This window comes from Heterodontus francisci, chromosome 5 (genome assembly GCF_036365525.1).
Source record: "Heterodontus francisci isolate sHetFra1 chromosome 5, sHetFra1.hap1, whole genome shotgun sequence".
Classification (NCBI taxonomy): Eukaryota; Metazoa; Chordata; class Chondrichthyes; order Heterodontiformes; family Heterodontidae; genus Heterodontus; species Heterodontus francisci.
This window is the reverse complement of record NC_090375.1, coordinates 49,357,880-49,646,237: the sequence shown is the minus strand read 5'-3', so window position 1 is coordinate 49,646,237 and position 288,358 is coordinate 49,357,880. Positions and strand designations below refer to the sequence as shown.

General features: G+C 43.9%; 1 protein-coding gene across 3 annotated transcripts; it reads left to right on the top strand.

The window, feature by feature from the left end:
• Positions 1 to 51,990: 51,990 nt before the first annotated feature.
• On the top strand, positions 51,991 to 267,925 carry LOC137369830 (DNA topoisomerase 1-like). 3 transcript variants are annotated; one of them, XM_068031408.1, is made up of 25 exons: positions 51,991 to 52,114; positions 52,229 to 52,268; positions 84,076 to 84,217; positions 94,528 to 94,627; positions 95,264 to 95,313; positions 101,182 to 101,290; positions 107,398 to 107,453; positions 113,296 to 113,397; positions 116,483 to 116,590; positions 153,443 to 153,535; positions 179,481 to 179,544; positions 194,390 to 194,553; positions 209,662 to 209,777; positions 219,212 to 219,333; positions 227,580 to 227,702; positions 233,772 to 233,959; positions 236,951 to 237,095; positions 240,583 to 240,726; positions 252,221 to 252,406; positions 255,796 to 255,864; positions 256,059 to 256,173; positions 260,950 to 261,077; positions 263,158 to 263,252; positions 264,105 to 264,254; positions 267,570 to 267,925. In XM_068031408.1, the coding sequence occupies exons 1-25, from the start codon at positions 52,082 to 52,084 to the stop codon at positions 267,670 to 267,672; spliced, it is 2,745 nt and encodes a 914-aa protein (XP_067887509.1). In that variant the 5' UTR covers positions 51,991 to 52,081; the 3' UTR covers positions 267,673 to 267,925. The 3 variants fall into 3 exon arrangements, with proteins under 3 accessions (XP_067887509.1, XP_067887510.1, XP_067887511.1); XM_068031409.1 differs by lacking the exons at positions 51,991 to 52,114; positions 52,229 to 52,268; positions 84,076 to 84,217; ... (7 more) ...; positions 179,481 to 179,544; positions 194,390 to 194,553 and adding an exon at positions 195,777 to 195,980; XM_068031410.1 differs by lacking the exons at positions 51,991 to 52,114; positions 52,229 to 52,268; positions 84,076 to 84,217; ... (7 more) ...; positions 179,481 to 179,544; positions 194,390 to 194,553 and having other exon boundaries at positions 209,707 to 209,777; positions 219,198 to 219,333.
• The last annotated feature ends 20,433 nt before the right edge of the window (positions 267,926 to 288,358 follow it).

Below are 288,358 nucleotides of genomic sequence, written 5' to 3'. Positions count from 1 at the left end.
TTCTATCCCTCCCTTAAACTCTAATAATAAATGACCGCTTCAACAACACAGATTTTTAATTTAAAACAAACAAGTAGGGTTTATTAACACACTCTTAAACTCGGGAAGGGGTTTAACTTCACCATGCATGCTTACACACATTCAGGTAAAGGTGAAAGGCATAAAAAAAGGCAAGGACATTTATTAAATAGAAACTTATCTTAACTACTAGCTAATATGGATTTCAGTTAAAAGTAGATTCTTTTTTTTAAATATCAAAAACAAGTTCAAAGATTGGAGATCACCGATTAGAAATGTTGAATAGGGGAGGAGCTGGTGGAGATACTTTTTCTCTTGCAAATTTCTTTTTCTTTGCACTCTCAAAGATAATAATGAAGACAACTAAATTACTGAATCACTTTTTCTGGACGGAGAGGAAAATGGTATAAATCAGACTTTTCTGCTGCTACTGGAGCTTGTCTTGTTGATTGCTCTTGCTGGATTTGTCAAAGTGTGGCTTCTTTTTTTTGTTGAAAAGGCCTTAGAGAGAAGTCTATGCAGCTTCATGCAGTTCTGCTTCTTGGAGAGAGGTCTGAGGGAAAGGTCTCTGTAGCAGATCGCAGCTGTGTAATGTAACAGTTTCGAGTCCAGGCAGGTTGGATAAGGATCTCCTGGGTCCTAAAGCTAGACCCTTTTCAAGTTGCTGTCCCACCTCACCTCTCTCCTCCATTCTGACAATTGGAACATAAAAGTAAAACTTAAAACATGTTGTATAAAATGGCGGTTGACATCAATACTCAAATGCACAATGCAATATACAAAGGGGGTTCACATCTATTCGTGACAACAGCAATAGGTATACAGCTGCAACTCAGCACTGGTTCTTGTTTCTGAGCTTGCTGGGGCATGGACTTCTCTTTTTCTTCTTCTCTTGCTGTGTTCTGTTGACCATAGTCTATCTTCTTCTTCTAAGTGTGTCAACCATGTTCTGTTACCTCCTCTCAAAATGTGCCACTGAGGTCCCAAACCCCCTCTTAGGGGGTCTCTGTCTTGTCTTTTTGGGCCATGATCTAATTCAGCCAACATTATTAGGTTAAGACTACATCATTGTTTGCTCCTCATCTCATGATAGCTTAGCACATAGACTTTCACAGATGGTTCCTGTTTTGAACCTTTGCGAGATACTTAAAGTTCCCTTTTTTCCTGAGATAGCTCCATTTCTGCAGCTTGTGGTTGTAAGGACTAGATTCTTTGAACTTTTTTGTCCTTGTTCTTACATAAGGGCCGAAAAACATGTTTTCCAGATTCTACAAATGTCAATTTAGCATTAAACAGCTGTACATTGACCTTCATCAGTTAAGCTTTTCCATCATGCCTTGCAGTCAAGCCTTGACACTAGTTTCTTGCAGGAAGAGTATACAAAGTTATTCATAAAAGAAAGCCATGCAAAAGCTATAAACCTTATACTCCCCACCCCGAGGGAAGTGCTCATGCACTGATTCCTCGCACAAATTTTTTTTTTTCATTCATTCATGGGATGTGGGCGTCACTGGCTATACCAGCATTTATTGCCCATCCCTAATTGCTGTTGAGAAGGTGGTGGTGAGCTGCCTTCTTGAACCGCTGCAGTCCATTTGGGGTAGGTAGACCCACAGTGCTGTTAGGAAGGGAGTTCCAGGATTTTGAGCCAGCGACAGTGAAGGAACGGCGATATAGTTCCAAGTCAGGATGGTGTGTGACTTGGAGGGGAACTTGCAGGTGGTGGTGTTCCCATGTATTTGCTGCCCTTGTCCTTCTAGTTGGTAGAGGTCGCGGGTTTGCCTTATCAATCTGTCTTAACCCCCTGCTTGCTGTCCTTCAGTCAGATTAGTATAAAGGAGTTTTGATGTCTGTGATCAATAAGCATTGTCTCAAATTTTCATGAGAGTGCGCAAGACACCTTGCTCGCTAAGGAACTCAATAACCTGTGGGAGTCAGGGGAGGCTGTCTTTAGCAATGGGATACTGTTTATGGGTCTGATGGACTGGGCTATTAATACTTTCCTGTCATTCATCCACAATCATATTTGGATGTGGCAAAAGCGGAGGAAGGCGTTGTATCAGAGATGTGGCTCTGGGTGAACTAGGATGTTTTAACACTTGAGAATAGAAAGTGCCGGAAATACTCAGCAAGTCTGGCAGCATCTATGGAGAGAGAAACAGAGTTAACGTTTCAGATCTGCGACCCTTCATCAGACGGATCAGGTTTGTATTTAGTAATACTAGTTAAGCTTAGTAGATTGGGAAAATGAGAGTTAATTAAGAAAGTGATTAAGAAATTAATTAAAGTAAATTAACTTATAGCATAAATAACAATGGAAGGACAGGTGTTATGTTGCAGCTGTGGTATGTGGGAGCTTTTGAATGTGAAGGCGATTCAGAACAAACACGTCTGCAGAAAGTGTAAGCGGCTAGAGGAATTCCGGATCTGGATTATTGATCTGGAAGCCAAACTGCAAACACTGCGCAACATAAGGGAAGGGGCAAAATACCTGGACATTTTGTTCCGGAAGATGGTCAGACCTCTTAGAACAGGGTCATCTGTTTTGGTCAGCAGTGAGGGATAGGAGGATGTGACCATGTGTGAGAAAGATAAAGGGACCGAGCAGCCAGTCATGGAGGAGCCTCAGACTTTGCAATTGTCAAACAGGTTTGAGGTGCTCTCAACCTGTGTGGACGAAAGCGAGGTCTGCAAGGTGGATGAGCAGACTGGCCATGGCACTGTGGTACAGGAAGCCATTCAAGTTGCAGGGTGGGGGGGGATCAAAAAGGAATGTAGTGGTAGTAGGGGATAAGATAGTGAGGGGGATTGACACTGTTCTGTGCAGCCGAAAGCGTGAGTCCAGAAGGCTGCCTACCCTGGTGCCAGGGTTCAGGTCATCTGCTCAGAGCTGGACAGGAACTTGGAGTGGGAGGAGGAGGATCCAGTTGTTGTGGGCCATGTAGGTACCAACAACATAGGTAGGAATAGGAAAGAGATTCTGCTTAGACAGTATGAGGAGCTAGGCATCATATTGAAGAGCAGAACCTCAAGGGTAATAATCTCTGGATTATTACCTGAGCCACGTGCCAATTGGCAGAGGGCACATAAGATTAGTGAAATGAATATGTGGCTCAAAGACTGGTGTGGGAGAAGTGGGTTTTGATTTGTGGGACACTGGCACGAGTACTGGGGAAAGTGGGGGCTATACTGTTGGGAAAGTCTGCACCTGAACCATGCTGGGACCAGTGTTCTAGCACACCATATAACTAGGGAAGTAGGGAGGGCTTTAAACTAAACAAGGGAGGTGAGGGATCAAGCCTGGGTAGATGTAGCAAACCAAGGGGTAGAGTCAAGGCAGGGGGGCAGAATAGTAATATGGGAAATGAAGGTCAGAGAATGGCAGGAAGGGACAGAGAGGAAAAAAATCTAATAACACACTAACAGTCAAGACTAGATGTTACAAAGATAACAAAAAAAACTAAAGGCTCTGTATCTGAATTCATGTGGCATTCATAACAAACTAGATGAACTGATAGCGCACATTTAAATAAATAAATATGATCTGATAGCCATTACGGAGACATGGCTGCAGGATGACAAGGACGGGGTTCTGAATATTGAGGGGTATACGTTGTTCAAGAAGAATAGGAAGCTAGGTAAAGGTGAAGCGGTAGCACTCTTAATCAAGGATGACATTGGTGCCCTGGTTAGAAATGACCTTGGTTCAGGAGATCAGGATGTAGAATCAGTTTGGGTGGAGATGAGGAATAGTAGGAGAAAGGAGTCACCAGTGGGAGTGGTCTACAATCCTCCTAACAGTAACCATAATGTAGGATGAAGTATACAAGCAGAAATATTGGGTGCTTGTGATAAAGGGACGGCAGGTATCATGGGTGATTTTAATCTATATATAAACTAGAATAATCAGATTGGCAATAGTAGCCTGGATGAGAAGTTCATAAAATGCTTTTGAGATAGTTTCTTAGAGCAGCACATTCTGGAAGCAACCAGAGAGCAGGTTATATTAGACTTGGAATTGTGTAATGTGGCAGGATTAATTAATGACCTCAGAGTAAAGGCACCTCCAGGTAGCAGCGACCACAATATGATTGAATTTTACATCCAGTTTGAAAGAGTGAGTCTAAGACTAGTATTTTAACCTTAAATAAGGGCAACTATGTGGGCATGAAAGCTGAGCTAGCTGAAGTGAACTGGGTTACTAAGCTAGGAGACAGATCAATAGAGAAGCAGTGTCAGACATTCAAGGGGATATTTCAGAATATCCAGGATCAGTATATTCCGACTATACAGAAAAATTTTAAAGGGAGGACCCACCATCCGTGGTTAACTAAAGAAGTTAAGGAAAGCATCAAACTTAAGGAAAAATCAAATAATTGCGCAAAGATGAGTGGCAGGTCAGATGATTGGTCAGAATATAAAGAACGGCAGAGAATGACTAAAAGGTTAATCAGGAAAAAGAAATTAGAGTATGAGAGGAAACTAGCTAGAAATGTAAAAACGGATAGAGTTTCTACAAGTATTTAAAAAGGAAAAGAGTAAGTAAAGTGAGGTTCTAGAGAATGAGAATGGGGAGCTAATAGTAGATAATAAGGAAATGGCAGATGAAATGAACGAATATTTTGCTTCTGTCTTCACTATAGAGAATACAAAAAACAATCCAGTAATAGCTGTAAATCAGCAGGTAGAAGGAAGAGAGGAACTTGGTGAAATTAGAGTCACCAGGGAAGCGGTACTGATGAAACTGATGTAGCTGCGGGCTGACAAGTCCCCGAGTCCTGATGGGCTTCATCCTAGGGTCTTAAACGAGGTGGCTAATGAGGTAGTAGATGCGTTGGTGTTAATTTTTTAAAATTCGCTAGATTCTAGAAAGGTTCCATCAGACTGGAAAATGGCAAATATATCCCCTCAACTCAAGAAGGAGGGGAGGCAGAAAACAGATAACTATACACCAGTTATCTTGATGTATGTCGGAGGGAAGGTGTTAGAATCGATCATTAAGGAGGCCCTAACTGGGCACTTGGAAAATCTCAAGGTGATCGAGAATAGTCAGCATGACTTTGTGAAAGGGAGATCATGTTTAACCAATTTATTGGAGTTCTTTGAAGGAGTAACATGTGCCGTGGATAAAGGGGAGCCCGTTGACTTACTGTACTTGGATTTCCAGAAGGCATTTGACAAGGTGCCACATAGAAAGGTTATTACACAGGAACACATGGTGTAGTGGGCAACATATTAGCATGGATAGAAGATTGGCTGGCAGAAAACAGAGAGTATGCATAAATGGGTCCTTCTCTGATTGGCAGGATGGGGCCTCAACTTTTTACAATTTGTATCAATGACTTAGATGAGGGGAGCGATGGCATGGTAGCTAAATTTTCAGATGACACAAAGATAGGTAGGAAAGTATGTAGTGAAGAGGACATAAGGAGCTTGCAGACCGATATAGATAGGTTGAGTGTGTGGGCTAAAATCTGGCAGATGGATATCATGTGGGAAAATCTGTTCACTTTGGCAGGAAGAATAAAAACAGCAGAGTATTACTTAAACAAAGAATGACTGCAGAACTCCGAGGTGCAGAGGGATCTAGGTGTTCTAGTGAATGAATCACAAAACGTTAGTTTACAGGTACAGGTAATAAAGAAGACTAATGGAATGCTATCCTTTAATATGAGAGAAATTGAAAATAAAAATAAAGATGTTATGCTTCAGTTATACAGGGCATTGGTGAGATCACATCTCGAATACTGTGTGCAGTTTTGGTCTCCTTATTTAAGGAAGGATGTGAATGCATCGGAGGCGGTTCAGAGGAGGTTTACTAGATTGATACCTGGAATGAGCGGGTTGTCTTATGAGGAAAGGTTGGACAGACTGGGCTTGTTTTCACTGGTGTTTAGAAGAGTGAGGGGAGACTTGATTGAAGTATAAAAGATCCTGAACAGTCTTGACAAGGTGGATGTGGAAAGGATGTTTTCTTGAGGGGGAGTCCAGAAATACGGGGCACTGTTTTAAAATTAGGGGTCGCCCTTTAGGGCAGAGATAAGGAGAAATCTTTTTTCTCAGAGGGTTGTGCGACTTTGGAACTCTCTTCCTCAGAAGCTGGTGGAAGTGGGGTCATTGAATAATTTTAAGGAGGAGCTGGATAGATTCGTGTTTGGCAATGGAATCAAATGTTATCGTTGGTAAATGGGAGTGTGGAATTCGAGACAAAAACAGCCATGATCTTATTGAATGGTGGAGCAAGCCAGAAGGGCCAAATGGCCTACTTCTGCTCCTAATTCGTATGTTCGTATTGTTACGACCAGGTGATATAGGGGTCAAGGGGTTCCCGCTCAGCCTTTGCCCGGTCTAACCATAACAGGGTTTAATTTTAGAAAAACCCTGTTTTTGGCTCCCCCTCAGTAAATCTTTGTTCACTGTTTCCAGTTGCAGCTACTCGAAATCCGCATTTTGGATCTGGAGCGGCAGCTGGAGATGCTGTGGAGCATCTGTGAGGCTGAGATCATCGTGTATAGCACATACAGGGACGTGGTTACACCACAGGTAAAGACTGGTCAGGCAGAAAGGGAATGGGTGACCACCAGGCACAGTAGAAGAACTAGGCAGGTAGTGCAGGAGTCCCCTGGGTCCATCTCCCTAACTAACAGATTTTTCACTTTGGATACTGTTGGGGAAGATAGCTTCTCAGGGGAATGCAGCAAGAGCCAAGTCTGTGGCACCACGGGTGGCTCAGCTGCACAGGAGGGAAGGAAAAAGAGTGGAAGAGCTATAGTGATAGGGGATTCAATCGTAAAGGATACAGATAAACATTTCTGTGGCCACAAACGTGACTCCAGGATGGTATGTTGCCTCCCTGGTGCTAGGGTCAAGGATGTCACGGAGCAGCTGCAGAACATTCTGAAGAGGGAGGGTGAACAGTCAGAGGTCGTGGTACACATTGGTACCAGCGACATAGGTAGAAAGAGGGATGAGGTCCTGCAACAAGAATTTAGGGAGCTACTCAGCTCCTGACCTCATTACAGCCTTGGTTCAAACATGGACAAAAGAGCTGAACTCAAGAGGTGAGGTGAGAGTGACTGCCCTTGACATCAAGGCAGCATTTGACCGAGTATGGCATCAAGGAGCCCTAGCAAAACTGGAGTCAATGGGAATTGGGGGAAAACACTCTGCTAGTTAGAGTCATCCCTAGAGCAAAGGAAGATGGTTGTGGTTGTTGGAGGTCAATCATCTCAGCTCCAGGACATCACTGCAGGAGTTCCTCAGGGTAGTGTCCTGGGCCCAACCATCTTCAGCTGCTTCATCAATGACCTTCCTTCAATCATGTCAGAAGTGGGGATGTTCGCTGATGATTGCACAATGTTCAGCACCATTCGTGACTCCTCAAATACTGAAGCAGTCCATGTAGAAATGCAGCAAGACCTCGACAATATCCAGGCTTGGGCTGATAAGTGGCAAGTAACATTTGCGCCACACAAGTGCCAGGCAATAACCATCTCCAACAAGAGAGAATCTAACCATCTCCCCTTAACAGTCAATGGCATTACCATCGCTGAATCCCCCACTATCAACATCCGAGGGGCTACCATTGACCAGAAACTGAACTGGAGTAGCCATATAAATACCGTGGCTACAAGAGCAGGTCAGAGGCTAGGAATCCTGTGGTGAGCAACTCACCTCCTGACTCCCCAAAGTCTGTCCACCATCTACAAGGCACAAGTCAGGAGTGTAATGGAATACTCTCCACTTGCCTGGATGGGTGCAGCTCCAACAACACTCAAGAAGCTCGACACCATCCAGAACAAAGCAGCCCGCTTGATTGGCACACCATCCACAAACATTCACTCCCTCCACCACCGACGCACAGTGACAGCAGTGTGTACCATCTACAAGATGCACTGCAGCAACGCACCAAGGCTCCTTAGACAGCACCTTCCAAACCCGCGACCTCTACCACCTCGAAGGACAAGAGCAGCAGATGCATGGGAACATCACCACCTGCAAGTTCCCGTCCAAGTCACACACCATCCTGTCGCTAGGTCAAAATCCTGGAACTCCCTGCCTAACAGCACTGTGGGTGTACCTACCTCACATGGACTGCAGTGGTTCAAGGAGGCAGCTCACCACAATCTTCTCAAGGGCAATTAGGGATGGACAATAAATGCTGGCATAGCCAGTGATGCCCACATCCCAAGAATGAATTAAAAAAAAGATAGCAGATTAAAAAGCAGATCTCAAAGGTTGTAATCTCTGGATTACTCCCAGTGCCACATGCTAGTGAGTATAGGAATAGGAGGATAGAGCAGATGAATGTGTGGCTGAGGAGATGGTGCAGGAGGGAGGGCTTTAGTATCCTGGATCACTGGGTCTGTTTCTGGCAAAGGTGGGACCTGTACAAGTTGGACGGGTTGCACCTGAACTGGAACGGAACCAACATCCTTGCTGGGAGGTTTGCTAGTGCTGTTGTGGGGGTGGTGTTTAAACTAATTTGGCAGTGGGATGGGATACAGAGTGAAGATACAGTAGGGGGTGATGCAGAGTCAAATATAAAAGAGAAACTGAGTCAGTCTGGAAGGCAGAGCAAATATAGACCTGTTAAGGCACAAGCGAATAATGCAAGGCTGGATTGCATCTATTTTAATGCAAGGAGTCTTACTAGTAAGGCAGATGAATAAAGGGCGATGATTAGCACATGGGATTATGATATTATTGCTATCACAGTGACATGGTTGAGGGAGGGCAGGACTGGCAGCTCAATATTCCAGGGTACAGAATCTACAGGCATGACAGGGAAGGGGGGTAAAAGATGAGGTGGCATTGCACTGTTGATCAAGGAGTCAATTAATGCAGTAAGGACAGATATCTTAGAAGGTTCCTCAAATGAGGCCATATGGGTAGAATTTACAAAAAAAGGGGGCAATCACTTGGCTGGGAGTGTACTACAGGCCTCCAAACAGTCAGGGAGAGATAGAGGAGCAGATATGTAGGCAAATCTCTGAGAGGTGTAAAAATAATAGGGTAATAATAGTAGGGGATTTCAACTTCCCCAATATCAACTGGGATAGTCTTCGTACAAAAGGCTTAAAGGGTGTGGAATTCTTAAAATGCATACAGGAGAGCTTTTTGAGCCAGTATGTAGAAAGTCCTACAAGAGAAGGGGCAGTATTGGACCTAAATATAGGGAATGAAGCCGGACAAGTGGTAGAAATGTCAGTAGGTGAGCATTTCGGGAATAGTGACCATAATCCTGTAAGATTTAAGGTAGTTATGGAAAATGACAAAGATGGACCAGAAATAAAGGTATGGAATTGGGGGAAGGTCGACTTCAATATGATAAAACAGGATCTGGCCAAAGTGGACTCGGAGCAACTACTTGTAGGAAAGTCTACATCAGACCAGTGGGAGTCATTCAAAGAGGAAATAGTGAGAGTCCAGAGTCAACATGTACCCATTAAGGTGAAGGGTAGGACCAACAAGTCCAGGGAACCCTGGATGTCAAGGGATATATAGGATTGGATCAGGGAAAAAAAGGAGGCTTATGGCAGTTTCAGAGCGCTGAAAACAGCAGAGGCACTAGAAGAGTACAGAAAGCATAGGGTGGCACAGTGGCGCAGTGGTTAGCACCGCAGCCTCACAGCTCCCGCTACCCGGCTTCAGTTCTGGGTACTGCCTGTGTGGAGTTTGCAAGTTCTCCCTGTGTCTGCGTGGGTTTTCGCCGGGTACTCCGGTTTCCTCCCACCACCAAAAGACTTGCAGGTTGATAGGTAAATTGGCCATTATAAAAATTGCCCCTAGTATAGGTAGGTGGTAGGAGAATATAGGATAGGTGGGGTTGTGATAGGAATATGGGATTAGTGTAGGATTAGTATAAATGGGTGGTTGATGGTCGGCACAGACTCGGTGGGCCGAAGGACCTGTTTCAGTGCTGTATCTATAAATAAATAAATAAAGTGCAGGGGGGGACTTAAAAAAGTAATTAGGAGAGCAAAGAGGGGACATGAAAAAACACTGGCGGGCAAGATAAAGGAAAATCCTAAGACATTTTAGAAGTATATTAAGGGCAAGAGGATAGCCAGGGAAAGAGTAGGGCCCATTAGGGACCAAAGTGGCAATCTGTGTGTGGAGCAAGAGGACAAAGGTGAGGTTTTAAATGATTATTTTTCATCTGTGTTCACTATGGAGAAGGACATTTAAGTGTAGAGGTCTGGGAGGGGGATTGTGATATATTTGAACATATTAGCATTGAAAGGGAGGAAGTACTAGCTGTTTTAGCAGGCTTAAAAGTGGATAAATCTTGAGGCCCAGATAAGATGTATCCCAGGCTGTTATGTGAGGCAAGGGAGGAGATAGCAGATGCTCTAACACAAATTTTCAAATCCTCTCTGGTCACAGAAGAGGCACCAGTGGATTGGAGGACAGCGAATGTGGTACCATTATTCAAGAAGGGTAGCTGGGATAAACCAGGTAATTACAGGCCAGTGAGTCTAACATCAGTGGTAGGGAAACTATTGGAAAAAATTCTCAGGGATAGGATTAATCTCCACTTGGAGAGGTAGGGATTAATCAGGGATAGTCAGCATGGCTTGTCAGGGGGAGGTCGTGTCTAACTAACTTGATTGAATTTTTCAAGGTGGTGTCTAGATGTGTAGCTGAGGGTAAAGCAGTTGATGTAGTCTATATGGACTTCAGCAAGGCTTTTGATAAGGTCCCGCAGGGGAGATTGGTTAAGAAGGTAAGAGCCCATGGGATCCAGGGCAATTTGGCAAATTAGATCCAAAATTGGCTTAGTGGCAGGAGGCAGAGGGTGATGGTCGAGGTTTGTTTTTGTGAGTGGAAGACTGTGACCAGTGGTGTACCGCAGGGTTCGGTGCTAAGACCCTTGCTGTTTGTTGTGTACATTAATGATTTAGACGTGAATATAGGAGGTATGCAGTAAGTTCGCAGATGACATGAAAATTGGTGCTTTCGTAAATAGTGAGGAAGAAAGCCTTAGATTACAGGACGATATAGATAGGCTGGTAACATGGGCGGAGCAGTGGCAAATGGAATTGAATCCTGAGAAGTATGAGGTGATGCATTTTGGGAGGACTAACAAGGCAAGGGAATATACAATGGATGGTAGTACCCTAGGAAGTACAGAAGGTCAGAGGGACCTTGGTGTACTTGCCCATAGATCACTGAAGGCAGCAGCACAGGTAGATAAGGTGGTTAGGATGCATATGGGATACTTGCCTTTATCAGCTGACGCATAAAATATAAGAGCAGGGAGGTTATGATGGAGCTGTATAAAACGCTAGTTAGGCCACAGCTGGAGTACTATGTACAGTTCTGGGTACCACACTATAGGAAGGATGTGATTGCACTGGAGAGGGTGCAGAGGAGATTCACCAGGATGTTGCCTGGGCTGGAGCATTTCAGCTATGAAGAGAGACTGAAAAGGCTTGGGTTGTTTTCCTTAGAGCAGAGAAAGCTGAGGGGGGCATGATTGAGCTATACAAAATTATGAGGGGCACTGATAGGTTAGATAGGAAGAAACTTTTCCTTTAGCGAAGTGGTCAATAACCATGGGGCATAGATTTAAGGTAAGAGGCAGGAGGTTTAGAGGGGATTTGAGGAAAAACTTTTTCACTCAGAGGGTGGTTGCAGTCTGGAGCACACTTGCTGAAGAGGTGGTTGAGGCAGGAACCCTCACAACATTTAAGAAGTATTTAGGTGAGCACTTGCAACGCCGTAGCATACAAGGCTACAGGCCAAGTGCTGGAAAATGGGATTAGAATAGTTATTTGCTTGATGGTCGGCACAGACACAATGGGGCGAAGGGCCTGTTTCTGTGCTGTGTAACTCTATGACTGCTTTCCAATTGTAAGGCAAAGAAACCAGACAGGTTTTCTTTGATTTAAACAAGAAAGGTGGAATTTTACTAATCTTAAACTCTAATTCGGTTAACGACTACGAATATGCGACCCGACCATGCTAGCATATAAATGCGATAAACACACACGCAGATAGAGACAGAAAAAGTAGAAAGAATAAAGAGGAAACGTTTGAGGCAATATCTGGTAGTTTTTTATGGTCCCTTGAGTTCACTGTGGGGTCTTTGGTTGCCGGTAAGTCTTGCTGTTCGTTGGGGCCCAGTACACGCTTTAACTTGTTTCGATGTAGGAGTCTTTTCTCTCTTGAGGTTTATGTGTCTTCAGTGGGTCCAGAGGCTTGTGAAAAAGCGAGAGAGAGCCAGACACGAGAGAAGCTGTCTTGTTCCAAGTTCAGTTGCAATCTCCAGTCTGACCCCAAACTGTCCTGTGTATAGTTCAAAAAGCCTGAACCAGCCCATTAGTCATGTGACCAGCTGGCTTAACCACTCCTGCATTTGTGGATTCCAAAGCTCTCGGTAGTGCTGTCTCCCACCTCGACAAGATGTGGATCACCATTGCCCAGCCCAATCTCTGTTAATTGAATCAGTGAACAATTGTTTTGTCTCTCCAAGCATCGACTCTTAGTATACAAATATCCTTCAGCCAAGTGTCTGGTGATCTCTTATAAAACAAGTAATTTCTTCACTCCAGCAACAGTTTAAAATTAATGTTCATATGACAAAATTAATATGCCTTATTTTTGGCAGGTGGGGGTCTTCATGACAGTATGTTCGTATGAAGGTGGGTATTTTTGGCATTTACTGCTCTTATTTCAGAGTTCCAGCATCCACAGTAAAGGCCTGCTACCAGATCCAAACCTGACGGGACTCGGCGACATGTGTCGGGTTTGAGTTGGGCCAGGCCTCTCTTCCGGGTCTGGCTTTTGGGCTCGGGTCGGGTCTGGCCGAGTCCAGGTCATGGTCGGGTCGGGCTGGACACACACGGTATGTGTTCTGCTGGTAAGTAGTAAAAATAAAAAACTTACCTGAGCTGGGAATCCAGAATAAAACTGAGTCTGTGCAGTGTGTGAGTGATGTCACTATGACATCATCACGCATGTGCTGTAGCTTCGTGGAGCTTCCCAGTCGGAAGTTAGTAAAGGGATGGCCGGGTCGGGGCGAGTGGGTTCGGACTCGTGTCGGGTCAGGCTCGGGGAGAAATTGGAGGGACTAGGACCGGATCGGGTTCGGGTCCGCTGTGGATCAGTCGGGTTCTTTTTCCCGACCTAAACAGGCCTTTAATCCACAGTATTTTACTCTTATGTTTTAATGCATAACTTGCCAGAATACCCCATCTATCCTTTGTTGTCATATATAAAGCCTCCTTAATCACAATTTCACATCCCCAGAGAGTAGAGAGAGCAATACTTTTACTGGGGTGCAACAAAGCCTGGGCCCCAGTGATGCCGCTAATTGCAAAGTAAGCCTTGCTCGCCGTCACACGGCGTTCAGGGTGTGGGGTATGAATAATTGTCACAGATGATCCAGTGTCCACCAGCATAATTTGCTGTCGTCCCCCGGGCAGACTAATAGTGAATCACTGTATGCCCATTCTCATTGTGTTTGAACTCCACTTCAGACCACGACTGGGGGGCCTGATCCCTCTCTAAGGGGGTGTCTCGCTTGGCCGCCTATTGACTGTCCTGAAACTTGAGTCATCTGATCATCGGTGTTCTGGGTGGTCATGAATGTCTGCATAGTCGTGGACAATTTATCTAAATTTTGGGTGGTGTTTTTTTATCTGGTGGCTATGATCTGCATCTGGTTTTCAAGCGCATTTGGGTGGCAGGGTTAAGGATAAGGAGGTGGCTCTTGACATGACCTGAGTACACCCAATATTCTTCCTGGGCCATGGATAACTGGGCGGGGTTGTCGTCTGCGACTTCTACACTCCCTCGTCATGTGCCCGGGCTTCCCACAATTATAGCATGACCCTGAACTTTGAGGAACCATTTTTGGTCCTTCAACTACGTGGACAGGTGCTTTCTTGGGCATCTGTACCTTAGTCAAAGACGAAGCTCTTTCTACTTGTTGGAGGAGCTGAATCCACTGGGTGGTATGATTGACTGCATGACCCAGGGCAGATCATAGGACCAGTTGAATATTCATGCGGTGTTGACATTACCACCATAAAACACTGTAGCAACATGTAAGCCCATTGAGTGGGGTGATCTGCGCATAGATTTTTTTTGTACTTGAGTGAATAGCTGTTACGACCAGGTGTAAAAGGTGTTTAGGGGTCTGTTACTATCTTCACCTGGTCTTATGGTAGCAGGGTTTAATTTTAAATACACTGTATTTTGAGCTCCCCCTTTGTGAATTCTTGTTTACAACTTTCCAAATGAGCACAAACAGGCTTTCTGTGGTTTCAAGAAGAAAGATGAGATTTATTAAACCTTAAACATAAACTCTAATGCAGTTAACGCCTACAGATATACGATGCGCCCAGGCTAGCATGCACACGTGATACACACAGGCAAACAGGGACAGAAAAGAGCAGAAGAAAAGATAAGTAGAACAGTTTGAGGCAATATTTTGTTACTGTTTCTCGAACTCGCTGTAGTCCTTGATTGAAGATATGGTCTTGTGTTTTGTTGGGGCCCAGTATTCGTCTTAAACCTTGTTCACGTAGAAGACTGTTCTCTTTTTGAGTTTATGTGTCTTCAGAAGATTAAGTTCCATGGGAAAGAGATGGAGGCAGGCAGAGAGGGTTTTGCTTCAGCTCCAGGAGCACAGCCTTCTTTACTCCATGAGTACATGGCTTTCTGAGTTCAAAATCTGTTTTTCCAGTTTAAAACTCCCCCAGTTGGCCAGCAGGTGGTGACGTCACCACCTGATTTGACCAGGTCTCTTTCTGTGTATTGGGGGCAGGGACTGGCTTTCTTTGTTTCCACATTGTTTGGTACTATGCAAATGTCTTTCCAGTCAGGAACTTGCAATTTTTAAGTTTTAATGTTCGTGTGGTGAAATAATGTGTGCCTCAGTCTTGGCAGGTGGGGGGTTTGCCTGACAATAGCACTCCTCACCTACAGATCATCTCACTCAATAACATTCCCCATTCTTTATTCTTTTGCCAAAGCGCTGTTAATTCTAAATTATTGACATGGTGAAAGTACTTTGTTTCAAGTAACAGATCATACATGGACTTAAATGGACTCCAGCTCTTTCTCTTTACCTGTATCCATCTTGTGGATAGTTCTCACTAAATAATAGACCTAGCCCTCAAATATCTTAATCCAGATTCCATATCCCTCTTTATGTTAAGTGACCAACAATTTTACTCCCTCTGACGGGTATCATTCTATCCTGACTATCCTGACTTCTCTATGGCGTATGTGTCAATGCCTTGATAGTTTAAAATGTTCTCTCACTCCTCTGGCCACATTAACAATTTCCTGTCGTGCTGTGTCAAGTAGCTGATTATGACTGAGACCTGTTCTTCAGTGCATTTCACCATGCATTTTGCATGTTAGGTACTTCACATGTAATAGATCACATTTGCACACTTACACTGGTATCCCAATATCATGTTACACATTCTTGACTCTCCATTGATCTTATCAAGAGATCAAGGTGAGGTGGGGTGGGGTGGGGTGGGGTGGGGTGGGGGGGTTGGATTCCGTCTGTGATCTTTGCTTATCTCCCCCTGCATGCTCCTGATGTCTTGGGTAGTGACCAGACTATCAAATGTGGTTTTCTTTTTAAAAAACCTCATAAGCAAGGATACAAATATCTCCAAGAGAAAGCTATCAAATACAATTTTTAACCACACTTCCCTAACTCTTCCAGTTCCTATTTGGTAGTGTGATTTTTCCTGTCTCTATCTCTTACCCTCAATCACTTACTCTCATCCAGTTTTACACATCCCATTAGTTACCATTCTATCTCTTTCATGAGTTACAGAATCACAGAATCGTTACAGTGCAGAAGGAGGCCATTCGGCCTATCGTGTCCACACCGGCTCTCTGAAAGAGCACTTCCCTCAGTTCCATTCCCCTGCCTTCTCCCCACAACCCTACACATTCTTCCTTTTCATATAACCGTCTAATTCCCTTTTGAATGCTTCAATTGAACCTGCCTCCATCATGTTCTCAGGCAGTGCATTCTAGACATTAATCACTCGCTGCATGAAAAGCTTTTCCTCGTGTCCCTTCTGCTTCTCTTACCAAATACTTTAAATCTGTGCCCTCGTGTTTCGATCCTTTCATGAGTGTGAACAGTTTCCCTCTATCTACTTTGTCCAGACCCCTCATGATTTTGAATACCTCTATCAAATCACCTCTCAGTCTTGTCTTCTCCAAGAAAAACAGTCCTAACTTCTCCAATCAATCTTCACATCTGAAATTCCTCATCCCTGGAACCATTCTCGTGAATCTTTTCAGTACTCTCTCCAATCTCCTCACGTCTTTCCTCAAGTGCGGTGCCCATACTTGGACGCAATACTTCAGCTGAGGCCGAACTAGTATCTTATACAAGTTCAACATAACTTCCTTGCTCTTGTACTCTATGCCCCTATTAATAAAACCCAGGATACTGTACGCTTTATTAACCGCTCTCTCGACCTGTCCTGCCACCTTCAATGACTTATGCACATATACACCTAGGTCCTTCTGCTCCTGCACCAACTTTGGAAATGTACCCTTTATTCTATATTGTCTCTCCATGTTTGTCCTACCTTCACATTTCTTTGCATTGAACTTCATCTGCCACCTGTCTGCCCATTCCACTGACTTGTCTATGTCCTTTTGAAGTTCTACACTATCTTCCTCACAGTTCACAATGCTTTCAAGTTTCCTATCATCTGCAAACTTTGAAATTGTGCCAAGGTCTAGGTCATTAATATATATATCAGGAAAAGCAACGGTCCCAACACTGATCCCTGGGGAACTCCATGACAAACCTTCCTCTAGCCCAAAAAACATCCCTTAACCACTACTCTTTGTTTCCTGTCACTCAGCCAATTTCGTATCCATGTTGCTATTGTCCTTTTTATTCCATGAGCTACAAGTTTCTCACAAGTCTGTCGTGTGGCACTGTATCAAACGCCTTTTGAAAGTCCATGTACACCACATCAACAGCATTGCCCGCATCAATACTCTGTTACCTCCTCAAAAAACTCCATCAAGTTAGTTAAACATGATTTTCCCTTAAGAAATCCATGCTGGCTTTCCTTAATTAACTCGCATTTGTCCATGTGAATATTGATTTTGTCTATTATTTTTTCTAGATGTTTTCCCACTGGAGAAATCTCACAGTCAAATACAGTGTTCGCATAATTTTTTTAAAAACAGAAATCAAACATTCCTATTTGATTCCAGGCATTACCATATCTTGTTTGTTGTTTCTTTATCTTAGATGACATTTCAGTTTCTTCAAAGTAACTTAGTAAATTCCATCAAACTTTTTGAATCTCAAATTATCCCAAATTCAAAGAACAGTGTTGCTGGGGTGACAGGCTTTGTTAATGTTCAATTTATTTCTATCCAAAAGAAACTTTCTGTTTTCTTTTATACTCAGGAACCACCTACTTTTCCATCAGTTTTTTTTTGTTGAGTGAAAATTTGACTATCCCCTTAAATTTCAGATAAACTTTCCCTTTGAGTGCTTAAAATAGCTACTCATTAACTGTATTTTAACCGATTCATATCTCAGAAACAGTTATGCCCAGGACTGATGGTTTAACATTTCAAGGTGGCGTCACTATCTCCCCTTCTAAAACACTCTGCCTTAGAAGATAACAAATGGCCTGAATGGGTTAAGACCAAGTCTTTGAAAGGCAAAGCCTTTAGACTAAATTATCATCATGCAGTGACATTTGATGTCTGCAGATAAATTCTTAAATTCTTTTTAAAAACTGCTAGATCTCTTGTGGTGGGATCAGTACTCGTGGACCTGGAAACCATTGTCACCTGTTTAAAAAAAAACACAAAGAATCCATTTGGCCCTACCCAGGAGCCCAATGGGTTAATTTGTCCAACAGATATGCCAATATAGAAACTTAAAATTCAATAATGTCCAATCTATAAATTTATACTCTGAAATACAAAATTTGTGTGGTGAATTCAATGAAAAAACAAACAGCTGTCAGCACAAAAGGTTAACTTCTCTTTTTGTTTAAGGGAATGGGGCAAAACATTCTCACCTTATGTAACTTTTTTTTTTAAACTTTCCTGATCGAAAAAGAACTCCAAATCAAACTGCATTTTAAACAGTTTTCCCCCAATTTTTAGGGATTAAAAACATCAAAAATCATTAGTAACATTATTAATTTCAAAGAAAAACACCTCCATCAGGGAAGACAGCATTTTAGATTAAACTCCAATTATTTCCAAACACTCCTTTTTTTTCAAATTCCAAATCACAGCAATAAACATTTGATATGAGTGAGCTTTATTTTCTGGAAATAAAGACTCTCTCATACTTAACACAATAACTTGGAATTTCATTGTGGCGACGAATGAAATTCCAGTTGTCCCAATTTAACAGGTTAATTAACCTTAATAATTGAAACTCAATTCACACCAATTCTTAACTGCACACAGATCAGAGCAGCACATGCTTTTTTAAAAAAAAGAGATAAATGACATCACTTGTCTTGTTCTTTCTTCAGGCACATTTTTTGTTTTATTCGTTCCTGGGATGTGGGCATCGCTGGCTAGGCCAGCATTTATTGACCATCCCTAATTGCCCTTGAACTGAGTGGCTCGCTAGGACGTTTCAGAGGGCAGTTAAGAGTCAACCACATTGCTGGGGGTACATGTAGGCCAGACCAGGAAAGGACGGCAGATTTCCTTTCTTAAAGGACATTCGTGAACCAGATGGGTTTTTGCAACAATCGACAATGGTTTCATGGTCACCATTAGACTAGTTTTTAATTTCAGATTTATTAAATGAATTCAAATTTCACCTTCTGCCATGGTGGAATTCAAACCCATGTCCCCTGAGCATTAGTGTAGTGACATTACCACTACGTCACTGCCTCCCTTATAACAACTGATGTAACCTGTCTCTAGATGCAGAAATCAACAAGCGCATGGGAAAGGCTTCCACTGCTATGTCCAGACTGGCCAAGAGAGTGTGAGAAAATGGTGCACTAACACGGAACACAAAAGTCCGAGTGTATCAAGCCTGTGTCCTCAGTACCTGGCTCTATGGCAGCGAGGCCTGGACAACGTATGTCAGCCAAGAGCAACGTCTCAATTCATTCCATCTTCGCTGCCTCCGGAGAATACTAGGCATCAGGTGGCAGGACCGTATCTCCAACATAGAAGTCCTCGAGGCGGCCAACACCCCCAGCTTATACACACTACTGAGTCAGCGGCGCTTGAGATGGCTTGGCCATGTGAGCCGCATGGAAGATGGCAGGATCCCCAAACACACATTGTACAGCGAGCTCGCCACTGGTATCAGACCCACCGGCTGTCCATGTCTCCGCTTTAAAGACGTCTGCAAACGCGACATGAAATCCTGTGACATTGATCACAAGTCGTGGGAGTCAGTTGCCAGCGTTCTCCAGAGCTGGCGGGCAGCCATAAAGGCGGGGCTAAAGTGTGGTGAGTCGAAGAGACTTAGTAGTTGGCAGGACAAAAGACAGAGGCGCAAGGGGAGAGCCAACTGTGTAACAGCCCCGACAAACAAATTTTTCTGCAGCACCTGTGGAAGAGCCTGTCACTCTAGAATTGGCCTTTATAGCCACTCCAGGCGCTGCTCCACAAACCACTGATCACCTCCAGGCGCTTACCCATTGTCTCTCGAGATAAGGAGGCCAAAGAAGAAGAAGAAGAATATAACTATAAACAAGAAACAAACTAAAGAAAAAGTTAGCTTTCACAGTTAAACAAAACCTTTAATATTCTTATAACAAAAGAAAGAGAACACTGAAATCCTGAGTTTCAGTTCTGCAGCAGAAAGCACAAGCAGGCACAGATATAAACGAACAGTGGGTGTCAGATATCTCAATCAATTCACTACCAAATACTGCCCTAGGGGTAGTCTATGATTGTTCCCAAGATCCACACATAAGTACTGAAAACAAAATCCAATTCTCATTCCTTTAAAAGAAAAATTACTTGTTACTTTCCAACAGCAGTTTTAACCATTGCTATGGGCTTTTTAGCTTATTTCTGTTCCTCCTAGCCATTTGTTTTTCCCTCCTGCACTATCTTAAAAGAAAACTGACAACATTTGGTCTCAGTCTAAGTGATGGTTTCAGTTCCTAAGGTTTTTTTTTTAAATTATCCACTCTAACTCATTTTGATCCTCACTATGGGCATTATGTTATTGCTGGTTACCTTTGAAATCTATTTTTAATTTTCTAAATTTTCAATTTACACTCAGTGTGGTCCGCTTCTCTGTGAGGTTGATGAATGTACTCCCTGAAATCACCATGCGCCTAATGTAGTTGTTGGTATATGTTAGCGTAGGAACAGTTAATTGGATTTAATTCCTGTTTCAATTGATGTTCTCGATGTATCGCATGACGAGCTTGGAGAGCTGTCAGGCTCTGTTGTTGTATGACTGCGGATGAGGTAGCCAATCTGTCCTGTAGCTTCCAATTTTTTGTTTCTGGTGTACAATAGTCTTTTCAAATTTCCCACACGCACTATCGCACTAGTGGGTACAGTACAATACCATGTAAGCCATTAACTCAAGTGCTTTCTCAACCCTAAGCTTGTTCTCTTTCACCTGTCCTTGGACGAAAGCAATTACTTCCTCTAATGTGACACACGTTTTCGGAGTTAGACATTCAGATATGAGGGTCCAAATTTCCTTCACACTACACAACTCCTTATCCTTGTCCTGAAACCTAGTTAATAATGTTTTTTTCTTTCATTTCATCTATTGGAAGAGGAGACACCTATTGGGGCTATCCAAGGACCACCCATGCCCTGGAAACACTTATACAGGTCTCCCCTCTCAGCTAGCTCAACAGAAATAACCAACTGGCCAGGCGGGCAGCGGAGAGTCTCATTCTTAATCAAAAACGAGAGTCCAGTTTACACTTGGTCAATTGTCCCATCTGGGTCACCACTTGTAAGTTTTCAGGTAGATGTTACCTGAATAGAGGTGAGACAGAGGATAGCCAACCCACCTCACCTTGGGATTCTTGACCAAGATAGACCTACAAGGTACAGACTCAAGTTCTGTGATCAAGTCAAAGAGTTTATTAATTAGTCTTAACTAAGGTATACAAAGTTAATACTTAACAACAGCAATAGGTATACAGCTGCAACTCAGCACTGGTTCTTGTTTCTGAGCTCGCTAGGGCATGGACTTCTCTCTTTCTTCTTCTCTTGCTGTGTTCTGTTGACCGTAGTCTATCTTCTTCTATGTGTGCCAATGATCATCTGTTAACTCCTCTCTAAGTGTGCCACTGAGGGCCCAAACTCACCTCTTTTTATCCCTCTTAGGAGGTCTCTGTCTTTCCATATTTGGCCATGACCTAATTCAGCCGACATAATTGGGTTAAGACTACATCATTGTTTGCTCCTCATCTCATGATGGCTTAGCACATAGACCCCCACATGTGGTTCCTGTTTTTAACCCTTGCCAGATACCCAAAGTTCCCTTTCTTCCTGAGATAGCTCTATTTCTCCAGCTTTGTGGTTGTAACGACTAGACTCTTTCACTTTTTTTGTCCCTATTCTTACATAAGTGCAGAAAAACATGTTTTCCAGATTCTGCAAATGTCAATTCAGCATTAAACAGCTGTACATTGACCTATGTCAGTCAAGTCTGTCCATCATGCCTTGCAGTCAAGCCTTGACACTAGTTTCTTGCAGAAAGAGTATTACAAAGTTATCCATAAAAGAAAGCCATGCAAATGCTATAAACCTTAACATTTCTGTTTGCAAAATTGCTTTCTTGCACTCAAGAATTGCCTTATTCTAAGTCTTGACTTCTTCACTATCACCTTCGAGGTAAAAATTTTTATTAGCTCTGAGAAATATGTCCATTCTTACAATATATGAACTGAATAGTTCTCAAGTCCTCTCATATGTTCTTAGCCTTCCAATGTATCCCATGGGTGCAGCCACATTGTTCTGATTGCAAATTCACAGTAACCCATAAATACTTTACTGCAGCTGTCCGTAACAGTGATACCTAAAACTAGTCTAGTCAGTGGTTGAAAATATTCTCTTACCAAATGAGCCATTTGAAATCCCTGTGGCATTCCAATCAACCAAGGAAACAGCTTGAGGCTCAGGCTTCGCACAAACCAGCCAAAATCTCTGCCATCTGAGAAGGTAGGTCATCAAAAACTGGCTAATCCTGTTCACTGCAGTCCCTGATGCTGTTTGCTGCCTATATTGATAGACTTTTATCCCATCCTTGTCGCCATTTTCTGTGATACTAAGATGGACACCAAGCACGACCAGTTCAGGGAAGTGTTTATTTACATCATGATGATATCATGTCATTATGTCATCTCATCAGGAGCATATTATACAACTACATTGCAAAGAACTGATCCAACAGAAGTGTAAAGCATTTGTAGACTGGAAGCACAACCGCTTTTCAAGAGAAGAGCAGCTGGTCTTTAGGCATCTGAAGGCAGCGATACAACAAAAAATTCCTGTGACATAAAGAACAAATGGTGGGTGGAAAGAGCACGGGAGATTCAACAGCTTGCAGACAATCAAGACATGTGTGGATTCTTCAGCACTGTCAAATCTGTCTACAGCCCAAACACTCAAGGGCCTGCCCCACTGACAGCCAAGAACAGAGGAGAGCGCATCAAGAACAGAGAGGCAGTCAGCATCCACTGGAGGGAGCATTTCAAAGAACTCTTCAGTTGAGACCCTGTCTTTGACCCTAGTGTCCTTGATTCCATCCCTCAGCACACTACCTGGCTCAGCCTTGGCACTACTCTGACCCAGAATGAAGTTGGAAAAGCCATCCATCAGCTGGAAAACAACAAGGCCTCTGGACTAGATGGAATTCCTGCCAAAATCCTGAAAGACAGCAGTGATACACTCCTAGCACGATTGCACCACCTCATAGCCCTTATCTGGGAAGAGCAGCATATGCCCGGTGATCACTGGGATTGTGACCATTTTCAAGAAAGGAGACAAATCCAATTGTGGTAATTACAGGGGGGTGTCCCTGCTCTCCGCCATAGGGAAGATCATCGCAAAGATTCTCCTCAACCGCCTCCTTCCAGTGGCTGAAGTACTCCTCCCAGAGTCGCAATGTGGATTTTGCCCACTGAGAGGCACTACAGATATGATTTTCACTGCACAGCAAATCCAAGAAAAATGTAGTGAGCAGCATCAACTGCTGTACATGTCCTTTTTTGACCTCACGAAAGCCTTTGACTCTGTCATTTGTGAGGGTTTTTGGAGAGTCCTCAAGTTGGCTGCCCTCAGAAATTTGTCACCAGCCTTCGCCTACTACATGATGGCATGCAAGCCATGATCCTTATTGATGAGACCACCACAGACCCTATCTCAGTGAAGACTGGCGGCAAACAAGGCTGTATTATTGCACCAACCCTCTTCTCCATCTTCTCTGCTACAATTTTGCATCTCACCTCCAGCAAGCTCCCCACAGGAGTGGAGATAACCTGTAGGATGGATGGGAAATTATTCAACCCAGTCTCCTCCACTCCAAAACCAAGATCACTCCAACTTCAGTAATTGAGCTTCAGTACGTGGACAATGCTTGTGTATGTGCTGTTACGACCAGGTGAGAAAGGGGTCTAGGGTTCCCTCTTAGCCTTCACCTGGTCTTACCGTAACAGGGTTTTATTTCAAACACACCATTTTTTTTAGCTCCCTCTCAGTGAATCCTTGTTCACTTTCCAATTATAAGGCAAAGAAACCAGCCAAACAGGTTTTCTTAGGTTTAAAGAAGAAAGGTTGAACTTTATTGAACTTAAACTCTAATTTGGTTAACACCTATGGATATGCGACGCGCCCACGCTAGCATGCATACGTGTTAGACACATGCAGATAGAGACAGAAAAGAGCAGAAGAAATAAAGTGGAAAAGTTTGAGGCAATATCTGAAGATGGTTTTGGTTACTGTTCTTTAAGTTCGCTGTGGAGTCCTTGATTGTAGGTAGGTCTTGCTTTTTGTTGGGAACCAGTATTCTTCTTAAACCTTGTTCGATGTAGGAGACTTTTCTCTCTTGAGGTTGACGTCTTCAGTGGATTTGGAGTTCCGTGAGAAAGAGATGGGAGCAGACAGGAGAGGCTGTGGCGAGCCAGCCAGGAGAGGTCTTTACAGTCCAGGAGCAAACAGTCTCTCTCTCTCTCAAACTCTCTGTACAATTCAAAAAAGCTCAGGTTGCCCAGCAGGTTAGTCATGTGACTAGCTGGTTTGACCACATCTGTTTGTGGATTCGGCCATCTTACCAGTCATCCTGTAATGTGAGCTTCTTCACCTTCAATGTCTGGTAATTAAAGTCCATTGTGGGTTGAATGTGTCAGGGAATGGTACTTTGTCTACACAAGCACTGTCTGTTAGTATGTAAATGTTTTTTTCCAGCCATGGCTGATCTGTTTAACAAGTCATTTCCTCGCTCCAGCAACGGTTTAAAATCAATGTTCATATGACAAAATGAATATGCTTCATTCTTGGCAAGTGGGGGTCTGCATGACAGTGCTCACTCAGACACTGAGCTCCAAGTCATTGTTGACTCCTTCACTGAAGCATACGAGAGGATGGCCTTAGTTTAAACATCCAGAAAACTAAGGGTCCTCTTCCAATCCACCCTGCAGCACAACATCATCCTCCATCAATCAGGATCTACAGTGAGACCCTGGAAAACTCTCCTCTCAACGAAGGCAGACATAGATGAAGTAATCTACCACCAGCTTCAATGTGCCAGCTCTGCCTTCGGTTGACTAAGGAAGAGAGTATTCGAGAACCAGGTCCTCAAATGCGGGACTATGGTCATGGTGTACCAGGCAGCAGTGATCCCTTCGCTCCTATATGCTTCGGAGATTTGGACAATCTACAGCAAGGCACTGGAAAAATACCACTAATGCTGTCCCCATAAAATCCTTCATATTCATTGGCAGAATAGGCAGTCTCATGCCAGCATCCTCTCCCAAGCCAACATTCTCAGCATCGAGGGGCTAATCATCAAAAACCAGCTTTAGGGATGTTCTCATGGCATCCGTGAACAAATCCAGCATACACCCCAATTCATGGGCATCCCTGTCCCTCAACCGCTCAAAGTGGAGAAGGTGCATTCAGGAAGATACCAAGCACCACGTGAAATCTCAATGGGAGCATGCAGAAGCCAAGTACAGGCAGCAGAAGGAGTGCACAGCCCCCCAAGTAACTCGCCTATCCAACTCTTTAAACACCACCTGCCCCACATGTGGTACAGTCTGCGGTTTGTGCATCGGATTTGTCAGCCATGTTAGAATGCACTGAATCAGAGTGGACGCAAGTCATTCTCGGTGCTGAGCGATTGCCTACGATAAGATGCAAATACATTACAGATCAGATGCATATTTTACACCCCATCCAATTTTATGCTTTGGGTTAGGTATAAAACAGGTGCCCAACCTATACCTGCCCCATTCCTTCTGGGTGAGTTTAGGTTAACTTTATCCCTTTAGTGTGGGACAAGACATGAATGGACATGTCCTTATGTATATGGTCGCTTTCAGGGCCTTGAGTGACTCTTCCTTATCCACCCTCCAATAATTTGACTTCCAGATTGCACACCAGAACTTCTGTGTGCCAACTCACAAGACATCTCATTGTGTAGTGTAGTCTCTGTCTGTCTGATATATCTTCATGGCCCAACGAAGATTAAATTCAATGCATTTTATTTGTATTGTACATATTTTCAATTTTATATTTTGGAGAATTGCTGTATTATATGTGCATGAGTAAACCTGGGGACTAGCAAATATCTAAAAATTTCCATTGACTTGAATGTCTCTTGGCACATATCAATTATAGATTATTTACTTCCAGTTATATTCATATACAAGTAGAAGCATTCCAGGTAGAACATATCAGCCAATTTACCTGAGTAGGATAAAACCTCCATCATATTGTCTAAAATGCCCAGAAAGTTGGCACGTGTGTACTTTAGCTAATATCTGACACCTGGAACTTCTTAATTTATAACAGGTACAACAACCAAGGAACAAATCTCTGGGTTGGGAGATTGGGGTGGGGTGAGAGTGATAAAGTGTTCTCAATACCTACTTCACATTTATTGTATAATTATGAGCCAATTGACACCACCAACAATGGCAATTTTCCACAAGGCACTCCTTCCCTCTGAATTATCCTCCATTTTCCCATCAAAAGAAACCAGCTCAGCTCGAGTAAGGCAGATCCTGCCTTTCACCAGGTGCTGTGTGCGCTCATCTGTACATGACCTATTTCAGTCAGGTCAGGACACAATGTAATTCCTCATGGGTCAGGTAATGAAATGGAAAGGACAACACTTCTGTTAGTTGCACAGCATCAGAATGGCAGACCATGTAAATAAGCAATCTCCACTGAAACAATAAGGAAAACCAATGAATGACTCCATTCCTCGCATTTATACACAACATTTTGATTTTTATTACATTTTATTGGCATCTTCCAAATTCATGCTGTGCTATTAGTTCAAGTTCTACAATTACAACGTTGTATGCAAATTTTTTTCAAGCGAATTTCTGTGCCTATTATGATCACGGATGTTAGTGCCAAAGCAGTGAAACTCTGGAACTTGCCACTCCCAGGTTTAGTATGACACTGAACTGATGCAACCTAAAGCTCTCAATACTCTGCCCCAACAAGCTGCCTTAATTCTAAATTCAGAACACCTCTTGCTGCAACAGTGTGGCATGTTCAATTTCTCACACCAGCCATTCTCTAGGTGAAATTGCTAATTTACTGGAAATTAATGACAAATTACAAATGTGGAAGGTTTAATCAGCAAGGAACTCTTTCAATGTACAACTTTACAGCCACCAGAGGAGTGGCTTTAGAGAGCAACAAAAATCACATTATACATCAGACTTCATGAAGATCAAAGGTTAATTGCAATTAAACTGGAATGCGGGTCCAAATCATGAATGATTTTCAGTGCTGATGGATAGTTGGCAAACCATTCCACACGTGAAGTCAACACAAAATCCCCAAATCGAGTAGGCTAATTTCATTGTAAACATACCCAGGAACCTCCAATTATGGTAGCTCTCTCTCAAAGACACTTAAACTCCCAGGCATTTACTACATACGGAAGGGGAAATTATCTGCTCACTGAGATTTTCACACCCAACCACACAGGAAGCAACAAACAGCTGGAGTGAAAAATAGATGGTTAAATAAGAATCTAGACTTGACTTGGCTAAATTAACAATGGGTACAGATTGTAAGTGAAGGGCTTTGATACCTTTCTGAGAGTCATGATGAGGCGCAAGCTATTCTTTTTCTCGTGAGCAACTGCTGCACAAAGAAAAATAAATACATCCAAAGAAAATCTGCTAATCTGTAGTAGAGCTGAAAACATCATCTCCACACCAAAGCACTTTTTTGGTTATTTGGGTGCTTAACACATCTAAAATAACCCATTGAGAATTGAGTTTGCCTAATACAGAATGCAGTCTCTCTCTTTATGGATACATTTCACTTGCATAAATTGAGAGCGCTTAGGTACATGACCACAAAAGTCAAGGTTTAGTGTATTTTTTTTTGTGGGATGTGGGCGTCGCTGGCAAAGCCAGCATTTATTGCCCATTCCTAATTGCCTTTGAACTGAGTGGCTTGCTAGGCCATTTCAGAAGACAGTTAAGAGTCACATGTAGGCCAGACCAGGTAAGGACGGCAGATTTCCTTCCTTAAAAGACATTAGTGAACCAGATGGGTTTTTACAACAATTGACAATGGTTTCATGGTCACCATTAGACTAGCTTTTAATTCCAGATTTATTAATCGAATTCAAATTTCTCCATCTACCGTGGTGGGGGATTCAAACCCATGTCCCCAGAGCATTAGCCTGGGCTCTAGATTACTATCTAGTGACATTACCACTATGCCACCACCTCCCCTGTTGTGTGTGGGGTTACATTTCACACTGTTTGTCCAACCAGGGTTACCCCACCTATTAGTGCACCTGGCCTGCAGGTTTAGCATTTGGCAACAAAACCCTGTGCAAGGTTAGTATTGTATTTCTCCACGCTCCTTGACATTGCATACAGACTTTCTTACATGCCAGTGTAATGCACCAACCATTTCCATGTGCATGTCCATCAGCCTTATTCTGTAGCCTACCCCATTCAAAGTGCTCATTTGAGTCCTCTGCAACAGAACCCTTCTGCAACAGAACCCTTCTGCAACCTTGCCCTCTGGTGAGCTGGTACCTGCACTACCCTTGTCCCCTGCCCTGGTTGCATGCCACTCATACCCAGTATCTCACTGTGTGCAGATCCCTCCTCTAAGCTATCCTCAAAATTAGGCACAATGTCAGTATTTGAGCTGGTACCTGCGAGTGTGAGAGCGAGTGACGTTGTTTCTTCTTCACCACTGTCTTCCTGCTCTTTCATCTATTGCTCTTCTACCACTGCCTAGCTAGTTTACAGTTCTTGGGTACCTGAAAGGAAAAAGGCACAAGAGTAGGATTGTGCTGAGATATGAGGGAGGAAAGCAAGAGGAGCTTGCTTACACCATCTGCAGTTTATAAATGAGGGGGAAGTGGGATGTAAAAAGGAGGATTTGATATGAGGGTAGCACCGTCTTCAATGGTTTCAGCCTTGCCACTGGTCACAGCCTCAGCGATGGCCACTCCAATCATGGCAACCACTATCTCCTCCATTGGGGTAAGGACATGCAGACCTATCTGTCCCCTTTCCATAATTTCAAGAAGGCTTCCACAGCCTATGTAAAGTAGGAATGCATCTCTTAAAGTCAGGTTGCTTTGAATTTTGTTTCAGCAACTCTAGAAATAATTGTGGTGCCAGAATTAAGTCTTTCCCCAGGTTTTCTAATGACTCCCTGGAGGTCCTTGTGTAAGAGGTCAGGGCAAAATGCACCTGCCTGAACAGAGATGGCAGACAGGGTTGGTGCCAGTAGCATCATCCCATGACCTGGCTTCAGTGTCAAAAGATTTTTAATGACTTCATAAGAGCTGCAAAGCTGAGTATATCTCTCTTTCAATATCTGACAATACGCCTTTTGTCCCCTCCCACACCACTTGTAACAATTGCTTCCCCTCCATCACATCCTTTAGCTTACATCTCTTTCGCATTCAAAACATACTCATCTCTTTCTTTGCTCTCTTCATACCAGACACTAACGTCATCTCTTCTCACATCCTAGCACTTACACAACCATCAACTCTTCCCAGTAGTTCTTTGTCACTTTACATTCCACACACTTGGATTTATGTTCATCACCTTCCATTCTTATTGCATCCTCTATCTTTGCCAACTCCCAAGACATGCGCCATATACGCAAACCCTACACCTCACCACTTGGCTTTTCAATAGGTGCTACTTTAACCCTCTCTTTTTGTAGGGCAAGAACACGCAATACATAGTATCATGGTGAGGACCAAGACCAGCAAATGAGTATCCAATATTATAACCCTCAACTCTGAAAATTGTTGGCCCAGGAAGAGCCATGAGCATTGTGGGACGGCGAGGCTAGCAGTTTACTTGAGATGTGTGTCTGCATATTACTGGTAACCCTTCATTTATCTCAGCAAATATTTAGCAAGCTTCAGAAACTTCAAGATCTGCTAATGTTCAGATTCTCCTAATTCTTGTCTCTTTCCTCAGCAGCAAGAGGCTCCTGAAGAAGATATCTCGGAAGAGGGTGATCCTGCTGAGAATATACTCTTTTCATTCCTCCCTAACATTAGTACAGATGTGGCACTCTGCATAGGCTAATGAGGTAAAGTTCTGCATATGGTGAAACATCTAGTATGTGTGCAGCAGCAGGTACTGGTGGCAGTTGGCAGTGACAGGCCAGAAGAGAGCTCGCTGGAGGATGAGGACCTCCACTGAAAGTGGGTAGCCTTTCACCAGCCATGTTGCAGTCACTGGGGTAGCACAGCATGGGAGCCCTAGGACAAGCAAAGGCACAGGGAAGACAGGCACCAAGGGAATGCACAACAATTATCAGTTGATGTTTGTACACAGCATGGCATTGTTTGATTTATAAATTTTGGGTTGGAAAGTTTTGGCTTTTATTTTTACATTGGGGCTAAGTGGACACTGTGGTGGTCAGTAACAGGAGGATGGTATAGGTGTAGGACTGTCGGTGAATATTAAAATCGCAGAATGTTTACATCACAGAAGGAGGTCATTTGGCCTGTAGTGTCTGTGCCGGCTCTCCACGAGAGCCAATCAATTAATCCCATTGATTTGCCTTTTCCTCGTGGTCCTGAATGGGGGAATTGGGGTTGCATCAGCTGGTATTGCAGTTGGATGAGTTGTTCACAGACAGTCTGACCAGAAAAGGATAGTGCCGGTTGCCTCCTTCCTTTCTTTTCCTTCTGCTCCTTCTCCTCTTCCTCATCCTTGTCTTGCTGATCACCGTACTGCTGATGGCAAGGGCTGTGCGCTCATGATGGTGAGGTTGTGCAGTATGCAGCAGAATCTTGACATGTGCTCTGCCAATTACAGTAGGGTTCTCCAGAGCAGTCCAGACAGTCGAAACGGTTGTATCAGCACCCCAGTGGTCTGCTCTATCACTTTCTCGTGGCAGCATGGCTTGTGCTGTATGCATGCTGCACATGCATATGTGGGTTGCGCAGCAGTGTCATGAACCATGTTGTTAAAGGATAGCCCTTGTCACCTAGTAGCTACCCTCTGGTGTTTTTTGGCAGGTCAAATGCAGATGGCACAATGGAGTGCTGCAGAATGAAGATATCGTGACTGCTGCAGGACAGTGGAATTGACCTGCATGATAAGTTGTGCAAAGTCTCATACCAGCTGGATGTTGAGGGTTATAGTACATCACAGCATGGATGTGCAGCTCCCACAAAGCGATGTGCGTGCAGTTAATGCACCATCGGGAAGCCTGCAATCCTGACAAAATTGCTTGCTCACTTCACCGGTTTCTCTCCAGCAAAACAGAATGAAATATATTCAGCTCTCTTGGAATACAGAGCCTCAGTGACCTACCTTATGCAACAGTGGACAGCAAATAGAGATGTTGAAAATATCATCTGCTCCAGCCTGGAAGGAGCTGACACATAAAAGTTCATGGCCACGGTCACCTTCACAACCAATGGCAATGCTGTCCTCAACCTGCTCTGAGATTGCAGTTGTGGTTGCAGCAGGTAGTTTTCAGTGAGGATGTCCTTACTTAAGCACCGACGTCTGTCACACTGTTCCTCACTGAGGTTCAGATAGGAGAATTGCTCTGTGACTACTCTGGGTGGATATGGTCTCCTGCTGAGAGGCCTTCACCTACTCCACTTACTCCCATTTGCAGCAGCTTGTCCTGTTCTGTGTTGCCTCTGCTCATTCTCCCTGTCATGCTGAAGTCCAATGTGAATGCATACTACTGCACTCATGTCTGGGAGCAAGTGGTTCGAGCAGAATCTGTGAAGTCAGGACAAAGTCCTTCGGCATGTGGCACACCACACCCTGCAGAATTCAGCAACATTGAAGAACTCTGCAAACCACCAAACACTTCTACAATCACAGCAAGAGCTTGGAGAAATTGATCAGGGTCTAACCTGTAAGTAGTTGAAGAACCCTTCAAATAGCACTAGTGGGGGATCTTTCCTGCTGCTGAACATGTGTTCTGCTGCGCTAGCTGGAGTGTTGAGCTTCACAATGGCAGCGCTGACGTCAAATCAGCATTACACACTGATTGATGTCATGATCTGCCAACTCTGCATACTTCTGGCGGACGATCCGTGAACATGTGCTAATGCCCTCACCAAACGTACATCAGCACAGTTCGCGCCAGCAGTGTGTGTGCACGCTGTGGATGCCATTTTGGAGTCAAAACAGCACTTTGAATGCCGAAACATGTGCAAAGAAACCACATTTTGCGGTCACTGTCTCTAGATTTTTGTTTTCCCGCCTTATATGGCTTTGTCCCTCCCTATCACTGTAACCTCCTCCAGCCCTACAACCCTCTAAGTACATTGCGTTCCTCCAACGCTGGCCTTTTTTGCAACCCACTTCCTTTGCCACACCATTGGTGGCCATGCCTTGAGCTGTCTAGGTTCTAAGCTCTGGATTTCCCTCCCTAAACCTCTCCACCTCTTTCTCCTCTTTTAAGACACTCCTTATAACCTAGCTCTTTGACCAAACGCTTTCTAATGTCCCCTTTTTTGGCTCATTGTCATTTTTTTGTCTGGTTACATGCCTGTGAAGCTCCTAGGGACATTTTTCTATGTATATATAATTTGCTGTTTTAGGGTTCCAGTAATTATCTGGTATATCACCCAAGGAGCCATTCTTTGTATGTTTCGACACCAAGTATTATCGGGCCTTATGGGGCTTGAGGATATTAAAGCCTAAATTGTACATGTCCTCTCCTGAAGTTCATTTTTTTAACAGGCTGCAGACTAACCAGCAAGCAGCAGTGATTAGCTATAAACAGAGATATTAATGTTAGGTCAGTAACCTTGTGTGCCAGTCACAAACATACAAACAGTGATACAGAATGGTGACATCTTCACTCTGCCTATGTAAATGAAGAAAGACTTGCATTTATACAGTGCTTTTTCACGACCACCAGATGTCCCAAAGTACTTTTGAAGTAAAGTCACTGTTGTATTTGTAGGAAACACAGCAGCCAATTTGTGCACAGCAAGCTCCCACAAGCAGTAATGTGATAATGACCAGATAATCTGTTTTGTGATATAATTGAGGGATAAATATTGGCCAGGATACTGGGATAACTCAAAACACAAAAGTAAAATACGGTGGATACTGGAAATCTGAAATAAAAACAGAAAATGCAGGCCTGGCAGCATCAGTAGTGAGAGAAACAGAGTTAACGTTTCAGATCTGTTACCTTTCATCAGAAATCCGGGAACCTCTACTTTTCTGTGAAATGATGCCATGGGATCTTTTACATCAGACGGGGCCTGGATTTAATGTCTCATCCGAAAGACAGGACCTCGAGTAGTGCAGCAGTCCCTTGGTACTACACTGGAGCGTCAGCCTTGATTTCCGTTCTCATGTCTTGGAGTGGGACTTGAACTCACAACATTGTGACTCAAATGCGAGTGTGCTACCAACGTTTTTATTTTTTATTCATGGGATGTGGGCATCGCTGGCTAGGCCAGCATTTATTGCCCATCCCTAATTGCCCTTGAGAAGGTGGTGGTGAGCCTGTTGCAGTGCATGTGGGGTAAGTACACCCACAGTGCTGTTCGGAAGGGATTTCGAGGATTTTGACCCAGCAACAGTGAAGGAACGGCGATATAGTTCCAAGTCAGGATGGTGTGTGGCTTGGAAGGGAACTTGCAGGTGGTGGTATTCCCATACATCTGCTGCCCTTGTAATTCTAGGTGGTAGAGGTCGCGGGTTTGGAAGGTGCTGTCTAAGGAGCATTGGTGCATTGCTGCAGTGCATCTTGTAGATGATACACACTGCTGCCACTGTGCATCGGTGGTAGAGGGAGTGAATGTTTGTGGATGGGGTGCCAGTCAAGCGGGTTGCTTTGTCCTGGATGATGTCAAGCTTCTTGAGTGTTGTTGGATCTGCACCCATCCATGCAAGTGGAGAGCATTCCATCACACTCCTGACTTGTGACTTGTAGGTGATGGACAGGCTTTGGGGAGTCAGGAGGTGAGTTACTTGTGTTACGGCCAAGTGAAAAAGGGGTCTAGGGGTTCCCTCTCAGCCTTCACCTGGTTTAACTGTTACAGGGTTTAATTTTAAAAACACTATGTTTTTAGCTCCCCCTCAGTGAATCCTTGTTCACTGCTTTACAATTGTAAGGCAAAGAAATCAATCAGACAGGTTTTCTTAGATTTAAACAAGAAAGGTGGAAGTTTATTAATCTTAAACTCTAAATCGGTTAATGACTACGAATACACGACGTGACCACGCGAGCATGCATACGTGATAAACACACATGCAGATAGAGACAGAAAAATGAGAAAGAATAAAGAGGAAACATTTGAGGTAATAGCTGGGTTTCTGTTTACAGTCCTTTCAGTACGATGTAGTCTTAAGTTACTGGTAAGTCTTGCCGTTTCGTTGGGGCCCAGTGCATGCTTTAAAACCTGTTTCGATGTAGGAGTCTTTTCTCTCTTGAGGTTTATGTGGCTTCAGTGGATCCTGAGATTAGTGAAAGAGAGAGAGCCAGACAGGAGAGAGGCTCTTGTTCCAAGTTCAGTTGCAATCTGCAGTCTGACCCAAGCTGTCCTGTGAGCAGTTCAAAACTAGACCTGGACAAGCAGGTTAGTCAAGTGACTTGTTTTTTTTTAACAAACTCCTGCGTTTGTGAATTGCACAGCTCTCGATGGCGGGGGTGTAGTGCTGTCTCTTACACTGACAAGATGTGGATCACTATTGCCCAGACCAATCTCTGTTAATTGAATCAGTGAGCAATTCTTTTGTCTCTCCAAGCACTATCTCTTGGTATGCAAATGTTTGTCCAGCCACTGCTGATCGATTTAAACAAGTCATCTCTTCATTCCAGCAACAGTTTTAAATTAATGTTCATATGATGAAATTAATATGCCTCATTTTTGGCAGGTGGGGGTCTTCATGACACTTGCCACAGGATTCCTAGCCTCAGACCTGCGCTTGTAGCCACGGTATTTATATGGCTACTCCAGTTCAGTTTCTGGTCAATGGTAACCCCCAGGATGTTGATAGTGGGGGATTCAGCAATCGTAATGCCATTGAATGTCAAGGGGAGATAGTTAGATCTCTCTTGTTGGAGATGGTCATTGCCTGGCACTTATATGGCACGAATGTTACTTGCCAGTTGTCAGCCCAAGCCTGGATATTGTCCCGGTATTGCTGCATTTCTAAAAGGACTACTTCAGTATCTGGGGAGTGGCGAATGGTGCTGAACATTGTGCAACCATCAGCGAACATCCCCACTTCTGACCACATGATTGAAGGAAGGCCTTATGATGAAGCAGCTGAAGATGGTTGGGCCTAGAACATTACCCTGAGGAACTCCTGCAGTGATGTCCTGGAGCTGAGATGATTGACCTCCAACAACCACAACCATCTTCCTTTACGCTAGGTATGACTCCAACCAGCAGAGAGTTTTACCCCTGATTCCCATTGACTCCAGTTTTGCTAGGGCTCCTTGATGTCATACTTGGTCAAATGCTGCCTTGATGTCAAGGGCAGTCACTCTCACCTCACCTCTTGAGTTCAGCTCTTTTGTTCATGTTTGAACCAAGGCTGTAATGAGGTCAGGAGCTGAGTGACCTTGGCAGAACCCAAACTGAGCATCAGTGAGCAGGCTATTACTAAGCAAGTGCCGCTTGATAGCACTGTTGATGACATCTTCCATCACTTTACTGATGATCGAGTAGACTGATGGAGCGGTAATTGGCTGGTTTGGATTTGTCCTGCTTTTTGTGTACAGGACAAACCTGGACAATTTGCCAGGTAGATGCCAGCATTGTAGCTGTACTGGAACAGCTTGGCTAGTGCGCGGCAAGTTCTGGACCACAGATCTCCAGTACTATTGCCGGAATGTTGTCAGGACCCATAGCCTTTGCAGTATCCAGTGCCTTCAGTCGTTTCTTGATATCACGTGGAGTGAATTGAATTGGCTGAAGACTGGCATCTGTGATGCTGGGAACTTCAGGAGGAGGCCAAGATGGATCATCCACTCGGCATTTCTGGCTAAGGATTGTTGCAAATGCTTCAGCCTTATCTTTTGCACCGATGTGCTGGGCTTCCCCCATCATTGAGGATGGGGATATTTGTGGAGCCACTACTTCCTGTTAGTTGTTTAATTGTCCACATCTGGACTGCAGAGCTTAGATCTGATCCGTTGGTTGTGGGATCACTGAGCCCTGTCTATCTCATGCTGCGTACGCTGTTTGGCACGCCAGTAGTCCTGGGTTGTAGCTTCATCAGACTGACACCTCATTTTGAGGTATGCCTGGTGCTGCTCCTGGCATGCCCTCCTGCACTCTTCATTGAACCGGGGTCGGTCCCCCGGCTTGATGGTAATGGTAGAGTGGGGGATTTGCCGGGCCATCCCTGACTGTATACCACTGTGCCACCGCCTCTACTGGGTCTGCCCTGCCAGTGGGATGCTGATGGCGGTGTCTGGGACATTGTTTGTAAGATATGATTCCGTGAGTATGATTATGTCAGGCTGCTGTTTGACTAGTCTGTGGGACAGCTCTCCCAACTTTGGCACAAGCCCCCAGATGTTACTAAGGAGGACATTGCAGGGTCGACAGGGCTGGGTTTGCCGTTATCATTTCCGGTGCCGAGGTCGATGTCGGGTGGTCCGTCTGGTTTTATTCCTTATTGACTTTGTAACGGTTTGATACAACTGAGTGGCTTGCTAGGCCATCTCAGAGGGCAGTAAGAATCAACCACATTGCGATGAGTCTGGTGTCACATGTAGGCCAGACCAGGTAAAGTTAGTAGTTTTCCTTCCCTAAAGGACATTAGTGAACCAGATGGGTTTTTATGACAATCGACAATGGTTTCACGACCATCATTAGACTAGCTTTTAATTCTACATTTATGACTTAGATTCAAATTCCACCTTCTGCCGTGGTGGGATTCGAACCCATATTCCCAGAGCAATGCCCTGGGTCTCTGGCTTACTAGTCCCATTTTCATACCAGTACGCCACCACCTTTCCTTTTTTTTAATTCATTCATGGGATGTGGGCGACGCTGGCCAGGCCAGCATTTATTGCCCATCCCTAATTGCCCTTGAAAGGTGGAGGTGAGCCGCCTTCTTGAACCGCTGCAGTCCAATTGGGGTAGGTACACCCACAGTGCTGTTAGGAAGGGAGTTCCAGGATTTTGACCCAGCGACAGTGCAGGAACGGTGATATAGTTCCAAGTCAGCATGGTGTGTAACTTGGAGGGGAACTTGCAGGTGGTGGCGTTCCCATGTATTTGCTGCCCTTGTCCTTCTAGTTGGTAGAGGTCGCGGGTTTGGAAGGCGCTGTCTGAGGAGCCTTGGTGCATTGCTGCAGTGCATCTTGTAGATGGTACACACTGCTGCCAAAGTGCGTCGGTGATGGAGGGAGTGAATGTTTGTAGATAGGGTGCCAATCAAGCGGGCTGCTTTGTCCTGGATGGTGTCGAGCTTCTTGAGTGTTGTTGGAGCTGCACCCATCCAGGCAAGTGGAGAGTATTCCATCACGCTCCTGACTTGTGCCTTGTAGATGGTGGACAGGCTTTGGGGAGTCAGGAGCTGAGTTACTCGCCTCAGGATTCCTAGCCTCTGACCTGCTCTTGTAGCCACGGTATTTATATGGCTACTCCAGTTCAGTTTCTGGTCAATGGTAGCCCCGAGGATGTTGATAGTGGGGGATTCAGCGATTGTAATGCTGTTGAATGTCAAGGGGAGATGGTTAGATTCTCTCTTGTTGGAGATGGTCATTGCCTGGCAATGTGTGGTGTGAATGTTACTTGCCACTTATCAGCCCAAACCTGGATATTGTCCAGGTCTTGCTGCATTTCTACACGGACTGCTTCGGTATCTGAGGAGTCACGAATGGTGCTGAACATTGTGCAATCATCAGCGAACATCCCCACTTCTGATCTTATGATTGAAGGAAGGTCATTGATGAAGCAGCTGAAGATGGTTGGGCCCAGGACACTACCCTGAGGAACTCCTGCAGTGATGTCCTGGAGCTCAGATGATTGACCTCCAATAACCACAACCATCTTCCTTTGCGCTAGGTATGACTCCAGCCAGTGGAGGGTTTTCCCCCTGATTCCCATTGACCTCAGTTTTGCTAGGGCTCCTTGATGCCATACTTGGTCAAATGCTGCCTTGATGTCAAGGGCAGTCACTCTCACCTCACCTCTTGAGTTCAGCTCTTTTGTCCATGTTTGAACCATGGCTGTAATGAGGTCAGGAGCTGAGTGGCCCTGGCGGAACCCAAACTGAGCGTCACTGATCAAGTTATTACTAAGCAAGTGCCGCTTGATGGAACTGTTGATGACACCTTCCATCACTTTACTGATGATTGAGAGTAGACTCATGGGGAGGTAATTGGCCGGGTTGGACTTGTTCTGCTTTTTGTGTACAGGACATACCTGGGCAATTTTCCACATTGCAGGGTAGATGCCAGTGTTGTAGCTGTACTGGAACAGCTTGGCTACGGGCGCGGCAAGTTCTGGAGCGCAGGTCCTCAGTACTATTGCCGCAATATTGGAAGGGCCCATAGCTTTTGCAGTATCCAGTGCCTTCAGTCGTTTCTTGATATCACGCGGCGTGAATCGAATTGGCTGAAGTCTGGCATCTGTGATGCTGGGGACTTCAGGAGGAGGCCAAGATGGATCATCAACTCGGCACTTCTGGCTGAAGATTGTTACAAATGCTTCTGCCTTATCTTTCGCACTGATGTGCTGGGCTCCCCCATCATTGAGGATGGGGATATTTGTGGAGCCACCTCCTCCAGTTAGTTGTTTAATTGTCCACCACCATTCACGGCTGGATGTGGCAGGACTGCAGAGCTTCGATCTGATCTGTTGGTTATGAGATCGCTTAGCTCTGTCTATTGCATGCTGCTTACGCAGTTTGGCACGCAGATAGTCCTGTGTTGTCGCTTCACCAGGTTGACACCTTACTTTGAGGTATGCCTGGTGCTGCTCCTGGCATGCCCTCCTGCATTCTTCATTGAACCAGGGTTGGTCTCCTGGCTTGATGGTAATGGTAGAGTGGGGGATATGCCGGGCCATGAGGTTACAGATTGTGGTCGAGTACAATTCTGCTGCTGCTGATGGCCCACAGCGCCTCATGGATGCCCAATTTTGCATTGCTAGATCTGTTCGAAATCTATCCCATTTAGCACGGTGATAGTGCCACACAACACGATGGACGGTATCCTCAATGTGAAGGCGGGACTTCGTCTCCACAAGGACTATGCGGTGGTCACTCCTGCCAATACAGTCATGGACCGAAGCATCTGCAGCAGGCAGATTGGTGAGGACGAGGTCAAATATGTTTTTCCCTCGTGTTGGTTCCTTCACCACCTGCCGCAGACCCAGTCTAGCAGCTAAGTCCTTTAGGACTTGGCCAGCTCGGTCAGTCGTGATGCTACCGAGCCACTCTTGGTGATGGACATTGAAGTTCCCCGCCCAGAGTACATTTTGTGCCCTTGCCACCCTCAGTGCTTCCTCCAAGTGCTGTTCAACATGGTGGAGTACTCAGTCATCAGCTGAGGGAGGGCGATAGGTGGTAATCAGTCGGAGGTTACCTTGCCCATGTTTGACCTGATGCCATGAGACTTCATGGGGTCCAGAGTCGATGTTGAGGACTCCCAGGACAACTCCCTCCCTACTGTTTACCACTGTCCCGCCACCTCTGGTGGGTCTGTGTTGCCGGTGGGACAGTACATACCCGGGGATGGTGATGGCAGTTTCTGGGACATTGTCTGTAAGGTATGATTCCGTGAGTATGACTATGTCAGGCTGTTGCTTGACTAGTCTGTGTGACAGCTCACCCAACTTTGGCACAAGCCCCCAAATGTTAGTAAGGAGGACTTTGCAGGGTCGACAGGGCTAGGTTTGCCATTGTCGTTTCCAGTGCCTAGGTCGATGCCGGGTGGTCCGTCCGGTTTCATTCCTTTTTATCGACTTCGTAGCAGTTAGGTACAACTGATTGGCATGCTAGGCCATTTCAGAGGGCATGTAGGAGTTCACCACATTGCTATGGGTCTGGAGTCACATGTAGGCCAGACCAGGTGAGGACAGCAGATTTCCTTCCCTAAAGGACATTAGTGAACCAGATGTGTTTTTACAACAATCGATGATGGTTTCATGGCCATCATTAGACTAGCTTTTAATTCCAGATTTATTAATTAAATTCAAATTCCACCTTCTGCTGTGGTGGGATTCGAACCCATGTCCCCAGAGAAATACCCTGGGTCTCTGCCTATCCTCTGCCACCGCCTATCCTGAGGCAAGAACATTAATCTTCTCTCAATCTCAAGATTTTTTTATTCTTTCATGGTATGTGGGCGTCGCTGGAAAAGCTCACATTTGCTGCCCTTAACAACTGAGTGGCTTGCTACGCCATTTCAAAGGGCAGTTAAGAGTCAACCACATTGCTATGGGTCAGGAGTTACATGTAGGCCAGACAAGGTAAGGATGGCAGATTTCCTTCCTTAAAGGACATTAGTGAACCAGATGGTTTTTTTTGCAACAATCGATGATAGTTTCATGGAACCACTACTGCCAATACAGCTTTCAATTCTAGATTTTTATGCATGAATTGAATTTATTAATTAATTGAATTGAAGTTTCACCAGTGATCATGGCATTAGCCTGGGCTTTTGGATTACTAGTTCAGTGACAATACCACTACACCACCATCTCCCTGTAAGATACACTGTTTAAATATGTTTATGGAATCTGTTTGGATAGATTCATTTCATTTTCAGAAAGATATAAAAGAATGGTGGCAGGAAAGCTTGAGAGTGCAGTTATTAAAGCATAATAATAATCTTGTTAAAAGAACCTTTCGGGATGAGTGACCATAATATGATAGAATTTTACATTATGTTTGAAAGTGAGGTAGGGTTTTATTTTAAACACACTGTATTTTTAGCTCCCTGTTGGTGAATCCTTGTTCACTGCTTTCCAATAATAAGGCAAAGAAACCAGCACAAATAGGTTTTCTTAGGTTAAAGAAGAAAGGTTGAAATTTATTAAACTTAAACTTTAATTTGGTTAACGCCTACGGATATATGACACGCCCAAGCTAACATGCATACGCGATACGCACATGCAGATTGAGACAGAACAGAGTGGAAGAAATAAAGTGGAAAAGTTTCAGGCAATATATGAAGAGGGTTTTTGTTACGGATCTCACTGGAGAGTTCTTGATTGTAGATAGATCTTGCTTTTCATTGGGGCTCAGTATTCTTCTTAAACCTTGTTCGCTGCAGGAGACTTTTCTCTTTTGGGGTTCATGTCTCTTTAGTGGATTTGGAGTTTCGTGAGAAAGAGATGGGGGCAGACAGGGGAGGCTGTGACAAGCCTGCCAGAAGAGGTCTTTTCAGTCCAGGAGCTAAAAAACACTCTGTGGATAGTTCAAAAGACCAGCTGGAACAGCCAGTTAGTTAGTCATGTAACCAGCTGGTCCAACCAGTCCTGGATTGTATCACCTTAGCAGTCTCTGGAATGCTCCCTTTACACACAATACCTGGTGATCAAGGTCCATTGTGGGTTGAATGTAACAGGGAATGGTCCTTTGTCCTTCTAAGCACTATCTGTTAAAACGCAAATGTCTTTTCCAGCCATGGCTGATCTATTTAACAAGTTCTTTCCTCGCTCCCGCAACAGCTTAAAATCAATAAATGCTGGAACCACTCAGCAGGTCTGGCAGCATCTGTGAAAAGAGAAGCAGAGTTAACGTTTCGGGTCAGTGACCCTTCATCGGAACTGACAAATATTAGAAAAGTCACAGGTTATAAGCAAGTGAGGTGGGGGTGAGGCAAGAGATAACAAAGGAGGTCTAGATTGGACCAGGCCACATAGCTGACCAAAAGGTCACGGAGCAAAGGCAAACAATATGTTAATTGTTGGTTGAAAGACAAAGCATTAGTACAGATTAGGTGTTAATACACTGAATATTGAACATGTTCAAATCCTCTGAAGAAGGAATTTTCCTCCACACAAGATCAGGGGGCAGGTTGTTCAACCTTGCCCGTCTAAGAGCGAAGTCCAAAGTACGGAAAGTCCTCATCAGAGAACTCCTCTTTGCTGACGATGCTGCTTTAACATCTCACACTGAAGAATGCCTGCAGAGTCTCATCGACAGGTTTGCGTCTGCCTGCAATGAATTTGGCCTAACCATCAGCCTCAAGAAAACGAACATCATGGGGCAGGATGTCAGAAATGCTCCATCCATCAATATTGGCGACCACGCTCTGGAAGTGGTTCAAGAGTTCACCTACCTAGGCTCAACTATCACCAGTAACCTGTCTCTAGATGCAGAAATCAACAAGCGCATGGGTAAGGCTTCCACTGCTATGTTCAGACTGGCCAAGAGAGTGTGGGAAAATGGCGCACTGACACGGAACACAAAAGTCCGAGTGTATCAGGCCTGTGTCCTCAGTACCTTGCTCTACGGCAGCGAGGCCTGGACAACGTATGCCAGCCAAGAGCGATGTCTCAATTCATTCCATCTTCGCTGCCTTCGGAGAATACTTGGCATCAGGTGGCAGGACTATATCTCCAACACAGAAGTCCTTGAAGCGGCCAACATCCCCAGCTTATACACACTACTGAGTCAGCGGCGCTTGAGATGGCTTGGCCATGTGAGCCGCATGGAAGATGGCAGGATCCCCAAAGACACATTGTACAGCGAGCTCGCCACTGGTATCAGACCCACCGGCCGTCCATGTCTCCGTTATAAAGACGTCTGCAAACGCGACATGAAATCGTGTGACATTGATCACAAGTCGTGGGAGTCAGTTGCCAGCATTCGCCAGAGCTGGCGGGCAGCCATAAAGACAGGGCTAAATTGTGGCGAGTCGAAGAGACTTAGTAGTTGGCAGGAAAAAAGACAGAGGCGCAAGGGGAGAGCCAACTGTGCAACAGCCCCAACAATCAAATTTCTCTGCAGCACCTGTGGAAGAGCCTGTCACTCCAGAATTGGCCTTAATAGCCACTCCAGGCGCTGCTTCACAAACCACTGACCACCTCCAGGCGCGTATCCATTGTCTCTCGAGATAAGGAGGCCCAAAAGAATTGAACAGCAGCAAGTGCAAACCTGAAAAAAAAGTGGGTAAGCAAACTGAACAAACTAAGATGAAATGAAATAAATGCAAAAAAAAGATTGTAAAAAATGTAAAAAAGAATGTTAAAAAAAAGGAAGAAAAAATAACTAAAAATGAAAGTAAAATGGGGGGCTGTCATGCTCTGAAATTATTGAACTCAATGTTCAGTCCGGCAGGCTGTAGTGTGCCTAATCGGTAGATGAGATACTGTTCCTCGAGCTTGCGTTGATGTTCACTGGAACACTGCAGCAATCCCAGGACAGAGATGTGAGCATGAGAGCAGGGGGGAGTGTTGAAATGGCAAGCAACCGGAAGCTCAGGGTCCTGCTTGCGGACTGAGCGGAGATGTTCCGCAAAGCGGTCACCCAGTCTGCGCTTGGTCTCCCCAATGTCGAGGAGACCACACTGTGAGCAGCGAATACAGTATACTACATTGAAAGAAGTACAAGTAAATCGCTGCTTCACCTGAAAGGAGTGTTTGGGGCCTGGGATAGTGAGGAGAGAGGAGGTAAATGGGCAGGTATTACACCTCCTGCGATTGCAGGGGAAGGTGCCATGGGACGGGGATGAGGTGGTGGGGGTAATGGAGGAGTGGACCAGGGTGTCGCAGAGGGAACGATCCCTTCGGAATGCTGACAGGGGAAGGGAGGGGAAGATGCGACTGGTAGTGGCATCACGCTGGAGGTGGCGGAAATGGCGGAGGATGATCCTTTGGATATGGAGGCTGATGGGGTGAAAAGTGAGGACAAGGGGAACCCTGTCACGGTTCTGGGAGGGAGGGGAAGGGGTGAAGGCAGAGGTGCGGGGAATGGGCCGGACACAGTTGAGGGCCCTGTCAACCACAGTGGGGGGAAATCCTCGGTTGAGGAAAAAGGAGGTCATATCAGAAGCACCGTCATGGAAGGTAGCATCATCAGAGCAGATGCATCGGAGACGGAGAAACTGGGAGAATGGAATGGAGTCCTTACAGGAGGTAGGGTGTGAAGAAGTGTAGTCGAGGTAGCTGTGGGAGTCGGTGGGCTTATAATGGATATTAGTAGACAACCTATCCCCAGAGATGGAGACAGAGAAGTCGAGGAAGGGAAGGGAAGTGTCAGAGATGGACCATGTAAAGGTGAGAGAAGGGTGGAAATTGGAAGCAAAGTTGTTAAAGTTTTCCAGTTGGGGGCGGGAGCAGGAAACGGCACTGATACAGTCATCAATGTACCGGAAAAAGAGTTGGGGGAGGGGGCCTGAGTTGGACTGGAACAAAGAATGCTCGACATATCCTACAAAAAGACAGGCATAACTAGGACCCATGCGGGTACCCATAGCGACACCTTTTACTTGAAGGAGTTGAAGGAGAAGTTGTTCAATGTGAGAACAAGTTCAGCCAGGCGGAGGAGGGTGGTGGTGGATGGGGACTGGTTGGGCCTCTGTTCCAGGAAGAAGCGGAGAGCCCTCAAACCATCCTGGTGGGGGATGGAGGTGTAGAGCGATTGGACGTCCATAGTGAAGAGGAGGCAGTTGGGACCAGGAAACTGGAAATTGTCAAAATGACGTACGGCGTCAGAAGAGTCACACACTGAGGAAGGAGATGTGGCTGTGAAAATGAGTTTTGGTAGAAACCTTATCAAACACCAGGAGGGAAATAGAAAGCAATGAAGATGAAGTTTGCTTACCCACTGTTTTTTTTCAGGTTTGCACTTGCTGCTGTTCAATATTCAGTGTATTAACACCTAATCTGTACTAATGCTTTGTCTTTCAACACACCATTAACATATTGTTTGCCTTTGCTCCGTGACCTTTTGGTCAGCTATGTGGCCTGGTCCAATCTAGACCTCCTTTGTTATCTCTTGCCCCACCCCCACCTCACTTGCTTATAACCTGTGACTTTTCTAATATTTGTCAGTTCCGATGAAGGGTCACTGACCCGAAACGTTAACTCTGCTTCTCTTTTCGCAGATGCTGCCAGACCTGCTGAGTGGTTCCAGCATTTCTTGTTTTTATTTCAGATTTCCAGCATCCGCAGTATTTTGCTTTTATTTTAGAGCTTAAAGTCAATGTTCATGACAAAATTAATGTGCCTCATTCTTGGCAGGTGGGGGCCTAGCATGACACTACATTTATCTCAATGCTTTTACTTTTCGAGGGTGCCTTACCTCACTATGAGACAAATTTACGCAGAAGCTGTTTTCACTGTCTGTTCCCACGTTTTCACACTTTTGCTACGTAAGCATTTTAAAACTTGACATAATCTCCCAGAAACCCTCTGCCTTGACATCCTGTCTATACTGTGCCCTAGTTCCTAAATGTTTCCACTTTATCGTACTACAAAGAAGGGTTGTAATAAAGCTAAATGTTAGTTTAATAATAAGTCATTTGTCAGTTTATAATAGCTAGATTTTAGCAATCAGTATGCTGGTTAGTAACTTTTAGCAACCTAATAATCTTACATTCCCCCAGTTGAGGGAGAGATATCCTTAATTAATTAGGATATCTTGCTTTATTAATTATTTTACTATTTTCAAGAAAAGTCGTGAGCTCTAAGCTTCGTGCCTTGTAACGCACTTGTCTCACAAGTCACTTCAAATAGCAAAGCATGAAAAGTCCTACTATTAATACTATGGCCTGGGTTAGTATCATAAACATGGATAGAGTCAAGAATTATCACTGTTGACCAACATAGCCTTTGTATTTCCTGAATTTTACGCTCATTGTTCTGCACCACTCTTACTAAGTGTTTCTGTGAGGTGGTGGTCCTTCCTATTCCAGGTTGCAGTGCAATTCCCCTTCCTTGATTCTAACCCATTTAATCATAATGGCAACATCCATGGATCCTTGGCTCAATCATGCTGGTCACAAAAGCATCATATTACATTCATTACAATGTCACGATATTTCCATCATGCATGGACTTAAAAGATTCTCCAGCTCTCTCTTTGCCTGTATCCATCTTTTGGACAGTTCTTACTAAATATTATTATTTTCTAGCCCTTCAATTGTCTTTCTGAACTTTAATTTTACTCCCTCTGATCATTACCAATGTGTTTGATTTATCCTGATTATGGTCAAGTCATTTTCTCTATGGAGTATGTGTTAATACCTTTATAATGTAAAATGTTGTCTCACTCTACTGGCCACATTAACCATTTCATTCCATGCTGTTTGTCAAGTTGGTGAACATGTTGCATTTCACCATGCATTTTGAATGTTAGTTGCTCTACAGGTAACAAATCACATCTGCACACTTACCCAATATCATGCCACACATTATCGACACTTAGGTGATCTTGTCAAAAGATCAAAGAGGTGGAGGGGGGGAGGGTGGTGTCTGTCTGAGATCTTTGCTTATCTTCCCCTGCATGGTCCTGATGTCTCAGGTAGTGGCCAGATTATCAAATGTACATTCCCCCGGTTGAGGGGGAGATATCCTTATCGACCCCTCATTAATTTTCTCTACACCTCCAACCCCACATGGAATGTCTGTGGGATCTACACTTCTTTCTTGAACAGAGGCCCAGCGTGTCCCATCCACCACCATCCTCCTCCGCGTGGCTAATCATGTCCTCACATTGAACAACTTCTCCTTCAACTCCACTCACTACCATCAAATAAAAGGTGTTGTAATGGGAACCCGCATAGGTTCTAGTTATGCCTGTCTGTTGTGGGATATGTCGAACATTCCTTGTTCCAGTCCTACTCAGGCCCCCTCCCCCAACTCTTTTTCCGGTACATTGATAACTATATCGGTGCCGTTTCCTGCTCCCACCCCGAACTGGAAAACTTTATCAACTTTGCTTCCAATTTCCACCCTTCTCTCACCTTTACATGGTCTATCTCCGACACTTCCCTTCCCTTCCTCGATTTCTCGGTCTCCATCTCTGGGGATAGGCTGTCTACTAATATTCATTATAAGCCCACCGACTCCCACTGCTACCTCGACTACACTTCTTCACACCCTGCCTCTTGTAAGGACTCCATTCTATTCTCCCAGTTTCTCCGTCTCTGACGCATCTGCTTTGATGATGTAACCTTCCACACCAGCACCTCTGATATGTCTTCTTTTCCTCAACCGAGGATTCCCCCTCAATGTGGTTGACAGGGCCTTCAACCGTGTCCAGCCATTTCTCACACTTCTGCCCTCACGCCTTCCCCTCCCTCCCAGAATGCCGACAGGGTTCCCCTGGTCCTCACTTTCCACCTCACCAGCCTCCACATCCAGAGGATCATCCACCGTCATTTCCGCCAGCACCAGCGTGATTTCACCACCAAATGCATCTTCCCCTCCCTTGTCAGCATTCTGAAGGGATTGTTCCCTCCGCGACCCCCTGGTCCATTCCTCCATTACCCCCGACACCTCATCCCCTTCCCATGAAATTGCAGGAGGTGTAATACCTACCCTTTTACCTCCTCTCTCCTCACTATCCAAGGCCCCAAACCCTCTTTTCAGGTGAAGCAGCTTGTACTTCTTTCACTTTAGTATACTGTATTCGCTGCTCACAATGCGGTCTCCTCTATATTGGGGAGACCAAATGCAGATTGGGTGACCGCTTTGCTGAACACCTCCACTTAGTCCAAAAGCATGACCCCGAGCTTCTGGATGCTTGCATTTCAACACTCCCCCCTGCTCTCGTGCCAACATTTCTGTCTTTGGCCTGCTCCAGTGTTCCAGTGGATATCAACGCAAGCTCAAAGAGCAGAACCTGATCTTTCGATTGGGCAATCTCCAGCCTTGCGGACTGAACATTGAGTTCAATAACTTCAGAGCCTTTTTTAAATTATTTATTTTTTAACCATGTGCCTGCTTTTCATGCAGTCAAGAGCTGTTTATTATTCCACTATTAACACTCTCTCTGGACTGATGTTTGTCTTTCACCACAAGCATTAACACAAGCTTTGCCTTTGTTCCAGGACAGCTTTGTTATTTAATTTCCCTCTGCCCTATCAAACACCTACCCCTTTTGTTCTCTCTCCCACTCTCCTCCCCTTCACTTGCTTAAAACCTAATTCTTTTCTAACCTTTGCCAGTTCTGATGAAAGGGCAAAGACCTGAAACATTAACTTTGCTTGTCTCTCCACAGATGCTGCCAGACCCCCTGAGCAGTTCCAGCACTTTTTGTTTTGTTTCAGATTTCCAGCATCTGCAGTATTTTGCTTTTATCAAATGCAGCTCTCTTTAAAAAAATCCCATTAATTATAATTCTATTTCATTTTTCCAGTTCTCCCTGTGTCTGCGTGGGTTTCCTCCGGGTGCTCCGGTTTCCTCCCACATGCCAAAGACTTGCAGGTTGATAGGTTAATTGGCCATTATAAATTGCCCCTAGTATAGGTAGGTGGTAGGGAAATATAGGGACAGGTGGGGATGTGGTAGGGATATGGGATTAGTGTAGGATTAGTATAAATGGGTGGTTGATGGTCGGCACAGACTCGGTGGGTCGAAGGGCCTGTATCAGTGCTGTATCTCTAAACTAAACTAAACTAAAAATTTTGAGCCCTGGAGAAACTTTACAGTCCAATATTCATAATTCTTTAAAACAGAAATCAAACATTCCCATTTGATTCCAGGCATCAGCATTTTTTGTTTGTTTTTTCTGTATCTTAGAGGACATTTTGATTTCTTAAAAGTAACTTGCTAAATTACACTGAATTTTCAACATCTCAAATTATTCCGAATTCAAATAACTGTGCAGCTGGGGTGACAGGTTTTGTTAATGTTTCATTTAATTTTAGCCCAAAAGAAACATTCTGTTTTTTTATACTTAGAAACCACCTAGACTGCTTTTTCATCATTTTTTTGATTCACTGATTGGGACCGTGAGAATATAAGATTATTAGGTTGCTAAAAGTTAGTAACCAGCATACTAATCGTTAAAATCTAGCTATTATAAACTAACAAATGACTTATTATCATAAACTAACATTTAGCTTTATTACAACCCTTCTTTGTAGTATGATAAAGTAGAAAAACTTAGGAAATAGGGCACAGTATAGACAAGATGTCAAGGCAGAGGGATTCTGGGAGATTGTCAAGTTTTCAAATGCTTACTTGTAGCAAAAGTGTGAAAACGTGGGAACAGACCGTGAAAACAGCTTCTGCGTAGATTTGTCTTGTAGTGAGATAAGGCATCCTCGAAAAGTAAAAGCATTGAGATAAAAGTAGTCAACACAAAGACCCCTGTTGTGTACTGCTTGCATAAATCCGAAAGGTTAGAAACCATCACAAAATGATCCTTGGTTGGCTGAGAAAGGCATCCTTTAATACAAGACTAATCACTGATTGGGAGACGGGAAGGTTAACTGGAAAACTGCCAGGTTAAAATGAGTCCTGTCTTTGCTACTGCATGGCAGAGAACAACAACAACAATGAGAGACAAGAGAAACTGTGAGAGAGAGACAGCCAAAAGCTTGAGGACCCAAAGCTGCAAGAGAAAGAGTTGTGCTCTCTGCTGTCCAGTCTCTAATACTGGTAGGATCTGTGTTAAACTGTTAATTACTGCCCGAGTTTGTGACTATGGTTCATCTGAGAACTTAACAAACTTGTCCTTACCTTTAACTCAATAAAGTTGATTCATAATAAGCTTTGTGGGTTCCCACTTTAGAAGGGGTATAAAACACCCCTCTTTTATCAAATCTTACAAGGCAGTGCAACGAAGGTTCACCAGGCTTGTTCCTGGAATGCTGGGGTTGTCCTATGAAGAAAGATTGGGGAAACTGGGCCTGTATTCTCCAGAGTTTCAAAGAATGAGAGGTGATCTCATTGAAACCTACAAAATACTTAAAGGGATAGACAGGGTAGATGCAGCTATGATGTTTCCCCTGGCTGGGGAGTCTAGAACCAGGGGGCACAACCTCAAAATAAGGGGGAAGCCACTTAGGACAGAGATGAGGATAAATTTCTTGACGCAGAGGGTTGTAAATCTTTGGAATTCTCTCCCCCAGAGGGCTGTGGAAGCTCAGTCATTGAGTATGTTTAAAGCAGAGACTGACAGATTTCTGACATAAGGGGATATGAGGATAGTGTGGAAAAAGGTATTGAAGTGGATGATCAGCCATGATCATACTGAATGGCCGTGAGACTCAATGGGCTGAATGGCCTACTCTTGCTCCTTTGTTCCTAAGTTGTTATACTGTATCCGGGGCATAGAGTACAAGAGCAAGCAAGTTATGTTGAACTTATATAAGACACTAGCTCAGCTTCAGCTGGAGTACTGCGTCCCGTTCTGGGCGCCGCACTTTCGGAAAGATGTGAGGGCATTGGAGACAGTGCAGAAAAGATTCAGGACAATGGTTTCAGGGATGAAGAATTTCAGTTATGAAGACAGACTGGAGAAGTTGGTACTGTTTTCCTGAGAGAAGAGAAGGCTGAGAGATGTTTTGATAGAGCTATTCAAAATCATGAAGAGTCTGGACAGAGTATATAGGGAGAAACTGTTCCCACTCGCGAAAGGATCAAGAACAAGAGGGCACAGATTTAAAGTAATGGGTGCGAGAAGCAAAAGTAACATGAGGAAAAAATCTTTCACGCAGCGAGTGGTTAAGGTCTTGAATGTGCTCCCTGAGAGTGCGGTGGAGGCAGGTTCAATTGAAGCATTCAAAAGGGAATTAGACTGTGTCATGCAGGCTCCCACCTGCCAAGAATGAGGCACATATATTTTGCCACATGGACATTAAATTTTAAAATGGTTACTGGGAAGAAACGAAGGCCTATTACAAGGCGTTGCCAAGCCCCTGGCTGGAACGAATTTTTTTCATACTAGCAGTGTTACAGTGTTGGAACAAAGGATCCAGTCGCTATTGCAATTTAATCCACAATGGAATTTTGATTACGAGACGTTGAGGGTAGAGGAGCTCGCAGTCCAGGTTGACTGCTAAGATGGCCGAATACACAAACGGATGTGGTCACACCCCCTAATCACATGAGTAACCGGCTGGGCAACCTGAGTTTTTTGAATTTGAACTTGCCACAGAGTTTTGAATTGGCAGAAAGCTGTTTGGTCCTGAACTGAAAAGACCTCTCATGGCTGGTTTGCTACAGCCTCTCCCGTCTGCTCTCATCTTTCTCACCAGCTTCGGAATCCATTGAAGACATATAAACCCCAAGAGAGAAAAGTCTCCTACAGTGAACAAGGTTTAAGAAGAATACTTGGCCCCAACGAAAAGCAAGATCTACTTACAAGCAAGGACTACAGTGAGCTTGAAACACAGTAACAAAAACCTCTCTTCAGAGATTGCCTCAAACCTCTCTACTTTATTTTTCTTCTGCTCTTTTCTGTCTCTATTTGCATGTGTGTATCGCGTATGCATGCTAGGGTGGGCGTGGCTTGTATCTGTAGGCGTTAACTGAATTAGAGTTTAAGTTGAATAAAATTTCACTTTTTCTTCTTTAAACCTGAGAAAACAAGGTGTGCTAATTTCTTTGTGGGGAACAAGGATTCACTAAGGGCGAGCTAAAACACAGTGTGTTTAAAACAAAACCCTGCTACAGTAAGAGCAGGTGAAGGCTGAAAGGGAACCCCTAGACCTCTTTCTCACCTGGTTGTAACAGACTGTTATATGAAAAGGAAGAATGTGCAGGGCTATGGGGAGAATGCGGTGGAATGTCATTAAGTGAATTGCTCGTTCAGATAGCAGCCACGATGGGTCGAATGGCCTCCTTCTGCGCTGTAACAATTCTGTGATTCTGTGATATGTAAGTATGGATTCGTTTTCAAACCAGAAATAAGTATCATGGTAGACAGTAATAAAGGGCTGGTGGTGGCAATCAAATTGTATAACTTGGAGCTTCCTTGATATTGAACAGCTTGCCTTTAATTATAGGGCTAGTGATGACATTTTAACATTGCTCAAATTTAATATTGCTCTTGATATCATGTGTTATTTACTTATATATTGGTAGTAAATGATAAAAATTTTGATTGAGACTTATGTATAAACAGAATTCATCTCTATAGTATATTTATAGTTAAAATGAATATCTAAAACAAGTCTCATACAACATAAGCATATTATATAACTATGTTAAGGTTCATTTGTATTTACATGCATAACAAGTCTATATTAGTATAAATATTTCGTGTTGTATATAAAAATCCTGCATAATTAGCAAATAATTGTTTTAAAGATAAAAACTAAGGAATAACAATTTTTTTTTAAGAAAAACACAATTCGCTGACACTGGGCACAGTGATGGGCGGGGGAGGTTAAATCGGGAACATGCGCAGTGCGTCCCTTTCGGCACTTGGGCAGGTTATGAGGGAGAGAAGGAGTGGAGGCGACAGTTTGTCTTCAATTTAAAATCAAATTAACGGCTTCGTAATCATCAAATATAATGAACGGTTCTGTGATTTCAACTTTATTGGAGGTGAGAGGTTTAAATGAAAGAAAAAAGATGAGTGTGATTGAATTATTTTTTCCTCCCCTTGTATTTTAGTTTTTAAAATTATTTTAAAGTTTGATATTTGTGTTTTTCCCGCAGGAGGAGAGTTTACCTCAGGACTCGGGCTCCTCCTCCAGTGGTGAGTAGGATTTTTCTTTTGGAGTCCCGCCAACTGCCGGATGGCGCAGCGCCTCTCGTGTGTGTGTGGTCTTTGTGGAGGCCACCCAGGCGCTTGCCCGTACCCCAGGCTCTTGCCCGTACCCCACTCCTTCCCATCATTTCTCTTATCCCATCAAACCGGCTCCTTTCGGGAAGACCGGCGAGCGGCGCGCGCCCGATTACCCACTTCACCCGTGCACGCGCGCATCCACACGACTCTCCCGCGAATGCGCAAACCCCCCCTCCTCCGTCCTCTACGGGTCGTCCGTCCCCTCCCCCTCCTCCGTCCTCTACGGGTCGTCCGTCCCCTCCCCCCACTCTCACTCTACGGGTCGTCCGTCCCCTCCCCCTCCCCCTCCTCTCTTTCCCCCCTCCCCCTCCCCCTCCCCCTCTCTTTCCCTCCCCCTCCTCTCTTTCCCTCCCCCCACCCCCTCCCAGGTCGTCCGTCACCTCCCCACCCCCCTCTCTACTGGTCGTCCGTCCCCTCCCCCTCCTCTTTCTCCCCCCCCCCCCCCCCCCACTCTACGGGTCGTCCGTCCCCTCCCCCTCCTCCTCCTCTCTCTCTTCCCCTCCTCCCTCCCCCATTCTACAGGTCCGTCCCCATCTCCCTCCCCCCTCCCCCACTCTACGGGTCGTCCGTCCCCTCCCCCTCTCTTTCTTCTCCTCCCCCCCCCCCCCCCTTTACGGGTCGTCTGTCCCCTCCCCCTCTTTCCCCCCCCCCTCTTTCCCCCCCCCCCCCCACTCTATGGGTCGTCCGTCTCTTTTCCCCCCCTACTCTATAGGTCATTCGTCCCCTCCCCCTCCTCTCTTTTCTCCCCCCTCCCCCTCCCCCTCCCCCTACGGGGCATCTGTCCTGTCCTCTCCCCTCCCCTCCCCCACCCCACCGTTCAATATACCTGTAGTTTTTATCACTTCATTTTTGAAACAGATATTTCACTTGCAAAGCAGGCATATTTAACACTCAATCAAGGAACTATAATGGAATCGGTAATTGTGTGATTCCAACAAAATACGCACCTTGTAAAATAATGCAAATCCTAAAACTCTGTTCATTTATTAATTTGGCCGGAATACATAAGAAATGTCCAGTACATGAAAGCAAGTTTTGTTGAAAAGTTTTGTATTTTTATGGTATTTAAAATGTCATTTTTAGAAGATCACAGTGACTACACTCCAAAAATACTTAATTGGCTGTTAAGGGCTTTGGGAATGTCCTGTGGTCATGAAAGGCACTATATAAATGCAAGTCTTTCCTTAATGAGCCCAGTTTGCAGCCATATTGACTATAAATCTTATGAATAAATGGCTATCGGGGACAGTTATACAAAATACCTGCAGTGTAGGTGCTCCCATGTAAAGGCCTGCTTGGGTCTGCAAATGAAACCCAACTCGAGCCCAACCGAGCCAAATCTGACCCGAGTCCTTTGACTTTTTCCCGCGCCCAGCCTGACCCAACTTGACCACTGGAATGTAATCAACTTTATTGAAGAGGTTGTACTCTATTTTGGATGGAATTGCTCACTGCAGACTAGTGCGGAGTCCAAATGCATATTTCCTGCCTTGCCCTCCTGGCTGTCACTCTGTCTGGCCCGGCCCGGCCCGACCCAAATGCTGGATTTGGAAGAGCCACCCGACCCAAACTGACCCCGACATATGTCATCGGGCCTGGTCGGGTTCGGGTTGGGTAGCCATGCTCTACTCCCGGGATCTTTTTGAAGTCAGTGATCACGACATATTTGAATGTGGACTCTAACCATTACCAGAATGACTTGTGAAGGCACACTGGAGAAAAAGCTGGGCAAGCTAATAGTCATCAGTTTAATCTGAAAAACATGGAAAATCGCAGCAGAATCATCCCTAAAACATCACTTCTCCAGGAGTAAGATCCTAGACAATTCTTGAGCAAACATCTGCACCAAATGGAACATGACACCCAATGGTAACTGGGAATCACTCCTGTTACCTTTATTGTCTGCAAACTCTGCTTCAGCATCTGGGGCTTATCACATCATGAGCAATAACCAATCACGGCTGCAGTGATTTTTTTTGCAATCCCTATTTCTGTACCTTTTTGCCAGAATAGTAGTGTTAAATATTTCTTTCCACTGATGTGGATGAATACTATAAGTCTTTCAGTAATGGAAACATGGGATGCAATCTTTTTGAATTGAGACCATAACAGCCAACATATTCCTTGAAACTTGCCATGAACTCTTCTCTAGCAAGATGAAGAACAAATGGGTAGTAAGGCATGTAAAAGGGGTGCACAGGTCTAAAAACAATCTGATTTTTCTCTTTTTTTTATGCAACCAGTCAATTTCCTGTGGCATTGTGCATGGGTAGTCAAGATCTAATTCAAGTCAAATAGGGTTGGATGGTGGGAATAACAACCAAAATGAGGAGGAGGAGGGGGGCAGGAAGATGACTGGGGGAAGGGCTAGGGGAAGGAGGGGAGTACAGTGCATTAGGGTGGGGGGGAAACCACCTCACTGGTGGTGGAATTACTGTATGGGTTTGGAAAATAACTGAGACCGGTGTGAATAGTTCACACTGGGTTGGGGTGAATTACCCCTGCGGCTGAGCCGGGTAGGAACAGTCCTTCAATGGGAGAATCTGATTTTTTTTTTTCAGTGATTGAGGGGTCCCTGCTTTTTCTAACTTTGAAGAAGTTAAAAAGTATAGAGGTCCTGATTTTAATAGGCTCCATTTAGTTTTTTTAAATACATCGAATACCATTTTTCAAGCAGTGGATGTTGAGTATTTCAGCTTTGAAGGGGCACTTTTCTTTTTAAGAGATTCCTACCTGTACTGGGAAGATTTTTTTCCACGTTTGTCCTGAAATCAGGTGCTTGGGTGTTCCTAGCATTAGCAAAGCTTAACATTGCAGGTAAATATTGACACTTTTATAGTGTAGTTATCGAGAGGATCAAGTTGTAATAGGAGTTCTGAATGGATTTTGAAATGTAATATTGTGATCACCTACCTTTTCAAATATGCAATAGATGTTAGTTCATCTTTGTTTCAACAACCTTATACTGATCAAGATTAATAATCAGTGAAGTACAAAGTCATTGACCCAGTTATGGTTTGCAGATTGAGTACTGTTGCAAAAAGGTGCAATTCTGAGACTGCCAAATAAAAGTACAGAACAATCGCCTGTGCCTCAGTTTCTGGACAATGGTTAATAGCTTTGTCTATGGTCGTCCTCAAAAAATTGAATTATCCAATAATGGACCTTTTTATCACAACCAAGAACAAATTGTTCCTTTATGCTTGAGGTGCAGAGTGCATACAGTCAAGTTTTTGATGTGTTACAATCAGGTGAGAAAAGTGTCTAGGGGGTCCCTCTCACTGTTCACTATGTCTTACCGTAACGGTTTAATTTTAAACACACTTTTTAGCTCCCCCCGGTGAATCATTGTTCATCGCTTTCCAATTATAAGGCAAAGAAACCAGCACAAACAGGCTTTCTTAGGTTTAAAGAAGAAAAGTTGAAATTTATTAAACTTAAACTCTAAATTCGGTTGACGCCTACGGATACACGACGTGCCCGCGATAGCATGCATACGCGATACACACATGCAGATAGAGACAGGACAGAGCAGAAGAAATAAAGTGGAAAAGTTTGAGGCAATATCTGAAGAGTTTTTGTTACGGTTCTTCAAGCTCACTGTAGAATCCTTGATTGTAGGTAGATCTTGCTTTTCGTTGGGTCACAGTATTCTTCTTAAACCTTATTCGCTGTAGGAGACATTTCTCTCTTGGGGTTCATGTCTCTTCAGTGGATTCACAGGCTTATGAGATGGGAGCAAACAGTCTTTGAGTTGAAACTGTTTGTACAATTCAGAAAACCCCAGGTTGCCAAGCAGGTTAGTCATGTGACTAACTGGTCTGACCACGTCTTGTATTGTATCACCATCGCAGTCTCTGGAATGCTCCTCTTACACACAATACCTGATGATCAAGATCCATTGTGGGTTGGATGTTTTATGGAATGGTCTTTTGTCCTTCCAGTCACTGTTAATATGCGAATGTCTTCCAGTCATGGTTGATCTGTTTAACAAATCCTTTCTTCACTCCAGTAACAGTTTAAAATCACTGTTCATGACAAAATTAATGTGCCTCATTCTTGGCAGCTGGGGGCCTAGCATGACACATGACATGCATACACTAGCTAGGAGCAATCCTGTATTCATGGTCTTCTTTCCCAAATCTCAGGTTTTTCATATTGGTCCTACAACTCTTCTATTTAGACTGTTTTCCCCCTGAGGTTTAAACAGAGTGAGTTTTGGTACCATGCACTATCGAGTCTCTGGTTTTGTTGCAGAAGGTTATAGCAGGTGATTCTATAAATCTGTAAGGAAACTAGACGATAAAAGAACAAAATGTAGTACCTAATGTCATAGAGTTGTACAGCATAGAAACAGGCCTTTCGGCCCACCGCATCCATGCCAACCATAATGCCTATATATACTAATCCCACCTGCCTGCATTAATTCCATATCCCTCTATGTCTTGCTCATTCAAGTACCTGTCCAGATGCCTCTTAAATGTCATTACTGATCCTGCCTCCACCACCTCCTCAGGCAGCTCATTCCAGATGCCCACTATTCTTTGTGTGAAACATTTACCCCTTTGATCCCCTTTAAACCTCCTCCCTCTCACCTTAAATCTACTCCCTCTAGTTTTAGTCACCCCTACCATGGGAAACAGACTCTGGCTATCTACCCTATCTATGCCTCTCATAATTTTATATACCTCTATCATGTCCCCTCTCAACCACCTTCGCTCCAGGGAAAACAGACCCAGCCTAACCAATCTCTCTTTATAACTCAAGCCCTCCAAACCAGGCAACATTCTGCACCCTCTCTAGCTTAATCACATCTTTCCTGTAGTGCGGCGACCAGAACTGCACACAGTACTCCAACTGCGGTCTAACCAACGTTATGTACAACTGTAACATGACGTCCCAACTCTTGTACTCAGTGCCTCGGTCGATGAAGGCAAGCATGCCATACGCTGCCTTCACCACCCTGTCTACCTGTGTTGCCACTTTCAAAGAAATATGTACTTGCACCCCAAGGTGTCTCTGCTCAGGAACACTCCCCAGGGCCCTGCCATTCACTATATATGTCCTGCCCTGGTTTAACTTCCCAAAATGCATCACTTCACACTTATCTGCATTAAATTCCATTTGCCACTCCCTTGCCCATTTTCCCAGTTGATCTATATCCTGTTGTAACCTTAGACAACCTTCTTCACTGTCCACTATACCACCAATTTTAGTGTCATCTGCAAACTTACTAATCATGCCCCTTCCATTCACATCCAAGTCATTAATATACATGACAAACAACAGAGGGCCCAGCACCGTACCCTGCGGCACACCACTGGTCACTGGCCTCCAATCAGAAAAACAACCCTCCACTACCACCCTCTGCCTCCTATCACGAAGCCAATTTTGTATCCAATTTGCTAGCTCGCCCTGGATCCCATGTGTTCGTACCTTCTGGACCAGCCTACATGCAGGACCTTGTCAAAGGCCTTGCTAATGTCCATGTAGACAACGTCTGTCGCCCTTCCCTCATCAATCCTCTTGGTCACCTCCTCGAAAAACTCAATCAAATTCGTGAGACATGATTTCCCACGCACAAAGCCATGCTGACTATCCCTAATCAGACCATGCCTTTCCAGATGCATATAAATCCTGTCTCTCAGAATCCTTTCCAATAACTTTCCCACCACTGATGTAAGGCTCACCGGCCTGTAGTTCCCTGGCTTATCCCTGCTGCCCTTCTTAAATAAAGGCACAACATTAGCTGTCCTCCAGTCTTCCGGTACGTCACCCGTGGCTAACAATAATACAGAAAACTCTGCCAGGGCCCCAGCAATCTCCTCCCTTGCTTCCCATAGCATCCTAGGATACACCTGGTCAGGCCCTGGGGATTTATCCACCTTAATGTGCTTCAATAGCTCCAACACCGCCTCCTTTGTAATGTTGATATGCTCCAGGAGATCGCTGTTCCCTCCCTTGAACTCACTAGCTTCCGTGACCTTCTCCACCTTAAATACAGATGAGAAATATTCATTTAAGACCTCGCCCATTTCCTGTGGCTCCACATATAGATTGCCACGCTGATCCTTAAGGGGACCTACTCTCTCCCTGGCTACCTTTTTACTCTTAATATACTTATAGAATCTTTTAGGATTCTCCTTTATCTTATCTGCCAGAGAAATCTCATGGCCCCTTTTTGCCCTCCTAATTTCCTTCTTAAGTGTAGTCCTACCTCCCCTATACTCCTCGAGGGACTCGCTCGATCCTAGCTGTCTATACCTGACACATGCCTCCTTCTTTGTCCTGACCCGACCCTCAATATCCCTCGTCAACCAAGGTTCCCTAAACTTGCCAGCCTTGCCCTTCCATCTAACAGGAACATGCTGGCCCTGAACTCTTCCTATCTGACTTTTAAAAGCCTCCCACTTTCCAGACGTCCCTTTACCTGTAAACAGCCTCTCTCATTCAACTTTTGAGAGTTCCTGTCTGATGCCATCGAAATTAGCCTTCCCCCAATTTAGGACTTCAACCTGAGGACCAGTCCTATCCTTTTTCATAGCTATCTTGAAGCTAATAGAGTTATGGTCACTGGCCCCAAAGTGCTCCCCCACTGACACATCAACCACCTGTCCATCCTCATTTCCTAAGAGAATGTCGAGTGTAGCCCCTTCTCTAGTCGAGCCATCCACATACTGCTTCAGAAAACTATCTTGGACACACTTAAATTCTTCCCCATCTGATCCCTTAGCACTAAGGCAGTCCCAGTCAATATTAGGGAAGTTAAAATCACCTACTGTTACAACCCTGTAATTCCTACACCTATCTGTGATTTCCCTTCATATATGCTCCTCCACTTCCCTCAGACTATTGGGGGGCCTGTAGTATAATCCCATCAAAGTGATCACCCCTTTCGTATTTCTAAGTTCTAGCCATATGGCCTCGCTGAACATTCCCCCTGGGATATTCTCTCTAAGTACTGCCGTGATGTCCTCCCTAATCAATAGTGCCACTCCCCCTCCTCTCTTACCTCCACCTCTGTCACGCCGGAAGGATCGGTACCCCGGAACATTGAGCTGCCAGTCCTGCCCATCCCTCAACCACGTTTCTGTAATAGCTATAATATCACAATCCCATGTACCGATCCATGCTCTGAGCTCATCTGCCTTACCTGTAAGGTTTCTTGCATTAAAGTCAATGCGGTTTTAGTTTATCAGACCTACCATGCTCCCTGCCCGGCCTGCCTACTGGAATTGCTTGCTTTAACCTCTACATTTGCCCGAATTATCTCATCCGAGAGACTACTACTTTGGGTCCCACTGCCCTGCAAGACTAGTTTAAATCTAATTCAGTTTGCTCAGGTACAGGAGCTCAGAACCTTTACCATGGAACTTACAGCAATTATGTGTTTAAAATCAGTGTTTATTTTAGGAATCTTTTTCCCAAAATGCTCTAATTAGCATCAAAATTCTCAATATTTAACTCTCTTTTTAAATTTTCTGATGGCACTTTTTTATTTTCTGGTTCAACAGACTTTCTCCAAGTCGCCAAACATAGACCTTTAAATTAAGTATTAATAGCATAACTTAGTCCTTTAAATTCCTAATATATTTGAATTGGATTGCTGATAACTATTTTTAGTTCATTTGACCTTAGCACAGTGGTCCTGGTGAGGGGGGTGCAGGGTAAGTGGCATTATGTCTGCCAGTAATTAGTTAGTTAACTCTGATGAAAGTGTGCGGAAATAAATGCCTGCTGAGAATAGAATCATCCTTGGTAGAGATGGTCAAGCCTGCCAACACTCCTATCATCCAGATTCATGTGAAGAACCGTTGCTTGGATAATGCACTGGAGGGTGGTTAGGAATGTAGGAAATGGGTGCAGGAGTAGGCCATTTGGCCCCTTGAGCCTGCTTAGCCATTCAACTATATCATGACTGATCTATCTCAATGCCATTTTCTTGCACTATCCCCATATTCCTTGATAGCTTTAATATCTAGAAATCTGTTGATCTGTCTTGAACGTACTCACTGAGCCTCCATAGCCCTCTGGGGTAGAGAATTCCATAGATTCACCATCCTCTGAGTGAATGCCTGTGGAACTGTCACTGAAATCACTAAAATAAAAGCAAAATACTGCAGATCCTGGAAATCTGAAATAAAAACAAGAAATGCTGGAAATACTCAGCACGTCTGGCAGCACCTGTGGAGAGAGAAGCAGAGTTAACTTTTCAGGTCAGTGTCCTTTCATCAGATTATTTTATTACATGTGTATAATACTGAATAAATCACCTTCAGGAAAGAAGGGGAGAAAAACAGCAAAAAAGAATATTGTTGAATGTTTCCTGCTGCGCTTCAGTCTTTTGTATAATCACATACCAACAATATCTATTTCTGAATATCTCATTAAATTAGTGCATTGCCTGTGGTGTTACTCGGAAAATTGCAAAGGAAAGTACTAAATAAATCTTGCATTCTAACGTACCCTATTTATGTGACTATCAGGGGTCTTGCTAAATTTACATTAACTTGATAGATAAAGTTCATGTTTTTCAGGCCTTTATTTCTCAGGAAGCAGGGACCTGTATGCACTCATCATTATTCATAACATATAGCCATAAAAATCTACTAATGCATAGACTGAGGATGGTCATAGTGGCTGAAAACTGTTTTCCCAATAGAATTGGCATGATTTTTTAGAATGTGATTGGTTTTAATTTTTTTGTGCCATTGTGATATGTAGTGGTGATCTGCCCAAAGACAGGTCCTCTGCTCGTTTCTCCACACCTCACAGTCTTGCGCTTTCCTGTTCATTTGCTCATAAGAGCCTTCCTTTTTTAAACTTACATGAGAAATGAGCAATGTGTCTTAGGAAAAAGTACAGGAGGTGATTTCCCATTGCCTTCCTCGTGTGCTTTAAAGGAAGCACAAGTCCTCTTCTTGAAGGATCCTCCACTTGTAAACAGCTGTTGTCCCTTGAGATTCTAGCTCTTCTGCCATCACCACCAAAAACTTGCTGGTTCTGCACTGTTGGCTATGGCTTGTAACCCTGAGGGACCCTTGCCTGGGCCAGGAACGACGACCTCCAGAAGCCTCAAAATGATCCTGCTATCCTTATATGTTAAATGGAATTGAGAGCAAGAATATGTAACACAGATTTGTTTTCTTTTTGGTGAAGTTTGGATGGCAAGTCCACAAATTATCCATGAATTCCAGATAGTGGGCTTGATAGTCTGACTGGCCTACCGCTTCCTTGATTTTCTTTCATGTCTGTAGTTTTACACCTGTTGTGTGTTTGTAATATCCATTCTCTGCTTTTTAATTGATTTGTACTTTGTGTGTTGTTCCACAACTATCCTAATTTACCCAAGCATCTTTGCCCTGTACCTGCTCACCTCATGTTGGTGGTCTGTAGCATTCAGATTGGTCCATCACCAGCTTCTTGGAAAAGTGGAGTTGAGCAATAACTGCTAATGATGGCCATGTCTGGGGAATCGATCAAAGAATCAATTGTTCATCCACAAAGCATTGCCTTCTCCCCTCTTTTGTAGGTCTGTTTAAGCATAACGTTATTCTGCTGACAGCCGTGTTTCTGAAATTGATCACAATGTGTTCTAGTGCTTGTTTATAGAAAACACACCCATGTGACACTTTGCAGAAGAGAAACAGATGGTGAGCAGTAATAGAAGACCAAAAGCATTGTTTAAAAATGTGTTTTGGGAGAAAATTACAGTAACAGCAATGTGAAGGCATTAAAAGGAAAGTTTTTAAAGAGAGTAAGACCGAGCTGGCTAAAGGCCGTGCCATCAATGGAGGAGTGGAGGAAGGGGAAGATGCACAGGCCAGAGTTGGCAAAATGAAAGGCACAGGCTGGAGGAAGCAGATTCCAGGGAGGGTGAAGCCATGGGGGAAATTATAAATGCGTATGCGAATTTTGAATCCCATGTGTTGGCAGACAGAGCCAATGTACATTTTGAGGGAATAATTGATGCAGGCTGATGTAGGATAGGATGTGGGCCATCTTGCTTTAAATTGGTTTATTTGGGGTTCAGGGATTGCAGTGAAGGAAGGCATTGGGGATATATGAACATTAAGTTCTTGTACAAAACATTTGATACTCAAGGGACTCATTGGGCAATATTTTTCAGGCACTATCTCTGTGCACAGGCACTATAGCTGTGTGCTAATTGAGAAATTATACTTGCAATATCACTTTTTAGGTCAGCAATAAATATAATGGACAATGATTCATAAGTTCACCTTTTGATATTGTTTTCCCAATTATAATTACTAACATTGGATACGTTTTGTGATTCTATGAACTATCCGATCTAAACCAACAATCACATCTTCATTTGCATGCGCTTTATTTCTAACTAAAAGTCATGAGGGACTATGTCAAAATGTTTCCTAAATGCTCGATATTGAATGTTCACGAGCTTTGTTTATATTAAAATTCCAGAAAAGTTACATTGTACAACCTGCCTTTCACAAATGTATAGGTTAGATTTAGACTCAGTTACAGCACAGAAGAAGGCTATTCAACCCATTGTAGCTCTTAGCTCTTGGCTAAAATCTTTTGAGAATAAATTCTACAATTCTGTCTTTCATAGCTACTTCTTATAAGGTACAGCATATTTACCTCCGTATTCTCTGTGGTGAAGAACTCCATGCACTAACTACTTTCTGCATTAAGAAACTCTTCCGAATCCCTTTCTCACTCTTAGTGAGTTCTATAAGAACACAAGAAATAGGAGCAGAAGTAGACCATAAGGACCGCCATTCAATATGATCATGACTAATCTTGGGCTTCAATTCAACTTTCCTGCCTGCTCCCCATATCCCTTTATTTCCCTGCGAGACCACAAATCTGTCTATACCAGCCTTAAATGTATTGAATAATGGAGCATCCACAACCCTCTCGGGTAGAGAATTCCAAAGATTCACAACCTTTTGAGTGAGGTAATTTATCCTCATCTCAATCCTGAATGGTTGACCCCTTATCCTGAGACTGTGTCCCCGTGTTCTAGATTCCCTGACCAGTGGGAACAATCTCTCAGCTTCTACCCTATCAAGCCCTTTCAGAATCTTTTGTCTCAAAATGTATAATTCAAACTAATCAGGCAATCAATCATCCATAATGTCCTTGTGGTTAACTGATTGCTCAGTGCCTTTGGGGATTGACTGTTATTGCACAGCTAACTTCTATCGTGGAGCTAGCATGACCCCAAGGGTTCCTTATTGCCACATGCCAATTCAGTAGCTGATAATTAGAAAACTGGGGAGGATAGTTTTGAGCCCTTGCTGGACTGACAGCAAGTACCAGACATTGCTCAACAACGCAGTGGTGAATGCACTATCATCTTCCTGACCACAGTGAGGATGAATACTATACTGCACCAAATGGTGGTGCTAACTTTTCTCCAATGAAGATCACCACAAAGCTTTCCTTTACTGTCTCACAGCTCTATTCCATATGGGGTCCATCTGTTCATTTTCCATTATCTTTTCAAGCCTGATCTTTCCAAATAGTTCCTTTTTAAATTTATTTTCCTAAAATTATTTTGTTTTTCTCCATCCTCACTCATACAAAAGTTCCCATATTAACTGATGTGAACTAAGTGTGGTCAGTTGCAGTACATAAAACTACAACATTCTGATTGGCCGCATGTTGAAACTGAGTTGCAGATAACCCTGATGAGAAGTTTTTAACCTGTGACATCAGTCACTACCTTTTAATATCACTGGCTGCAGATATTTATTTGCTATTGCTAGTCTTTGTGAAAAATACAGAAGATAAAGTGGAGTAATGAAAAGCAGGAATTATTCAAAATGAAATTTTGAGCAGTAATAATAGCCCCATATCCTTTATTTGGAAAATTAGACTCAAGCCTGTTTCAGGGATTTGTGTCTTGGAAGTAATACATTTCAGCTTTACCTTAGGGTGCTGAATTGCATGTTTTTTTAATAAATTTCCCTTCTCGTGAATGTGATTGAAGAATTTCTGTGTCTGTAACTTGCTTAAGTGGCTATACTTTGTCATTGGGGTAAGTTGGTGACTATTTGATGGCTGTTTTACCTTTGGAGGCATCATAGTTAAGGTTGGTCTTTTCACTAATGGTATGAACAGTTTTCAAAATATTTTTGTGTAGCTTGCATTCATCAAGGTAAGGAATGTTAGTTCAAGGAAGTAGAGTAATTTTTAATTTTCGGTACCCAGTTTCAGTGTCGACTGTTTTAAGATCCTGCTCCGATGGTTCAAAGAACAGTACAGCACAGGAACAGGCCATTCAGCCCTCCAAGCCTGCGCCGATCCTGATACCTGTCTAAACTAAAACCTTCTGCACTTCCAGGGACCATATCCCTCTTCCCATCCTATTCATGTATTTGTCAAGGTGCCTCTTAAACATCACTATCGTACCTTCTTCCACCACCTCCCCCGGCAGCAAGTTCCAGGCACTCCCCACCCTCTGTGTAAAGAACTTGCCTCGCACATCCCCTCTAAACTTCTCCCCTCGCACCTTAGACCTATGTCCCCCTAGTAACTGACTCTTCCACTCTGGGGGAAAAAGGTTCTGACTATCCACTCTGTCCATGCCACTCATAACTTTGTTAACCTCTATCATGTCACCCCACCACCTCCGTCATTCCAGTGAAAACAATCCGAGTTTATCCAGCCTCTGCTCATAGCTAATGCCCTCCAGACCAGGCAACATCTTGGTAAACCTCTTCTGTACCCTCTCCAAAGCCGCCTCCACCTTCTGGTAGTGTGGCGACTAGAATTGCACACACTATTCTAAGTGTGGCCTAACTAAGGTTCTGTACGGCTGCAGCATGACTTGCCGATTTTTAAACTCTGTGCCCCGACTGATGAAGGCAAGCATGCCGTATGCCTTCTTGACTACCTTATCCACCTGCGTTGCCACTTTCAGTGACCTGTGGACCTGTACGCCCAGATCTCTCTGCCTGTCAATACTCCTAAGGGTTCTGCCATTTACTGTATACTTCCCACCTGTATTAGATCTTCCAAAATGCATTACCTCACATTTGTCCGGATTAAACTCCATCTGACATTTCAGTCAACTTCTTCCCCAATGTCTTGGTGAGTACATTCTCTATGTTGAGTTATATAGACCTGAAAGGGACTAACTTGATAGCTGTCCTGTCAGCCAGGCTTCCAGGCTTTTCATCCTTGAGTATGTCCTAATCCAGCGGCAAGACAGTCAGGCTAGTGATGGGTACACATGGGTATGCAGTCAGGTGGATATGGCGCCAGCAGTCCTCAACACTGATTCAAGTCTCCGATCTTGTTTTTAAAAAAAAAGGCTAAGCAAATTCATTGATTTACCAGTTACTCCACCCTCTTGATCTGAAAAAATCGGTACTTCGTAGAATTATATTGAACACAACTTGGAGGAAGCCCTGAAGGAAGGAAGGGTAAAATTTGTTCTAGATGGGGGACTTCATTGCTCAGCGCTAAGTGACGTGGAAGTACCCATCACTGACCGTGTTTTGATAGATACAACTACCAGACTGGGCCTGTATCAGATGATGAGTTACCAACATTATGGAGCAACTTACTTAACCTTGTCCACACCAAACTACCTGACGCAGATTCTCTGTCCGCGATAACGTTTGTAGGAATAAGCAATCCTTGTAAAGACAAATGTCTCACCTTCAGTAAGGACGCTCTCTACTATAATGTCGGACAGATAGAATGCATCAGCAAAACAGAACTAGGTGCTTATGAGACACTAGGCCATCATTAGTGGAACAGTAAAACAATATCCTATAATCCTGTGGCCTGCTGTGTCACCAGCAGCAGCACTAAGCATACCATTAAGTGCACTGATTTAATGAGGCTACCGCATATGGCTATTTGCATTATTAACAAAAACATCCAAGCTATAGTCAGCTAAGCAGCCCTGTGGCCAACTGATCAAAACTCTATCACACTGTATCCCGTCAAGAATTTTATTTCATTCTTGGGATGTAGGTATCGTTGGTAAGATTGTCATTTATTCCCCATCTCTAGTTGCCCTTAAGAATTTAGTGGTGAGTCTTGTAGAACTGCAGCAGTCAATATTGAAGGTTCTCCCACGATGCTGGGTAGGCAGTTCTAGAATTTTGAACCAGCATTAATGAAGAAACAACGATATTTGTCAAAGTTGGGACAGTGCACGACTTGAGAAGTGCTATTGGCTTGGTAAGTTGACGCAGTGCATCCTGTAGATGGGTCACACCAACCACCATATGCCTGTGGTGAAGGGTGAATGTTTTGGCTAGCCCCTGATCTCCCGTTAACGAGGACTGTATTGTATTCAGTCACTCTCCTGATATGGGCTTTGAAGACTTTAGGGAATCAGGAGCTGAGCCACATGTCACAGAATACCCAGCCTCTGACTTGCTTTAGTAGCCACAGCATTTATGTGGCTGGTCTGTTTGAGTTTATAGCCAATAATGAAACCTAGGATGCTGGTGGTGAAGTTGGTGATGGCCTTGCTATTGGATGTCAAGGGGAAATGGTTAGGTGCTGTCTTGGAGATGGTCATTGCTTGCCACTTCACAGAATCACAACAGTTGCAGCGCAGAAGGAAGCCATTTGGCTCATGTCCGCACCAGCACTCCGAATGAGCGATTCACCTGATGCCATTCCTCCGCCTTCTCCCATAACCCTGCACATTCTTCCTTTTCAGATAACTGTCTAGTTCCCTTTTTGAATGTCTTGATTTGAATCTGCTCCACCACACTCTGGCAGTGCATTCCAGACCATAACCACTCGCTGCATGAAAAAGTTTTTTCTCGTGTCACTTTTGTATATCTTGCCAATTACTTCAAATCTCTGCCCTCTGTTCCCACACAGGATCGAGAACAAGCTTCTCCCTATCTACTGTCTAGACTCATGATTTGAAATACCTTTATCAAATCACCTCTCTGCCTTCTCTTCTGCAATGACAACAGTCCCAACTTCTCCAATCTGCCTTCATAAATGAAGTTCTTAGTTCTTGGACCCATTCTTGTGAATCTTTTCAGCACTCTCTCCAATGCCTTCACATCTTTCCTCAAGTGCGGCACCCAGAACCGGACGCAATACTCTAGCTGAGGCCGAACTAGTGTCTTTTATGGGGGTATGCCATTTAGAACCGAGATGAGGAGAAATTTCTTCACAGAGGGTGGTGAACCTGTGGAATTCTCTACCGCAGAAAGCAGTGGAGGCCAAGTCATTAAATATATTCAAGAAGGAGATAGATATATTTCTTAATGCCTAAGAGATATAGGGAGAAAGCGGGAACAGGGTACTGAATTAGATGCTCAGCCATGATCTTTTTTGAATGGCAGAGCAGGCCTGAAGGACTGAATGGCCTACCTCTATTTTCTGTGTTTCTATGGTTACACAAATACAACATAACTTCTTTATGCACTTATGCACCCAAGCCCCTCTGCTTCTGCACCCCTTTAAGGAAGGATATAAATGCGTTGGAAGCAATTCAGAGGAAGTTTGCTCGCCTAATGCCTGGAATGGACAAGTTGTCTTATGAGGAAAGGTTGGACAGGCTAGGCTTGTATCTGCTGGAGTTTAGAATAGTAAGTAGGTGACTTGATTGAAACATCAGATCTTGAAGGGTTTCGACAGGGTGGGTGTTGAAAGTATGTTTCCTCTTGTGGGAAAATCTAGAACTAGAATAACGGGTCGCCTATTTAAGACATGGGAAGATATTTCTCTGAGGGTCATGAGTCTTTGGAACTCCACTTCAAGAGACAGTGGAAGTAGAATCTTTGTTTTTAAGGCAGAGATAGATAGATTCTTGATGAGCAAGCGGGTGAAAGGTTATTGGGGGTAGGCAGGAATGTGGAGTTGAGGCTAAAATTCTATCAGCCATGATCTTGTTGAATGGCGGAGCAGACTCGAGGGGTCGAGTGGCCCACTCCTACTCCTAATTTGTATTTTTGTGTATACGTACACTTCATTTTGTTTTGTGTCTCCATGTTTTTACGAAAATGAATCACGTCACATTTCTGTGCACTGAACTTCATCTGCCACTAGTCTGCCCATTCCACCAACTTGTGTGTGTCCTTTTGAAGTTCTACATTATCCTCCTTGCAAATCTAAGTTTCATGTGCAAATTTTGAAATGGCGCCCTGTACACCAGGTCATTAATATATATTATGAGTCCTAACACTGACCCCTGGAGAACTCCACTAAAACCTTATGATGGAGCTGCCACAGCTGGAGTACTGGTGTATAGTTCTGATCGCCACACTATAGCAAGGATGTGATTGCACTGGAGAGGGTGCAGAGGGGATTCACCACGATGTTGCCTGGGCTGGAGCATTTCAGCTATACAGAGAGACCAGATAGGCTAGGGTTGTTTTCCTTGGAGCAGAGAAGGCTCAGAGGGGACCTGAATGAGGTATACAACATTGAGGGGGGTCGATAGGAAAAAACTTATCCCTTTGCGGAGGTGTCAATAACTAGGGGGCATAGATTTTAAAGTAAGGGGCAGGAGGTTTAGAGGGGATTTGAGGAAAAACTTTTCAGCCAGGGATGGTTGGAATCTGGAACACTGCCTGAAGAGGTGGTAGAGGCAGGAACCCTGAGAACATTTATGTATTCAGATGAGCACTTGAAATGCCATAGCGTACAAGCCAAGGGCTAAGTGCTGGAAAATGGGATTAGAATCGATAGGTGCTTGATGGCTGGCATGGACACAATGAGCTGAAGGGCCTGTTTCTGTGCTGTATAACTCTGACTCTTACTGCCTGGAAAACATCCATTAACCACTACTGTCTATCTCCTGTCACTCAGCCAATTTCGTATACATGTTGCTGCTGTCCCTTTTATTCCATGAGCTATAATTTTACTGTTTGACACTGACATTTGATGTACACCGCATCAACAGCATTGCCCTCATCGACCCTCTGTTACATCTTCAAAAAAACTCCAGCAAGTTAGTTAAACATGATTTTTCCCTTAACAAATCCATTCTTGCTTTCTTTAATTAACCTGCATTTGTCCAGGTGACTATTCTTTTTGTCCCGAATTATTGTTTCCCCACCACCAAAGTTAAACTGATTGGCCTGTAGTTGCTGGGCTTATTTTTGTACTCTGCTGCTTTGTGTGCCTATAATAAATAAGAATAGTAGACTTTGGGGCAAAGTAACAAGAGTTTATTTACAGGGTTCTTATCTGTAAGGCATCTGCATTAACACTGAGCAACTTGAGGTTCAGACTCTCGACATCACGTCCTGTGATGATGCTTAAGGTCTGTATGCATAATTTACCCATGCAAACCCATGCAAGTTCTCCCTGTGTCTGCGTGGGTTTTCTCCGGGTGCTCCGGTTTCCTCCCACAAGCCAAAAGACTTGCAGGCTGGTAGGTAAATTGGCCACTATAAATTGCCCCTAGTATAGGTAGGTGGTAGGGAAATATAGGGGCAGGTGGGGATGTGGTAGGAATATGGGATTAGTGTAGGATTTGTATAAATGGGTGGTTGATAGTCGGCACAGACTCGGTGGGCCGAAGGGCCTGTTTCAGTGCTGTATCTCTAAACTAAACTTAACAGCTCATGTACATTATACTACATCTGCCACCAAGTCTCTGATTTTATTCAACAGCTCTAACGCTGTGGGGTTCTCATGACTTTGCCATGGTGTTCCTTTTTCACTTGTGGGTTTTTCATAAGAACATAAGAAATAGGAGCAGGAGTAGGCCATTCGGCCCCTCAAGCCTGCCCCGTCATTCGATAAGATCATGGCTGATCTGCCACAGATCTCAACTCCTCTTTCGTGCCAGCTCCTCATAGCCCTCAACTCCCCGATATTTCAAAAATCTATCTACCTACTCTTTAAATACTTGCAGTGATCTAGCCTCCACAACTCTGAGGTAGAGAATTCCAGACATTTACTACCCTCTTTCTATCTTTCGGTGGTTCTTCGTCACTTTTTCTTGTGGGTGAGCAAAACATCTGGATGGCTCAGTTTCTCTGTTTTAGCTGTTGTTAGTTGTGTTACTGGTTCATCAGCTTTCTGGTAGCTAATGCTTTTGAATTTTTTCCCCCCCATTTGTTTTTTCTGTGATACCTGTACCACTGATCATCTATTTCTCCTTATCCATCCCTGGTCTGTCTGGACTATGTAGGATTGAGGGTATTGAGATTTCTCCAGGACTTCGCCATATTGATCCTGATCTTTAATCTAAACCAAATCTCCAGATCTTGAATTTTTCTTATCTCTCTCTCTCTTTCTTTTTCTCTCTCCCTCTCTCTCTCTCTGCCCCCTCTCTCTCTGCCCCCTCTCTCTCTCCCCCCCCCCCCCCCCCCTCGTTATGGAAAAGGATAGGACTGGTCCTCAGGTTGACGTCCTCAATCGCGGGGCGGCTACTTCCGATGGTATCAGACAGGAACTCTCAAAAGTTGAATGGGAGAGGCTGTTTACAGGTAAAGGGACGTCTGGCAAGTGGGAGGCTTTTAAAAGTGAGATGGGAAGAGTTCAGGGCTGGCATGTTCCTGTTAGATGGAAGGACAAGGCTGGCAAGTTTAGGGAACCTTGGTTGACTAGGGATATTGAGGGTCTGGTCAGGACAAAGGAGGAGGCATATGTCAGGTATAGGCAGCTGGGATCGAGCGAGTCCCTCAGAGGATAGGGGATGTAGAAGTACACTTAAGGAAATTAGGAGGGCAAAAAGGGGCCTTGAGATTTCCCTGGCAGATAAGATAAAGGAGAATCCTAAAAGATTCTGTAAGTATATTGAGAGTAAAAGGGTCGGGAGGGAGAGAGTAGGTCCCCTTAAGGATCAGTGTGCAATCTGTGTGGAGCCATGGGAAATGGGCGAGGTCTTAAATGAATACTTCTCGTCCGTATTTGCCATGGAGAAGGTCATGGAAGCTAGTGAGGGAGGGAACAGCGATATCCTGGAGCATATCAACATTACAAAGGAGGCGGTGTTGGGTCTATTGAAGCACATAGGGAGGAGATTGCTGGGACCCTGGCAGAGATTTGTGTATCATCGTTGGCCACGGGTGAGGTACTGGAAGACTGCAGGATAGTTAATGTTGTGCCTTTATTTAAGAAGGGCAGCAGGGATAAGCCAGGGAACTACAGGCCGGTGAGCTTTACATCCGTGGTGGGAAAGTTATTGGAAGGGATTCTGAGAGGCAGGATTTATATGCATTTGGAAAGGCAAGGTCTAATTAGGAATAGTCAGCATAGCTTTGTGCGTGGGAAATCATGTCTCACGAGTTTGATTGTGTTTTTTGAGGAGGTGACCAAGAGGATTGGCGAGGGCAGGGCGATGGATGTTGTCTACATGGACTTTAGCAAGGCCTTTGACAAGGTCCCGCATGGTAGGCTGGTCTAGAAGGTTCGCACACATGGGATCCAGGGTGAGCTAGCCAATTGGATACAAAATTGGCTTGGTGATAGGAGGCAGAGGATGGTAGTGGAGGGTTCTTCAGATTGGAAGCCAGTGACCAGTGGTGTGCCGCAGGGTACGGTGCTGGGCCCTCTGTTGTTTGTCATATATTAATGACTTGGATGTGAATGTAGGCGGCATGATTAGTAAGTTTGCAGATGACACTAAAATTGGTGGTATAGTGGACAGTGAAGAAGGTTGTCTAAGGTTACAACAGGATATAGATCAACTGGGAAAGTGGGCAAGGGATTGACAAATGGAATTTAATGCAGACAAGTGTGAAGTGATGCAATTTGGGAAGTTAAACCAGGGCAGGACATATACAGTGAATGGCAGGGCCCTGGGGAGTGTTCTTGAGCAGAGAGATATAGGGGTGCAAGTACATAGTTCCCTGAAAGTGGTGACATAGGTAGACAGGGTGGTGAAGAAGGCGTATGGCATGCTTGCCTTCATCAGCCGAGGCATTGAGTACAAGAGTTGAGACGTCATGTTACAGTTGTACATAACGTTGGTTAGGCCGCGTTTGGAGTACTGTGTGCAGTTCTGGTTGCTGCAATACAGGAAAGATGTGATTAAGCTAGAGAGGGTGCAGAAAATATTCACCAGGATGTTGTCTGGTTTGGAGGGCTTGAGTTATAAAGAGAGATTGGATAGGCTAGGTCTGTTTTCCCTGGAGCGAAGGTGGTTGAGAGGGGACATGATAGAGGTATATAAAATTATGAGATGCATAGATAGGGTAGATAGCCAGAGGCTGTTTCCCATGGTAGGGGTGACTAAAACTAGAGGGCATAGACTTAAGGTGAGAGGGCGCAGGTTTAAAGGGGATCAAAGGGGTAAATTTTTCACACAAAGAATAGTGGGTATCTGGCAATGAGCTGCCGGAAGAGGTGGTGGAGGCAGGAACAGTAGCAACATTTAAGAGGCATATGGACAGGTACTTGAATGAGCAAGGCATAGAGGGGTATGGAATTAATGCAGGCAGGTAGGATTATGGCCAGCTTGGACGCAGTGGGCCAAAGGGCCTGTTTCTATGCTGTACGAATCTATGACTCTAATAGTGGATGAAGGACTCCATCAGGAGTAAACTAGGTTCAGGAAAAGCTAAACTGTAATGAGCCCAATACTTTGCTGCAGAGCTTGATTCTCCAAGGCCTTCTGAAAAGTTTCAGCAGTCAGGTGAGGTAACGGGTGCAAGAAAAAAACTGCAGCGCAGGTAGGTTTAAAGAAATAGCACTAGAGGTGCAGTGGTGAGGGGAAAAAAAAACATCTGTATGAATTAGCTGACGAAGGGATCCATCCAACGCTATCCAAAATGAATAGGAATACCTGAGTTTAAAAATTTTTGAAAAACACACATCCAAAATAAGTGCAAAAAAAATTACATGAGCACTAAATAAAAGCAAAATCAAAAGGAAATACTTGGGATGAAACAAGTGGGTAACGGGACAAATTAAGAGCAGTATCACAAATAGAGACCGTGAGTTTGGTGTGTGATCTTTGCAAACTAGAAACAGATACAATAGGCAGGTCAAGTCACTTTAAAGAAAGGGAGCAAGGTACAGAAACATGCAAAGACAGATGGATGAGAGAGGATTTTTGAGGTTAAATGGATACCGAGATTCATTTGAGTGAAACATCTGATAAGTAATTTGACTAGGCTCACATCAGACTTTGAGAGTGAATGAATGGAGCTGGAGAGCAGGACAGAGACAAATGCTAAAGGAAGCCAAGAAAATAGAGGAACAAGATGGATTCGAGTTAGTAAAAGAACAAGTACAAAATCCTTTCAAGCTACACAAGTGATTATATCGCGTTACAGCCACATGGTGAGATTTGGGTGGTTCCCACTATTTCCCACCTGACCGCAGCAAGTGTGTTTTATTAGGGTTTAACCCCTTGTGTTTTATTGTCGAATAACTAGACAGCGACAGGTTTTCTTGTAGGTTTAAAATAGAAAATCAATTATTAATTGATCAATATAATTGACCTTAAATTGTTGCAACCACATCCACTCACGTGTTCGCTCATGCACACACGAGAGGAGACAGAGAGAGGGGAAAAAGGGGTAAGTGATTCTAAGTGGGAGGGGGCTTGGTTTGGGGGTGGGGTGGGGAGGTCATGGTAGCCTGTTGAATTCTCTTGGAAGTCAAGTTCTTGCTGGTTGCAGGTCTGAGGTGTCGATTTCTTTTTGTTGAAAGTTTATTTGAAGTCAGTGGATCACTTATTCACTGCTGTATAGGTGTAGATGTAGAATTCTACAGCATGTGCCTTCTGGTTTGTTGGAATTTAGATGCTGTTTTCTGGGGGTTCTCTCTCGCTCTCAAAAGTCAATATTTTAAAAAGACAAATACATCCATTTTTCTTTGGACTCTTGTACACGTGGCTGTTGGAGAACAGTACTGTTCAGCATTTAGAAAGTTGAGGTTGCAGAAGAGAAAGTTAGAGGGGACAGTCTAGACAAAAATGTTATTTGCAGGTCACAGAGATTGATGCTTTTCTGAAAAGTACTTCGTTATGTGTGTTTTATGAGCAATAGTTACAGGATGGTCAGCTGTCTACCTGGAACTAGAGCATTGCATATTGCATGATGCGAAGGGATATGCAGGTACTGTTATGAATGCTGGACTTTGTAGTGTGATTGTTTTAAAGATCTTTAATACAGTGTAAAAATTCTTCCGGAGATGAGCTGAAGGCCTTGGTTACCACGAGAACAAGGAACCCAGATCAGAGACCCTTTTGAAAGCCAGGTGCAAGATTGTGACACCTAAAGGGCAATGGGTTTCACTCTCCCAGGTTGTAAACAGGGAGCCAGGGGCCCTAAAAATGCAGATTCAAGTTGCAATTTTTTTAACGCCTGGAAACAGGAAGGCCCAGGTGGTTTTGCTATGGTCAGTCTGGGCTCTGAATTGTAAAAGGCAAACAACCATTGACTTTTTGATCTGGACAAATTTGAAAGGCTTTCCTAGGTCTGCAGACAGGCTGAAAGGAAGACCAGCAGAGCTGCATTGTCCAAAGAGAAAAACAGCTCTTCTCAGATCACCGATGCAGCAAAAGGCTAAGATTAGATCCCAGTTCGAAAGTCAGTTCGTGGAAGAGAAAAAACCAACGGAGTCACCAGAGATTACCTTATTAACAGAAGATCAGTTGAATGTGCTCGGATGAAGTGAACGAAGATCATGTGGGCTTTGACAGGAATACTGGGAGATCCAACCCATTGCAACTGGGAGGCATTTGGGACTTATAACTACAAGGATACCTTTTTGATGAGAACACTAACATACAAATTTGGTGTAGAGTTTTCAAGTGTTAAGTTAATGGGAAATACCTTTCTCTAATTTAGTGTATTAGCTCCCTACTAAGTACCGTTTTTAGTTAATGTTGATCTATAGTTTAGTTACAGTAAAAGTCTTAAAACGTGAACTCTTGTCATGCAATTCTTTAATCGGTCTGGGAAGTTCATATCTCTCGTTTTAAAGTTAACAGTCTGTACTGAGGTCATAACCATACCCGGTAGTACTGTTCTGTGTAGAGATAATTACCATAAGGGAAGATAAGATCTTAACTTAAAAACTACAAATATGAGAAATGGCTCAAAGGTCAATGCAAAATACTATTCTCTGGTATGCTGTCAGTATTTCGGAAAAAAGGAAATTGACTTTAAAAAAAAAATCGGGTCAACAAGCGGCTGGTCGCATGATGCGAGTATAACAATACTCCATTCATAAATAATGAAGTAATTCCAGAACAGAAAGTACTGTACAGGAGAGGTGAAGTGAAGTAGGCCTAAGGTGACTGCAAAGCACATGGAGGCAGAAATGAAATGTCATTTGAAATAGATGGGAAGGAAATAAGATCTTTAAGCCAGAAAGAGCATGGGATTGAAGGAAATCAACAGCGAGCATGGCGCGTGTTACGATTGAGGTGGGAGGAGTGCACTGTTAATTCAGTCCCATTTCTCCACAGGTCACAACATATATTTGATTGTTTCAGTATGTGGGAAAATTTAATCAGATACTCTTATTTTTTTTCCCCCCCCCAGAATAAAGTACATCCACCAGGTTTCTTTAATAAACAAAATTATCCTTTTATTGTAAACCAAGTCTTAACCAATAATGAAGTAGATGTGAGCACGAATTGAAATATCAAAGCCTCCTCTTTCATCCCAGCCCTTTTTTTATTCATTCATGGGATGTGGGCTTTGCTGGCTAGGCCAGCATTTATTGTCCTTAAGGTGGTGGTGAGCTGCTGCCTTCAACTGCTGCAGTCCATGTGGGGTAGGTACACCCACAGTACTGTGAGTGTACACATGCGCGCGCACACAAAATCAGTTTACTGGGGGGGGGGGGGGAGAAAAAGGGATTTTTGTTTACAGCTGTTACAAAGAAATAGAAGGAATTTTTTTTTAAAAACACGCTTAAAAAGGTATGGAAGTCCTTTGTTTTGGCAAGGTGTCCCAAAGGCAAATAGGCGGCTACCACTAGGAATCTTCCTAGAATGGTTCTTTGCAGGTGATGTTGATGCTTTCAAAGAGATTCAGCACAGAAGGCTTCACATATGTCTCACAAATTTGATGCAACATTTCTGTAAACATGCAGAATGTCTTCAAATACAGGAGGCAACCGGAAACAAACTTGACAGGATTTGCTTTGCAAGAGGAAGGTGGGCTGGCTGGATCTTCTGTTCTCCTGGTAGGTCAGTAAGCAAACTCCAACTGACTCTAGCCAAACACCAGCTGGCTTTTTCACAGTTCAAAATGAAACTAAAACCTTTCTAAAGGCAAGTCGTGTGACGACCATAAATCAAAACACAACCCCCTGTTGGGTTCTTTGCAAACAGTGCTTTCCAGTAAAAACTTGTTTACATGCTGTCCAAATCTTCTGATAACTTTTAAGAAAAAAACCCAATGTTCAGCTTCAAGATTCAAACCTCCATGGAATCCTTTTCCATTTTTGAAATATAGATTTGTCAAGTTTTGACAAAAGAAGGGAAACCCTCGTAACATGTGGAATTGGAGTTCATGCTTGCCTTCATCGGTCGGGGCATAGAGTATAAAAATTGGCAAGTCATGCTGCAGCTGTACAGAACTTTAGTTAGGCCACACTTAGAATATTGCGTGCAATTGTGGTCGCCACACGACCAGAAGGACGTGGAGGCTTTGGAGAGGGTACAGAAGAGGTTTACCAGGATGTTGCCTTTTCTGCAGGGCATTAGCTATGAGGAGAGGTTGGATAAACTCTGATTGTTTTCACTGGAACGACGGAGGTGGAGGGGTGACATGATAGAGGTTTACAAAGTTATGAGTGGCATGGACGGAGTGGATAGAAGCTTTTTCCCAGGGTGGAAGAGTCAGTTACTAGGGGACATAGGTTTAAGGTGAGAGGGGAAAAGTTTAGAGGGGATGTGCGAGGCAAGTTCTTTACACAGAGGGTGGTGAGTGCCTGGAACTTGCTGCCAGGGGAGATGGTGGAAGCAGGTATGGTAATGACGTTTAAGAGGCATCTTGACAAATACATGAATAGTATGGGAATAGAAGGATACGGTCCCCGGAAGTGCAGAAGGTTTTAGTTTAGGCAGGCATCAAGATCGGCGCAGGCTTGGAGGGCCGAATGGCCTCTTCCTGTGCTGTACTGTTTGTTCAGGGATGGACAGACATTGGAGTCTCAAATCTACAATAAGAAAGTTGGAAGCTTTTGAAATAAGATGTTGGAATTAGAGTGGTGTCGGTAGGGAACTGTGATGTAGTAGGAATATCAGAAACATGGATTTCAGAGGATGGCAATTACTTGACATACAGGGGTCATTTTTTTTTGTTCACTTCCTTTTCAAAACAGATGGTGCAACTCTGAATGTTAGGGACATCTGGGAGGTAAAATAAGCCAATTGTGTCTGTGCCAGCATTGCAAGAGGCAGTCAGTCGTCACATTCCCCTGCCTATTCCTCGTAGCCCTGCAAATTTTTTCTCTTCAGATAATTCCCTTTTGAAAGCCACCATTGAATCTGCCTCTGCCACACTCCCGGGCAGTGCTTTCTGGATCCTAACCACTCGCTGCATGAAAGGTTTTTCCTTCTGTTTTTGCTTCTTTTACCATCTACCTTAAATTAGTGTTCTCTGCTTCTGCACCCTTCCGCCAATTGGAACAGTTTCTCCCAATCTACTTTGTGCAGATCCCTCATGGTTTTGAACACCTCTATCAAATCTCCTGTCAACCTTCTCCAAGGAGAACACCCTCAGCTTCTGCAACCTCTCTACATAACTGAAGTCCCTCATGCCTGGAACCATTCTTGTAAATCTTTTCTGTACTGTGTAGTGCCCAGAATTGGACACAATACTCCAGTTGAGGCTGAACCAGCACCAAGTGCTGCTTGTCTGCACTGCGTGTGAAGAAGGGAGTTTCGTAAGTGGGATTTTCAGGGGAACAGGGTACTGAATTAGACGATCAGCTGTGATCTTTTCTGAATGGTGGAGCAGGCCCTATTTTCTATGTTTCTATGTTAATCTCTCCAGTCTAGTTTTTGTTTACATTCAGCAATTAACTAAAATTACTGTAAGTCTCTTTCAGTTTTAAACAGGGATATACAAGCTCTGAGCTGTAGCTAGTTAATTAGGTGGCTACTGGTTTTTGAGCTCTAGCAAAGCTGACTCATTGTTTTTTCAGAGTATAAATTCAGGAGTCGCTTAGTGCTGCTTGAGAGTGAGAAGTAGGGAGTTTGGTAAGTGAGGGAGTTTGGTGAAGAGGGGAGCTATAAATTAAGAAAAATAAATTTAATTTAATGAATACAATAAAGATGCAAGGACAGGTGATGTGCTGTGGCTGCAGTATGTGGGAGTTCCTGAATGCTGCAGCAGTCCATGGCAGCCACGTCTGTAGTAAATGTTTGTGACTTGAGTTTCGGCTCGAAGTGATGAGCTGGAGGCCGAGCTGCAGACGTTGCGATGCATCAGGGAGAGGGAAAGTTACCTGGACACTTTGTTCCAGAAGGCAGTCACACCCCTTAGGATAGGGTCATCTGATTTGGTCAGGGACAGGAGGATGTGACTGTGAGTCAGGCAGGTAAGGGAATCACGAAGGTGGGAGTGGAGCAGCCTCAGCCCTTGCAATTCAGCAACAAGTTCGAGGTTCTTGCAGCTTGTATAGATAAGAGGAAGGCCTGTAGTGTGAATGAGCAGACTGACCATGGCACCATGGTCCAGGAAGCCATTCGGGTGGGGGGGGTGGGCGTTAAAAGGAATTTTGTGGTAGTCGGGGGCAGTATAGTCAGGAAGATGGATACTTTTCTCTGCAGCTGGGAGCAAGAGTCCAGAAGGCTTTGTTGCCTGCCCAATGCCTGGGTTCAGGATATCTGCTTAGGGCTGAAGAGGAACTTGCAGTGGGAGGGTGAAGGATCCAGTGGTCGTGATCCGCGTAGGTACCAATGACATAGCTAGGAAGGTGGTTCTGCATAGGGAGTCTGAGAAGCTAGGCACTAAATTTAAAAAAAAAAACACCCTCTAAGGTGGTAATCTCAAGATTATTATCGGAGCCACATGCAAATTGGCATAAGTAAATAAGATTAGAGAGAAGACTGGTATAGGATAAGTGGGTTCCAGTTCATGAGGCATGGCATCAGTACTGGGGAAAGTGGAAGCTGTACCATTGGGACAGACTTCACCTGAACCGTGCTGGGAGCAGTGTTCTAGAGAGCCGTTTAACACAGGAATTAGAGAGAGCTTTAAACTAAATAGAGGGGAGAAGGGATCATGTAGGGGAAGATTGAGTAAATTAAAAGGAAATGACAAGGCAATAGATCAAGGTAGCAATAAAGGTAATGATGATCAGAGTATGGCAGACAGGAACATTGATTGTAATCTTGAGTGTGTGCCAGTAGATAGGACCAGCCTTTACAAATTCAGTTTAAAAAAAAAAAAACTGAATTAAGGGTTATGTATCTGATTGCCTGCAGCAGTCGCAATAAAACAGATAAATTATTGGCTCAAATCGAAATTCATATGTATGACCTGATAGTCGTTATGAAGACGTGGCTACAAGGAAACCAAAGCTGGGACCTCAATATCTAAGGGTACGTGACATTCAGGAAGGACAGGAAGCTTGGAAAAGGTATTGGGTATTAGTACTGTTGAGAGATGACTTTAGTTCTAAAGATAGTTAAAATCAGTTTGGGTGGAACTAAGGAAGGGGCAGAAAACATTGGTCGGCGTTGTTTATAGGCCAGCAAACAGAAGTGGTAATATAAATTGCAGTATAAATCAGGAAATTAGAGGTGCATGTAACAGTAATTATGGGAGATTTCAATCTACCGATAGACTGGGTATTTATTAGTACTAATGTGGATGATGAATTCTTGGAATGTATGCAAGAGTGTTCTAGAGCAGTATGTTGAGGAACCAACTAGGGTACGGCTCTTTTGGATCTAGTATTGTGCATTGAAAAAGGGATAATGAGTAATCTTGTAAAGGAGCCTTTAGGAAAGAGTGACCATAATATGATAGAATTTTACATTAAGTTTGAAACTGATGTGTTCAGTCAGAAATGGGGGTTTTAAATCTAAGCAAAGGAAACTATGAAGGTATGAGGGGAAAATTGGCCATTGGTGGATTAGGAAACTACATTAAAAGGTATGACGGTAGACAGGCAATGGCTAACATTTAAAGAACTAATAAATAGTTTACAACAAAAATACGTTCCTTTTAATGCATAAAAACCCAGCAAGGAAAGTGTTCCAACTGTGGCAACGAAAGAAATCAAGGATTGTATTAGATCAAAGGAAGAGGTGTATAAAGTTGCCCAAAAAAGTAATCCTGAGGATTGGGAGCATTTCAGAATTCTGCAAAGAAGGGCCAAGAAAAAGATTGAGAGGGAAAATAGAATGCGTGTAAACTGGTGAGAAGCATAAAATAGACTGTAAAAGCTTTTTTGGTATGTAATAAGGAAAATATTAGCAAAGACAAATGTGGGTCCATTGCAAGCAAAATCAGGAGAATTTATAGTGGGGAATAAGGAAATAGAGATAGTAAACAAATACTTTGTCTTCGTGGAGGAAAATACTAAAAACCTCCCAGAAAAAATGGAGAATCAAGGGACAATTGTAAAAGAGAAACCAAGATATTTTAAAAAGTATTAGAAAAATTAATGGGACTTAAAGAAGATAAAACCCCTGGACCTGATGACCTACATCCCAGAGTGTTGAAAGAGGTGGCTGGAGAGACAGTAGATGCATTGGAGGTCATCTTTCAAAATGCTGTAGACTCTGGAATGGTTCTTGCAGATTGGAAGTTGGTAAATGTAACTCCATTATTTAAGAAAGGAGGAAGAGAGAAAACAGACCTGTTAGCCTGACATCATTTATAGAGAAAATGCTAGAATCTATAATAAAGGATGTGATAACTGGACACTTAGAAAATGATGGTAGGATTAGGTAGAGTCCATGTGGATTTATGAAAGAGAAATCATGTTTAACAAACCTGTTGGGAGATTTTGAGGATGTAACGAGCAGAATGGACAAGGGGGAAGTGGTGGATGTGGTATATTTAGATTTTCAGAAAGCTTTTGATAAGATCCCACACAAGAGGTTAGTACACAATTAGAGCACATGGGATTGGGGGGGAATATACTGGTATGGATTGAGAACTGGTTAACAGACAGAAAACAGAGTAGGAATAAATGGGTCATTTTCAGATTGGCAGGCTGTGACTAGTGGGGTACTGCAGGGATCAGTGCTTGGGCCCCAGCTATTCGCAATCTATATCAATGATTTGGATGTGGGATTAAACATAATATTTTCATGTTTGCAGATGATACAAAACTAAGTATAAGTGAGTTGTGAGGAGGATGCAAAGAGGCTTCAAGGGGATTTGGAGAGGCTAAGCGAGTGGGCAAAAATTTGCTAGATGGAATACAATGTGGAGAAATTAGGTTATCCACTTTGGTTGGAAAAACTGTCCGAATATTAAATGGTGAGAGGCTGGGAAGTGTTGAATTTCAAAGGTACTTGGGTATCCTTGTTCATAAGTCATTTGAAAGCTGAAATGCAGGTACAGCAAGCAATTAAGGAGGCAGATGGTATGGTGGCCTTCATTAAAAGAGGATTTGCGTATAGGAATAAAGATATCTTACTGCAATTATATGCAGCCTTGGTGAGATCGCACCTGGAGTATTATATATACTTGTGTATACTTACATTAGATATACTTGTCATAGAGCAAGTGCAAAGAAGGTTCACCAAACTAATTCCTGGGATGGAGGGATTATCCTATGAGGAAACATTAAAAAGACTCTGCCTTTTATTTTCTGGAGTTCAGAAAAATGAGAGGTGATCTCATTCAAACGTACAGAATTTTTACAGGACTCAACAGGATTGATGCAGGAAGGATGTTCCCCTGGCTGGGGAGTCCAGAACCAGGGGACACAGTCTCCGAATAAGATGAGGAGGAATTTCTTCACTCAGAAGGTGGTGAATCTTTGGAATTCTCTGCCCCAAAAAGCTGTGGAGACTCCGTTGTTGAGTGTGTTCAAGACTGAGATCAATAAATCTCTATATAGTTTTAAAACTTGAAGAGATATGGGGATAGTGCAAGAAAATGAAGTAGAAGATCAGCCTTGATCTCATTGAATGGTGGAGCTGGCTCGAAGGGATGAACTTCTTTTCTTTTGTACTCGATTCCTCTATTTATGAATCCTAGGATCTTGTATCCCTTCTCAACTTGCTTTGCCCCCTTCAATGATTTGTGCACATATATTCCCAGGTCCCTCTGCTCCTGCACCCCCTTTAAAATTCTATCCTTTGTTTTATATTGCTTCTCCATCATCCAAAATGAATCACTTCAAAATTTTCTGCATTAAATTTCATTTGCTACACGTATGCCCATTCTACCAGCCTGTCTATGCCCTCTTGAAGTCTATCACTATCCTCCTAGTTCACAATGCTTCTGTAATTGATGTAGTGGTAATGTCACTGGACTAGTAATCTAGAGGCCCAGGTTAATGCCCTGGGAATTCAGATTCAAATCTCACCAAGGCAGCTGGTGGAATTTAAACTCAATTAATAAATCTGGAATTGAAAGCTAGTCTCAGTAATGGTGCGATGAAACTATAATTGTCATCTGGCTCAATAATGTCCTTCAGGGAAGGACCTCTGACATCCTTACCTGGTCTGGCCTATGTGTGACTCCCGACACACAGCAATGTGGTTGACTCTTAACTGCCCTCTGAAATGGCCTAGCAAGCCACTCAGTTCAAAGGCAATTAGTGATGGGCAACAAAAGTGATACCCAAATCCCATGAAAGAAAGAAAAAATCTGTTCAAGCCACTCTGCTTCTGCCCTCTTTCCCTTGCCCAGCAAGTCAAACCTCCTGTGGTCCGATCCTGTCCTAGCCCCGAGCACCTATCTCTTGCGTTTCCTCCAGTGAAACAGTGAGAAGACTGAAGCCCTCATCTTTGACCCTTGTTACTAACTCCAGCCTACTCCAACTTTTTCTCCTAAGCTAAGATTCCAGCTACATATGCTCCTTCACAAAGATTGCCTGTACATGGCTCTAACTTCACCTGTCTTTGCCTGTACTTCAGCCCATCTGCTACTGAAGCCTTATTGAAACTTTTGTCACTTCCAGAGTTAACTTTACCTTTTGCTCTTCTGACTGGCTTCATATTCTCAAACTCTGCAGTTATCTAGTCCTGTACCAAATTCCCCTCTGATCACTCATCTCCTTGCTGTTAATTAGTCCTCGGTTTCCCCAATGCTTCAAATTTAAAAATGTCATCCAAATATTTAAGTACCTTAATTGGTCATGCCCTTGGTCATTTCTAAACTCCTGCAGCACAGCATTACTGCATTGCTCCCCTCTCCCCGCTCTCAATTTTTTTTTTGCCACCGGCCTCGAGCACCTATTGCTCCACTATCGGCAATATATCTTCAGCCAAATAGGTCCCATGTCCTGGAAGTTCCTCCTTCAACTCCTTCACTTCACATCTTACTCCCTTAAGACTGTTTGTTTTAAACCCACCTCCTTTGACCAAGCTTCTGGTTATCCCTTCGTTTTGGCTTGGTGACTTTTTTTTTTTGTGAAGAACTTCGGAATGTTCTTCTGTTGAACCTCTTATAAACCCAACTTCTTGGGAATAACAAAAGAGTGAGAAGATTAATTTTCATGGTGGGATGCACATGAAATGTATTGGAATCAACCTCGCCAAAGAATAGCCTATTTTGAAATATTTGCACATACTGCCTACCCAACTGTTAACAGCTTTCTATTTTTCCATCGTCTGTAGTATTTTACTTTTTCCAATATTGCATGTTTACTTATATCAATTTCAATACCTATATTTCAGGTCTGAAAGGTTCCATATCAAAGGATGAGGAGAAAGAGAAAAAGGGCAATAAATCTAAAAAGGACCATAAAGATGAGAAAAACAAGAATTCAAAACATAATTCACCACTTCAACCCAAGGCTGAAAAAGAACCAAGTCACAGGTAACAATTGAATGAAATTTTGTAACGCAGTCAATGCAGAGAAGAACTTTATATTGGTAGCCTAATTAAGGGCTAAAGCATCCTGTGACATATGTTATCCGGCTGATCAATGTCTGGTCACTTGGGGCACTGGTGTCCTCATCTGTCTATATTTGCAGTAGGTTTGTGGACCTATGGAAAATAGGTAAGTCTGGATTCTCTCCCTCGTGTTCCGTTTTTGCTCCCCTGCTCTTGCAGAGGAATATAGGAGCAGGTAATTCAGCCCATTGAGCCTGCCCTGCCATTTAGTAAGATCAGGGCTAATCATCCACTTCAGTGCCTTTTTCCCACGCTATCCTGATATTGCCTTATGTTATTTGTATTTAGAAATCTGACAGTTTCTGCTTTAAACATATTCAATGACTGAACAACTTCTACAGCCCTCTGGGGTAGAGAGTTCCAAAGATTCACAACCCTCTGAGTTTAAAAAAAAAAAGATTCTCCTCTTTGTACTAGATGACTTCCCCTTACTTGAAATTGTGTCCCCTGGTTCTAGACTCCCCAACCAGGAGAAATAGCTGCATCTACCCTGTCTATCCTTTTAAGTATTTTGTAGGTTTCAATGAGATCATCTCTGATTCTTCAAAACTCGAGAATACAGGCCCAGTTTCCCCAATCTCTCTTCATAGGACAGTCCTGCCATCCCGGGAACAAGTCTGGTGAACCTTCGTTGCACTCCCTCTATGCAATAATATCTTTACTAAGGTAAGGGGACCAAAACTGCACATAGTACTCCAGGTGCAGTCTAACCAGGGTTTCATACAATTGAAGCAAGACTTCACTACTCCTGTACTCAAATTCTCTTGTGATAAAGGCCAACATACCATTAGTCGTCTTAATTGCTTTCTGCACCTGCATGTCAGCTTTCAGTGACTTATTGACAAGGACACCCAGGTCCCTTTTGTACATCTACACTTTCTAATCTCTTTACCATTTAAGAAATACTCTGCACATCTATTCCTCCTACCAAAATGGATAACCTTACATTTTTCCACATTATATTCCATCTGCCATGTTCTTGCCCACTCACTAAGTCTGTCCAAATCCACTTGAAGCTGCTTTGCTGCATCTTCACAACATATGACACAAACTAGGTGAGATGATGTGCGAACTTGGAAATACTACATTTGGTCCCCACGTCCAAATCATTGATATATATGGTGAACAGCTAGGGTCCAAGCACTGATCCCTGCCATACCTCACTAGTCGCAGCCTGCCAACACGAGAAGGACCTGCTTATTCCTACTCTCTGCTTTCTGTCTGCTAACCAATCCTTAATCCATGTCAGTATATCACCTGCTGTCCCATGTGCTTTAATTTTGCGAACCAACCTCTTCTGGGGACTTTCTCAAAAGCCGTCTGAAAATCCAAGTAAAACCATGTCCACTGACTCCCCTTTATCAATTCTGTTGGTAGCATCCTTAAAAAAAAAAACTCTCAACAGGTTCTTCAAACATGATTTCCCATTCATAAATCCATGTTGACTATGCCCAGTCAGATCATTGTTATCTGTGTCCATTTATCACATCCTTTAAAATAGATTCTAGCATTTTCCCAATGACTGATGCAAGGCTAACAGGTCTGTAATTCTCTGTTTTCTCTCTCCCTCCCTTTTTAAATAGTGGGGTGACATTGCCTCCTTCCAGTCTGCAGGAACTGCTCCAGAATCTAGAACTTGATGATTACCAGTGCATCCACTATCTCCATAGCTACCTCTTTCAACACTCTGGGATGTAGAATATCAGGTCCTGGAGACTTATCAGCTTCAGCCCCATTAATTTCTTAAAAAAACAACCTTATTAATACTAATTTCCTCCAATTCCTCATTCTCCCTAATCCCTTGGATCTCTAATTCTGGGAGATTTCTTGTATCTTCCTCTGTGAAGACTGACAAAGGGCTGAATTTTACGCCGCCCCAGCAGGTGGGATGGTGGCGTGGGGGCGGCATAAAATTGAGCGGGAGGCTCCGGTACGCCTACCCGTCCCGCTTCCACCTCCGGCCAAGTTTACAGCGTTGGGTGGTAGGGTGGGAAACGGCCAGCAGCCCAATCAAGGCCCTTAAGTGGCCACTTAACCACTTAAGGGCCCTTGCCCGTCTCCGCGGGTATTTTACCTGTGACAAGCGAGTGTGTCGGGGATGTGAAAGGCTGCCCAGCGATAGCTGCTGGCCTTTTCCATGCCCCGAGGCAGGGGGGCATGGCAATCACGCATAGGGTGCCCGATTTGAGGGTCGCCCCAGCCTCCCAACCCACTCCCAGGACCCAAGATGCCCCCTCCGTGCCCCCCCAACCCCTGCCAAAACGACCACTCCAGCCTCACCAAGGAAGACGGATCCCCCTGGTGAGGCAACCCCTACTTACTGCCTCCTGGATCCATGGCTTCGGCTGGGCTGCAGTTCCAGCAGTGGCTACTGCTGCCAGTGGCGCTGCTGGGACTAAGAGCTTCCGGTCCGCTGACTGTCTGGCAGCTCACTGAGGCGGGACCTCCTCCCTCAAGCGGGTGGAAGTCCCGCCTCAGAACAGTTAACGCCTGGGGACCCATAAAATGCGGTACGGATCCCCGGACCAGGCGGAAGCGGGTTCGCCACCGACTTGCATGTTGGTGGCGAATTCCCATCCGCCTGAGGTAAAATTGAGCCCAAAGTAATCATTGAGCTTCTCTGCCATTTCTCTATTCCCCATCTTAATTCTCCTGACTCTGCCTGTAATGGACCCACATTTGTCTTAGCCTAACGTTTCCTTTTTTTGCTAGCTTATTCATATTCTATTTTCCCGTTTCTTTATCAGTTTATTCGTCCTCCTTTTGCTGTATTCTAAAATCCTCCCAATCCTCAGTTTACTATTTCTGGCAACTTTATAGACCTTTTCTTTTAATCTTATACAATCCTTAACTTCCTTTATTCGCCACAGTTGACTGCTGTTCTTTTGAGGAGTTTTGTGCCTTGAAGGAGTGTGTAGTTGCTGTAAACTGTGTAATATTTCTTTAAAGACTATCCATTGCCTATGTACTGTCATACCTTTTAATGTATTTTCCCAATTTGTCCCTCATAACTTTGAACAAAGGAAATTATGAAGCTAACATCCTGGCTTCAGTTTGAACTACCTCACTTTCAAACATAGAATTTTATACCTTCATATTCCGGTCACTCATCCCTAAAGGTTCTTTTGCAACCAGATTATTAATTATCCCTTTCTCATTACATAATAGATCTAAAATAGCCTGTTCTCTAGTCGGTTCCTCAACATATTCCTCTGGAAAATGGTCCCTAACACACTCCAGAAACCTGTCCTCCACAGCATTAGTGCTCATTAGGTTTACCCAGTCTATATGCAGATTGAATTCACCATGATTACTGTATTACCCATGCTACATGCTTCTCTAAAGGAGGTGGTGGCGTAGAGCTATTGTCACTGGACTAGTAACCCAGAGTATTGTGCTGTGGACGTGGGTTCAAATCCCACTGCGGCAGAACGTGGAATTTGAATTCAATGAATAAAAATCTGGAATTTAAAAAAAAAAGTTAGTCATGAAACCATTGTCGATTTGTTGTAAAAACCCATCTGGTTCACCAATGTCCTTTAGGGAAGGAAATCTGCTGTCCTTACATCGTCTGGCCTACATGTGAATCCAGACCCACAATGTGATTGACTCTTAAATGCCTTCTGAAATGGCCCAGCAAGCCACTTAGTTGTACCTAACAGCTACGAACTAAATATGAAATGAAACCGGATGGACCACCCGGCATTGACCTCGGCACTGGAAACAACAATGGAAAACCCAGCCCTGTCGACACTGCAAAGTCCTCTTTGTTGATATCTGGGGACTTGTGCCAAAGTTGGGAGAGATATCCCACAGACTAGTCAAGCAACAGCCTGACATTCATACTCCACGGAATCATACCTGACGGAAAATGTCCCAGCCGCCATCATTATCCCCGGATATGTCCTATCCCACTGACAGGACAGACCCAGCAGAGGTGGTGGCACAGTGGTATACAGTCGGGAAGGAGTTGCCCTGGGAGCCCTCAACATCGACTCCGGACCCCATGAAGTCTCATGGCATCAGGTCAAACATGGGTAAGGAAACCTCCTGCTGCTCACCACCTACTGCGCCCCCTCAGCTGATGAGTCAGTACTGCTCCGTGTTGAACACCACTTGGAGGAAGCACTGATGTGGCAAGGGCACGGAATGTACTCTGGGTGGGAGACTTCAATGTCCATCACCAAGAGTGGCTCGGTAGCACCACTACTGACTGAGCTGGCCGAGTTAACTAAGGACATAGCTGCTAGACAGGTGGTGAGGGAACTAACAAGAGGCAAAAATATACTTGACCTCGTTTTCACCAATCTTCTTGCCGTAGATGCAACTGTCCATGACAGTATTGGTAGGAGTGACCACTGCACTGTCCTTGTGGAGACAAAGTCCTATTTTCACATTGAGGATACCCTCCATCATGTTGTGTGGCACTATCACTGTGCTAAATGAGAGAGATTTCAAACAGAACTAGCAATGCAAAATTGGGCATCCATGAGTCTCTGTAGGCTATCAGCAGCACTAGAATTGTACTCAATCACAATCTGTAACCTCATGGCCTGGGATATCCCCCACTCTACTATTGCCATCAAGCTGGGGGACCAACCCTGGTTCATTGAAGAATGCAGGAGGGCATGCCAGGAGCAGCACCAGGCATACCTCAAAATGAGGTGTCAACCTGGTGAAGCTACAATCCAGGACTAATTGCATGCCAAACAGCGTAAGCAGCATGCGATAGACAGAGCTAAGCGATCCCATAATCAATGGATCAGATCTAAATTCTGCCACATCCAGTCGTGAATGGTGGTGGACAGTTAAACAACAAAAAGGAGGAGTTGGCTCCACAGATATCCCCAATCCCAATGATGGGGGAGCCCAGCACATCAATGCAAACGATAAGGCTGAAGCATTTGCAACAATCTTCAGCCAGAAGTGCCGAGTTGATAATCCATCTCTGCCTCCTGAAGTCCCCAGCATAGCAGATGCTAGTCTTTAGCCAATTCAGTTCACTTCGCGTGATATCAAAAAATGACTGACGGCACTGGATATTGCAAAGGCTATTGGGCCCTGACAATATTCTGGCAATAGTTCTGAAGACTTGTGCTCCAGAACTTACTGTGCACTAGCCAAGCTGTTCCAGTACAGCTACAACATTGGCATCTACCTAGCAATTTGGAAAATTGTCCAGGTATGTTCTGTACACAAAAAGCAGGACAAATCCAACCCAGCCAATTACTGGCCCATCAGTCTACTCTTTGTCATTGTAAAGTGATAGCACTGTTGATGACACCTTCTATCAAGCCGCACTTGCTTAGCAATAACCTGCTAGGTGATGCTCAGTTTGGGTTCCGCCAGGGCCACCCAGGTCAAGACCTCAATACAGCCTTGGTTCAAACATGACAAAAGAGCTGAACTCAAGGTGAGGTGAGAGTGACTGCCCTTGACATCAAGGCAACATTTGACTGAGTGTGGCATCAAGGAGCCCTGGGAATCAGGGAAAACTCTCCACTGGTTGGAGTCATACCTAGCGCAAAGAAAGTCGGTTGTGGTTGTTGGTCAATCATCTCTGTTCCAGGACATCACTGCAGGAGTTCTTCAAGGTAGTGTCTGAGGCCCAACCATCTTCAGCTGCTTCATCAATGACCTTCCTTCAATCATATGGTCAGAAGTGGAAATGTTCGCCCCTGATTGCACAAGTTCGCAACTCCTCAGATACTGAAGCAGTCCGTGTAGAATTTCAGCAAGACCTGGACAATATCTAAGCTTGGGCTAATAAGTGGCAAGTAACATTCGTCCCACACAATGACCATCTCCAACAAGAGAGAATTTAACCATCTCCTCTTGACATTCAGTGGCATTCCGATAGCTGAATTCCCCACTATCAACATCCTGGGGGTTACCATTGATCAGAAACTGAACTGGAGTAGCCATATAAATACCGTGGCTGCAAGAGCAGGTCAGAGCCGAGGAATCCTGCGGTGAGTAACTCACCTCCTGACTCCCCAAAGCCTGTCCACCATTTACAAGGCACAAATCAGGAGTGTGATGCAGTACTCTCCACTTGCCTGGATGGGTGCAGCTCCAACAACACTCCAGAAGCTCGACACCATCCAGGGCAAAGCAGCCTGCTTGATTGGCACCCCATTCACAAACATTCAGTCTTTCCACCACTGATGCACAGTGGTATCAGTGTGTACTATCTACAAGATGCACCGCAGCAACGCACCAAGGATCCTTAGACAGCACCTTCCAAACCCGCGACCTCTACCACCTTAAAGGAAAAGGGCAGCGGATTCATGGGAGCACCACCACCTGCAAGTTCCCTTCAAGCCACACACCATCTTGACTTGGAACTATATTGCCGTTCCTTCAGTCGCTGGGTCAAAATCCTGGAACTCCCTTCCTAACACCTCTGTGGGTGTACCTACACCCCAAGGACTGCAGTGGTTCAAGGAGGCAGCTCATCACCACCTCGAGGGCAATTAGGGATGGGCAATAAATGCTGGCCCAGCCAGTGACACCCACATCCCGTGAACGAATAAAAACAAAAACTCCCGATTAATACCATGTCCCACACAACTATTACTATTTGGCCTATAAACAACACCTCCCAATGTTTGCTGCCCTTTGCTGTTTCTTAGCTCCACCCAAACACATTCCACATTTTATTCTTATGATCTGTGATCCTCCCTTACTAATTTACTGATCGCATCCCTTATTATCTGCGCAACACCACCTCCTTTTACTTTTTGACATCCCTCCCAAATATCGAATATACTTAAATATTCAGTTCACGGTCTTGGTCACCCTGTAGCTGCATTTCCGTTATGGCAATTTGATCATACCCATTTACCTCTCTATTTGGGCCTTTAAATCATCTACCTTGTTGCAAATGCTGTGTGCATTCAGGTAGCGTGCCCTTAACCTTGTCTTGACAATCTGCATTCTAAGCCTTGTTGATGCTCACCTTTCTTTGTCTGCTTTCTAATGTCACTTGCTACTTTTCTACCTCCTGTTATCAGCTTTACCTCCTTCCAATTTGAGCAATCCCTCAGGTTCCCATCCCTCTGACAAGCTAGTTTAAACCCTCCTCAGCAGCACGAGCAAATCTCCTGACGAGGATGTTACTTCCGGTCCTGTTAAGTTGTAGCCCGTCCATCTACAGGTCCCACCTGCCTCAGAAATCTGATGCCCTCCCTCCTACACCAATTCTCCAGCCATATGTTCAATCGATCAATCCTCCTATTCCTATGCTCACTAGCACGTGGCACTGGGAGTAATCCTGACAATACTGCTTTTGAGGTCCTGCTTTTTAATTTCCTTCCTAACTCCCTAAAATCTGCTTTCAGGACCTCATCCATCTTCCTACCTATGTCATTGGTACTAATGTGGACCATGACCTCTTGCTGTACACCCTCCCCCAGAAGGATGTCCTGCAGCTGCTTCGTGACATTCTTGACCCTGGCACCAGGGAGGCAATCCTGGAGTCATGCTGACTACTACAGAAACACCAGTCTGATCCCTAGACTATCGAATCCCCTATCACTATTGCTGTTCCACTCCTCTTCCTCCCCTCCTATGCAGCTGAGCAACTTGTGGTGCCATGGATGTTTTTCTGGCTGCACTCCCCCTGTGGAACCATCACTCTCACCAGTATCCAAAATGAAAAACAGATTAGTAAGCAAGATAGATTCAAGGGACTCTTGATTGCCTGCCTGGTTCTTTTAGATTGCCTGGTGGTCACCCATTCCCTCTCTTCCTCCCTGCTCCTAACCGGTGGTGTGACCACCTCCCTAAACATGCTGTCCATGTAGTCCTGTCTCGCGGATGCACAACAGTGACTCCAGCCGCCGCTTGAGTTCCGAAACCCGGAGCTCCAGCTTCTGCAGCCGGTGACACTTCCTGCAGATGTGTTCGTCTAGGACACGTGATTCGTCCATGACTTCCCACATACTGCAGGGCATGCATTCCACTTGGCTGAGCTGACCTGCCATAACATAACTTTAAAAACATTCTATGACAATGAGAAGTAAAATAACTTACCAGTTACCCACCAGCTTCTTCCCCTGTACAGAAGAGAGAGGCAGCTACTGGAGGCTAAAAAAAAAAGGTAGAAAAAAGTAACTTCTCCCTCATGCACCAAACTCCCACTTTACACTCTGTGCACTCAAATTTTTTTTTTCTTGATTTTATAGTACCCCTTCTTACCAAACTCCCTCCTTAATACTATCATGTAGACCCCCACCTGCCCAGAATGAGGCATGTTAATTTTGTCATATGAACATTGATTTTAAACTGTTGCTGAGTGAACAAATGACTTGTTTGAAGATCACCAGACACTGGGCAGGAAGGACATTTGCATACTAAGCGACGCTGCTTGTGGAGACCAGGGACTATTCCCTGTTCCAATTAACCCAAATGGATTTTGATCGCCAGACATTGGAATGTGCTTCCTAATACCTTCAGAGACTGCTAAGTTACAATCCACAAACCTTGCAGGAGAGACTGTTCCAAATAAGGAGTTCGGCACTTGACAACCTGGGGTTTTTTGAACTGTACCACAGAGAAAGTACAAGGCTATTTCAACTGGAATCTCTTTCGCGCGCGCTCTCTCCAAGACATCGGACCCACGGAAGACACACAAACCTCGAGAGAAAAGATTCCTACATCGGAACAAGTTGAAACATGAAGTGGGCCCCAACGAATTGCATGACTTACCAGCAACCAAAGACTCCACATTGAACTTAAAGGAGTGTAACTACCAGATATTGCCTCAAACTTCTCCCCTTTATTGCTTCTACTTTTTCTGTCTCCATGTGCATGTGTGTTTATCGTGTATGCATGCTATTGTGGTCACATTGCATATTCGTAGTTGTTAAACAGTCTAGAGTTTAAGATTAATAAACTTCCACTTTTCTTGTTTAAGGAAACCTGTTCTGATTTTTTTGCCTTACAATTGGAGTAGTGAACAAGGATTCACTGAAGAGGAGCTAAAAACACGGTGTTTTAAAATTAAACCCTGTTAATGGTTAAACCAGGCAAAGGCTGAGGAGGGAACCCCTTCTCACCTAGTCATAACCACACACTGTGCCCTCCAGCAGCACTCTGCAGACAAGCAGCACTCTGAAAACAGTGCTGTGTCAGCTCTGCCACAGCTCAGAAACTAGTTTAAGCTAGCTACCTAATTAGCTACAGCTACTCTATGTTGGTACACCCCTGTTTAAAACTGCAAGAAACCTAACTTCTTAACTGAAACAAGAATTTCAATTAATTGCTAGATGTAAATAAAACGGAAACTATTCTTGAGAGTACCCTTATTCACTCACTTACCAAACTCCCTTCACACTCAGTGCAGACTTCAAACCTATCTCTTTGATTAAGCTTGTGGTCATCTGACCTAATATCTCCCTTTTGTGGCTTGGTGTTGTACTTTGTCTGATAATGCTTCTGTGATGCACCTTGGGATGTTTTATTTTATTTATTTAAAGGTGCTATATAAATATAAGTTGCTCCTTATTGATCTTGGATTCATCGTACAATTGGGTATTTAATGTGCATTTTGACTAATGACTCAGCATTTCCATTCTTTAATGTATTAATTGTGAACCGTTTAAGTCTACAGTTATGTAAATATTCACTCTATTAAGTAATTGTAAAATAACTAAATGAATTGCATTTTAAGATTACTTGAATTTAAAAATTAAATGAGTGAGGTGTTAACTTGATGATTAATTTTTCTTTTGGTTTCCTCAAACTTTCCGGAAAATGATTCAAGCCTGTAGTTGGTCAGCTTTCTAAATCTGTCACTTGTCTGGTTGCTAAGCATATTGTTCCTGGCCAAGAGCTGAAGGCACTAATTGGGAATTATCCTCCATAAAACAGGCACCTTTGTACTCTGTACCTATATGGCCAATAAATTGCATCCAAATGCAAGTCCTTAGTTCATTGTTTTATGCTGATGGATCAGCTGCAGTTTTCTGACTGTTTTCATCCTGGTAGGAGTCAGTGGCTAATGATTTATGGATATTCCACACTCTGTTGTGTGGCCTTCAATTGAAGGCCTGTCAGAGACTTCTCAACCACAGAAACCAAGTAATTATTTAGCATTACGATGATTTGGTTTGTGTCCGCCTGTATTGTGGAGCATGAAATCGCAGGCACCCTGCTTTCGTAAGTTCAAACCAGGATTTGTGATTCCCCTTTCTCATTTTATTCTTTAAAAAAAATTGTATTTGTAGGAAACGCAAAAATAATCTGGCAGGAAATAATCTGAACAAAAAACACAAGGAAGACACCTCAGAGATGCAAATCAGCAAAGAAGTAAAAATCGAACAAAAGGTAAATTTGTGATTAAAATTATGCTAGCTGGCATTTTTTCCCCATCGTGCCAATGTGCTCTTGTTTTCTAAAGCTGCTGCTCCTCGCAGCTATGCATCTTTCAGGGTGCTGCCCAGCCTCCAGTATCTGACCCATTTTGCCATTCCTTTCATGACCCAAGGCTGCAGATTTATCATGGAGGGTATCGAGGCCAAGCCTGATTCAGTTGATAGCCAAAACTCTGACCAATGATGCTGAAACAATTCATAGCATTATAGCTGCCTGAGATCAGCCAATCCAACACAGTGCTGATCAAACCTGAGACCTTGTAGCTTTGTAGTATGCTGTTTAGTGCATTTACCTAGTAAGTTGTTGGGAGAGCCCTGGAAATTATGCTGATTGGAAGCAGAGCCTTTCCTGGACCCCAAATGAGGGGAAGGTTAGAGGAACCTTTTAATGATTGTTGTTGAAAGTTTATAGCGGGGCAGGTAGTGGGGTTAATGGAAGACTTGGGATTTATCAGCTGTCTGGTTATTTAGGAACAAAGAATAAAAATGATTTTCGCTACATAGTATATCATTGTCTAAACTTAAAATCGGCTTCCCTGTGGTAGTTTGATGTCACCATTCTTGTATAATAGTGCATTATTTGTTACAGGAGAGCTATGGCATGACAGAAAAGAAAGTGAAAGGAAACTTATTTAAGAGGTAAAAAATGTCTTGTGCAATATGTTTTAAAAGTGAGAGGTGTTTTAAAATCAAATTAATGTCTGAAGTAAGTTTTTTGCCCTGTTGTCTTTTCCAGCTCTGAGCTATCCATTCAATTGCATCTTTTCCCATATCCATTTTCAAAAAAAAAATTCAAATATTTATCCACTTGCCTTTCAAAGGCTGTATTAAGAATTCTGCTTTCATCATTAGAGAGTCAGAGTTATACAGCACAGAAACAGGCCCTTCAGCCCTTCATGTCTGTGCTGGCCATCAAGCACCTATCTATTCTAATCCCATTTTCCAGCACTTGGTCCGTAGCCTTGCATGCTATGGTGTTTCAAGTGCTCATCTAAATACTTCTTAAATGTTGTGAGGGTTCCTGCCTCTACCACCCCTTCAGGCAGTGTGTTCCAGATTCCAACCACCCTCTTGGTGAAAAAGATTTTCCTCAAATCCCCTCTAAACCTCCTGCCCCTTCCCTTAATCTATGCCCACTGGTTATTGACCCCTCTGCTGAGGGGGAAAAGTTTCTTCCTATCTACCCTATCTGTGCCCCTCATAATTTTGTTTACTTCAATCAGGTCCCCTCCCTTCAGCCTTCTCTGCTCTAAGGAAATCAACCCTAGCCTATCCAGTCTCTCTTCATAGCTGAAATGTTTCAGCCCAAGCAACATCCTGGTGAATCTCCTCTGCACCCTCTCCAGTGTAATCACATCCTTCCTATAGTGTGGAGACCAGAACTGCACACAGTACTCCAGCTGTGGCCTAACTAGCTTTTTATACAGCTCCATCATAATCTCCCTATTCTTATATTCTATGTCTCAGCTAATAAAGGCAAGTATCCCATATACCTCCCTAACCACCTTATCTACCTGTGCTGCTGCCTTCAGTGATCTATGGACAAGTATACCAAGGTCCCTCTGACCTTCTGTACTTCCTAGGGTTCTACCATCCATTGTATATTCCCTTTCCTTGTTAGTCCTCCCAAAATGCATCACCTCGGGATTAAATTCCATTTGCCACTGTTCGGTGCATCTTACTTGCCCATCTCATCAGCCCATCTATACTGTCCTGTAATCTAAGGCTTTCCTCCTCACTATTTACGACAGCACCAATTTTCTTGTCATCTGCGAACTTACTGATCATACCTCCTATATTCACGTCTAAATCGTTAATGTATATGACAAACAGCAAGGGTCCCAGCACTGATCCTTGTGGTACACCACTGGTCACAGGCTTCTAATCACAAAAACAACCCTTGACCATCATCCTCTGCTTCTTGCATATTATTGTTGTTGTTATTATTGTTATTGTTGTTGTGTTTTCTGGTAGGACACTCCATGTTACCAACTGTCCAGTGAAAATATTTTCCCCTATATTCCTGATCATAATTCTCATCTTAACTGTTTTCAGCAATTCACTGCTTGCATATTGTCTTCCCAATTTCGTTCAGGAAAATTTCTGCTCATCCAGTACTGGCTGTTGGGCAAGCAGTCTGATGACCGCTTGTGATGCTTTATTACATTAAAGGTGCTATATAAATACAAGGTGGTTCACAGAAGCATTATAAAACAAAATGACCCCAAGTCACATAAGAAGATATTAATACAGATGGGTTTTAAGGGGCGTCTTAAAGGAAGAAAGCGCTATTGAGAAGCGGAGGGATTTCCAGACATTAGGGACTAGGCAGCTGAAGGCACAGCCACCAATGTTGAAGTGATTAAAATAGGGGATGCTGAATAGGCCGGAGTTAAGAGGAGTGCAGATTTGTGGGACTAGAGGGTGTTGGAGTTGGGGAGGGGTGAGGCCATGGAGGAATTTGAAAATAAGGATGAGAATTTTAAAATAATCATTGTTTATGCAGCAAGTGGTCGGTGAACAAGACTTGGTGCAAGTTTGGATATGGGCAGCAGAGTTTTGGATGATTAGTTTATGGAGGGCATGGAATGCTGGCCAGGAGAGGATTGAAATGGTCAAAACTAGAGTTAACAAAGGCACGAATGAGGGTTTCAGTAGATGAGCAGAGGCAGGGGCGTAGTTGGGTGATGTTACAAAGGTCAAAATAGATGAGGGATGGAATTGGTGGCTAGCGAGCAGAGCTTATGGTGAGGACAATGACTTCAGCCTTTCCGATATTTAGTTGAACAGAATTTGTGCTAGTACTGGATGTCAGACCAGTAGTCTGACAATTTAGAGACAGTGGCGGGGTTGAGAGAAGTGTCATCTGCGAACCTACTGATCATACCTCCTATATTCACGTCTAAATCATTAATATATATGACAAACAGCAAGGGTCCCAGCACTGATCCTTGTGGTACACTACAAGGTGTAAAAATTGACGTCGTGTTAGCAGATGAAATTGCTGAGGAACAGCTTGTAGATGAGAAATACGATGGTGCCAAGGAATAGGTCCTTGGGGACATTAGAGATAACTGCGGGATGGGAAGAGAAGGCATTGCAAATGATTCTCTGGCTAAAATTAATTAAGAATGGAATCTGATGAGTGCAGTCCCACCCAGATGGATGATGGAGACATTGGAGGAGGATGTTGTGATCAACCTTGTTAAAGGCTGCAGACAGGTCGAGAAAGGAGAGTTTACCTTTGACGCTGTCACATAGAATGTTATTTGCAACTTGAGAGTCATGTCAGTAATCTGACTGGCTGGAAACCTATTTGGACGGATTCAAACATAGATTTCTGGGAATGATGACATAGATTTGGAAGGAGACAGCAGGTTTAGAGAGAAAAGGGAGTTTAGAGATGGGCTGGTAGTTTCCAAGGAAAGAGGGGTCAAGATTTTGATTTCATAATATAAGGAATAGGAGTGGGAGTAGACCATATTCCCATCAAGCCTGCTCTGCCTGTCAGTACGATCATGGCTAATCTTCGGCCTCCACTCCCCATATCCCTTGATTCCCTGAGAGTCCAGAGATCTGTGTCTTAAATCTATTCACTGGCGCATCCACAACTCTATGGGGTAGAGAATTCCAAAGATTCACAACCCTTTAAGTGAAGAAATTTCTCCTCATCTCAATCTTAAATGATTATCCCCTTATCCTGAGATGTGCCTTTGTTCTCAATTCCCCAGCCAGGGGAAACAGCCTGTCAGCATCTATGCTGTCAAGTGCCTTCAGAGTCTTGTATGCTTCAGGAGAGGTGTGATGTCTAGAAGTAAATAGGAAGCATTGCCTGAAGAGAGAGGCATTAATAATATCAGCTAACATAGGAACCAGGAAGAGAAGTTGGGTAGTCAGTGCTATCGGGGGAAATAAGTCGAAAGAACAGGAGGTGAGTCTCATGAACAAGATGAGATGGGAGAAACTAGAGAAAGATAAAAGTTCAGGGCTGGGGAGGGCAGAACCTTAGATGAGATGTGGGCTAGCGAAAGGAGGGAACTGACTCATCTGATTGGATGGTCTCAATCTTAATGACAAGTCTGAGCTCCTTGTATTTGTTGAAGCCGAGGGGGGGGGGGGGGGTGTTTAAGTAGACAGTTTGCAGTAAAGAAGCTGGAAGTTATCTTTTCATTCAGGTTGGTCCTGGAATATTGACGAGAGTGGGACTCATTGGTGCTTTGGGGTCCAGCCAGATCTGGCAGTGAATGGCTAAACTAGTTGTCCATTCAAATCTGTGTCCCTTGAACTAAGGGAGTTGAGATGAGGCCCATGCTGGGGGAACAGTCAGGCTGAGTGAGAGTAATGATTTTAATGGGGATTTTTTTGTATTTGTTTTTTGGGATGAGTGATGCTGGCAAAGCCAGCATTTATTATCCATCCCTAATTTCTGTTGAGGAGGTGGTGGTGAGCTACCACATTGAACTGCTGTGTGCCATGTGGTATTAATACACCCACAATGCTGTTGGGGAGGGAGCTCCAGGATTTGACTCTGCAACATTGAAGGAACAGCGATTATGGTTCTAAATCAGGGCGCTGTGTGACTTGAAAGGGAGCTTTCAGGTGCTGGTGGTGTTCCCATGTGTCTGCTGATCTTGTTCTAGGTGGTAGAGATCGCGAGTTTGGAAGATGCTGCCAAGGGACGCTTGGCTAGTTGCTGCCGTGCATCTTATAAATGGTGCACCTAGCTGCCATTGTATGCCAATGGTAGAGGGAGTGAATGTTTAAGGTGGTGGATGGAGTTTCGATCAGCCAGGCTTTGTCTTGGATTATGTTGAGCTTCTTGAGTGTTGATGGAGCTGCACCTATAAAATTCTAACAGGACTTGACAGAGTAGATGCAGGAAGGATGTTCCCGATGGTGGGGGAGTCCAGAACCAGGGGTCATAGTCTAAGGATACGGGGTAAACCTTTCATGACTGAAATGAGGAGAAATTACTTCACCCAGAGAGTGGTGAGCCTGTGGAAGTCACTACCACAGAAAGCAGTTGAGGCCAAAACATTGAATGTTTTCAAAAAGGATTTAGATACAGCTCTTGGGCCTAAAGGGATCAAAGGGTATGGGGCGAAAGCCGGAACAGGCTATTGAGTTGGATGATCAGCCATGATCATAATGAATGGCCAAATGGCCTACTCCTGCTCCTATTTTCTATGTTTCTACCAATCCAGGCAAGTGGAGAGTATTTCCTCTCCCTCCTGACTTGTGTCTTGTAGGTAGCAGATAAGTTTTGGGGAGTCAGGAGGCGAGTTACTCAGAATTCCCGGTCTCTGAACTGCTCTTGTAGCCACATTATTTATATGGTCGATCCTGTTAGGTTTCTGGTCAATGGTAACCCCCCGCCCCCCTCCAGGACAGTCACTCTCACCTCACCACTTGAATTCAGATGCTCTGTCCATCTTTGCAAAAAGACTAATGAGGTCTGGAGCCAAGTGGCCCTGGTGGAACTTGAACTGAGCATTGGTGAGCAGGTTGTTGCTGGGTAAATGTCCCTTGATAGCACTGTCGACCACACCTTCTATCATTGTGCTGATTATTGAGAGTAGACTGGGGCACTAATTGGCTAGATTGGATTTGTCCTGCTTTTTGTGGACAGGCCATACCTGGGCACTTTTCCATATTGGGTAGATCCCTGTGTTGTAGCTGTACTGGAACAGCTTAGCTAAGGCGTGGCCAGTTCTGGATTATAAGTCTTCAGTCCTACAGCTGGGATATTGTCAGGGCCTTTGGCCTTTCAGTGCCTTGCTCACAAATTAGCTGTGATGCTGGAGACCTCAGGAGGAGGCCAAGATGAATTTTCCACTCAGCATTTCTGACTGAAGATGGTTGTAAATGCTTTAGCCTTGTCTTTAGCATTGACATGTTGGGCTCCACCATCATTGGGGGATGGGAATGTTTTTGGAGCCTCTTCCTGTTAATTGTTTAATTGTCCACTACCATTCATGACTGGATGTGACAAGACACCAAGCATTGATCCACCTTCTGACTCGGGTAAGAAATTCCTCGTCATCTCGGTCTTAAATTCTCAGGCTTATTCTGAGACTGTCCCCTGGTTCTCGACTCGCCAGCCGGGGAAACATCCTGTGTAGATCCACCCTGTCACGCCCTGTAAGAATTTAAGTTTCAATGGGATCACCTTCTCAAAACCTATCACTTGGACAGGGGGTCACAGGTATCTCCTTAATCCCTCCCTTCCTGGCTTAGAATCTATTTTCAATAAATCAATTTGTGAACCCCCCCCCCCCCCCCCCGCAAGACTTTGTTAAATACACTGTATAAACTGCATTTTGTTAATGCTTCCCTCATTGTGAAATACTTTGAATAAAGTACACTCGCCCCACCAAACTACCACTTTACTTTTCTTTAAGCTCTAGACGCCAAGTGAGGATTGGAAATGAGCAATTTGTTAGGCCCTTTTAAAACTGTCAGTTGATGCTTCGTGAATTTTGTGGATCACTTTTTTTGTTTGCACAGATCTTCATGTCAGGAATCCTTTGAAGACATGCTCATGGGTATGGATGAACAGCTCAAAGAATTCTGTGCCAGGAAACAGAAAAATAAGGATAGGAAACACAAAGAAAGGGTAATTATGCAATGTTGAACAAAGTTTGGAGCTATTTGCCCATCAAGCCTACTCCAGTCAGAGCCCATGCATGATTCACCTGTCAGGATCTATCTTCACTCCATCCCATTACCATGGCCTCTTTTGACCCCCTACTTTAAGGAAAATTAAGGCTCTCCCTTATCTCCACAGGTGAAAAAGACAAATCAAGCAGTTCTGTTATTGTCTCTATCTCTCAATTTTCTTTCCCAATATAGTAATTTAATATCCCTTCCAAAGTATGTTTGTGAATCTGTACTTGCTTTCGCTCACTATGAATGAGCACCAAATGGAAGGGTTGCTGGATGTGGGGTGTCGTCTGACACTTGTAATATCTACACTAGTGTAGAACAGTTGGCATTCTGGACGTAATGAATATCTTCTTACGTTTTGGAGCAAGAGATGTGTCCTTGGCCAAAGGGTGTTTATAATTGTCTATTTTGGATAAGTTAAGAATGGCGTGTGTCTTATTGTCATTGCATGATGCATATTTAGAGAATTATGTGCTAAAGTGCCAACAGTCATGCAGATCAAGATTAAGTTGGAAAGTGAAGCAAAAATTTAGATTCAGCTCAGCCAGCTGTGATGGACACCAGTGACATTGGATAAAGACTTCACCAATCTGAAGCGTGTCAGGTTTTCAGGCCACTTGTGTCAGCACAGCATCAGTTGAGATTAGATGAGTTTCTTGGTAGGATTATCCACTCTATATTTAAATAAAGTGGCTGTTCAAACAGAGACAATAGGTTGTAGAAATATCTCAAAGCATTCATCCACTGTCTTTGTCTGCCACCTATTCAGTCTGCCCAAGCCAGTATCTTATACCTTTTTATATTATGTGAGATTGTGATCAGAATGAAATTCATATTCAAAGGGAATGTTTCTTCAGGAAATCCAGTTCTATCATTACCATTAAAAACAGATGTATTCAACTTATTGAAAGTTGCTGGTTCTGAATAGCCATTATTTACCTGTATTGTATCAGCCACAGCACCTGAAAATTAAGACATTGTGTGAAAAGTTTTGAAATGTTGCAATGTTAGGTGCAATATATACTTGGGAAATAGAGGCAAGAGTAGGCCATTTGGCCCCTTGAGCTTGCTTTGCCATTCAACTAGATCATGGCTGATCGACTTCAACACATTTTTCTGCACTATCCCCCGTATCCCTTGATATCTTTAATATCGAGAAATCTGTTGATCTCTGCCTTGAACGTACTCTGACTGAGCCTCCACAGCCCTCTGGGGTAGAGAATTTCAAAGACTCGCTGCCGTCAGTAAAGAAATTCCTCCTCATCTTGGTCCTAAATAGCTTGCCTCTTATTCTGAGACTCTGTCCCCTTGGTCTAGAACCCTAGCCAGGAGAAACATCCTTCCTGTATCAACCCTGTTGAGCCCTGTAAGAATTTTGTGTGCTTAACTGAGATCACCCCTCTTTCTTAACTCGAGAGCATCCAGGGCCAGTCTCTTCAGTTACTCTTCATAGGACAATCCTGCCATCCCAGGCATCAGTCTGGTGAACCTTCATTGCAATCCTTCAAAGAACAAAGAAAATTACAGCACAGGAACAGGCCCTTCGGCCCTCCAAGCCTACGCCGATCCAAATCCTCTATCTAAACCTGTCGCCTATTTTCTAACGGTCTGTATCTCTTTACTTCCTGCCCATTCGTGTATCTGTCTAGATACATCTTAAAAGACGCTATCGTGCCCACGTCTACCACCTCCGCTGGTAATGCGTTCCATGCACCCACCACCCTCTGCGTAAAGAACTTTCCACGCATATCCCCCCTAAACTTTTCCCCTTTCACTTTGAACTCGTGTCCCCTTGTAATTGAGTCCCCCACTCTGGGGGAAAAAGCTTCTTGCTATCCACCCTGTCTATACCTCTCATGATTTTGTACACCTCAATCAGGTCTCCCCCCTCAGCCTCCGTCTTTCTAATGAAAATAATCCTAATCGACTCAACCTCTCTTCATAGCTAGTGCCGTCCATACCAGGCAACATCCTGGTGAACCTCCTCTGCACCCTCTCCAAAGCATCCACATCCTTTTGGTAATGTGGCGACCAGAACTGCACGCAGTATTCCAAATGTGGCCGAACCAAAGTCCTATACAACTGTAACATGACCTGCCAACTCTTGTACTCAATACCCCGTCCGATGAAGGAAAGCATGCCGTATGCCTTCTTGACCACTCTATTGACCTGCGTTGCCACCTTCAGGGAACAATGGACCTGAACACCCAAATCTCTCTGTACATCAATTTTCCCCAGGACTTTTCCATTTACTGTATAATTCACTCTTGAATTGGATCTTCCAAAATGCATCACCTCGCATTTGCCCTGACTGAACTCCATCTGCCATTTCTCTGCCCAACTCTCCAGTCTATCTATATTCTGCTGTATTCTCTGACAGTCCCCTTCAGTATCTGCTACTCCACCAATCTTAGTGTCGTCTGCAAACTTGCTAATCAGACCACCTATACTTTCTTCCAAATCATTTATGTATAAGACAAATAACAGTGGTCCCAGCACGGATCCCTGTGGAACACCACTGGTCACACGTCTCCATTTTGAGAAACTCCCTTCCACTGCTACTCTCTGTCTCCTGTTGCCCAGCCAGTTCTTTATCCATCTAGCTCGTACACCTTGGACCCCATGCGCCTTCACTTTCTCCATCAGCCTACCATGGGGAACCTTATCAAATGCCTTACTGAAGTCCATGTATATGACATCTACAGCCCTTCCCTCATCAATCAACTTTGTCACTTCCTCAAAGAATTCTATTAAGTTGGTAAGACATGACCTTCCCTGCACAAAACCATGTTGCCTATCACTGATAAGCCCATTTTCTTCCAGATGGGAATCGATCCTATCCCTCAGTATCTTCTCCAGCAGCTTCCCTACCCCTGACGTCAGGCTCACCGCTCTATAATTACCTGGATTTTCCCTGCTACCCTTCTTAAGCAAGGGGACAACATTAGCAATTTTCCAGTCCTCCAGGACCTCACCCGTGTTTAAGGACGTTGCAAAGATATCTGTTCAGACCCCAACTATTTCCTCTCTCGCTTCCCACAGTAACCTGGGATAGATTCCATCCAGAAGGATTTACCTTCAAACAGCTGCTCCCAATCTACATTCCCCAGCTCCTGCCGAATTCCATTCCATCCAACACTTCCTCCATCCTTATGCCGACTTGACCTAGAGTAATCAAACATCTGTCCCTAACCTCAACATCCGTCATGTCCCTCTCCTCGGTGAATACCGATGCAAAGTACTCGTTTAGAATCTCACCCATTTTCTCTGACTCCACGCATAACTTTCCTCCTTTGTCCTTGAGTGGGCCAATCCTTTCTCTAGTTACCCTCTTGCTCCTTATATATGAATAAAAGGCTTTGGGATTTTCCTTAACCCTGTTTGCTAAAGATATTTCATGACCCCTTTTAGCCCTCTTAATTCCTCGTTTCAGATTGCGCCTACAATCCCGATATTCTTTCAAAGCTTCATCTTTCTTCAGCCGCCTAGACCTTATGTGTGCTTCCTTTTTCCTCTTAGCTAGTCTCACAATTTCACCTGTCATCCATGGTTCCCTAATCTTGCCATTTCTACCCCTCATTTTCACAGGAACATGTCTCTCCTGCACGCTAATCAACCTCTCTTTAAAAGCCTCCCACATATCAAAAGTGGATTTACCTTCAAACAGCTGCTCCCAATCTACATTCCCCAGCTCCTGCCGAATTTTGGTATAGTTGGCCTTCCCCCAATTTAGCACTCTTCCTTTAGGACCACTCTCGACTTTGTCCATGAGTATTCTAAAACTTACGGAATTGTGATTCCCAAAGTAGTCCCCTACTGAAACGTCAACCACCTGGCCGGGCTCATTTCCCAACACCAGGTCCAGTATGGCCCCTTCCCGAGTTGGACTATTTACATACTGCTCAAGAAAACCCTCCTGGATGCTCCTTACAAATTCTGCTCCATCTGGACCTCTAACATTAAGTGAATCCCAGTCAATGTTGGGAAAATTAAAATCTCCTATCACCACCACCCTGTTGCTCCTACAGCTTTCCATAATCTGTTTACATATTTGTACCTCTATCTCACGCTCGCTGTTGGGAGGCCTGTAGTACAACCCCAACATTGTTACCGCACCCTTCCTATTTCTGAGTTCTGCCCATATTGCCTCACAGCTCGAGTCCTCCATAGTGCCTTCCTTCAGCACAGCTGTGATATCCTCTTTGACCAGTAATGCAACTCCTCCACCCCTTTTACCTCCCTCTCTATCCCGCCTGAATCATCGGTATCCTGGGATATTTAGTTGCCAATCATACCCTTCCCTTAACCAAGTCTCAGTAATAGCAATAACATCATACTCCCAGGTACTAATCCAAGCCCTAAGTTCATCTGCCTTACCTACTACACTTCTTGCATTAAAACAAATACACCTCAGACCACCAGTCCCTTTGCTTTCATCATCTGCTCCCTGCCTACTCTTCCCCTTAGTCACGCTGACTTCATTATCTAGTTCCTTACAGGCTTTTGTTACTACATCCTTACTCTCCACTTACCTCATTTGGTTCCCATCCCCCTGCCACATTAGTTTAAACCCTCCCCAACAGCGTTAGCAAAAGCACCCCCAAGGACATTGGTTCCAGTCCGGCCCAGGTGTCGACCGTCCAATTTGTAATAGTCTCACCTCCCCCAGAACCAGTCCCAATGTCCCAAAAATCTGAATCCCTCCCTCCTGCACCATCTCTCAAGCCACGCATTCATCCTGACTATTCTTTCATTTCTACTCTGACTATCACATGGCACTGGTAGCAATCCTGAGATTACTACCTCTGAGGTCCTACTTTTTAACTTGGCTCCTAACTCCCTAAATTCTGCTTGTAGGACCTCATCCCGTTTTTTACCTATATCATTGGTGCCTATGTGCACAACGACAACTGGCTGTTCACCCTCCCCCTTCAGAATGTTCTGCAGCCGATCTGAGACATCCCTGACCCGTGCACCTGGGAGGCAACATACCATTCGGGAGTCTCGTTTTCGACCACAGAACCGCCTATCTACTCCCCTTACAATCGAATCCCCTATGACTATAGCCCTTCCACTCTTTTTCCCGCCCTTCTGAACAGCAGAGCCAGCCACGGTGCCATGAACCTGGCTACTGCTGCCTTCCCCTGGTGAGCCATCTCCCTCAACAGTATCCAAAACGGTATACCTGTTGTGGAGGGAGATGACCGCAGGGGACACCTGCGCTGCCTTCCTGCTCTTTCTCTGCCTTTTGGTCACCCATTCCCTTTCTCCCTCAGCAATCCTAATCTGCGGTGTGACCAATTCACTAAACGTGCTATCCACGACCTCCTCAGCATCGCGGATGCTCCAAAGTGAGTCCATCCGCAGCTCCAGAGCCGTCATGCGGTCTAACAAGAGCTGCAGCTGGACACACTTCCTGCACGTGAAGGAGTCAGGGACATCAGCCATGTCCCTGAGCTCCAACATTGAGCAAGAGGAGCATGTCACGGGTCTGAGATCTCCTGCCATTTTTAATCTTAAGCTTAAACTTAGTTAAATGAAAAAGGAACGAAAAGTTTTTTACCAATCACACGATAAAAAAAAAAAGAGAAATAGAAAAAGTCTTACCTTATCTACACACCACCGAGTCCTTTTTTTTTGGTTAGAGGAGGAGGGCGGGTGGGAGACACTACAGGTGTAGTGTCTCGGGTTCAGAAACGGCCCAAATATTTAGGGTAATGGCAAGTCCTCCTTTAGGGAAGATGACCATAACTGTACACCATATTCCAGATATGGTCTCACTAATGCTCTATACAATTGCAGCAAGACTTCTTCTGTACTCAAATCCTCTTGCAATGAAGACAAACATACCATTTGTCTTCCTAATAGCTTTCCTCACCGATATGTTAGCTTTCAGTGACTTGTGAACAAGGGCTTCTGGGTCCCTTTGGACATCAACACTTCCTAATCTCTTGCTATTTAAGAAACCCTCTGCATTTCTGTTTTTCCTACTGAAGTGGATAACAACTTCACATTTTTACATACAAGTATGATTCAGTATTAAAATTATTTCTGCAGGAAAAGAATCATTCCTCCAATAAACTACAAGACAAGAAAGAAAATGCCCTTGGCAGGTAATTTTTTGACTCTTGTGGCTGATTCTGATGAATTATCTCTACCATGACCATTTTTCTATCTTTCCATTTTGCAGGTTTACTTTAGGCTTTTATGGGTGCCAGTTTCCTCTGGCATCTAACTCAAATGACCACTTTTACCCGTGAGACTAAATAGTGAATATTGCAGACTGTTCGACTGTGGAGGACGTCTTACTGCCATTCTATATAAAATAATCATCAGGAGTGAACTTAAGGATACTCTGTATAACTATAACCTGGTTAACAGTACTCAACATGGATTCAGAAGGGGAAGGTGGTTAATACTGGGCTATTTGATGCAAAGCAATAAGATTTACAGATGGCAAACCAGCAGTTCAGAAATTTTAGCATGACTTGTGTAAGTGGGCAGGACAATGGCAGACGAAATTTAATAGAATCATAGAATGGTTACAGCACAGAAGGAGGCCATTCAGTCTGTCATGTCCGTATCGGGGCTCTAAGAGCTACTTGGCTAGTCCCATTACCCTGCCTTTTCTCCATAGCTCTGCAAAAAAAATTTTCTTTTCAGATAATTATCCAGTTCCCTTTTGAAAGCCATGATTAAATCTGCCTCCACCAATACACGTGTACTTAGGCAATGCATTCCAGTCCCCTAATCACTTACTGCTTAAAGTTTTTCCTCATGTTATATTCTGACAATATAAAGCTCTGGAGTGAGCAAGGATAAATAACCAATGCCAATACTTCATTAATGGTGTTGAATTGGCCAAAGTGGAATTGAAAGTGATCTAGGTGTCTTGACACTAATTGCTATTGTGCATTCGTTAGAAATAATCAACAGAGTCAAAAGGATGTTGAACTACGTAACCAAGACATTAGAAGTGTCAGAGGAAGTAGAGATCAAACTGTGGAGTAGTCAGACTTCACCTTGAAAAGTGCAGATCTGGTTACTAAGACATTCAAGTACTGGAGGCAGTGCAGAGAAAGGAACCACAAGGCCATCTCTTGTGTCAGAAATCTGAGTTGTATGGAAAGATTGGAGAAACTTTTGTTTTTCAGCCTAGAAAGGAGGCATCTGAGAGGTGATCTTAGAGATATGGGAGATTAAAGATGCACAAAACATTAACCTAGAATATTACTTTATATCAAACTGTGGGACTAGCATGAGAGAGAACAGTTTGAACCATAGTACAAGGTAATTTTAGAATAAATAACAGGAAATTCTTCATGTAGAGTGACCAATGGCCAGAATAGAATTCCAGATAAATTATTGGAGGCAGAAACCTAGTATCATTTAAGAAGCAATTGGATTACAGTGACTAGCAGGAAGTTTCATTTTCTCTGGATGGATGAATTAAGCATCTCCTCCAACATGTAAGTCACTGGGCAATAATTATTAATGGAACTCCTCGTGATTTTTCTTTACGTCCCTCTTAGCCAGGGTGCTGAAGCTAATTGGACAGCTTCTGCTGCCGCCGCATGTTATTCTTGTAGCAGTTTTAAAAAGGATAAAGATGGGGATATATACATTTAATGGTGTGGTTCCCGTCTGTTTGTGAAATGACTATTGATTAGAGAGAAGTCCAAATTGAAATGACCTACCAAACCCTAGAAACTAACTGTGACAATGAAGAAATAACTCGAATTGCATTTTCCTTTCAAATTTCAAAATATTCATTTAGTAGGCTTCCCTATGGCCCAGCTTCAGTTACTGTTCTGTACCCAAAATTGTCTAGGAGTGCTGCATGCAGTTGGTCAAGAAAAGGAGATCAGCCAGATTTTCCCACTCCTGGGACTGAATTTTCCACCATGGAGGTGGAAAACAGGAGTCTGGTATATTGGATCAGAATCCTGCCTCCGGTGGGAAACTAATTGAAGTTAAGATCTTCACGGGAGTGATCCTTTAATTGATATGGAGACTGGTTTCCTGTCCACGGAGCCAGTGGGGGTGGGAGTGTGGATGGGTCACAAAGTGCAGGACTTGTTTAGGCACCCCAGGCAGCCATCACTGAGGCTACTGGTTGTCCTAAGGGAGAAATCTTCTGATTGTGCTAAAGCCTTCCACAGCACCAGAGAGAAACAAGATTTCACAGGACAGCCAGAGGTCTGGCAACTGGTACAGGGCTGCCCCTCGCTTCTATCGATGCTGACCTGGATCGAATGCTGAAGGCCATGAGGGGGAGGAGAGAATCCTCTTCCTGGAGAGTGCCAGGAGGGTTCCCCCTCATGCAGGGGCACTTGTCCATTCATTGTCCCTCTGCCTTCTCTTCCTTCATCCTCTCTCTCCACCTGCTCCTCCATGGATGAGTTGTCTTCTTTCAAGGTCCATACCCCTCTGGAGGGCCTTATAATGGAGAGTGCAGCACACCACGGCAATGACATAAACACTTGCAGGAAAGTATTAAAGGGTGCCACCCTACTGGAACCACATCCGCAGAAGGTCAGTGGTCTTGCTGACCAGGTGGCATTGGTTACATCTTCAAGGGATACCCCCTGTTTCCCTTGTCCCTAGGATCTATCCACGTACTGAGGGTTGGAGTGAAGATCTGAAGCATTCTGGACTTCCGGAGGATGAAGGAGTTGTGGCAGCAGCCGGGAAAGCGAGCGTACACGTGCTGTCTCAGACTTGTTGAACGTTGAATGGGGTAGTCGCTGGGTGACTTGATGGCCACGTGGGTGGAATCAATGATGTCGTACACATGGGGGAATCCAGCAATGGTGGCAAAGGCCTCTGTCCCTGTGAGACTGTGTCTATTGTAAAATGGATGTACTGTGCAGCCCTGGCAAAGAGGGCATCAGTGACCTGGGAGGTGCGGTGTTATGCAACCATTTGAGAGAAGTCACCAAGGTCTACAGCCAATGCTTGGGACAAGCCAGAAGCAAAGAAGTTCAAGGCCACAGTGATTTTTGACTGCTGCTGGCATGGTGACCAGAGGTGTGAGGTCACAGATGTCTGCCTGCAGAGTCGCTGACTCCTGTGGCACTGGGGGTCTCATCTACAGGTAGCTCCACCTTTGGCAGTAAATTTTGTGTTAAGGGTATGGCCTCCATTGCTTTCTAGCTGTGGATCAGTTGGTAGCACTTTCTCTGTTCTTGAGTTCCAAGGTTCCAGATTCAAGTTCCATTCCAGGGCTTGAGCTCAAAAATCAAGGCTGGCACTCCAGTGCAGAACTTGGGGAAGTGCTGCACTATTGAAGTGCTGTCTTTCGGATGAGGTTAAAACAAGGCCCTGTCTGCTTGCTTGAGTAGATGTAAAGGATCCCATGGTACTGTTTCAAAGAAGAGCAAGGTAGTTATGCCTGTTGTCCTGGCCAACATTTATCCCTCAATCAACATCACAAAAATAACTTATCTGATCATTATGACATTGCTGTTTGTGGGAGTTTGCTGTACACATACTGGCTGCTGCTTTACCTGCATTACAACAGTGACTGCACTTTAAAGATACTTCAGTGTAAAGCGCTTTAAGACGTCCTGTGATCGTGAGGCACTATATAAAGCACTTTTTTTTGCCACCCTTACCTCTCCAATGCCTTCCTTGTGCTCTGGCTTCCACCTTTCCTGCACAGGGTGTTGCCTGTCATGGCTGCTGCTCCCGTTGTCAGTGCTGACCTTTTTCAGTGCATGGGCGCTGAGTGCCCATTCTCCCTGCTACCTGCGCAGCATCAAGGGCACCTCTGTTCCAAGCGCCAAATCCTCCTTTGCCCCATTAATCCTCTGATGTGGCTGGATGTGGTGCCGTGGGGCAGCCATGACTGGTTTCCCACTCTGTACCCACCTCCCTACAGCTGATCTGTGTGAAGGTATGCATCCCTTTTTTTGAAAAAAAATTAAGTACCAGCCTTGACCAGCTCTTAAGCTTTCAAACAGTTTTAATTGACCTCAACTGGGAAGAGAGCGGAATACCTGTCAGGCCCTCCCCCACTAGGTGAACATTGCCAGTGCCGGAACTAGTGTCTTGAAATTGACATGCTGCCTGGTGCCAGTATTTTTGGAGCCCCCACTCCTCCGTTCCCGCCTTTGGGGGGCCCCAAAAGTTCAGCCCCTGATCTCGGATGGAAGTGTAGACATCAGATGCGGACAGTAGTAAGATTGACTCTTCAACAGTCCATGCTGAGTTTTGCACAACAGAATCTTGATTGTCTTTGCTTTCATTATGTGCATTCTTATTTATGTAAAATGTCTTGGATAATAGATTTGAAATGTAACTGAACCTTTTGTTGTCAATAATTCAAGCTCTGGATGAAGAGCTTTTTTTTTTAAAAAAAAGTAGCTTCATTAGATATCTGGGTCAGGAGAACAGAGGATTTGGGGCTTCAGGACAACAGGAGTTTTCCTAGGCTGCCCCATTCTTAAAATAGAGATCTGTGAGGCTTTGGTTATCTTACTGGGAACTTGCTTTGTATTCGACTAGTCAGCGTACCATGTCGTGGTTAAAAGTTCAGAACTTAAATAGCAAAGTTACAAGGTACTTCAGAATGAGTAAAGCCATCATTGAGATGTTTCATTACATTAAGGCCACTAAAATTGCAAGTTGCTGTGTTGACAAATCTGCTGTGGACTTCATTTTTTTTTTTTGGAGTATACTTTCCAACAGGCGCTTCCTTGATGCTGGTGCACAAAGCTGGCCCAAGATAAGTTAATTAAGGATTCCCCAATGGTTGTGTGTTTATTTTATGTGTTGCTGAGTCGCATACACCAGGAAAGTCCCATAGAAACTAGATTTGTTTGACCAGTAGCCCAATTGGTCACTATAGCCAATTATCCATCTATACTCTGGCATTTAGATAGTTGATTACCTAAAGAGCCTCTCCTCTTAATATTGGCATTTTAAATATCAACTGATAACAGCAACTGCTCCTGCAATTGCTGCTTGTACCTGGAAATTACAACACAGCCCGACCAGTTCATTTCAGTGTTTACCTTCCACATAATTGACATAGTCTGTGCCTCCACCACTAACACTGGAAGTAAATTATTCTTGCACGCTCTCTTGTCCCCAGCCTATATCTCTTGCATTCAATCATATCTATGACCCCTTGTTCGAGACCCCTCAACTACCAGGAGCAGTTTGCTGTTCAAAATTATAAACACTTCTGTCTTGTAATCTGTGTTCTCTTTTTTTTAAAAAAAAAAAGACCCAATTTCAGTATTTTGTCACCTTAATTTAGTCTCAAACTGGCATTGTGATGAGAACCCTACTAAGTTGTTGTCCCAGTGAACAATTATTGAAAAAGTTTACTGGTGCTGACTGCAGTTTTAATAGCTGATCAGTAACCTGGGTTTACCAATCCAAGTAGAAATTTCTGTTAATGTTTGTTTCTGATAGAGTCAAAGAGAGATACAGCACTGAAACAGGCCCTTCGGCCCACCGAGTCTGTGCCGACCAACAACCACCCATTTATACTAATCCTACATTAATCTCATATTCCCTACCACATCCCCACCATTCTCCTACCACCTACCTACACTAGGGGCAATTCATAATGGCCAATTTACCTATCAACCTGCAAGTCTTTGGCTGTGGGAGGAAACCGGAGCACCCAGCATAAACCCACGTGGTCACAGAGAGAACTTGCAAACTTCTCACAGGCAGTACCCAGAACCAAACCCTATGATGAGAGAACTGATTTTTTTTTTATATGCTTTTGATTATCAAACGACTTTTTTTAAAAAAAGGCCTCCTTATAATTAGGCTGTCGTCATATGGACTATACTGTCAACTTGAAATCTTGTATCTTACTAGCATGGAGATTTTACTCCTGCTTTACTAATCAGTTGTTGCATGAGAAATTTACACATTTTAATTGAAACCTTTTTTGATTATCTGACCGAAGATGTATTTTTCTTCTTCTTTTAGACCAAATGCTGAGCTGAAATCAACAGGCAGTGATTATAGAGACACAACTGAAAAACTAACCGGCAACGAAACTACAGCCAAGGAAGATGAGCTTTCTGCAGAGTAAGATGAGAAGTGTTCAACCTATCTCTATATTTTTGTTAGTAGTGAGGATTATTGTCTAGTGGAGCATATTGATAAATAAAAACAAGAAATGCTGGAACCACTCAGCAGGTCTGGCAGCATCTGTGGAAAGAGAAGCAGAGTTAACGTTTCGGGTCAGTGACCCGAAACGTTAACTCTGCTTCTCTTTCCACAGATGCTGCCAGACCTGCTGAGTGGTTCCAGCATTTCTTGTTTTTATTTCAGATTTCCAGCATCCGCAGTATTTTGTTTTTATTATATTGATAAATAAACAGTTTGTTATCAATTGAATTGAGAGCAGTCAAATAACTTCTTGAACCTTTTACCAGTCCCATGAGATTTCTCCCCTTGCTAGTGTCTTGTCATTGGATGTTGTCTGCGGCAGAGATTGAGAAACGGGCACTTAGTACCCAGAAGCAGTTGGGTACAGCTGCTGTAAACTCCCCTCCCCCACCAGCCATTTTCCATGAAATTGAGGAAAATTGAGGTGGGAAATGAACAGAGGGATCAATCACTCCTGGGTCTCCATGCTGTGGCTCTTTGCATTGGTACTGCAATGCACTGCCCTACCTTCTTATAACCAGTCAATTTTTATTCATTTATGAAACCGGCCAAAAAGCAAATGTTAGAAATTCATTATTCTTCCCACACTTGTAAAGAGAAAATAATGGAAACATGAGCCTATCTTTTCTGATCACAGATGTTGATTGCGTGGTTTGTATGTCCACCAATTTTTTTCTTCCAAATTTGCTGACTAACTACTTCTGTAGTGCAATGTATAAAAAAAATTAACTTTGTGTGTGAATATGTATATTTGTAAGTCATTCTGATCTTTGAGTCATATATGATTGTTTTATGGAGAAAGGTGCATTTTTTTTCACCAGCCAACATAATGCAGTACCATGTAAAGTTCTACTTTTCTTAGTTCAGTGCACAGAAGGCACTGGATATTGCAAAGGCTATGGGCCCTGACAATATTCCAGCAATAGTACTGAAGACCTGTGCTTCAGACTTGCCGTGCCCCTAGCCAAGCTGTTCAGTACAGCTACAACACTGGCATCTATCCAGCAATGTGGAAGATTGCCTAGGTATGTCCTGTCCACAAAAAGCAGGACGAGTCCAACTTGGCATTTACCATCCCATCAGTCTATTCTCAATCATCAGTAAAGTGATGGAAGGTATCATTGACAGTGCCATCAAGCAGCACTTGCTGTGCAATAACCTGCTCACTGATGCTCAGTTTGGGGTCCGCCAGGGCCACTCAGCTCTTGACCTCAATACAGCCTTGGTTCAAACATGGACAAAAGAGCTGAACTCGAGAAGTGAGGGAGAGTGACTGTCCTTGACATCAAGGCAGCATTTGACTGAGTATGGCATCAAGGAGCCCTAGCAAAACTGAAGTCAATGGGAATCGGGGAAAACTCTCCGCGAGTTGGAGTCATACTTAGCACAAAGGAAGATGGTTGTGGTTGTTGGAGGTCAATCATCTGAGCTCCAGGACATCACTGCAGGAGTTCCTCAGGGTAGTGTCCTAGGCCCAACCATCTTCAGCTGCTTCATCAATGACCTTCCTTCAATCATAAGGTCAGAAGTGGGGATGTTCGCTGATGATTGTGCAATGTTCAGTACCATTTGCGACTCCTCAGATACTGAAGCAGTCTGTGTAGAAATGCAGCAAGACCTGGACAATATCCAGGCTTGGGCTGATAACTGGCAAGTAACATTCACATCACACGAGTGCCAGGTCATGACCATCTCCAACGAGAGAGAATTTAACCGTCTCCCCTTGACATTCAATGGCATTACAGTCGCTGAATCACCATCTACATCCAAGCGGTTACCATTGACCAGAAACTGAACTGAAGTAGCCACAAAAATACCATGGCTACAAGAGTAGGTCAGAGCTGAGGAATCCTGCGGCAAGTAACTCACCACCTGACTCCCCAAAGCTTGTCCACCATCTCCAAGGTACAAGTCAGGAGTGTGATTGAATACTCTCTATTTGCCTGGATGGGTGCAGCTCCAACACCATTCAAGAAGCTCGACACCATCCAGGACAAAACACCCTGCTTGATTGGCACCCCAGCCACAAACGTTCACTCCCTCCATCACCGACACACAGTGGCAGCAGTGTGCATCATTTACAAGATGCACTGCAGCAACACACCAAGGCTCCTTAGCACCTTCCAAACCCGCAACCTCTACCGCCTAGAAAGACAAGGGCAGTAAATGCATGGCAACATCACCACCTGCAAGTTCCCCTCCAAGTCCCACACCATCTTGATTTGGAACTATATTGCCCTTCCTTCACTGTCGCTGGGTCAAATTCCTGGAGCTCCCTAACAGCACTGTGGGTGTACCTACCTCACATGGACTACAGCAATTCAAGAAGGCGGCTCACCACCACCTTCTCGAGGACAATTGGGGATGGGCAGTAAATGCTGGCCAAAAATAGAATGCACCATGTCCAATCTGTTAATTTTCCTCACCAAATGCCTGCCAAAATTCTGATTAGTGGTTTCAGTCACCTCCTTGGACAGTGCATTGTTCAGCATTGTTCTTTGTGTGAAATAATTATTCGATCGCTCCATTCATCTTTCCCCTTTTTTGAGCACCATCACTATACATTCTTTCATTTAAGGTCAGTCAATCTTTTGATTCAGCTGTGGGCTTCTCGACCTTTGGCTGAGTGGCTTGATTCTTTGATTTGCATTTCTGTTTGTTAATCACTACCACATCTGGCATCCTGCATGTTTGGGCCATGTGGATCTGCTTGCACTGTTCTTACAGCAAAGTCGGAGCAGCCTTGCACAGAACCCAATTTGGTTTGTTGTCGGAAGCAATTTTTTTCCCTTTATCTCCCATGTCTCTGCCACACCTGCGCTTTGTCCCATTTGGGTAGACATGTTCTCCCTAACTAGTACTACTCTACTTGGCTACTGCGCACTCCCTGCCACCTTTTCTCCCATTAATCAAGTACTGTGTTTTGGGAAATTAGTTTGCAAAGACATTGTGCTCGCTATGTCCTTCGTGTACTCAATGGAAAATGTTTTTTTTTAAAAAGGCTTAATTTGAATGTGAAATCAGAGCCACAGAACACTGAGGAAGATTCTGGAAATCATAAAAGCAAGGAAAAAGACGATGAGCAGAATGATGAGAATCCATCTACAAAGTGAGTGTGAATTTGAAACTTTTTTTGTGGAGCTCTTGTGCAGGTGATGGAGATTGTATAAAACTAGTCTTAAAACGTGGTTCCTGATTTTTTATTTTGAATTCTTTAAGCAGGAGATGGAATCATTGACTATGATATTTTCTCAATTAAATTCAATCTGCTTTCATAAATTTGACATTGTAAACAATGATCTGTGTTTCTACATTTCTAATAAAAGCAACTAGAAATGTATGTGTGGTCAGTAGACATCAGAAAAAGAACAGTTGGATTTGTTTTTGAGTGGAAACATTCATTGATTTAATTTGTCAATCCTGATAACGTTAATTTGTTTTGTATGCTAGTTACCATACTATGTTTTTGTTTGGAGGGTGGAGATGCGGGTCGGGGGTGGTGGAGAGTGTTGAATAGGATGTACTATCCAGAATGGATAGGGAGAGGCAATATAGAAATAATACAGTTCTGGAGAGTGTAAAGGGACAGGGGTAGTTCATGGCCACCTTCAAGAATCTATGCACATGTTAAAATAGTAGTTGGTAAAGCATATGGGATCTTGGGCTTCATAAATAGAGGTATCGAGTAAAAAGCAGGGAAGTTATGTTGAACCTTTTTATAAAGCTCTGGTTAGGCCACAACTAGAGTATTGAGCCCAGTTCTGGTCACCACACTTAAGGAAGGATGTGAGGGACCTTGAGAGGGTGCAGAGGAGATTTATCAGAATGGCTTCAAGGATAAGTGATTTTAGCTACAAGGTTAGCTTGGAGAAACTGGGGTTGTTCTCATTGGAGCAAAGGAGGTTATGGGGAGATTTGATAAAGTGCAAGATTATGACTGGGTTAGATAAGGTAGTCAAAGAAAAGCTTTTACCCAGTAGCTGATGGTACAAGGACTAGGGAACACAGACTTAAGGCTTTGGGCAAGAAATACAGAGGTGATGTGAGGTAGAACTTTATTATACAGTAAGTGGCAATGACCTGGAACTTGCTGCCTACGAGGGTGGTAGAAGTGGAGATGGTTAATGATTTCAGAAGAAAACTGGAAGAGCATTTGGAAGTAAACTTGCAGGGCTACGGGGATAGAGCAGAGAAATGGTACTGACTGGATTGCTGTACAGAGAGCAGGCTTGTACTCGATGGACTGAATGTTCTCTCTGTGTCATTATGATGCTGACTCTCTTGTATGTAGACTTCTGTTAGAACACTTGTCTGGACTTTGTACATCTGGTGCAGGTGAGAAAGAGCTATGTCTTTAAAACTGATCTTTCCACAGAATTCCAAGATGCCCTGTAACTGAACCCAGCTGCCTCTTAATAACTTAGTCTTTGTCTCCAGGTATGATTACATAAGGAAGTTTTTCCTGACATCAGTCCTAAACTTGCCTTTTGCCAGTTTCCCCATCATATAATTAAACTTGAAATATTTTATATCTTAAATAACTCCAAGGTTCCTTCTTGGTTCAAGGCTGAAAAATACTATTGTTACAATATTGTGCTCTTATGAAAGCCCTGAAGTGAAGCAATGGCAGCCGGAACACTTCTGGCCACCTCCGGTTGAGGCCTGCTTTAGGTTGGGGAGAAAGAACCCGACCCGAAGCTGACCGAACCACAGCGGGCCCGACCAGGCTCGAGTCCCTCCGATATTGCCCTGAGCCCGACCTGACCCGAACCCACCATTAGTCGGCCCGATCTGACCCAACTGTCCCTTTACTTACGTTCCTGACATCAAACCTGTAAGAAGCTGCAGCGCATGCACGAGACATCATAGTGATGTCACTTGCTCACTGCGCAGACTCAGTTTCGTCCTGGACTCCGAGCTCAGGTAAGTTTTTTTTTTTTTTTTTTTTTTAATACTTAACAACAGAGCACTTACCGTGTGTGTCCTGTCTGGCCTGACCCGACCCGTCTCGATATGGACTCAGCCCGGCCCGACCAACCAGAACCCAACACGTCGTCGGGTCCCGTCGGCTTTGGGTCGGGTAGCAGGCCTCTAACCTCCGGCATGGCCCGAGCAGAATCCCTGACTCAAAGGATGCTCAAGTGGACATACTGTGCGTGCGTCAGAAGCATACAGAGTGGACATATCGTGACAACACACAGCTTCTAATGCTGATTTGATGCGTAATCTGCCATTTTGGACCATGCTGATCTAGTTAATTCCCTTCAACGTTCCCAGCTAAACAGCTGCATAAGGTACCCCCTCACACTCTCTTTCTTCACCCTTCCCCCTCCCCCTCCCCCACCCCACCATCCAAGTTAGTGGAAGTACTGTCTGTGTTGGAGTTTTGCAATTGTTTTGGGTTTTCAAGGGAGTGGTAGTGGCACTGGATAGCGAGACTGGAGGAGTTGGAAGTCCTGTTAAGAGAAAGCCTCCTTTGGCCTATAGTTGCAAACCGTCTTGGGCTGCAGCTTGATTTTGGGAATGGAGCACAGGCAGCAGGGAGGGAAACAGTGCGTGGAGGAGGAAGGGAGATTGTATCTGGGGCATACTCCACGGTGGCACTGCCACTCCCCAGGGCAATGCCCCAGCAATTCTCATAATCTGTTGAACAGATTGCTGTGAGATCCTGCACACCTCCTGAGCACTGGTATCTACAGCCATTACAGCAGCACTCAGCCTGCATGGCACGAAGCATTGATTTCATGACCTCCGTCTGAGCTTCTGCTAAACACAGATTTGGGTAGCTTCTGCTTCTGCTGCAATGGAAGCTGAGATATTGACTGTCAGACGGCTGCATTACAGGTTGGCCTTCCAGTGATGGCATCGAACTGGCCACCACTTACACACTGGGATGGATGGGCTCCAAGCTCTGTACAAAGCCCTGCACCAAGTTGGAGCCAGACTTTGCCATGCTTCTTTACAATGACAACAGGCTGCTTGGCAGGTCTGCCAATGCACCAAGCATCTTGGTGTACATGATCATCCACGTTCTCCTATATGCTGTCCCAGTGCTCATCGGAGTCCCCTGTAGTGGAACTTGTCTTTAGCTTCACCCTCCAGTGAGCTGGCACACAAACTATCCCTTTTCCTCTGGCCTGATTGTCGCCTGCTTATGCCCAGTGATTCGCCACGTGCAAATCCCAACTCTATACTATAGAGCAGGGAAACTGTGCAGACCTGATAGAAACCAATAGCAGTGGCAGAGGATAAAAGCAAGAGCAGGGGAGCAGTTATGGACCTGATCATAGCCACTAGCAGTGGTGGCAGAGGATAAAAGAGAGCGCGAAATCGCGTGCAGGAGCAGCATGGACCTGATGGATGTCTTTCCAAAAATGTAAGATGTCCGAGGACAGCGAGTGATTGGCGCGTATTTATTTTACTAACGAGGATAGTGATTTAAATTAGTATTGGGAAACAATAAAGCACTGTATAAAATTCATAGCTAAACTAGTTAAACTAATAAAATTTCAATTGGTGTAATTATAACAAGTGAATGAATAAGGATATGGGCAGGTCTAGAGGCACAAATTAAAATTAATAGTTTAAGCAAGGTACTAACTAGAATCGCCTACTCCTGCTCCTAAGTCCTGTGTCCTTCAATTCTAAAATGAGGGAATAGAGTTTTTTTTAAACCATAGATGGACAGCTGAAATCCATTGCTTGCAATTCCTGCGCCATGTAGGAACTTCAGGGCTATTCATGTGTCTTGGGGAACCACATGTTTAGGAAGTGCCTTCAGCTGCCTGAGCTTGAACTCAGAATTTGACTTTTGGGGTCAATTGGAATCCCTGCAGATCATAAGGGGAGATGAGAGTTTCCTGAATCATATGTTCTAGGAGGTGGTCACCCCACAGGCTGAGAGAGTTCAGGAAAGTAGATTGGTGGCAGTCCAGAAGACTTCGGGTTATGTTTCACTCTCTAATCCGTACTCTGAAGACTGCTGTGAGTGACGCTGTCGCGAAAACATGCTATGTCAAAAGATTTTCTTTATGCACCGGCTGGAAACCTGAATTATCTTTAAAAGGAAAAGAAACAGATATAGGTGGCTCAACTAGCAGCTAAGATGGCCACCCAATTTGCATTACAACACTCAACATTCTAATACATTGAGGTTGAGACAAATTGACTGCACAGTCCCCTCAAAAACAATGACCTGGAGAATCTGCGTGAACTACCTGTCCTGTTCTCACTAGCAAGACATTCAGGCCATCACCAGCACATTAAACTAGTGGAGACGAACCACTCAAACCTAATCATTGAACAATGGGACCCTGGTTGAAAGAAGGGACTTCCTAGACGTGGAAATTGCAAGAGGAATTGCACACTGTTAACCACCATGCTTGCGTCACTGGGCGACAGCCATGTGACAGGCCCAACATCTGTGTACTTAAGCTGGCGTTTTCTCTGCAGCAACGAGATGAGAAGCTAGACACCAACAAGAGAAGACCCAAGTGGGATCCATGGACTCGGTCTCGCTGACTCATCCACATCGCTGTCTCCAGAAGGATCAGCCGTCCACATCTTCACATCGAAAGTCAACAAATTCAGCCTGAAGCCAGCGGAATCACCAATCTCCACAGACTGTATACCTCTTTTTATTTCTCTGGATTCTAATTCGACAAATCTATCTTTCCCCATCCTGTAACCTATTTTTGTGTGAGGGAAAGTTGGAGCATAGTTTATTATTTTAGTTATATTGGATTAAGTACAATAAAGCTAACCCTTCTTTGTTAAACTCGAAAACCTGCCCAATTGTTTCTTTTTATGATCATAGCACGTAAATAGTTAAACACTCATTGAATTGGCAAGTATTGCCCTTCTCGAGGGCAATTAGGGATAGTCACTAAATGCTGGCCTAGCCAGCGACGTCCACGTCCCATGAACGAATAAAAAAAAAAAGGAAATAAATCTGTTGTGGTCAAACAAGGGGAGGGAGTAGAGGGGAGCCCTTTGACCCCTCTTCACCTGATTGTAACAGACACCTTGAAATAGTGCAGTCCAGACCATGGCACCAATGAGCAAGGGTCTGCACAGGGAGAACCACCAAAGAGTAAAAATGCAATCATTATAGGGGAACAGATAGGCATTTCTGGAATCTCATTGAGTCCTGCATGGTATGTTGCCTCCCTGGATCCAGGGTATAAGACATCACTGAGATGGTGCAGTATATTCTGCGGAAAGGGAATGAGCCAGAAGTTGTGGTACATGTCAGTACCAATGACATAGGGATGATGGGCCCTATGGTTAGCCCTCCAGGAGCTGGGAAGGAAGTTTTTAAAAAGTAGGATTTTGAAGATCGTAATCTCTGGATTATTCCCAGTGCCATGTTAGTCAGAATAGAAATAGGGATGATCAATGCATGGCTTGAGGGAGGGGGGCTTCAGGTTGTTGGGACACTGGAACCACTTCTGGAGCAGGTGGCACCTATTCAAAAGGAATGGATTGTACCTCAGCAGGACTGGGGCCAATGTTCACTAGTGTGGTTGGGGAGGGTTTAAACTAGATTGGCAGGGGGATGGACACCAACATATAGAAGTAGAAAAGAGGAAGAGGGTGCATAAAGAAGTGAGTATTGGATAGCACTAGAGAAGGAAGTAGCACTGTATTAGACAGGATCAGACTAACAAGGACAACAAAGAATACAAAGACAGATTTCAGTGCATGCATGTAAACGCACAAAGTGTGTTAATTAAAGTTGGTGATCTACGAGCACAGATAGCTGTGAGTGAAGATTATGTGGCAATAATGGAAAGGTGGCTTACAAACGGTGAGGACTGGACACTTAATATACACAAAGTGATCAGAAAAAGATAGGGAAGAAGAAATGAGAGGTGGGGTGGCAGTACTGATTTGGGAAAATATTGTAATGTTGCAAAAGGGAGGATGTCATTCAGGGGGCAGAGACAGAATCCATTTGGTTAGAGCTGAGAAGCAAAAAGGAATGATGGCGCCACTACGGGTTATTCCATAGGCCTCCAAATAGCGAGACAGATAAAGGAGCGAACCTGATATAAAGCAAAGCCTGAGATAGTCATACTCATGGAATCATACCTTGCAGACAAAGGCCCAGACATCACCATCCTTGGGTATGTCCTGTTCCACCGGCAAGACAGACCCACCAGATGTGGCGACACAGTGGTATACATTCAGGGAGGTGTTGCCCTGGGAGTCTTCTAAATCGACTCCGGACCCCATGAAGTCTCATGTTGTCAGATCAAACATGGGCAAAGAAACCTCCTGCTGATTACCACCTACTGCCTCCCCCCCTCTATTGGCTGATGAATCAGTGCTTCTCCATGTTGAACACCAGTTGAAAGAAGCACTAAGGGTAACAAGGGTACAAAATGTACTCTGGGTGGGGGACTTCAATGTCCATCGCCAAGAGTGGCTCGGTAACACCACTGTTGACTGAGCTGGCCGAGTCCGAAAGGACATAGCTACTCGACTGGGTCTGCGGCAGGTGGTGAGGGAACCAACAAGAGGGAAAAACCTAATTGACCACGTCCTTCCCAATCTACCTGTCGTAGATGCATCTGTCCAATATTGGTACGGGTGATCACAGCACAGGGGATTTGTGGAGATGAAGTCCCATCTTCACACTGAGGGTACCCGCCATAGTGTTGTGTGGCACTACCAACATGCGAAATGGGATAGATTTTGACAGATCTATCAACTCAAAACTGGGCATCCATGAGGCACTGTGGGCCATCAGCAGCAGCAAAATTGTATTAGATCACCAATCTGTAACCTCATGGCCCGGCAACCCTAAACATGAGGTATCCGCCTGGTGAAGCTACAACACAGGACTACTTGCATGTCAAACAACAGAGCAGCATGCGATAGTCAGGGTGAAGCAATCCCACAACCAATGGATCAGGTCTAATCTCTGCAGTCTTGCCACATCCAGTCGTAAGTGGTGATGGTTTACGATTAAACAATTGACAGGAGGAGGAGGCTCCAGAAACATCCCCATCCTCAACAATGGAGGAGCCCAGCACATCAGTGCAAAAGTCAAAGCAGAAGCATTTGCATCCATTTTCAGCCAGAAGTGACGAGGGAATGATCCATCTCTGCCTTCTCCTGAGGTCCACAGCATCACAGATGCCAGTCTTCAAACAATCCGATTCACTCCATGTGATATCAAGGAACGGCTGAAGGCACTGGATACTGCAAAGGCTATGGGCCCTGATAACATTCTAGCAATCGTACTGAATACGTGCTCCAGAACTTGCCACACCCTCTAGCCAGGCTGTTCCAGTACAGCTATAACACTCTCATCTACCTGGCCATGTGGAAAATTGCCCAGATATGTCCTAATCACAAAAAGCAGGGCAAATCCAACCCAGCCAATTACCACCCCATCAGTCCACTCTCGATCATCAACAAAGTGATAGCACGGTCGACGACCTCCTCCATCAAGCAGTACTTGTTCAGCAATTACCTGCTCAATGACGCTCAGTTTGGGTTCCATCAGAGTCACTCAGTTCCTGACCTCATTACAGCCTTGGTCCAAACATGGACACGAGGTGAGGTGAGAGTGACCTTGACATCAAGGCAGCATTTGACCAAGTCTGGAATCAAGGAGCCTGAGCAAAACTGGAGTCAGTGGGAATCGGGGAAAACTCTCTGCTGGTTGGAGTCATACTTAGCACAAAGGAAGATGGTTGTGGTCATCTGATGTCCTAGGGGGAGTATTTGCTAGAGTGGTTGGGGAGGGTTAAAACTAAAATGGCAGGGGGATGGGAACCTTTGCAAGGAGTCAGAGGAGGGGGATTCAAAAACCAGAACAAAAGACAGTAAGGGGAATAAGAAAAGTAATAGGCATAGAAATCAAGGGCCAGAATCAACTAGGGCCACAGTGAAAAATAGTGGGAAGGGAACAAGTAATGTTAAAAAGACTAGCCTTAAGGCTTTGTGCCTTAACGCACAGAGCATTCACAATAAAGTGGATGAATTAATCGCGCAAATAGATCTAAACGGGTATGATATAGTCTGGATTATGGAGACATGGCTGCAGGGTGACCAGGGATGGGAAATGAATATCCAGGGGTATTCAGTATTTAGGAAGGACAGACAAAAAGCAAATGGCGGTGGAGTTGCATTGCTGGTTAAAGTGGAAATTAATGCAATAGTGAGGAAGGATATTAGCTCTGACGATGTGGAATCTGTATGGCAAGAGCTGAGAAACACTAAGGGGCAAAAAACGTTAGTGGGGGTTGTATATAGACCCCCAAACTGTAGTGTTGATGTTGGGAATGGCATTAAACAGGAAATTAGAGACTTATGCGATGAAGGGACATCTGTAATTATGGGTGATATTAATCTGCATATAGATTGGGCAAATCAAATTTGTCACAATACCGTAGAGGAGGAATTCATGGAGTGTATATGAGATGGTTTTCTGGACCAATATGTTGAGGAACCAACTAGAGAATAGGCCATCCTAGACTGGGTATTGTGTAATGAGAGAGTAATAATTGACAATCTAGTTGTGTGAGACCCTTTGAGGATGAGAAACCATAATATGATAAAATTCTTCATCAAGGTGGAGAGTGACGCAGTTGATTCTGAGACTAGGGTCCTGAATCTTAGTAAAGGAAACTACGAAGGTATGAGGCGCGAGTTGGCTGTGATAGATTGGGAAACGGTACTTAAAGGGATGATGGTGGATAGGCAATGGCAAACATTCAAAGAGTGCATGGATGAACTGCAACAATTGTTTATCCCTGTCTGGCGCAAAAGTAAAGCAGGAAAGGTAGCCAAACCATGGCTTCCAAGGGAAATTGGAGATAACATTAGATCCAAGGAAGAGGCATACAAATTTGCCAGAAAAAACAACAGACCTGAGGATTGGGAGCAGTTTAGATTTCAGCAAAGGAGGACCAAGGGATTGATTAAGAAGGAAAAATAGAGTATGAGAGTAAGCTTGCGGGGAACAAAAACTGACTAAATGTTTCTATAGGTATGTGAAGAGAAAAAGATTGTTTAAGACAAACGTAGGTCCCTTACAGTCAGAAACGGGAATTTATTATGGGGAACAAAGAAATGGCTGACCAACTAAATGCATACTTTGGTTCTGTTTTCACAAAGGCGGACACAAGTTATCATACCAGAAATGTCGGGGAACACAGGGTTTAGTGAGAGGGAGGAACTGAAGGAAAATCAGTATTAGTAGAGAAATGGTGTTGGGGGAAATAATGGGATTGAAGGCCGATAAATCCCCAGGGCCTGATAATCTACATCCCAGAGTACTTAAGGAACTGGCCCTAGAAATAGTGGATGCATTGGTGGTCATCTTCTAAGATTCTATCGACTCTGGAATAGTTCCTACAGATTGAAGGGTTCCTAATGTAACCCCACTATTTAAAAAGGGAGGTAGAGAGAAAGCAAGGAATTATAGACCAGTCAGCCTGACGTCGGTAGTGGGGAAAATTCTAGCGCCATTATAAAAGATTTTATAGCAGAGCACTGGAACAGTGGTAGATTCGGACATAGTAAGCATGGATTTACGAAAGGGAAATCATGCTTGACAAATCTACTAGAATTCTTCGAGGGTGTAACAAGTAGAGTTGATGCGGGGGAGCCAGTGGATGTGGTTTATTTGGACTTTCAAAAGGCTTTTGACAAAGTCCCACATAAGAGATTAGCGTGTAAAATTAAAGCGCATGGGATTGGGGGGTAACATATTGCGATGGATAGAAAATTGGTTGGCAGACAGGAAACAATAGGAATAAACCGGTCTTTTTCCGAATGGCAGGCAGTGACTAGTGGGGTACTGCAGGGATAGTGCTAGGACCCCAGCTATTCACAATATATATATTAATAATTTAGATAAGGGAACTAAATGTAATATCTCCAAATTTGCAGATGACACAAAGCTGGGTGGGAGGGTGAGTTGTGAGGAGGATGCAGAGAGACTTCACGATGATTTGGGCAAGTTGACTGAGTGGGCAAATGCATGGCAGATGCAGTATAATGTGGATAAATGTGAGGTTATCCACTTTAGTGGCAAAAACAGGAAGGCAGATTATCATCTGAACGGCTATAAACTGAGAGGGGAATATGCAGCAAGACCTGGGTGTTCTCGTACACCAGTCGCAGAAGGTAAGCATGCAGGCGCAAAAAGCGGTAAAAAAGGCAAATGGTATGTTGGCCTTCAAAGCGAGAGGATTCGAGTACAGGAACAGGGATGTCTTGCTGCAATTATATCGGGCCTTGGTGAGGCCACACCTGGAATATTGTGAGCAGTTTTGGTCTCCATATCTGAGGAAGGATGTTCTCTCTATAGATCAAGCGCAGCGAAGGTTTACCAGACTGACTCCTGGGATGGCGGGACTGACGTATGAGGAGAGAATGAGTTGATTAGGATTATGATCACTGGAGTTCAGAAGAGTGAGGGGGGATCTCATAGAAATCTATAAAATTCTAACAGGACTTGACAGGGTAGATGCAGAAAGGATGTTCCCGATGGTGGGGGAATCCAGAACCAGGGGTCATAGTCTAAGGATATGGGGTAAACCTTTCAGGAATGAGATGAGAAATTACTTCACCCAGAGAGTGGTGAGCCTGTGGAATTCGCTACCACAGAAAGCATTTGAGGCCAAAACATTGTATGTTTTCAAGAAGGACTTAGATATAGCTCTTGGGCTGAAAGGGATCCGTGGATATGGGTGGAAAGCGGGAACAGGTTACTGAGTTGGATGATCAGCCATGATCATCATGAATGGCGGAGCAGGGTCGAATGGTCTACTCCTGCTCCTATTTTCTATGTCATTGGTCAGCCATCTCAGTCCCAGGACATCGATGTAGGAGTTCCTCAGGGTTCTGTCCTAGGCCCAACCATTTTCAGCTGCCTTATCGATGACCTTCCCTGCATGATAAGGTCAGAAGTGGGGATGCTTGCTGATGATTGCACAATGTTCACTATTTGCGACTCCTCAGATACTGAAGCAGCCCATGTCCATTTACAAGAAGACCTGGACAACATCCAGGCTTGGGCTGATAAGTGGCAAGTTAGATTCGTGCCTCACAGGTGCAAGGCAACTATCATATCAAACTCGAGAGAATAAACCATCTCCCCTTGATGTTCAATCACATTACCATCGCTGAATCCCCCACCATTAACATCCTGAGGGTCACTATTGACCAGGAACTGAACTGGACCAGCCCATTAATGCTGTGGCTATAAGAGCAGGTCAGAGGCTGCGAATTCTGCAGCGAGTAACTCAACCCCTGACTCCCCAATGCCTGTCCACCATATACAAGGCACAAGTCAAGAGTGTGATGCAATATTCTCCACTTGCCTGGATGGGTGCAGCTCCAACAACACTCAGGCTTGACACCATCCAGGAAACAGCAGCCCGCTTGATTGGCATCCCATCCACCACCTTAAACAGTCACTCCCTCCACCACCGCGAAGTGGCAGCAGTTTGTGCCATCTACAAGATGAACTGCAGCAACTCACCAAGGCTCCTTCGACACCACCTTCCAAACACATGACCTTTACCACCTAGAAGGACAAGGGCAGGAGATGCATGGGAACACCACCACCTGCCAGTTTCCCTCCAAGCCACACGCCATCCTGATTTGGAACTATACTGCCATTCCTTCACTGCTCGGTCAAAATCCTGGAATTCCCTTCCGACCAGCACTGTTGGTGTACCAAGGACTGCAGCAGTTCAAGAAGGGAGCTCACCACCACCTTCTCGAGGGCAATTTGGGACGGGCAATAAATGCTGGCCTAGTCAGTCAGGGACATGGGCAATAAAAAAAAATCTACAGGAAGTCAGATATGTAAGAACTATACAATGTTGATATGTTGGGGGGGGCCTTCAGTTACTGAAATATTGATTGGGATAATGTTAGAGTAAAGGGTACGGAAGGGGATGAAATTCTGAAATGTGTTCAGGAGAACAACTTTGACCTGTCTGTTAGTCCAACTAGAAAGGAGGCATTGATTGATTTGGTGTTGGGCAATGAAGTGAGCTAGGTGGACCAAGTGCCTGGGTGAACTCTTGTAAGAGTGATAGAACATAAGAAATCGGTGCAGGAGTAGGCCATTCAGCCCCTCAAGCCTGTGCCACCATTCAATAAGATCATGGCTGATCTCTCCCAGGCCTCAACTCCTCTTTTGGGACTGCTCCGCATACCCCTCAACTTCCCGAGATTTCAAAAATCTATCCACCTCCTCCTTAAATACAATTAGTGACCTAGCCTCCACAACTCTGAGGTAGAGATTTCCAGAGATTCAGCACCCTCTGAGAAGAAATTCCTTCACATCTCGGTTTTAAATATGTGCCTCCTTATTCTGCAACTATGTCCCCTAGTTCGAGATTTCCCCCACCAGTGGAAACATATTCTCAACATCTACCCTGTCAAGCCCGCTTAAAATCTTGTCTGTTTCAATAAGATCAATTCTCATTCTTCTAAACTCCAATGAATAAAGGCCTAACCCGTTTAGTCGCTCTTGATAAGACAACCCCTTCATCCCAGGAATCAGCCTAGTGAACCTTTTCTGAACTGCCTCCAATGCTGGTATATCCTTCCTTATAGACGGGGACCAAAATTGTACGTAGTACTCCAGGTGTGGCCTCACCAACACCCTGTACAGTTGTAACAAGACTTCCTATTTTTAAACTCTAACCCCCTAGCAATAAAGGCCAAAATTCCATTTGCCTTCATAATTACTTGCTGCACCTGCATATTAACTTTGTGCTTCCTGTACAAGAACACCTAGATCCCTCTGCACTGCAGTATTTTGTTGTCTTTCTCCATCTAAATAATCTGCCTTTTTATTCTTCCTACCAAAGTAGATGACCTCACACTTCCCCACATTGAACTCCATCTGCCAAGTGTTTGCCCACTCACTTAACCTATCTATATCCCTTTGCAGATTCTTTGTATCCTCATCACAAGATGCCTTCCCAGCTGTTTTTGTATCGTCAGCAAATTTGGATACACTACGCTCTCTGTCCCTTCCTCCAAGTCATTGATCTAAATAGTAAATAGTTGAGGCCCTAGGACCGATCCTTGTGTCACTCCCCTAGTTACGGCTTTCCAACCTGAAAAAGACCCATTGATCCCGACTCTCTGCCTTCTGTGTATTAGCTAGTCTTCAATCCATGCCAACACATTACCCCCAATACCCTGAGCTCTTATTTTGTACAATGACCTTTTATGTGGCACCATATTGAATGCCTTCTGAAAATCCAAATACACTACATCTACCGGTTCCCTTTCATCCACTCTGCTTGTTAAATCCTCAAAGAATTCTATCAAATTTGTCAAACATGATTTCTCTTTCATAAAATCTTGTTGACTCTTTGATTTGCATTCTGTTTTTCTAAATGTCCTGCTATTTCTTCCTTGATAATGGACTCTAGTATTTTCCCAATGACGGATGTTAAGCTAACTGGTCTATAGTTTCCTGCTTTCTGTCTCCCTCCTTTCTTGAATAGGGGCATCAGATTAGCGGTTTTCCAGTCTGGTGTTACTGTACCGGAATCCAGTGAGTTTTGGTATATTGTGACCAATGCCTCCACTATCTCTACAGCCACTTCTTTTAAATCCCCTGGATGCAGGCCATCTGGTCCTGGTGGCTTGTCTGTCTTTAGTCTCATCAGTTTGTCCAGCACCTTTTCCCTTGTGATGGAGATTGTTACAAGTTCCTCCCTCCCATTTACACCTTGCTCATCTATTATTGTCGGGATGTTTATAAGTGTCCTCCACCGTGAAGACCGATGCAAAATATTGGTTTAAGTTATCTGCCATTTCCCCGTTATTAATTCCCCAGTTTCATCCTCTAAGGGCTCCACACTTACTTTAGCTACTGTCTTCCTTTTAATATACCCGTACAAGCTTTTACTGTTTGTTTTTATATTTCTTGCCAATTTACTCTCATAATCAATTTTCTCCCTCTTTTAGTTTTTTAGTCATCCACTGCTGGTTTCTAAAAAAAAAAAAAAAAAAATTCCCAATCCTTTGGCCTACCACTAGCTTTTGTTGCTTTGTACGCCTTTTTGATTTGATACTCTCCTTAACTTCCTTTGTTGTCCACGGGTGGTTCATCATTCTCATCGATTCCTTCCTTCTGACCGGAATAAATGTTTGCTGACTGTTATGAAATATCTGCTTAAAAGTCTGGCACTGCTCATCTACTGACTTCCCCTGTAGTCTGTTTCCCCAGTCTGCTTTAGACAGCTCTTTCTTCAGACCTCTGTAATCGCCCTTGTTTAAGTTGAGGACACTGGATTGAGACCCGAGTTGCTTACCGTCAAACTGAGTTTGAGATTCTACCATGTTATCGCTTTCCCCTAGAGGATCCTTAACTACGAGATCTCTTATTAATTCTACCCCATTACACATTACCAAATCTAAAATAGCCTGTTCCCGGGTAGGTTCTGCAACATATTGTTCTAAGAAACAAACCCTGATGCATTCTGCAAATTCGTCTTCCATGCTACCCTTGCCAATTTGATTTGTCCAGTCTATATGCAGATTAAAATCACCCATGATAATTGCAGTGCCCTTCTTGCACGCCTCCATTATTTCCTGATTAATATTTTGTGCTGCAGAGAGGCAACTCTTCGGGGGCCTATAGACCACTCCCACCTGTGATTTCATTTCCTTGCTATTCCTTATTTCCACCCAAACTGATTCTACATCCCAATCTATTACGCCTATATCATTAAACACAACTGCACTGATCCCTTCCTTTAATAACAAAGCTACGCCATCTTTTCCTTTCTGCCTATTGTTCCGGAATGTCATATATCCTTGAACATTGAGTTCCCAGTCCTGGTCATCCTGTAACCACGACTCCATGATAGCTATCACATCATATTCATTTGTTTCTGTCTGTGCTGTGAGCTCATCTATCTTGTTACAAATGCTACGTGCATTCAGATAAAGAGCCTTAAGCTTTGACCTTTTTCCGTTTTTATGTACTCTGGTTCTAATTTCTGCTGTACTCTTTTATGCTTGTATTCTCTGTCCCTTCCTATCACACCTGATATGCCCCTTCACTACCCTACACCTCTGCTCTCTCGTTATTTATCGACTCTTTAAACTTCCTTTCAATTGAACCCTCCCCCAACTATTTAGTTCAAAGCCTTATCTACAACCCTAGTTACGCAATTCGGCAGGACACTGGTCCCAGCATGTATCAAGTGAAGCCCATCCCAACGGAACAGCTCTCTTTTTCCCAGTACTGGTGCCAGTGTCCCATGAATCGGAACCCATTTCTCCCACACCAATTTTGAGCCACGAGTTTACCCCTCTAATCTTATTTACCCCATGCCAATTTGCACGTGGCTCAGGTAGTAATCCGGAGATTATTACCTTTGTAGTTCTGCTTTTTAATTTAGCCCTGAGCTGCTCATAATCACTCAGCAGAGCCTCTTTCTTAGTCTTACCAATTTTGTTGGTACCTACATGGACCACGACAACTGGATCCTTTCCCTCCCACTCTAAGTTCCTCTCCAGCCCAGAAGTGATGTCCTTAACCTTGGCACCCGGTAGGCAACAGCCTTCAAGACTCTCTGTCTTTGTTGCAGAGAACAGTATCTATTCCCCTAACTATGCTATCCCCTATTACAACTACATTTCTCTGTTCTCCCACCACTTTGTATCGTAATGGAGAAGGGCAAGGAACAATCTAAAGTTGAACTTATAAATTGGAAGAGGGCTAACTTCAGTGCAATGAGGGGGGATCTAGCCAGGGTAAAATGGAAACGAAGCTTGACAGGAAAAACTGTAATGGTGATCTTTAAGGAGGAGATATTTCAGTTACCGACTAGGTACATTGCAACAAGAGAAAAAGGTAAGGGAAGCGAGCCAGGATTGTTTGGATAATGAGAGAGATGGAGAATATGATGAAACAAAAAAAGAGGCTGTCTGATGCGGGCCAGGTGACCTCTTTCAAGTGAGAAGCAGGCCAAATACAATAAGTTGAGAGAGGAAATGAAGGGGAACATGAGACTGGTAAAGAAAATGAGAGAATGGCATTTAACATCAAAGGGAACCCAAAAATCTTGTAGCGGCATGTATATAGTAAGTGGGTAGTAAGACCACATGTAAATTTATTAATAAACTAAATCTTAAACAATAGAGATAAATCTGTCTGAAAAGTCTTTATAACTTCTTATTCCTCCTAACCCTCTTGCACACAAACATTCGGAAAACAATGGTAAACCCAGTTTTAAAATGATGTTTTAAATTAGAAGTGTTTTTTAGGAATAGTAAAACAACTGGGTTGTAAGTCTTGGTTGGTTACTTTCCCGCATCAGTGAAGTGTCCCTCTGGCGAATTGATGAACAGTTTGTAATGGATAGGCGTTAAAGTGACTTTGGCTGCAGTAGGCATTACACAGATCTTTCAGCAAGGAGTATAACAACAGGTCTGTTTAGATGTTGAATTAGCAGTCTATCAGTGGAAACTTTATTGAGTTTCCAGAACTCCCAGAAACAAGACAACAGAAAGTCACTCCTGAGTCAGAGACTTGAAAGACTGGAGTAAAAAGGAATTTGCTACCTCCAACAATGCAAAGATTCCTTTCCAGGGGTCGTCTTCTCTTTAGGCCAATGTAGATTTTCTGCTGAGACACATCCTTCAAGGAGAGCACGCTTTGCTGGTTTGCCAGATCAAACCGGTTCTAACTGATAGAGTATGGCATGTGACTTCTCTCTTTTGCTGTTGCGTAGGAACCAGGCTTGCTGCTTGCACACACAGTTTCCAGAGGACCAAGCAACTTTGTCTTAAAGACACACAGACCCCCCCCCCTCCTTTAGTTTTTAAACAAAGGGAAAAAAACATTTCCATGGCAGTAGTGAGTGGGTAGTAAGTCCTATTCGGGACAAAGAGGATGAAAATATATGCTTGGAGGCACAGGGCAAGGCTAGAATACTTAATTAAGAAGAGGATGCTGACAAAATATCGGTAGAAGCAGAGATGATAGAGATAATGGATGGGGTGAAAGTTGATGGGCAGGATGTAGTGGAAAGACTGGCTATGCCTAGTGGATAAGTCGCCTGGTTCAGATGACTTGTAGCCCAGTTTGCTAAAGGAGGAGGGAGTAGGAATAGCAAAATGGCTTGCCATGATCTTCCAATCTTCCCTAAATATCTGGGAGGTGCCAGAGGATTGGAAAGTGGAAAATGTGAAAGCCTTGTTCAAGAAAGGGTGTGAGAACATTCCTAGTAATTATAGGCCTGTTAGTTTAACATCGGTGTTGGATAAGCTTTTAGGTAGAATTATGACTGAGGCTGGAGGAGTGCACAGTCTTTCTCGAGTTCCACTTCTCCACGGGTCACAACATATTTAAATGTTTTACCCAGTTACCGATACGGTCAATTATATACTCTATCCACCTTAGTTTCAGAACAAAATCTGTCAACCATGTTTCTTTCATAAACAACAAAATGATTAATTTATTATAAAACAAGACCCATTCAATAAAGATACAAAGCTTTACACACAGTTTGAAATATGAAAGTATAAATATATATCCGTCTAAAATAGCCCAACACGTGTGCACACACTAGTTAAGAAAAAATAAAGACGCTTTTTCTGCAGAGATTATCTTTACAAAAATTGCCAAAAAAAACTTTGGCCAAATAAATCTTTCTTGAAGAAAAAGGATAAGATATGGAATGTTCCCAGCTGGCCCTTTAGTCTGGCATTCAAGTACACACAAATGGCTGTCAGTGGGATCTTTTTGGAGCAGTTCTCTTCAGGTGGTGTCGAGGGTTAGTCTGGCAGGCTGTTCAGGAGAATTGTGGCATCAGTTTCTTCAGTTCTCACTGCTGGATTCACAGGGTTTCTCAAAGGTGGAATAGGATGAACTGGTTCCCCTCTCTCTCAGCAGGCTTACACCCCAACTGAACTCGAACAATATCCAAAAACGAAACCAAAACTCCTGAGCCATAAACCCAGACATGTGACTTCTCTGCAAACAACTCCAATAGCCAGCGTGGCTCATTATGTTGATGTAACTTCATTGCCTCTTCCAGTAAGCGTCGTTAAGCAATGCCCCAAATGTCCTTCCAGTGACTGTTTTTAAGGCCGATCCATGGAATCCCTTCAGTTTTTCAAATTAACCAATTTCCACAATCTTTTAAATAAGAGTCCTCAAGAAACAAGAGTAATGGAAGCACCTTCCCAACAGCTCCACCCTTGGAGGAATGAAATGCCACTTTTAAATGTGTTTCATTATAATTTGTGGGAAAAAATATTAAAACACATTTACACACATTCTCATTCATTGTTTACCTGTAACAAATACAGTTCTGCCTTGTACCGTCGGATAACTCGGAGGAAAGTCAATTTCTGGGCAAAGCATCAGCAATTAGATTGTTTTCCCTGCCGTGTGGATAATTTTTAAGTGATAGGGCTGCAATAGTAAATTCCATTTTAATAGTCTGACATTCTGATTTTTGAATTTTCCATAAATTGTCCACAGTGTAAACCAGTGTCTTTCTGTAGCCATGGTGGACATATACTTGAAAATGTTTAAAAACTAGTAGTAAGCCCAGGGTTTCTTTTTCCACCATTAGAATATCTCTTTTGGTGTCAATTTAGCTTTTTGGAAAAGGCTCCCACTGGGCCTTTCTATGCCTGATCCATCATAGTCTAACAGGACTGCACCTACCCCTAGGTCACTAGCATCAATTGCTACCTGGAAGGGCTTAGTGAACTTTGGGGTAGCCAACACTGGTTCAAAAAAGGTACAGTTACATTGCTCGGTATTGTCTTATAGGCCACCAGCTAGTGGGAAGGACATGAAAGAATAAATTTGCAAGGAAATTAGAGGTACAAAAATTATAGGGTAGTTATAATGGACTTTACTACTCTCCTGGTCTGCTAGTTCAATGAGATGGGAGGCACTGCCAGACCTGGTTCTTGGAAATGAGGTGGGTCAAGTGGATCAAGTATCAGTCAGAGATCATATAGGGGACAATGATCATTGTATCATAAGGTTTAGGCTGACTACAGAAAATGACAAAGATCAATCCAGAGTAAGAATAATTCAACTGGGGGGAAAAGCGCACCTCAGTGGGGTAGGAATGGAGCTGGGGCAAATAAATTGGAGTCAAACGTTGGTAGAAAAATCGGTAGCTGAACAATGGGCTGCCTTCAAAGAAGAGATCATTCGGGCACAGTCAAGGTATGTTCCCTCAAAGGGGCAAATAGGGCAAACAAATCTAAAGCTCCCTCGATGACAAAAGAGGTAGATATTAAGATAAAGAAGAAAAAGTGTGCTTATGACTGATGCCAAGTAGAAAATACTATTGAGAACCAGGCTGACTATAGAAGTCCAGAGGAAAAGTGAAAAAGCAAATCCGAGAAGCAAAGAGAGAGTATGAAAAGAGACTGGCAGCTAGCATTAAAGGAAATCCCAAAGATTTCTATCGGCATCTCTTCGGCCTCCTTGTCTCGAGAGACAATGGGTAAGCGCCTGGAGGTGGTCAGTGGTATGTGGAGCAGCACCTGGAGTGGCTATAAAGGCCAATTCTAGAGTGACAGCTCTTCCACAGGTGCTGCAGAAAAATTTGTTGGGGCTGTTACACAGTTGGCTCTCTCCTTGCGCCTCTGTCTTTTTTCCTGCCAACTGTTAAGTCTCTTCGACTCGCCACACTTTAGCCCCGCCTTTATGGCTGCCCGCCAGCTCTGGCGAATGCTGGCAACTGACTCCCACGACTTGAGATCAATGTCACAGGACTTCATGTCTCGTTTGCAGACATCTTTAAAGTGGAGACATGGACGGCCGGTGGGTCTGATACCAGTGGCGAGGTCGCTGTACAATGTGTCTTTGGGGATCCTGCCATCTTCCATGCAGCTCACATGGCCAAGCCATCTCGAGCGCCGCTGACTCAGTAGTGTGTATAAGCTGGGGATGTTGGCCGCCTCGAGGACTTCTGTGTTGGAGATACGGTCCTGCCACCTGATGCCAAGAATGAATTGAGACGTCGCTCTTGGATGACGTACGTTGTCCAGGCCTCGCTGCCATAGAGCAAGATACTGAGGACACAGGCTTGATACACTCGGACTTTTGTGTTCCGTGTCAGTGTGCCATTTTCCCCCACACTCTTGGCCAGTCTGGACATAGCAGTGGAAGCCTTTCCCATGCGCTTGTTGATTTCTGCATCCAGAGACAGGTTACTGGTGATAGTTGAGCCTAGGTAGGTGAACTCTTGAACCACTTCCAGAGCGTGATCGCCAATATTGATGGATGGAGCATTTCTGACGTCCTGCCCCACGATGTTTGTTTTCTTGAGGCTGATGGTTAGGCCAAATTCATTGCAGGCAGCTGCAAACCTGTCGATGATACTCTGCAGGCACTCTTCAGTGTGAGATGTTAAAGCAGCATCGTCAGCAAAGAGGAGTTCTCTGATGAGGACTTTCCGTACTTTGGACTTCGCTCTTAGACGGGCAAGGTTGAACAACCTGCCCCCTGATCTTGTGTGGAGGAAAATTCCTTCTTCAGAGGACTTGAACGCATGTGAAAGCAGCAGGGAGAAGAAAATCCCAAAATGTATCGGCATATGAATAGTGAAAGGGTGGTAAAAGGAGGAGTGGGGCTGATAAGGGACCAGAAAAGGGGATTTATGCATGGATGCAAAGGGCATAGCTGAGGTATTAAATGAATGCATCCATCTTTACCAAAGAAGATGCAACCCAGGCAATGGTGAAAGAGGAGGTAATTCAGACACTCGAAGGGTTTTTAATTGATAAAGAGGACATATTAGATAGGCTGTCTGTACTTAAAGTAGATAAAGAACCAGGACCGGATGAGATGCATCCAAGGATAGTGAGGGTGGTGATCATGGAGGCACTGGCCATAATTTTTCAGTCTTCGTAACGTAACAGAGGGTTGATGAGGGCAGTGCAGTTGATGTAGTGTACATGGACTTTCAAAAGGTATTTGATACAGTGCCACACAACAGACTTGTGAGCAAACGTATAGCTCATGGAATAAAAGATATGATATCAACATGGATATGGAATTGGCTGAGTTACAGGAAACCGTAGTGGTTAATGGATGTTCTTTGGGCTGGAGGAAGGTTTGTAGTGGAGTTCCCCAGGGGTCAGTGTTGGCACTGTTGCTTTTCCTGATGTATATTAATGACCTAGACCTTGGTGGACAGGGCATTGCAGATGATACGAAACTTGGAAACATTGTGAACTGTGAGCGGGATAGTGTAGAACTCCAAAAGGACATAGATAAGTTGATGGAATGGGCAGACAGGTGACAGATGAAGTTCAATGCAGAGAAATGTGAAGTGAATCATTTTGGTAAGAAGAACATGGAGAGACAATATAGAATAAAGGGTACAATTCTGAAGGATGTGCAGGAGCAGAGGAAGCTGGGTGTTTTAGTCATTGAGGGTGGTAGGACAGGTTGAGAAAGCGATTGATAAAGCATACAATATCCTAGGGTTTATTAATAGGGGCATAGAGTACAAGAGCAAGGAAGTTATGTTGAACTTGTATAAGACACTAGTTCGGCCTCAGCTGGAGTATTGCGTCCAGTTCTGGGTGCCGCACTTTAAGAAAGACGTGAGGGCAATGGAGAGAGTACAGAAAAGATTCACGAGAATGGCTCCAGGGATGAGGAAGTTCAGTTATGAAGATAGATTGGAAAAGTTAGGACTCTTTTCCTTGAAGAGAAGGCTAAGTGTTGATTTGATGGAGGTATTCAAAATCATGAGGGATTTGGATAGAGTAGATAGAGAGAAACTTCCCACTCGTGAAAAGATTGCAAATGAGAAGGCACAGATTTAAAGGATTTGGTAAGAGAAACAAAAGTGACGAGGAAAAACTTTTTCAGAGTGGTTAAGGTCTGTAATGCACTGCCTGAGAGTGTGGTGGAGGCAGCTTCAATTGAAACATTCAAAAGGGAATTAGACTGTTATATGAAAAGGAAGAATGTGTAGGGTTATGGGGAGAAGGCGGGGAAGTGGAACTGAGGGAATTGCTCTTTCTGAGAGCTGGTGCAGACACACTAAGCCAAATGGCCGCCTTCTGCATTGTAAAAATTCTGAGATTTGTTGATCAAAATTGCTTTCAGCCTCTTACAAGATGCTTGGCACTCTCCTGACCACACTACCTTGGCTTTTTCTTTGTAGCAAATCTGTCAGTGGAGCAGCTATAATGCTGAAATTTGGTACAAACGTGCAGTAGGAACTACACATCCCCAAAAACCTCATGATTTCTCATTTAGTCTTAGGGGCAGGGAACTCCAACAATGCTTGTACTTTTGCTGGTCTTGGCAACACTTGTCCTTGTCCTAATATATACCCTAGTTAGGTTACCTGCACGTTTGTAAATTCACTTTTGGCCAGGTTTATCACCAAATCAAGCGACCAATTTTTTTTAAACAGAGCTTCTTGTTCCAAGTGATCCTTCCAAGTGTACTATATACCAGTACATCAAGGTAAACCACACAGCTAGAAGCACTGGCTACCACTTGGTTCATTCGTCTCTGGAAAGTTGCTGGGGCATTTTTTTAGCTCGAATGGCATCACTCGGCATTGAAAAAGATTGTGACAAAGGCTGATATTTCTTCAGCTTGGGGTATTAAAAGAACCTGCTAGTATCCCTTTGACAAATCTATTTTGGGAGGTGGTGGAGTAGTGGTATTGTCACTAGACTAGTAACCCACAGACCCAGGGTATTGCTCTGGGGACAGGGGTTTGAATCCCACCACAGCAGAAGGTGGAATTTGAATTCAATTAATAAATCTGAAATTAAAAGCGAGTCTAACGATGGCCAAGAAACCATCATTAGTTGTAAAAATCCATCTGTTTCATTAATGTCCTTTTAGGGAAAGAAATCTGCTATCCTTACCTGGTCTTGCCAACATGTGACTCCAGACCCACTGCAGTGTGGTTGACTCTTAAAATGCCCTCTGCAATAGCCTAGCAAGCCACTCAGTTGTATTTAACCACTATGAAGTCAATAAAAAGGAATGAAACTGGACGGACCACCCGGCATTGACCGAGGCACCGGAAACTACAATGGCAAGCCCAGCCCTGTCGACCCTGCAAAGTCCTCCTTAGTAACAGCTGGGGGCTTGTGCCAAAGTTAGGAGAGCTGTCCAACAGACTAGTCAAGCAATAGCCTGACGTAATCATACTCACGGAATCATACCTTACAGACAATGTTCCATCACTGTCCCCGGGTATGTCCTGTCCCACCGACAGGACAGACCCAGCAGAGGTGGCGGCACAGTGGTATACAGTAGGGAGGGAGTTGCCCTGGGAGTCCTCAACATTGACTCCGGACCCCATGAAGTCTCATGGCATCAAGTCAAACATGGGCAAGGAATCCTCCTGCTGATTACAACCTACCGCCCTCCCTCAGCTGATGAGTCAGTACTCCTCCGTGTTGAGCACCACTTGGAGGAAGCACTGAGGGTGGCAAGGGTGCAGAATGTACTCTGGGTGGGGTACTTCAACGTCCATCACCAAGAGTGGCTCGGTAGCACCACTACTGACCAAGCTGGCCGAGTCCTAAAGGACATAGCTGCTAGACTGGGTCTGCGGCAGGTGGTGAGGGAACCAACAAGAGGGAAAAATATATACTTGACCTCGTCCTCACCAATCTGCCTGCCGCAGATGCATCTGTTCATGACCGTATTGGTTAGAGTGACCACCGCACAGTCCTTCTGGAGACAAAGTCCTGCCTTCACATTGAGGATACCCTCCATCGTGTTGTGTGGCACTATCACCGTGCTAATTGGGATAGATTTCGAACAGATCTAGCAATCTAAAACTGGGCATCCATGAAGCACTGTGGGCCATCATCAGCAGCAGAGTTGAACTCAACCACAATCTATAACTTCATGGCCCAGCATAGCCCCCACTCTACCATTACCATCAAGCCAGGAGACCAACCCAAGGTTCAATGAAGAATGCAGGAGGGCATGCCAGGAGCAGCACCAGGCATACCTCAATGAGGTGTCAATTTGGTGAAGCTGTAACAGAGGACTACTTGCCTGCCAAACTGCATAAGCAGCATGCAATTGACAGAGCTAAGCGATCTCATAACCAATGGATCAGATCTAAGCTCTGCAGTCCTGCCACATCCAGCCGTGAATGGTGTTGGACAATTAAACAACTAACTGGAGGAGGTGGCTCCACAAATATCCCCATCTTCAATGATGGGGGAGCCCAGCACATCAGTGAGAAAGATGAGGCTGAAGCATTTGCAACAATCTTTAGCCAGAAGTGCCGAGTTGATCCATCTCTGCCTCCTCCTGAAGTCCCGAGCATCACAGATGTCAGACTTCAGCCAATTCGATTCACTCCACGTGATATCAAGAAACAACTGAAGGCACTGGATACTGTAAAGGCTATGGGACCTGACAATATTCCAGCAATAGTACTGAAGGCCTGTGTTCCAGAACTTGCCACCCCCTAGCCAAGCTGTTCCAGTACAGCTACAACATTGGCATCTACCTGGCAATGTGGAAAATTGCCCAGGTATGCCCTGTAGACAAAAAGCAGGATAAGTCCAACTTGGCCGATCACCGCCCCATCAGTCTACTCTCAATCATCAGTAAAATGATGGAAAGTGCCATCAAGCAGCACTTGCTCAGCAATAACCTGCTCAGTGACGCTCAATTTGGCTTCCACCAGGACCAATCAGCTCCTGATCTCATTATAGCCTTAGTTCAAACATGGACAAAAGAGCTGAACTCGAGGTGAGGTGAGAGTAGCTGCCCTTGACATCAAGGCAGCATTTGACCAAGTATGGCATCAAGGAGCCCTAGCAAAACTGAAGTCAGTGGGATTCAGGGGGAAAACTCTCTGCTGGCTGGAGTCATACCTAATGCAAAGGAAGATGGTTGTGGTTGGTGAAGGTCAAATCACCTGAGCTCCAGGACATCTCTGCAGGAGTTCCTCAGGGTAGTGTCGTAGGCCCAACCATCTTCAGCTGCTTCATCAATGACCTTCCTTCAATCATAAGGTCAGAAGTGGGGATGTTCGCTGATGATTGCACAATGTTCAGCACCATTCGCGACTTCTCAGATACTGAAGCAGTCCGTGTAGAAATGCAGCAAGACCTGGACAATATCCAGGCTTGGGCTGATAAGTGGCAAGTGACATTCGTGCCACACAAGTGCCAGGCAATGACCATCTCCAACAAGAGAGAATCTAACCATCTCCCCTTGACATTATTACATGGCATTACCATCACTGAATCCCCCACTATCAACATCCAAGTGGTTACCATTGACCAGAAACTGAACTGGAGTAGCCATATAAATACCGTGGCTACAAGAGTAGGTCAGAGGCTAGGAATCCTGAGGCAAGTAACTCACCACCTGACTCCCCAAAGCCTGTCCACCATCTACAAGGCACAAGTCTGGCTTTGTAAGAGGGAGGTCATGCCGAACAAATTTGATTTAATTTTTTCAGCATGTGACCAGGTGTGTAGATGAGGGTAGTGCAGTTGATGTAGTTTACATGGATTTCAGCAAAGCCTTTGACAAGGTCCCACGTGGGAGACTTATCAAGAAAGCAAATGCACATGGGATACAGGGTAACTTGATAAGGTGGATTCAAAATTGGCTTAGCTGTAGGACACCGAGAGTGATGACGGATGGCTGTTTTAGTGACTGGAAGCCAGTGTCCAATGGTGTACCACAGGGATCTGTGCTGGGTCCCCTATTGTTTGTCATTTATATAAACGACATAGATAACTATGTGGCGGGTAGGATCAGTAAGTTCGCGGATGACACAAAGATTGGCCGAGTGGTTAACAGTGAGATTGAGTGTCTTGGGCTACAGGAAGATATAGGCGGGATGGTCAAATGGGCAGAAAAGTGGCAGATGAAATTTAACCCTGAAAAGTGTGAGGTGATACACTTTGGAAGGAGTGATGTGACACGTAAGTATTCAATGAATGGCCTGACACTGGGAAGCTCCGAGGAACAAAGGGACCTTGGCGTTTTTGTCCATAGATCTCTGAAGGCAGAAGGGCAGGTTAATAGGGTGGTGAAAAAGGCATATGGGACACTTGCCTTTATCAATCGAGGCACAGATTACAAAAGCAGGGAGGTCATGTTGGAGTTGTAGAGAACTTTGGTAAGGCCACAGCTGGAGTACTGTGTGCAATTCTGGTCGCCACATTATAGGAAGGATGTGATTGCACTGGAGGGGGTGCAGAGGCGATTCACCAGGATGTTGCCTGGGATGGAACATTTAAGCTATGAAGAGAGGTTGGATAGGCTTGGGTTGTTTTTGCTGGAGCTGAGAAGACTGAGGGGTGACCTGATCGCGGTGTACAAGATTATGAGGGGCATTGTCAGGGTGGATAGGGAGCAGCTGTTCCTCTTAGTTGAAGGGTCAGTTACGAGGGGACATAAGTTTAAGGTGAGGGGCAGGAGGTTTAAGGGGGATTTGAGGAAGAACTTTTTTACTCAGAGGGTGGTGACGGTCTGGAATGCACTGCCTGGGAGGGTGGTAGAGGCGGGTTGCCTCACATCCTTTAAAAAGTACCTGGACGAGCACTTGGCACGTCATAACATTCAAGGCTATGGGTCATATGCTGGCAAATGGAATTAGGTAGACAGGTCAGGTGTCTTTAATGCATCACTGCAGACTCGATGGGCCGAAGGGCCTCTTCGGCACTGTACTCTGTGATTCTGTGAAGTCAGGAGTGTGATGGAATACTCTCCACGCCTGGATGGGTGCAGCTCCAACAACACTGAAGAAACTTGGCACCATCCAGGACAAAGCAGCCCGCTTGATTGACATCCCATCCACAAACATTCACTCCCTCCACCATTGCGCATGGTGGCAGCAGTGTGTGCCATCTACCAGATGCAACGCACCAAGGCTCCTTAGACAGCACCTTTCAAACCCGCGACCTCTGCCAACTAGAAGGGCAAGGGCAGCAAATGCATGGAAACACCACCTGCAAGTTCCCCTCCAAGTCACACACCATCCTGACTTGGAACTACATCGCCGTTCCTTCTGTCGCTGGGTCAAAATCCTGGAACTCCCTTCCTAACAGCACTGTGGATGTACCTATCTCACATGGACTGCAGCGGTTCAAGAAGGCAGCTCACCACCACCTTCTCGAGGCCAATTAGGGATAGGCAATAAATGCTGGCCTAGCCAGCGACACCCACATCCCATGAATGAATTTTTAAAAAAAAGAAATGTAGCCCTGCCAACTCAGTCAATATAGTCTTCCAAGTGAGGAATTGGGTTGGAGTCTGCCTTTGTTACTGAATTAACATTTCTGTAGCCTATGCCAAATCTAATTGAACCATCAGGCTAAGGCATAAACACGACTTGGGAACTCCAGCTGCTTTGGCTGGGTTCAATTAGGCAGTTTTCCAACATGTATTGGATTTCTGCTTGTTTCTTGGGACTTAAGCGATAAGGATGCTGTTTTATAGGGGAGGATTCTCCTTCATGCACATGTATGGCTAAGGTTGTAAGTCCTGGCTGGTCCCTACAGACTCCTTTTTAAATGTTGAGTAGTCTTGTTAAATCATCTTGTTCTGCATCTAAATATGAAAGCATAGTGTCTAATCTCCCTAACAATTCAGTGTTAGCTAACTGGAAAGTGGAGGTTCAATTTGGGAATTGTCTAGGTCTGCTCCTGCCTCATCCTTCACTGTCCTTATTCCCTGACCTACCTGTGCTTACTTGTCCTCCTCCCAGGGGTGATATTGTTTCAATATGTTAATGTGACCCAGACAGTTGTTTTTCCCCAGCAATCTGGGGTGTCAATCAAGTAATTTACCAGTTCTTTTGGTCACTTTATATGGACCGCTGAACTATTCTTTCAGTGGTTCACCCTGTAAAGGCAGTAATACTAACATCTCATCCCTTGGTGGAAATGTTCGGGTCTTGGCATACTTGTCTGTCCATTTCTTGGTTGTTTGGAAAGCATTAAGGTGGTCCTGAGCCACTTTGCAGGCTCTCGTGAGCCATTCCTGGAACACTGATACATAAATTAACATGGATAATTCGTCCCTCTTAAAACTTTTCTTCGATTAGTTTCAGAGGACCTCTTGCCTCACATGCATAAACTAATTCAAAACGACTAAAACCGGTAGACTCATTAGGTGACTCCCTGGTGGCAAACAAAAGAAATTCCAGCCCTTTGTCCCACTTATGGGGATTTCATGACCGTATGCCCTGATCATTGTTTTGAGGGTCTGATGGTACTGTTTTAAAGCCACTTGTGCCTGTGGGTGGTATGCTGAGGGCTTTAACCATTATACCCGGATTACTCATAACTTCTCAATCGGTAATCCATTTAGAGTGAAGAACTGGGTTATCTTCTCTACCACTATCTTAGCAGAAATTGTTCTCAAGGGAATGGGCTCTGGGAACAGAGTAGCCGTATCCATAGTAGTGAGCATGTATTGATGTCCCACTTTTATTTTTGGTAAAGGTCCGACACAGTCTACCAGCACCCTACTAAGTGGTTCCCCAAAATCTGGTATGGTAATTAGAGGTGCCAGTTTTACGCAACTTGTGGTTTTCCCACAATCTGGTATGTTTTACAAAACTGCGCCACGTCCTTGTAAAGAACTGGCCAGGACAAATGTGGACCTTTACGTGATTGGGTCTTCCGGATCCCCATATGTCCCACCATAGGAATTTCATAGGCTATCCTTAATATTTCCCAATACTTGGGCAGTACCACTATCTGGTGAATCACTGTCCATTTTTCATCTGCAGGTCTGTGAGAAGGTCTCCACTTCCTCATCAGAATCACATTTTTAATGTGGTAACCTTCCGGAGCTGCTTTTGTTTCAGCTTCAGTTAGAGCCGATTGTGCTACTTTACTTAACTCTGGAGCGACTTACTGAGCATTTCCTTTGGATCGTCCAAATCCCCTAAGTTTCAGATATTCGGCTATCTGTCTGTGCTACCAATTTGACCTCGACAATGGAGCTTGTTTAGCCATTGCTCGGGTCACTATACATGAAGGAAATATTCCTGGAACCTTTTGCTGCAACTGCACTGTCTCCTTGACTTCACTTGGTCTTTCCGTCACTACTGGAGCAGCTACTACCCTCGTTCTGGCCAAATCATTCCCCAGGTGTAGGTCAACAGGCAAACTATGGACAACTCCTATGGTTACCGTTCCAGACATTAGGTCACACTCCAGGTGCACCCAATACAAAGGTACGAGTACATACTCCCTGCCGATACTGTTCACTAAAACCTTGGCATGCAATGTGCTCTCTGGAAAAGTCATGCCTTTCCCCAGCAAAAGAGTTTCGATAGGTCCTGTATCCCTAAGTATAGCTATCGGTTTACCTACCTCACGAGAGGGATAAGGCATTGGTTTTCTTTCCAACAAGAATTCCCTATAATTCTCTGGTATCTTGTTCACGTTCCCCGCACTCAGTGGTTTTTGTACTTGGCTTTACAGCTGCAGTCAGAGCTACAGTTTGATCTGTCGTACTCTGTCAGGGCCCCTTTCTCTACATTGGCCTTGTGCACCCCGATAAGTCAGAGTCGTACAGCATAGTGCTGGAAGTTGTCTCACCTTGTGGCAATGGAAACAAACAGGCTTGTGGACCTCACTTCCACCCTCAGCACCTTCCTTTCAGAGGAGGTGGTCCTGGGGGGTTTCCAGCTATCCCTTGTCCCCAACTACTTGCCTTTCTTTTACCCTCCTACCTTCTATCCTTCTCAGGTTTTTGGGGGCAGAAAATGGGTTAGGGCTTGTGAACAAGCTCATAATCATCAGTGATCTCAGCTGCCTGATTGGCTGTTGAAACCTTCTGGTTCTCTATATGGATTCTTGCTAACAGGGAATAAATTTTTAAATTCTTCTAGGAGAATTATTTTCCTAAGTGTTTTATACATGGCCTCTTATACAGTGCCTGCATCTAATGATCAAAGTTAATTTGCTTTGCCCTCTCAAATTCTATATAAGTCTGCCCAGGCTGTTTCCAGATGTTCTGACATTTCTGCCTGTAAGCTTCAGGGACCAACTCATAAGCAGGGAGAATAGCCTTTTTTGCTACCTTATAATTTGCAGAAGCCTCCTCAGAAAGCATAGCATAATCTTCATGAGCTCTCCCTATCAACCTGCTTTGCATGAGCAGTGTCCAGTTTTCGTTCGGCCACCTCATCCATTTAGCTGTTTTTTCAAAAGAAATGAAAAAAATGCTTCTATGTCCCTTTCCTCAAACTTTGGGAGGGCTTGCGCAAATTTAAACAGCTCCCCAATGGGTCCTGGGTTGGAGTCAGTTTTCTCCTCAGAAATTTCCCTAGAGTCAAGGCTACCCTTTTTGTTTTAGTTCCATCTTTTTTTAATTGGAATACCCTTTTGCACTTCCTTCTCTTTCCCTTTCCTGCCTCTTTTTCCTTTTGCAATTCTAGTTCCAACTTATGAAGTGTTCTTTCCTTTTCTCACTCTTCTTGCCTCTTTGCTTGCTCCCTTTGAAATGCCCTTTTTCCCTTTCTTCTCTTTCAAGTTTTCTCATTTGTTTTTCCTGTTCAAGCTGTTTCATCTTCAACTGAATTACCATCTGGATTCCAGTTTCAAATGCTGTGCTGTTACCTCAATTATTTCTGCTTTCTTAGCTTCTGGTTTTAGCTCTAACTCCAACTTTCCTGCCAATGCTATTAGCCTAGCCTTGGTTAAGTATTGCAAATCACTCAGGGATAAATCCTCCCTCTCCAGAAAGGTCTTAGTAACTGATAAAGCCAAATACATATAGCAAAATTCACCGTAAAAAAATCTTAGTCAGCCTTAACCCCAGCAAGTCCCAGCACTCATATTTGTCTGTGGATTTGGAATCCCGCAAGAGCCCCCAATTATATGTTATGACCAAGGCTAGAGGAATATACTGCCTTTCTCTGGTTCTGCTTCTCCACGGGTCATAACATTGTTACGACCAGGTGAGAAGGGATTTAGAGGTTCCCTCTCCGTCTTTGCCTGGTTTAAACATAGCTGGGTTTAATTTTAAAACACTGTGGATTTTAGTTCCACCTTAGTGCATCCTTGTTCATTGCTCCAATTGCAAGGCAAAGAAATCAAACAGGTTTCCTTGGATTTAAACAAGAAAGACAGAAGTTTATTAATCTTAAACTCTAATCCGGTTAACAACTACGAATATGTGACGGAACGACACTAGCATGCATACGCGATAAACACGCATGCGGATAGACAGAAAAAGTAGAAGAAATAAAGGGGGAAAGTTTGAGGCAATATCTGGTAGTTACAGTCCTTTTGAGTTCAGTGTGGAGTCTTTGGTTGCCGGTAAGTCTTGCAATTCATTGGGGCCCAGTTCACGCTTCAACTTGTTCAGATAAAGGGTTTTTTTCTCTCTCGAGGTTTACGTGTCTTCTGTAGGTCTGGTGGTTTGGGAGAAAGAGACTTCCTTGTTCCAGCATCAGTTGCACACGTCCCTTTGATTCTTTCTGTGTGGCACAATTCAGAAACCCCAGGTTGCCCAGCAGGTTAATCATGTGACTAGCTCCTTTATTTGGAACTGTCTGTCCTACAAGGTTGTGGATTGTACCTTAACAGTCTCTGGAATGCGCTTCCTTACACCTTCAATGTCTGGTGATCAAATCCATTTGGGTTAATTGGAGTAGGGTATAGTCCTTTGTCTCCACAAGCAGCATCTTTTGGTATGCAAATGTCCTTCCAACCCAGTGTCTGGTGATCTTCAAACAAGTTATTTCTTCACTCCAGCAACAGTGTTAAAATCCATGTTCATATGACAAAATGAATATGCCTCATTCTTGTCAGGTGGGGGTCTGCATGACATCATATATGTAAATGTTTACCCAGATCCCGATCAGGCCAATTGTATACTCTATCCACCTTGGTTTCGTAACAAAATCTGCCAACCAGGTTTCTTAAATTAATAATTTTGTTGGTTATTAATTATAAAACAAGACCCATTCAATAAAGATGCAAAGCTTTAAAATAACCCAACACATGTGCGCACATACTGGTTAAATAAAAAAATAAAGAAGCTTTCTCTGCAGTGATCATCTTTACAAAAACGGAAAAAAAAACTTTGGCCAAATACTTTATAATTCTTGAAGAAAAAGGATGATATGGAATGTTCCCAGCTGACCCTTTGGTCTGGCATCCAAGTACAGATAGACGGCTGTCACTAGGATCTTTTTGGAGCAGTTCTCTTCAGGCGACATCAAGGATTAGTCTGGCAGGCTTCTCAGGAGAAATGCTGCAACAGTTTCTCTCATTCTCACACTGGATTCACAGGGTTAGGTTTCTCAGCTGGAATAGGATGAGCTGGTTGTCTCTCTCTCTTAGCAGGCTTACACCCCAACTGAATTCAGACAATATCTGAAAATGAAACCAAAACTCTTGAGCCATAAACCCAGACATGTGACTTCTCTGCAAGCAACTCCAATAGCCAGCATGGCTCCTTGTGTTGATTTAACTTCATTGCCTGTTCCAGTAATGTTTTTAAACAAAGTCCCAATGTCCTTCCAGTGACCTTTTTAAAAAAAAAAGTCCATGGAATCCCTTCAGTCTTTCGAATGATTTTTTAAACACGAGTCCTCAAAAATCATAGTAGTGGAGGCACCTTTATAACAATAGGTATAATAAAGGAAAAAATCAACAAACACCTGGAAAGGTTTTGAGATAATTAAGGACCGCCAGCACAGATTTGTAAAAGGTAGCTCGTGCTTGACTAATCTGATTTGAATATTTTGAAGTAACAGACAAATTTGATGGAGGGAAAGCAATGGATGTTTTCTGTAAGGATTTTAAGAAAGCGTTAGACATTGTCAAAGTACCACATAAAAGGTTGGTTAACAAAATTGTGGCTCATGCGATAGTATGGTAAGTGTCAGCTTAGATATAGAAATTGGCTTAAGGACAGAAAGCAGTAAGTCATGGTAAATGGTTGTTTTTCAGATTGGAGGATGGCAGATAGCAGTGTTCCCCAAGTACCAGTCCTTTTTTGATATATAAAAATAACTGATATTGGCATACAGAGTTAAAGGTCAAAATCTGCTGATTGAGGTGTGGCAAACAATGAGGATGTTACCAATTGACAGGACATAGATAGGCTAGCACAATAACAAGACACTGGCAGATGGAATTTAACAGAAGTGTGAGGTAATGCATTTTGACTGAAGGGATAGGGGGAGGCAATATAGACTAAGTGGCACAGTTCTAAAGGACAGGTTCATATGCATAGATGCTTGAAGTTGGACATGTTGATAAACTAGTTAAAAAAGCATATGGGGTCTTGGACTTCATAACTAAAGATATTGAATACAAAAGCAAGGAAGTTATCGTGAACCTTAAAAAGGTCTGCATAGGCCACAACTAGGGCATTGCAGCCAGTTCTGGTTACCATATTTTAGGAAGCATTAGAGTCCTTGAGAAGTTGCTGAGAACATTTACAGAATGGTTCCAGGGATGAGGGATTTTAGCTACAAAGTTAGCTTGGAAAAGCTGGAGTTGCTCTCCTTAGAGCAAAGGAGATTGAAGGAAGATTTGATAAGAGCTGTACAAGATTATGACCGGTTTAGATAAAGTAGGCAAAGAAAAGCTGTTTCCATCAGTTGATGGTAGAAAGACTAGGGGGCACAAATTTAAGGGTTTGGACAAGATACTGGGGGTATATGATGAAAAGCTTTTTTTTACGCAGCAAGTGACCTGGAACTGGCTGCCTACGAGAGTGGCGGAAGAGGGGACGATGAGTGATTTCAAAAGGAAATTTGATGGGCATTTAAGGGATATAAACTTGCAGAGCTACTGGGTGGAGCAGGGGAATGGAACGGACTGGATTGCTGTACAGAGAGCTGGCATGGACTCGATGGGTTTAATGGCCTCCTGTGCCGTAATGACTGACTCTTGCCCTCTAAGGTATGCACAGTGCCAGTATCTGATTTGGTGGCTACAATGTCAAATCACGTAATGGTGCTTCTTCAGAAGTCAGTTTTTAAAAAAAATTCGTACATGGGATGTGAGCATCGCTGGCAAGGCCAGCATGTATTGCCCACCCCTATCTTCCTTTGAGAAGATGGTGGTGAAGCGCTGCCCTGAACCGCTGCAGTCCATGTGCTGTTAGAAAGGGAGTTCCAAGTTTTTGACCCAGTGATAGCGAAGGAACAGCAATACAGTTCTAAGTCAGGATGGTCTGTGGCTTGGAGGGAAACTTGAAGGTGATGGTGGTATTCCTATACTTCTGTTCTTTTTAGGTGGTAGAGGTCATGGGTTTGATAGGTACTGACAAAGGAGGCTTGGCAAATTGCTGCACTGCAACTTGTAGATGGTGTATGCTGCTGCCACTGTGCTGATGGTGGAGGAAGTGAATGTTGTAGATGGTTGACAGGCTTTTGGGCGTCAGGAAGTGAGCTGCTCGCTGCAGAATTCCCAGCCTCTGACCTGCTATTGTAGCTGCAATATTTATATGGCTAGTCCAGTTAAGTTTCTGGTCATTGGTAACCCCCAGGATGATGGAGGATTCAGCAATGTGATGCTAATGAACGTGAAGGGGAGATGGTTAGATTCTCTTTCATTGGAGACGGTCATTTGGCGTGAATGTTATTTGCCACTGATCAGTCCAAGCCTGAATGTTGTCCAGGTCTTGCTGCGTGTGGGCACTGACTGCTTCAGTATCTGAGTAGTTGCGAATAGTACTGAACACTATGCAGTTGTCAGCTAATGTCTGCAAATCTGACCTTGTTTAGCTGTCACCCTTCCTCATGAATAGTAAGCAGAAATACAGAAGGGAGGTGGGATGGCAGTGTGGAAAGCAAGAGTTTCATGGTCACACCATTTATAACTTGTACTTCAAGCCTGATTGCAGGATGAAAGTAAGTGGGATTTGAGAAGGGGAATAATATGATCATACTGCCGTGCTGAAAGTTCACCGCATCGCTGGATGCAATGGCGACTGTCACTGCTAGCCCCATGGTGTGGAGCACCCTCTCCTTCAGAGGGCTCATGTGATGTAGGCATGTCTGCTCCCTCATGAGCCATCTGGTCCTGCAAAAGAGAGGAAAGTATATCAATGAGATATGCAGTGCATTTGGGAGATGTGCCTGCCATATGTAAAAGCAGCGCGAGGTGGGTGTGAAGCTGGCAGCATTGGTCAGGGTGTAAGGGTGAGGTGGAGTATTTGAATGTTAGGCCTAAGTTCAGATTGCTGATGGGTGAGTGGGGCTGTGTTGTATTGAGCAGCATGGGAGGTTGGTGGAGCAATGTGTAGATGCATTCACTGATCTTAACCACCTCTGTGAGGTCATTGAATTTCTTGTGGTACTGCTACCAGGTGCCTGGGGCCAGACTCTGGGGATTGACCTCACTGGCTAGCTGCTCCCATTCCCTTCTCGCGCAGGCTAGCTGAACCAACTGCCATCCATGCATGCTGCTGCTTCCCATTTCCATTGTGCAAACAGTCAGCAGCATGTTACATGCTGGGCTGCATAATGAAATCATTTAGATGAAGTTTGCATGTTGCCGAGAGGAGAGAAGTGGCGCAGCCTAGAGCTAGTGGCTGGAGGGGGCACGGGGAAGCGGGAGTGAGGGGCCGGAGAGCGGGGTGGTGCGAAGCGAGGAACAATTGGCCGGTGGGGGGGGGGGGGGGGGTTGCGGGGAAGCAGTGAGGTCTGGAACGAGCAGCTGGGAGGACGAAGCGTCAAGGCCTGGAGTAAGTTGCCGAGAGGGGAGAGCAGCTAGTGGGGCGGGAGCGAGTGACTGGGAGCGAGCTCCTGCCTCAAAGTCTCCCATTCAGCCGCTTCCTCCAGCTGAGTGGGAGGCTGGATATCTGATGACGCTTTATCGTGCATGCACTAAGATGGACCAGGCGCGGACACACGATGACGTAATCCCGCGCATGCGCCACGTAGTCCTGGCAAGATGTAGCTGCGCATGTGTGCAGCTTGGCGCAGTCTGATGACGTCAGTTGTCAGGAATCACTTTTTGTTCTGAAATATGCTCTTAAATGTCTGCCACTGCATCTCTATTGACCTGTCCCTTAACCTACTTTGCCACTTCACTTTTGCTAGCTCTGCTTTCATCCCTACATAATTGCCTTTATTTAAGTTTAAAATACCAGTCTTAGACCCACTCTTCTTTCCCTCAAATTGAATATAAAATGCAATCATATGATCGCTGTTGCCTAGGGGCGCTTTGACTATGAGGTCATTAATTAATCCTATCTCATTGCATAATACCAGGTCTAGTATAGCCCTGGTATAGCCTTCTCTCTGGCTCCAGAACGTGCTGTTCTAAGAAGCTATCCTGAAAAAATTCTATGAGCTCCTTATCTAGGCTACCTTTGCCCGTTTGATTTTTCCAAGGCATTGGTGTTGTCCTCTTGCCTCAGTGATCACAATGTAAGCATGGTTCATGGTATAGTACTGATTCAGTGATCTGCGACTTGCACTCTGTTGTTTTTGGTAGTATAGCTCAAATTATATTTACTTTCTTCATTACTGTTGTAGATTGGCTGGACACAGTTAATATTGAGCCTGCCTTCACATTCCGTCTTTCTTTCTCTGCTTCTCCTCTTGCAAGTTTGATACCGCTTCTTAATTGTACAATTTTTTTCTTTGCAAGTGTACACCTTTTAATTGAACTGAATTTCATCTGCTATAGTTCTGCCTATTCACAATTTTTATCTATTCTTTGTTCCCTAGCTCCCTGCCCAGTTTAGTGTAATCTATGAAATTTGACCAACCAGACTGTTTACGTAATAAAAAGGGAGATAGAAACCAGGCTGTTGCAAAAGCTGTATTATTGAATGAAGTAAGAGAAATATCAGTCTGAATGGAGCTAAACGTCCAAATTGCTGGGCTTCCGTAAGAGAGTGAAAGTTTGTGGTGGAAAGGAAGGGAAGGCTAAAATGAAGAGCCTCACACTGAGGGATTGTGACTTAAAATATGAAAGCTTATCCAATCTGGTTTGTTTTCTTTTATAATTGTAGGTTAGATGAAGAACGAGATCTGGACGGAGATGAGATTCCTCTTGAAACTACTAAGAAAATGAAAAGGGTCTACACTAACACCAGTTCTGACCAGTAAGTGTCTAAATGACATGATATGGTAGTAGTCAAAGATATGGTTAGTCTAATGAAGCCATTCAGCTATCAAATATTTGTTGAACACCATGAAGGATACCTATGGAAGTAAGGGTGGAAAATGCAGAGGCACTCGGCATAATTTTGCAATCCTCCTTAGATACAGGTGTGGTGCTAGAGGTGTTATCGGCAGTGCTATCAAGTGGCAATTGCGTAGCAAAACCTGCTCAGTAATGCTCAGTTTGGGTTCTGCCAGGGCGACTCGGCTCCTGACCTCATTACAGCCTTGGTTCAAACATGGACAAAAGAGCTGAACTCAAGGTGAGGTAAGAGTGACTGCCTTTAGTATCAAGGCAGCATTTGACAGAGTATGGCATCAAGGAGCGCTAACAAAACTGGAGTCGATGGGAATCGGGAAAAATTTCTGCTTGGAGTCTTACTTGGCGCAAAGGAAAATGGTTGCAGTTGTTGGAAGTCAGTCATCTCCGCTCCAGAACGTCGCTGCAGATGTTCCTCAGGGTAGAGTCCTAGGCCTTACTATCTTCAGCTGCTTCATCAATGACCCTCTTTTACGACCAGGTGAGAAAGAGGTCTGGGTTCTCTTTCAGCCTTATCCTGGTCTTACTGTAACAGGGTTTAATTTTAAACATCGTGTTTTTAGCTCCCCCTTGGTGAATCCTTGTTCACCACTTTCCAGATATAAGGCAAAGAAACCAGCACAAACAGGCTTTCTTCGGTTTAAAGTTGAAATTTATTAAGCTTAAACTTAAACTCTAATTCGGTTAATTCCTACGGATACATGATGTGCCCACTCTAGCATGCATATGCGATACATATATGCAGATAGAGACAGAACAGAGCAGAAGAAATAGTGGAAACATTTAAGTCGGCGGCAACATTTAGGGCGGCATAGTGGTGCAGTGGTTAGCACCGCAGCCTCACAGCTCCAGGGACCCGGGTTCGATTCCGGGTACTGCCTGTGTGGAGTTTGCAAGTTCTCCCTGTGTCTGTGTGGGTTTTCTCCGGGTGCTCCGGTTTCCTCCCACAAGCCAAAAGACTTGCAGGTTGATAGGTAAATTGGCCATGATAAATTGTCACTAGTATAGGTAGGTGGTAGGGAAATGTAGGGACAGGTGGGGATGTTTGGTAGGAATATGGGATTAGTGTAGGATTAGTATAAATGGGTGGTTGATGTTCGGCACAGACTCGGTGGGCTGAAGGGCCTGTTTCAGTGCTGTATCTCTAATCTAATCTAATCTAAGTCAATATTTGAAGAGTTTTTGTTACGGTTCTTCGAGCTCACTAGGTTGTAGATAGATCTTGCTTTTCGTTGGGGCCCAGTATTCTTCTTAAACTTTGTTCTCTGCAGGAGACTTTTCTCTCTTGGGGTTCATGTGTCTTCAGTGGATTCAGAGGCTGGTGAGAAAGAGATGGGAGTAGACAAGAGAGAGATCTTCTCAGTCCAGGAGCAAACAGCTTTCTGCCCAAACTGTTGGTAAAATTTAAAGAAACTCAGGTTGCCCAGCAGGTTGGTCATGTGACTAGCTGGTTTAACCATGTCTGTTTGTGTATTTGGCCATCTTAGCAGTCAACATGGAATGCGGGCTCCCCCACCTTCAACGTCTGGTGATCAAAAGTCCATTGTGGGTTGAATGTGTCAGGGAATGGCTGCTTTGTCCTTCCAAACACTGTCAATATGCAAATATATTTTCCAGCCACGGCTGATCTGTTTAACAAGTCCTTTCTTCACTCCAGGAACAGTTTAAAATCAATGTGCCTCATTCTTGGCAGGCAGGGGCCGAGCACGACACCCTCCTTCAATCATAAGGTCAGAAGTGGGGATGTTCACTGATGATTGCACAATGTTCAGCACCATTCGCGACTCTTCGGATACTGAAGCAGTCCGTGTAGAAATGCAGCAATACCTGGACAATATCCAGGCTTGGGCTGATAAGTGGCAAGTAACATTCGTGCCATACAAGTGCCAGGCAATGACCACCTCCAACAATAGAGACTCTAACCATCTCCCCTTGACATTCAACGGCATTACGATTGCTGAATCCCCCATGATCAACATCCTAGGGCTTACCATTGACCAGAAACTGAACTGGAGTAGCCATTTAAATACTGTGGTTGCAAGAGCAGGTCGGAGGCTCAGAATCCTGCGGTGAGTACCTCACGTCCTGACTCCCCAAAGCCTGTCCACCATCTACAAGGCACAAGTCAGGAATGTGATGGAATACTCTCCACTTCCCTGGATGTGTGCAGCTCCAACAACACTCAAGAAGCTCGACACCATACAGGACAAAGCAGCCCACTTTATTGGCACCCTATCCACAAACATTCACTCCCTCCACCACCGACGCACAGTGACAGCAGTATGTACCATCTGCAAGATGCACTGCAACAATGCACCAAAACTCCTTAGACAGCACCTTCCAAACCTGCGACCTCTACCACCTAGAATGACAAGATGCAAGGGACTGCCACCATCTGCAAGTTCCCCTCCAAGACAGTCAGTTTGACCTCCGGTGGCTTGAAGGCTTTTAGTAACAATATTTCGGGACAAAATTAATTGTCACTTGGGCAAATGTGGATTAGTTAAGGAAAGCCAGTACAGATCTATTAAGGGCATATCTAACTAACTTGCTGGAGTTCTTTGAGGAGGTAACAGATCAGGTTCTGATGAAAGGTCACAGACCTGAGACCTTAACTCTGTTTCTCTCTCTACAGATGCTGCCAGAACTGCTGAGTATTTCCAACACTTAGTTTTTTTTATTACTATGTCTCCTCGCTTAGTGTCATCTGAAAATATAGTCTCTTACCTCCCAACCAATTACAGATTTATGTCATAAGGTTACCTCAATATGTGCGTTTCATTTTCTCTAATCACTTATACTGAACCTTATCAATTGCTTTCTGGAAGTTTATAGACAATCTCCATAGATGCTTCCCATTGGCCATTTTGGTGATTGCCTCAAAAAAAAAATTGGTTGGACAAGAGCTATTAATACTGACAGTGCCCATGAGAGAATCTTCTTTGGCCTCCTTATCTCGAGAGACAATGGATAAGCACCTGGAGGTGGTCATTGGTTTGTGAAGCAGCACCTGGAGTGGCTATAAAGGCCAATTCTGGAGTGACAGGCTCTTCCACAGGTGCTGCAGAGAAATTTGTTTGTCGGGGCTGTTACCCAGTTGGCTCTCCCCTTCCGCCTCTGTCTTTTTTCCTGCCAGCTACTAAGTCTCTTCGACTCGCCACACTTTAGCCCCGTCTTTATGGCTGCCCGCCAGCTCTGGCGAACGCTGGCAACTGACTCCCACGACTTGTGATCAATGTCACAGGATTTCATGTCGTGTTTTTAGACGTCTTTAAAGCGGAGACATGGACGGCCGGTGGGTCTGATACCAGTGGCGAGCTCGCTGTACAATGTGTCTTTGGGGATCCTGCCATCTTCCATGTGGCTCACATGGCCAAGCCACCTCAAGCGCCGCTGGCTCAGTAGTGTGTATAAGCTGGGGATGTTCAAAAGATTTGCCGTGACTCCTTCGGATTTCTTTACTTTTATTCCCTATTGTGAATACCTGATTTTTTTTTTAGCAGTAACCCTAGTGGTTATATTTAGATGTCAGCAATGGTACCGTAGTAGCACACTTGCCTGAGTCAGAAGGTTGTGCCTTTAAGTCTCTCTCACTACACTTGAGAACAACATTTGGGCTGACATTCTAATATCGTGCTGGGGGAGTGCTGCATTCCGAGCTGCCATCTTTTGGATGAGTTGAAAAGGAGTACTGTCTGCGCGCTCAGGTGAATGCAAAAGATCCCATGACACTATTTCGAAGAAGAGCAGGGGAATTTTCCCAAGTTTCCTGACCAGTATTTATATCTCAGCTGATATCACAAACAGATTATTTGGTTGCCATCTCATTGCTGTTTGAGAAACTGCTGTGTGCAAATTGGCTGCTGTTTCCTGCGTTATAGCAGTGACTACGCTTAAAGTAAAGACAAAGTGCTAGAAATACTCAGTAGGTCAGGCAACATCTGTGGAGAGAGAGAGAAACAGAGTTTACGTTTCAGGTTTGTGACCTTTCTTCAGAACAAACCTGAAACATTAACTCTGCTTCTCTCTCCACAGATGCTGCCTGACCTACTGAGTATTTCCAGCACCTTGTTTTTATTTCAGATTTCCCAGCATCTGCAGTATTTTGCTTTTACTACACTTAAAGTACTTCATTAGCTGTAAAGAACTTTGAAATGTCCTGACGTTGTGGAAGGTGGGGGCGGCACAATGGTTAGCACCGCAGCCTCAGCTCCAGGGACCCGGGTTCAATTCTGGGTACTGCCTTAGCGGAGTTTGCAAGTTCTCCCTGTGACCGCGTGGGTTTTCACCAGGTGCTCCGGTTTCCTCCCACTGCCAAAGACTTGCAGATGATAGGTAAATTGGCCATTGTAAATTGCCCCTAGTGTAGGTAGGTGGTAGGGAATATGGGATTACTGTAGGGTTAGTATAAATGGGTGGTTCTTGGTCTGCACAGACTCGGTGGGCCGAAGGGCCTGTTTCAGTGCTGAAACTCTAAATAAAAAAAATAAAAGGTGCTATATACATGCAAAATCTTTTCTTTTTTTCATTAAGCCTCCATGTGAGGAACATATGGGCAACGGTGATATCAGCCAAACCAAGGCTACTGACATTTTGCTGGTTCCTGAGTTTGACAGGGCTAATTTTACAAAAATGCCTGAAGATTTGGCAACCTTATTAAGCAAGGAAATTAATACTGAGGGAAAAATGGGTAGTCATTAAAGTTGTTTGAAAGCAAGTAAAAGCCATAAATGTCCCAAGGCATATAAAAGGACCCATGCAAAACGAAACTAAAATGATTAACTAGATATCTGCAAGGACAAATTAGATTTAAGCAGAAATACTTGTACAGATTAAAGGAATATGATTTGCAGTAGAAACAAATCATCAGCAAATAAGTTCAACAAAAGCTATTAAGAGATTTATGGGGAAGGCAGTAAACAGTTGCGTTGGCTATGGCCAGAGTTTTTTTTAAAATCTACATTGGGAGCCAGTCAACCATGAAAAAAATCAAATTTAGTAATTTGTGGGTTGACGCCAGAAAAATAAAATTAAAAAAAAAAAAATCTAGTTAACTGGTATCCTTTTATGGAAGAAAACCTGCTTCCACACTTGCTTTGGCCTAAAACTGACTCCATTCCCACGTTACTTGGTTGACTCTTGTGCTACTCAGTTTAGTTTAGAGATACAGCACTGAAACAGGCCCTTCGGCCCACCGAGTCTGTGCTGACCATCAACCACCCATTTATACTAATCATACACTAATTCCATATTCCTACCACATCCCCACCTGTTCCTATATTTCCCTACCACCTACCTCTACTAGTGGCAATTTATAATGGTCAATTAACCTATCAACCAGCAGGTTTTTGGCATGTGGGAGGAAACCGGAGCACCCGGAGGAAACCCACGCAGACACAGGGAGAACTTGCAAACTCCACACAGGCAGTACCCTGAATTGAACCCGGGTTGCTGGAGCTGTGAGGCTGCGGTGCTAACCACTGCGCCACTGTGCCGCCCTTGCAGAGCTATGAAATGAGCAATAAATACTACCTTGCCTATGTAACTTGAAATTTCTCTGTTTGTTCACATGTTCATTGGCTGAAACCTTCGACCCAAGCCGAATAGTTCTGTGTCCCCTTCCTTCTGTTTACCACTCTTGGGCCCTTTTTGCCTGTCGTCTTGCCTTCCTATTACCCAGTCATCCCTCCTTTCATTTCTCCTTTCCGGGGTACTTAATCCCCACAAACTCCGCCTCAACCATTCATTATTTCTCGATTTTTTTTTTTTTTTTTTTTTGTTCTAACTCTACTCCTGCCTCAGACTTGACTTCCTGCTGGATAGGTCCACTGTTCCTTCTGTGCTTCTCTGAAAAGCTTGCTGAAACTCACTGTCTCCAAGTAGGTTCCCTTGCTATTGCTACCATCTTTGTCCAACGGAAGCAGACTTGAATGGTTATGGCGTACTGTTGGTTTAGTAATTCAGCAGCAGTTCTTGCTGGACTACAGGCTCTGCTCTCCTCTGCCAAAATTGTTCACTGTATTTTTTTTATTCATTCATGGGATTGGGCATCACTCGCAAAGCCAGCATTTATTGCCCATCCCTAATTTCCACTTGAGAATATGGTAGCGATCTGCCTTCTTGAATACAACTGAGTGGCTGACCAGGCCGTTTCAGAGGGCAGTTTAGAGTCAACCACATTGTTGTGGCTCTGGAGTCACACATAAGCCAGACTGGATAAGGACGACTGATTTCCTTCCCTGACAGACATTAGTGAACCAGATTGTATTTACCGCAATCGGGTAGTTTCATGGTCATACTTTCTTTTTATGCCAAATTTATTTAAATTACCCACCTGCTGGGGTGACATTTGAAGTCATGTCTGTGGATCTGGATTACTTGTCCTGTAACATAGCCACTATGCTACTATACCCACTTAGTACTTAATGTATTCCATTACTAACCATCTCCTTAAACCCTGCCCCTCCAACAAGTGCACGGAATTCATTGACCTCCTTATCAGTAAGATTGAGGCCCATCTGTTCAGTTGCCTGTACTACTTTCTTCCCTTTTCTTAGTTCATCGAGTAAAGGTCATTGTTTTCGTCCCCCACCACTGCTGCCCTGCTTTCCCACTCAGGAACTCTCCTCTATATCTCTCTAGTTTCCTTCCTATTTCCCTTCATGCCTTCTGCAAGCTCATCTTGTCTGAGTCTCACCCTCCTTCTTGACCCTATTCCAGCTATACTGCTGACCATTGATTAGATTAGATTAGAGATACAGCTCTGAAACAGGCCCTTCGGCCCACCGAGTCTGTGCCGACCATCAACCACCCATTTATACTAATCCTACACTAATCCCATATTCCTACCAAACATCCCCATCTGTCCCTATATTTCCCTACCACCTACCTATACTAGTGACAATTTATAATGGCCAATTTACCTACCAACCTGCAAGTCTTTTGGCTTGTGGGAGGAAACCGGAGCACCCGGAGAAAACCCACGCAGACACAGGGAGAACTTGCAAACTCCACACAGGCAGTGCCCAGAATCGAACCCGGGTCCCTGGAGCTGTGAGGCTGCAGTGCTAACCACTGCACCACTGTGCCGCCCCTTACTGGTCCTCATAGTGGCTGATATTGTAAAGGGTTCCCTCTCTGGTACTGTCCCGCTCCCTTTCAAACCTGCTGTCATTACCCCACTCTGCAGAGGATCCAGTCCTCCCCTCTGTCCTTGTAAACGGCAACCGGTCTCCAATTTCTACTCAAGTCCTTGAAGATGATGCACATCTACTTCTCATCTGTAGTGAGACTTCAGATGGGAGAGCAGTCCAATTCGAGTAAGCCATTGCCAGTTGCAATGGGAGCATCGTAGATTGTCATTTGCTGATGCAGGGGCTACTGCCACATGCTGCTTCTTGCAATGGTGCTTTTCTGTAGCAATCTGAAGACATAGTTCTTCAAATTTTTGTGCTCCAATGTGGAGATTTGGGCACCAAGTGCTTTGGTCCTATGCAGACTGTTCTCACTGGTTTATATCAATCTGGCATGAAATGATCTCATTTGCATGAGTCTTTGTATCTTGCCCTTGGCTGCCCAACAGTTCTACTAGCAACATCAAGCTCTCCATACAGTGCATCTTTTGGTAGGCAACCATCATCTATTCTAATGGTGTGGCCTAGTCATCGCATTCGACATCTCTTGAGCATTGCCATAATACTTTCTGAATTAGAAAGCTGCAGTATTTGTATTGACGACTCTATGCTGCCAATGGATGCCAAGGATCTTTCTCAAGCAATGCATATGAAATTAATGCAGTCTGTGTTCCTGCTTCTGATATGTCGTCCAGTTTTCAACACCATACAGGAGCCTACTTAATATGCAAGCATTATAGATTCTTAGTCGTGTGGCAATTGAGAGTTTGGGGTTTTTCCAGGCTGTTGCCTGAAGCTTTCCAAATGCCGCAGCAGCACTGCCAGTACGAGCTGATATCTCCTCACCAAGCTTCATTTCTTTTTTTTTATTTAGAGATACAGCACTGAAACAGGTCCTTCGGCCCACCGAGTCTGTGCCGACCATCAACCACCCATTTATATTAATCCTACACTAATTCCATATTCCTACCACATCCCCACCTGTCCCTATATTTCGCTACCACCTACCTATACTAGGGGCAATTTGTAATGGCCAATTGACCTATCAACTTGCAAGTCTTTGGCATGTGGGAGGAAACCGGAGCACCCAGAGGAAACCCACGCAAACACAGAAAGAACTTGCAAACTCCACACAGGCAGTACCCAGAATTGAACCCGGGTCGCTGGAGCTGTGAGGCTGCAGTGCTAACCACTGTGCTGCCCGTTTTCTCTTGAAACTGTTGACCCCATGTAGCAGAATTTGTCTGCATTGTTCAATTCAGTGTTGTGTTGAAATGGTGCTTCGTCTGACTACTTTAAGTCATTGTCGCTGTCTTTTATAGGCTGATCATGACCTCAAATTCCTCTGCAACAGTTGAGAAGGCATTTAGAATTGACTGTAGGCCTTCAGCTGAATCTGCCACAAAATCTGCATCACCGGCAAACAGGAGTTCACGTATCACAACATGTCTCACTCTGGTCCTTGCTCTTAATCTAGACAGGTTGAACAGTCTTCCATCTGATCTTGTGCATAGTAATCATCTTCTTCTTCTTCGGCCTCCTTGTCTTGAGAGACAATGGGTAAGCGCCTGGAGGTAGTCAGTGGTTTGTGGAGCAGCGCCTGGACTGACGATAAAGGCCAATTCTAGAGTGACAGACTGTTCCACAGGCACTGCAGATAAAATTGGTTGTCGGGGCACAGTTGGCTCTCTCTTTGCACTTCTGTCTTTTTTCCTGCTAACAGCTAAATCTCTTCGACTCACCACTCTTTAGTCCGCCTTTATGGCTGTCCACCAGCTCTGGCGATCACTGGCAACTGACTCCCATGACTTATGGTCATGTCACAACACTTCTTGTCACGTTTGCAGACATCTTTAAAGCGGAGACGTGGACGGCTGGTGGGTCTGATACCAGTGATGCGCTCACTGTACAATGTATCCTTGGGGATTTTGCCATCTTCCATGCGGCTCACATGGCCAAGCCACCTCAAGCGCCGCTGACTCAGTAGGGTATATATGCTGGGGATGTTAGCCGCCTTGAAGACTTCTGTGTTGGAGATACGGTCCTGCAACCTGTTCCAAGGATTCTCCGGAGGCAGCGAAGATGGAATGAATTGAGACGTCGCTCTTGGATGACGTACGTTGTCCAGGCCTCGCTGCCATAGAGCAAGGTACTGAGGACACAGACTTGATACACTCGGACTTGTGTTCCGTGTCAGTACGCCATTTTCTCATACTCTCTTGGCCAGTCTGGACATAGCAGCATACGCCTTTCCCATGCGCTTGTTGATTTCTGCATCTAGAGACAGGTTACTGGTGATAGTTGAGCCTAGGTAGGTGAACTCTTGAACCATTTCCAGAGCATGGTCACCGATATTGATGGATGGAGCATTTCTGCCGTCCTGTCCCATGATCGTTTTCTTGAGGCTGATGGTTAGGCCAAATTCGTTGCAGGCAGCCGCAATCCTGTCGATGAGTCTCTGCAGACCTTCTTCCGTGTGGGATGTTAATGCGGCATCGTCAGCAAAGAGGAGTTCCCTGATGAGGACCTTCCGTACTTTGGTCTTCGGGCAAGGTTGAACAACCTGCCATCTGATCTTGTGTGGAGGAAAATTCCTTCTTCTGAAGACTTGAACGCATGTGAGAGCAGCAGGGAGAAAAAGATTCCAAACAGTGTAGGTGCGAGAACACAGCTCTGTTTCACGCCACTCAGGATAGGAAAGGGGTCTGATGAGGTACCACTTTGCTGAATTGTGCCTTTCATATTGTCATGGAATGAGGTGATGATACTTAGTAGCTTTGGTGGAGATCCGATCTTTGCTAGTAGTCTGAAGAGACCACGTCTGCTGACGAGGTCAAAGGCTTTGGTGAGATCAATGAAAGCAACGTAGAGGAACCTCTGTTGTCCACGGCATTTCTCCTGTAGCTGGCGAAGGGAGAACAAGTCAATGGTGGATCTCTCTGCTCAAAAGCCACAGTCTTCCATTTGATCTTGTGCATAGTAATACTCCTCTAAAATACTTCTCCTGAAAAGTATATAGGAGCAGGTAGAAGATGATGCCAAACAGCATTGGTACAAGAACAGTAGTTATCCGACATCCAGTACTGGATAAGTCAAACTTCATCCAGTTAAATATTAGGAAGACCATTGTCTTCAGCCCTCGGCACAAACTCCATTCACTTGCCACAGCTTTACTCTGCTGAGTATTGGGAATAAATCCGATGTCATTCTATTCTAGATGATTCTTTCATTTCACAGTGGAAAGATTTCATGATCTGGAGTAGTTTAGGTAGATAACTTTTTTTGAAGAAGGGAGAACTCCACTCCCACTCACTTTCAAACCTGTTGTTGCCCACCCTGCAGAAAATCAGCCCACCTTTTCTGTCCTTACAAACTGCCACCCTGTCCCTAACTTCTTTCTTCTCAAGCCCTTCAATATGTTGTCACATCCCTGCAGATCTGTCCCACAGTTCCATGTTTCAACTTCTCCAATCAGGATCGTGCTTTGCCACAGCACTGAAATGGCCCTACCATAAGTCACAAATGACATTGTGTGGCTATAATTGTGGTACACTGTCCCTTCTTGACCTCTGACATGCCATCCTGCTTCAATGTCTGCCTTTGCCTGGTTGTGCTCACCTATCCAGTCATAGCCAGAGAATCTTCTGCAGAGGCTTTTTTCCCCCACCGAATCCCCCACAGATCTATCCTTGGCCACTCTTTCTTGCCATCATGTATGTTGCAACTTGACAACGTCATCAGAAGACACATTAGGTTCCACATGTATGTCGATGATACCCAGCTCTACATCACCAAGTCACACAACTTTTCCGCTGCCTTTGTGATCAGAGTTATCTGACACCAAGTACTGGATAAGTCAATCTTCATCTAGTTAAATATTAGGAAGACCATTGTCTTCGGCCCTCGGCACAAACTCCATTCACTAGCCACAGCTTGCATCCTTCTCCATGGCCACTGTCTGAGGCTGAACCAGACTGTTCACAAACCTGGTGTTCCACATGACCTTGAGCTTCCAACCCCATATCTTCTCCATGGCAAAGACTGTCTACATTCACATCTGTAATATTGTCCATCTCCACACCTGCCTCAGCCCATCTGCTGCTAAAATCCTCATTGATGCTTTTTTCAAACCACCAGTCTCGCTTCTTATAATGCTGTTCTGCCAGCTTCCATCCACCGTAAACTTGTGTTTATCTAAAACTCTGCCGCCCATGTCTTAAGTCCTATTCAGCCATTGCCCCTGTGCTTGCTGACTTTCTTTGGCTTCCAGTTCACAAATCCTCACCCTCATTTTTAAATCTCTCTATGGCCTCACTCCTACAACTCTGAGAACTCTCTAGTTCCTCAACACTGACCTCTTATGCATTCTCCACTTCCTCTGCCCAGCCATTGTGCCCCTGTGAAGCAACTTGGGATTTTTATGACCATAAAGGCACTAAAGTTGCTGCTGCTAGTATCGCCTACGTCTGCAATACAAACATGTATTTTAAAAAAAATTGTAACTCAGGATTCATGAGAAGATGATGGGGTAATTTTTCCACTTTTTTTTTAATGCGTAGATTGCTTTACCAAAGTGGCATTGAGACATTGACTAAAAATCAACCATTTGTATTTATATGGTGCTATTAACATACAAAAATGCCCAATGGCACTCCCCAGAAGCCCGTGGAAGCTGTCAAAAATGATTATTAATGGCTACTTTGGGTCTTCCAAGATAATGAAGAGATGATAGTTGTGGGGTTATCCAAGGGGGTTTCAAAACTGGTAGGGAAATAGAAAAGCAGGGAAGTGGTAATTGGGGTCTGAGAGGGAAGAAAGTTGAGAGAAAGGAAAGATAGCATAACTGGACAACAGACTGGTGGAGGCAGTTGAGAAAGGCTAATGAAAAATAAAATGGAAGTAATTAGTTCAAGTCAGGAGCTGCAGCCAAAATGTGCACAACATTGGACACAAACGGAATTCAGATAATGTTGGCATGGAAAAGATGAGGAGTGGCATGTCCTAGTCGTAAACAGCTGACCTTCATCCTTCCATGTCTTGCATTAAAAAGTTGTTACACTCAGTACCTCTATTAAATTGGGCTAGATTTTGCTGTCAAAACAACATTGAGCTTAATGGCACTTAACTTATGCGCAAATGGGACAACAACTTCAGATGCACGTACAGATTTAACTGGTGACCGGAGCAGCGGCAGGCGCGCTCTCTCTGCTGGCGCACGCTGAGATTCGAAAGAGGGGGAAAAGACTTAGTGGCATCACGTGAAATCTGCAAGGTGATTGGTTGGGTAAGTAACAGCTGTTGGTGCATTTAAATAGCTTAAAAAAAGAAGGGGAAAGTTTTTTTGGAAAAAAATCCTTGAGATAAAGTGAGTACTAGTAAAGTGTTTTTTTTTAATTAGTATAATTTATTAAGGACTTTAGATTGCAGTGGGTATTGTTTGGAGTAGAACAAGGCCCCTAGTGTAATTACTATTTTTTTAAAGGGAGTAACTAATTGATCGAAAGGTAAGTCATGGCAGGAGAACTCGCACCTGTGATATTCTCCTCTTACGCTATGGAGGAAATGAGAGACGCTTCCAGTGTCCCTGACGACCATGTATGCAGGAAGTGTATCCATCTGCAGCGACTGGCTACCCGCATTACAGAGCTGGAGCTGTGGGTGGATTCACGATGGAGCATCCGCGATGCTGAGGACGTCGTGGATAGCACATTTAGCGAGGTGGTCACACCACAGGTAATGGCTGCATAGGCAGAAAAGGGATGGGTGACCACCAGGTGGAGTAGTAGCTGCAGGCAGGTAGTGCAGGAGTCCCCTGTGTCCATCCCCCTCTCACAGATATACTGCTTTTGGATACTGTTGTGGGGGGATGGCCTCCTAGGGGAAAGCAGCAACGGCCAAGTTCATGGCACCACGGATGGCTCTGCTGCACAGCAGTGGAGGAAAAAGACTGGCAGAGCCATAGTGATAGGAGATTAAATTGTAAGGGGAAGAGACAGACATTTTTGTGGCTGCAAACGAGAGTCCAGGATGGTAGTTGTTTCCCTGGTGTTAGGGTCAAGCATGTCTTGGAGTGGCTGCAGGACATTCTGAAGGGGGAGGGTGAACAGCCAGTGGTCGTGGTACATGCTGGTACCAATGACATAGGTAGAAAAAGGGATGAGGTCTTGCAAGATGAATTTAAGGAGCTAGGAGCTAAACTAAAAAGCAGGACCGCCTCTGGTCCTGTACACCTACTCAGCATCTATGCTCCAACACTCTGCTCCCCACCTGAAGCTAAAGACCAGTTCTACGAGGAACTCCATAATATCGTTAGTAGCATCCCCTATACCGAACACCTGTTCCTGCTGGGGGATTTTAATGCCAGGGTTGGGGCCAACGATGACTCATGGCCCTCCTGCCTTGGGCGCTATGGCATTGGAAGGATGAATGAGAATGGACAGAGACTGCTTGAGTTGTGTACCTATCATAACCTCTGCATCGCCAACTTGTTCTTTCACACTAAACCCTGTCACCAGGTTTCTTGGAGGCACCCAAGATCACGTCGTTGGCACCAGCTGGACCTCATCGAGGCAAGCCTCTTTAAACAGCGTTCAAATCACACGTAGCTTCCACAGTGCGGACTGCGACACCGACCACTCCCTGGTGTGCAGCAAGGTTTAGACTCAAACCAAAGAAGCTGCATCACTCCAAGCAGAAGGGCAGCCCGCGCATCAACACTAGCAAAATCTCTCATCCACAGCTGTTACATCGGTTTCGAAATTCACTTGAAAAAGCTCTTCAGAACACTCCTGCAGGGGATGCAGAGACCAAGTGGGCCCACATCAGAGACGCAATCTATGACTCAGCAATGACCGCCTATGGCAAACAAGTGAAGCGGAATGTAGACTGGTTTCAATCTCACTTTGAAGAGCTGGAACCTGTCATAGCCGCTAAGCGCATTGCACTGCTGGACTACAAGAAAACCCCCAGCGAGTTAACATCCGTAGCACATAAAGCAGCCAGAAGTGCTGCACAAAGAACAGCCAGGCGCTGCGCAAATGACTACTGGCAACACCTATGCAGTCATATTCAGCTGGCTTCTGACACCGGAAACATCAGAGGAATGTATGATGGCATTAAGAGAGCTTTTGGGCCAAACATCAAGAAGATCTCCCCTCTCGAATCTAAATCAGGGACACAATCACTGACCAACGCAAGCAAATGGACCGCTGGGTGGAGCACTACCTAGAACTATACTCCAGGGAAAATGTTGTCACTGAGACTGCCCTCAATGCAGCCCAGTCTCTGCCAGTCATGGACAAGCTGGACGTACAGCCAACAAAATCGGAACTCAGTGATGCCATTGATTCTCTAGCCAGCGGAAAAGCCCCTGGGAAGGATGGCATTACCCCTGACATAATCAATAGTGCCAAGCCTGCTATACTTTCAGCACTCTACGAACTGCTTTGCCTGTGCTGGGACGAGGGAGCAGTACCACAGGACATGCGCGATGCCAATATCATCACCCTCTATAAAAACAAGGGTGACCGCAACAACGACCGTGGAATCTCCATGCTCAGCATAGTGGGGAAAGTCTTCGCTCGAGTTGCTTTAAACAGGCTCCAGAAGCTGGCTGAGCGTGTCTACCCTGAGGCACAGTGTGGCTTTCGAGCAGAGAGATCCACCATTGACGTGCTGTTCTCCCTTCGCCAGCTACAGGAGAAATGCCGTGAACAACAGGTGCCCCTCTACGTTGCTTTCATTGATCTCACCAAAGCCTTTGACCTCGTCAGCAGACGTGGTCTCTTCAGACTGCTAGAAAAGATCGGATGTCCACCAAAGCTACTAAGTATCATCACCTCATTCCATGACCATACGAAAGGCACAATTCAGCATGGCGGCACCTCATCAGACCCCTTTCCTATCCTGAGAGGCGTGAAACAGGGCTGTGTTCTCGCACCTACACTGTTTGGGATCTTTTACTCCCTGCTGTTCTCGCATGCATTCGTCTTCAGAAGAGGGAAATTTCCTCCACACGAGATCTGGTGGCAGGTTATTCAACCTTGCCCGTCTAAGAGCGAAGACCAAAGTACGGATAGTCCTCATCAGGGAACTCCTCTTTGCTGACGATGCTGCATTAACATCTCACACAGAAGAGTGCCTGCAGAGACTCATCGACAGGATTGCGGCTGCCTGCAACTAATTTGACCTAACCATCAGCCTCAAGAAAACGAACATCATGGGACAGGACGTCAGAAATGCTCCATCCATCAATATTGGAGACCATGCTCTGGAAGTGGTTCAAGAGTTCACCTACCTAGGCTCTCAACTATCACCACTAACCTGTCTCTAGATGCAGAAATCAACAAGCGCATGGGAAAGGCTTCCACTGTTATGTCCAGACTGGCCAAGAGACTGTGGAAAAATGGCTCACTGACACGGAACACAAAAGTCAGAGTGTATCCAACCTGTGTCCTCAGTACCTTGCTGTATGGCAGCGAGGCCTGGACAACGTATGTCAGCCAAGAGCGACGTCTCAATTCATTCCATCTTCGCTGCCTCCGGATAATCCTAGGCATCAGGTGGCAGGACCGTATCTCCAACACAGAAGTCCTCGAGGCGTCCAACATCCCCAGCATATACACCCTACTGAGCCAGCGACGCTTGAGATGGTTTGGCCATGTGAGCCGCATGGAAGATGGCAGGATCCCCAAGGACACATTGCACAGTGAGCTCGTTGCTGTTATCAGACCCACTGGCCGTCCATGTCTCCGCTTTAAAGACGTCTGCAAACGCGACATGAAGTCCTGTGACATTGATCGCAAGTCGTGGGAGTCAGTTGCCAGCGATCGCCAGAGCTGGTGGGCAGCCATAAAGGCGGGGCTAAAGTGTGGCGAGTCAGAGACTTAGCAGTTGGCAGGAAAAAAGACAGATGCGCAAGGGGAGAGCCAACTGTGTAACAGCCCCAACAACCAATTTTATCTGCAGCACCTGTGGAAGAGTCTGTCACTCTAGAATTGGCCTTTATAGCCACTCCAGGCACTGCTTCACAAACCACTGACCACCTCCAGGCGCTTACCCATTGTCTCTCGAGACAAGGAGGCCAAAGAACAAGACTTCCTGTGCCACGTGTAAGTGAGTATAGGCACAGGAGAATAAACCAGATTAATGCGTGGCTGGAAAAATGGTGCAGGAGGGAGGAATTTAGATTCCTGGGACATTGGGACTGGTTCTGAGGAAGGTGGGACATGTACAAGCGGGACGGGTTATACCCAGCCAGGACCGGAACCGATGTCCTCGCAGGGGTGTATGCTAGTGCTGTTGGGGGAGGATTTAAACTAGAATGGTAGCGGGATGGGAACCTGAGCGGGGAGACTGAGGAGGAAACAAGGATAGAAATGAAAGACTGGAAACAAAAAGGCAAAAGTGGAAGGCATAGAAATCAAGGGCAAGAAACAAATAGGGCCATAGTGTGAAATAATGCTAAGATGACTAAGAATGTTAAAAAGACAAGCCGAAAGGCATTGTGTCTCAATGCACGGAGTATTGCAATAAGATAGGCGAATTCACTGCGCAAATAGATGTAAATGGATATGATATAGTTGCGATTACGGAGACATGGCTGCAGGGTGACCAAGGATGGGAACTAACATCCAGGGGTATTCAATATTTAGGAAGGACAGGCAAAAAAGGAAAGGTGAAGTAGCGTTGTTAGTAAAAGAGGAAATCAATACTATAGTGAGGTAGGATATTAGCTGAGAATCCTGATGTGAAATCTGTATGAGTGGAGCTAAAACACCAAGGGGCAGAAAATGGGCATTGTGTATAGAGCCCCAAAGAGCAGTGGTGATGTAGAGGATAGCATTACACAAGAAATTAGAGACACATACAATAAGGGTGCAACTGTAATTATGGTTGACTTTAATCTACATATAGATTGAGCAAACCAAATTAGCAATAATACTGTAGAGGAGGAATTCCTGTAGTGCATATGTGATGCTTTTTTGAACCAATACGTTGAGGAACCAGCTAGAGAACAGGCCATCCTAGACTGGGTATTGTGTAATGAGAAAGGGTCAGTTAACAATCTTGTGCGTGGTCCCTTGCAGAAGAGTGACCATAACATGGTAGAATTCTTCATTCAGATGGAGAGTGAGAGTGTTGATTCCGAGACCAAGGTCCTGAATCTAAATAAAGGAAACTGAAGGTATGAGGCACTAGTTGGCTATGATAGATTGGGGAACGTTACTTAAAGGGTTGGCAGTGGATAGGCAATGGCTAGCATTTAAAGAGCGCATGGATGAATTACAACAGTTGTTCATTCCTGTCTGGCGCAAAAGAAAAACAGGAAGGGTGGCTCAACCGTGGCTTACAAAAGAAATTAGGGATAGTATTAGATCCAAGGAGGAGAAATATAAAATGGCCAGAACAAGCAGTAAACCTGAGGATTGAGAGCAGTTTAGAATTCAACAAAGGAGGACAAAGGGATTGATAAGGGGAAAATAGAGTATGAGAGTAAGCTTGCAGAGAATATAAAAACTGACTGTAAAAGCTTCTATAGATATGTGAAGAGAAAAAGATTTGTGAAGACAAATGTTGGGTCCCTTACAGTCAGAAACAGGGGAATTTATAATGGGGAGCAAAGAAATGGCAGACCAATTAAATGCATACTTTGGTTCTGTCTTCACAAAGGAGGACACAAATTACCTGCCAGAAATATTGGGGAACATAGGGTCTAGTGAGAAGGAGGAACTGTATGAAATCATTATTAGTAGGGAAATGGTTTTGGGGAAATTGATGGGATGGAAGGCCGATAAATCCCCCCAGGCCTGATAATCTACATCCCAGAGTACTTAAGGAAGTGGCCTTTGATATAGTAGATGCATTGCTGGTCATTTTTCAAAATTCTATAGATTCTGGAACAGTTCCAAAGCATTGGAGGGTAACTAATGTAACCCCATTACTTAAAAAAGGAGGTGGAGAGAAAACGGAATTATAGACCAGTTAGCCTGACATCAGTAGTGGGGAAAATGCTAGAGTCCATTATAAAAGATGTAATAGAGCACTTGGAAAACAATGACATGATCGGACAAAGTCAACATGGATTTACGAAAGGAAAATCTTGCTTGACAAATCTACTGGAATTTTTTGAGGATGTAACTGATATAATGGGTAAGGGAAAACCAGTGGATGTGGTATATTTGGACTTTCAGAAGGCTTTCGATAAGGTCCCACTATGAGATTATCGTGCAAAATTAAAGCACATGGGATTGGGGGTAAGGTACTGACATGGATAGCAAACTGGTTGGCAGACAGGAAACGAAGAGCAGGAATAAATGGGTCTTTTTCCGAGTGGCAGGCAGTGACTAGTGGGGTACCGCAGGGATCAGTGCTAGGACCCCAGCTATTCACAATATATATTACTGATGTAGATGAGGGAATTAAATGTAATATATCCAAGTCTGCAGATGACACAAAACTGGTGGGAGTATGAGCTGTGAGGAGGATGCAGCGAAGCTCCAGTGTGACTTGGACAGGTTGAGTGAGTGGGCAAATACATGGCGGATGCAGTATAATGTGGATAAATGTGAGGTTATCCACTTTGGTGGCAAAAACAGAAAGGCAGATTATTATCTGAATGGCGATAGATTGGGAAAGGGGGAGGTGCAGCGAGACCTGGGTGTCCTTGTGCACCAGTTGTTGAAAGTAAGCATGCAGGTGTAGCAGGCAGTTAAGAAGTCAAATGGTATGTTGGCCTTCATAGCGAGAGGATTCGAGTATAGGAGCAAAGATGTCTTGCTGCAATTATACAAGGCCTTGGTGAGACCACATCTGGAGTATTGTGTGCAATTTTGGTCTCATCTGAGGAAGGATGTTGTTGCTATGGAGGGAGTGCAGCGAAGGTTCACCAGACTGATTCCTGGGATGGCAGGACTGAGGTATGAAGAGAGATTGGGTCGATTAGGCTTGTATTCACTGGAGTTCAGAAGAATGAGAGGGGATCTCATAGAAACCCACAAAATTCTAACAGGACTGGGCAGACTAGATGCAGGAAGGATGTTCCCGATGGCGGGCGAGTCCAGGACCAGGGATCACAATCTAAGGATAAGCGATAAGCCATTTAGGACTGAGATGAGGAGAACTTTCTTCACCCAGAGAGTGGTGAACTTGTGGAATTCTCTACCAGTTGAGGCCAAATCATTAAATATATTCAAGAAAGAGTTATATATAGTTCTTGGGGCTAAAGGGATCAAGGGACACGGGGAGAAAGCGGTAACAGGGTACTGAGTTTGGGCAATCAGCCATGATTGTATTGAATGGCAGTGCAGGCTCGAAGGGCCTACTCCTGCTCTTATTTTCTATGTTTCTATAAATGCCAATATGTAAAATTTGTTGTCCAAGTTGCACACCTCCATTGTTTTTGTGGAAATGGCATTTCACTGTCTGCCTCACCATTGAGGTGCTTTGAAAGTCGTGAATTGCTGTAGATGCGTACTAAACTCACAACCGAAAGTTCTATCTTTCAAGTGTAAGTACCCTTTTTACGGGATGTGTTAGTTAATGCTAGTCAACCTCTCTGGCACTGAAAATTATCTATGACGTGTGGAGTCTCATTCCTTCAGTATTGATTTTTTTTTGAGATTTTAAAGCCATTTAAAATGTTTACATTTTTCTTCTTTGTCGTCTCCTTTTCCTTCTCAAATCAATTTTTCTTTCCCGCCTTTTCTATTTCTGTGCATGATTTGGCACTGAATTCAGCTACTAGTTTACACTTCCTTTTCAATCCTTGCATTCTTTATTTCCCAATCCTAGAATCTGATTGGTTAAGGAGAGCGTTGGTTGCCCTGTTCACTCTGGACCCGGATGTCCTGTCCTGTTGCATTTTCAGCAACTTGCCATGCAAATATTTTAAAAACTTAAACTTGCCCTTACACGTTTATCTAACAGCATGATATTAGATGCCCTGCTACAGCATGATCTAGGCCAGTAAAATGATCCCATATCTACTTAAACCCATAGGTGCAGATGCTCATTTGATCAACCCCATCAGATGCTCAAGCACTCCATACAGCAAAGCCCACAACCCCAAGAGAGTTTTTTTTTCCTCTCTGGCATTACCTGGGGTCTAAATTGGGCTGTGTAGTGCCTGTTTTTAGGCACGATCTACCAGTCTAGCATTCCAGATGGGAAGTGCACAAGACACCATCTTGGTAAAGGGGCTTTGCAAGTATACCTAAGCATCACTGGCAGCATGCAGAACAGGCAGATAATGACACTAATTCATGTGCAATGCTCATTTAATGCTGAGAACCTGGTCGTCAGATGCGAGGTGCTCACGTTGCTGTAGGTGGCGCAGGTCTGGCCCATACCCCACTCCTGCGCCGTGGCAGTCACCTGAGCCATTTTCCGCTTAGTATGGGGATCCAAAATGGACCGGGTCCGGAGGGACACGATGTTCAAGCCTCTAGATAAGGGCGGGAAAAATGTACCCAACGCCACCCTCATCCTGATGACCACCTTCGTCTGCGGCTGCATCGAGTTGTGCGTAGATCCCCAGTACGCAAACTCCAAGTGTCACCACGTGCTGAGGTTCTATCTGTCCCCAGTGTTGCAAAGGATGGGCCTGGTCACATTGCCACGGAACGCCCCATCCAGTTGGACCGTGCCGTATCACCTATCCTTCGTGGAAAAGTTTTTGCGGAAAAACACCTTTGACCACCAATCCATCAGGCAGTGGTCTACACGGAATGTCCTCAAGGCCCTACGGGAAACTGAGATGGTGGATCCGGTCGGATGGTTCCCCGAGCAGACTGCCAAAGTCATTTGGCGGAATTGCCCCATCACCAGAACTTTCAAACAAGCTTGGCTGGTGGTGAGAAGAGCCCTCCCCGTCAGATCCTTCTTGCACGCCCGGAGTGTCTCACCCTCCACACAATGCCCTCGAGGTGGCTGTGGTGGGGAAGAGACGTTGCCCACCTCCTTCTGGAATGTGTCTTTGCAAAGCAGGTGTGGAAAGAGATGCAGTGGTTTTTGTCTAGATTCATCCCAAGCAGCTCTGTAACACAGGAGTCAGTGCTGTACGGGCTGTTTATAGGGACGCACACCGAGATAAACATCAACTGCTGCTGGAGGACTATCAATTCGGTGAAAGACGCCCTTAGGTCTGCCCGAAACTTGCTGGTCTTCCAGCGCAAAGCGTTGTCCACAACCGAATGTTGCAGGCTGGCACATGCCAAGGTCCAGGACTACGTGCTGAGGGACGCACTAAAGCTTGGGGCAGCCGCGGCAAAGGCTCAATGGGGAATGACCACTGTGTAAGGTACCCCCACCAAGGTGAACTGAGGGGCTGGATCCATGGAAAACCCCTCGGGCTGTATCCAGAAAATATTTGCTGCTAAAAGTACATGGCAGGTAAAATGAAATGGAAGGGTTGTGAGGCAACTCACTCCTGTATTGAAGGAAACTGATCTCCTTTGCATTCTTTGTATTGTTGACGTGGTGCTGTTTTGTAATGTATTTTTTTTTTTTACAGTTACGAGTAAAGTCTATTTTGGAAATTTAAAAAAATTAAATGCTTAAGCTGACATTCTTAAACTGCATACTTTAGCCAATGCCTGGCCTTAACCTCACACAGCTGAACATGATTTTAAGTGATATGAAGGACTGCCCACACGCATTATTCAAAGAGATCATGATGGCTGTTGGGGCAATTTTACATGTTTTTGGAGCTTTCCTATACTTGACTAAAGCTTAAATAGTAATAAGGGAGTGGTCTGGCTGGTGCTCAAGTACTTTTCTGTTCATTTTAAAGCTTGTGCTGAAACAACTTGCTCCAGATGTGGGTGGCCTGGTAGGCTTTCTTAAAATTATGAGTGGAAGGATAAAGAGGGATCATGTAGCATTGGTAAGCTGATAGTAGAACAAGGAGGTGGGAATGAAGGAAGTGGAGGAAGAGGAAAGACTACAAAGTAGGCAGCCCCTTCCTGGGCTGTACATGATCAAATAATTCATGAGCAATACCAGTAACCTCAATCACATCTCCCCATCCACCAGCAGTCCCACAATCCTTAAGTTTCCTCTATCACTGACCATCGCATCCTCTTTCTGACAACATTAATGTAAAAACGATCAGAAAATACGCATTGAATTTATAAACTTGGATTGCAGTCATTGCATAATGCATATGCTATATGAGCTTTGTGCACTCCTTCAGTACCTGTCTTGAGTGTCTTTGCAGATCCTAGTACTCCTACAAAGTGCTTCCCCAGTGGCTGCAGCATGGGTTATGGAAGGCGGCTGACCTATTGAGGGGACTGCAAATGGCCTTGGAGGTGACCTAGAGAACCCTACTGCAGCAATCTACGCTGGCTGACAGGCAAGGGAACTTGTGGAGTGGCAGAGGAGGAAGCAAAAATGTGTTATCCTGAGGAAGGATAGCAGGTTCTTGCTCCATGTGCCGATTGACCCTCTCCTGGGATGGCTCATCAACAATCCTCTTGATATGTTGGATTCCTGTGACACCCTGGAAGTCCCTTTGAACAGTGGTATCCAGATGGAAGCAGCCTGTGCTTGCAAGGCAGCAAAAAAAGGGGAGAGGGGAAAGTAATAATTGTGTGCTTACACCATCTGCAGATTGTGGGCTAAGAGAAGAGTGGGAAGAAGGAATTAGGTATGCAGATAACCTCATCAGTCGCTCTTGTCCCTCCAGTAGCCACAGGCTTAGTGATGCCTCTTCCCATGATGGTCAGCACTGGTTTCTCCATGGGGGTTAAAACATGCATGCGTGCTTCTCCTTGAATTGTTTCCTGCTGCATCCTGATTGTGCCACTTATGTAAGAAAGAGGGGATGTGTCGGCATGTTCTGCAGTATGTTTAGGGTATTTGACTATTGTGGTTGAGTAGCTGCCAGTGGGAGTGTGCCAAGCTGGCAAAGGTGCTAAGTGTGTGAGGGTGATATATTCAGAGGTTGAGTACTGACATATTGTTGGTAGGTGGGCATGATGAACTGAACGGTGGATGAAGCTTTAGTGTAGTAGGATATGCCATTTGAAGAAAAGCGCGCTCACCATGAGAACTCATGTCATATCATTCAGCTTCTTTCCACATTGCATCCATGTTCTTAGAACTATACTCCTGGTATTGGCCTCCAACGCTACTTCTTCCTGCGCATATGTCTGGCCCCTGCCCTCGTCAATATAGGATGTGTCTCCTTCACTGCATGTCTTGCACCAAGACCTCCAGTGCATTGTTGGAAAACCTTAGCATTCGCTCTCTCGCTTGCCATTCCACAAAGCCTTACAGCCCAGATTCACTTTTCAAAAAAAACCCTGCCACTTCTGGCAGACACTGCACACAACAGCACCCCTCTCCTTTCGTTCTGCACCCCCCCATTTAAGAAGTGCAGGCTGCCTTTCTTCAGTGCTAGTTACTCGCCATATGGGACCCCAGGCTGGCTGCATGCTGCAGGCAATTAAAACAACAGCTAGCATGAAATTAATGTGCAGTCTGCCACACAATGGTTTAATTGGGTACCTTGATCCCCCATGCTTGCTTTTGGGGGTTAGCCAATTTAACACTCTTTCTCTCTGGTGCACTCTTGCTGTCGGGTATATGCTCCGACTCATGTCGTCTCACTATCTGGTTCATGCACTTGCTGTCAGGTGAATGCTCCGACTTATGCCATCTCACTATCTGGTGCACACGCTTGCGCTCTTCACACTTCTCCCACACCCCCCACTGCCTTGTCTGCCCATGCTTCCCCTCTCTCTCAAAGGTGTAATTCTTCTGTGTCCCTGTGGACTGACTTGATGGCTTAAAAAGTAATTTAATTTGCCCTTTCATAAGCATTTGAAGTGGAAGATGCAACCTCCTGAAGAACAGTTTGAGCTGTGTCACAGGACACATGGTAAATATCTCCGTGAAGTAGTTCAGATAACTCTAGTTAGCTGCGTTGAATCTTTCAAGTGATACCTCATCACATTGCTGGAGGAGCATTTCTTCGCAAAAGACCCAGTTTTTCCTGCTCTTTGACCTTTTTAATTTCAGTAAATTGTTATTTTATACATAATTGCACAAGTTTACAATTCAACAGCTTTCATGCTAAAGGCCTGCTCGGGTATAAAATTAAAACCCGACCCGGGCCCAACCCAACCACAGCCAAACCGAACCCGATTGGAGCCCGAGTCCTTTAATTTTTTTTCATGCCCGACCTGACCCGAATATCGCAATGAATTTAATAATATCCAACATGTTATTGAAACAGAAAAAACACATTTATTTATAAAACTCTGAGCCAGTACAGTTGAGCCTGACCTGACCCGAACCCGAATGCTGGACACAGAATATAGACCCGACCCCACCCGAACCGATACGTGTGTTCGGGTCGGGTATCCAGGCTTTATTTCATGTTATTATCTGGTGCTAGCCCATAAATTACCTGATTTTCTAATTTCAATTTCACAATTTGGGAGATGAGTTTCAACTCATGATCCATGTATTGCCAGTCCAGTACTATAAATATTAGGGTGCTGTACCCAACTTTTTTGACACTAAATCCTCAGAATTTTAAAGATTTAATTAAACCTTCTTTGTGAGGTTGAGTGATGTCACACTTAACAATGTGACTTAAGTTTCCATTGGCAGTTTACCCAGTAGTCTTCTATACATAGATTACAGTGCACGACATGAACTGGAAGGAAGTGGACGTAAGAGTTTAGGGTTTGGTGCTTACAGAACTTAGTTTCATGCTTTGAATCATGGGGATGCAGGAACGAAAAGGGGAAAAGATGCTTTAATCAGCAGTGATGAGAGGCCCTCAGCCTGCCTGGTTGTGGGTGCAGCCAAAGGCCACACTGTAGAAGGATTTCAACCACGCCCCCCTCCCCCCTCATAGTGGTTGCCTGGCTGTTGCATTTTTGTATTTGTTTTTTTTATTTAAACTTTTACTTAAAAAAAAAAGAGCTGGTGAGAGGATGCTTCCATGTTCAAGTACCTTTCATTGCAGGCTGCTGCTCCTGTCAGGCTGGAAGGCCTTTGGCTCTCCAGCTATGAGAGCCTGCCTGTCACCATTAATTGGACAGAGAGCCTGCCCCATGCCAATTAAGGGGGTGCCTCTGAAAATCGCAAAGAGTGACTGTTTTTCCCCACCCCAGGACAGGTTCGAGACCCAGAAACAGTCCTGTCTCCTGTTTCCCTCCCCTGGCAGGAAAATTCAGCCCAACGTTTGTACTGTAACAGTCATAATCTTGGCTAGGATTAACTGCCTAACTCGATCTTTGTTGGAGAAGGTGGTCTTTTGGCTTTAATTAGGAAAATGGATGTGGGATTATATAGCATATTGTACAGCTGGTAATCTCACTGGTGTGCAGTCATTTCTCACTCACAAAAGGGTAGGGGATAAACGTGGGCAATTTGCTTCCCAGTCAATTTAAAATGCTCACAAATGTGTGAAAGCTGAGCAAGCTGACACTTCAAAACACATGCAACTCATATTGAAGGAATGAGTGTTTCCTCTAAACTATGAGGCTGCTCAGTAACCTGGAAGTTCCCACGCAGGCTGAGCGAAAGTTGATTCCTTTAAGTTACTGTGCATTTGCAGCTGTGCAAAAAAAGGGCCTGTAAATTTAAATGAATAGGCTGTGAATGGCACAAAAAAAATTAGAGGAAACATTAGTATTGCTTAAATTTTCTGATTGTTGCCTTTTTAAAAAATTACCTCTTCTGCTTTATTTTTAGTTCAGAGGACAAACACAAGAAGCCAAAAATGGAGGAAGCTGAAGAGGATGAAATACCACCTCAGGTATGCCTTCATAGGTTTCTATTTGTTACCAATCACACTGCTGTAATTTGCAAAAAAAATGAAATTTTACATTAGTCTGATTTCCACTACCCACATGGATAAACAACAAACTACCGTGATTAGCCAACAGCTCCATTATTGTATTATGCGACCAGTGGGATGGTAGAAGGTAAACTAGGTGGACTTTTTCATCCATTAATTTCTATGTAATACAAGGTTTAGTAGATAGAGGTACTATTTGGTACATCATCTAAACTTCTAGATCTGTTGAGTTAACTGATCCCAAGTGCAGCATTTGGGTTAGAATGATGCAGGATCGAAGAAGGCCGTTTGTGCCTGCGCTGGCTCTTTTGTAAAGCTATCCAATTAATTCCACTTTCCCCACAGCGCTCTGATTTTTTTTTTGCCTTTAAGTATTTACCAATTCTCTTTTGAAAGTTACTATTAAGTCTGTTTCCACCACCCTTTTCAGACAATCCATTCCCGATCGCAACAGACTATATATTCAAAAACAAAATTCCCTGAATCACCTGGTTACTGACCTTCCCCCTTGTCACTTCTGGTTCTTTTGCCAACCTGGTTACTGACCCTCCTGCCAAGCAGAACAGTTTCTCCTTATTTACTCTAACAAAACCATTCATATTTTTGAACACCTCTCAAAACACCTGTCACATCTCCTTTTGACTTTCTCGACTCTGAGGAGAACAACCCCAGCTTCTCCAGTCTGTCCACATAGACCCTTATCCCTGGTACCATTCTAGTAAATCTCTTCTGCACCCTCTCTTAAGATCTTGATATCTTTGCTAAATTGAACACAGTACACAGGCCTAACCAGTGTTTTCTAAAGGTTTAGCTAAACTTCCTTGTCTTCCACTGTTAATAATGTTATGGACCCCATATGCTTGTTTTTAACAGCCTTCTCAACTTGTCCTGTCACATTCAAAGATTTGTGTACATGCACCCCAGATCTCTCTTTCCCCACCCAACCCCATCCCTTTAAAATTGTACAATTTAGTTTATATTGCCTCTCCTCCATTCTGCCTTCCAAAATATATCCCTTCACATTCTTTGCTTTAAATTTCATCTGTTATGTGTCTGCCTATTTTACCAGTTTGTTTTGTGTCCTAATGAAGTTTGTTACTATCCACATAAGAACATAAATAGGGGCAGGAGAAGGTCATACAGCCCCTCGAGCCATTGAATCATGCTGATCTTCACCCTCCTTTCCACTTCCCACCCTGATCCCCATATCCCTTGATTCACTTCAAGTCCAAAACTCTTAGCAATCGCAGCTTTGGCTCAGTTGATAGCACTCTCACCTCTGAGTTAGAAGATTGTGGGTTTATGTCCCACTCCAGGACTTGAGGTCAAATCAAGGCTGACACTTCAGTGCAGTACTGAGAGAGCGCTGCACTGTGGGAGGTGCTGTCTTTTGGATGAGACATTAAACCAAGGCCCTGTCTGCCCCCTCATGTGGACTTAAAACATCCAATGTCTCTACTTCAAAGACGAGCAGGGGAGTTATCCCTGGCTAATATTTATCCCTTAATCAACATCGCAAAAACGGGATTATCTGGTCATTTTCTCATTGCTGTTTGTGGAAGCTTGCTGTGTGCAAATTGGCTGCCATGTTTCCTACATTACAACAATGAGTTTACTTCAAAAGTACTTAATTGGCTGTAAAATGCTTTGGGACGTCCTGTGATTGTAAAAGTTGCTATATAAATGCAAATCTTTCTTAATATACTCAATGATTTAGCATCCAGAGCCCTATTAGGTATAGAATTCCAAAGATTGACAACCCTCTGAATGAATTTTGTTTTTCATCTCAGTCCCATATGGCCAACTCCTTATTTCTGTGATTGTCTAGTTCTAGACTCTCCAGCTGGGGGGGGCAACAGCCTATCCACCTCTACCTTGTCAAACTCTGAGTCTTGTATGTTTGAATGAGATTACCTCTCATTTTTCTAAACTCCAGAGCGTAGGCCCATTCTACTTGATCTCTCCTCATAGAGCTACCCTCTCTTTCAAGACATCAACCTAGAGAAACTTGGTTGCTCTGCCTCTGAGGCAAGTATATCCTTCCTTGGGTATGGAGCGGAGAATTAGGGAAATTGCATGCAGTCAAAATAACCTTCAGAGTGGTTCTCTGCTTTTACGCAGCATGTTTCTAACTTTTAAAATGGCTTGCCTTTAGCTTGTTATTTTAAAAATGCTACTTCGATTTTATTTTTTGCATTGCCTGTTAAAATTGATGACACTTCTCTGAAGTGTTAATTAAGAAGCTGCACTTAGTACAATGTCTTAAATGTAGGTTTGAGTGTATTGGGGCCAGCTGCTGCTTAGGGTTATACATTCATTTCTTGACCTTGAGGTTGAATCGCACTAATGGGACTTCTTCTCTCACTTCTCACCTTATGTGAAATGTTTTCAAGGACGTCTCAACTCAAATCCAAAGTATAAACTGTCCAAATAGGTGTGTTTCTTTGGCATCACCTTATATAAAGTTCTGGTTAGGCCACAACTAGAATGTTGATCCAGTTCTGGTCAGTACACCTTAGGAAGGATGTGATGGTCCTTGAGAAGATTTACCAGAATGGTTCCAGGGATGAGGGATTTTAGCTACAAGGTTAGAAGCTGGGTTTGTTCTCCTTAGAACAAAACAGATTGAGGGGAGGTTTAATGTAAGTATACAAGATTTTTACGTTCAGTTAGGGTAGACAAAGAAAATCTGTTCTCATTAGCTGATGGTACAAGGACTAGAAGACACCGATTGAAAGTTTTGGGCAAGAGATGCAGAGGGATATGAAGATTTTTTTTTTAACGCAGTACGTGGCAATGACTTGGAACTCGCTGCTTATGAGGGCGGTGTAAGTGGAGAGGATGAAAGATTTCAAAAGGAAATTGAATGAGCACTTGGAAATAAACTTGCAGGGCTACAGGGATAGAGCAGGGGAATGGTACTGTTTTTGAATTGCTCTACAGAGAACTGGTATAGACATTATAGGCCAAGTGGCCTCCTTCTGTGCTGTAACGACCCTATGACAAAGATGACTGAGACTAGAACTGGATAAGTAACACTTGGAGAGGGAGGGCTCTTGAGGTGCATGAATTCTGCGCCTATCCTATTCCTTCCCGTATCTGCCAAGTGAGAACAGTAATACAGTTCAGAAGAACAAACTGGTGAAATGGGCAGACACATGGCAGATGAAATTTAATGCAATGAATTATGAATTGATTCATTTTGAACAGAATGGGAGAAACGATGTAAACCAAGTGACACAATTCTAAATGAGTTGCAGGAACAGAGGCTGCTGGGGGTTCATATACACAAACCTTGGAAGATGCCAGGACAATGAGAAAGCTGTTATTAAAAGAATGGAAGGGATTATTGGCATTAGAGGCACAGAGTACAAAAGCAAGGAAGCTATATAAAACTTCTGTAAAATACTGGTTAAGTTTTTGCTGCAGTGTTCTGTCTAATTCTGGGCACAAGGCCTTCGAAAAGATGCAGAGGAGATTTCCTAGAATGACATGAGACATACAGAACTTTAGTTACATGGAGAGACCAGAGAAGCTGGGATTGTTCTCCTTGGAGCGCAGAATGTTGAAAAGGAAGATTTGATGGAGGTGTTCAAAATTATTAATGTACTAGCAGAGACCAGCAAAACATTTGCAGTCAAATTAGTATACTTCACCAATTACAACATCTCATCCCCTCCCTCCCATGCCACTCCATTGTTTTGATGCTCTCCTTAGTGCAAATAGTTTGGATGGAGCAGATTTTGTCAGGTGTGTCCAGGAAGGTTTCCTGACTCAATATGTAGATAGGCCGACTAGAGGGGAGGCTATGTTGGATTTGGTGCTTGGCAACGAACCAGGCCAGGTGGCAGATCTCGGTGGGAGAGCATTTCGGTGATAGTGATCACAACTCCCTGACCTTTACTATAGTCATGGAGAGGGATAGGAGCAGACGGGATGGGAATATTTAATTGGGGGAGGGGGAATTACAATGCTATTAGGCAGGAACTGGGGAGCTTAAATTGGGAACCGATGTTCTCGGGGAAATGCACGACAGAAATGTGGAGGTTGTTTAGGGAGCACTTGCTGCGACTGCTGGATAGGTTTGTCCCGATGAGGCAAGGAAGGGATGGTAGGGTGAAGGAACCTTGGATGACGAGATGTGGAACAGCTAGTCAAGAGGAAGAAGGAAACTTACTTAAGGTTGAGGAAGCAAGGATCAGACAGGGCTCCAGAGGGTTACAAGGTAGCCAGGAAGGAACTGAAGAATGGACTTCGAGCTAGAAGGGGACATGGAAAAGTCTTGGCGGGTAGGATTAAGGAAAATCCCAAGGCGTTCTACACTTATGTGAGGAACAAGAGGATGGCCAGAGTGAGGGTAGGGCCGATCAGGGATAGTGGAGGTAACTTGTGCCTGGAGTCGGAGGAGGTAGGGGAGGTCCTTAATGAATACTTTGCTTCAGTATTCACTAGTGAGAGGGACCTTGTCGTTTGTGAGGACAGCGTGAAACAGGCTGATATGCTCGAACAGGTTGATGTTAAGAAGGAGGATGTGCTGGAAATTTTGAAAGACATGAGGATAGATAAGTCCCCGGGGCCAGACTGGATATACCCAATGTTATTACGGGAAGCGAGGGAAGAGATTGCCGCGCCTTTGCCGATGATCTTTGCATCCTCACTGTCCACTGGAGTAGTACCAGATGATTGGAGGGTGGCAAATGTTATTCCCTTGTTCAAGAAAGGGAATAGGGATAACCTTGGAAATTACAGACCAGTCAGTCTTATGTCGGTGGTGGGCAAATTATTGGAGAGGATTCTGAGAGACAGGATTTATGATTATTTGGAAAAGCATAGTTTGATTAGAGATAGTCAGCATGGCTTTGTGAGGGGCAGGTCATGCCTCACAAGCCTTATTGAATTCTTTGAGGATGTGACAAAACACATTGATGAAGGAAGAGCAGTGGATGTGGTGTATATGGATTTTAGCAAGGCGTTTGATAAGGTTCCCCATGGTAGGCTCATTCAGAAAGTAAGGAGGCATGGGATACAGGGAAATTTGGCTGTCTGGATACAAAATTAGCTGGCCCATAGAAGACAGAGGGTGGAAGTAGATGGAAAGTATTCAGCCTGGAGCTCGGTGACCAGTGGTGTTCCGCAGGGATCTGTTCTGGGACCTCTGCTCTTTGTGATTTTTATAAATGACTTGGATGAGGAAGTGGAAGGCTGGGTTAGTAAGTTTGCCGATGGCACAAAGGTTGCTGGAGTTGTGGATAGTGTGGAGGGCTGTTGTAGGTTGCACCGGGACATTGACAGGATGCAGAGCTGGGCTGAGAAGTGGCAGATGGAGTTCAACCTGGAAAAGTGTGAAGTGATTTATTTTGGAAGGTCGAATTTGAATGCAGAATACAGGCTTAAAGACAGGATTCTTGGCAGTGTGGAGGAACAGAGGGATCTTGGGGTCCACGTCCATAGATCCCTCAAAGTTGCCACCCAAGTTGATAGGGTTGTTAAGAAGGCGTATGGGGTGTTGGCTTTCATTAACAGGGGGATTGAGTTTAAGAGCTGCGAGGTTATGCTGCAGCTCTATAAAGCCCTGGTTAGACCACACTTGGAATATTGTGTTCAGTTCTGGTCACCTCATTATAGGAAGGATGTGGAAGCTTTAGAGAGGGTGCAGAGGAGATTTACCAGGATGCTGCCTGGACTGGAGGGCATGTCTTGTGAAGAAAGATTGAGGGAGCTAGGGAGTTTCTCAGTGGAGAGAAGAAGGATGAGAGGTGACTTGATAGAGGGGTACAAGATGATGAGAGGCATAGATAGAGTGGATAGCCAGAGACTTTTTCCCAGGGCGGAAAGGGCCATCACCAGGGGGCATAATTTTAAAGGTGATTGGAGGAAGGTTTAGGGGAGATGTCAGAGGTAGGTTCTTTTACACAGAGAGTTGTGGGTGCATGGAATGCACTGCCAGCGGTGGTAGTAGAAGCAGATACATTAGGGACATTTAAGCGACTCTTGGATAGGTACATGGATGATAGAAGAATGAAGGGTATGTAGGTAGTTTGATCTTAGAGTAGGTTAAAGGGTCGGCACAACATCATGGGCCGAAGGGCCTGTACTGTGCTGTACTGTTCTATGTTCTATAAGTCAACCCCTCCCAACCACAATTCCATTTTGACCCCTTTGACCCATACAATTGCCCTTCCCATGTCTGCCATCTCCATCCCATCGTGTGCCGTCCATCCCCCCCCTCCCCAATCCTCCATCTAGGGTAACTTATTCGTTGGGCTGCCCTTACCTTCTGCAGTTCTGCACAAACTCCCCTCACTCTGTCATCTCTGGTGCTACCAACCGTTGACTGGGGCACATGACGAATATGCAGCTACTCCCCCACGTGCCTGTGCCAGGCTCCAACTACCACATCAACCCACCAACCAATCAGAAAAGTGCAGACAGACATAAACTGCATAATATTATTAGAGTAAATAGGGAGAAACTCTTTTTACTGGTAGGAGTGTTAGTAACGAGAGGACACAGATTTAAAATAATTGTCAAAAGAACCTGAGGGGAGTTGACGAGAAAAATATTTTACCAACAGATTGTTAGAATCTGCAGTGCACTGCCTGAAACTTAGAAGTAGGTTATGTAATAACTTCCAACAGGGATTTTGATACAAATTTTAAAAGTTAAAAATCTGCAGGGTTATGGAGAAGGAGCAAGGGAGTGCGACTAATTTGGATATCTGTTTCAAACCAGCAAAGGCATGGGTGGGTTGAATGGCCACCTTCAGTGCCGTGCTGTTCATGATTCTAAATGCCCTTTATAGTGACCTTCCTGTTTCTACTGTTAGAGGATACTTTATGCATTGCTGAATTACAGAGCAGTTTTGCATATTTGGGCTTGTGCACATAAAAGCACTTGGTCTGAAGCTAGTGCACAGTGGCGCAGTGGTTAGCACCGCAGCCTCACAGCTCCAGCGACCCAGGTTCAATTCTGGGTACTGCCTGTGTGGAGTTTGCAAGTTCTCCCTGTGTGTGCGTGGGTTTCCTCCGGGTGCTCCGGTTTTTTCCCACAGCCAAGAGACTTGCAGGTTGATAGGTAAATTGGCCATTATAAATTGCCCCTAGTATAGGTAGATGGTAGGGGAATATAGGGACAGGTGAGGATGTGGTAGGAATATGGGATTAGTGTAGGATTAGTATAAATGGGTGGTTAATGGTCGGCACAGACTTGGTGGGCCGAAGGTCCTGTTTCAGTGCTGTATCTCTAAATCTAAATCTATCCTAAACTCTTCTCATAAAGAAGAGATGTATGGTCACGTTATTCTGGACAAGTGCTCGAGTTGAAAGGGTGTAATGCTCTAACAGATGATTTTGAAATGCAGTGGATATCCTGAATTCATTACTGTTGTACTGAATGTTACAGGATGAAGGGCTATGGCACAGTGAGGAGCGCCACAATTGAAGCTGGCCGATCAGTCACAAGTGATTTAAGGTCACCTCTTGAGTGGAGCTTTTAGCTATTATAGTCTCAGTCCTTTAAAAACATTCACAGCTTTTTCAAACAAAAAATCATCAATATGAGCTAAAACTGAAGTTTTAGGTGCTTTGTTGCTATTTTGTGATTTAGTCATAATTGTATAACTGCATGAGTATATGCATGACTTTATTTTTAAAAAAAACTTTCCACTTATTTTTTTTTTAAACCACACAAGTATGTGTATATTTTTTTAAAACTATTGATTCACGTGCATTAATTTGCAAACCATTTACAATCTTTTTTCATTTCTGTTTAATTCTCATGACAAATGAGGGCCAGTTCTTAAAATGGCACAGCGAACAATCGGAGAAGGATGCTGAACCTGAACACTGGGATTGGAGTAGATTGAATGAGAATGTTAAAATGATAATGTGATTTTTTTTTTTGTATGTGGAAAAAATAGAAGATCTACAGGATTCTTGGTTCCTGGCAGTTGAAACACTGACCAGGGATCTCTACCTCTGGCAAAAGTGCTACCAAGAACCTCGTGTCACTCCTTTGGGATGCATGCTGAATCAAGGGCCCATTAGGCACTTTACTGGACAGTGGCAGATCTTCCACGGGATCAAGGACCCCGGCAACAGAAATCCCGCCCTTTGACAGCTGCTGGCTAATCGGGCAGTTACAGCTTGTCAGGCTAATTCCCTGATATGCTTGTTCCCTCTGTGACACCCTGGTCTGCTCCTCCACCTCCTCACCCCTTGTCTTCCATCCTCTCTCAGACCTTCCCTCATGGTCTTTTTCCTACCCTCCCCTCTTTTCACTTGCTTAAAACTTTCTAAGTTTTCCCAGTTCTGATGAAGGGTCATCTACCTGAAACGTTAAATGTTTTTCTCTTCGCAGATGCTACCTGATGTGTACTTCCAACAGTTTCTGTTTTTACCCCCAATATACTCAATTACCTTCCTCATCCAAGGCTTCTGAGAGGAGGTCTTTTTTTTTAAGACAAAGTTATGCAGAATACCATGCTTGAGATCTTAGCCAGGTGAAATTATAGAGCATTGTCAGACTAATTAAGCAACTGCAGCTTTCATTCTGACAATTCTGGTAATTCAGATCTGAATGAAGTACTCAGCTGGGCCTCAGGAAGGTTACACATGGGTGTGGGTCAGCTTTGATCTCCCAGGATCCATCCAGATGCTCCCTCCCATCCTTCTTGGAATGAAGCTCTTGATTCTGCTAAACACCTCACCTGTGAGTTTTTATTCATGGGATGTGGGCATCGTTGTAAAGGCCAGCATTTATTGCCCATCTCGAGTTGTCTTGTCTTGTTTTGATACAACGGAGTGGCCACTAGAACATTTTAGAGGGCAGTTTAGTGTCAACCACATTAGTATGGGACTAGTCACATTGGCCAGACCAGATAAAGATGGGGTAATAAAAATAGAAAGTGCTGGAAATACTCAGCAGATCTGGCAGCATCTGTGGAGAGAGCAACAGAGTTAACATTTCAGGTCAATGACCTTTGTCATGCTAGGCCCCCACCTACCAAGAATGAGGCACATTAATTTTGTCATGAACACTGATTTTAAACTGTTAATGGCGTGAAGAAAGGACTTGCTTTAAAAAGAAAAGTTGCCAGATCTTGGCTGGAAAGACATTTGCATATTATCACAGTGCTTAGAAAGGACAAAGGACCATTCCCTGACACATTCAACCCACAGTGGACTTTTGATTACCAGACATTGAAGGTGAAGGAGCTCGCATTCCAGGTTGACTGCTAAGATGGCCAAATACGCAAACAGACATGGTCAAACCAGCTAGTCACATGACTAACCTGCTGGGCAACCTGAGTTTTTTGAATTTGTATAAACAGTTTGGGCAGAAAGCAGAATGCTCCTGGACTGAGAAGATCTCTCCTGGCTGGCTCACCACAGCCTCTCCTGTCTGCCTGCTCCCATCCCTTATTCATGAAACTACAAATCCACTGAAGACACATGAACCCCAGCAGAGAAAAGTCTCCTGCAGAGAACAAGGTTTAAGAAGAATACTGGGCCCCAATGAAAAGCAAGATCTATCTACAATAAAGGACACTACAGTGATCTCGAAGAACCGTAACACAAGTGTGTATGGCTTGTGCATGCTAACGTGGGCGTGTCATGTCTCCATAGGCGTTAACTGAATTAAGAGTTTAATAAAATTTCGCTTTTCTTTAAACCTGAGAAAACCAGTTGTGCTGGTTTCTTTGTCTTACAGTTAGAAAGTGGTGAAAAAGGATTTACCAAGGGGGAGCTGAAAACAGTACTTAAAAATTAAACCCTGTTTTAGTAAGACCAGGTGAAGGCTGAAAGGGAACCCTAGACACCTTTTCTCATCAGGTCGTAACATCTTTCATCAGCACCTGACGGTGTATGAAGAATGCCCTTAATAGGCAGTTTAATTGGCTACCCACTGCTGGCATGCTAGTAAACAATAACCGCCCCCTGCCCTGGATGCAGCCTTCCTAAAAATAGGCCCGAGGCGGGAACATGTCAGCAGACCGGCACGGCAGCCAATGGCACAAAATTGCAGGCACGGCTGCCTGCGCCTTGCTATGAAATTCCAGCCCATAGTGCTCAAAGTGCAACTGTGCAACTGCTGATATTGGAGTGGGAGATGAGGAGTAGGTGTTTTTTGACAAGTAGAATAGGACAAGGATATATGTTGAGGTAAGATGGTGTGAGGCTATGGAAATGAAGCTCAGAATTTAGTGCCAAATTACTTTTTGCAACTGGCAATTCTGTACATTGAAATGTTAATTCTGAGCCCAGACATGCCAACTTGTAAATTTATCACAAGCAACATGATTTCTTAGTTACATTAAAACTCACTTGCGATAGAGCTTTGAAATCTTGGGATTTTTCACAGGCGTTCAAAACTCTGCCTTTCGTAGGCTGTTACATTCTGCTGCTCCCCCGAATACAACATGTAACCACATAACAACTAACAGTACCAGGTGGAGGACTCCACTGCACCAATAGGGCTTGATGCAGCCTGCATGTAATTTATAACATCATCTATAATTGTCATATTGAATAACAAGTAGATGTCAGCAATTGCTAATTACTAAAGTCAGCACTGTTTAAATTAATTCAGATACAGCATTTATCTTGCATTTGTATTTCTACTTTCTGTTGGGGTAAGAGAAATTAATGTGATCTCTTCATCACGTTGCCTGTTACTGTGGTTTCTGTCCTCTACTGCGTGCCCTTGCCCGAGTGACAGCCTATATTCATCTCTGGCGCTGAAAGATCAGAGGTAAGGCTGGTGGCAGAGACTAGAAGATGGTGGTGGTTACATATGAGACTGAAACTGAGTAAGACTGAGGCCTGGGAGGAAGGAGAGAGGCTGCTTCTGGCAGTGTGAAACCTCGGCGGTGGCAGCAGCCCTTGACGTCAGCGGGGGGGGGGGGGGGAGGGGGTCTGTAGACTGCTGTCCATGTCTTGGCCTGAAGTAGCATTTTGTCTTGAATTGTAGCCCAGGTTCAGCTGCTGGTTTGGGGGGACAGATTTGGGGGAGAGAAGCTTTCGTCTTAATGAGAGTTCTAGTTGGAGAGCAAACCCAGTTAAACCTATGATGCTGTGCTCGTTTTAGAGTGGGATTCATTAACACAAGGATGAGTGTGACCCATTGAGTCTGGAGTATTCCACTTTTTCTATTTTAGATGCAATTTTGCGGACTTTAATCTACACAGACAGTAGAGTTTTTGAGTGCAAGAAGTGGGGTGCTGTTTTGTGCAGTGTTGGTTTTTTACCTTAGGCTTTAATCCAGCCTAAATTCAATGGCCTTGGGGCTTCTGGGGCCTCACTTACAAGTAGGTCTGGACTTGCATTGCAAGACTGGCATTAATTGGCAATTTAACTCCGTTGGATGGTGTGGGAAATGGAAGACATCACCGGAGTATGTTAGCTAACAGGCCAACAGATCTTCAGAAAACATGAGTGAGAACAGGAGGAGAGAGCAGCTTTACCCCATGCACAGTGTGGGGGAACCCAGCACTCTGCATTGGGCAGCGCTGAACCTGAACTCCCAGCTCACCTTGCCAACTCCAGCACCTTCAGCAAAGTTGAGAGCCCCTTCCAGCACAGCCAGCCACCCCCACGTCCCCACCTGGCAGTGAGCTCCACAGAGCAGCAAGGATCGGCTGTTAGTGGCCAGAAGGACACAGATACCAAGCACTGAGAAGGACAATGTGCCCTGGGAGAAGATCCAACAGAACATGTTCACCCAGTAACTTCAGGTCGCTTGCCTCGTCGTTGGATGCTCTCTGGTTAGTGCCAGGAAGGGAAGGAGGAAGACCAGCAATGGGGAGAGGATAAGTTGATCTTGACCAGCAGGAGTGACATGGAACTGGGCTAAAATCTTGTGGCTGTAAGTCAATTTTATCAAGAAATAAATGTACTTTTCAATGGTGCCCATTGTGTCTGGGCCATATCAATGTCTGGAAGACCTGAGCAAAGCAGGCCTCACTATCTGGGCATCCTCGTTTTTCCTCAAGGGGTCCTAAATCTGGCATCTGATTCCTCATTAGTATAGGCAAGAGACAAAATGCCTGTCTTAGGCAGTCGCTCAAAGCCTGAAAAATGGCCTGATTCGATCTCTGGTTCTTCATGCATTCTTGGGATGTAGGAAATTAGGCTTTGTTATGCCCAAATGGGCACAGCAAGGTCCAGATTGTACCCATCCCCTAGATCATGACTGACGCCAGCAGCAAGAAGTAGTTCCATGCATTGCACAGCTGCTCTATTCAAAGCCAACAAATTTGAATCAGTCGGGGAAGCCAAACTAGAACCAATGTGGTCTTGGAATGTATTCACCTTTAGACTTTCTATCCCTTTTAATAGGACAGTTCAGAAGGACACAGAATTGTTGCCGTCACTCCAGAGTCTTTTTGCATTAATAGGACAAGCTATTTATGATGACTCGGATCCACTTGGAAACTCAAATTTTTTCCATTTGAAACTTCTATGCAAAATGATGGCATTTGGACAGCAATTCGCGCTAGATGTGGAAAGTGTCATAGAATATTATGTAGAACTGGCAGAAAAGGAACAGTCCATTCAGCTTAAATAGTGTTCCACCTCTGCCCAAGACTCTTTGCACCTTATTTTGTCTAACCCTATCAGCAAATTCTTCTATTCATCTTCATGAATCATGATCTGGAATGCACTTCCTGAAATGGATAGTGGAAGCAGATGCAATCGTAACTTCCAAAAGGGAATTGGATAAATACTTGAAGGGAAAAAAATTTACAGGGCCATGGGGAAAGAGAGGAGTGTGACTAATTGGATAGCTCTACGAAAGAGACGGCAAAGCTCTGACCTGTTAGAGATCGAATAAGCCACTACCAGGTTTAGAAACCACTCTATAGTGGTTTATGTTTATAGTATATAGTTTATGTTTGAAAAAAAAAGCAACTCATATTTATACCAAATCACTTGAATTTTAAGAGTTTGTCCCTTGATTTATGAACGGTGGGGTTGGCATGTCTGTGGCTGCAAAAATAGTGGAGTTAATCCCTACCAGCACTGTCATGATTCCCTGAGATGAAGTCTACCAGAATATTAATTTCAAAGTGAATGAATAAAAAATATGTAAAGGACTACAGAAATGAGAAAGAAGATTGAATGAATTACAGAAACAGAAAATGCTGGAAATACGCAGCAGGTCAGACAGCAACTGTGAAGAGGAAAACAGCGTTAACGTTTCAGGTTCATGTGACGGTCACCCAGACCTGAAACATTAACTTATTTTTCACCACAAAAGCTGCCTGACATGAGTATTTCCAGCATTTTCTGTTTTTTTTGTTTCAGATTTCCAGTATCTGCAGTATTTCGCTTTTGTGTTTGAATGAATTACTTTATGTTCAGTGGCTTTTGGGATAGTTTATTAAACATCCCGGTAGTTTGGCTGAATGAGATCAGTTTACCAGTCTTTACAATAAAGTAGATGTGTTCCATTCAGCCAGAAAATATATACTGCAGTATTTTTCAGTTCTTTCTGAAAGAGGAAAAAGAAACTTCACTAAAATGAATAGTAGTAACCTTTTTTGTTTCGATCATTCTCTTTTACTGTTCCTGAATAGAAACATAGAAAATAGGAGCCGGAGTAGGCCTTTTGAGCCTGCTCCACCATTCATTATGATCATAGCTGATCATCCAACTCTGTAACCTGTTCCTGCTTTCCCCCCATATTCTTTGATCTTTTTTGCCCCAAGAGCTGCATCTAACTCCTTCTTGAAAACATACAATGTTTTGGCCTCAACTGCTTTCTGTGGTAGCGAATTCCACAGGCTCACCACTCTCTGGGTGAAGTAATTTCTCCTCATCTCAGTCCTGAAAGGTTTACCCCCGTATCCTTAAACTATGACCCCTGATTCTGGACTCCCCCACCATCGGTAACATCCTGCGTCTACCCTGTCAAGTCATATGAGAATTTTATAGGTTTCTTTAGATCCCCCCTCACTCTTCTTAACTCCAGTGATTATAATCCTAACTGACTCAATCTCTCCTCATGCGTCAGTCCCGCCATCCCAGGAATCAGTCTAGTAAACCTTCGCTGCACTCCCTCTATAGCATCCTTCCTCAGATAAAGAGACCAAAACTGCACACCAGGTGTGGCCTCACCAAGGCCCTGTATAATTGCAGCAAGACATCCCTGCTTCTGTACTCAAATCCTCTTGCTATGAAGGCCAACATACCATTTGCCTTTTTTTACCGCCTGTTGCGCCTGCATGCTTACCTTCAGCGACTGGTGTACGAGAACACCCGGGTCTCGTTGCATATTCCCGTCTCTGTTTATAGCCATTCAGATAATCTGCCTTCCTGTTTTTGCTACCAAAGTGGATAACCTCACATTTATCCACATTATACTGCATCTGCCATGCATTTGCCCACTCACTCAACTTGTCCAAATCACCCTGAAGCCCCTCTGCATCCTCCTCACAACTCACCCTCCCACCCAGTTTTGTGTCATCTGCAAATTTGGAGATATTACGTTTAGTTCCCTCATCTAAATCATTAATATATATTGTGAATAGCTGGGATCCTAGCACCGATCCCTGCGGTACCCCACTAGTCACTGCCTGCCATTCGGAAAAAGACCCGATTATTCCTACTCTTTGTTTCTTGTCTGCCAACCAATTTTCTATCCATCACAATATACTACCCCCAATCCCATGCGTTTTAATTTTACATGCTAATCTCTTCTGTGGGATATGAATGTTGAATATGAATATTCTCATGAATACCATGTTAACATGCTCAGTGTTTCTAAAAAAAAAAGGTTTGTATTTTTAATTTGAGAACAGACATCATGTGCACATACTGCATTAAGAAGGAATTCGGCGAAGGTAAAGAAGAACGTGAAGAGCGCAATCAACGAAACGGGGGGAAAGCAGAAATTGAGGAAGGAAAAAAGCAAGGCCCAATTGAAAGAGGAAAAGATGAAAAGCGATGCAGAAAAATGGAAATGGTGAGATTAATAGGTTTGAGATGGGGAATAGAGTTTGTATAATAGTGTCAATTGTTCTTAAATTTGTTACTTTTGATCTGATCATCATTACCCTTTCTTTGTACTTCTGTGCAGTGTCTCAAAAATGTAGGATTGAGAGCAGATAAGCTCACCTTTCTGTATTGAGAGGGGTATTTTAATACAATTGGACTTTATTATCCTGCTTTCCTAATCTAAAATGCGAGCGGTGGAAAAAGACTAGTAGCGTAAAACCTCCCCCGACCCCCCCCCCCACCCCCTTTAAGCTGACCACTAAACTCTCAGTCCCTATTACATTTGTGGTTTCCTTGCATTAAAAGAGGGTCCAACTTGAAAGAAAGACTTACATTTATATCGTGCTTTTCATGACCTCAGGATGTTACGAAGCACTTCATAGCCAATGAAGTATACCAATTAATGCTGTAATGTGGAAAACGCAGCTACCAATTTGCACACAGCAATGTTCCACAAATAGGAGTGAAATAAATAATGAATTATTGGTTTAGGTATTCATTCAAGGATCACTATTGCCCAGGCCTCTGAGGGAACTTCTGTTCGAATACTGCTGTGGGATCTCTTGTGCTCACCTGAGAGGGCAGTCAAGGCTTTGGTGTAACAGCTCACGTGAAAGTCAGCACCTCCGACAATGCAGCACACCCTCAGTACTGTGCTGGGGTGTCACCTAGATTATGTGCTTGAATGTCTGGAGTGGGACTTGAACTTGTAACCTTCTGACTTGAGAATGCTACCACTGAGTGAAGGCTGACATTCGAGACCTGTTCTACTTCATTATTTGAAAGATTGATCAAATGTTTTCAAGATGTCTTTTCTGCAGAAAGAAAATTAGTTAAATAGAATTGTCTTTCATTATTTTCAAGTCGATGCTGCATCTTTGGCAGGGTCCAGAAACTACGTGAGAATTTATAAAGGAACAAAAATTATAAAATAAACCTAATTGCTATTAAGTTGAAAACATTTTTTTTTACTTTGAAACTATCAATAATAAATGAGGCTGTTTTATTCTTTTCTCCATTATCCTGTTTTCTCTTTTCCCCTCTGTTCGTACATACGCTCAAATAAAATTGAGAATATAACTGGGAACTGAAAGTGAGGCTTATGCTGGTCTGCAGGATCACTTACCATGTGCAGAAGTTTGTCTGCAGGAAGTTTAAAAAAAAAATCACAGGAAGTGTTACCAAGGTGAAAGTTCAAAATGCAACAGAAGGAGTGAAGCAAGTGTTTTGTGTGGGGGATTTCTTTTTAAGTGTAACATGTTTTGTTATGTTCAGATTTGTGGCTACTGTAAATAATATAGCCTTTACTAATTTCAACATTAAGCACACCTATTTATTTGTTAGGACTTTAAGATGCAAAGTTTCTTATCAGAGAGCACAATTTGCAGAAAAGAGGTAGGTTAAAAGTTTCAATTCTGTAGTTGGGTGAGGTAAAGTGGGAATTACTGGAAAGGGAGGGGATTGTTTTAAAGAAAGAAATAGTAATATTTGCTGTCTTCAGACTGTTTTAAATTTATTTTATACTGGTTAACCCTTCCGTCCTTTCACTGCTGAGGCAATGTGATGGGCTTACTGGTGTATGTGGCCTGTGTATGAGATTAATTGACTGGAAAATAGGGTGGCTGGGAAAGAGATGCTTGGTTGCACAGTATTAAGCTTGCCTATAATGAAAGTGAGGCTTTAAAGAATTGCGAGCTTTTAATCGAGCAGTTAAAAATAGTGAAGGTAACTGCAACCCTCCAATGCACTGTGGAGCCCTGATGCAACAGCAGGGTCTCAGCTGCCGCTGGACTAGTAATTAGACCACTATCAAGTTTTATTCTGTAGAAAATTGGTCATAGTAGTATAGGCTAGTGATTAAAGGTAGACTCCCAGGCTTGTAAATAAACTTAAATAACTTGTGTAAAGAGACTAAAAAAGTTGGGATTGTTTTCCTTTGAACAGCGAAGTTAAGAGGATTTAATTGAAGTGTTCAAAGTTATGAGGGGTTTTGGTAGGATAAATGAGAAACTGTTTCCACTAGTAGAAGGGTCAGTAACCATAAAGCATAGATTTAAGATAGTTAGCAAAAAAAAGGGAGATGAGAATTTTTCTATGCAGCAAGTTATGATCTGGAATGCACTACTTGAAAGGGTGATAAAAGCTGATTAATGGTAACTTTCGAAAGGGAATTAGATATATACTTGAAAAGGAAAAATTGCAGGGCTATAGTAAAAATGGCAGGAGAGTGGGACTAATTGGATAGCTCTTACAAGAACACAAGAAATAGGAGCAGAAGTAGACCATATGGCCCATCGAGCCTGCTCCGCCATTCAGTACGATCATGGTTGATCTTGGGCTTCAATTCCATTTTTATGCCCGCTCCCCATGTCCCTTGATTCCCTGCGAGACCTAAAATCTATCCATCCCAGCCTTTCTATACCACACAAAGCAGTTGAAGCCAAAACATTGTATGTTTTCAAGAAGGAATTAGATATAGCTCTTGGGTCTAAAGGGATCAAAGGGTATGGGGCGAAAGCTGGAACAGCTTACTGAGTTGGATGATCAGCCATGATCATAATGAATGGCGGAGCAGGCGCGAAGGGCTGAATGGCCTACTCCTCCTATTTTCTATGTTAAATGTATTTAATAGAGCATCTACAACCCTCTGGGTAGAGAATTCCAAAGTTTCACAACCCTTTGAGTGTAGTAGTTTCTCTTTGTCTCAGTCCTGAATGATTGGCTCCTTTATCCTGAGACTGTGTTCTGTGTTCTAGATTCCCTGACCAGTGGGAACAGTCTCTCAACTTCTACCCTATTTCTACCCTCTTTCAGAATCTTGTATGTCTCAATTATATCACCTCTCATTATTCTGAACTCCAGAGAATATAGGCCCAATTTACTCAGCCTCTCATCATAGCACAACCCCCCTCATCCCAGAGAACAATTTAGTAAATCTTCGCTGCACTGCCTTCAGTGCAAGTATATCCTTTCGAAATGTGGAGACCAAAACTGCACATAGTATTGCAGGTGGGGTCTCACCAAAGCCCTGTACAATTGTAGTAAGACTACTTTATTCCTGTACTCCAATCCCCTTGCAATAAAGGCCAACATGCCATTTGCCTTCCTAATAGCCTGCTGTACTGCATGTTAACTTTTTGTACCTTCCTTGTACGAGTACCCCCAAGTAGAGGCCTGCAACCCGATGGGACCTGACGAGAAGTGTCTGGTTCGGGTCGGGTCGGGCTGGACACGCAGGGTCAGTGCTGTGCCACTAAGTATTTAAAAAAAACTTACCTGAGCTGGGAGTCCGGGACAAAACTGAGTCTGCGCACTGAGCGAGTGACATCACAATGATGTCATCATGCATGCGCGGCAGCTTCATGGAGGTTCCGAGTCGGGAGGTAAGTAAACGGACGGTCGGGTCGGGCTTGGGGCAAAAGCGGAGGGACTCGGGCCGGGTCGGGCTCGTTTTCCCAACCTAAAGTAGGCCTGTACCCTCAAGTCTCTCTGAACATAGACACTTACCAGTTTCACACCTTTTATAAAAAAAAAAAAATTCCTTTTCTATTTTTATGACCAAGGTGCATAATTTCACACTTTCCTACATTATACTACATTTGCCACCTTGTTGCCCACTCAATTAACCTGTCTATATCTCTTTGCAGCCCCTCTACGTCCTCCCCGCAGCTTACTTTTCCACTGAGCTTTGTATGATCAGCAAACATAGATACATTACTCTGTCTCTTCATCCAAGTCATTAATATAGAGTGTAAATAGCTGAGACCCCAGCACTGATCCTTACAGCACCCCACTATTCACTGCCTGCCAACTTGAAAATGCCCTATTTATGCCCACTCTTTGCTTCCTGTCTGTTAACCAGTCCCTTATCCGAACTAATATATTACCTCCAACACCATGAGTCCTTATTTTGCCTATTAATCTTTTATGTGGCACTTTATCGAATGCCTTTTGAAAATCCAGGTATGCTACATCTACTGGTTCCCCTTTATCTACCCTACTAGTTACATTCTCAAAAACCTCTAATAAATTTGTCAAACAGGATCTCCCTTTAGTAAAACTTGCTGACTTGTTCTAATCATACTATGCCTGTCCAAGTGCAATGTTAAGACTACTTTAATAGTTTTCAGCATCTTCCCAACAACTGATAGGCTAACTGGCCAGTAGTTCCCTGTTTTCTCTCCACCTCCTTTCTTGAAAAGTGGCGTATTGCCAACTTTCTGACTGGACCATTCCTGAATCTAAGGAATTCTGGAAAATCATAGCCAGCGCATCCACTATCTCTGCAGCTATCTCTTTAAGAACCTTAGGATGTAGGCCATCTGGTTCCAGGGACTTGTCAGATTTTCGTCCCTCAAATTTCGATATTTCATCTTGGCTGATATCAATACCCTTAATTTCATCACTCTTTTTAGCCCCTAGGTTACTGCCTATTTCTGGTATGGAACTTGTGTCTTCTACTGTGAAACAAAATATTTGTTCAGTGCCTCTGCCATTTCCTCGTTCCCTATGATGATTTTCCTGTCTCTGCCTCTTGGGGACCAACGTCTACTTTAACTACCCTCTTCCTTTTTATGTACTTATAAAAGCTCTTACAATCTGTTTTTATTTTTCTAGCTAGTTTGCTCTCAATCTATTTTTTCCCTTTTTATCAACTTTTTGGTGGTCCTTCCTTTGTTGGTTTCTGAAACACTCCCAAACCTCAGACTTGCTACTGTTTTTTGCAACATTGTAAGCCTCTTTTAATCTAATACTCTCTCACATGCTGAGTGAGCCATGGATGGGTCGGTCTTGTTGAGTCTTTGCTTTTGAACAGAATATACTTTTGTTGAACCCTTTGAATTATTTCTTTAAATGGTTTCCACTGTTTTATTTACCGCCGTACCTTCCAGTCTATTTACCCAATTAACCTTAGCCAGTTCTCCCCTCATACCTTTATAATTGGCTTTAATTAAATTTAAGATTCTTGATTGTGATTGAAATGTGTCACTTTCAAACTTAACATGAAATTCATTGGTATTATCACTATTTCCCAGTGGATCCTTTACTATGACATTGCTTATTAACCATGCTTCATTACACAATACGAGATCTAAGATAGCTTTATCCCTAGTCCGTTCTACAATGTATTTCTCTAAGAAACTCTACACAAAAGCATTCTACAAATTCTTCATCTAGACCACTGACAATTTGATTGTCCCAGTCTATATGCAGATCAAAGTCTCCCACAAATAATACATTACCTTTTTACATGCTCCAGTAATTTCACATTTAATGTTCTGTCCAATAATATAACTACTGTTAGGGGGTCTGTAAAGTACTCCTACCAGTGTTTTCTGACTCATGCTATTCCTAATTTCCACCCTAACTGATTCTACTTCATGGTCTTCTGAGGCCAGATTCCCCCTCCTTAATGCCCTTATGCCATCCTTTACTATCAGGGCTGCCCCTCCTCCTTTGCCATTCTGTCTGTGTCTCCGAAATATTGTGTACCTGGAATACTTATTTCCCAACCTTGATGATCTTGTAACCGTGTCTAAGTAATGGCAATTAATTTTATTTTCTATTCATTCATGGGATGTGGGTGTCGCTGGCTGGGCCAACATTTATTGCCCATCCCTAATTGCCCTCGAGAAGGTGGTGGTGAGCTGCCACCTTGAACTGCTGCAGTCCATGTGAGGTAGGTACACCCACAGTTTTAGATCTAGGTCATTTACCTCTGTTCGTGCCACAAGTTCATCTATCCTATTAGAGATGCTTCATGCATTCAGATAAAGGAACCTTAATTTCATTATTCTACCTCTATTCCCTGCAGTGATCTTATTTGCCAATGTGCAATTTTTGTTAAACTCTGTGTTCCTTCCTGTCCCATTCTGTTGGGAGTTACCCACATCACTACCCTACTGAGATGCCCTGCCCCCTCTTTCTTCCCCCCCACCTTTGGATTTCTAAATTTCCCTTCACCTTGTTAGTTTAAAGCCCTGTCCCCAGCCCTAGTTACGCAATTGGCCAGGACACTGGTTCCAGCCTGGTTCACGTGAAGCCCATCCCAACAGAATAGCTCCCTCTTCCCCAAGTACTGATGCCAGAGTCCCAAGAATCGAAACCTCTTCTTCCCACACCACTCTTTGAGCCACGCGTTTAGTTCTCTAATCTACTTGACCCTGCGCCAAGTTGCGCATGGCTCCGGTAACAATCCAGAGATGATTACCTTTGATCTGCATTTTAATTTGGACCCTAACTCCTCAAATTCTCTGAGTGGAACATCATTACAAAGAACAAAGTGATTATTGACAACGTAGCTGGCAGCTCACATCATCAGACTGTGCCAATCTGCACATGCGCAGATTGGTTCCTACTCTTTGCGCATGTGCTGTGTTCTGCGTTGCCAGGACTGGTTGGCGCATACGCAGCTGACATCATTGTGTAACGCGGGCAGAGAGTGGGGGAAGTGGGGAGAGCGCGGAGGTCGGGGAAAGGGGGCGGGGGGGGGGAGAGCGTGGCCGAAGAACTTGGTGGGTGCGCTCTTCTCTTCCTCCTCCTTCTCCCCCCAAACTAGGTTGCCTTCGTGTGATTATTTGAGCACCGCCATCTTTGGTCCTGGCAGCTGTCTGATGTCACAGGCTGTATTTGTGCATGTGCCACTGCAGTGCCACCTAGTGGTGTGTTGTCAGCAAACTCCTACAAAGCATCAGTACAGGCATGATGAGCTAAATGACCATCTTCTGTGCATGATTATATATTATAATGATTCAATACTTGCCAAGACAGGATAAATTGGCCGGGATTTAATCCCCGTGATGGGGTCCAGGCAGCTGGTTGGAAGGCAAGGGAGAACCCGCCTCGATCCTTTGTCAGACCCCTGTTGGAATTACATGGCGCAGCCAATTAGCTGTCGGGGGACACATCACATTAAGAGATGGGGTCCCACCTCCAGAGCTGTTGGCCAGTCGGAGGGCCAGCAGCTCAGCAGTGCCACTGGGAGCAGTGGCCACTATCGGTATTGCAAAAGGCCTACAGTGGACAGGATGTCAGAGACCCTGGGAATGGGTAAATGGGGTTGGGGTTGCTGGCACCAGTCAGACAGACCCCAATGAGTGGGTGTTGCCATGGGGGCAGGGCTCTCCGGGGCCATGGATTGCCCCCACAGAAAAGGGATTCCTCCCGACCTTGAGTACGCGAGGACGCAGTCAGGTTTCACCTGACGGTGCCTTCAAGCAGCGGCGAGCTAGTGATCAGCTGGGAAGGTCAGTTTCAAAGTAAACTTAATTTCCTTTTGTTTTCGGTGGAGACCAGGGGGCTGCTGGGTAAGTAAAACCCTATATATTTGGGCCGTTTCTGAACCCGAGACACTACACTGGTAGTAGCTCCCACCCGCCCTCCTCCTCTAACCAAAAAAAAAAGGACTCGGTGGTGTGTAGATAAGGTAAGGCTTTTTCTATTTCTCTTTTTTTTTATCATGTGATTGGTAAAAAACTTTTCGTTCCTTTTTCATTTAACTAAGTTTAATCTTAAGATTAAAAATGGCAGGAGATCTCAGACCCGTGACATGCTCCTCTTGCTCAATGTGGGAGCTCAGGGACATGGCTGATGTCCCTGACTCCTTCACGTGCAGGAAGTGTGTCCAGCTGCAGCTCTTGTTAGACCGCATGACGGCTCTGGAGCTGCGGATGGACTCACTTTGGAGCATCCGCGATGCTGAGGAGGTCGTGGATAGCACGTTTAGTGAATTGGTCACACCGCAGATTAGGATTGCTGAGGGAGAAAGGGAATGGGTGACCAAACGGCAGAGAAAGAGCAGGAAGGCAGCGCAGGTGTCCCCTGCGGTCATCTCCCTCCACAACAGGTATACCGTTTTGGATACTGTTGAGGGAGATGGCTCACCAGGGGAAGGCAGCAGTAGCCAGGTTCATGGCACTGTGGCTGGCTCTGCTGTTCAGAAGGGCGGGAAAAAGAGTGGAAGGGCTATCGTCATAGGGGATTCGATTGTAAGGGGAGTAGATAGGCTGTTCTGTGGTCGAAAACGAGACTCCCGAATGGTATGTTGCCTCCCAGGTGCACGGGTCAGGGATGTCTCAGATCGGCTGCAGAACATTCTGAAGGGGGAGGGTGAACAGCCAGTTGTCGTTGTGCACATAGGCACCAATGATATAGGTAAAAAACGGGATGAGGTCCTACAAGCAGAATTTAGGGAGTTAGGAGCCAAGTTAAAAAGTAGGACCTCAGAGGTAGTAATCTCAGGATTGCTACCAGTGCCACGTGATAGTCAGAGTAGAAATGAAAGAATAGTCAGGATGAATGCGTGGCTTGAGAGATGGTGCAGGAAGGAGGGGTTCAGATTTTTGGGACATTGGGACCGGTTCTGGGGGAGGTGGGACTATTACAAATTGGACGGTCTACACCTGGGCCGGACTGGAACCAATGTCCTTGGGAGTGCTTTTGCTAGCGCTGTTGGGGAGGGTTTAAACTAATGTGGCAGGGGGATGGGAACCAAATGAGGAGGTCAGTGGACAGTAAGGAGGTAGTAACTAAAGCCTGTAAGGAACTAGATAATGAAGTCAGCGTGACTAAGGGGAAGAGTAGGCAGGGAGCAGATGATGAATGCAAAGGGACTGGTGGTCTGAGGTGCATTTGTTTTAATGCAAGAAGTGTAGTAGGTAAGGCAGATGAACTTAGGGCTTGGATTAGTACCTGGGAGTATGATGTTATTGCTATTACTGAGACTTGGTTGAGGGAAGGGCATGATTGGCAACTAAATATCCCAGGATATAGATGCTTCAGGCGGGATAGAGAGGGAGGTAAAAGGGGTGGAGGAGTTGCATTACTGGTCAAAGAGGATATCACAGCTGTGCTGAAGGAGGGCACTATGGAGGACTCGAGCAGTGAGGCAATATGGGCAGAACTCAGAAATAGGAAGGGTGCAGTAACAATGTTGGGACTGTACTACAGGCCTCCCAACAGCGAGCGTGAGATAGAGGTACAAAAATGTAAACTGATTATGGAAAGATGTAGGAGCAACAGGGTGGTGGTGATAGGAGATTTTAATTTTCCCAACATTGACTGGGATTCACTTCGTGTTAGAGGTCTAGATGAAGCAGAATTTGTCAGAGCATCCAGGAGGGTTTTCTAGAGCAGTATGTAAATAGTCCAACTCTGGAAGGGGCCATACTGGACCTGGTGTTGGGGAATGAGCCCGGCCAGGTGGTTGAAGTTTCAGTAGGGGACTACTTTGGGAATAGTGATCACAATTCCGTAAGTGTCCATGAGTATTCTAAAAAAGACGAGAGTGGTCCTAAAGGAAGAGTGCTAAATTGGGGGAAGGCCAACTATACCAAAATTCGGCAGGAGCTGGGGAATGTAGATTGGGAGCAGCTGTTTGAAGGTAAATCCACATTTGATACGTGGGAGGCTTTTAAACAGAGGTTGATAAGCGTGCAGGAGAGACATGTTCGTGTGAAAATGAGGGATAGAAATGGCAAGATTAGGGAACCATGGATGACAGGTGAAATTGTGAGACTAGCTGAGAGGGAAAAGGAAGCATACATAAGGTCTAGGTGGCTGAAGAAAGACGAAGCTTTGAAAGAATATCGGGAATGTAGGACCAATCTGAAACGAGGAATGAAGAGGGCTAAAAGGGGTCATGAAATATCTTTAGCAAACAGGGTTAAGGAAAATCCCAAAGCCTTTTATTCATATATAAGGAGCAAGAGGGTAACTAGAGAAAGGATTGGCCCACTCAAGGACAAAGGAGGAAAGTTATGCGTGGAGTCAGAGCAAATGGGTGAGATTCTAAACGAGTACTTTGCATCGGTATTCACCGAGGAGAGGGACATGAAGGATGTTGAGGTTAGGAACAGATGTTTGATTACTCTAGGTCAAGTCGGCATAAGGATGGAGGAAGTGTTGGGTATTCTAAAAGGCATTAAGGTGGACAAGTCCCCAGGTCCGGATGGGATCTATCCCAGGTTACTGTGGGAAGCGAGAGGGGAAATAGCTGGGGCAACAGGAGACAGAGAGTAGCAGTGGAAGGGAGTTTCTCAAAATGGAGACGTGTGACCAGTGGTGTTCCACAGGGATCCGTGCTGGGACCACTGTTGTTTGTGATATACATGAATGATTTGGAGGAAAGTATAGGTGGTCTGATTAGCAAGTTTGCAGATAGTGAAGGGGACTGTCAGAAAATACAGCAGAATATAGATAGACTGGAGAGTTGGGCAGAGAAATGGCAGATGGAGTTCAATCAGGGCAAATGCGAGGTGATGCATTTTGGAAGATCCAATTCAAGAGTGAACTATACAGTAAATGGAAAAGTCTTGGGGAAAATTATTGTACAGAGAGATTTGGGTGTTCAGGTCCATTGTTCCCTGAAGGTGGCAACGCAGGTCAATAGAGTGGTCAAGAAGGCATACGGCATGCTTTCCTTCATCGGACGGGGTATTGAGTACAAGAGTTGGCAGGTCATGTTACAGTTGTATAGGACTTTGGTTCGGCCACATTTGGAATACTGCGTGCAGTTCTGGTCGCCTCATTACCAAAAGGATGTAGATGCTTTGGAGAGGGTGCAGAGGAGGTTCACCAGGATGTTGCCTGGTATGGAGGGCGCTAGCTATGAAGAGAGGTTGAGTAGATTAGGATTATTTTCATTAGAAAGACGGAGATTGAGGGGGGACCTGATTGAGGTGTTCAAAATCATGAGAGGTATAGACAGGGTGGATAGCAAGAAGCTTTTTCCCAGAGTGGGGGATTCAATTACTAGGGGTCACGAGTTCAAAGTGAGAGGGGATAAGTTTAGGGGGGATATGCGTGGAAAGTTCTTTACGCAGAGGGTGGTGGGTGCCTGGAACGTGTTGCCAGCGGAGGTGGTAGATGCGGGCACGATAGCGTCTTTTAAGATGTATCTAGACAGATACATGAATGGGCAGGAAGTAAAGAGATACAGACCCTTAGAAAATAGGCGTCATGTTTAGATAGAGGATCTGGATCGGCGCAGGCTTGGAGGGCCGAAGGGCCTGTTCCTGTGCTGTAATTTTCTTCTTTTTGTTTTTTAAGTGGCCCTTAAAATATAAAATAAAATACTGCAGATGCTCGAAATCTGAAATAGAAACAAGAAATGCTGGAAATACTCAGTAGGTCAGGCAGCATCTGTGGAGAGAAGCGCAGAGTTAACGTTTCAGGTCAGTGACCTTTCATCAGAACTGATAAAGGGTCTCTGACCTGAAACGTTAAGTCTGCTTCTCTCTCCACAGATGCTGCTGAGTATTTCCAGCATTTCTTGTTTCTATTATTTCCAGCATTTCTTGTTTTTACTTAAGTGGCCATTGATTGGCCTGGGGTGGGAAGGCTGTCCTCGGCTTTTCCTGCCATGGACAAAATGGCAGGGGTTCAGGATAACATCAGGCATGCTGCTTGATGCCACCACTTGCTATTTTGTGTACCCCCTGCCTCTGTTCCTGTCTCCAAGTACAGGATAAAATCCTGCCCATTGTTGCTGATTTTGGTCGCTGCTGCCTGTTGTGTCTTGATGCAGAAACTTCCAGAGAGCTTTAATTTCTTGTAATGGTCTGGTTTAATGTGCTTATTGGTTCTTTTTAACTTGTAGTTATTGATTTGTTGAATAACACCAAAATAAATGTTATAAAGATGTTAAACAGCCCAGCCACAATATAAAATCCACCCAGTGTCTTGTGGCGTAGTAGGTTGAAATTCCCAGTGTACTGTAAATGTGCAGTACCTCTTGCTGTCCACTTTTGGGTCATGTGTGCTGTAGGCAGTGGATTTGACTTGCTATCGCCAATCTCACGCTTGAGCTATGCACTGTGATTCCACCGCTTGACTTGAATTTGAATCTACCACAAACTAAAGTTATCATGGACTGCTGTCGGTAAGGGGCCTGTTGAAATTAATTGAAGCAGTGTCAACCCTGGTCTTAGTGAGAATAAGGACCTAAAACAAAACTACCCTAAATGACCACCTTACTCCAAAAAACATTAGTTTGCAGTGTAGATAATTCACTGTACTACAATGGAGGAACAGGGTGGTTTCCTGGGGAAGCTGACATGGAAGTGATTACACTCTACCAATATTACTTGCCTCAGACAAATATTAGAATGACTCATGGCACATTTCTTACATTATGGAATAATATTGAATGCTATGTACTGTGGCATTACACTAATACCTGTTGAACTGCAGAACAACATCACTAATCCTTTTAATTAACCGATCTGTTCTTTTACTTTGTGATTTTGATAAAGCGGAACTTTATATTCCTTGGTCAAGTAACAGCAATTGGTAGATTTTCTTATGGCAAAAGATTTTCAGCGTTGATTCATGGAGCTCCCTTTTCTTGCGTCACCAGGTCTGCCACTTTGAGTGTAGCCATGTGGGGGGGGGGGGGGGTGGTAATGAGAAGACGAAAGGCAGCTTGAATGACAATGACATCAATGCATCCTACAAACTGCTGACTCACTATTCTCTGAAGATTGTATATGATCCACACCGGCACTTTAGGTTTGAGCTTGTGGCCTTGTCCAATCTACAACTTCTGCTTTGTTATCTCTTGCCCACACCCGCTTTACTTATAACTTTTGACATTTCTAATATTTGCCAGTTCCGAAGAAGGGTCACTGACCCGAAACGTTAACTCTGCTTCTCTTTCCACAGATGCTGCCAGACCTGAGTATTTCCAGCATTTCTTGTTTTTATTTCAGATTTCCAGCATCCGCAGTATTTTGCTTTTATTGTACCTAAGTTAAACTGACTGGCCTGTAGTTGCTGGCCTTATCTTTACACCCTTTTTTTGAACAAGGGTGTAATGTTTGCAATTCTCCAGTCTTCTGGCACCACCCCTCAGTCTAAGGAAGACTGAAAAATTATGGCCAGTGCTTCTGCAATTTTCACCCTCACTTACCTCTATCCTTGCATGCATCTCATCTGGTCCTGGTGCTTTATCCACTTTAGGTACAGTTAGCCGATCCAATACATCGTTTTTATCCATTTTAAAGGGTTCAAGAAGAATAGCAGGGATAGACCAGGTAATTACAGGCTGGTGAGTCTAACATCAGTGGTTGGGAAACTATTGGAAAAAATTCTGAGGGTCAGGATTAATCTGCACTTGGAGAGGCAGGGAATAATCTGGAATAATCTCCCACTTTGTCAGGGGGAGATCGTGACTAACTAACTTGATTGAATTTTTCAAGGAGGTGACTGGATGTGTAGATGAGGGTAAAGCAGTTGATGTCTACATGGATTTCAGTAAGGCTTTTGATAAGGTCCCTCATGGGAGATTGGTTAAGAAGGTAAGAGCCCATGGGATCCAGTGCAATTTGGCAAATTGGATCCAAAATTGGCTTGGTGGCAGGAAACAGGGTGATGGTCAAGAGTTGTTTTTGTGATTGGAAGCCTGTGACCAGTGGTGTACCACCGGGATCGGTTGCTGGGATCCTTGCTGTTTGTAGTGTATATTAGTGATTTAGACGTGAAAATAGGAGGTATGATAAGTTCACAGATGACACGAAAATTGCTGGTGTCATACATAGTGAGGAGGAAAGCCTTAGATTACAGGACGATATAGACTGGCAGAGCAGTGGCAAATGGAATTTGATCCTGAGAAGTGTGAGGTGTTGCATTTTGGGAGGACTAACAAGGCAAGGGAATATACAATGGATGGTAGGACCATAGGAAGTACAGAGGGTCAGAGGGACCTTGGTGTACTTGTCCAGAGATCACTGAAGGCAGCAGCACAGGTAGATAAGGTGATTAGGAAGGCATATGGGATACTTGCCTTTATTAACCGAGGCATAGAATATAAGAGCCGGGAGGTTATGGTGGAGCTGTATAAAATGCTGGTTAGGCCGCAGCTGGAGTACTGTGTACAGTTCTGGGCACCACACTATAGGAAGGATGTGATTGCACTGGAGAGGGTGCAGAGGAGATTTACCAGGATGTTGCCTGTGCTGGAGCATTTCAGCTATGAAGAAGACTGAAAAGGCTAGGGTTGTTTTCCTTAGAGCAGAGAAGGCTGAGGGGGTACATGATTGAGGTATACAAAATTATGAGGGACATTCATAGGTTAGATAGGAAGAGACTTTTTCCCTTAGCGGAGGGGTCAATAACCAGGGGGCGTCGATTTAAGGTAAGGGGCAGGTTTAGAGGGGATTTGAGGAGAATTTCTTTCACCCAGAGGGAGGTTGGAATCTGGAATACACTGCCTGAAGTGGTAGAGGCAGGAACCCTCACAACATTTAAATATTTAGATGAGCACTTGAAACGCCGTAGCATACAAGGCTATGGGCCAAGTGCTGGGAAATGGGACTGGAATAGTTATTTGCTTGATGGCTGGCACAGACGTGATGGGCCGAAGGGCCTGTTTCTGTGCTGTATAACTCGATGACTCTAAACCCTTCTAGTTTCTGAATTGTCTCCTCTTTCGTCATTGCCTGGGATGCAGCATCTTCCTTGGTAAAGATGGATGTAAAGTATTCATTTGCTACCTCAGCTCTGCCTTCGTAGAAACATAGAAAATAGGAGCAGGAGTAGGCCATTCGGCCCTTCGAGCCTGCTCCGCCATTCATTATGATCATGGCTGATCATCCAACTCAGTAGCCTGTTCCCGCTTTCGCCCCATACCCTTTGATCCCTTTAGACCCAAGAGCTGTATCTAATTCCTTGAAACCATGCAATGTTTTGGCCTCAACTGCTTTCTGTGGTAGCGAATTCCACAGGCTCACCACTCTCTGGGTGAAGAAATTTCTCCTCATCTCAGTCCTGAAAGGTTTACCCTGTATCCTTAGACTATGATTCCTGGTTCTGGACTCCCCCACCATCGGGAACATCCTTCCTGCATCTACCCTGTCAAGTCCTGTTGGAATTTTATCGGTTTCTATGAGATCCCCCCCTCACTCTTCTAACCGCCAGCGAATATTATCCTAACCGACTCAATCCCTCCTCATATGTCAGTCCCGCCATCAAAGTAGTCTTTTTCTATTGCTTAAATATCAGTCATTACAAAATATTTGGTATTGGCCTGTTCTATAACTTTTTTTCTTCCCGTGTGATGTATTGGTCCTATCATCAGGTGGGAAGAGGAGCACTACGAGGATGGTGTGAAGTGGATGTTTCTGGAACACAAAGGTCCATTATTTGCACCCGAATATGAGCCGCTTCCTTTTGGCGTTGATTTCTGCTACAATGGTGAGTACCATTGCTGGCAGCTATTTCCTAATGCACCAATGGTTTCAGTAAATTTGTCCAAAAAAAAATCATATCGGGTCAAACATTACTTAGCAAGGCAGCAAAAATATCTAGTCTGGTGGATTAAAATATTAGTGACATGGGGGGTGCTTTTCTCCCAATTTCTGGAGCTCTGTAATGAGTTACATCCCCTCAAATGTTCAGGTTTTTTTTTAAGTAGGGAGCTAGTAAGGTGCACAGTGAAGAGTAACTTCAGATTACAAGGGGATGCACCTCAAATACTATTTAAGCAACATAATAGTTGTCATTGCATGCTTTCCTTTTGGTTGCAAAAATAAAATTGGGATATCATATGTAATATGGTCTATTCTGTTACTCACCTATTTGTAATACATATGTCAGTTTTACAATGGATATATTAACAGGAAGAAAGTGAATCTTCCTCTCCTGCAAAATATAAAAGGGAATGGTACTCTGTCAAATTTCTTTATTCGTGTTGCAATTCCTGAATGTTACAAATATAGCTGTTCATTTACAGGTTTGTCTTTCTTCTCTGTGTCTAAATATGCTTTAAACTTTTAGGTTCACACCAGTAGCACGGTTGTGAAGTGTATTGTCTGTTGTGGAATGGAACCATACAGACCAGGAAAGCCCCGATATCCGATCCCTAATCTGTGGTGTGTTAGGTAAACTCTTTTGTAAAGGCAATTTGGTTGGTATAATTGGTCCCAGCATCTTTTGAATAGGGAGAATACCAGCCAAGGATTTCCAATAATCAGGAATTCTCACAACTCATCACTATCCACTAAACCTTGTGGGAAAGTGCTCTCTGTGCTTGCGTGCGTGCGTATGTACATACATACATTGGATGCACAAGCCCACTGTGTTGCTGCTTTTTCCTGTTCACAATTATAGTAGCACTAGCAGTCTAGTCTCAGTGTTCATTTAAAGCAAGGTAGGAAACTCCAGTGGAATCATACTCTCACAAGTCAGTGCTTTCAGTGGCAGGTCTTTGCCCCTTTCCAATTTTAAAATCGCGAATATGGAATATCCTGATGCCGAGTAAAGCCATGCACACCCTGCCATTAAAGAAGTTGCATTTCTGTAGCACTTTCATGTCCTCAGCATATTCCAAGTGCTTCACAACCAGTGGATTATTCTTAGTGTAGTTACTTATGTAGGCAAATGCACCTGCTAATTTGTGCATAGAATGTGAATGAACAACAGAATAAAAACAAATGCTGAAAATATTCAGCAGGTCTGGTATCATCTGTGGAGAGAGAAGCAGAGTTAACGTTTCAGGTCAGTGACCCTTCATCACATGATGAGTATTTCCAGCATTTGTTGTTTTTATCCCTTTTGATTATGTTGTTTGAGGGATCAACATTGCCATGACACCGAAAGCTTGTGCTGCTCTTTTTCATATATTGCCAAGGGATCTTTTTACATCTACCTGAGCAGATAGATAATGCCCTCAAACAGCTTCTGTATTTCACTCGCTACATCTGTTTCCAAACCCGGACAGCAGCTTGTTGATGCTCCATGCTGATTCCACCCTACCTAAGTTGTCATTATTCCACCATGGGACTTCTGACTTTAACTCTACTCCTTCCTATTATCTCCATTTATCTCCTTTTTCTCATTTACCATCATGTTTTTTAAGTACCCTGATTATTATGCAACTAGAGCCATGTAATTTGAGCAGTCCCTGAGTCCATTTGAACGCGCATTTTGGCTGTCACACCAGACACTAGCCCATCAATCTATTTCCACTTTTGCTCTTTCTCTTGAACTTCTTTTCTCTTTACTCCTCCTAGACTCTCTTTTGTCATGCCTCCTTTCTCTTCTTCACTCTCAGATATTCTGCCCTCCCAAATCCCTATCCCAACCCTTCAGTACTTCTCAACCTTGCTGTCTTGCCACCATCCCAGGCTTGATTCCCTATTGGATAAGCCTGCAGCTTCCCTCTGTCCCTCTCTTGGCATCCTCCGACAGCCCCATCAATGCACTCGGCACTGGCTCATTATGAACAGCAACCCCAATTGCCCATCCTACTCTCTTGTCAACCTTCCCACCCAGTGCACCTGCTGGGGGATAATCTTGCCAATCTTCCTGTCCAACTCACCTCTTCCACTGCTGACTCTGTGCACTCTGCCAGTGGATCAGCTGTCACCATTCCTCTACGCATCTCCCTCCAGAATGTCCATTCACTTGTGAACAAGGCCCTTGCCATCCATGAACTTATTGTGGATGATTGCATTGACATTTTGACCTTGACAGAAACCTGGCTGCATGGTGATGACCTCTTGCTGCTTAATGAAACCTCCCTGCCTGGCTACATCTTGCACCACTTGCTCTTCCAAGACAATCATGGTAGTGTTGCGCGAATCACCAGATCACACCTTGACCTGACCCTCTACACCTCTGGTACTTTCTCCACCTTTGAGCATCTCGCCTTGTTCCACCCCTCTCACCTCTTTCAAAATCATTTTCTACCACCCACCCAAGTATGATTAAAAATGTTACCACCAAAATATTTTCGCTGCTTTCCTCCTCAGCCTCTACACTAAATGACTTCTCATCCTTGGTCATTTCGATCTCAACTCATGTTCTCTCCTCTGAGTTCATTGCCCTCTTACCCTCCCTAAATCTCCCACTGAATGTAAACTCCCCAACCCATATTCACGGCCACCCCCTTGACCATGCCATCTCATGTGGTCTTGTTAGTCCCATCATATCAATTAGAGATATGGCCATCTCTGATCACTTCCTTGTATCACTCTCCACCCACATCCCCCTTACATGCCTCAACCCTACCTCATTTTGTATCCATCCCTAGAAAATGAAACTAGCTCCCTATTCACTTATAACAGCACTTACAAAATCTCAACTATCTAGCTTTTGGCCCTCCATTCGCCACAACATTTCTGCAACTGAATTGCTCAACCGCACCCTCGAGTCCCCAATAAAAAGATCTGTTTCTCCCAACCTGGCTGTTCCTCCTGGTATGGCCCTCATGTCTGCTCCCTTAGGTCCAAAGGATGCAGACATGAAAGGATATGGCAGACAACTGGTCTAGCCATCCACCGCCAGATCTGGCTGGACCACGTAAAACACTATCGGTTCTGGCTCTCGTCTGCTAATACTGCTCACTATTCCAGGATCATCTTGGAATGCAAAGATCAACCTGGCTTTTTTCTCTACTGCAAACTGTCTTCTTAAACCCCTCCACCCTCACCTCCAACAATAAGTGTGAAAGTGCAAGGAGCTCATGGACGACTTTGTCACTAAGGTCGAGACCACCCACTCGGCTGCCACTGCCGCATCCCCCCCTTCCACTGGCCTGCTTGACCAAGCGTCTTATAATGCCTCCCCGGCCCTAGGCCTGAACTGTCATCTTTCTCTTGTTTCTCTATCTCCCCTCATCCCCTCTCCAAGCTCATTTCGTCCATGAGACCTGCCTCCTGTTCCCTGGATCCTATTCCTGCTACATTTCAGCTATACAGGGCATTGGCGAGACTGTATCTGGAGAATTGTGTACAGTATTAGTCTCCTTATTTAAGGAAGGATGTAAATGCTTTGGAAGCAATTCAGAGAAGGTTTATTAGACTACTAGCTGGAATGGGCAGATTGTCTTATAAGGAAAGGTTGGACAGGCTAGGCTTGTATCCGCTGGAGTTCAGAAGAGTAAGAGGTGACTTGATTGATACATATAAGATTCTGAGGTGTCTTGACAGGGTGGGATGTGGAAAGGATATTTCCTCTTGTGGGAGAATCCAGAACAAGGGGTCACTATTTAAAAATAAGGCATTGTCCATTTAAGACAGATGAGGAGAAATTTATTCTGAGGGTCATGAGTCTTTGGAACACTCTTCCTCAAAAGGCAGTGGAAACAGTCTTTGAATATTTTTAAGGCAGAGGTAGATAGATTCTTGATGAGCAAAGGGGTGAAAGACTATTGGGGTTCGGCGGGAACGTGGAGTCGAGGTTACAATCAGATCAGCCATGATCTTATTGAATGGTGGAGCAGGTTCGAGGGACTCAGTGGCCCACTCCTCCTAATTCTTATGTTCGTATGTACATTGCTGATCATCCAACTTCCCCTCCTGGTCCCCATGTTAGCCGATATTGTAAACTGTTCATTCTCTCTTCAGGTATTGTCCCTCTGTCCTTTAACTCTGCCGTCATCACCCCTCTCCTCAGAAAACCAACCCTTGACCACACTGCCCTTGCAAACTACCATCCCTTTCCTCTCTCAGTCCTTGAACGTGTTGTCACCTTTAAAATGTGTTCCCATCTTTCCTGGAACTCTGTTTGAATCCCTCCAGTCAGGTATCTGTCACTGCCACAATACCAAAACAACTCTTAACAAAGTCACAAATGATGCCCTATGCGACTGTGACAAAGGTAAACTTTCCCTCCTTGTCCTCTGCGACCTGTCTGCAGCCTTTTATATGGTTGACCACACCATCCTCCTCCCTCCTCCCAATGCACCTCCACTGTCATCCAGCTGGGTAGGACTGCTCTCACCTGGTTCCATTCTTATCTAATCATAGACAGTGAATCAATTGCATTGGCTTCTCTTCCTGCTCCCACATCATTACCTCTGGAGTCTCCCAAGAATCTATCCTTGGCCCCCTCCTATTTCTCATCTATGAGCTGCCCCTTGATGACATCACACGAAAGCACAGCATTATTTTTCACATATGTGCTGATGACACTCAGCTCTACTGAACCATCACTTCTCGAGTCCTCCACTGTTGCTAAATTACCAGGCTGTTTATCTAACATCCAGTACTGAATGAGTAGAAATTTCCTCCAGTTAAATATTGGGAAGGCTGAAGGCATTGTTTTTGATCCCCGCTCCAAACTTTGTTCCCTAGCTACTGATTCCATGCCTCTTTTTGGTAACAGTCTGAGATTAAGTTGGTCTGTTTGCAGCTTTGGTGTTCTATTTGACCCAGAGTTAAGCTTCTGACCTCATACATACCATCACTAAGACTGCCTATTTGCACCTCTGTGCCATTACCTGACTTCACCCCTCTCTCAGCTCATCTGCTGAAACCTCCGTTCATACCTTTGTTACCTCTAGACTTAACTATTCCAAGGCACTCCTGGCTGGTTTCCCACATTGTACTCTCCATAAACATAAGGTCATCCAATACTACTACTGTCCCTGTCTAAACTCGCACCATATCCTGTTCCCCTGTTGCTCTGACCTACCTTGGCTCCCAATCAAATAATGTCTTGATTTTAAAATTCTCTTGCTTGTTTTCAAATCCCTCCCATGCCTTGCCCCTCCCTACCACTGTAATCTCCTCCAGCCCCACAACACTCCCAAGATATCTGCGCTGCTCTAATTCTGGCCTCGTGCATCCCTGATTTTAATCACTACACCATTGGCAGCCATGCCTTCGGTTGCCTAGGCCCCAGGCTCTGGAATACCCTCCCAACAACTCTCCGCCTCTCTACCTCGCTTTCCTCCTTTAAGACATTTCTTAAAACCTACCTCTGACCAAGCTTTTGGTTATAGATTAGATTAGATTAGAGATACAGCACTGAAACAGGCCCTTCGGCCCACCGAGTCTGTGCCGACCATCAACCACCCATTTATACTAATCCTACACTAATCCCATATTCCGACCAAACATCCCCACCTGTCCCTATATTTCCCTACCACCTACCTATACTAGTGACAATTTATAATGGCCAATTTACCTACCAACCTGCAAGTCTTTTGGCTTGTGGGAGGAAACCGGAGCACCCGGAGAAAACCCACGCAGACACAGGGAGAACTTGCAAACTCCACACGGCAGTACCCAGAATCGAACCCGGGTTCCTGCAGCTGTGAGGCTGCAGTGCTAACCACTGCGCCACTGTGCCGCCCTAATATCTGACCTAATATCCCCTTTTGTGGCTCAGTGTCATACTACGTTTTTAATGCTCTTGGGAAGCGCCTTGGGACGTTTTATTACGTTAAAGGCGCTATTTAACAAATATTTATATAGCGCTTTTAATGTAATGAAATATCCAAGGTGCTTCACAGGAGCATTATAAGACAAAGTATGACATTGGGTATGAGATATTGGGTCAGATGACCAAAAGCTTTGTCAGAGGTAGCTTTTGAGGAGTGTCTTAAGAGACAAAAAGTAAGTAGGGGGGTGGAGGGTGGTTTTATTTTATTCATTCATGGGATGTGGGCATCACTGGCTATGCCAGCATTTATTGCCCGTCCCTAATTGCCCTTGAGAAGGTGGGGTGAGCCACTGCCTTGAACCGCTGCAGTCCATATGAGTTAGGTACACCCACAGTGCTGTTCGGAAGGGAGTTCCAGGATATTGACCCAGCGACAGTCAAGGAACGGTGATATAGTTCTGTCAGGATGGTGTGAGACTTGGACGGGAACTTGCAGGTGGTGATGTTCCCATGCATCTGCTGCTCTTGTCCTTCGAGGTGGTAGAGGTTGCGGGTTTGGAAGGTGCTGTCGAAGGAGCCTTGGTGCGTTGCTGCAGTGCATCTTGTAGATGGTGCACATTGCTGCCACTGTGCGTCGGTGGTGGAGGGAGTGAATGTTTGTGGATGGTGTGCCAATCAAGCAGGTAGCTTTATTCTGGAAGGTGTCGAGCTTCTTGAGTGTTGTAGCACCTGCACACATCCAGGCAAGTGGAGAGTATTCCATCACACTCCTGACTTGTGTCTTGTAGATGGTGGACAGGCTTTGGGGAGTCAGGAGGCGAGTTCTCGCTGCAGGATTCCTAGCCTCTGACCTGCTCTTGTAGCCACGGTATTTATATGACTACTCCAGTTCAGTTTCTGGTTAATGGTAGCCCCTAGGATGTTGATAGTGGGGGATTCAGCGATGGTAATGCCATTGAATGTCATGGTTAGATTCTCTCTTGTTGGAGATGGTCATTGCCTGGCACTTGTGTGGCGCAAATGTTACTTGTCACTTATCAGCCCAAGCCTAGATATTGTCCAGGTCTTGCTGCATTTCTACATGGACTGCTTCAGTATTTGAGGAGTTGCGAATGGTGCGGAACATTATGCAATCATCAGCAAACCTCCCCACTTCTGACATTATGATTGAAGGAAGGTCATTGATGAAGCAGCTGAAGATGGTTGGGCCTAGGACACGACCCTGAGGAACTCCTTCAGTGGTGTCCTGGAGCTCAGATGATTGACTTCCAACAACCACAGCCATCGTCCTTTGCGCTAGGCATGACTCCAACCAGCAGAGAGTTTTCCCCCTGATTCCCATTGACTCCAGTTTTGCTAGGGCTCCTTGTTGCCACACTCGGTCAAATGCTGCCTTGATGTCAAGGGCAGTCACTCTCACCTCACCTGGGTGGTGGCAGTATTCCAGAGCTTAACGCCTAGGCAACTGAAGGGTTGGCCGCCAATGGAGGGATTAAAATCGGGGATGCAACAACAGCGGAACATTCTGTCAGGACTGCACCAAAGTGTTACTCTTTGCTTTGTACTCAAATCCATAGTAAGGCTTCAGCTCACAACCTAAGTTCTACAATCTGTACTAAGCTCATCTTATTTTAAAAAGGAATCCATCTCTAAACAAACTTTGAAAGATCACTTACTGAAGTAGTATGACGTGTCTATTCCTCACACCAGCTGAACTGACTAATATTAAACAATTGAAGTTGGATTGACAATTCTACCCCTAAACTCACTTGCCATCTTTGTAGCACAAAATGAGCCAACTCTTTCAGCTCATCCATTTGGACCAGGTTCCACTAGGTAAAAGAACAGTGTTATGATTAGTTCTACTCCCTAATCTTTTGAAGGAATAACTAGAAATTGCACGTTGTGCATGGAAATAAGTCAGCATCTGAAAAGAGAAGTTAACTTCGTAAGAGCAAAGTACTGTGGATGCTGGAAATCTGAAATAAAAAAGGATTGATGAGGGTAGTGCAGTGGATGTGTTCTAAATGGATTTTAGTAAGGCATTTGACAAGGCCCCACATGGCAGACCAGTCAGTAAAATGAAAGCCCGTGGGATACAGGGGAATGTGGCAGGTTGGATCCAGAATTGGCTCAGTGACCGGAAACAAAGGGTAGTAGTCGACAAATGTTTTTGCGAATAGAAAACAGTTTTCAGTGGCATTCCACAGGGCTCAGTGTTGGGTCCCTTGCTGTTTATGGTATATATTAATGATTTGGACTTAAATGTGGAATGCATGAGTGGGAAATTTGATGATGACACAGGATAGCTGTTGACTCCAGAATGATATCAATGGTTTGAGTGGGCAGAAAAGTGGCAAATGGAATTCAGTCGGAGAAGTGTGAGGTAATGCATTTGGGGAGGGCAAAAAAAGCGAGGGAATACACAATAAATGGGAGGATGTTGAGAAGGGTAGAAGAAGTGAAAGACCTTGGAGTGCATGTCCACAGGTTCCTGAAGGTGGCAGGACAGGTAGAGTGGTGAAGAAGGCATATGGAATGCTTTCCTTTATTGACTGAAGTATAGAATACAATGTAATGCTGAAACTGTGTAAAACACTGGTTCGGACACAGCTGGAGTATTGCCTGCAGTTCTGGTCACCACATTACCAGAAGGGCATAACTGCTCTGGAGAGAATACAGAGGAGATTTGCAAGAATGTTGCCTGGCCTTGAAATTTGCACCTATGAGGAAAGATTGGAAAGACTAGGGTTATTTTCCTTCGAACAGAGGAGGCTCAGGGGGTGACTTAATTGAGGTGTACAAAATTATGGGGCCAAGATAGAGTAGACAGGAAGGGCCTGTTTCCCCTAGCGGAGAGGTCAATTATCGGGGGCACTGATTTAAGGTGATTGGTAGAAGGAATAGAGGGGACATGCAGAACATCTTTACCCAGAGGATGGTGGGTGTCTGGAATTCTCTGCCAGGAATGGTGCTGGAGGCAGAAACCCTCAACTCATTTAAAAGGTACCTGGACATGCACCTGAAGTGCTGTAACCGGCAAGGCTACGGACCAGGTGATGGAAGGTGGGATTAGATTGGGCGGCTAGTTTTTTCAGCTGGCGCAGACACGATAGGCTGAATGGCCTCCTTCTGGGCCGTAATTTTTCTATGGTTCTGCAAAACGTTTGGAGTACTCAGCAGGCCTATCAGCATCTGTGGAGAGAAAAACCAGAGCTATCATTTCTGACAAAGGGCTACCAACTGGAAATTCAAACTCTTTCTCTTCACAGATGCTGCTAGAAAGTATTTTCTGTTTTTATTTTAACTTTTTAAACCGGTTTATGGTGTTGGCAAGAACTATGCAGTAATCTCCCTTTTTTATTTTCAGATGCTGATGGAAATACACAGCTAGCCCAATATTTTCCTAGTTTTCTTTCAAGTTACATTTTTAAAATCTCAACAATTAGTTTCTAGTAGCTTTTCTTTGCCTCTCCACCTTTGATGACTTGTTTTGTAAATCAGATTTGTTTGTGTAGGTAATCCAATGACATTAAGTCCCGGAGCAGAAGAAGTGGCCACCTTCTACGCTAAGATGCTGGATCATGAGTACACGACAAAGGACATCTTCAGACAAAACTTCTTTAACGACTGGAAAAAGGTGTGTGTTACTTTTGTTTTAACAGAGTAACCGTATGCAGGGTCAAGCCCAAAGTTGAAGATTAGGATAGAAGATGATAGTCTTAAAATATTAATTAGTTGATGCAAAGCTTGGACTTTAAAAGTTTGTAGATTGGAAAACTCAGGGAGGCGAGTTCTGCAGTTTTGAGGTCCTGAGGAAGAATGAGTAAGAAATGGTTTCTACATTTTTAATTTAATGTCACTCGCAGTTTCCTTTTAAGTGCCATCTTTTTTATTGGAATGAATGGAATCCAGTAGAAAAACTGCAAATATGAAATTATAACTGAAAATGCTAAAGCCTTTCACAGAAAAGACATTGCCATTGTGGGATTGGGAACAATCAAAACTGATGCAGAATTGTGCATAATTCAGTTTGCACCTCGCTTTACTGCTACAGGTGGTAGTAAACCTTCTATATATTTTTAGCATTCCCTGAACTGAATATGAGCTGATCAGTTTGCACTTTATCATTTGTTCTTGGGATATGGGCAGCACGAGCAAGTCAGTTTCATTGTCCATCCCTAGTTCACTTGAGTAGGTGGCGGTAGTAGGCTTCCTTGAACCACTGCAGATCCAACAATAAATGATAGGTAAGGGTGATAGAAGTTTGAAAAACTTTTCTGCAAATGGCATTGTTAGATCAATTGTTAACTTTGGACAAAATCTTACCACACTCAGTTTTAAAATAATCACCGAGATGGGGCAAAGGTGAGTATATGGATATGGTCGCATATCAGCCATGATCTCGTTGCATGGTGGAACAGGCTCGAGGGGCTAAATGGCCTACCCTTGTTCCTATGATCCTAGATAAGGCATTCCATGATTTTAACCTAGTGATTAGTTTTTTTTTTAGTTTATAGATACAGCACTGAAACAGGCCCTTCGGCCCACCGAGTCTGTGCCGACCATCAACCACCCATTTATACTAATCCTACACTAATCCCATATTCCTACCACATCCCCACCTGTCCCTATATTTCCCTACCACCTACCTATACTAGGGGCAATTTATAATGCCCAATTAACCTATCAACCTGCAAGTCTTTGGCATGTAGGAGGAAACCGGAGCACCTGGAGGAAACCCACGCAGACACAGGGAGAACTTGCAAACTCCACACAGGCAGTACCCAGAAATGAACCCGGGTCGCTGGAGCTGTGAGGCTGCAGTGCTAACCACTGCGCCACTGTGCAGCCCCATGTAGGAACAGTAGTATATTTCCAAGTCAGAATGATACATGAATTGGAGGGAACTTGCAGGTGGTTCACTCCCCTGATTTTTAGTGTCATGATGGGTCTTTATTTTTGTTTTGTTTTTTTAGGACTCGTGTTTTAGAATTATGGACGTTTTATTTGGGAAAACGGAAAAGGATTCCATGGATTTTTTTTTCACGGGTCATTGAAAGGGTACTGAGAGGACTAGGTTTGTAAACAACCCTTACTGGAAGTTACCTGTCTTCAGATGAATACCAACAGGTGCTTTTGACTTGGAGAAGATGTTTGCAGAGAAGTGACAGGTCAAGGTTTATAGGGTGAGGAGGCTTGACTCTTGAGATGTTTTTAGTTTCACTTTGGGCAGTCAGTTGGGATTTGGGCAATGTTCTGAAAGGAGTTTAAGAATCAACCTGTCAAAGACCTGTCAGTAGTACTGAAGACCTGTGCTCCAGAACTTGCTGCACCCCTAGCCAAGCTGATCAATATAGCTACAACATTGGCATCTACCCGGCAGTGTGGAAAATTGCCCAGGTATGTCCTGTACATAAAAAGCAGGACAAGTCCAACCCAGCCAATTACTGCCCCATCAGCCTACTCTCAGTCATCAGTAAAGTGATGGAAGGTGCCATCAAAAGTGCCATCAAGCAGCACTTGCTTAGCAATAACCTGCTCAGTGATGCTCAGTTTGGGTTCCACCAGGGCCACTCAGCTCCTGACCTCATTACAGCTTTGGTTCAAACATGGACAAAAGAGCTGAACTCAAGAGGTGAGGTGAGAGTGATTGCCCTTGACATCAAGGCAGCATTTGACCGAGTATGGCATCAAGGAGCCCGAGCAAAACAGAGGTCAATGGGAATCGGGGAAAACTCTCTGCTGGTTGGATTCATACCTCGCGCAAAGGACGATGGCTGTGGTTGTTGGAGGTCAATCATCTGAGCTCCATGACATCACTGCAGGTGTTCCTCAGGGTAGTGTCCTGGGCCCAACCAACTTCAGCTGCTTCATCAATGACCTTCCTTCAATCATAAGGGCAGAACTGGGGATGTTTGCTGATGATTGCACAATGTTCCGCACCATTCACAACTCCTCAAATACTGAAGCAGTCCATGTAGAAATGCAGCAAGACCTGGACAATATCTAGGCTTGGGCTGATAAGTGGCAAGTAACATTTGCGCCACACAAGTGCCAGGCAATGACCATCTCCAACAAAAGAGAATCTAACCATCGCTGAATCCCCCACTATCAACATCCTAGGGGCTACCATTGACCAAAAACTGAACTGGAGTCATATAAATACCATGGCTACATGAGCAGGTCAGAGGCTAGGAATCCTGCGGCGAGTAACTCACCTCCTGACTCCCCAAAGCCTGTCCACCATCTACAAGGCACAAGTCAGGAGTGATGGAATACTCTCCACTTGCCTGGATGGGTGCAGCTGCAACAACACTCAAGAAGCTCGACACCTTCCAGAACAAAGCAGCCCGCTTGATTGGCACACCATCCACAAACATTCACTCCCTCCACCACCGACGCACAGTGGCAGCAGTGTGTACTATCTACAAGATGCACTGCAGCAACGCACCAAGGCTCCTTCGACAGCACCTTCCAAACCCGCAACCTCTACCACCTCGAAGGACAAGAGCTGCAGATGCATGGGGACATCACCACCTGCAAGTTCCCGTCCAAGTCTCTCACCATCCTGACTTGGAACTATATCGCCGTTCCTTCACTGTGGCTGGGTCAATATCCTGGAACTCCCTTCCTAACAGCACTGTGGGTGTACCTACCTCACATGGACTGCAGCGGTTCAAGAAGGCAGCTCACCACCACCTTCTCGAGGGCAATTGGGGATGGGCAAAAAATGCTGGCATAGCCACTGACGCCCACATCCCATGAATGTCAGTTTGAAAAGCCTGCCAGCTTTCCCATCTCTTTGAGAAGCTCTTAAAAGCAAGTGTAATAGAGAAATTGATGCTGCATTCCTCCTGAAAAGCCTGCCAGAGACACCTATTTCTGCGTTTCTTCTGGAAAACCTGCCTAACTGATCTCAAAGTCGCCAGAAAAGAACTGTTCTAGGAAGATTCCAGAGATAGCCGTCTACACGTAATTGGGACGCCAAACCACAAAGGGACAAATATCATCTTTCCGTGTCTTTTTCTTCAAGAATTAGCAAGTATTTGGCCAAAGTTTCTTTTTGTCTTTTTTTGTAACACAGCTCTCGAGAAAACATCTCTCCTTCAGTTGACTGGTGTGTCTGTGTGTGTGTGTCTGTGTCTAAGGTAAAAATGAAATTTTCATATTTCACACTGTTAATGCTTTGCTTCATTACTGATTAAGTCTTGTTTTATAATAAACTGGTAATTTTGTTGTTTATTGCAGAAACCTGCTTGGTGCATTTTATTCTGGGATAAAGAGTAGAGTCTAAGATTGACCGTATCAGTAACAGGGTAAACATTTAAATATATGTTGTGATCTGTGAAGAAGTGGAACTAGAGAAGACCATGCACTCCTCCCACCTCAGTCGTAACAACAGCTTTTGCCTTTTTTGGTGTTGGGAATCAAGGGCTTGACAGGTGCTGTCATGGTGAAGTAGAATTTCTGAAGTGCATCCTGCTTTTAGCGCATCCTGCAGCCACATTGCACTGTTGGTAGAGGAGGGTGGATACTGGTTTAACTGGTGCCCTTTCCACAGAAGTTAACAGCTTTGTCCTGGATGGTGTCCTTTGTCCTGGATGGTGTCCTAGCTGCACCCATTGAGATGAGAGGTGTGAGTATTCAACAACTATGAGGTTCAAATCTGTAGTATGTTGGAGAGGATCCACTTAGATTAGTCAGGTTCTGCTCTGCTTTGCTGTGGTAACCACCTTGAATTGGCTGGTCCAGTGAAGCTTCTGGTTATTGGTGATTTTCTGCCAGGATGATGCTGGGGCATTTGATGATGGTGTCATTGAAGATCAGAGGAGGTGGTTATTCTCTTAATTGACAGAGTAGTGAAATTTCTCCTCTTTCAAACTGCACGGCCAAGATTGAAACCTTTCCACTGGAGCATGGTGTTCTGCACTATGTTTCTGTATATTAGCACATTGTGTTTTATCTATTTGTGGAATTTTGAAACTAGCATATTGTCCATTAGTACCCATTACATAGTCTAATGATATGATTCAGTTTGATCCTCATGCATCAAGTGGCGTGTTTGGACCTTGTAAGCTTTCCAATTTAGTAATCATGGTTTCTGCTGAGGTGATTTGTTGAATTTTGTACCCAATTTGGCAGTGAGCCTCATCGGGATCGTGCAGATATAATAGCTCAGATATGGAATGCTGAGAATTATGGATTTGAAGTGTTTTTTAAAAAAAATCAAGAACGGAATCACTCCCCTGCGCTGTTAGTTCTTTAAGGTAAAAGAATTTGAGTAGCTTGTTCAGGTTAGTGTTAATTTGAATACATATTATTTGGTTGAATTGCATCCCACTATACAGTTTGATAACCATCATTCATTGTTATAGATTATACAGACATCATGATTGCCTTAGAACAATATGTTTTCCTGCTGAGGGCTTAGGAAGGACCAGGAGTCAAATGTATAAATTACAAAAGATAGGGCTAGATTAGGGTTAGGTGTGCCTTTGCCCAGAGCATTGTCGACCTTTGAACAAGTTGCCTGCTTGTGCAGTGGGTGTTGACCCTCCATACTTCAAAAAGAGAGCTAAACCAGTTCCTGACTGGAGCAGAGGTCACACCTTATAAAAGATGGGTGAAATACCAAGTGGTAATATGCATAATCAATGTGGTCTCCTGCACTGATTTTGTTAGTCTAACAGAATTGGAGAAGGATTTTCTGGATTATTGTCCCTAAATTATTTGGACTTTATCACTTTTTTTTGCCTTTGCAAAAAGCTTACACGGCTACTCGTGGGTGGACTATTCACGATGCATCAGGCATCATGGCTGGGATTTTATGGACTCTGAGGCGGGGGTGCACAGAGTATCGCAGCTGGGGTGGGTGGTGGCAGGGTAGAGAGCACATTGCCTCCCTGTTGCCAAGCGATCTTTCCGGGGGTGGGATAGACGGACGACAGCCTTCCTGCCCAGAGACCCATTGAGATAGAAAACGAGGAATTACAGACCTGGTAGCCTTACATCAGTCGTTGGGAAAATGCTAGAATCTATTCTAACGGATGTGATAAATGGACACTTGGATAATAATCTGTTCGGACATAGTCAACATGGCTTTATGAATGGGGAGTCATGTTTGACAAACCTGCTGGAGTTTTTTTGACTATGTTACTACAGAGTTGATAAAAGGGGAGTCGGTGGGCGTGGTATATTTGGATTTTCAGAAGGCTTTTGATAAAGTCTCCCACAGGAGATTGGTTAGCAAAATTAAAGCACATGGGATAGGAGGTAATATACTGGCATGGATTAAGGATTGGTTAACAGGCAGAAAGCAGAGGGTAGGAATAAACGGATCATTCTCACATTGGCAGTCTGTGACTGGTGGGGTACTGCAGGGATCAGTGCTTGCACCCCAGCTGTTCACAATATTTATCAATGATTTGGATGTGGGGACCAGATGTAATACTTCCAAGTTCGCGGATGACACAAAACTAGGTAGGAATGTGTGTTGTGAGGAAGATGCAAAGCACCTTCAAGGGGATTTGGACAGACTTAGTGAGTGGGTAAGAACGTGGCATGTAGAATATAATGTGGGAACATGTGAGGTTATCCACTTTGGTAGGAGGAGCAGATTTTATTTTTTTATTTTTATTGAGATACAGCACTGAAACAGGACCTTCGGTCCACCGAGTCTGTGCTGACCAACAACCACCCATTTATACTAATCCTACGTTAATCCCATAATCCCTACCACATCCCCACAATTCTCCTACCACCTACCTACACTAGGGGCAATTTACAATGGCCAATTTACCTATCAACACGCAAGTCTTTGGCTGTGGGAGGAAACTGGAGCACCCGGCGGAAACCCACGCGGTCACAGGGAGAACTTGCAAACTCCACAGGCAGTACCCAGAACTGAACCCGGGTCGCTGGAGCGGTGAGGCTGCGGTGCTAACCACTGTGCCGCCCAGATGTGTAGAGTATTTCATAAATGGTAAGCGATTAGAAAGTGTAGATGTACAAAGGGACATGAGTGTCCTAATCAATAAATCACTGAAAGCTAACATGAAGGTGCAGTAATTAAGAAGGCTAGTGGTATATTAATCTTTATTGCAAGAGGAATTGAGTACAGGAGTAGTGAAGTCTTGCTTCAATTGTATAGAACCGTAGTTAGACTGCACTTGGAGTACTTTCTGCAGTTTTGGTCCCCTTACCTTAGGAAGGATATTATTGCCATAGAGGGAGTACAACGAAGATTCACCAGGATGTTCCCAGGATGGTGGGACTGTTCTGTGAAGAGAGATTGGGGAAACTGGGCCTGTATTCCCTAGAGTTTCGAAGAATGAGAGGTGATCTCGTTGAAACCTACAAAATACTTAAAGGTATAGACAGGGTGGATGCAGCTAAGATGTTTCCCCTTGTTGGCGAGACTAGAACCAGGGGACATAATTTCAAAATAAGGGGAAGCCACTTAGGACAGAGATGAGAAATTTCTTTACTCAGAGGGTTGTGAATCTTTGGAATTCTGTACCCCAGAGAGCTGTGGAAGCTCAGTTATTGAGTATGTGTATAGCAGAGATTGACAGATTTCTAAATACCAGTGACATAAGGGGGAGGCGTTGGCGTAGTGATAACGTCGCTGGACTGGTAGTCCAGAGGCCCAGCTCATCCCACCACGGCCGATGGTGAAATTTGAACTCGATTAATAAATCTGGAATTAAAAAGCTAGTCTAGTGTGACCATGAAACTATTGTTGAAGGTTGTAAAAACCCATCTGGTTCACTAATGTCCTTTAGGGAAGGAAATCTGCCCTCCTTACCTGGTCTGGCCTATATGTGACTCCAGATCCACAGCAATGTGGTTGACTCTTAAAATGCCCTCTGTAATGGCCACTCAATTCAAAGGCAATTCGGGATGAGCAATAAATGCTGGCCTAACCAGCGGCGCCCAAATCCCATGAACGAATATTTTTTTAAAAAGGGATATGGCGATACTGTGGGTAAAAGGCATTGAAGTGGATGATCAGCCATGATATTGAATGGAAAGGCAGGCTTGATGGGCTGAATGGCCTACTCCTGCTCCTATATTCCCATGCTCTCCTTGTAGGGGTGCTGGGGGAGAGAAGAGGCCTGCTCCATGGGCAATTTGTGGCTCATGGAGGACCCCGTTGGGAACAACTTTATCTCTGAGACCCCCCTCCCACTGGACTTCATGACCACCCCTCAGCCCGACTTGTTGGGGCTTCTGAACTGGCCCCGGCAACTCGGCATCACCTACTTGTGTGGGTTTCCAGCATGGGTTTGGGTCCAAGGCTTCTGCAGTGGCCACCGCTCCTGGTGGCACTGCCAATACGGCTGAGCTGTTGGCTCTCTGATTGGCCAGCAGCTGATGGAGACAGGATTCCCATCTTTAAAGAGACAGCTCATAAATCTTTAATTGATAAACACCAGAGAATCTCTCCAGTGTGGCTGCAAAAGTACAGAGGTGGGGTCGCCTGCCTTTTCAGCCTGGGAGACCCAACTCCTACACAAAATCCAGCCCCATGATTGCGCAGGCTTGATGGTCTACCTTTCAGTCATTTTAGTATGTTTGTACATCCCACAGCAGGCATTTGCTGCATTATTTATGGAATTCTCGGGGTAGCTTAGCTGCCAATGTAATAGTCACTGCGCTTTAAAAGCAATTCATTGATTATAAAGTGTAGTGAAAATGCTATTCTCTGACAGTTCCTGCGATTTTCTGTACCACCATATGTAGCATGATTTGGTACTGAAGTACAGTTTTGCATAAATTCTGATGGCAATAAAAATGAAAATTTGTGAGCTGCTCTGAGTGGTAAATTCTGTTAATATAACTGTAACCTGTTTACTGTTATGGCCTTCTTCTGGGGTACAGGAAATGAACGAGCATGAGAAAATGATAATCACCGACCTAAATAAATGTGATTTTGCAAACCTGCATCGATACTTCACTGAAAAAGCAGAGGCCAAGAAAGCATTGCCCAAGGAGGAGAAACAGGTGAGAATATTTGTCTAGTCGACGATTTGTTGTAAACTTCCTCTCCTGTCCTTAAGACACTGGTTCATGCTGGGGTACAGTCCAACAGGTATTGGCAACTGACCCAAATGGTCATTCTTCATTTGTGAGCCTAGATGGAGAATGCCAGCAAGCTATTCAAGTAGGCAGTCAAGCCCAAACCTATATGCAAATTGTGGCAGGGATTGGAGGTAAACCGAATAACATCTTTGCTATGAAGGGAGAGAAAAATAAAGTGAGTTCCGAGACTAATTAGTCTAACATCAGTTGTGGGAAAACTCTTAAGACAGGGTTATGGAGCGAGTGTGTGTTAATAGGATTTATATGAGTTCCTCTATCAAAGATCCAGTACAGACTTAATGGGTGAAATGGCTGCCTAGTTTATGAACTTCTATGGAAACCTAGGTTCATACTTCCATAGTACTCCAAGGGATTATTGATCAGCAGCTTAGTACATTAATGAGACCCAAAGGAATCCCAATGGGGCAGGTTATTCCTTTCTTTCAGTACCAGATAATTGTGTAAGCCAACACCTTAATGGGTAAATGTTCCTACTTAGGCTGTCAAGGGAAAGTCTACTCATGCTCTATCCTCGTCAACTGTGTGGCTTCAGCTGGTTAATACAGCACTACCCTTGCATAAGCCCTTGGTGCTGCTAATGTGCACAATAAACTCTGGACTTAAGTGAACAAGGTGCAAAATGGTAAAGTATGCACTCTGCCCAGCAAATGAAAATCTTGCATTTCTCAGTAGCTTGCTTTGGAGATTCTTAGTGAAGTGATGGAGACCGATTTCCATGCTTTAATCCAATTGCCTTTATTTTTTTTTAAAGTCCTTCTTGGGTGTAAGACTTGAAATTATCTTGGGTAATGTCAACCCAGTTTTGTCCTGTGCATAGACTAACATCACAAGCTGGTGCCTTAATAGCAATTACTCTAGCCAGTCCCGCTGAGGCAAGGGGAGGATAGGCATGAGAAATGCAAAACTGTCATCAGTGTAGTCGTTGTTTTGAGTTACAGATTAAAGAAATATTTGTTCTGCATTTAAACTGGGCTATATTTGACCTGTTGGTGACTGATGACAATTTAAAAAAAAAGGTTGAATTTCTTACTGTTGACATCATTAGACTTAATGAACACAAAAAAGTGCCCTCATGGCGAATGTGGAAATGGAAGATTCATGAGATTAGCAACTTGTCTGTCAAATGATTAGCTTGCTTTTTTTTGTAAACCAGCTACCCTGATGCACATTCTGTTTTCAGAAAAAATAGAAGCTGATGGCTCAATTTATAAAGACTGTAGAATTGAGCTAGAGAGAGCAGGAAAATCCCACGTTCACTTCCTAGTTGGTGTTAATGAGCTGATCAGTAGCATGCAGTAGTGGGGCGAGTATAATTATCCTCAGGACGAGGCAAGCCAGAATTATCCAGCATGCTTACTCCAGATAGTTATTGGATAAATTCTGCTGCATAGTGCATATAAACATAGTAAATGAAGGATCAGGTTCTACAGTGATGCTCCCGCAAGCAAATAGGCTCATTGTCAAAGCCCATATTTAAGGACTGACCATTTGGCTAAGATTCCAACAGGCTACTGTTGTCCATGGGCCTATACCTCTGTCTTCAGAAGGGAAAGGCAGAAAAGGAGTAAAACAGACAACAAGTACAGTCAGATTAAACTGAGGAAATTTAAGTTTTTTTTTTATATATATGTTAAACAAATTCAGGCACTTAACTATTCCGGCTTTAGATTGATGCTGGTTTGGTTAGATGATGTGATCCAGCACTTGTTCTGTGTATTTGAGGCTGGAGTTGAAAGGCAGTATGTGGGGAAGAAATCCAGAAGTGATTGACTGTGTTTTGATTTTGATGCAACCGTGTCACAAGCATTTTTCTTGCTGTCCTGTTTGTAGTCAGTTTCTAAGAAGCTAGTTAAGATTTGGTGAATCCTGCCCAAAAAAATTAACCTCTGCCTGATAAGTATTGTTTGATCTGATATGCATATTACCAGCAGTATGTTTTTCAGATTTCTAGGATTCAATTCCAATATATTTTGTGGCCCTTAAAGAGTCTCTTTTCGAAATGTTTGGAGTATAAAAATGTACAAAGCATAAAATGCTCAGTACAGGATTGCCAGTCTAAAGGCCACACTAGTCATATCACATGTGTATACTGAAACTAGTTAAAATACTGGATTCAGTGGTGCTGCTATCATAAATGTCATAGGTATGACCTCACACAGCAGCTTATTTATTCTGCCCCACCCCCCTCCAAACTCCTTGAAGACACCTGTATAGTGAGCTGCTTCTGGAAAGTATGCAACATAGTTTAGCATGGCAGAGAGATTTGGGCAAGATACTGACATTAACTCTGCCGTTGCCCAAATTTAGCCTAGGCAATAGAATGAGGTTACCTCGTGGCACTTTTCTTTCATAACAGTTGGAATGTAACCATATCTAGTGTAAAGGCAGATTCTGATCTCTTTTAATTTCAGTTTTGGCCTATTTGGAAAATGTCTCGATAGAAATGGGGAGTTAGACCACTTTGAAGAATTTCCTGACAGTAATAAAATTGTTACTTGAAATTGTGTCCCTTGTCTTGTCTTGATTTGCTTTAAAATATTGTTCTAGATGTAAATTCTCTGTCTGAAGTTACCTCTTTTCAAGGTTGAAAAATATAAATACTTTTAGTTTTAATATTAGCAAAAAACAGTCCCAACTGCTCTTTGCTAACATTAGAATGTAACCATTGTTTTGATGCCAGTGAACTACCCTCAGTATTGCACTGGGATTAGTTTTCCCTGGCAGTGCAATTTGGGTCACCTGGCCCAGTATCATTCTAGATGTGTACCAATCTTGACATATTATAACGACGTCATAAGATCTCTCAAATGACAAAATGCTAGAACTGTTCAACAGGCCAGCAGACACTTTCTGGAAATTGTAGATACTTCAATCATCATCTCCCGAAATGCTCAATTCAGAAATTGTTATCTTGGATTGGAAAATTTGTCATTCCATTCTTTATAGTGGGAGCGAAACTAGGAAACTATAGATATTGGTCTAATATCTATGACAGAATCTGTTATGAAGAACACAGTGCTTGAGCCTTGGATAAAAATGAACAGATCAGAGTCAGCATGGATTTGTAATGGGCAAGTCATGTCGAACTAATTGTTAAATGTTTTGAGCAGTTTACTAATGTGGTAGAGAAGAGAATGTCTGGATATTTATATGGACTTCCAGAAGGCATTTGATCAGATTCCACACAAGAGACTGGTAAAAAATAAAAGCATATGGAATTAGTTGGCCTATTGATGTGTAAGGAGTTGTTTGGCGGTAGGAGACAGAGTAGAGATAATGGGTATGTACTCTGTTTGGCTGGATATGATGAGTGGTGGCACCCATAGATCTATACTGGGGCCTTAGCTTTTCACTATATCAAAGACTTAGATGAAGGAATAGAGAGCTATATATCCAAATCTGCTGATGACACTAAGTTAGGTGGCACAGTAAATAGTGTAGATGGGAATAGAAAGTTAAAAAGGGACATTGACAGATTGAAATTAGTAGGTAAAACTGTGGCAGATGGTGTTTAATGTGGGAAAGCATGGGGTCACCCACTTTAGACCCAAGAGTGATAGATCAGAGTATTTTCTAAATGGTGAGAAGTTTGGAACTTGGAGCTAAAGATTTAGGGGTCCATGTACAGAAATCACTAAGTTAGTGGACAAGTACAGAAAAAAAAATGAAAAGAATAATAGACCCTTAGCTTTCATCTCAAGGGGGCTGGAATACAAACAGGTTGATGTTGTGCTAGAACACAAGAAATAGGAGCAGGAGTAGACTATATGGCCTGTCAAGCCTGCTCTGCCATTCAAAGCAATCATGGCTGATCTTGGGCCTCAATTCCATCTTCCCACCCGCTCGCCATATCCCTTGATTCCCTGAGGGACCAAAAAATCTGTGTCCCAACCTTAAATGTATTCAACAATGGAGCAACCACAACCCTCTGGAGTAGAGAATTCCGAAGATTCACAACCCTTTGAGTGAAGTAATTTCTCTTCATCTCAGTCTTAAATGATCGGCCCCTTATCCTAAGACTGTGCCCCAGTGTTTGATTCCTCGACCAGCGGAAACAATCTGTGTACCCTATGCAGCCCCTCCAGAATCTTAAGTTTCAATGAGATCGCCTCTCATTCTTCTTAACTCCAGAGAATATAGGCCCAACTTACTCAGCCTCTCATCATAGCACAACCTCCTTATCCCAGGGCCAATTTAGTGAACCTTTGTACCACCTCCAATACAAGTATATCCTTTCTTAAATGTGGAGACCAAAATACACACAGAACTCCAAATGTGGTCTCTCCAAAACCCTGTACAATTGTACCAAGACAATTGTGTTATAGTTCTATGAATTTCTGGTTAGACTGCAGCTGGAGTACTGCATTCAGTTCTGGTCACTACACCTTAGGGAAGGATATTTTGGCCTTGGGAGGGGTTCAGTCCAAATTCACCAGAATAATATCAGGGCTGAAGGGGTTAAACTTTGAGGGCAGATTGTATAGATTAGACTTTCAATCCTTTGAGTGTAGATGGGGTAATCTAATTTTGTTTAAGATGGTTATAACGGATTTGATAGGGTAGATAAAAAGAAACTATTTACTGTTGTAGGAAACTCAAACAGAGGGCAAAACCTTTAAAATTTAAAGTTAGGGCATTCAGGAATGATTTTGGGAACCACTTCTTCACAAAAATGATAGTGTAAATCTGGAGCTCTATTTCCCCAAAAAACCTGAGGCTAAGTCAATTGGACATTTCAAAACTGAGATCAATAGATCTTTGTTGGTGAGGTTATTGAGGGATATCGAACTAAGATGAGTAAATAGAGTTGATGCAGATCAGCCATGATCTAATTGAGAGAGGAAAATAGAAACAGGAATAGTCTGTTCACTTATCAGTCAATCGATTAGATAATATCTGATCTGTATCTTGGCTCCATTTTCCTGCCTTGGTTCGACATCCCTTTCATATTGAACAGGCTTAAAGGGCTGAATGGCCTGCTTTGTTCTCCTGTAGGGAGCAGAGGAGCTGACATGTTGGGTGTGTGGACCCTTTGTCTGAATTCAGGAATGGTGAATCTGGGGGACGGGCTCAGAGAGACTTTTATTTAAATGAGGCCCTGCTGATGCTCAGAGCAGGGCCTCCATGTGCCCTTCCTCCTTTTAAAACCAGGACCAAACAATGAATACTGAAAAATTGCAGAAAATATTGGGAATGCATATGTCTATTGGCATCTAGAATGCGAAAAGGCAAGTTGGCATTTTAGGTTGAGTTCCTTTTTTATTTCAGCTGATGAAGGAAAGCAGACCAAATTCATGATTGGTCTAATGGAAGGAAGAGAGGGAGCAGAAATTATGTAGTCTGTACAGATTATTAATAATTTGCACAGGAAAAACTATTTTACGGTTAAGAATTGGAATGCACTGTTTGAGTGGTGGAGGCTGATTCAATCATGACTTTCAAAAGGGAATTGAATAATTATCTGAAGAGAAAAAATTTGCAGGGCTACAGGGAACAGGCAGAGAAGTGTGACTAGGTGAGTTGCTTGCAGAGAGCTGGCATGGATGTGATGGGCTGTATTGCCTCCTTCTGTGCTATAACCATTATATGACTCTATGATCTAAAAATACTTTAGAAAATTAAAAGTAAGAGAAACAGCTCCAAGACCCCAACCTTAAATCCAGCTCTAAGGCTGCAATAGGGATGCTGCAATTCAGCTTGGCACCCCAGGGCTACAAAAGTGACAAATATCCAGGGTTCTTCCTGTGAATACTGCCTTACTGGAAAGTGGATGTCTCGAGTTCGGGCATGTCCACAATCACATACTCTGGAAATACTTGCTGTCTAGTCGTCTTCATAGAAAATGGAAACTCAGGTGAGCTATTGGAGGCAAGAAGGTACCTATGTATCTAAATTCCAGCACGAGGAGGGAAGAAAATGGGTGGAAACAAACTTAGAAATATCCACTGAAAATCCAATCTTTTCTTACAGAAGCTAAAATTAGAGCAAGATGCAATCACTGAGATTTATGGCTACTGTGTAATGGATGGACATCGGGAGAGAATTGCTAACTTCAAAATCGAGCCTCCGGGGCTGTTTCGTGGACGTGGCAACCATCCAAAGATGGGAAAACTAAAGAAAAGGATCATGCCTGAAGACGTCATTATCAACTGCAGCAAGTAAGCAGTTTACATGATGAATGAAAGAAATAATACAAAGAATCTATTCTGTCATTTAGGTCCTGTCACTTTTTATCTTTCTATCTTGTTCCCCTTTTCCCTGATGTAATTCCAAATCTGCACCATTTTCTTTTCGAACATGTGAACTAATCTTTCCCAATATGTTTGTGGTTGAGTATCACTTGTTTCTTGTGTTGATCGCTTCTATTTTGGGGGAGTGTCAGGGAATCTTCTGTATTTTTTTGTTTTATATGAAGCAAAAAGTAACCCTCGTTGCCTGCCTTCGTGATGCAAAGAAACCCTTTGGGACTTGGTGATCCAATAGTTGCACTGGCACCTCACACTGGTTTAGTTTGAGCCCATATTGATGGGATGACAGGTTTCCTAGTTTCATTTATTTCCTTTTCCCTTTTGTCAGTAATTTGCTCAACATTCTAGTGGTGTACCTCGCTGTTCGAAGCATAAAGTATCCCAGCAGGATTGGGGCCCACTTTGAGAGTTCAAACAAGGGTCACCTAAAGAGAAAGAAGTAGACACACAAAGACCTGTACTTGTATAAAAGGAAATTTCACTGACCTGCTGCCAAAAGGGAGCATTCAGTTTTACTACCCGTGCAAAGATTAACATGACTCAAATTGCTAAGTTTCTGGTGGGTGAGGTGACTTGGGCGACTTGAAGCTGAATTTCACAGCAGCTTGGGGAAATCAGGTTCCAAAGGAACATGGGAAGATAGGAACAGGAGTAGGTCATTCGGCCCCTTGAGCCTGTCCCGCCATTCAATGAGATCATGGCTGATCTGCGGCCTAGCTCCATATACCTGCATTTGGCCCATATCCCTTAATATCTTTGCTTAACAAAAATCTATCTATCTCAGATTTAAAATTAACGACTGTTCTAGCTTCAACTGCTGTTTGTGGGAGCGAGTTCCAAACCTCTACCACCCTTTGCGTGAAGAAGTGCTTCCTAACATCTCTCCTGAACAGTCTGGTCCTAATTTTTAGACTATGTCCCCTAGTTTTAGTATCTCCAACCAGTGGAAATAGTTTATCTTTATCTAGCCTGTCTTTTCCTGTTAATATCTTGAAGATTTTGATCAGATCACCCCTTAACCTTCTAAATTCTAGCGAAAACAGGCCTAATTTGTGCAATCTTTCCTTTTAACTTAACTCCTGTAGTCCAGGTATCATTCTTGTAAACCTACGTTGCACTCCCTCCAAGGCCAATATATCCTTCCTAAGGTGTGGTGCCCAGAACTGCTCACAGTACTCCAAGTGGGGTCTAACTAGGGTTTTGTACAGCTGCAGCATAACCTCTGTGTCTTTATACTCCAATCCTCTGGATATAAAGGCTAGCATTCCATTAGCCTTTTTGATTATTTTCTGCACTTGCTCGTGGCATTTTAAAGATCTATGCACCTGATCGCCCAAGTCTCTTTGGACATCCATTGTACTTAACCTCTTCCCATTTAGAAAGTACCCTGCTCTATCCATTTTTAGTCCAAAATGGATAACCTCACACTTGTCCGCATTGAAATCCATCTGCCACAGTTTTGCCTACTCACCTAGTCTGTCGATATCTCTTTGCAATTTTATGCTATCACCTAGACTGTCTACAATGCTAACTTTGTATCAGCAAATTTGGATATATGACTTACTATGCCATTATCCAAGTCGTTAATGAATAATGTGAATAATTGAGGCCCCAACACAGATCCCTGCAGGACACCACTAGTTACATCCTGCCAATCGGAGTACTTACCCATTATCCCCACTCTCTGTCGCCTATCACTCAACCAACTTTCTAACCATGTCAATAATTTGCCCTCGACTCCATGGGCTTCTACCTTAGTTAACAGTCCCTTATGTGGGACTTTATCAAATGCCTTCTGGAAGTCCATATAAATAACATCCATGGACACTCCCCTGTCCACTACCTTAGTCACCTCTTCAAAAAATTCAATGAGATTTGTCAGGCATGACCTTCCCATCATGAATCCATGCTGGCTGTCCCTGATTAACTGAAATTTTTCTAGGTATTCAGTCACCCTATCCTTGATTATAGACTCCAGCAACTTGCCCACCACAGGTGTCAGGCTAACTGGTCTGTAATTTCCTTGGTTCCCCCTTTCACCCTTCTTAAAAAGTGGAGTGACGTGCAGCTTTCCAATCCAGAGGGACCGCTCATGAATCTAGGGAACTCTGAAAGACTATAGTTAGGGCATCTACAATGTGCCTACTTCCTTTAACACCCTCGGATGGAAACTGTCCGGTCCTGGGGATTTCTCACTCTTTAGTTTCATTAATTTCCTTGTTACTGGTGATTTACTTACGTTAATTGTATGAAGTCCCTGTCCCCTATCGGCTATTAATTTTTTCGGGACTTCCGGCAAGTTATCCTCCTTTTCAACTGTAAATACTGAGGCAAAGTAATTCAACATGTCTGCCATTTCCCCATTATCAATGACAGTATCTCCAGTTTCAGCTTTCAGTGGGCCGACATTGCTCTTGACCACCCGTTTTCTCTTTATGTAACTATAAAGTTTCTTCTTATTGATTTTGATGTCCCTTGCAAGGTTCCCATTGTCCCCGTGTATTTTAAGTACCCCTCTCATGACCCTGCAGTCTCTGGAAGGGTCAGCGGTGAACGCATTGAATGACATAACCCAGCGTAAATGCTGGGATTGCTGACACATATTTCCAATGACTATGTACATAGTGCAGTCCTGTTCCTTGGATAATCAGTTAAAGTTCCATATCAAAACAGCTAGATGCTAAAAGATCTTCTGTCGTAAAAGGCTCTTCAAATATCTCAGAACTCAGGATAAGTCTGAATACAATACAGGAGTTTCCCTGTAACCTCTGTACACTTAAATGTAACCAGTCTGCTGATCTGTTACTGGTCTAGCTCACAAATATAATTTGAGCTAGTGTAACCTGTTCAGACTTGTCTGTTTTTGATTTTGTTTTTCTAAACTAAGTTTATTTTATTCAGGGATTCCAAGATTCCAGAGCCCCCAACAGATCATGTGTGGAAGGAAGTACGTTTTGATAATAAAGTAACGTGGCTGGCATCATGGACAGAAAATGTCCAGGGACTCATTAAATACATCATGCTCAACCCAAGTTCCAAACTTAAGGTATGTGTTCTCTGACAGTGGGTGGCTATCATTTTCTTGGTTTAATGGGTATAACATTTATCACGCCATCTCTTACTCTAGCTTGTTCTTTCTCAAGATCACAGATTTGTCGATCTCCTTATCTCCATTTTACCTTTCTGACACAACCTATAGGCTTTCAAAAACACTATTAGTGACTTATAACCAAATGCCACTTTAGTTAACCTAGTCTTTTAGGTTGAGGCCTTTTTCATGAGAAATTTGGAAAAGTTTTCATATAATTGTTCAAAATTGAGATTTTTGACATGGTGAATGTGTGGTGTGGGGTGAAGTGAAGTGAAACTCTTCCCACTGCTCAATCAGTTAGTAACTAGAGGGCACAGAATAACTAGGTTGAGAATTTATTTTTTTACTTGAGGGCGGTTAGGACATGCTATGTCCTGAATAAGAACAATGCAGAAGCAGAATGCATAATAGCTTTTTAAAGGGAAGGGAATAAATATCTGGGAAAGAAAACTTTAACAGCATTTGGGGAATGGAATTAAGCATATCAGAGCTGGTGGCCTCTTGTGGTATAAAATTCTGATTTGTCACTTTTCCCTATTCAGCCTGAATTATGAGCTTTGACCCTATAGTTTTTGTAAAAAAAAAGTTTTAAGGTGTTTATCCTGTGAGTAGCTGAGCCACACAGATAATCTGTGCTGAGTTATCCTTGCTTGGAAGTACATATGTGAGCATTTGGTGAGGACTAGGACACAAGGCAAACTCCCCAGCTCTTCTTTGAATTATTGTGAAATCTTTTTAGGCCCATCTGAAAGAGCACACAGTGTTAATTGTATATTAATTGTTTAATTGTATGCAGGCAAAGGGCATTAATTAGGGTTTAACTTGAGCATGTATAAAGAGACACTTATTGAAGCTGTGGTGTAGTGGAGCTGGGAAGTGTATGCTTGTAATGTTTCACTCTAAATAAGTGTAGGACAGAGTAAAGATTGGCTCCAGTACTGCCCTTCACCATTTGGCTTTCCAGAATAGAGCAAGGAGAGGATCAAATCACAGCAATTTTCCCCCTCAGATAAACTACAACTATGTACAGGTGAGGATGTGGGAGGAATATGGGATTAGTGTAGGATTAGTATAAATGGGTGGTTAATGGTCGGCACAGACTCGGTGGGCCGAAGGGCCTGTTTCAGTGCTGTATCTCTAAATCTAAAAAAAAATCTAAATCATGATTCCTTCATTGTGTGGATTTCCCTATTTAATACCATTACTCAGAGTGCAAAATTCAATAGAGAAGGCTCATCACATTCTCGGGGCAACTGTAGATGGGCAGTAAATTTAACGTCGCCAGTGTCGCCAAGATCTTGACAATTAACTTCAAATAAATGTTTTAAAAAGCTAATTTCAGTTGGTGTGGCAGTAGATCCTGAGTTAATGGGAGGATTACAATCAGTCACAATTTCTATTCCTGATTGCAATGCATTGATCCCATGTATAAAAATGGGCATTTGGATATCCGAAGATGGTCATGATGGGCTATGGGAACCTCTGTGGTCAAATAACGCACTTTGATCACAGGCTAGGCAGTGAACATATTGGTCATGGTACCAGAGAGCTGCTGCTATGAAAACAGCTTTTATTTAAGTACGCCAACCCAAAGAGTTCTGCAGCCACCTTTAACTACCTTGTTAAAGCGAAATAAATAAGGTAATGGTTAATCCTCTATTTGCAATGAATTTATGCAGACTAGTCCAATAAGGTCACTCCACAAGGTGTAGCTTGCATATGGTCTAGACTAGAGTCATAGAGTTATACAGTGCAGAAACAGGTCCATCATGTCTGTGCTGGCCATCAAGCACCTAACTATTCTAATCCCATTTTCCAGCACTTTGCCCGTAGCCTTGTATGCTATGGCGTTTCAAGTGCTCATCTAAATACTTCTTAAATGTTGTGAGGGTTCCTGCCTCTACCACCTTTTCAGGCACTGCGTTCTAGATTCCAGCCACCCTCTGGGTGAAAAAATATTTCCTCAAATCCTCTCTAAACCTCCTGCACCTTACCTTAAATCTATGCACCCTGGTTATTGACCCCCCTGCTAAGGGAAAAAGTTTCTTCCTATCTAGCCCATCAATGCCCCTCATAATTTTGTGTACCTTAATCAGATCTATCCTCAGCCTTCCCTGCTCTAAGGAAAACAACCTCAGCCTTTTCAGTCTCTCTTCATAGCTGAAATGCTCCAGCTCAGGCAACATCCTGGTGAATCTCCTCTGACCCTCTCCAGTGCAATCACATCCTTCCTATAGTGTGGTGCCCAGAACTGTACACAGTACTCCAGCTGTGGCCTAACTAGCGTTTGATAACCTCCCTGCTCTTATATTCTATGCTTCGGCTAATAAAGGCAAGAATCCCATATGCTTTCCTAACCACCTTATCTACCTATGCTGCTGCCTTCAGTGGTTTTTGGACCAGTACACCAAGGTCCCTCTGACCCTCTGTACTTCCTAGGGTCCCACCATCCATTGTATATTCCCTTGCCTTGTTAGTCCTCCCAAAATGCCTCACACTTCTCAGGATTAAATTTCATTTGCCACTGCTCCGCCCATCTTAACAGCCCATCTATATCGTCCTGTAATCTACGGCTTTCCTCCTCGTTATTTACGACACCACCACTTTTCGTGTCATCTGCAAACTTACTGATCATACCTCCCATATTCACATCTAAATCGTTAATGTACACTGCAAACAGCAAGGATCCCAGCACCGAATCCCTACAGTACACCACTGGTCACAGGCTTCCTCTCGCAAAAACAACCCTCGACCATTACCCTCTACCTCCTGCCACTAAGCCAATTTTGGATCCAATTTGCCTAATTGCCCTGTATCCCATGGGCTCTTACCTTCTTGACCAATCTCCCATGCGGGACCTTATCAAAAGCCTTACTGACGTCCACGTAGACTACATCAACTGCTTTACCCTCATCTACACATTTCATCACCGCCTCAAAACATTCAATCAAGTTAGTCAGACACGAACTCCCCCTGACAAAGCCATGCTGACTATCCCTGATTAATCCCTGCCTCTCCAAGTGGAGATTAATCCTGTCGCTCAGAATTTTTTCCAATATTTTCCCTACCACTGATGTTAGACTCACGGGCCTGTAATTACCTGGTTTATCCCTGCTACTCTTTAATAATGGTACCACATTCACTGTCCTCCAGTCCTCTGGTACCTCTCCTGTGGCCAGAGAGGATTTGAAAATTTGCATCAGAGGCCCTGCAATCTCCTCCCTTGCCTCACAAAGCAGCCTGGGATACATCTCATCTGGGCCTGGGATTTATCCATTTTTAAGCCCGCTAAAACAGCTAATACTTCCTCCCTTTCATTGCTATTATGTTCAAGTATATCACTAGCCATTGAGGTGCTGAGGGCGAGGTGCTCTGGATCCATTCTCTTTATCTCCACATTTAAGTGAAATGACTTTGTATTGTTGTCTATTAATACTTTCAGGGTGAGAAGGACTGGCAGAAATATGAAGTAGCTCGGCGTCTGAAGGACAAGATCGATGCAATCCGAACTCAGTATCATATAGACTGGAAATCGAGGGAAATGAAATCACGACAACGAGCAGTGGCACTGTATTTCATTGACAAAGTACAATTTATTTTTTACTCTTTTGGACTGTTTTTGTTTTACATTGTTCAAGATGAATGAGATCAATGTATGAGAACTTTTCACAACAAAACATGGTATAATGGAAGGCCATTTGATCCTTTCTTGCACAGCATGAACAGTTTATAAAGTGTAAACGATTAGCTAGGGAAAAGGTTGGGCCAGTTAAGAACCCAAAGGGATGTCTTCATGTAGAGGCAGAGGACGTGACTGAAGTATTAAATGAGTACTTTGCATCTGTCTTCACCAAGGAAACTTGATGTGAAGGTTACACTTAGAGGAGATAGAAGTTATGGACAGAGTAGCAATAGAAGCCGAACTAAGAAGTAGCAATACTGAAAGTTGGTCCAAATGGAACGCATTCTGGGTGGCTGAAAGAAGCAAAGGTAGAAATGAGTTATTGGCCACAATCTGGATCCAATCTGGGAGATGTGGATAAAGAAACAGCACCAGAGGACTGGACAGTTGCTAATGTTACACCACTGTTCAAGAAAGGGGAGAAGGATAAACCAGGGCATCAGCCGAGCATCAGTGGTGAGAATGTTTCTGGAACAAAATGAATTTTCTTTTGGAAAGGCACGGGTTAATCGAGGAAGGCCAGTAAATATTTGTTGAAGGCAAATCGTTCCAGCATTCAACAAAGAGCCACACAGGAGACTTTAAGAAGACGGAAGCCCATGGAATTAAGGTGGCAGTATTTTCCTTCCCAGAGCTTTCCAGATCCACACAGCTCTATCTGAAAGGGCTGTGGTAGCTGTTTCCATATATCTTAAGATAGTTTCTTGAGGATGAGGAACTTGCAGGGTTATGGACAAAAAAAAACAGGTATGGGACTAAGCACTGCTCTTTCAAAGAGCCAGCACACGCATGTTGGGACGAATGGACTGTTCTGGAAGTTTCTATGATTCTATGAATTTACCCCGTCATAGAAATAGATAGAGTTGCAACATGTTCCAAACAATCTATTTTGGTGTTCCATGTAAGCAGTTAGTCTGAATCGCATTTTCTCATCCAGTTCATATTGTTTTATCCCCTTTTCCTTTACCTTTCCAATCTAATCTTGAATCTTCCACCACTAACCATGGAAGTGAGTTCTACTGCTTCACAACTGTGTAAAGGAGTCTTTTGTGCTCCCTATTCTAAATGTTGCTACTTCAATGTAGCATCTATAGCCCTTTGGGCTTGCCACCTCAACAAACTGTTTCTCTCTACCCTATAGAATTATGGAATATGACAGCATGGAAGGAAGCCATTCTACCATCCATAATATAACTCTTTGAAACAGCTGTCCAATTTAGTCTCACATATCAAATTTTTCTCCTAACCCTATAAGATTTGTGAATATGCAACCCCAATGTCCCTCTATTTTTGCACCCGTTTCCCAAAATAGCACCATTTAGGCTATACTGGCTCTCCATGTTGTTTCTTCCAAAGTACATCACTTCATACTTATACATGTTAAAAGGCATCTGCCCTGTGTCTTCCCATTTCACTAGTCTGTCTATGTCCTCCTAAGGTCTGCTGCTATCATGCTCAGTATTTACTATATTGTCAAATTTTGTATCATCCACGGACTGTTTGCTGTCTGTTAACCCATGCTTCTCCAAGTGCAAATTAATTTTGTCCTTGTCCGTGGTCTCTAGTATTTTACCCATCACTGACTTTAGGCTGACTGGCTTGCAGTTATTGATTAATACCGTCTCCTTTTTTTTTTTGAACAGGGTGTAACCTTTGCAATCCTTTGGTCTTCTGGCATCGTATCAATATACAAGTAGAATTGGAAGATTGTGGTCAGAGCTTAGCTATCTCTATCTTAACTTCCCTCAGCAACCTAAAATGTGTCCTATCTAGACTGGGTAACTTAACTTTGAATGATGTCAACTTATTTAACACCTCTGTTTATGGAAATATGCTTGGTTTGTATTGTCATGCAGGCCCCCACCTGCCAAGAATGAGGCACATTAATTCGCCACATTAGCACACAGACATTAAATTTCAAATTGTTGCTGGGAAGAAGGGAAGGCCTGATGCAGGGAATTGCCAGGCCCCTAGCCAGAAGGACATTTTTGCACAGTAACAGACGCTGCTTGGAACAAAGGACCAGTCCCTGCTCCCACTACACAGAACAGATGTAGTCAGACCAGTTTAGTCACATGACTAACTGGCTGTTGCAGCGTTTGAACTGAGAGTTTTAAATTGGAGAAACGGTGTTTGAAGGCAGAAAGCTCTTAGCTCCTGGATTGAAAAGAGCCTATCCTGTCTGTTCCCATCTCTTTCTCACCAGTTTCAGAATCCGTTGAAGACACATGAACCCCAAGAGAGAAAAGTCTCCTACACTGAACAAGGTTTAAGAATGATACTGGGCCCCAACGAAAAGCGAGAATTACTGACAAGCAAGGATTCTACAGTGAACTCGAAGAACCGTAACAACTCTTCAGATATTGCCTCAAACCTTTCTATTTTAGTTTTCTTCTCCTTTTTGTCCCTATCTGCATGTGTGTATTGCGTATGCATGCTAGCGTGGGCGTGTCCTTCATCCGTAGGCCTCAACCGAATTAGACTTTAAGTTTAATAAAATGTCACCTTTCTTCTTTAAACCTAAGAAAGCCTGTTTGTGCTTGTTTCTTTACCTTATAGTTGGAAAGCGGTGAACAAGGATTCACCAAGGGGGAGCTAAAAACATTGTTTAAAAATAAAACCCTGTTACAGTAAGACCAGGCGAATACTGAGAGGGACCCCTAGGCATCTTTCTCATCTGGCCGTAACAGTATCTGAACTAGCTCTGCCTTGAAAGTCTGCCATAGCTCATTCTGAAAGCCTGTTTGTAGTCCACCTGTGCTCGATCCCTTCTGAAATTACTGAAATTGGCTCTCTTCCAGTTGGACATCTTTATTCTGATTTTTCATTGTCCCTTTTCATAACTACTTTAAACCTAATTATATTATGATTACTGTTACCCAGATGTTCTCCCGCTGAAACACACTCTTTGCCCTACTTGGTTCCCCAGAACTAGATCCAGCACTGCTTCATTTCTTGTTGGGCCAGAAGCATTGTAAGAAAGTTCTCCTGTGCACATTTTAGGAATGCTTCACGCTCTACTTTTTTTTTCCCCCTCCCTCCAAGCCTATGAGGCTACTTGAAGTCCCCTACAATTACAGCTCTTATTATTTTTGCATTTCTCTGAAATGGCGTACAGATTTCCTCTTCGATCTCATTTTCATTGTTTGGGGCTCTATAGCAAATAGCCAGCAATTTTAGCAGTTCTTTTCAGTCTGTAACTCTGACAGGGCAGATTTAGTCTTTAAATCTTTTAGTATATCTCCCTCTGTAGAACTATAATATTTTTCTTGATCAATTTTGCCACCTCTTTTTTTTTTTTCCCCCTCCATATCCCTCTTGAATACATTTGTAGCCAGGCATTTCTAGTTACCATACCTGCCTATGTTTAAATAGGTTTTCATTACAGCCACTATAACACAACCTCCTGTGATAACTTGTGCCTCTGACTCCTCAACCTTATTAATAACTCACCTTGCATTAACACGCGCACATTCCAACACCATAGATGCTACCAGACCTGCTGAGTATTTCCAGCATTTCTTTTTATTCCAACACCATACTTTATTCTTCATTTTCTTGCTCTTTCTACACTATTCTTCTGTTGCTGTTTGTCCCTCCTAGTTTTCTGTGCACCTTGGCTCTCCTCTCTGCTGCTGTCTTGTCCTTCAACATTAGTTTAAACCCTCTCCAGCAGCCATAAATAACCTCCCAGCAAGGACATTGGTCCCCACCCTGTTCAGGTTCAGCCTTCCTGGCTTGTTCAGCTCCCTCCTGCCCCAAAACTGGACCAAGTGCCCTAGTAAATTGAAGCCTTCCCTCCTGCACCAGTTCTTTAGCCACACATTCACCTGCACTACCTTGCTGTTTCTGTACTTACTAGCATGTGGCACTGTGAGTAACCCAGAGATTGACATCCTTTTAAGGTCCAAATCTTTAACCTTTTTTCCTAGCTCTTAAAACTCTGCCTGTAGGTGCTCAACATTTTTCTTACCAATGTCGTTGGTTCCAATATGGGCCATGACTTCCGGCTGTTTCCCTTTCACTTGCAGAATGTCCTGCATCTGTTCAGTAATATAGGAACATAAGAACAAGAGTAGGCCATTCAGCCCATTGAGCCTGCTCCGCCATTCAGTGAGATCATGGCTGATCATCTACCTCAACGCCACTTTCCCGGGTTGTTCCCATGACCCTTGATGTCATTAGTAGCTAGACGTCTTTCGATTTCTGTCTTGACCATGCTCAGTGATTGAGCTACCACAGCCCTCTGAGGTAATGAATTCCGAAGTTTCACCACCCTCTGAAGAAATTCCTCCTCATCTCGCTCTTAAATGGCTGTCCCTTATTCTGAGATTGTATCCTTTGGTTCTAGACTCACCAGCCAGGGGAAACATCCTACCCTGATCCACCCTGTCACGCCCTGTAAGAATTTTGTAAGTTTCAATGAGATCACCTCTCATTCTTCAAAGCTCTAGAGAATACAGGCCCAGTTTCTGCAGTCTCTCCTTCCGCCATCCCAGTTACCCTCGTTCTATGGCAAGTATATCCTTCCTTAGATAAGGAGACCAAAACTGAACACATTATTCCAGGTGCAGTCTCACCAAGTTTGAATTAGAATTGCAGAAAGACTTATTTTACTCCTGTACTCAAAATCCCTTGCGATGAAAGCCAATATACCATTTGCCTTCCTAATTGCTTGCTGCACTTGCATGCTGGCTTTTAACAACTCATGAACAAGGACACCCAAGTCCCTTTGGACAGTCACACTTCCCAACCCCCCTCCATTTAAGAAATACTGTCTTTCTGTTTTTTTCTACCAAAGTGGATAATATCACACTTATTCACATTATGCTTGTTTATCCTAGCACGGGAGAGGCAACACACCAAGTCTGTAGTTGGAGTCCCTTGTCTACTCTGACTGTTGAATCCTACAACCACTGCAGTTCTGCACTTACTTGTGCACCCCATCACCCTTTGGTGCACCTGAGTCTCCCACAATGCTGTGAATTTGGTTCTGACTGCACTTCCCAAGAGGTGTTATTACCCTTGCTGGTGTTCAACACTAGTTACCAATTTGTGACTGCCACGTTCCAGGGGATTCCTGCACGACCTGCCTTTTCCTCCAAGTCTGTCCAATGGTTACCCACTCCCTCTCCCCCTAATGCTCTATAACTGCAGGTTGACCACCTGCTGAAACATGCTAGCCATAAAACTCAGCTTCCTATTAGGCCCTGTTGTGATGCCAGCTGCACCTGAAGCTGAAAAACTTGAGGGGGAGCATTTAATAGTATTTCCTGCATTTGTGATTTTCCAGGAAACAGTGCTGTAGAATTCTCATTTGGCACACTATGTGCATGTGACAGACTCCAGCCATCTAGCTATGTTAACTAACTTATTTAAAATTGCTTCTTGAGCTTGAATGCTGTCAACTGTTCAAACGGTAAGGGCCTGATTTTCAAATCTGGGTTGGGGGCCCAATGCCCGAATAATTTGTGTCCCGGCCGCTGCGTCGTTCATAGAACGCTATCATGAAATCTAAATGCCCTAATTAGGCTGGCAGCAGTCCCGGTGCCCAATTAACTGTGCTGAGCGTAACCAGGAGGCAGGAGATGCCTGCGGAGCACAAGTGGCAAAGGCAGTGGCAACCACGATGTGGCCTGCTGCTGTATTGCAGAAGAGAGCAGGCAGCACCTCGGAAGGCCAGCACAAAAGAGGCCAGATAGAAGGTAAAGGGCACAATCTGGTACAAGGGCCCTCGGCTCCCAGAATTTTTCCAGATCAAGAAATAAATTTACCACCATCCAGCTTTGTACCCAAAGGCTATGCGCCAGACTGCTCAGGTTCAGTGCTATCAGCTTTGGAAATTGCCTTCAAGCTCCTCAAGGAGCTTAATAGACTGTTATTAGGAAACGAGAAGGTTCCCTGTACTTCCCCACCTTTCCCATCCTTTTTGAAAATTGCATCGTGTTCCAGAGACAGTGTGCTCAAGTGCCACCCTCCAGGAACTCAATTTTCAAATCACGACCACATGGCTTCCTAACCCTACCAGCAATCAAAGATCCCGGCATAATACTCGAACCACTGGGGGGGAAAAGAAACACTAACCAATAAACTAAAGTTAAACTAACTTAACACTAATCACCAAATAAGTTGGTAGCACTCTTGCCTCCGAGTCAGAAGGTTGTGGGTTCAATTTCCACTCCAGAGACTTGAGCTCAAAAATCTAGACTGATGCTCCAGCGTTGTACTGCAGGATTGCTGCATTGTCAAAGGCATTGTCTTTTGTATGAAACATTAACCTAATGCCCAGTCTGTGCTGTCAGGTGGCCAGAAAAGACCCCATGGCACTATTTCAAAGAGCATGGAGATTATCCCCAGTGTCCTGGCCAGTATTAATTTCTCAGTCAAAATCAATCAAAAAAAAAATGATCTCTAAATTATCAGGTTGCTGTTTGTGGGTACTTGCTGTGTGCAAATTGGCTGCTGTGATTCCTACATTACAACAGTGAATTTTTTGTATTTGTTCAGGGGATATGGTTATCACTGACTAGACCAGAATGTATTGCCCATCCCGACTTACCCTTGAGAAGGTGGTGGTGAGCTGCCTCTTTGAACCATTGCAGTCTTTGGGGTGTAGGTACACCAACAGTGCTATTAGAAAGATAGTTCCATAATTTGGACCCTGCAACAGTAAAGGAACAGTGATATAGTTCCAAGTCAGGGTGGTGTGAGGCTTGGAAGGGAACTTGCATCTGCTGCCCTTGTCCTTCTAGGTGGTAGATTGTGGGTTTGGAAAGTGCTGTTGAAGGAGACTTGGTGAGTTGCTGCAGTGTTTCTTGTAGATGGTACACACTGCTGCCCACTGTGCATCGGTGGTGGAGGGAGTGAATATTAAAGGCATTGTATAGGATGACAATCAAGCGGGCTGCTTGGGCCTGAATGGTGTCGAGCTTCTTGAGTGTTGAAGCTGCACCCACCCATCCAAGCAAGTAGAGTATTCCGTCACACTCCTGACTTGTGCCTTGTAGATGGTGGACAGGCTTTGGGGAGTCAGGAGGTGAGTTACATGTCACAGAATTCCCAGCCTCTGACCTGTTCTTGTAGCCACAGCATTTATGTGGCAGGTACAGTTCAGTTTCTGGTCAATGACGACGCCCAGGATGTTGATAGTGGGGGGTTCAGCAATGGTAATGCCACTGAGCGTCAAGGGGAGATGGTTAGATTCTCTCTTGTTTGAGATGGTCATTGTCTGGCACTTGTGTGGCTCGAATGTTACTTGCAATTTATCAGCCCAAGCCTGGACGTTGTCCAGGTCTTTCTGCATATGGACATGGGCTCCTTCAGTATCAAGTTGTGAATGGTGCTGAACATTCATTGAATCATCAGCAAACATCCCCATTTCTGACCTTATGATGGAAGGAAGGTCATTGATGAAATAGCTCAAGATGGTTGGGCCCAGGACATTACCCTGAGGAACTCATGCAGTGTTGTCCTGGAGCTGAGATGGTTGACCTCCAACAACCACAACTAAGTATGACTCCAACCAGTGGAGAGTTTTCCCTGATTCCCATTGACTCCAGTTTTGCTAGGGTTCCTTGATGCCATACTTGGTCAAATGGTGCCTTGATGTCAAGGGCAGTCACTCTCACCTCACCACCTGGAATTAGCTCTTTTGTCCATGTTTGAACCAAGGCTGTAGTGAGGACAGGAGCTGAGTGGCCCTGGCGAAATCCAAACTGAGCATCAGTGAGCAGGTTATTGCTGGACAAGTGCCGGTCGATAGTACTGTCGACGGCCCCTTCCATCATTTTGCTGATGATCGGGAGTAGACCCTGATAGAGTGGGAATTGGCCAGGTCTGATTTGTCCTGCTATTTGTGCATAGGACATACCTGGACAATTTTCCACATTGCCGGGTAGATGCCAGTGTTGTAGCTGTGCTGGAACAGCTTGGCTAGGGGTGCGGCTTGTTCTAGAGCACAAGTCTTCAGTACTACTGCCGGTATGTTATCAGAGCCCATAGCCTTCACAGTATCCAGTGCCTTCAGCTGTTTCTTGATATCACGTGGAGTGAATCGGATTGGCTAAAGACTGACATCTATGATGCTCGGGATCACAGGATGAAGCCGCGATAGATCATCCTCTCGGCATTTCTGGCTGAAGATGGATGCAAATGTTTCTGCCTTGTCTTTTGCACTGATGTGCTGGGCTTCCCCATCGTTGAGAATGGGGATGTTTGTGGAACCACTTTTTCCTGTCAGTTGTTTAGTTGTCCATCACCATTCATGACTGAATGTTGCAGGACTGCAGAGCTTAGATCTGATCCATTGGTTGTGGGATCGCTTAGCCCTGTCTATTGCATGCTGCTTCCGATGTTTGACATGCAAGTAGTCCTGTGTTGTAGCTTCACTATGCTAACACCTCATTTTTAGGTATGCTTGGTGCTGCTCCTGGCATGCCCTCCTGCACTCTTCATTGAACCAGGTTTGGTTGCCCGGCTTGATAATGTTAGAGTGCGGGATATGCCGGGCCATGTGGTTGAATACAATTCTGCTCCTGCTGATGCCCCACAGCACTTCTTGGATGCCCAGTTTTGAGTTGTTGGATCTCTTCGAAATCTATCCCTTTTAGTACAGTAGTAGCGCCACACAACACGATGGTGAGTACCCTCAGTGTGAAGATGGGGCATCGTCTCTGCAAGGACTGTGTGGTGGTCACGCCTACCAATACTGTCATGGACAGATGCATCTGAGACGGGTAGATTGGTGAGGTCAAGGTAAAGAAGGTCTTTCCCTCACTACCCATTGCAGCCCCAGTCTAGCAGCTATGTCCTTTAGAACTCATCCAGCTCAGTCAATAGTTGTGCAACCGAGCCACTCTTGGTGATGGACATTGAAGTCCCCCACCCAGAGTACATCTTGTGCCCTTTCTACCCTCAGTGCTTCTTCCAGCTAATGTTCAACATGGAGAAGCGCTGATTCATCAGTCAAGGAAGGGCAGTAGGTGGTAATCAGCAAGAGGTTTCCTTGCTCATGTTTGACTTGATGCCATGAGACTTCATGGGGTGCTGAGTCGATGTTGAGGACTCCCAGGGCAACCCCCTCCCAACTATACGCCACTGTGCCACCACCTCTGGTGGGTCTGTCCTGCTCCTGGGGCAGGACATACCCAGGGATGCTGATGGTGGTGTCTGAGGCATTGTCTGCAAGGTGTGATTCCGTGAGTATGACTTTGTTAGGCTGTTGCTTGATTAGCCTGTGAGACAGGTCACCCAATTTTGGCACAAGCCCCCAGGTGTTAGTAAGGAAGGAGGACTTTGCAGGGTTGACTGGGCTGGGTTTGCCATTGTCGTTTCCGGTGCCTAGGTCAATGCCGAGTGGTCTGTTCAGTTTCATTCCTATTCTTAGACTTTGTAGAAGTTTGATGCAACTGACTGGCTTGCTCGGCCATTTCAGAGGGCATTTAAGAGTCAACAACATTGCTGTGGGTCTGAAGTCACATGTAGGCCAGACCAGGTAAGAACCGCAAATTTCTTTCATGAAAGGACATTTGTGAACCAGATGGTTTTTTTACAACAATCGACAATGGTTTCATGATCACCACTAGACTAGCTTTTTAATTCCAGATTTTTATTAATTGAATTCAAATTCCACCATCTACTGTGGTGGGATTCCAAACAGTATCCCCAGAGCATTAGCCTGGGGCTTTGGGTTACTAGTCTAGTGGCGTTATCACTAAGCCACCACCTCCCCCGCACTTCAAAAGTGCTTCACTTGCCATAAAGCACCTTGGGATGTCCTGTGGTCTTGCAGACACTGTATAAATTCAGGTCTGTCTTTCTTTAAATGCTTATCTGCAATTCCTCGGATGAACCCTTCTTGCTGGTTGTGACATCACTACACTTTTTTCAGTTTGTGGGCGTTTTGCAATGCTCTCGCTAGGCCTACGCTGTTTATACTCGTGCCTCCTGTGATGGTCTGTCTCGTTCTTCCATAATTTAAAGCACTTTGTCTTTTCTTGCCCTTCCCTTCTCATTCATTCTTAACAGCCTTGCTATTGTGTAGCTGTGATGTGCTGACTAGGCACAGACCAGGGACTGGATCTTCCTTGCCTTATGTGACTCAGTACTACATGGTGCAGTTACCAAGCTACCAGTATTAGAGGCAGAGAATAGAAACAGTTTTAAATGTGTGCTTTTCTTTTTTGTGGACTTCACTGCAAAGCATTGATGCCCATACTATGTTTCTATTAATTTGTGTACGTATCTCATTTTCTGATACCAAAAGATTTTGATGCTTGGATTTGGGATTGATCCATCAATAAAATATCCCTTTTCTAAATCCACACCCACTAAATTAAAACTACCGAACCAGCAAATGCGTCTTGAGCACAAAGTAAGTTTGGGTTCCGTGAAGCAAATTTCCAGGTCTTGGAAGAGCTGCAGGCTGGTTACTACTGACACAAACCTAGAGTTCAGCGTTAGCCAGGTTGTTGAGAAAAAGGATAAAGATGAACTTTATGGGATGAGGAGAGACGAGAGAAGAATTGCTCACAATAATGTCACATCATTGGGATGGGCTTTGTGGTCAGCGATGAAGTGATGGTGCTCACCGCTGACCTTGAAAGCCGTCCCTCTCTCTGGCATGAATTTCACTTTTTCTGACGTCAGTTTCATTCTGGTAGAGGATCTCTGGCATCTAGCAAAAGTGATGTCTTTCAAGCAGGCTAAGCAGTCACATTGAAGAATTCTCAGACAGCAAGCCAGGAAGGAACTAGAAAGTTTTATCATTCACTTTTTATAATTGACAGAAAGCAGAATAAATTTGGGGCATGCACATGGGATTAAGGCAGAGCTGAAATCTCATAAACTACAGAATTTTTTTTTTAAATCTATGGATTTTTTAAATCATAGAATGGAGAAGTTTGACATTCCACAAATATAAAATTGTTTTTTTCAGGGCCAGAGAGGCTATGCAGCATGAATTATGACTATTAAACTATTAAAATCCTAGTTACACCTTATTCAACAAGGTGTAACTTTTTCAAGGAGTTTTACAGTGAGAATAATAAAGTATGAATTAGAAGTTCACATCAATTCAGTAACTTTTAATTTATTTCCATTTGTGAGGACTTCAGTACGCCCTGTGGAGGAACGGGGAATTACGGAAAGAAACTGCTGGATTTCCTCGTTTAACTGCGCACGTGCGGATGCCAGAAGTTATCAGTTTCACAGTAATCTTGGCAAATGTTGACTGATCCATCGTCATTACAACTGCAAAATCTGGTCATCCCAATTATGGGAGATTGGATAAGTTCCTTCAAACTGCAATGCATGGGCAATGATTGGATAGTTTTATTTCATTCCGAATGGTTACTTTTAATTGTGCTTTAATTAAGTAGCTTATTCTGTGCTTTTGTAGTTAGCGTTGAGAGCTGGGAATGAGAAGGAGGAAGGAGAAACTGCTGATACAGTCGGTTGCTGTTCACTCCGTGTGGAACATATTAAATTGCACGATAACGATGGTGGACTGCAGTGCGTGGTAGAATTTGACTTCCTTGGAAAGGACTCTATTAGATACTACAACAAGGTTCCAGTGGAAAAACAGGTACAGAGTCCATCTCGAGTAAGAAATGCAAGTGCACTATAGAACACATTCATGATCTTAACCTGCCTTAATCTGATTCAATTATTTCAATAGTGGCTGTTTAGAACCACAAGTATGATTGTTTAAATCTGTACATATTCCTTGAGTGGTTAAGTTGTGAATGTGGCAAAAGGTACAGTACTGAGCCACACAGACCAGCAACATGGCCTATGTTGGGGCAAGTTGAGGGGAGCTGCAGTGAGATTGCTGAATTGATCTTGATATCTGAACTACTGAAGGTCATAGTCTAAGGATACGAAGTAAACCATTCAGGACGGAGATGAGGAGAAATTTCTTGACCCGGAGAGTGGTGAACCTGTGGAATTCGCTACCACAGAAAGTAGTTGAGGCCAAAACATTGTATGTTTTCAAGAAGGAGTTAGATATAGCTCTTGGAGAGAGCATTATTTAATAATGAAAAGGAAGGCAGGGTAATGGAACTGAGGGAATTGCTCTTTCGGAGAGCCAGTGCTCTCTCCAAATGGCCCCCTTCTGCACGGCAACGATTCGGTGATGCTTCAGCATGTAACTGATGCAGTACTAAGTCATACACATCAGAAAGGTCCTGGGTTTGATGCAAATGCAACAGGGTAAGGGACTGGCAAATGGCTTTGGAATCATTTTCAGAGGCGAGGACAACAGAACCCTCAAAAATTTCCTACCACTAATAATGTTCCAGTAATTGTACTGAGAATACACAAGAGTACTCACTTGAATTAGTGTATGGTTTTATGGGGTGGGTAGCTCACTGGTTTGTCTGCCAAGTGCTATTCTTAACATGAGTCCAGATAAATGTGGTCACCAATGCACTAGAACTGAGCCAGTCCTCTGGTACCTCTCCTGTGGCCAGAGAGGATTTGAAAATTTGTGTCAGAGTCCCTGCTATCTCCTCCCTTGCCTCACATAACAGCCTGGAGGACAGCGAATGTGGTACCATTATTCAAGAAGGATAGCAGGGATAAACCAGGTAATTACAGGCCACTGAGTCTAACATCAGTGATAGGGAAATTTGGAAAAAATTCTGAGGGACAGGATTAATCTCCACGGAGAGGCAGGGATAGTCAGCATGGCTTTGTCGGGGGAGATCGTGCCTAACAAACTTGATTGAATTTTTCAAGGAGGTGACTAGATGTGTAGATGAGGGTAAAGCAGTTGATGTAGTCTACATGGACTTTAGTAAGGCTTTTGATAAGGTCCCGCATGGGAGATTGATTAAGAAGTTAAGAGCCCATGGGACCCAGGGCAATTTTGCAAATTGGATGCAAAATTGGCTTAGTGACAGGAGGCAGAGGATGATGGTCGAGGGTTGTTTTTGCGAGTGGAAGCCTGTGACCACTGGTGTACCACAGGGATCGGTGCTGGGATCCTTGCTGTTTGTAGTGTACATTAATGATTTAGACGTGAATATAGGAGCCATGATCAGTAAGTTTGCAGATGACACGAAAAGTGGTGGTGTCGTAAATAGTGAGGAGGAAAACCTTTGATTACAGGACGGTATAGATAGGCTGGTAAGATGGGCGGAGCAGTGGCAAATGGAATTTAATCCTAAGTGTGAGGTGATGCATTTTGGGAGGATTAACAAGGCAAGGGAATACACACTGGATGGTAGGATCCTAAGAAGTACAGTGGGACCTTGGTGTCCTTGTCCATAGATCACTGAAGGCAGCAGCACAGGTAGATAAGGTGATTAGGAAGGAATATGGGATACTTGCCTTTATGAGCCGAGGCATAGAATATAAGAGCAGGGAGGTTATGATGGAGCTCTATAAAACGCTAATTAGGCCACAGCTGGAGTACTGTGTACAGTTCTGGGTATCTCACTGTAGGAAGGATGTGATTGCACTGGTGAGGATGCAGAGGAGATTCACCAGGATGTTGCCTGGGCTGGAGCATTTCAGCTCTGAAGAGAGACTGGATAGGCTCGGGTTGTTTCTCCTTCGAGCAGAGAAAGCTGAGAGGGGGACCTGATTGACGTATACAAAATTATGAGGGGCGTTGATAGGATAGATAGGAAGAAACTTTTTCCCTTAGTGGAGGGGTCAGTAACCAGGGGGCATAGATTTAAGGTAAGTGTCCCGGGGTTTAGAGGGGATTTGAGGAAATAAATTTTCACCCAGAGGGTGGTTGGAATCTGGAACACTGCCTGAAGTGGTGGTAGAGGCAGGAACCCTCACAACATTTAAGAAGTATTTAGATGAGCACTTGAAACACCATAGCATACAAGGCTACAGGACAACTGCTGGAAAATGGGATTCGAATAAATAGGTGCTTGATGGCCAGCACAGACAAATTGGGCCGAAGGGCCTGTTCCTGTGCTGTATGACTCTATGAATGCTGCGTGCATTCAGGTAGAGTGCCCGTAACCTTGTCGACTTGACATTCTGCATTCTAAACCTAGTTGATGCTTGCTTTTATTTCGCCTGCCTTCTAATGTCGCTTGCTACTTTTCCCCCTTCTGTTATCAGCTTTACTTCCTTCCAATTTGAGCTACCCCTCAGGTTTCCATACCCCTTACAAGCTAGTTTATACCCTCTCCAACATCACTAGCAAATTTCCCTGTGAGGATATTAGTTCCAGTCCTGTTAAGGTGTAGCCCGTCCATCTTGTACAGGTCCCACCTGCCCCAGAACTGGTCCCAATGCCTCAGAAATCAGATGCCCACCCTTCTACACCATTTCTCCAGCCATGTGTTCAATCAATCAATCCTCCTATTCCTATGCTCACTAGCACGTGGCACTGGGAGTAATACCGATATTACTGCTCTTGAGGTCCTGCTTTTTAATTTCCTTCCTAACTCCCTAAAATCTGCTTTCAGGACCTCATCCCTCTTCCTGCCTATGTCATTGCTACCAATGTGGACCATGACCTCCGGCTGTTCACCCTCCCCCAGAAGGATGTCCTGCAGCCGCTCCGTGACATCCATGACCCTGGCACCAGGGAGGCAACACACCATCCTGGAGTCCCGTTTAATGCTGCGGAAATGCCTGACTATCGAATCCCCTATCACTATTACTCTTCCACACTTACTCCCTTCCTGATCAAAGGAATTCTCCCCAGTGTTCTGACCAATATTCAATCATCAACCATATTAATAAAAAAATCAAGTGTTTTTTGGTCATATATCTCTGCTGTTGTGGGATCATGCCGTGCATGATTTGGCTGCTACGTTGCCTGCATTACAGCAGTGACTACACCTCAGAAGTACTTAATTGGCTGTAAAATCCTTTGGGATGCCCTGAGGTCATGAAAGGCTCCATATAAATGCAAGTTTTCATTTATTATGCCTATATCTGTATATTTGCGCAACATTTACCATTCCATAGTGATGTGTTTGTATTTCTTTCTTCCAGGTGTTCAAGAATCTAAAATTATTCATGGAGAATAAGGATCCTGCAGATGACCTTTTTGACAGATTGAATGTATGTTTTGTTTAGATAAATCTACATTAGTGAAACTCACAGACGTGCTATTTCTTCAACCCTTCTATATAACTGTATGAAAGTAATGCTGAAAAGAATCTGTTGATCAGCTTTTCCTGCCAACTATAGACTAAACTAACCATCTTTCTGGAACTATGCATGAGAATGAATGTGTTTTCTTTTCTCTTTTTTAGACCTCTGATCTGAATAAACACCTTCAGGAGTTAATGGAGGGGCTCACTGCCAAAGTATTCCGAACATACAATGCCTCCATCACATTGCAAGAACAGTTAGCAGAATTGACTGACCGTAAGTGATTAGTCATCCTGTCATTGAGCCCTTTTGTTGGCATAAAACTGAATCTGAAAAAGAACAGAAAATGCAGGCAATGCACCTGATTCAGATGGTTTAACATTTCAAACATCTGAAATAAGATGAGGTACCAAAAAAACCTAACTTTAAAGCATCCTTTAGCAATAGATTCTTCCTCATGCCTCAGATAAACAAGAGAATATTGTTTGCTTTAGGCTTTAACTGCCACCAAAAACATTAGCCCCTCTGTATTTCCAGCACTTATATTTTTAAATTTGATTTCCAGCAAGAGGAAAGAATAGGGCCTATTCAGAACCATCCAAGTAAGCAGCGGAGGACATAAGTATAGTTCCTGATGAATACTTTGCATCTCTCTTCACAAAAGAAAGGGAGGATGCAGACATTGCAATCAGGGAGGAGTATGCACTATTAGATGAAATTAGCACAGTGAAGTATTAAAGGTTTAACATCTTTGAAAGTGGATAAATCCACAAACCCAGATGAAATGTATCCTAGGCTGTTAAGGGAAACAAAAGAAATAGCAAAGGTTCTGTTCATCATTTTCTATCCTCTCCGACTACAGGTATAGTGCCAGAAGACTGGAGGACAGCTAACATTATACCCTTGTTTTAGAAAGGGACACAGAGTAATTGGAGGCCAGTTAGCCTAACCTCGGTGGTGAGACAATTATTGGAAAAACTTCTGAGGGGCAGGATAAATCATCATTTAGAAAGACCAGGAATACTCAGACAGTCAGCATGGAATGGTTAAGGGACGATCTTGTCTGACTAGCATTGTACTTTTTGGGGTAGTAACGAGCATCAATGAGGGTAGTGCATTTGATGTAGTTGGTATGGATTTTAGCAAGGCCTTTGATAAGGTCCTACATGGCAGACTGGTTAAGAAAGTAAAAGCGCATGGGATCCAAGGCAAAATGGGTGTCGAGTTGGATCTAAAATTGGCATAGAGGCAGGAAGGAAAGGGTAATGATTGGATGTTTTCGTGACTGGAAAGCTGTTTCTAGTGGGGTTCTGCTGGGCTCCGAACTAAGTCCTTGCTTTTTGTGCTATATATCAGTGATTTGGACTTGAATATAGAGGGTATGATTAAGAAGTTTGCAGACAGTACAAAAATTGGCTGTGTGGCTGATGATGAAGAAAGCTGTAGACTGCAGGAAGATATAAATGGAGTAGTCAGCTGAGCGGAACAGTGGCAACTAGAGTTCAATCTGGAGAAGTATGAGGTAATGCATTTGGATAAGGCAAGGGAATACACAATAAATAGTAGGATATTGAGAAGTGTAGAGTAACAGAGGACCTTGGAGTGCATGTCCACTGATCCCTGAACGTGGCTGGACAGGTAGATAAGATGGTCACGAAGGCATACGGGATACTTGCCTTTATTAGCTAAGGCAAAGAATATAAGAGCTGGGAGGTTATGTTGGAACAGTATAAAACACTAGGTAGGCTCCTACAGTACTGTGGAGTTCTGGTCTCCGAGCTATAGAAAAGATGTGATTGCACTAAAGAAGGTACAGAGGAGATTTACGAGGATGTTGCCTGGACTGGAGAATTTTAGTTATGAGGGAAAGATTGTATATACTAGGATTGTTTTCTTTGGAAAAGAGGAGGCTGAGGGGAGACCTCAATAAAATTGAGGGGCTCGATAGAGTGGATATTCCTCTTGGTTGCGGGTTCATAACCAAGGGGCATAGATTTAGGTTAAGAGGTGAGGGGATTAGAGGGAAAATCTTTTTCACCCAGAAGGTGGTGGTGATCTGGAATTAACTGCCTGAAAGGGTGATCAAGGCAGAAAACCTCAATATTTAAAAAGTACTTGGATATGCACTTGAGGTGCCCGAACCTACTAGGCTAAGGACCAAGAACTGGAAAATTGGATTAGGCTGGATGGCTACTTGTCAGCTGGTGCAGACACGATGGGCTGAAATGTAAATTTCCGTGCTGTAAATTTCTGTGATTCTATGAGCATCTGCAGTTGTCCCTTTATTTTTATTCGTTGGACAAGTTTGAATCCACTAGGGTTAAGCAAGAAATGTGTTTGTCTGAATTGTCACATAATCCTAACTATTACAAAGAGCACCTGTAGTTATGCTAGTGCCTGAGACTGGGAGAAGCAGAATAGCTCAAGCTCCACTTGTGTAGTTCCACTTTGTGATGCCCTAGACAATAAAAGTCTGAGGGGTGACCTGATAGAGGTCTTTAAGATTATGAAAGGGTTTAATAGGGTAAATGTAGAGAAGATGTTTCCACTTGCAGACAAGACCAGAACGAGGGGTCATAAATATAAATATAATAAATCCAATAAGGAATTCAGGAGAAACTTCTTTACCCAGAGAGAGGTTCAAATGTGGAACTCAGCCATGATCATATTGAATGGCGGAGCAGGCTCGATGGGCCATATGGTCTACTCCTGTTCCTATTTCTTGTGTTAATTTCCTTTTGTTCCTGCTTGTTTTATGTTTAAAACTGGAGGCAGATCGGGTACCAGCATTTTATGTAGAATGGGCTCGGAGTTGATGAGTTAGGATTCAGAGCTGTTTCTCTCCAGGTGTCCAAAATAGTCAACATTTATATCTAATTAGACTGGAGACTGATTCTGAAAGCAAATTAATGCAATTGGGAAGCAGGGCCATCCCAGTGTCCATAGAGGGAGTGAGGGCTGCCTTAAAATTACACAATCTACAATCAAATCATTAGTGTTTTTTTTCTCTTCCAAAGACTTCCATCCACTTTGCCAACTGCTCATAGTGGTGTGATAGGTCTGTGAGCACGCTGTGGGAAAGTTTATTGTACGGCTTGAGCACAAAAATCAAGGCTGACATTCCAGTGCAATACTGAGTGAGTGCTGCGCTATTGAGGTGCTGTCTTTCAGATGAGATGTTAAACTAAGGCACCGTTTTCTGTCTTGGGTGGACGTAAAAGAACCTAAGGCACTACTTCAAGGAAGAGCGGGCTATTAAGCCCAGTGTCCTGGCCTGTATTTATCCTTCAGTCATCATCACATTGCTGCTTATGGGAGTTTGCTGTGTGCAAATTGGCTGTCGCATTTCCTACATTGCACCAGTGACTACATTTCAAAAGTACTGCATTGGCTATAAATCAAAGAACAAAGAACAGCACAGGAACAGGCCATTCGACCCTCCAAGCCTGCGCCAATCTTGATGCCTGCCTAAACTAACACCTTCTGCACTTCCGGGGCCCATATCCCTCTATTCCCTTCCTATTCATGTATTTGTCAAGATGTCTCTTAAATGTCGCTATCGTATCTGCTTCCACCACCTCCCCTGGCAGCAAGTTCCAGGCACTCACCACCCTCTGTGTAAATAACTTGCCTCGCACATCCCCTCTAAACTTTGCCCCTCGCACCTTAAACCTATGTCCCCTAGTAACTGACTCTTCCGCCCTGGGAGAAAGCTTCTGACTATCCACTCTGTCCATGCCGCTCATAACTTTGTAAACCTCTATCATGTCGTCCCTCCACCTCCGTCGTTCCAGTGAAAACAATCTGAGTTTTTCCAACCTCTCCTCATAGCTAATGCCCTCCAGACCAGGCAACATCCTGGTAAACCTCTTCTGTACCCTCTCCAAAGCCTCCACGTCCTTCTGGTAGTGTGGTGACCAGAATTGCACGCAATATTCTAAGTGTGGCCTAACTAAGGTTCTGTGCAGCTGCAACATGACTTGCCAATTTTTATACTTTATGCCCCGACCGATGATGGCAAGCATGCCGTATGCCTTGACTACCTTATCCACCTGCGTTGCCACTTTCAGTGACCTGTGGACCTGTACGCCCAGATCTCTGTACCTGTCAATACTCCTAAGGGTTCTGCCATTTACTGTATACCTCCCACCTGCATTAGACCTTCCAAAATGCATTACCTCACATTTGTCCGGATTAAACTCCATCTGCCATTTCTCCGCCCAAGTCTCCAACCGATCTATATCCTGCTGTATCCTCTGACAATCTTCATCATTATCCGCAACTCCACCAACCTTTGTGTCGTCCGTAAGCTTACTAATCAGACCAGCTACATTTTCCTCCAAATCATTTATATATACTACAAACAGCAAAGGTCCCAGCACTGATCCCTGCGGAACACCAGATCGCTTTGGGATGTCCAGTGGTCGTGTGAGGCTCTATGGAAAAACAAGCCTGCCTTCCTTTTCTGCAAGGCAGTGTCTTATTTCATCCCAAGAATGGTACTTGAGCAACACTGTTGGGATTTAGTGGTGATCTGATTGGGGTGTTTAAAATGTTAAAGGAATTTAATAGTGCAGATACAGAAAAATTGTTTCTTTTGATGGGGGAAATCCAGAACAGGAGCAGGGGTTAAATCTAAAAATTAAAGCTAGACCATTCAGGAGTGAAAACTGGAAGCACTTTATCTCACAAAAGCTAGTGGAAATCTGGAACACACTTTCCCCCAAAAGGCTGAGACTGCTGGGATAGTTGGAGCTTTCAAGACTGAGATCAATAGATTTTTGTTGGTCAAGGGTATTAAGGGATATGGAGCAAAGGTGGGAAAATGGAGTTGAGGGACAGGTTAGTCGCAATCTAATTGAATGGCGAAGCAGGCTTATGTGATTGAATAACCTAATGTTCCTATGATTTTGGATTCTTGACAAAAGTTGGTGCTACAGGACTCCTGACTTTTCTAAAGCCTTCTCCACCTGAAACAATTAATTAGAAGCTTTTACAATATTTCAGTTATTTGATCAATGGTGTGGTTTACTTTCTTTTCCCTCTTTACAGCCGAAGAAAGTATTGCAGAAAAAATCCTGTCCTACAACCGAGCCAACAGAGCAGTGGCCATTCTCTGCAACCACCAGAGGACACCCCCGAAAACTTATGAGAAATCCATGAAAAACATTCAGGCCAAGGTAGAATGTCTTGACCAAGGCAGGAAATGCACACTGAAATAAAGACAACAAAACTCATTCATTTCATTGCTAGGGATTGGACTAGCACAAAATCAATATTGTTTCTTACATTTTTCTAACAAGAACAGGAACATTTAGTGCAAGCAAATCAATCCTTTTTTAATGATCTCTATATCCAACTTCTCGCCGTATTTTTCAATTCTTCCTCTCGAAACATTTCAAATTGTATTGGAAACCCATTTATACCATCTGGCTTAAAGGCCTTTCCTGGATAACTTGTCTCACAATGCCATTGAACTTCATCTGGAAACGTTTCATTGGACTGCTCTACATGTTGCCAACTTCCTGATTTTTTTTTTTAAACTTACTTTCAAAGTCTTCACTATAGTGAACAATTTTCCTGGAGTACTTTTGCCAATTCCTTTGATTTTTAAAAACTTCAATTAGGTCACCTCCTAAATCGAGTATGATGCTTTTGAATCACTTTGAGGTACTGATGCCATAGCCTGGCGCCACTTGTGGCCTACCTCCCAACACCTGTTATTCTTAGATTTGTTACTCCATTTGTTTAGCATGATTTTACAGGTTATTAGCTGTACAGTATGAGAAATATGTTGAAAAATTTGTAAAGAATGCATTAAAAAAAAAAGTCAAGAGCATGTTTGTTTCCTGCGGTAGATGAGCATAACCACCTAATAAGGCCCTGCTCAGATTGCAGCCTAGGACTAGGCACCTAGTTGCACCTAACAATCTCCAAGTGGCTACATTTTAAAAAAAAATCATAGAATGATATCTTACAGCACAGAAGTGAGTCATTTGACTCATTGTGCCAGCTCTTTGAAAGAGCTATCCAATTAGTCGCACTCCCTTGCTCTTTCCCCATAGACCTCTAAATTTTTCCTTTTCAAGTACATATCCAATTTTCTTAAAGTTACTATTAAATCTGCTTCCACCACCCTTTGGAAATCATAATTTGCTGTATTTATAGTTAAAAATTAAAATACTTCATCTCTTTCCTAAATCTTTTGCCAATCATCTGCCTCTGATTATTAACATAAAGCAAGTTTGAGAAATTAAAAGTTGACTTCAGATAGCTATGAAAGAAATTTTAAAATGAACACAACTAGTACTAAAGGCACCTTAAATTAGTTGACATGCGCTTTACCTGTTAACTGAATATCTTCAGATCTGTATCACAATGCTAAAAGAGATCCAACACACATTAATTCACAGAATCACAGAATCGTTATCGTGCAGAAGAAGGCTGCTCATTCCACTGCTTCCACACCGGCCCCCTGAAAGAGCAATTCCCTCAGCTCCTCTCCCCTGCCTTCTCCCCATAACTCTGCATATTCTTTTCATATAACTGTCTAATTCCCTTTTGAATGCTTCAGTTGAACCTACCTCCACCACGTTCTCAGGCGGCGCATTCCAGACCTTAACCACTTACTGCGTGAAAATGTTTTTCCTCATGTCACTTTTACTTCTCTTAAATACTTTAAATCTGTGCCCTCTCATTCTCGATCCTTTCACGAGTGGGAACAGTTTATCTCTATCTACTCTGTCCAGATTCTTCATCATTTTGAATACCTCTATCAAAACACCTCTCCGCCTTCTCTTCAAGGAAAAGAGTCCTAACTTCTCTAATTGTTAGAAGAGGTTCAGCAGTACCTGATGGGTGTGATGTGGAACTGCAGTAGAGTTCAGTTCCAGCTTCAGTTGCCACTGTTGGCAGAGCAGCGGTATGTCATAGTCTACTTCACCGCTAGTCAGTCGGCAATTTAACCAACCAAGATTCCAACTCCTACTGCTATCCAGTGAACTCTGCATCTGTAGAAATCTAGTGAGGATTTTACTGAGGCCATCATAGTCGATTGATGACAGTTTAGGCTCACACTTGAGAAATGTCCAGTTGGGTGAGTGACTAAAGGCACGCCATCCTCAGGAAGAGGAAAGGGAGATTACCCGTGGTATCCCTTTCTGACTGACAACTGCACTAATTAATACTTGGGATGGTAGTCCGTAAATGCAACAGTAACAAATGGGCTGTGATTTAGAGTTCATATTTTTCTGTTGGCAGATTGAAGCAAAAAAGGAACAACTTGCTGTGGCCAAGAAAGATCTGAAAAATGCCAAAGTGGATTACAAAGTGAAAAAAGATGAAAGATCAAAACAGTAAGCGTTTCCTTAGGTTCATGAAACAGCATATTGCTCAATAAAATATTGCTCAGTTTTTGTAGTTTAACTGGCAGGAAATCATTGTCTACTTTTACAATATCCATGTTCTCTGCTTTTGTAAAGTATTTACTCTCCTGATTTGCTCATTTGGTAAAATGGTAATATATAGAGCTGAACCCAGCACCAGTAGGCTAGGAATAGGAGGCCATTCAGCTTCCTCGCGCCAGTTCTGCCATTCACTGTGATCATGACTGATCTGTATCTTAACAGCATCTACCTGCCTTGTTTCCATAACCCTTAATATCATTGCCTAACAAAAATCCATCAATCTCAGTTTTGGAGTTTTTAATTGGCATAGCCTCACAGCTTTTTGGAAAGAGTTGCAGATTTCCTTTGCATGAAGGAGTATTTCCTGACATCGCCCTGAACGGCCTAGCACTTAATTCTAAGATTATGCCCTCTTGTCTGGATTCCCCCATTAGAGGAGAGAGTTTCCCTTTATCTACGCTATAAATTCTTAAAAGCTATCTAGTGAAAACCAGACACAGCTGTGATTGTACACTTTGGTAAAATTCTGTCAACAGTCAATGAGCACATGTTGCTAATGACCATGTGGCAGGCTACTGAAGAGCAGCTACTGGAGCTGTGAAATTGTATCCAACGTCAATCAAGAAAGTAAATTGTTTAGGATGGGGGTGAAAAGACTGAGAAGAAAGCTTGGTCCAGAAGTGATTCATCTTGAATTTGCTATCGTTTCCCAAATAAATGTGGAATGACCTCCTTGCCTTGTTGACTAACTCTTCAAAAGATCTTGTTCTAAAGAGACTGACAAGAAGCTTATCTGTGCAGGGTGGTGGAGAAGAAGAAAAAACTCTTACAGAGGTTAGAAGAACAACTGATGAAGCTGGAGGTTCAAGCAACAGACAGAGAGGAGAACAAGCAGATTGCATTGGGTACCTCCAAGCTCAACTATCTTGATCCCAGGATCACCGTTGCTTGGTCAGTAAGAACAATTCAAAGTTACCTGAACTGTCAGCCGTGGCTTGGTTAGGAGCACTCTCACCTCTGAATCACAAGGTTGGGGTTCAAGTCCCTCTCCAGGGCTTGAGCATAAAAATCAAGGCCTGACACTCCAGTGCAGTACTGAAGGAGTGCTACACTATCGGAGGTGCCATCCTGCGGATGACATGTTATACTGGGGTCCCATCTGCCTGCTCAGGTGGATGTAAAAGCTCCTATGGCACAATTTCAAAGAAGAGCCGAGGAGTTATCCCCGGTGTCCTGGCCAATATCCCTCAATCATAGAAAGTTTATGGCACAGAAGGAGGCCACTTGGCCCATCGTGTCAGCGCTGGCTGAAAAACAAGCCACCCAGCCTAATCTCACCTTCCAGCATTTGGTCCGTAGCCCTGCAGGTTACAGCACTTGCCTATCCAGGCACCTTTTAAATGAATTGAGGGTTTCTGCTTCTACTACCCTTTCAGGCAGTGAGTTCCAGACCCCTACTACACTCTGGGTGAAAACATTTTTCCTCATCTCCCCTCTAATCTTTCTACTAATCACTTTAAATCTATGCCCCCTAGTCACTGACCTCTCTTCAAAGGTAAATAAACCCCTCACATCCACTGCATCCAGGCCCCTCACAATTTTGTACATTACAGTCAAATCTCCACTCAGCTTCTGTCTCAGGAGAACAATCCCAGCCTATTCAATCTTTCCTCCTAGTTGCATTTTTCCATTCCTGGCAACATCCTCATAAATCTCCTCTGTTCCCTCTGTAATGCAGTTATATCCTTTCTGTAATGAAATGGCCATAACTGCACACAGTACCCAGGTTGTGGCCTAACTAATGATACAGTTCCGGCATAACCTCCCTTCTCTTCTATGCCTCAGCTAATAAAGGAAAGGATTCCATATGCCTCTTTAACCATCTTATCGACTGACCTGCTACCTTCATAGATCTGTGGACATTCACTCCAAGGTCCCTCATTTCCTCTGCACGTCTCCGTATTCTCCCATTAATTGTGCATTCATTTGCCGTGTTTGACCTTCCCAAATGCATCACCTCACACTTCTCCAGGTTGGATTCCATTTGCCACTTTTCTGCCCATCTGACCAGTCCATTGATATCTTGCTGCAGTCTACAGCTGTCCTCCTTGCGATCAACCACGTGACCAGTTTTTGTCATCTGCAAACTTCTTGATCATGCCCCCTATATTTACGTCCAGATTGTTAATATATAGCACAAAAAGCAGGGAATCTAGTACTGAGCCCTGTGGAACGCCACTGGAAGCAGCCGTCAACAATTACCCTTTGTTTCTTGTCACTGAGCCACTTTTATATCCAGCTTTCTACATTTCTCTGGATCCCCTTAGCTTTTGTTTTTGTTTAAACTAGTCTGCCATGTGGGACCTTTTCAAAAGCCTTGGTAAAATCCATGTAGACCACATTAACTGCACTACCTTCATCAATCTTCCTTGTTACTACTTCAAAAAATTAAATCGTTAGTCAGACAAGATCGTCCGTTAAATCCATGCTGACTATCCTTAATTAATCCGTGCTCAACTGACAGTTTATCCTGTCAGAACTGATTCCAGTAATTTGCCCACTGCTGAGGTTAGACTGACTGACCTGTAATTATTTGGTCTATCCTTCGTTCCCTTGTTAAACAAAAGTCGCAGTCCTCCAATCCTCCGGCACCACACCCTGTATCCAGTGAGGACTGGAAAATGATGGCCAGACCCTCCACTCTTTCCTCCCTGGTTTCTTTTAACAGCCTAGGGTACATATCATCCAGCCCTGGTGATTTATCAACTTTCAAGGATGCTAATCCCATTAATACTTCCTCTCTCCCTATGTTTATCACATCCAATGCTTCACACTCCGTTGTCTTAACTACAATGTCTACATCATTCCCCTCTTTTGTGAAGACAGATGCAAAGTATTTATTAAGAACCATACCAACATCCTCTGCCCCTACACATAGCTTACCTTTATGGTCTTTTATGGGCCCTACTCTTTCCTTAGTTATCCTCTTACTCTTAATGTATCTTTGGGTTCACCTTGATTTTGCTTGCCAATATTCTTTCATGCTCCCTCTTTGCATTCCTAATTTCCTTTTTGATTCCACCCCTCTACTTTCTATACTCCCCTTGGCTTTCTGGAGTATTGAGTTCTCTGTGTCGGATATAAGCGTTCCTTTCTGCCTTATCTTACCCGGTAAGCTCCTTGACATCCCAGGGCCGTCCTACCCTTTTTCTTTGTGGGAGCATGTTTACTCTGAACCCCTTGAATCTCTCCTTTGCTTCCCACTGCTCTGATACTGATTTACCCTCAAGTAGCTGTCTCCAGTTCACTTTTGCTAAATCGCTCCTCAGCTTGTTAAATTGGCCTTGCCCCAATTGAGAACTCTAACTCCTGTTCTATATTTGTCCTTTTCCATAATTATGTTAAACTGACTGAATTATGATGACTACCACCAAAATACTCTCCCACTGCCACTCCTTCCACCTGCCCAGCTTAATTTCCTAAAACTAGGTCCAAAACTGCATCTTCTCTTGGTCTTGCTACACACTGGCCAAAAAATCAACATCACAAAAACAGATTACCTGGTCATTATCACATTGCTGTTTGTGGGAGTTTGCTGTGCAAATTGGCTGCAGTAACTATATTTTTTTAAAAGTACTTCATGGGCTGTAAAGCGCTTTGAGACATTCAGTGGTTGTGAAAAGTGCTGTATAAATGCAAGTATTCACTTTTTTTTTAAGCTGCCACAGTGAGGCATGCGATTCATATTATTTGATTTTCTGAATACTCTAAATTACAAGAAACAATGCTGGTCAGGCATGACATAATGTGCCAAGCAGTTGGCAGTGGAGGCGATGTTTCACCATTTTGATGTTTCACCCATCAAATTCAGTTTTTGATTGAGATATCTGGAACTCATCTCTAGCATAAGCTAGAGACTAGAATCTGATTTCTGTCCTGACAAAGTTTTTCCCCTCAACTTTAACTTGTCTCTCCTCCTGTTCAGATGCGGATTGACAGACTATATATTTCCAACAATTTCTGCTTTATTTTCAAATTCACAGTTCAAACAAAAGTCTTTTTGAGATCTTTCTCCCTCACCCTCCAAACATCAGAACTCAGGCACTGGTCCTAACCTTTGACTATTTTTCATCTTACCTGGTTTGGGATTTCATACAAGATGTCAAGCCTTGTCACTGTTAATTTCCTATATGATCTTGCACATTTATGAAATTACAGGCAGCCTATATGAAATATGTTTCACCCATTTGTCTCCTGTCTTTGAAGGTGCAAGAAGTGGCAAGTTCCCATTGAGAAGATCTACAACAAGACACAAAGAGAGAAATTTGCCTGGGCCATCGATATGACTGATGAGGACTTTGAATTCTAAACCAAAAACGTGTTCACCTCAAAGCAATTACACAATACCTCAGGAAGTCAAAATAGATCTTGCGTTAATTGCACCCGAAAACTGTTTTGAATCTGTTTCTTTCAAATGTTTATATTTACAAATTTGTATAATATAAATCACTTTTTGATTTGCTTTGTTGCACAGTTGGTGGGAAATGTTCATTGGAAAGAATTAAGATGAAAGTTATTGAAATATGTAAAACTTAATGGAAGTAAAAGTTTTGACTTAATAATGCTGTATTGCAGCATGTGTCCATAGCACGTGTTGGGAAGTGATGAGCTTCTAAAGGAAATAGAAAAAACTTGCAATTATATAGTGCCTTAGTACATCGCTCTGTCATCTAAAAGTTCTTGATGTTACCTGCAACCTATGCTCAAATTGCTTGTGCAGTCGCAAAAAAAAATTAAAGTGCGCAGCCCCTTATGTTTTTTGCACAGCTTAAAGGGGCAACTTGTGTGTGGCCTGTGGGAATTTTTGGGTTGCTGTGCAGCTTAGAGGGGCCATTGGTTACCTATAAAATGCACAGCCACTGCAATTATAGGTGAATATCTCTCAACAAAGCTGAATTCAGTATTTCAGTGTAACTCAAGCTATTGCCACTAGCATAGAGTAAAAACAAGTGAGTATTACAAACGCTACAAAATAGTTGAATGGAAACCAAGGTTGGAAAATTAAAGCCTTGTGTTTGTAGATTGGTACTAATCTAGGTTCAGGGTCAAGTAATCCTGATGTTTGAGGCCAAAAAAAGCACCAGGAAAAGAAAATGTCATTGTGCACAGTCAAAACATAAAAAATATTGTGACTATAGGTGACACTGAGTGTAATATTATGTGGCAATGTTATGTGATAAGGCCACTTAAAGCAAAGGAATCTTTGAAATTAGCTTGTGGAAATGATTTTTTTTTTACAAAATCATACTTAATATTTTTCCATATGCTAGACATGAAGAAATGGCAAGTTTAAGGAATAAGCAGAAAGGCAAAGTGCTGAAAACCTCCCCTCGGGACACAAGCAGCAACTGGAATAAGATTTTATGCTAAGTATATTCTTCCTCTCCTATGCCACCCAAAGATCAAATAAATCTGAAGAACCAAAACAGAAGCTGAAAAATGGCAGGCCCACACAAAAGGAACCACCCCGCAACCAACTGCATGCCAGATCTTGATCTCATTTCTCAGCAACCTACTCACTGTGCTATGGGCATGCCATATAAACAAAAAGAGAATGTTTCTTTCATTTACTGATAAAAGTAATGGGAAAGTCCTGGGAAAAATTGATGTACCGAGAGATTTGGGTGTTCAGGTCCATTGTTCCCTGAAGGTGGCAACGCAGGTCAATAGAGTGGTCAAGAAGGCATACGGCATACTTTCCTTCATCGGACGGGGTATTGAGTACAAGGGTTGGCAGGTCATGTTACAGTTGTATAAGTCTTTGGTTCGGCCACATTTGGAATACTGCGTGCAGTTCTGGTCGCCACATTACCAAAAGGATGTAGATGCTTTGGAGAGGGTGCAGAGGAGGTTCACCAGGATGTTACCTGGTATGGAGGGCGCTAGCTATGAAAAGAGGTTGAGTAGATTAGGATTATTTTCATTAGAAAGACGGAGGTTGAGGGGGGACCTGATTGAGGTGTACAAAATCATGAGAGGTGTAGACAGGCTGGATAGCAAGAAGCTTTTTCCCCAGAGTGGGGGATCCAATTACAAGGGGTCACAAGTTCAAAGTGAGAGGGGAAAAGTTTAGGGGGGATATGCGTGGAAAGTTCTTTACGCAGAGGGTGGTGGGTGCCAGGGACACGTTGCCAGCGGAGGTGGTAGACGCGGGCACGATAGCGTCTTTTAAGATGTATCTAGACAGATACATGAATGGGCAGGAAGCAAAGAGATACAGGTGGTGCTAGAGATAACAAAAGTAAAGGTGTTGATAGGACAGGGTCACCGAGAATAACTGACCAGAAGGTCATGGAGCAAAGGCAAATGGAATGTTAATGATGTGTTGTAAGACAAAGTGTTGGTTAGAGAGGGTGTTAATGGGCAGAAAATGAACATCCCTGGCCCAAAGCACAAAAATGAAAAAAACAGTGGGCAGGCATATAAGAAAAATGAACGATGAAACAAACTAAAATTTTTAAAAAACAAAATAAAAAGGGGGTCCTGTTATGCACTGAAGTTATTGAACTCAATAAATGCTGGCCTAGCCAGTGCCACCTATATCCCACAAACGAATAAAAAAATTAATAAATGGCAAATGCAAAGCCTTGAAGAATTAACTGACACAGAGGAGAGTTGTTATCGCTGGAGTTGTGTTGGATGTGATTTGATCAACCATTGTTAAAGGGGATGGAGTGAACACCAAAGGTACCGGAAATGAGGCTGGTTAATCTGAGGAGGGCAAAATCAGGTTTCTAGTCCCGGGCCTATTGCAGACAATGGGCTGTTGGCAATGAAATGTAGTACCTATTTGCCCATCTGCATCAACAAAACCCCTTCTGCCTTGTCTTGATTCAGCCATCCTCAGCAGTCATAAAAGGCAAGCCAGGAAAAAATAAATTCAAAATATCTTAATCTGCTTCAAAAAATGCTTTCAATTTTTCTTCACTAATACATTTATTGCAGTTGCAAGTTTACAGAATAATTAGAGAAGAGGAAACCTATTTGACCCATCTTAATTCATCTATTTAGAACAGCCTCTCTTCCCCCCCCCCCCCTTATTAAATATTTTTATTTCTGTTACTGTAAAATAAAGTCTTCATATTTTGAATGTGCCTTGTATAAAGAATGATGGAAATCCCACATGCCAAATGGAAAATATTAATTTTGTCATGGAACTCTGCCTGAGTACTTTTTACTGGACATTATTACAAATAACCTTTTTTGCATATGAGAAGCCAGCTGGGTGAAAGGTGACTGCCCAGTCTAGCCAGAACAATAGGGGTGCACTCTGACTCAATCACCTAGAATGTTTTTCTCAATGGTCATCAAAAGCCATCCATACCCATTGACTTTGAAGAGCCAAACCCCCCGCCCCCGAGTATGTCTGAACAACCTTGAATTTCAAAAATCATTCCAGGAACGTCTGCTGCAAATAAGTGGTCACATGACATGACCTATGTAACTTGAGAGTTTGTGATTTGTGCCTCAGAAAGCAGACAGTAATTGAACTCCAAGAAGGAACATCTCCCTCTCCAGCAAAGTCCCAGGAAAGTGTCGGCTGCAGCTAAACCTCAAACCTATAGATCCTCACAGTCATGAATAAGGACGGATAAAATCTCTCTTCGGCCTTCCAGAATCAAAGAAACAAGCCCGAATTGTGCATGTGGCCCCAGCAATGACTTCAATTTCACCTAAGGACACTGGGACTACACTGCTGTATTTAAATTCCATATTTGTTAAGGACTCTACTCCAGCCTCCCAACTTTGCTTTTTCCCTGCTGTATTGATTTGTGTATGTGTGTGCCTCGTATGAACGTGTGCGTGGATGCGTTGTGTATTTTAGTCATTTTAACCAGTTTAGAGTGATGTGGTTAATAAACTTACATCTTTCTTGTTTAAACTCAAAAGGGTCTGTCTGATTGGTTCATTTGCAAGTATATATTAGTGTTCCAACCAGGTGAGAAAGGGATCTCGGAGTTCCCTCTCAGCCTTTGCCTGATTTGACATTAACAGGATTTAATCGTTAAAACACCATGTTTGTTAGCTCCCCCTCAGTGAATCCTTGTTCACTGCTTTCCAATTGTAAGGCAAAGAAATCAACCAGACAGGTTTTCTTAGATTTAAACAAGAGAGGTGGAAGTTTATTAACCTTAAACTCTAATTCGGTTAACGAATATGTGACGCAACCACACTAGCATGCATACGGGATAAGCATGCAGATAGAGACAAAAGTAGGAAGAATAAAGGTGAAAGATTTGAGGCAATAGCTGGGATTTATTTACAGTCCTTTGATTTTGAAGTAGAGTCTTTGATTACTGGTAAGCCTTGCCGTTTCGTTGGGGTCCAGTGCATGTTTTAAAACTTGTTTCGTTGTTGGAGGACTTTCTCTCTTGAGGTTTAAGTGACTTCATTGGATCCGGAGATTTATGAAAGAGAGCTAGCCAGGAGAGAGGCTGTCTTCCAAGTTCAGTTGTAATATGCCCCAAACTGTCCTGTGAGTAGTTCAAAACCAAAAACCTGGGCCAGCAGGGTAGTCATGTGATTAGTTAATTTTTAATAAACTCCTGCATTTGTGGATTCTCCATCTTAGCAGATACCCGAGAATGCTGGCTCTCTTACATTCTGGTGATCAAAATCCATTTGGGTTATTTGGATCAGGGAGGCGTTCTATTGTCTCCAGGCACACACTTTTAGTATGCCAATGTTTTCCAGCCACTGCTGATCTCTTTAAACAAGTCATTTCTTCATTCCTGCAACAGTTTAAAATTAATGTTCATATGACGAAATTAATATGTCTTGTTCTTGGCAGGTGGGGTCTTCATGACCTTAGGCACGATGGGCCCAAGGGCCTGTTTCTGTGCTGTGTAACTCTATGACATCTCCACACCCAGCGGAATGAAATGCGATTTTTTTAAACAGCACTTCATTAAAAGGGACGAGAGATAAGAGTAGGTACAGGAAAACACACCTGCATCTTTCTCATTCATTCAGAAATTCTAAAAATTGTTACAGCCTGTCATTTCTTGGCAGAAGCTCTGCTTTAAACTGCCCTTTTTGGCATCCCAATAAATGTGATTTTTTGGGGAGGTTTTTCAGTTTGCACCTTTCCATGACTGCCTAGGGTGTCTTTGTTTCTGTTGAGGTCTGCAGGGGGAGGGTTAGATTTAATTAGCCCGAGGTTGGAGTTCTGCTCATGGGCGTCGGCAGTGGGTGGATCCACTCTGAACTCTTTCAGTGCTTTGGTGAGTCATGCAAGGGGTTTTCACCTTAGGGGATGGTTAGTTCCCTTTTCTCCTGAATGTGGGGGATGATTCCTTGCCAATATTCCCATTGTCTTCTGGGACACTCCTGCTTGCAGGTATTTGCCCAGATTCTACTGCACTCCCCTGTGGCACTTTGACTAGGTGAGGCTTCACCCTCACAGTTTTTCTGCCCTCTTGAAGACTTTCTTTGTCTCTACAGGTTCCTGTAAATGCTGCTAGCAACTCTGGTAGGGTGCTTCTAGTGTTTGCATTTACATAGGAGGATGTGGGGTTTAACTTTTCAAACCTTTTGGAGTTGGCTGACAGGACAGTAGGGTTTTCATTTGGGAATCCTCAAGGAATTCCTTTAACCTGTCCTCTTTGTCCCTTTTTCCCCTTTCCTCTCTAACTTTTTGCCAGCCTTGTGCCTGCCTGTTCCCTTTTGTTCTTGGCAGGGGTCCCTTACAGTTCACCAGCCCTCTACTGGAGGGTTTTCCAAACACCGATACAGGACTTGGGGGTGCAGATTTCATTCTAGGTTGGGGTTTCCCCTCAACCTGGCACATGAGGCAATTCCTACAGCACTCCACCACATCTTTGTGGAGTTTTGGCCAGTCAAACTGCTGTCTATGCAGGCTTTGGTTTCTTGTATACTGACATGTACAACCACTGTAATCTCATGGGCCATTCTTAATATTTCTCTCCGGTACCTCGGCGGCACCACTAACTGATGAACCACTGCCCACTCTTTGTCCTCAAGTATGTGAGGAGAACTCCACTTCCTCATTAGTACCTCATTCTTTAAATAATAGCAATCAGGGACTACCTCTGCTACAATTTCAGACAGGGCAGCCTGTGCTAACTGTCTCAGTACTGGGTTGGCTGACTGAGCCTCAACTGGGGAAGATTCATTCCCTGGGTGTTCTAACTTTCCAAAGAAAGTCTCAGACAGGCAGACCTCATGGTCATCTGCCTGCAGTGCCAATTCAATCTCCTCTCGGGGAGCTGGTTTGATCATGGCCTGATTCACTACACATTCAGAGAAACTGCAGGGGACCGTTTCCTGCCACTGCCCTGGCTCTCTGACCTCTTGTGGTCTCTCTTTCACTACTGGGGCAGCTACCACCTTCGTCCCCGCCAGATCATTACCTAGGAGTAGGTCAACCCCATCCACAAGCAAACTAGGGACAATCCCTACAGTCACCAGTCCCGAAGCTAGATCGCATTCCAAGTGCACCTGATGTAAAGGTACAGGCTTACACTGCCCTCCAAATCCATTCACCACCATTCTGGTGTTTACTGCACTCTCTGGGGGACAGGTCAGGCCTTTTCCCAGTAAAAGGGATCTAGTGGCCCCTGTGTCTCTGAGGATTACTATGGGCTTGCTTGCCCCACTTGAGGGGTGTGGGGTTACTCTCCCTTCAGACATAAAATCCTGATAACCCTCAGGAATCCTATTAAATTTTCCTGCACTTGCAGCCGTAAGCTTCCTGGGTCTCACTATTACTGCAGTTAAAGCCACAGCTTTTATGTGTTTATTTTAGTTTGTTTGTACTGTGCCTACCCACTATTTTTTTCATGTTTGTGCTTGGGGCCAGGCTGCTCAATTTTCTGCCATTAACATCCTCTCTGTACTAATGCTTTGTCTTTCAGCACACCATTAACATACCATTTGCCTTTGCTCCATGACCTTCTGGTCAATTATTCTCTGTGACCTTGTCCTATCAACACCTTCTCTTTTGTGATCTCTTGCCCTACCTCCCGCCTTACTTGCTTAAAACCTTTTACATTTCTAATATCTGCCAGTTCTGATGAAGGGTCACTGACCTGAAACGTTAACTCTGCTTCTCTCTCCACAGATGCTGCCAAACCTGCTGAGTATTTCCAGCATTTCTTGTTTGTGTAAAGCCACAGCTTGTTCCGCTGTGCTTTCCATCAGGGTCCCTTTTCCTTCACTGAGCGTGTGTCCCTAATTAACCCTACAGGTTTTCCCTTTAGTTTCCAGCAGTCAGCTCTTAGATGCTCTACTTTGTTGCAATGGAAGTGCACAGGTCTCTGGGTCTCACTCCTACTTACAGCACTATCCTTTTTGGCTGGAGAAGGGCCCCCTGTGTCTCCTGTTTTTCCTTCCCTCCCAGGACTGCTTGGTCTTCTATCACCTTTCCATCCTTTGTCCTTTTCGGATTTGTGGGGGTGACTAGGAAAGGTTTTCCCTTGGGAAACCGACTTAGAAATGAAAGCAAATGCATCAGCCGGCGGGCTCTATGTACCTTCTGTTCCTCTACATGTGTCTTTATGGAGAGTGGAAGAGAGTTTTTAAATTCCTCTGGCAAAATTACCTCTCTGCGATTTTCATAGCTGAGCTGCACTTTAAGAGCCCTCAGCCACTGGTCAAAAGTCAGCTGCTTATTTCTCTCAAATTCCAGGTAAGTTTGATCAGCTTGCTTCTTGAGGGTTCTAAACTTTGGCGATGGGCTTCTGGTACTAACTCATATGCCTCGAGGATAACATTTTTTGTCAGTTCATAATTGATAAACTCTCATCTGGCAACAGAGAATAAACCTCATGGGCTTTTCCGGTTAGCTTGCTTTGTAGCAGCAGAGTCCAAGTCTCAGCTGGACACTTTAACTGCCTTGCCAGTTTTTCAAAAGATACAAAAAAAAATGCTTCCACGTCTCCTTCATTTAATTTTAATTGCAGACTCGGAGGGCGGAGTTCCAGACCGGTAAGTATAAAAAACTTACCTCGGGGATTCTCGGAGCAGACTCGGAGGGCGGAGTTCCAGACCGGTAAGTATAAAAAACTTACCTCGGGGATTCTCGGAGGGCGGAGTTCCGGAGCGGAGAGTATACAGAGTAAGCTCACTCGGGTGGGAAAAAAAAACTGAAAAAGTGACGTCACAGGAAAGCTGTGACCTGATTGGCTGGTAGGGAATCTGTACCGAATTTGAAAATAAAACTGATAAAAATTGATTAAAACACTAATTAACTAATTAATAAGTAGAGTAACTAAACCAGAGGGAGGAGATTACTGTATTTAGACAGCATTTAATATTTATTGTAGAAATCTAGCACTAGGGACCACATAGTGAAGTGTATCATAATTTAGTAAGGATTTAATAAGTATTTATTTATTTTATATCAATTAACTAATTAGTGATAGAAATGTCAGTTAGAGGGGTGAAGTGCTTCACCTGTGAGATGTGGGAAGTCCGTGATGTTTCCAGCGTTCCGGGCGACTACATCTGCAGGAAGTGTACCCAGTTGCAGCTCCTCACAGACCGCATGGATCGGTTGGAGCGGCAACTGGATGCACTTAGGAGCATGCAGGTGGCGGAAAGCGTCATAGACAGGCGTTTTAGAGAAGTGGTTACACCCAAGGTGCAGGCAGATAGATGGGTGACCGCTAGAAGGGGCAGGCAGTCAGTGCAGCAATCCCCTGTGGCTATCCCCCTCTCTAACAAGTATACCGTTTTGGATACTGTTGGGGGTATGGCCTATCAGGGGAAAACAGCAGCAGCCAGAGCAGTGGCACCACAGTTGGCACTGTTGTTCAGCAGGGAGGGACAAAGCGCAGAAGAGCAATAGTTATAGGGGACTCTATAGTCAGGGGCACAGATAGGTGCTTCTGTGGATGTGAAGGAGACTCCAGGAAGGTATGTTGCCTCCCTGGTGCCAGGGTCAAGGATGTCTCTGAACGGACAGAGGGCATTCTGAAGGGGGAGGGTGAACAGCCAGAGGTTGTGGTACACATTGGTACCAATGACATCGGCAGGAAGAGTGATGAGGTCCTACAGGGGGAGTTTAGGGAGTTAGGTAGTAAGTTTAAAAAAACAGGACCTCTAGGATTGTAATCTCTGGATTACTCCCTGTGCCACGTGCCAGTGAGGGTAGAAATAGGAAGATAGTGCAGCTAAACACGTGGCTGAGCAGCTGGTGTAGAAGGGAGGGTTTCAGATATCTGGACCATTGGGCTCTCTTCAGGGACAGATGGGACCTGTACAAGAAGGACGGGTTGCATCTAAACTGGAAGGGCACTAATATCCTGGCTGCAAGGTTTGCTAGCGCCACTCGGGAGGGTTTAAACTAGTGTGGCAGGGGGGTGGGAACCAAAGCAGTAGGACAGCAAGTGAAGTAAATGAGGAGGACATAGTAAATAAAGCCAGTAGGACTAAGAGGAAGAGCAGGCTGGGAGATGTTGCTGAGCACAGCGGGACTGGTGGTCTGAAGTGCATTTGTTTCAATGTGAGAAGTATAACAGGTAAGGCAGATGAACTTAGAGCTTGGATTAGTACTTGGAAATATGATGTTGCGATTACAGAGACTTGGTTGAGGGAAGGGCAGGATTGGCAGCTAAATGTTCCAGGCTTTAGAAGCTTCAGGCGGGATAGAGGGGGATGTAAAAGGGGTGGGGGAGGTACATTACTGGTTAAGGAGAATATCACAGCTGCACTGCGGGAGGACACCTCAGAGAGGTCATGCAGCGAGGCAATATGGGTGGAGCTCAGGAATAGGAAGGGTGCAGTCACGATGTTGGGGGTTTACTACAGGCCTCCCAACAGCCAGCGGGAGGTAGAGGAGCAGATATGTAGACAGATTTTGGAAAGATGTAAAGGTAACAGGGTTGTAATGGTGGGTGATTTTAACTTCCCCAATATTGACTGGGACTCACTTAGTGCTAGGGGCTTGGATGGGGCAGAATTTGTGAGGAGCATCCAGAAGGGCTTCTTGAAACAGTATGTAGATAGTCCAACTAGGGATGGGGCCATTCTGGACCTGGTATTGGGGAATGAGCCCGGCCAGGTGGTCCAAGTTTCAGTGGGGGAGCATTTCGGGAGCAGTGACCATAATTCCATAAGTTTTAAGGTACTTGTGGATAAGGATAAGCGTAGTTCTCGGGTGAAGGTGCTAAATTGGGGGAAGGCTAATTATAACAATATTAGGCAGGAACTGAAGAATTTAGATTGGGGATGGCTGTTTGAGGGTAAATCAATATCTGACATGTGGGAGTCTTTCAAACGTCAGCTGATTAGAATCAGGGACCAGCATGTTCCTGTGAGGAAGAAAGACAAGTTTGGCAAGTTTCGGGAAGCTTGGATAACACGGGATATTGTGAGCCTAGTCAAAAAGAAAAAGGAAGCATTTGTAAGGGCTGGAAGGCTAGTAACAGATGAAGCACTTGAGGAATATAAAGACAGTAGAAAGGAACTTAAGCAAGGAGTTAGGAGGGCTAAAAGGGTTCATGAAAAGTCATTGGCAGACAGGATTAAGGAAAATCCCAAGGCTTTTTATATATATATAAAGAACAAGAGGGTAACCAGGGAAAGGGTTGGCCCACTCAAGGACAGAGATGGGAATCTATGTGTGGAGCCAGAGGAAATGGGCGAAGTGCTAAATGAGTACTTTGCATCAGTATTCACCAAGGAGAAGGACTTGGTGGATGATGAGCCTAGGGAAGGGAGTGCAGATAGTCTCAGTCATCTCATTATCAAAAAGGAGGAGGTGTTGGGTGTCTTGCAAAGCATTAAGGTAGATATGTCCCCAGGGCCTGATGGGATCTACCCTAGAATACTGAGGGAGGCAAGGGAAGAAATTGCTGGGGCCTTGACAGAAATCTTTGCATCCTCATTGGCGACAGGTGAGGTCCCAGAGGACTAGAAAATAGCCAATGTTGTTCCTTTGTTTAAGAAGGGTGGTAAGGATAATCCAGGAAATTATAGGCCGGTGAGCCTTACGTCAGTGGTAGGGAAACTATTAGAGAGGAGTCTTCGGGACAGGATTTACTCCCATTTGGAAACAAACGAACTTATTAGCGAGAGACAGCATGGTTTTGTGAAGGGGCGGTCGTGGCTTACTAATTTGATTGAGTTTTTTGAGGAAGTGACGAAGATGATTGATGAGGGAAGGGCGGTGGATGTTGTCTATATGGACTTTAGTAAAGCCTTTGACAAGGTCCCGCATGGCAGACTGGTGCAAAAGGTGAAGTCACACGGGATCAGAGGTGAGCTGGCAAGATGGATACAGAACTGGCTCAGTCACAGAAAGAGGGTAACAGTGGATGGGTGTTTTTCTGAATAGAGGGATGTGACTAGTGGTGTTCCACAGGGATCAGTGCTGGGACCTTTGCTGTTTGTAGTATATATAAATGATTTGGAGGAAAATGTAGCTGGTCTGATTAGTAAGTTTGCGGACGACACAAAGGTTGGTGGAGTTGCGGATAACGATGAGGATTGTCAGAGGATACAGCAGGATATAGATCGGTTGGAGACTTGGGCAGAGAAATGGCAGATGGAGTTTAATCCGGACAAATGTGAGGTAATGCATTTTGGAAGGTCTAATGCAGGTGGGAGATATACAGTAAATGGCAGAACCCTTAGGAGTATTGACAGGCAGAGAGATCTGGGCGTACAGGTCCACAGGTCACTGAAAGTGGCAACACAGGTGGATAAGGTAGTCAAGAAGGCATACGGCAGGCTTGCCTTCATCGGTCGGGGCATAGAGTATAAAAATTGGCAAGTCATGCTGCAGCTGTACAGAACTTTAGTTTGGCCACACTTAGAATATTGCGTGCAATTCTGGTCGCCACACTACCAGAAGGACATGGAGGCGTTGGAGAGGGTACAGAGGAGGTTTACCAGGATGTTGCCTGGTCTGGAGGGCATTAGCTGCGAGGAGAGGTTGGAAAAACTCAGATTGTTTTCACTGGAACGAAGGAGGTGGAGGGGCGACATGATAGAGGTTTACAAAGTTATAAGTGGCATGGACAGAGTGAATAGTCAGAAGCTTTTTCCCAGGTTGGAAGAGTCAGTTACCAGGGGACATAGGTTTAAGGTGCAAGGGGCAAAGTTTAGAGGGGATGTGCGAGGCAAGTTTTTTTACACAGAGGGTGGTGAGTGCCTGGAACTTGCTGCCAGGGGAGGTGGTGGAAGCAGATACGATAGCGACGTTTAAGAGACATCTTGACAAATATATGAATAGGAAGGGAATAGAGGGATATGGGCCCCGGAAGTGCAGAAGGTGTTAGTTTCGGCAGGCATCAAGATTGGCGCAGGCTTGGAGGGCCGAATGGCCTGTTCCTGTGCTGTACTGTTCTTTATTCTAATTCTGTACTCAGCCCTGAATTTACAATCCTCCATATTGGCCATGCTTTCAGTGGGGTTTATCTGTTGCCCCTAGTTAACTCAAGCCGCCTCAGCTCTCTCTCCGCATTCCTTCTGGACAGCTCTCTCTCTCTCCTCTCTTTTTCTTCATGTTGCTTCTGAAAGGTTCTTTCTTTCTCTCCTGCCTCTTTTTTTTCCTCGCGTTCCTTCCGGAGGGCTCTTTCTTTCTCTCTCCTCTCTCTCTCTTTCTTTGTCTTCTAATTCAATTTTCCTCTGTTCCAATTATATTTTTGCAAGCAATTCCCTGTTGAAGTCTACTTTTAACCCTGTATCTGCTTCTGCAGATTCAAGGGAAAAATGGTTGGCTGGTAGTCTTAGGAGTTCAGACTTTCTAGCCTTGGCAAGGACAGTGATCCCACACCATTTTTCTCAACTCTTTCACAGACAGTGCTTTTAACTTATCCCAAGTGACTTCACCCTGGCTTTGAGAGTTACTGACTTCAGTCACTGACATGTTAATATTCTAGCACACACAACCACAAGAAAACCTGTATTGAAATCTTTTCTCTTTTTGATTGGGATCAATTTGGTTTCCCAATTCTAATTTCTCTCATTTGTCTGTGGATCAAATCCGGGACACTAACCACCAAATTTCTGTTGTGACCAGGTGAGCAAGGGGTCTCGGGGTTCTGGCACAACCTTTGCCTGGTTTGACCATAACAGGATTTAATTTTTAAAACACAGTGTTTTGTAGCTCCCCCTCAGTGAATCCTTGTTCACTGCTTTTCAATTGTAAGGCAAAGAAATCAACCAGACAGGTTTTCTTAAATTTAAACAAGAAAGGTGGAAGTTTATTAACCTTAAACTTTAATTTGGTTAATGACATGACCATGCTAGCATGCATACGCGATAAACACTTGCAGATAGAGACAGAAAAGTAGAATAAAGGGGAAAAGTTTGAGGCAATATAGCTGGGATTTATTTACGGTCCTTTGAGTTCGATGTAAAGTCTTTGTCGGTAAGTCTTGCCGTTTCGTTGGGGCCCAGTGCACGCTTTAAAACTTATTTCAATGTAGGAGTCTTTTCCCTCTTGAGGTTTCAGTGACTTCAGTGGATCCGGAGATTCATCAGAGAGAGAGAAAGCTAGCCAGGAGAGAGGCTCTCTTCTTCCAAGTTCAGTTGCAACCTGCCCTAAACTATCCTGTGAGCAGTTCAAAACCAAAAACCTAGGCCAGCAGGTTAGTCATGTGACTAGTATTTTAAAAACAAACTCCTGCATTGTGGATTCTCCATCTTAGCAGACACCCTGGAATGCTGGCTCTCTTACACAAAATCCATTTGGGTTAATTGGATCAGGGAGGCGTTCTATTGTCTCCAGACACTGTCTCTTAGTATGCAAATGTTTTCCAGCCACTGCTGATCTCTTTAAACAAATAATTTCTTCATTCCAGGAACAGTTTAAAATGAATGTTCAAATGACAAAATTAATATGCCTCATTCTTGGCAGGTAGGGTCTTCATGACAATTAGAGTAACAGGAGCAAGTGCTCACTGACTTGGTGAGTTAAATTACTGTGTTAAAAGGATAAGCCCTGTTGCGGACAAACCAGAGAAGGGGCAAAAGAGCAGCTAAGACCCCTTCCTCACCTGGTCATAACAGAAATTATGGGGGCTCTAGTCCAGCATTGTACCCACAGACAAATGAGAAATTGGAAGTAGGAAATCAAATTGATCCCAATCAAAAAAAAAAGACTTCATCACAGGTTTTCTTGTGTTTTTAGTTGCTAGAATACTAACTTGTCAGCATCCGAAGCCAGTAACTCCCCACGCCAGTGTGAAGTAATTTGGGATTAGTTAAAGGCACTATCTATGGAAGAGTTGTGGAATGTAGCTGGGCAGTGTGGGATCATTTTCCATGCCAAAGCTAAGAAATTCGAAATCCTAAGACTTGTGGCCAACCATTTTTCCCTCAATGTGTGAGAGGCAGGTTGGAATTAGATTCAGACAGGGTAAAGGTAGCAAAAATACAATTTGAACAGAGGAAACTCTAATGGGAATTCCAGAGAGGAAAGAAGGAAAAAAAGAGAGGATGCCCATCCCCAGCAGATAATAAAGAAACTTTCAACCCATTGGGAAACACCTAACCATCTCAGACCCACCTCAAGAGAAAGGGGCAGTTTAAAGCAGCAGTGCTAGAGAAAAAACAAGTTGCAACAATTTTAAGATTTCTGAGTGGATGAGAGTGAATGCATGTGTGTTTTCCTGTGTTTTCTCTTTTTAACTTAAAATTAAATGCTCCCTATTGTCACATTTCATTCAGTTTGGTAGGGAGGTGTGATGGAAAATATAAATTTCGTAATATGGAGCTCCACCTGAGACCTTTATACTGGACATTATTGCAAATAACAAAAAAAAACAGAACAGAACAGCTAAAGATGGCCACGCACAATTTGCATATGAGAAGCCAAAGGCCAACTGAGAGACAGAGGTGATTATCCAGTCTAGCCAGAACAATAGGGGTGCACTCTGATTCAATCACCTAGAATGGTTTTGTCAATGTTGGTGTCAAAAGCCATCGACACCCATTGACTTTGAAAAAGCCAAACCACCCTTACCGAGTATGTCTGAGCAAACTTGAATTTCAAAGATCATTCCAAAAAATTCTATTGCGAAGAGAGGTGGTCACATGACATGACTACCTGTGGTTTGTGCCGAAGACAGTAACTGAACTCCAAGAAGGAACATAAAAGCAAAATACTGCGGATGCTGGAAATCTGAAACAAAAACAAGAAATGCTGGATTCACTCAGCAGGTCTGGCAGCATCTGTGGAAAGAGAAGCAGAGTTAACGTTTCGGGTCAGTGACCCTTCTTCGGAAGGTTCCGAAGAAGGGTCACTGACCCGAAACGTTAACTCTGCTTCTCTTTCCACAGATGCTGCCAGACCTGCTGAGTGAATCCAGCATTTCTTGTTTTTGTCCAAGAAGGAACATCTCTTTTCTCTCCCTCTCCAGCAAAGTCCCAGGAAAGCCTCAGCTGCAGCTAAACCTCAAACCTACAGAGCCTCACAGTCATGAACAAGGAGGACAGATAAAGTCTCTCTTCGGCCTTCCGGAACCAGAGAAGCAAGCCCGAATTGTACACGTGGCCCACTGAGGATTTCAAGACTTCAAATTCAGCACTGGGACGACACTTCCAAATTTAGATTCAACTTTTGTTAAGGACTCTACTCCAACCTCCCAATTCTGCTTTTTCCCCTCTGTATCTATTTGTGTGTGTGCGTGTGTCTCTCATATGAATGTGAGCATGGATGCATCGCGTATTTTAGTAATTTTAAATGATTTAGAGTGATTAGGTTAATAAACTTACATCTTTCTTGTTTAAACTCAAGAAAACCTGTCCAATTGGTTCATTTGCAAGATTATATTAGAGTAACAGGAGCAAGTGCTTGCTGAGTTGATAAGCTAAATCATAAATCACTGTGTTAAAAGGATAAACCCTGTTGTAGCCAAACCAGAGAATGGATGAAAGGGAGCCTGAGACCCCTTCCTCACCTGGTCATAACAGAATGATATTCTGACAGGGCTCTAAATTGATTTTTGACTAACTAGAATTTGTCCCTTTGTGCTACACAGTGATTTATGATTTAGCTTATCAACTCAGCAAGCACTTGCTCCTGTTACTGTGAGGCTCCTGATATATATTAATGATCTTGGTGTACAGGGCACAATTTCAAAGTTTGTGGATGATATGAAACCTGGAAGCATTGTGAACTGTGAGAAAGATAGAATAGAACTCCAAAAGGACATAGACTATTTGGTGGAATGGGCAGACATGTGGCAGCTGAAGTTCAAAGTGGTGAAATGTGAGATAATACATTTTGGTAGGAAGAAAATGGAGAGACATTATAAAATAAAGAGTACAATTCTAAAGGGGGTGCAGGAGCAGCGCAACCTAGGTGTATTTGTGCAGAAGTCATTGATGATGACAGGACAGGTTGAGACCACGGTTAATAAAGCATACAGTATCCTGGGCTATATTAATTGGGGCATGGAGTACAAGAGCAAAGAGGTTATGTTGAATTTGTATAAGACACTAGTTCAGCCTCAGCTGGAGTATTGCATCCAGTTCTGGGTGCCACACTTTGGGAAGGATTTGAAGACGTTCGAGAGGGTGCAGAAAATATACACTAGAATGGTTCCAGGATGAGGAACTTCAGTTATGAAGATAGATTGGAGAAATTGAAACTGCTTTCCTTGGAGAACAGAAGGCTAAGAGGTGATTTGGTAGAGGTATTCAAATCATGAGGGGTCTGGACAGAGTAGATAAGGAGAAACTGTTCCCACTTGTGAAAGGATCAAGAATGAGAGGACACATTTAATATAATTGGTAAAAGAAGTAAATGCGACATGAAAAACTTTTTCATGCAGCTTGTGGTTAAGGTCTGGAATGCATTGCCTGACAGTGTTGTGGAGGCAGGTTCAACTGAAGCATTCAAAAGGGAATTAGACTTGTATGAAAGGGAAGAATGTGCAGAGTTACAGGGAGATGGCGGGGGAGTGGCGCTAGGTGAATTGCTCATTTGGAAAGCTGGTGCAGACGCGATGGGCCAAATGGCCTCACTCTATGCTGTAACAATTCTGTAATTTGTGAGCTGAGTATACTGCCCCTGCCAGTTTAATATTACCTGCAAATTTCATCTCTTAGCATGCACTGAGTTCTGAATCCAAGTTGGTTGATTAAAATCTGTAGTGGTCCCATGCAACTTCCTCTTAAACCTAGCCTGAGGGACCTCAAGCCAATCATTGCTTAAGCCTAGACACTCTGTGTAATATTTCATATATTACAAGAGTGACTACATTTCAAAAAGTACTGCATTGGCTGTGAAATACTTTGGGAAATTAATAGCAAAAATGATGGAGGGTGATCTGTTGAATGTGCAGGCTAATTGGGTGGAAGAATAAGGGGAACTCTACCGTGGTTCTGGGAGGGAGGGTAAAGTGTGAGAGCAAAAGTCGAGAAATAGAACAGACATGGTCCAGGTCCCTGTCAGCCACGATGAAGGGAGAATTCTCAGTTGAGGAAAAGGAAGATATGTCGGAAGCACAAGTATGAAAGGTGGCATTATCAGATGCAACGGAGCTCCTGGGAGAAGGCAAAAAATACTTAACAGGATGTGGAATGGGGGGAAGTGTAGTCAAGGTAGTGTGGGAGTGACCTTGGGTTGTCCTAGTGGAGGATGGAGGTGTAAAGGGATTGGAAATCCATGGTGAAACCAGGTAACAGGCTATTTTAGGTCTTATAAAGTGTAATGAGACAGGATTAATTAAAGATCTCATAGTAAAGGGAAGAGTGATCATAACATGTTAGAATTTTACATTCAGTTTGAGGGTGAGAAACTTGGGTCTGAAACTAGTACCTTAAACTTAAATAAAAGCCACTGCTAAGATATGAAGACAATGTTGGCTAAAGTGGACTGGTAAAATATATTAAAAGGTACGATGGTAGATGAGCTGTGGCAGACATTTAAGGAGATATCTCATAATTCGCAACAAAGATATATTCCATTGAGAAAGAAAGATTCTACGAGAAGGATGAACCATTCATGGCTAACTAAGGAAGTGAAGGATGGTATCAAATTTAAAGAAAAGAAATACAATATTGCAAAGATTAGTGGTAGGCCAGAAGATTGGGAAAATTTTAGAAACCAGCAAAGGATGACTTAAAAAAATGAGAAAATAGATTGAGAGTAAACTAGCAATAAATATAAAAACAGATAGTAAGAGCTTCTATAAGTATATAAAAAGGAAGAGAGTAGCTAAAGTAAACATTGGTACCTTAGAAGATGAGACTGGGGAATTATTGATAGGAAACAAGGAAATGGCAGAGACTTTGAACACATATTTTGTATCTTTACGGTAGAAGACACTGAAAGCATTCCAATAATAATAGAAAATCAGGGGGCAAAAGGGAGGAGGAACTTAATACAATCATGATCACTAGAGAAGAAGTACGAGGTAAACTAATGGGACTAATAGTCAGAAGGGATAGTCAGGGATAGTCAGAAGCTTTTTCCCAGGTTGGAAGAGTCAATTACTAGGGGACATAAGTTTAAGGTGCGAGGGGCAAAGTTTAGAGGGGATGTGCGAGGCAAGTTCTTTACACAGAGGGTGGTGAGTGCCTGGAACTTGCTGCCGGGGGAGGTGGTGGAAGCAGGTTCGATAGCGACGTTTAAGAGGCATCTTGACAAATACATGAATAGGATGGGAATAGAGGGATACAGTCCCCGGAAGTGCAGAAGGTTTTAGTTTAGACAAGCATCAAGATCGGCACAGGCTTGGAGGGCCGAATGGCCTGTTCCTGTGCTGTACTGTTCTTTGTTCTTTGTTATTTGTAAAGGGTGACAAGTCACCTGGACTGATGGCCTGCATTCTCGGGTCTTGAAAAAAGTGGCTGCAGAGATTGTAGATGCATTAGTTGTAATATTCAGAATTTCCCGAGAATTTGCAAAGGTCCCAGCAGATTGGAAAACTGCAAGTGTAACACCTCTATTCAAGAAAGGAGGGAGACAGAAAGCTGGAAACTATAGGCCAGTTTGGAATCCATTAATAAGAAAGTAGTAACAGGATATTTAGAAAATTGTAATCCAATCAAGCAGAATCAACATGGTCTTATGAAACAGAAATTGTGTTTGACAAATTTATTAAATTTCTTTGAAGATGTAACGAGGAGAATAGATAAAGGGGAATCAGTTAATGTAGTGTATTTGGATTTCGAAAAGGCATTTGAGTGCCACATAAAAGGTTACTGCACAAGATAAGAGTTCATGATATTGGGGACAATAGCATAGATAGAAGATTTGCTAACTGACAGAAAACAGAGAGTCAGAATAAATGGTCATCTTCAGGTTGGCAAACTGTAACTAGTGGGGTGCCACAGGGAACCTCAACTATTTACAATTTATATTAATGACTTGGATGAAGGAGCCAAGTGAATTGTGGTCAAATTTGCTGTTGTTACAAAGACAGATGGGAAAGCAAGCGTAAGGAGGACACAAGGAGTCGCCAAATATAGATAGGTTAAGTGAGTGCCAAAACTTTGGCAGATGGAGTATAATGTGGGAAAATGTGAGGTGGAACACCAAGAGTTAGCATGCAGGTAAGGCAAGTCATTCGGCAGGCAAATGGAATGTTGGCCTTTATTGCAAGGGGGATGGAGAATAAATGCAGGGAAGTCTTACTACAACTATACAGAATGTTTGTGGAACTGCACCTTGAGACCACACCCTGCAAAGAATTTTGGTCTCCTTATTTAAGGAGGGAGACATTTGGATTGGAGGCAGTTCAGTGAAGCTTCAGTAGGTTGATTCCTGGGATGAAAGGGTTGCCTTATGAGGAAAGATTGACAGGTTGGGCCGATACTCGTTGGTGTTTAGAAGAATGAGAGGTGATCTTAGTGAAACATACAAGATTCTGAAGGGGCTTGACAGTGTAGATGCTGAGAAGAAGTTTCCCCTCATGGGGGACCCTAGAACTAGGGACTATAGTTTCAGAATAATGGGTTGCCCATGTTTGACAGAGATGAGGAGGTGTTTTTTTTCTCAGAGTGTTGTGATTCTTTGGAATTCTGTACCCCAGAGAGCTGTGGAGGCTGAGTCATTGAATATATTTAAGGTAGAGATAGACAGATTCTTGAACTACAGAGATATGGGGAGCAGGAAGGAAAGTGGAGTTGAGGCCAAAATCAGATCAACCATCATCTTAAGAATGGTGGAGCAAGCTCAAGGGGCTGGATGACCTACTCCTACTCATATTTCTTATGTCTTATATTTCTTATGAAAAGGAGACGGTTAGGGCCTGGAAACTATTAAAAGTGGCAGAGGATGTCAGAAGAGTCGCAGATATGTGTGGGAAGAAACTGGACAAGGGGAGAAAAAATAATCGAGATAGCAAGAAATCAGTTCTGTGGAACAAGAACAATGTGTCTACCAGGACAGTCCTATTTGTGGATATTGGGAAGGAGGTAGAAGCTGGCTGTGTAGGGTTGGAGGACTATGAGATTGGAGGCCATGAAGGGAAGATCGCCAAATTGATGTTTAGTGGTGAGATTGGTGCAGGGGAGGTAGGAGGACGTGTCAGAGAATTGGTGTTCAGACACTGCTCAGTAGATGTCTGTTTACTAAACAACAACAGCGCCATCCCTATCATCAGGTTTATTGACAATGTTAGAGTTGAACATGAGAGAATGGAGTGCTGCAAGTTGAGAGGGACGTAGGTTAGAGTGAGTGAAGAGAACAGAGAAATTGAGATGACTTGATATCGCACTGGCAGTTCTCAATGAAAAGATCTAGAGAAGGCAAGAAAGCAGAGGGTGGGGTCCAGGTGCAACGAGAATTATGAAGGCAGGGTTTCGCTCTGCAGGGGAAAAGAAATAGGCCAAAGAAGTGGATGTGGAGGTGAAGGCAATGGAAGAAGAGCTCAGTGTCTTGCCGAGCTTGAAATTCATTGAGGTAGGGGTGTAAGGGGATGTAGCTGAGGCCTTTGCAGAAGACTGAACGTTCAGGATCAAAGAGGGAAAGTGGGAGGGAATAGTGAAAATGTAGCAAGGGGTGAGATTAAAAGAAGGTATGGTGTCAAAGGAAAGTGAAGGGGAAGAAGCATCCGGAGGGGTGTTGG

Bases quoted from the DNA above. Each gene is read 5' to 3' on its own strand.
- LOC137369830 (XM_068031408.1), top strand. From the start codon at position 52,082: ATGAACGGTTCTGTGATTTCAACTTTATTGGAG. The intron at 52,115-52,228 runs GTGAGAGGTTTA...TTTTTCCCGCAG, and splicing joins TGATTTCAACTTTATTGGAG to GAGGAGAGTTTACCTCAGGA. The intron at 153,536-179,480 runs GTAAGTGTCTAA...CTTTATTTTTAG, and splicing joins ACTAACACCAGTTCTGACCA to TTCAGAGGACAAACACAAGA.